Source organism: Macaca mulatta, chromosome 7 (genome assembly GCF_049350105.2).
Source record: "Macaca mulatta isolate MMU2019108-1 chromosome 7, T2T-MMU8v2.0, whole genome shotgun sequence".
NCBI classification, from domain to species: Eukaryota; Metazoa; Chordata; class Mammalia; order Primates; family Cercopithecidae; genus Macaca; species Macaca mulatta.
The window spans coordinates 79,733,709-80,020,468 of NC_133412.1; the positions used below are offsets into that span (position 1 = coordinate 79,733,709).

Here is a 286,760-nt window from a genome sequence, read left to right on the forward strand (position 1 = left end):
AGTTCCATGAGCCCCTACTTAGGCCAGTGTTGGAAGGCTCTCATAACATGTTCACATGGCCATCCACTTTTGTAAAATTTTCATAGATGAAGCAATTTTGCTTCAAGCAGAGACTACTTTTTTTGCTCAGAATTCTCCTTTGCCTCATGTCAAGTGATGGTGGTATGAAATACGAGTGAGGGGAAGCTGACACGGAATACATTTAGTTTGGGTTTAGTGGAATACTTTTATGTGGTCTGTACTCTTTTCCACCTATAATTAAATTATTGCCAGCCATCCTGGTGTAGAAATATCCTACCTCCCTCTGTGCCAACTCATCTGGTACAGAGCACAAAGTGGATGACATGAAGGAGTAGGGCCAGAGGTCACATCACAGTAGAAATGTGCCCTACAGTGCCTGGCACTGAGACTTTGTGGGTGCTGGAGAAGGAACAAAGTGTGAGTCATAAAGTGCCAGAAGCTGGTGTGTAGAAAATTCTTTGGGCCAGGCACAGTGGCTCACACCTGTAATCCCAGCACTTTGGGAGGTCGAGGCACGCGGATCACTTGAGGTTAGGAGTTCGAGACCATCCTGCCCAACATGGTGAAACCCTGTCTCTACTAAAATACAAAAATTAGCCAGATGTCATGGTGCACGCCTGTAATCCCAGCTACTCGGGAGGCTGAGGCACAAGAATCACTTGAACCTGAGGAGACGGAGGTTGCAGTAAGCTGAGATGCACTCCAGCCTGGGGGAGAGAGCGAGTCTGTCTCAAAAAAAAAGAAAAGAAAAGAAAAGAAAATTTTTCCAGTTATCAGACAGATGAAATTATAAGCAGAAGATTCTCCTTAACTGTAGTCAAAATCAAAGTTCTCTCAGGAATGTCTTCCCTAAAGCTGTGCATGTAATTATAAACATACCAACCATTTTTCTCCCTGTCTTTTGATGGGCATCGGGCAAAATAGAATTTATCAGGATTCCTGTGTAGGGCACAAATGTCTAGCAGTAAAACAAACAGAAAATGCACTTGTGTATCGAGTTTTAGATTTTAGGCATCACATCAGATCTTAGCATATCTGACACATCTTGTCCTGACAAAGTCTGGTGGTTCCAGAAGAAATAGCATGCCAAATTGCCATCAAGACAGTAAAAAAAAAAAAAAAAAAAAGGCTGAAGAAATTGAAATTGTATACACACCACAGAGCAAAAGAAAAACAAAGGAATCGCTCAAGAGAGAAAGCATAACATGATGCCAGAATGAAGACCAAACCTATCCATCACATCACATCAATAAATGCAAATGGAGCAACCCTACTTTGGAAAGAAAATCTATGATATGCCTTTAGATCAGACATCTCTTTCTTTCTTTCTTTCTTTCTTTCTTTCTTTCTTTCTTTCTTTCTTTCTTTCTTTCTTTCTTTCTTTCTTTTTCTTTTCTTTTCTTTTCTTTCTTTCTTTTTTTTTTTTTTTTTTTTTGACAGAGTCTTGCTCTGTCGCCCAGGCTGGAGTGCAGTGGTGTGATCTCAGCTCACTGCAACCTCCACCTCCCAGGTTAAAGCTATTCTCCTGCCTCAGCCTCCCAAATAGCTAGGTTCAAGCAATTCTGCCTCAGCCTCCCAAGCAGCTAGGATTACAGGCGTGCATCACCGCACCCAGCTAATTTTTGTATTTTCAGTAGAGGCAGGGTTTCACCATGTTGGCCAGGCTGGTCTCAAACTCCTGACCTCAGGTAATCCACCAGCCTCAGCCTCTCAAAGTGCTGGGATTACAGGCATGAGCCACTGCGCCTGGCCTAGATCAAACATCTCTTAATGCCACATCAGAGCCTCTTGGCCTCACATTCTTCCCAGGTCTTTGACCTATTCTGTCCTCACCTCTCTACAGTGATCAATTCTGCCTAGGGCCCCACTGATCTCATGTGGAAACAATCCCTCATGACAGCAATAGGTACACTGTTACTAGTGGTAAGTGGCTCATGATAACCCTTGACATGAAGTGACATCAAAATTATTAAGGTTTTCATCTGTAGTTAATTGGGGGTGAGCTGTAGGTGGAGAGTGAAATTGGGCAGGTAAATGGAGTGTCTGTGGCATTTGATTGGTATGGAGCAATGATCATTATAAGAAATGTTGAGTAGGCTAGCTTTTATTGGGCCAGGTGTGGTGATTCACGCCTGTAATCCCAGTGCTTTGGGCAGACAAGGAGGTAGGATCACTTGAGGCCAGGAATTGAAGACCAACCCAGGCAACATAGTACAATCCTGTCTCTACAAAATTTATTTATTTATTTATTTATTTATTTATGTATTTATTTATTTAACCATGCAACAAAAACCTTTGTTAACATTTTGAACACTTTTAGCTATTATTGAAACTGGTAATTTTACAAAAAAAAAATGTTTTATTTAGCTGGGTATGGTGATATATGCCTGTAGTTCTAGCTACTCAGGAGACTGAGGTGGGAGACCATTTTAGCCCAGGAGTTTGAGGCTGCAGTAAGCTATGATTGCCCCATGGCACTCCAGTCTGGGCAACAGAGTGAGACTCTGTATCAAAAAAATAAAGAAAAGAAATATGGGGTAGACCAGCTTTTATTAACAGCATTGAAATCTTACAAAAAAGAAAATGATAGTCTCAGGATAGCTAACAGCCAACTTTAGATATGTACAAGCCATGGGGAGGCTGGGTGTAGGGACAGGATACAATCATTTTAGAATTTTTTTTTTTTTTTGCAGGAGACCAGAGCTTAATTATTCATTACTCAAATCAGTCTCTAGAAAACTATTTTGGTATCTGTGAAAACTGAACATAGGCAAACCTTATGACCCGGCTGTTCCACTCCCAGGTATACAACCAATAGAAACATTACACCAAGAGATATAGACAAGGCCAGGCACAGAGGCTCATGCCTGTAATCCCAACACTCTGGGAGGCCGAGGGGGAAGAATCCTTTGAGCTCAGAAGTTTGAGACCAGCCTGGGGAACATAGTGAAATCTAGTCTCTACTAAAAATAAAAGAAATTGGCTGGGCCTGGTAGATTATCCCTGTAGTCCCAGCTACTTAGGAGGCTGGGACAGGAGGACCCCTTGAGCCCATGAAATGGAGGCTGCAGTGAGCTCTGGTTGCATCATTGCACTCCCATCTGGGTGACAGAACAAGACCAAATCTCAAAAAAAAGGAGGAGGATCACTTGAGGTCAGGAGTTTGAGACCATCCTGGCCAACATGGTAAAACCCTGTCTCTACCAAAAATATAAAAAATTAGCCAGGCATGGTGGCACACGCCTATAATCCCAGCTACTCCGGAGGCTGAGGCAGGAGAATCACTTGAACCTGGGAGGCAGAGGTTGCAGTGAGCTGAGATTACGCCATTGCACTCTAGCCTGGGCGGACAGAGCGAGACTCCACCTCAAAAAAAAAAAAAAGATATATATGAGAAAATGTATAAAGGCTGGGTGCAGTGGCTCACACTTGTAATCCCAGCACTTTGGGAGGTTGAGACAGGAGGATCACGAGGTCAAGATATGGAGACTATCCTGGCCAACATGGTGAAAACCCATCTCTACTAAAAATACAAAAATTAGCTGGGCGTGGTGGCGCTTGCCTGTAGTCCCAGCTATTCAAGAGGCTGAGGCAGGAGAATCACTTGAACTTAGGAGACAGAGGTTGCAGTGAGCCGAGATTGTACCACTGCACTCCAGCGTGGTGACAGAGCAAGTCTCTGTCTCAAAAAATAAATAAATAAATAAAAAACAAATAAATAAATAAAATTTATAGCAACACTTTTCATAATAGTTCAAAACTGGAAACAATTCAAATGTCTAGAGAAGGTAGAATTTAGAAATAAATTGCGGTGTAGTCCTATGATGGAATATGATACAGCCATAAAAATGAATGACTGACTGCAACTCACAACAACGGGAGGACTGTCACAAATAGAATGTCGTACGAAAGAAGATAGTCACTAAATAATTCATAGAGCCGTAGATTATATAGTTTCATTTATGCAATGTTCAAAAGTTAGGCAAGACTAAACTATATTGTTTGGAAATAAAAGCTTGGGTGGTTATATTCTAAAAGAAAAGCAAGGAAGTTATCTTTGTGGAAGGGGAAGTAGTGATTAAGAGAGCCCAGAGGGGGCTGGGTGTAGTGCTGATCATGCCTGTAATCCTAGCACTCTGGGAGGCTGATGCAGGAGGCTTGTTTGAGCCCAAGTGTTCAGGACTAGCCTGGGCAACATAGCAAGACTTCATATCTACTAAAATTAAAAAACCAGTGGTTCCCAGCTATTTGGGGGACTAAGGTGGAGGATCAGTTGAGCCTGGGATGTAGAGGCTGCAGTGAGCCCTGATTATCCCACTGCACCTTAACCTGGATGAGAGAGCAAGACTTTCTCTCAAAAAAAAAAAAGAGCCATGGGGAGCTTTGTGGCAGTTTTTAAGGAGACTGTCACTTCCTGAAGCTTCAGGGACAACTGCTAAAAATCGGACTTGGTATCTGATGACGACAGAGCTGTCAAAGGAGGCTGAGTGTGCAGCCTTGATAGGTCTGCCTCTCAGCATGATGTTCAATTTGTATTAAAAAACAAAAACAGGCTGGGCGCGGTGGCTAACATCTGTAATCCCAGCACTTTGGGAGGCCAAGGCGGGCGACTCGTCTGAGGTCAGGCGTTTGAGACTTCCTCTCTGCTGAGAACTGTCCTAGGTGCTGGAGATATAGAGGTGAACTGAACAGATAAGATCCAAATTGTCATGAGGCAGACATCCTGGTAGAGGAGAGGGGTAATGAACAAATAAAGCAACCCAGAAATGAGAGAGGTTCCGGCAGTAGTAGCTGCTATGAAGGAAACTCAACAAAGGGATGGGGAAGGGAGAGACTGGGTGCACTGGGGTGGTCAGGAGACACGTAGCCAGGGAAGACTTCTCTAGAAGGTGCCTTTTGAGTTGAGACACTGGGACCTGCAAGAACAAAGGTCAGGGGACAAGAGAGAATGTAGAGTGCTGAGGGCACAAAGAAATAAGGCTGATGGAACTCAGTGACTCTTAGGGAGTCCAGCATAGATGAGGTCTGAGTGGTAGGCAAGGCTCAGAATTTGTATTTTATTCTAAGAACATGAACATGTTCTCAGTGCATAAAAAACTGGGGATATACATATACATACATACATATATATGTATGTATATGTATACTATATATACGTATGTGTGTGTGTGTGTATATATATGTATATGTGTATGTATATATTCCTGAATGATCTCAGTTCACTACAACCTCCGCCTTCCGGGTTCAAGCTATTCTCCTGCCTCAGCCTCCCGCGTAGCTGGGATTACAGGCATGCGCCACCACGCCGGCTAATTTTTTGTATCTTTCGTGGAGATGGGGTTTCACCATGTTAGCCAGGCTGGTCTCGAACTCCTGACCTCATGATCCATCCACCTCAGCCTCCCAAAGTGCTGGGATTACAGCCGTGAGCCACCACGCCCAGCCTGCTTCTTTATGTACATAATATTTCTGGAGGGAGAAACAAGAAACCGATTATGGTGGCTGCCTCTGAGGGACTGGGGCTCCAGGGCGGGAAGGAGACTTATGTTTCATAGTGTACTTTTTTATGCTGTTTGATATTTTTACCATGTACATGAATTACTTTTTCAATTAAAAACTAGTTAATTTTTTAAACTGTGAAAACATCTTAATATTCAATCCAGTTGTAATCAGATAAATGCAAATTAAAACATCAGGGAAATAAGATTTTTCAGGAAGGATTTAAAAACTCAAAAAGCTCATTGTTGATGAGGATACGAGAAAATGGACTCACATGTTGTTTGTATATTTTGTCAGAATGAGTATTGGCAAACCTTTCCTGAGGATCACTTGACTATTTTGGTATCAAAGGCGTTTTTTTAGTATATGCTTGCCTCAACTATTCCATGTCCATGAATTTCCGCAAAGAATAAGAAACAGATGCAAAGATTAAGCTACAAAGATATTCATTCCAGCAGGTTTATAATAGGGAAATTATAGAAACAATTTAAATTTTAACACTAGTGACTTATTTAAATAAACTATGGTATATCCATGTAATAGAATTGTATGCCTATATTTTAAATGCTGTCAAAGTATGCTAATGGCATGCAAAAATATTATCAATTTACTGTTGGATGAAAAACACAGTTACAAAAGAGAATGTTCCATATTCCAATTTTAGCACACACACATATGAAGACTACAAAAAGCCCAGGCATGGTGGCTCGCATCTGTAATCCCAATATTTTGGGAGGGCAAGGGTTCAAGACCAGCCTGGGCAAGAGTAAGATCCCATCTCCACTTAAAAAAAAAAAAAAGACTGCAAAAGTATTAGCAAGACCTAATAAGTCATGGGTGATTTATGGTCTCTTTATTATCATACATTTTATAAATGACTTTGACTTTTTGAGCTTCAAGTGCATGCAATTAATAGACAGTAGGTTGGGTGTGGTGGCTCATTCCTGTAATCCTAACACTTTGGGAAGACGAGGTGAGCGGATCACCTGAAGTCAGAAATTCGAGACTAGCCTGGCCAACATGGTGAAACCCCGTCTCTACTAAAACTACAAAAATTGGTCAGTCATAGTGGCAGGAACGTGTAATCTCAGCTACTAGCTACTTGCAAGGCTGAGGCAGAAGAATTGCTTGAACCTGGGAGACAGAGGTTGCAGTGAGCCAAGACTGGGCCACTGCACTCCAGCCTGGGTGACAGGGCAAGACTCCGTCTCAAAAAAAAAAAAAAAAAAAGACTGTAATTCTTAATTATGAACACGTTATAGGCTGGGTGCAGTGGTGAATGCCTGAAATCCCAGCACTCTGGGAGGTGAAGGTGGGAGGGGAGCCAAGTAGGTCAAGACTGTAGTGAGCAATGATCGTGCCATTGCACTCCAGCCTGGGCAATAGAGTAACACCCTGCCTAAAAATATATCTTAAATTAAAAAAAATTTTTAGAACTTAAAGTGTAATTTTTTAAAAATTGAAAAAAAAATTTTTTAAAGAGCCCACTATCATTATTTGCCCCACACATGGTTGAGTATTTTTATAATAGTAATAAATAATAATAATACTTTTTATAATACCCTCTCCACCACCCGACTACAACATTGCCAATAACCATTGCCAATAACTATCCATGGCTTGTTGCCTTTACCATCCCCATCCTCCCCCAACTAAAAGTAACCACCATCCTAATTTTGTGTTTATCAGTGCCCTCCTTTTTTTTTTTTTTTTTTTCAATTGTGGTAAAAGATGCATAACAAAATTTACTATCTTTACTATCTTTAAGTGTACATTTATGTGGCATTGAATGCACTCATATTTTTATTTTTATTTTTTTTTTAGACACAGTCTCATTCTGTCACCCAGGCTGGAGTGCAGTGGCATGATCACAGCTCACTATAATCCTGTACTCCCGGGCTCAAGCAATCCTCCTGCCTCAGCCTCCCATGTAGCTAGGACAATAGGTGTGTACCACCATTCCTGGCTAATTTTTTAATTAATTAATTAACTTATTTATTTTTGAGACAGAGTCTTGCTCTGTTGCCCAGGCTGGAGGGCAGTGGCATGATCTCAGCTCACTGCAACCTCCATCTCCCGGGTTCAAGCGATTCTCCTGCCTCAGCCTCCAGAGTAGCTGGGATTACAGGCGTCCAACACTACGCCCGGCTAATTTTTGTATTTTTAGTAGAGGCAGGGTTTCGCCAAGTTGGCTAGGCTGGTCTCGACTCCTGACCTCAGATCATCCACCTGCCTCGGGCTCCCAAAGTGCTGGGATTACAGGCATGAGCCTCCGAGCCCGGCCAATTTTTTTAATTTTTGAGAAAAATTTTTTAATTTAAAAAAATTTTTTTTTTTTTTTTTTTTTGAGACGGAGTCTCACGCTGTTGCCCAGGCTGGAGTGCAGTGGCGCGATCTCGGCTCACTGCAAGCTCCGCCTCCTGGGTTCACGCCATTCTCCTGCCTCAGCCTCCTGAGTAGCTGGGACTACAGGCGCCCGCCACCGCGCCCGGCTAATTTTTTGTATTTTTAGTAGAGACGGGGTTTCACTGTGGTCTCGATCTCCTGACCTTGTGATCCGCCCGCCTCGGCCTCCCAAAGTGCTGGGATTACAGGCTTGAGCCACCACGCCCGGCCAATTTTTAAAAATTTTTGAGCCTCATCCAGGCCAGAGTGCAGTGGCATGATCATGGCTCACTGCAGCATCCACTTCCCCTGGCTCAAGCAATCCTCCTGTCTCAGCCTCCGGAGTAGCTGGGACTACAGGCACATGTCACCACATTCAGCTAATTTTTTCTACTTTTTGTAGAGATGAGGATTCACTATGTTGCCCAGGCTGGTCTGGAACCCCTGGGCTCAAGTGATCCTCCCACCTCAGCCTCCCAGACTGGGGTGTAGTGGCACCATCTTAGCTCACTGAGTTCAAGTGGCACCATCTCAGCTCCACCTCCTGAGTTCAAGAGATTCTCCCGCATCAGCTTCCCAAGTAGCTGGGACTACAGGTGCCCACAACCTTGCCTGGTTAGTTTTTGTGTTTTAGTAGAGATGGGGTTTCACCATGTCGGCCAGGCTTGTCTTGAACTTCTGACCTCAGGTGATCTGCCTGTCTCGGCCTCCCAAAGTGCTGGGATTTCAGGTGTGAGCCGCCGCACCCAACCAACATAATTTCGTATAGCAAATGTTACAAATGGATTCTGAAGACCCTTACTCTTCCCAAATCAACATAACCTGACTACAACAGGATGTGGATGACTTGACTGAGGGACAGAATGTGGGAAATGATTCTTTCTCCCTGATCCCTGATATTTGGTACAAGTATGACAGTTTGCAAGGTAATGTTAACAGGATACCTCCCTAACGCTAGCCCTCAAAGCAGAAATATCAAGGTAGAGTTTCTCCAAGATTGTTCCCATTTAGCAATGCCTGTTTCTTTATGAACATTGAGGAATTGTTCATTTAGATCAATATTTGCAGTGGAAGCTTTAGGAGAACCCCCTGATTCTGACATTCTAATCCTCAGTGATAAGACAAATAAAGATTTAAATACCATTAAAATGTGACCAGATGTCCAAGCAGACAGACCAGATGTCTGATCAGGCAGAATGATATCCAGTAATAAGAGCAGAGGAGCCAGGAGAAGGTCCCTGAATCAATGCCCACAGAAATTACACTGGCCACACTGCTCTGTCAAAGGGTTTCCTGTACAGTCAGCCTTAAAACGTTTCCAACTTTGACTATGAAGAGCATTATTTTCTAAAACTCTGTCTTGCAGATAACCTCAGGAATAAAGAACAAAATGTAATACCAGCAGACAGGAGTCTCAGGCACCTCTGAAACCACAGCTATCCACTGACAGACCTGCGCCCAGTGTGAAGGCCTCTAGTCAAAGGGAAAAGAAGGTTAATTCGTCCCTGGAAACACGGAAGTTTTTCAGGTGCTCTGGTCCAATCAGCCACACTGGATGGAGCACCAGTAGAGACCCACTGAAAGAGGGCACTTGGCCGGGTGCAGTGGCTCACGCCTACAATCCCAGCGCTTTGGGAGGCTGAGGCGGGCGGATCATTAAGGTCAGGAGTTCGAGACCAGCCTGGCCAACATGGTGAAGCACTGTCTCTACTAAAAATACAAAAGTTACCCATGTGTGGTGGTGCACACCTGTAATCCCAGCTACTCGGGAAGCTGAGGCAGGACAATTGCTTTAACCCAGGAGACAGAGGTTGCAGTGAGCCGAGATTGTGCCACTGTACTCCAACCTGGGTGACACAGTGAGACTCCATCTCAAAAAAAAAAAAAAAAAGAAGGAAAACTCAGTCTGGCATAATGGGAATACCTTAGGGGAAGTTACCATCACTGACTGTGATTACCATGGAGGTTCTTGCTGGACAGAGAGAGACCTGCCTGGGAGGCCCAGCATCATTATGTCCTAAGCCCTGACAATTGATTGTCACTCCAGGGGCTCTAATCATTCTAGAATAGATACACCTAGAAAAACAAGTGCAGCAGGAAAATTCAAGGTCAGATTGACAGACAGGATCACAAAGGGGAACTTGCCCTGTTGGTTATTGGATTATCTCATAAAACTAAAAAAATGTTAACCATGGTAGTACATGTAGAGATCAGTGGACCAGAATAAAAAGCCAGGAGGCTGCTCTATGTAGTGGCCATTCTTTTATTCCTTTACTTTCCTAATAAACTTGCTTTTACTTAAAAATAAAAAAAAAATAAAAAACCAAGAAATATTTGCAAGTAGAGTATCCATATCTTGGCTGGGCGTGGTGGCTCGTACCTGTAATCCCAGCACTTTGGGAGGCCAAGATGAGTGGATCACCTGAGGTCGGGAGTTCGAGACCAGTCTGACCAACATGGAGAAACCCCATCTCTACTAGAAATACAAAATTAGCCAGGCATGGTGGCACAGGCCCGTAATCCCAGTTACTCAGGAGGCTGAGGCAGGAGAATCGCTTGAACTGGGAGGCAGAGGTTGCGGTGAGCCAAGGTTGCGCCATTTCACTCCAACCTGGGCAACAAGAGCAAAACTCTGTCTCAAAAAAAAAAAAAAAAAGAGTATCCATAGCTTTTTTTTTTAAGGATATTACAAAGATGGCATTTCAAATAAACTTTCAGGGTTGTATTTAGTTCTGAATATAATGACAAATTGGGAAATATGAGAAGCTGTTATTGATTAATAAGAGAAAGATCAATGCAATGATATAAAAATGGCTTTGCAGTTACCCACAGGCACTTCGTGGAGTGTCTGAGTCAGGGTCATGGGGTCCCTGAAATCCTTGTGCCCTCTGACCCTGCATCCTGTCTGCCAGCATCTTCCTTATACATGATGATTTTGTTTCAGAGCTTCATACTCTTTCCTGCATGTGCGGGAACACTCTAGTTCATCAGACAAGTTTGTGTATGTATATCAGTCTTCAAGTTTGAATGTGGAGAAATTGAAACCCTTGTTCACTGTTGGTGGGAATGTAAAATGGTACAGCTACTATAGAAAACAGTATGGCAGTTTCTCAGAAATTAAAAATAGAACCACCATATGTCCAGCAATTCTACTTTTGGGTATATATCCAAAAGAACTGAAAGTAGGGGCTCGAAGAGGTATTTGTCTATGCATGTTCATAGTGGGCATTATTTGCAATAGCCAAGACGTAGAAGCAACCCAAATATCCATTGACAGTCGAAAGAATAAACAAAAGGTGATATACACAATAGAATGGAATATCATTCAGCTTTACGAAGGAAATTCTGACACATGTTACAACATGGATGAACCTAGAGGACATTATGCAAAGTGAGAAATGAGCCAGTTGCAAAAGGATAAATACTCTATGATTCCACTTACATAAGGTACTTAGGGTAGTCAAATTTATAGAAACGGAGAGCAGGATAGTGGTTGCCAGGGCAGAGGGAAGAGGAAGGGAGGATGTTGTTTAACAGGCACAGGGTTTCCATTTTGCAAAATGAAATGAGTTCCATGGATGGATGGTGGTGATGGTTGTACAACAATGTGAATGGGCCAGGCATGGTGCTCATGCCTGTAATCCCAATGCTTTGGGAGGCCAAGGCGGGTGGATCACTTGAGGCCAGGAGTTCGAGACCAGCCTGGCCAACATGGTGAAATTCTGTCTCTATTAAAAATACAAAAATTAACTGGGCATGGTGCGTGAGAATATAATCCCAGCTACTTGGGAAGCTGAGACATAAGAATTGCTTGAACCTGGGAGGCGGAGTTTGCCATGATCCGAGATCATGCCACTGCACCCCAGCCGGGGTGACAGAGCAGGACTCCGTCTCAAAAAAAGAAAAAAAACCAAAAAAAAAAAACCAAAAAAAAAAAAAGAAAAGAAAAGAAATAATGTTTTAGGTTGGGCGTGGTGGATCATGCTTACAATCCTAACAGTTTGGGAGGCCAAGGCAGGAGGATCATTTGAGCCTACGAGTTTGAGACTAGCCTGGGCAACATGGCAAGACCTCATCTCTTTAAAAAAAAAAAAAGTTTTACAACTTAATACAGTTGACCCTTGAACAATGCGGGGAGTTGGGGCAGTGACACCCCCCCTTCCCCAATGCAGTAAAATATCTGTGTATAACTCTTCACTCTCCAAATACTTAACTACTTTTCTTGCCTGCCTGCCTGCCTGCCTTCCTTCCTTCCTTCTTTCCTTCCTTCCTTCCTTCCTTCCTTCCTTCCTTCCTTCCTTCCTTCCTTTCTTTCTTTCTTTCTTTTTCTTTCTTTCTATTGGAACAGCAGAAATCACTTTACTACTAATAGCCTGCTGTTGACTGGAAGCCTTACCAATGGCATAAACATTTTACTAACATATTTTATATGTTATATGTATTATATGATGTATTTTTACAATAATGTAAGCTAGAGAAAAGAAAATGTTTTAGGAAAATTGTAATGCAGAGAAAATATATTTACTATTTATTAAGTAAAGTTCTTCATCCTTGTCATCTTCACATTGATTAGGCGGAGGAGGAGGAAGAGGAGGGTTGGTCTTGGTGTCTCAGGGGTGGCAGAGGTGGAAGAGGTGGAAGGGGAGGCAGGACAGGCAGGCATACTCAGTGCAACTTGCAGAAATACATCAGAATTTCGGTCTGACTTTTTTGCTTTTTTATTTCTCTAAAAAATGTTCCTGTATGGTCCCAATCCTTCTTCCACCATTTGCTTTAGTTTCAGTGCCTGTACCATAGAAGGGTCCATGTCATAAAAGAAGTCAAGGCAGTCTTAAATAATCGAAACCCTTCTGCCAGATTGTCTAATGTCAATTTGTGTTCTGGCATTGCTGCTTCAATGTCGTCTTCCTCATGGTCTGGGAGCACTCATTTCCATCAAGACGTCTTGAATCAGTAGCTTATGCTTTTAGCTTTTTCTTGCTCCTAAGTGTTGGTGGTCTTCCAGAGCACTACCCTACCTTCTAAGCTCAAGTGCCCACCCTGCTACTCCTGACTGCAGGCAGAGGCCTCTGCTGTCCTGTTTTGGTACAAGCAGGGCAGGAAAGCAGGGAGCCAGACCCTTATTCCTACTGTGATACCTGAATTAACCAACTTCATGGTGCCCCAGAACTTCCTTCTGTTCCCTGTACCTACCATCTCCGAGCTCAGAGCCCACAGCCTTGTTTTAACTTTCATGTCATCGGCATTTTTTTCAGAGTCCGAGCTAGTGGTCTTGTAGAAGGACCCTATCTTTTTGATCCTCAACAATGGCTTGAGGCCAGAAGTTCAAGATCACCCTTGGCAGCATAGCTAGAATAGCTAGACCCTGCCTCTACAAAACATTTAAAAAATTAGCCGGGGCTAGGTGCAGTGGCTCACGCCTGTAATCCCAGCACTATGGGAGGCAGAGGTGGGAGGGTCACTTGAGGCCAGGAGTTGGAGATCAGCCTGGCCAACATGGTGAAACTCCGTCTCTACTAAAAATACAAAAAATAGCCAGGCATGGTGGTGGGTGTCTGTAGTCCCAGCTACTCAGGAGGCTTAGACATGAGAATTGCTTGAACCCGGGAGTTCAAGGCTACAGTGAGCTGGGATTGTGCCACCACACCCAGCCTGAGCAACAGAGAGAGACATACATGTCTCTAAAATAAAATAAAATGAAATAAAATAAATTCATTAAATTAAATAATTTACTTTTTACAAAAGATTAAATAAATTCAAAATTAAAAAACATAATTTTAATAACTGTGTAAAAATCCATTTTATGCATGTGTAGTAACTTGTTAAATCACTCTCCTATGACAACATATTTGTTTCCACACTTTCATTTTTCTAAATGTAGCAGGGTCTTAAAATGCAGCTCAACTATATCTGGGATGTAAAGAAAAAAAATGTAGTTCTTTTATTTTTTCTGGTCTTCCCAAGTTCTCTTCTCTGGTTACTGTGGGGGGAAAAAAGTTACCTTGAAAAGTTAGTCCTATCCAATAATCCTTATACACAGGTCTCAGTCTCTCTAAGAAAAGCAGCCCATCTTCCGCTCCTGTCCCAAGTGATGGCTGGGGAGTATTAGGGGCAGGACTGTGGCTGCTGAGATCCCAGGGGCAGGAGTGGGAGGGAGGCCGAGGGCTCTCTGGCCATGGGTTTGCTCAGGCCTCTTCTGAACCCAGGGTGATCCCCTCTGGCAACTTCACAGCCCACCCTAGCGACATCTGGATCCCATTCACCCCACGGGGGCTGTACAGAAGTTCAGGAAGGCTGAAGCTCAGCTCCTTGCTCTGCCTACTCAAACTGTGCCTTAATTTGATGAGACTGTGCCTCGGAGAGTTACAGGGCCTCCTCTGAGGCAACCTCCTTCAGGGGTTCCAAGCAGAAGAGAGGCAAAGCCCCCCTCACCATGGGTATCACTGAGTTACTGACTTCTCTAACTCTGGTCGCGCTTCTGCCTGAATCCCTCTCCTCCTTTGCTCCCTTTTTATTGTTGTTGTTGTTGTTGTTGTTGTTGTTGTTGTTGTTGTTGAGACGGAGTCTTGCCTTGTCATCTAGGCTGGAGTATAGTGGTGCAATCTCGGCTCACTGCAACCTCTGCCTCTCAGGTTCAAGCTATTCTCGTGCCTCAACCTCTGAAGTAGCTGGGATTACAGACGTGCACCACTATGCCCAGCTAATTTTTGTATTTTTAATAGAGATGGGATTTCACCATGTTGGCCAGGCTGGGCTCGAACTCCTAACCTCAAGTGATCCGCCTGCCTCGCACTCCCAAAGTGCTGGGAGTGAGCCACCGCGCCCGACCCTTCACTGCTTTCTTCTTCCCACTTTCCCCATGGCCTCAAACAGGCAGCCTTCCACCTTGCTCTGCCACACACATCCATCCAGCGAGGCGGCAAGCCTTGAGGCCCACAGTCTAGGCTGAAAGGGCTCTCTTTTCCACTTAGGGGACAACTCTACAGGCTAAGTCCTCTGGGCTTGGTTGTTGAAATGCTAAAGGATGTCTGTGCATAGGATCGAAAGAAAATAATTTAGAAGATCTCTTAAGACAAACACCTATTTTGCAAGGCTAATGTCTTGCTGCATAATCTATTTTGAATGTCAGAACTAGATATTAATTCCTTCTTCTCTCCTCATACTTTCTATAATTTTGCATTTCACCACAACTAGCACCATCAGTTGTAAGATGCACTGTTATTTTAGGTACTCCTAAGAAAGAAAAACAAACTGCCAATTAAATTGTGAACAATGCATTCTTATTTAGAATTTTGGTTTACACTCATTCAAAAGCTCTTTTTAGACTTATTTAGACATATATTTTTATATGTCATCTTGTGCACATGTAAAAAGGAAAATCTAAGTGAAATAGTTGGAAGGTATTTCTATACCTTCTTTATAGAAGAGACTGATGTAGACATTAATTCTTCTGAACCCCTTTTCATATCAAAGTCAATAATGACCGAGTCTCTATACAGCATTGCTGCCTGTACATTGAGAGAGTTGTTGATATAGGATTTCTTCATCCAGTGCTCCACCGCTGCCTCTGGGATTGCCTTCCCAAATGTCGACACTCATTCAGCAAGTTTTTTTGTTTTTCGTTTTTTGAGAGTCTTGCTCTGTCGTCCAGGCTGGAGTGCAGTGGTACGATCTCGGCTCACTGCAACCTCTGCCTCCCCAGTTCAAGCAATTCTCCTGACTCAGCCTCCCAAGTACCTGGGATTACAGGTGCCCGCCACCATACCCGGCTGATTTGTTTTATTTTTAGTAGAGACAGAGTTTCACCATGTTGGCCAGGCTGGTCTTGAACTCCCAACCTCAAGTGATTCACCCTCCTCGGCCTCCCAAAGAGATGGGATTACAGGCGTGAGCCACCACGCCCGTCCTCATTCTGCAGGTTTTTATGCTGCACCTCCTGTCCTTTTTTTCTTCTTTTAATCTTATAGAAGGTGTCAATAGAAGGTTTTTAGGCCAAGTTTTCATATATGCAGACAATGACAACTATATCGTAACTACTGCCTGGCCAACAGCTATTGTCAGCAAACAGTGATTATAGGGACACATATGAATTTCAAAGAAATAATGAATTCTAGTAAACCTTAATACTATTCCTTCTCGCACCTCTTCTCCTTCCTCTAGGAAGGCTGGATGCTTCAAACCACATGGAGAGAAGGTCATGTACTTGGAAAGGCTCTTTGATACTTTCTAAGATATTAATCCTATTACACAAATACTGCTGGAAAGGAAATCTTTGAATATAAAACTTTGACTACAACTCTGCTATTTCTTCAGATAGAGTCCCAGAAGAGAGAGTTTAGATATTTAAAAATAAGGCTTTTTTTTTTTTTTTTTTTTTTTTTTTTTTTTTTTTGAGACAGGGTCTGTCTCTGTTGCCCAGACCAGGGTGTAGTGGTATGATCTCAGCTCACTGCAACCTTTGCCTCCCAGGCTCAAACAGTCCTCCTACGCTCAAGCAATCCTTCCACCTCAGCCTCCCAAGTACCTGGACTACAGGCACACGCCACCACATCTAGCTAATTTTTGTATTTTTTTTTGGTAGAGATGGGGTTTTGCCATGTTGACCAAGCTAATCTCAAACTCCTGAGCTCAAGCGATCTATCTGCCTCTGCCTCCCGAAGTGCTGGGATTACAGGCACGAGCCATTGCACCCGGCCTATTCTTTTCATGAATACAAATCACAGTTTTTGGATCAGACGTGAGGTAGGCACATAGATACACACACACACACACACACACACACACACACACACACACACACACACAGTGGCAACACTGGAAAACAGAGTGCTCTCAGTAGACCATAAATGATCAGGGACCCCTGAAAGGCAGAAAGAGAATGAGGCTACACTACAGGAGGAAACCACAGCCTAAACCACATGCAAGAAAAGATTGCTGTACAAGTCAAGAGCATCTTAGGGGCTCTAAGCTTGGAGATGGTAGATACGGGGAAAAGAAGGAAGCTCTGGGGCACCATGAAGGTGGTTAGTTCAGGCTTCACAGTGGGAACAAAGGTCTGACTCTCTGCTTTCCTCCCCTTTTTGTACCAAACAGAGGACAGCAGAGGCCTCTGCCTGCAGTTAGGAGTAGCAGGGTGGGCACTTCAGCTCAAAAAGTAGGGCAGTGCTCTGGAAGACCACCAACACTTAGGAGCAAAAAAAAGATAAAAACCATAAGCGACTGGCTCAACCCACCCAGCAGAGTATCCCATTCCTCTACCACAATAATTGGATTCAGGATGTAGCAAACAGTTAGTGTCACACACTGGTCACATTAGTTAGTAATGTTTAGCAAATAATAAGGAATCTGACTAATAGTGATGCAAGCAAAAAAGACATTTAATGAAATCACATCATGAGATGTCTAGAGATAGGTGGTTTCAGGTTTAGTGTCTCTGACTCAAGGAAGCTATACAGAAAACAGATTTTCTACCTTTCCACTTCATCATCCTTAGTATACAGCTGCCTTATGGTCGCATGATGTATGCTGCACTTCAGATTTAACACTGAGAGGTGAAGCCAGCTGGACTTCCTGGGCCCAGTGGGGACTTGGAGAACTTTTCTGTCTTACAAAAGGATTGTAAAATGCGCCAATCAGAACTCTGTAGCTAGCTAGAGGTTTGTAAAATGCACCAATCAGTGCTCTGTAAAAATGCACCAATCAGCACTCTGTAGCTAGCTAAAGGTTTGTAAAATGGACCAATCAGCACTCAATAAAATAGACCAATCAGCACTCTGTAAAATAGACCAATTAGCATTCTGTAAAATGGACCAATCAGCAGGACACGGGCGGGGACAAATAAGGGAATAAAGGCTAGCCACCGCCCGCCAGTACTGGCAACCTGCTGGGGTTCCCTTCCACTGTGGAACTTTTGTTCTTTTGCTGTTCACAACACATCTTGGCTGCTGGTTAGTGTTTGGGTCTGTGCCAACTTTAAGAGCTGTAACACTGGCCGGGCGCGGTGGCTCAAGCCTGTAATCCCAGCACTTTGGGAGGCCGAGATGGGCGGATCACGAGGTCAGGAGATCGAGACCATCCTGGCTAACACGGTGAAACCCCGTCTCTACTAAGAAATACAAAAAATAGCCGGGCGAGGTGGCGGGCGCCTGTAGTCCCAGCTACTCGGGAGGCTGAGGCCGGAGAATGGCGTGAACCCGGGAGGCGGAGCTTGCAGTGAGCTGAGATCCGGCCACTGCACTCCAGCCTGGGCTACAGAGCGAGACTCCGTCTCAAAAAAAAAAAAAAAAAAAAAAAAGAGCTGTAACACTTACTGCAAAGGTCCGTGGCTACATTCCTCAAGTCAGCGAGACCAGGAACCCACCGGAAGGAACCAACTCCGAACACAACATCTATGTCAAAGGAAAGAAGAAGAGAAAGACGCAGTGTCACTGAGTTTTCGTTCAAAAAAGTGTCACTTTTATGATAAAGTGAAAGTTTCCCCAGAAATTCGTGAGTAGGCTTCCACTTATATCTCATTGGCCAGAACTTTGTCACACATCAGCCCTGCTGCAAGAGAGGCTGGAAAAAAACAAAATTAGAATTACAACAATTGGTTTAGAACCGTCATGATTTGTTACCTGAGCTGGCTGAACATGCAATTGCGCAAACTCAATTAACTTTCTGCTGGTCAGGAAGCAAGAAGTGAGAAATACCTATTACTAGCCCATTGTCAAGGTCTTCTGTGAAAGCCAACAAGGATGCTCAAATATAAAAAGACAGTCGCACATCCAGGAATCAAAAAATATTTGAGGAAAAACACAATCTTAAAACAGAGATACCAAACTCAGGAAACAGAGAAACCAAGGAGACTTCAAATTAATTATATACACTACGATGCAGTATATATAGATAGATGACGAGGCTCCGTGGCTCACACCGGTAATCCCAGCCGAGTTGGAGGATTGCTTGAGCTCAGGAGTTTAAGACCAACCTGAGCAACATAACGAGACCTTGTCTCTACTGGGAAAAAAAAATTACCAAGTGTGATGTCACGTGCCGGTGGACCCAGCTACTCAGGAGGCTGAGGTGGGAAGATTGCTTGAGCACAGGAGACCAAGGCTGCAGTGAGCTACAATCATGCCACTGTACTCTAGCCTGGGTGACAGAGTGAGACCTTCTCACCCCCGCAAAAAAAACCCATGGAGGTTCCTCAAAAATTTAAAAATAGAGCTACCATATAATCCAGCAATCCCACTACTAACTCTATATCCCAAAGAAATGAAATCAGTATGTTAAACAGTTTTCAGCACTCCAATGTTTCCTGTAGCACTATTTATAATAGCCAAGATAGGTCATCAACTTAACTGTCAATGGATGAATGATTAAATAAAAAGGTAATATAGGCAGGGCGTGGTGGCTCACGCCTGTAATCCCAACACTTTGGGAGGCCCAGGTGGGCAGATCACCAGGTCAGGAGATTAAGACTATCCTGGCTAACATGGTGAAACCCCGTCTCTACTAAAAATACAAAAAATTGGCTGGGCATGGTGGCACGTGCCTGTAGTCCCAGCTTCTCAGGAGGCTGAGGCAGGAGAATCGCTTGAACGCAGGAGGCGGAGTTTGCAGTGAGCGGAGATCGTGCCACTGCACTCCAGCCTGGGCGACAGAGCAAGACTCCGTCTCAAAAAAAAAAAAAAAAAAAAAAAAGAAAGGAAAACAACGTACTATATACTTGAAAATTGCTAGGAGAGTACATTTTAAGTGTTCTCAGTACAAATAAGTACGTGAGGTAATGCATACATTAATTAGCTTGATATAGCTATTCCACAGTGTTTACATATCTCGAAACATCATGTTGCTCACCATGATACGTACAATTTTATTTGTCAATTAAAGAAGGAAAAAAAAAATGAACTATACCCAGTGACAGTGTGGTGACATCTCACAATATCAGAGACAAAAGATAAGTCTTGGAGTGGGGTGTGGTGGCATGTGTCTGTAATCCAAGATACTTGGGAGGCTGAGGTGGGAGGACCACTTGAAGCCAGGAGTTCAAGACCAGCCTGGGCAACATAGTGAACCACCCATCTCTAAAAATATTTTTTTAAAGAAATCCTTCCTTAAGAGAGGAAAAACAGATCAACTAAAAAGGGACAAAAAAATGGATTGGCATCAGCCCTTCTTTTGGTAACACTGGATGCAAGAAGATAATGACAAAGTCTGAGGGGGAAAAATGTTTATTTTTATTTTTATTATTATCTTTTTTGAGATGGAGTTTCACTCTTGTTGCCCAGGCTGGAGTGCAACGGTGCAATCTTGGCTCTCTGCAACCTACACCTCCCAGGTTCAAGCAATTCTTCTGCCTCACCCTCCTAAGTAGCTGGAATTACAAGCGTCTGCCACCATGCCTGGCTAATTTTTGTATTTTTAGTAGAGATGGGATCTCACCACATTGGCCAGGCTGGTCTTAAACTCCTGACCTCAGGTGATCTGCCCACCTTGGCCTTCCAAAGGGGAAAATCATTATGAGCCCAGAAATCTATCCCCATATGTACTATCCACCAAGTGGGAGAACAAAACAGGTCCATTTCAGACCTCTGAGATCTAAAACTTTTTTTTTTTTTTTGAGACAGAGTCTCACTCCTGTTGCCCAGGCTAGAGTGCAGTGGCCATGATCTTGTTTCACTGCAACCTCCGTCTCCCGCATTCAAGCGATTCTCCTGCCTCAGCCTCCCGAGTAGCTGGGACTTCAGGAGCACACCATCACACCCGGCTAATTTTGTATTTTTAGTAGAGACGGGATTTCTCCATGTTGGTCAGGCTGGTCTCGAACTCCCAACCTCAGGTGATCCGCCCACCTCAGCCTCCCAAAGTGCTGGGATTACAGGCATGAGCCACCATGCCCGGCCGAGATCTAAAACATTTTACCAGTCAAGAACCACAAATGAAAGAATTATTAGAGGATGTGCTTGAACAAGAAAAATTAGTAATTTGTGGCAGACAGACACTAAGAGGGTCCCCAGTGATCCCCACCTCTTGATTGCCCCTTGTGTAATGCCCTCTCCATGAGTGTGGGTGGACCTGTGACTTGCTTCTAGCCAATAGGAGACAGCAAAAGTTCTGGCTTCTATTTTGCTAGAAAATTTTCTCCTTTGCTTGCTCAGAGGATCCAGCTGACACATTGTGAGCTACCTTATGGAGATATCCATATTGCAAGGGCCCAGGGGAAGCCTCCAGCTAATATCCAGCTAGGAACTGAGACCTTGAGGCCAACAGCCCTGAATAAACTAAATTCTGAATCTTTCCCCAGTCAACCATTCAGAGGAGAGCCCAGCACTTGATTGCAGCCTCAAGAGACCCCGAAACAGAGGACCCAGCTAAGCTATGCTTGCATCCTGGCCCATGAAAACTGTGAAATAATACATGTTTCTTTGTTTGTTTACCTAAGACAGAGTCTCTCTCTGTCAGCCACGCTGGAGTGGAGTGGTGCAATCACAGTTCACTGCAACCTCCACCTCCTGCACTCAAGCGATCTTCCCACTTCAGCCTCCTGAGTAGCTGGGACTACAGGTGCATACCACCATGCCCAGCTGATTTTTGTGTTTTTTGTAGAGACGGGGATTTCGCTTTGCTGCCCAGGCTGATCTTGAACTCCTGAGCTCAAACGACCCACCGGCCTTGGCTTCCCAAAGTGCTGGGATTACAGGAAGGAGCCATGGCTCCCAGACATATTTTGTTTTAAGCCACTAAATATTGATAATTTTTTGTTTTGTCTTGTTTTTGTTTTTTCGAGACAGTCTCACTCTGTCGCCCAGGCTGGAGTGCAGTGGCGCAATCTAGGCTCACTGCAACCTCCGACTCCCTAGTTCAAGCAATTCTCCTGCCTCAGCCTCCCAAGTAGCTGAGATTACAGGCATGTGCCACCATGCCCAGTTAATTTTTGTACTTTTAATAGAGATGGGGTTTCACAACGTTGGCCAGGATGGTCTCGATTTCCTGACCTTGTGATCCGCCCACCTTGGCCTCCCAAAATGCTGGGATTACAGGCATGAGCCACCGCACCCAGCGGAATATTGATAATTTTTAATGCAGTGACAGATAATACAGAATCCAAGAGGAAAATGTGAGATATAAGAAGGAGTGGTGGGTAAAGAACCCAGTAAAACTTTTTGATGTCCAAGAAGGTGTCGATTAAAAATAAACAAAACCAAACTCTGCAATGGGAATCTCTGATTATTTCAACATGGGAGGTGGGAAGAGGAGAATAAATGAAAGAGGGAAGAAAGAGAGTAAAAGATTTCTTGTTTTATTTGAAGGTATGATATAGATTCTTATTAAAATCTAGAGGCTGATATATAAATATAATTCTAAATATTTATTTATTTATTGAGACAGAATCTTGTCCTGTTGCCCAGGCTAGAGTACAATGGTGCAATCTTGGCTCACTGCAACCTCTGCCTCCCAGGTTCAAGCAATTATCCTGCCTCAGTCTCCCAAATTGCTGGGATTACAGGCATATGTCACCATGCCCAGCTAATTTTTGTGTACTTAGTAGAGACAGGGTTTCACCGTGTTGGCCAGGCTGATCTCAAACTCATGACCTCAAGTGATCTGCCCGCCTCAGCCTCCCAAAGTGCTGAGATTACAGGCACGAAGCACTGCACCCAGCCAATTCTAAATATTTATGTAAAAATTTCAAGGTAGAGAACTTCCTGAAAAAAACAATTAGATTATGGTAAAATATTGTTTAAGAGACATATACTCATAAAGTGGAGAATAGTGGAGAGGACAATAGTAAGACAATAAATAGATGGATGGATGGATGGTAAATGATGCAGCACACCCAGGAAGACTGAGTCCTAGAGCAGGAGTTGGAGGCAGATATACTGCAATGAAAGGATGCCATAGAAAAGGAACATTCAGGAATTTTCCAAAAATGAGAATTTTTGGAAATTAAAAACATGACAGTAGAAATGAAGAGTTGGAATTGAAGTGGAGGAAATCTCCCAGAAAATAGAGCAAAGAGACAGAGATAAAGAGATGGAAAATAGAAGAGAAAATAGAAAATAAAATCAAGCCTGGCATGGTAGCTCACACCTGTAATCCCAGCACTTTAGGAGGCCAAGGTGAGCAAATCTCCTGAGGTCAGGAGTTTGAGACCAGCATGGCCAACATGGTGAAACTCTGTCTCTACTAAAAACACAAAAAGTAGCTGGGTGTGGTGGCACATGCGTGTAATCCCAGTTATTCAAGAGGCTGAGGCAGGAGAATGGCTTGAACCTGGGAGGTAGAGATTACAGTGGGCTGAGATCACACCGCTGAGATCACACCACTGCACTCCAGCCTGAGTGACAGAGTGAGACTCCATCTCAAAAAAAAAAAAAAAAAAAGGCCAGGCATAATGACACACACCTGTAGTCCTAGCTACTTGGAAGGCTGAGGCAGGAGAATCATTTGAACCTGGGAGGCAGAGGCTGCAGTGAGCCGAGATTGTGTCATTGCACTCCAGCCTGGGCAACAGAGCAAGACTTCGCCTCAAAAAAAAAAAAAAATTAATACAGGAGGTCCACTGGTCAAATAAAAAGCAGTTAAGAAAGAAGAAACAGAGAAAGTGGAGGGGGAAGTTTATTTTCAAAGCAATTTAATTTGATAAAAATTTCCAGAATTTTTACCATGATGCACAGCACTGCTGTGAAGTCTGTAGTTAAGAACACATTATCATTGTTTAGCTCATGCTTTATCTCTTTCATTTTGTTCACTTTGATTTGGTTATGTATGCATTTATGCATGTATTTATTTATATAATGAACTCTCATTTGAATCCACAGCCCAACTAGCCAATAATATCCATGGGCTTAGTGCCTTTCCCATCTCCCAGCCTCCCACAACTAAAGATAACCACCATCCTAAATTTGGTGTTTCTTCTTCTTCTTTTTTTTTTTTTTTTTTAACTATTTCTTTTTATGAGACAGGGGCTCACTCTGTCACACAGACTGGAATGCAGTGGTGTGTGATCATAGCTCACTGCAGCCTCCACCTCCTGGGCTTAAGCAATCCTCCCACCTCAGCCTCCAGAGTAGCTGGGACTACAGGTGTGCACCACCACGCACAGCTAATTAAAAAAAATTTTTTTTGGTAGGAAGGAATCTTGCTATATTGCCCAGACTGGTCTTGAACTCATGGCCTTAAGTGATCCTCCCACCTCAGCCTCTCAAAGTGCTGGGATTATACGTGTGAGACACAGCATCAGGCCCTTTTGATTTTTAAAAATAGCTTTATCACATATATAGGGGCCTGAACATGAATTGTTGCCTTTCACTTGGTTTAGAATGTTATAAAAGGGGTATCACTCTGTGTGGTCACCTGAGACATGCTTTTTCCATTCATTATGATACCATCCAATTCATACTTGCTGTTCCCTGGTTCTTTAATTCGTTCACTTTCAAAGCTGTATAACATTCCATTGTGCAAATGTACCAAAATTTATTTATTCATTCTCCTACCAGTTTGGGAGAATTGGGGAGGTGCATGTGTGTGTGTACGTGTGTGAATGTGCACCGACAGTGGAAGAGTTCAGTCTTCATCCTCTATGGTGGAAAATCAACAGATGATACCTAAAATTGAAAACGATCAAGAAGCAGCAACATATGTGTAATATTTAGAGATAAAGAAGTAAATATGAGAAGAATCGTCAAAAGGAATAAGAGGCCTATGCTGGGCGCAGTGGCTCACGCCTGTCATCCCAGCACTTTGGGAGGCTGAGGCGGGCGGATTCCCTGAGCTCAGGAGTTTTAGACCAGCCTGGGCAACATGGTGAAACCCCGTCTCTACTAAGATACAAAAGATTAGCCAGACGTGGCAGCACATGCCTGTAATCCCAGCTACTTGGGAGGCTGAGGCAGGAGAATTGCTGGAACCCGGAGGTGGAGGTTGCATTGAGCCCAGATGGCGCCTCTGCACTCCAGCGTGGACAACAAGAGCGAGACTCTGTTATAAAGAAAAAAAAATGAGGCCGGGCGCGGTGGCTCACGCCTATAATCTTTGGGAGGCCTAGACGGATGGATCACTGAAGGTCACGAGGTCGAGACCAACCTGGCCAACATGGCAAAACCCCGTCTCTACTAAAAATACAAATATTAGCTGGGCGTGGTGGCGGGTGCCTATAATCCCAGCTACTCAAGAGGCTGAGGCAGGAGAATTGCTTGAACCTGGGAGGTGGAGGTTGCAGTGCACTGAGATCGTGCCACTGCGCTCCGACCTGGGTTACAGAGTGAGACTCCGTCTCAAAATAAAAAATAAAAATAAAAAAAGGAATAAAAGTGGTTTCTTCTGGGGAGAAAGAGATGGTAGAGGGAGGATGGAGGAGACTTCCGCTTCTCATAACAAGATTAATTCGATGATTTGACTGTTCCACTAAGCACATGCATAACACTGAAAAATTAAGGATAACTAGCAGAATAACAAAAATAGCATATATAACTTGCAAACCACAACTGCAAACAAAACAAAACAAAACAAAACAAACCGGGACAAAGAAAATGTGATAAATTCAGCAGATGACAGGAAAAGATACAAGAAAAATAATTCTTAACAATTATTTTTTGCAGGGCGTGGCTACACATGCCTGTAATCCCAGCACTTTGGGAGGCTGAGCGGGGAGGACCACTTGAGGTCAGGACTTTGAGACCAGCCTGGCCAACATGGTGAAACCCTGTCTCTACTAAAAAACAAAAATTAGCTGGGCATGGTGGCAGATGCCTATAATCCCAACTACTCAGGAACCTGAGACAGGAGAATCACTGGAACCCAGGAGGCAAAGGCTGCAGTGAGCCAAGATCGCACCGCTACACTCCAGCCTGGGAGAGACAGAGGGAAACTTCGTCTCAAAAACAAACAACAAACAAACAAAACAAAAAAAGCAGCTACAGAAGAATTAAGAAATTAGATATAAAAACAAAACTGGAAAAATTTTAGCAGAGAACTTAGAGGGCTGTCTTTTATAACATGGAATAGGGAAAGATTTCTCAAGCGAGCTGCAAAAAACATTGACAATAAAATATAAGATTGACAATTAAACTATATTACAATTAAGACTTATTTTTGCAAAAGAAAACTTAGAGAAAGCAAAAGACATACACTGACAAAGAATTCAGCTCAAAAATGGATAAAGAACTTACATTCATTAATATTATATGTATAAACAGGCCAGTAGAAAAATGGGCTCTTCAGGTGCATAAAAATTAAAATGTAAAAAATAAAAACAAACAAAAAAAGAAAAACAGGCAAAAGACATGAACAGCCATTTTATAGAAAGGGAGTCACATATATCAATAAATATATGAAGGGATATTCATTATTAATGATCAGGTAAATGCAAACCAAGACCACAAAAATTATTTTACATACATTTCACTGGCAAAAATTAAAAAGGTTGATATGGGCAGGTGCAGTGGCTCAAGCCTGTAATCCCAGCACTTTGGGAGGTCGAGGCAAGCAGATCACCTGAGGTCAGGAGTTTGAGACCAGCCCGGCCAACATGGTGAAACCCCGTCCCTACTAAAAATACAAAAATTAGCTGGGCATGGTGGCAGACGCCTGTAATCCCAGCTACTCGGGAGACTGAGGCAGGAGAATTGCTTGAACCCGGGAGGTGGAGGTTGCAGTGAGCCGAGATTGCACCACTGCACTCCAGCCTGGGTGTCTCAAAAAAAAGAAAAAAAAAGGTTGATATGATCAAGTGTTAGAGAGAATATAAATCCATAAGACCTCTTAAACATCGCTGATGAGAATATAAATTGAGGCAACAAGTTTAAAAATAGTAAAATTGATGCAACCATGTCAGAAAACATACAATTTTTTTAAAACCCAACAAGTCTACCTTAGATATATATATCCAAGAGAAATCCTTGCACAGCCACACCCAGAGACACATATAAGATTGTTCACAGCAGCATTATTCAAAATATGAAAAACCTGGAAAAAATCATGATACGGTTGGTAAACTGAAAAAAATAAAAAGAGTTAAGTTTAAAAGAATTCCCAGGTATTGATCGGGTATGGTGGTTTACAACTGGGAGGCGAGATTGGCAGATCCCTTGAGCCCACAAAGTCAAGATAAACCTGGGAAACGTGATGAAAACTCGTCTCTACAAAAAGTTAGCCAGGCCTGGGGATGCACACCTATAGTCCCAGCTACCTGGGAGGGTGAGGCGGGAGAATCACCTGAGCCCAGGAGGTCGAGGCTGCAGCGAGCCCTAATCTGGTACCACTGTACTCCAGTCCAGGCGATAGTTTAGATCCGGTCTCAAAAACAAAAACAAACAAACAAAACAAAATTTAAAAAAAACATGAGAAAAACCAAAAGGAATCCCCAAGTATTGAGAAAAATTTTGAAAATAAAAATGAGTCACACACTGTTATATCCTGAAAAAACTTCCAAATACCAAGAGAAAGAAAAATTGTAAGACACATACAAAAACCCTGGAAACAACCTAAGTACAAATCAATAGAAAATGAATGAATTAGCTATGGTAAATGTATACAATCAAATATACACAGGAGCCAAAATAAATGTGCGACACAAGAGAATGGATGAATATTAGAAATAAAATATAAAGTAAAAAAAGACCCAAAAGATTACATAGGGCATGTACTCTTTCTATAAAGGTGAAAACAATGAAAACAAAAATATATAATTTTTAGGTATACATACAAATGCAACAAAAATTATACAAAGGACAGGAAGGAAATGATGAACACCGGATTCAGGATAATCCTATCTTGGAAGAGATCCAGAAGAGAGAAATGGGGGTGGGGAACATATGGTTAGAGATAAATTATTGTCAAGATTCTTGCTTTTGTTTTAAGTGATGGATTAATGGATACTTACCACATTATTAATGCTAACTAAATATATAAAAGCAGGCCCCACTTGGAAAATGTGTCATAAACTGAGGATAATGATGAACCCAAATACATGTACTTGAGGTCCACTGGGGAAAACATAAAATGGAAAAATGAGTTCAAAGTCTTAACCACAATAAACATTAATGAAACAAATTCATCTATTTAAGATAGAAACTAATATACTGGTTTTAAAAGAATCTATTGAGAAGAGATATAAAAGGATAGCCAAATTTACACCAGTTAAATACTAACAAAAATAAACAAAGTGGGCTGGGAACTGTGGCTCACACCTCTAATCCCAGCATTTGGGAGGTTGAGGCGGGTGGATCACCTGAGGTCAGGAGTTCGAGACCAGCGTGGGCAACATGGTAAAACCCTGTCTCTGTTAAAAATACAAAAAAAAAAAAATTAACCAGGCGTGGTGGCACATGCCTGTAATCCCAGCTACTTGGGAGGCTGAGGTGGAAGAATCACTTGAACCAGGAGGCGGAGGTTGTGGTGAGCTGAGATGGTGCCGTTGCACTCCAGCCTGGGCAATAGAGCAAGACTCCATCTCAAAAACAAACAACTCTCTCTCACATGCATGCTCTCTCTCTTTCTCTCTCTCTCTCTCTCTCTCTCTCTCTCTCTCTCTCTCTATATATATATATATATATATGTATTTGTATGCATATACAGATACATGAAATTCCTTTGAGCTGGAGCAACTCACGCCTATAATCCCAGTACTTTGAGTCTAAGAGTTCAAGACCAAGCTGGGCAACATGACAAAACCCCTTTTCTACAAAAAATACTAAAACTGGCCGGGCACAGTGGCTCATGCCTGTTATCCCAGCACTTTGGGAGTCCGAGACAGGCAGATCACGAGGTCAAGAGATTGAGGCCATCCTGGCCAACATGGTGAAACCCCATCTTTACTAAAAATACAAAAATTAGCTGGGCATGGTGGCACGCGCCTATAGTCCCAGCTACTCAGGAGGCTGAGGCAGGAGAATGTCTTGAACCCAGGAGGCAGAGGTTGCAGTGAGCCGACATCGCATCACTGCACTCCAGCCTGGCGACACAGCAAGACTCCATCTCAAAAAATAAAATAATAGTAAATTAGCTGGGTGTGGTGGCCCATGCCTGTAATCCTAGCTATTCTGGAGGCTGAAGCAGGAGGTTTTCCAGAGGCTTGGGAGGTCGAGGGCCTAGGCAACAGAGACTCTGTCTCAAAAAAAAGCAAAAACAAAAACAAACAACAACAACAACAAAACCGATTGCATTTTTTAAAAAATTAAGAAAAACCCCACCAAGTATATACATGAAAAACAGAAATTTGAGAAATAGCAGATAAAACTGTCATTAGAGTGGGAGAACTTTAGAAATCATCAGATCAAGAAGACAAAAAATGAACATTCTGTTGGAAGTTTTTCTCAAGTTCAAGACAACTGTTCCTCCTAACAAACTTCCTGCTTTGGGGGAGGCGTCTTTCTACTTTAACAATTTCCCACTGCCTGTGGCCGAAGATTACCACTCAGCAATGGAGCAAGTCTTGCAGGGCTACATAAACTGCTGGATTCAATATTCAAATCCAAACTTTGGGATGTTATAGTTCTAAGGGAAGAAAAGTGTTTTGTCCTTTACCCTCCTAGATTCTCTGGCTGGGTCCCTGCAGACTAGACTGACAGAAGACAGATTAACAAGAGAAAAACAAACAAGTTTATTAGCTTGTGCACATGATGTGAAAGAAACCTCCATGATGCGTAACTCAAATAGGTGGTTACAACCTGGGCTTATACGGCATCTTAGCAAAAAACAGTAAATTTCCAGAGAAGTCACATGACAAAGGAGACAGGTTTTAGGCTTCCCTGGGCAGCAAACTGTGGGAAGGTAAAATATATGGGGGGAAACTAATGGAATAAGGTTTGTTTGTGCAAGTCCATCTCAGCGCCAATTTCCCCTCTTTTTCATGGCCATAAAACTTCCCTGGGAGAGGGAATTTATGGCAGTCTTCTTTTCTCAGAAGTTTCTGCTTTTAGTCAGATAAGGAAAGCTCCAGGAAGGCTTCTTTCTGCATCTGTTGTTTCTCATTTACCTCCAGCTCAAAATAAGCCTTATGCCAAAGTGGCATATTCTGTGGTGGCATATTTTGATTTCCTACACAGTGCAAGTGTCTCCTACTTATGCACAGCACTTCCTGCTCTCTATCTAAACCTGTTCTCTAACCTGGGGCTCCTGAGCACTAGGAATGTTGGTACAATAAAAACCACCCTTTATCTTCCCCTTTCCAGTAACTTGTGAATAATGCATGAAGCTTGTGGGCAGAGACACATAGACAGCTGATTTATGCTCTTAGATATATAAACCTGAAAGGTGAATGCCAGCTGTCAGGAAAAACTTACTCAGAGCTTCCAACCCAAAATAAATGAGGATTTGAATAGTACAATAAGAATGAGCTAAATCTATTTTTTCTGTTGTTGTTCATTCAGTAAGTATTCACTGAGCACCTACTATATGCCATGCATTGTTCTAGGTGCTGGGGATACAGCGGTGAGAAAAGCAACCATCAGCCGGGCCCAGTGGCTCATGCCTGTAATCCCAGCACTTTGGGAGGCTGAGGCGGGCAGATCACGAGGTCAGGAGATCGAGACCATCCTGGCTAATACGATGAAACCCTGTCTCTACTAAAAATACAAAAAATTAGCTGGGCATGGTGGCGGGTGCCTGTAGTCCCAGCTACTCAGGAGGCTGAGGCAGGAGAATGGCGTGAACCTGGGAGGTGGAGCTTGCAGTGAGCAAGATCACGCCACTGCACTCCAGCCTGGACGACAGAGCAAGACTCCGTCTCAAAAAAAAAAAAAGATTCTAGCTAATTCATTAATATTTTTAAGTATAAATACTAGAAATGATGAGATAAAGCTGTCATTATTTGTATCACTCCAAAAGAAACAACTTTAAAATTCTGTAGGTTGGGCGTGGTGACTCACCCTTATAATCCTAGCACTTTGGGAGGCCGAGGGAGGTGGATCACTAGAGCCCAGGAGTTCAAGACCAGCCTGGGCAACATGGCGAAACCCCATCTCTGCAAAAACTACAAAAATTATCCAGGCGTAGTGGCACACACCTGTGGTCTCAGCTACTTGCAAGGCTGAGGTGGGAGGATCACTTGAGTCTGGGAGGCTGCAGTAAGCCATGATCATGCCACTGCACTCCAGCCTGGGTGACAAAGTGAGATTTTGTCTCAAACTAAAGAAAAGAAAAGAAAACAAAACAAAACCCTGTAATAAGTAAAACTAGTAATTCAGCTAGATACAGGATTGTATGTAGGTTAAGTATCCCTTATTTGAAATGCCTGAGTTCCATAAGTGTTTTGGATTTTGGTGGGTTTTTTTTGAATTCTGGAATATCGGCATCAGGGATGGGACCCAGGGCCAAACACGAAAGTCATTTATGTTTCCTATACACTTTATACACATGGCTTAAAGATCATTTTATAGAATATTTTTATTAATTTTGTGCATGAAACAAAGTTTGTATATTGAACCATAGATAGCAAAGGTGTCACTCTCTCAGTCACCCATGTGGACAATCTGTGGCTGTTTGGCATCACTGCCATTCCTGACTCTGAATGTTTATGTTACCGATAAGCAGTCTTTTCTTATTCACACAAAAGTACTTAACATTAAAAAATATATATGACACACTATTAATACAATGAAAAAAATAAATAACATGTTCCCGGTAACTAGGCAGCATGGTAGCATCACCAGAATCTGTATCAGCTGTGAAACAACAGCAACTAACGACAGCTTTCAGTCTCCACCTACGATGCTGTGTTTTGATTAAAAGGTTATTGTACACCACATTTTATTTTTTAGGTGAGAAGAAACATCAGAAGCAGTTAAGGGACCAGGAAGTGGGTCCTCTAGGGATAAGGAGGCACTCTGTTGAATGGCTTTTTAAAAATGTTTCCTCTGGAATCATCTGCCTCATTAACAACAGTACTTTGTCTTAGAAATCTCTCTTTGATTTTACAAACTCACGTGACTTTTTGTTCGGTTATGAATGTATGCTGCTCTAGTCGTCCAATAAGCCCGTCATATATTTTCACCATGTTGTCTATAGTCATTTTTTTTTTTTTTTTTTTGAGATGGAGTTTTGCTCTTGTTGCCCAGGCTGGAATGGAATGGCGTGATTTCACCTCACTACAACCTCCACCTCCTGGCTTCAAGCGATTCTCCTGCCTCAGCCTACCCAGTAGCTGGGATTATAGGCACCCACCACCACGCCCGGCTAATTTTTTGTATTTTAGAAGAGACAGGATTTCACCATGTTGGCCGGGCTGGTCTCGAACTCCTGACCTCAGGTGATCCACCCACTTTGGCCTACCAAAGTGCTGGGATTACAGGCGTGAGCCACCCTGCCCAGCCAACATCGTCTTTCTTGTCACTACTATCACAATCACCTTGATTTAGAACCACTTCAGCTATTTCACCATCGGTCAATGAATGAACAACGGGAGGTTCATTAGCAGTGTTAAAAATCTCCTTGATATCTACTTCTTGTAGGTTTGTGACAGACTCTGAACATATATTTTTGACATATGTAAGAAGGTCAAACATCATTTTTGTTCTCACTTGACATAAAAAAAAATCCTTCAAAGTCACTACTTTGTTCATCGTCATCACTGAACACAGCCACAGGCCAGAGGTTTTGCCAGGCATGCACAGCTGTGTCTTTAGTCACTGTTCCAAGTGCTGGCAATATGGCATCCTTTCTGCTAAACTCCTTTTGAAAACTTTCCTTATCCATGCCTCTGTTCACTGCTGCTAGCATGCTGTTCAAGAAAGTGTTTTCATAATTACTCTTCATTGATCTAAGGATATCCTGGTCACGTGGCTGAACTGATGAAATCACACTTGGGGGAAAGTACACGGCATAAACACTATTTGTGTGTGTGAGTGTGTATTTTTAGTAGAGATGGGTTTCACCATGTTGGCCAGGCTGGCCTCGGACTCCTGACCTCAGGTGATCCACCCACTTTGGTCTCCCAAAGTGCTGGGATTACAAAAAAATACAAAAAATATTTTTTTCATATGAGCCACCATGCCCGGCTGATAAACACTATTTTTGATAAGAACTTCAGCTGGAGGATGAGCAGAACAGCTGTCAAGGAATAACAAAATCTTGCAATCATCATCTAGTCCAGCTTCCCTGCAATAAGCGCTAGCCATTGGTACAAAATGTTTGTGAAACCAGTCACAAAATATGTCTTTGGTGAGTCATGCCTCTTGTTGTTACTGTTTTTTAAGAGAAAGGGTCTCAGTATGTTGCCTACGCTGGGTTTGAGTTGGGCTCAAGCGATTTTCCCACCTCAGCCTCTCAAGTAGCTGAGACTACGTGCATGTGCAGCTATGCCTAGCTTTCCACGCCTTTTTGTTAGCATCATAATGGACTGGTAAGAAATTCACTCCTTTGGCTGGGCGAGGTGGCTCATGCCTGCAATCCCAGCACTTTGGGAGGCCAAGCGGGGTGGATCACTTGAGGTCAGGAATTCGAGACCAGCCTGGCCAACATGGTGAAACCCCATCTCTACCAAAAATACACACACAAAAAAATTAACTAGGCCTGGTGGCGTGGGCCTATAGTCCCAGCTACTAGGGAGGCTGAGGTGAGAGAATCGCTTGAACCCGAGAGGTGGAGGTTGCAGTGAGCTGAGACTGTGCCACTGTACTCCAGCTTAGGCGACAGAGCAAGACCCTATCTCAAAAAAAAAAAAAAAAAAAAATTCACTCCTTTAAAACAATGAGGATACAAGCTTTTGCTTCTCACAGCAAGTTTACACTTATGCATGCCTGCTGCATTAGCACATTCCAACACAGCTATTCTGTCCTTGACATCCTTAATTTCTGTAAAGGCTGCCTCATTTGCTGTAGTCATTGTCTTTCTGGTGTAATATGCCAAAACAATGATGTTTCATGAGCATTATACATTTGTTGTGGTGTCAGATTTTCTTTTTATATTCTTTCTTTCTTTTTTCTATTTATTTTTTGCAGTCTTGCTCTGTCGCCTAGGCTGGAGTGCAGCAGCACCGTCTCAGCTCACTGCTGCAGTCTCAACCTCCCAGGCTCAAGCGATCCTCCCACCTCAGCTCCCCAAGTATCTGGGACTACAGGTGTGCGCCACCATGTCCGGTTAATTTTTTTGTATTTTTTTAGAGGCAGGGTTTCACCATGTTTGCCAGGCTGGTCTTAAACTCCTGAGCTCAGGCAATCTGTATCCCCCCACCCCCAGTTTCCCAAAGTGCTGGAATTATAGGCATGAGTCACCATGCCAGGCACAGATTTTCATCAGTGATTTCCTTGATGAACTCATCAATAAATTTCTCCACTGCTTTGTGATCAGCAAATGCTTTATCATCACAAATCCTTAAATACATGATGTCGTGTCTTTCCTTAAATTTCTGGAACCAGCCTGTTGAATATGCATAGTTCCCTTCAATTTTCAGTTGATCGTGATAGATTTGTGTTTTTTGTTTTTTTGGTTTTTTTTGAGATGGAGTCTTGCTGTGTCACCCAGGCTGGAGTGCAGTGGCAGATCTCAGTTCACTGCAACCTTTGCCTCCTGGGTTCAAGACATTCTCCTGCCTCACCCTCCTGAGAAGCTAGGACTACAGGAGTGCACCTGTAGTACCAGCAACCTTTTTATATTTTTAGTAGAGATGGGGTTTTTTTGTTTTGTTTTGTTTTGTTTTTAGTAGAGACAGGGTTTCACCATGTTGGCCATGCTGGTCTCAAACTCCTGACCTCAAGTGATCCGCCCACCTCTGCCTCCCAAAGTGCTGGGATTACAGGTATGAGCCACCGCGCCCGGCCAATCATGATAGATTTTTGCTTGTTTATGGTCGGCATGTCATGAAATGGCCTGTGTTCACTGTGACAGTGACAGATCCATTCTTTTAATACATGATTCAGATCTTCATTTTTAGCTTTATGCAGTGTTTTTAAAATTTTTCATTAACCTGTGTTCATCACTTTTAGCATAAAACTTCAACAGTTTATCCTTCTGTTTCTTCAGGTCCTATATGGTGGTCATTCCAAGACCACACTCTTCTGGAAGATATTTCACACACACTGCTGCACAGTTCCTCCAACAGCTTGACTTTTTGTGCTATAGATAAATATAAATACATCCTCTTTTTCTTTTATTTTCTTCTTTTTTTTTTTTTTTTCTGAGACAGAGTTTCACTCTTGTTGTCCAGGCTGGAGTACAATGGTGCAATCTCGGCTTACTGGAACCTCCACCTCCCTGGTTCAAGCGATTCTTCTGCCTCAGCCTCCCAAGTAGCTGGGACTACAGGCGCCCACCACTACGCCCGGCTAATGTTTTATTTTTAGTAGAGACAGGGTTTCGCTATGTTGACCAGGATGGTCTCAAACTCCTGACCTCAGGCGATCCATCCGTCTCAGCCTCCCAAAGTTCTGGGATTACAGGCATGAGCCACTGCGCCTGGCCTATCCTCTTTTTCTTATTACTGTTACCCACAGGGAGATCTGCAAGTCTTTTTGATATTTCTTTTTTTTTTTTTTTTTTTGAGACAGAGTCTCGCTCTGTCGCCCAGGCTGGAGTGCAGTGGTGCGATCTCGGCTCACTGCAACCTCCGCCTCCCAGGTTCACGCCATTCTCCTGCCTCAGCCTCCCAAGTACCTGGGACTACAGGCACCCGCCACCGCGCGCGGCTAATTTTTTGTATGTTTAGTAGAGACGGGGTTTCACCGTGGTCTCGATCTCCTGACCTTGTGATCCGCCTGCCTTGGCCTCCCAAAGTGCTGGGATTACAGGCGTGAGCCACCGCGCCCGGCCTTTGATATTTCTTTTTCTTTTTTTTTTTTTTTGAGATGGAGTCTCACTCTGTCACCCAGGGTAAAGTATAGTGGCACGATTTTGGCTCACTGCAACCTCCGCCCCCTGGGTTCAAGCAATTCTGCCTAGTAGCTGGGATTACAGGCATCTGCCACCATGCCCAGCTAATTTTTGTAGTTTTAATACGAACGGGGTTTCACCATCTTGACCAGGCTGGTCTTGAACTCCTGACCTTGTGGTCTGCCCGCCTCAGCCTCCCAAAGTGCTGGGATTGCAGGTGTGAGCCACCGCACCCAGCCGGTTTGTTCCTCTTTTACTTTGTCTAGTGTATTCTTTTTTTTTTTTTTTTTTTTTTTTGAGACGGAGTCTCGCTGTGTCTCCCAGGCTGGAGTGCAGTGGCGTGATCTCGGCTCACTGCAAGCTCCGCCTCCCGGGTTCACACCATTCTCCCGCCTCAGCCTCCCAAGTAGCTGAGACTACAGGCGCCCGCCACCACGCCCGGCTAGTTTTTTGTATTTTTAGTAGAGACGGGGTTTCACCGTGTTAGCCAGGATAGTCTCGATCTCCTGACCTCGTGATCCACCCGCCTTGGCCTCCCAAAGTGCTGGGATTACAGGCTTGAGCCACCGCGCCCGGCCAAGTCTAGTGTATTCTTATCCTTCAAGGCCCATGCCAATTGTTGCTCCAGTAATTCATTTTAACATATTTATGAGCGCGTAACTGTCCCTTCTCCTAGCTGCTGGAAATACAGCAAGGAATTAGATCAGTTCCCTGCTCTCTGGTATGGGGGGACCACACTGCCACCACACCCAGCTGATTTTTGTATTTTTAGTAGAGATGGGTTTCACTGTATTTGTCAGACTGGTCTTGAACTCCTGACCTCAGGTGATCCACCTGCCTTGGCCTCCCAAAGTGCTGGGATTACAGGTATGAGCCACCGCGCCCGGCCCACTATTCATTTTTAATACAAGTCGAGCATCCCTAATCTGAAAATAGGAAATCTAAAATGCTCCAAAATTTGAAACTTTTTAAGGACCAACATGACACTACAAGTGGAAAATTCCACACCTGCCCTCATGTGTGTCACAATCAAAAACGCAGGCACACAACATATTGTTTATTCAGTGGCCCCATGGAAAAAAATGTCCTCCCATCCCCCTTCAGCTGTGATATATCTTTTCCCTACATGTCCAGATTCCCCCACCCAAGCATGGCCACAAAGGACATAAATGTAAGTGCACAGGCCAGATGCATTAACGGCAGTTTCCCTGAGATGCCTGACATAGGGCCAGGACCTATGCACATTGCTCATTGTGGTTTTTTGCTTCTTCTCTGCTCTGTGGTATAAACATTTTGCTGAAATATCAAAAAGAGGCTGGACACAGTGGCTCATGCCTGTAATCCCAGCACTTTGGGAGGCCAAGGCCAGAGAATTGCCTGAGCCCAGGAGTTCAAGACCAGCCTGGGCAACATGGCAAGACCCCCGTCTCTATTAAAAGAAAAAACGAATAGTTTTCTGTATACCACCAGCAGCCACCGATAAAATGTAATAGAAAGAAAATATACCACTGGGTGAGATGGCTCATGTGTGTAATTCCAGCACTTTGGGAGGCCGAGGCGGGACGATCACTTGAGGTCAGGAGTTCGAGACCAGCCTGGCCAACATGGTGAAACCCTGTCTCTACTGAAAATGCCAAAATTAGGCTGGGCACAGTGGCTCACACCTATAATCCCAACACTTTGGGAGGCTGAGGCAGGCAGATCACCTGACATCAGGAGTTCAAGACCAGCCTGACCAATATGGTGAAACCCCATCTCTACTAAAAATACAAAAATTAGCCAGCCTGTGGTGGCACATGCCTATAATCCCAGCTACTCAGGAGGCTGAGGCAGGAAAATCACTTGAACCTGGGAGGCAGAGGTTGCAGTGAGCTGAGATCGTGCCACCACACCCCAGCCTGGGCTACAGAGGAAGACTCTGTCTCAAATAAATAAATAAATAAATAAATAAATAAATAAATAAATAAATTGAAAATTAGCCAGGCATGGTGGCATACGCCTGTCATCCCAACTAGTTGGGTGGCTGATGCAGGAAAATTGCTTGAACCCAGGAAGCGAAGGTTGCCATGAGCCAAGATCATACCACTGCACTCTAGCCTGGGAGACAGAGTGAGACTGCATCTCAAAAAAGAAAAAGATACCAAAACTAGTAACATGAGTTTGTCAATATCATTGGATACAAGATTAAGATACAAAAATTACTACTAATTGGAAATAATGAATTGAAAAATATAGTGGAAGAAACCTAACACCTAGTCGCATCAAACATTATAACAGCCTTCCCCTTTCAGAAAAATTTAGTGCTGACACCTGGACAGGCAGAGCAGGGAGCCCATGGAGGGGCAGCTTGGCTTGGGGAATCAGAGCCCACATGGGCTGAGAGTCCACAAAAGTGAGACGGTGTATAAGGAAAGTGAGAGCATGAGCAGGGTGAGGAGATGTACCCACTGGGGACAGCTTGATGGGGGGGCATTGGAGTCTAAATAGGGTGAAGGGACTGCCAAGTACAATCTGGCATGAGGTGAGGGGAGAGGAGAGTTTCATGTGGGGAAGGTGATCCTTCTGCTGGGAGACAGAGGAAGGCATCCACATGGGGGCAGGGAGGGAGGCGGCAGTAGTCAGAGGTTGGTTACGTATAAGGCAATTGATCAAATCATGTAATATGTCAAAGACAACAGAGCCGAGTTTCTCACTGTCAGAGAACGCAGTTACAAATACGGAAAGGGGAAAGCTACAGTGTATGTTGTGGGGTTGGATTGGAACTGGAGGTGTTATGTGAATCATGGATTTCAATAGACATAAAAATGAACATAGACATGCATATATAGAGAGAGATACACTTTATTCCTTAGCTTTGCCCACTGAGAGGCCCTGGGAGAAGCAGGCCCTTAAAGCTATGTACATGCGTCATTTTCAGATATGGAAGGCAGGCAAAGAACCACTATCAGAGAGCTGTAAGCCTAACTATCCCAAGGTTCATGAGAGCTCAGGGATGTTTGAGTTCTAGGCATCCAGAATAAACAGACCTCTTTAAATACCCTGGCATTCTTTGAAAGGTCATGTAATAAAAAAACATTACCAAAGGGATTGAGAAGAAATAGGCAATCTGAATATTGGTGTATCTGTTAAAGAAATCGAATTTGTAATTTAAAAACAAAACACAGGCCGGGTGCAGTGGCTCACACCTGTCATCCCAGCACTTTGGGAGGCTGAGGTGGGAGGATCGCTTGAGCTCAAGAGTTCGAGACCAGCCTGGGCAACATGGTGAAACCCATCTCTACAAAAATTAGCCGGGTGTGGTGGTGTACCCCTGTAGTCTCAGCTACCTGGAGGGCTGAGAAGAAAGGATGCCTTGAGCCCAGGAGGCAAATTTTTTTTTCTTTCTTTTTGAGATGGAGTCTCGCTCTGTTGCCCAGGCTGGAGTGCAGTGGCCGGATCTCAGCTCACTGCAAGCTCCGCCTCCCGGGTTCACGCCATTCTCCTGCCTCAGCCTCCCAAGTACCTGGGACTACAGGCGCCCACCACCTCGCCTGGCTAGTTTTTTGTATTTTTTAGTAGAGACGGGGTTTCACTGGGTTAGCCAGGATGGTCTTGATCTCCTGACCTCGTGATCCGCCCGTCTCGGCCTCCCAAAGTGCTGGGATTACAGGCTTGAGCCACCACGCCTGGCCAGGAGGCAGATGTTATAGTGAGCAGAGATTGTACCACTGCACTCCAGCCTAAGCAAGAGAGCCAGACCTGGTCTCAAAAAAAAAAAAGAAAAGAAAAGAAAAAGAAAAAAGAAAAACCCAAAACCAAAAACAACTCATCAAACACACACACACACACACTCACACACACAAGCAAGCATGCACACACACACAGGGACTCACTATTCTTAGAGGGAAATTCATAGATGTGCAAATATTAGCATTAGAAAAGAAGAAATTTTTAAAATTAACTTTCCATCTTAAGTAACTAGAAAAAGAAGGCCAAATTCAACGCAAAGTAGAGAGGAGGAAATAAGATAAGAGAGGAAATCAATAAAATAAGAAACAAACAAACATTAGAGAAAAATCAATGATGCCAAAAGCTGGTTCTCTGAAAAGATCAATAAAATTGATAAGCCTCTAGATAGACTGATCAAGAAAAAAGAAAGACACAAATTACCAATACATGTTGATTTCAGTTTGTTTTACTCTTATGTTAAACATTCACATAATTCTAGAGTTAAATGTACAAAACAAGGTATATTCCAGGAAGTATAGCTTCTACCCCATCCATTCCATCCTGTCTCCTTCCTCTCCTATACGTAATCATTTTATTATTTGTGGTTTCCAAATTCTTCCATTTTTTAGCATTAGAAAAAACACGTATAGTGAATACATTTGCAGTGTTGTTTTAAGGAACATTGTGTCTCTCAGGGTTCTCACAGACTGGTTTAAGACTCTTGCGAATATAGTGATTATATTCAAATATAATCAATTTATTCAAACAAAACCTTTTAGTATGCTCAAAACCACATGAAAGAGTGTGCTCAGTAGATCAATTAAACTGGTTATATTTAATAAATATCTACAGAGAATATCTAAGGGGTTCACCTGACCCTGCCGAAGGAGGATTCCATCTTTTTGTTGACTGAGCAAAAAAGCATCTGACCATCCAAATTAGGCTCCTGTGAAAGATGTGTTCTGTTTATTTATCAAAATCCTACTTTGTATTCTGAAAGTCCTGCTGATGCAGATTCTCTTTATAATGTGACCAGTGAAGTTTGTGGACCTGATACCATCAAAGGACAAATGCATCCCAACTGGGGGATGGAAATCTTTCAAAAGTATTTTGTTGACAGGGTCTAATTGTGTTATCCTTTTGCTTTCATAAAGTCCTTTTATAAAGACTTAACTAAAACTCTTGATTATAACTATAGTTACTTGTTTGTTTTATCCTGAAATAAAACATAATAGCATCCCTGATAACAGAACTGGTGAGTTCATAATGAAATGTAATATTATAACTGTCCTGGGTAGCCTTCTAATGCATCTCTCTACTTGGTGCTAGGTATTTGTAATAATTCCTGATTCTACTGAGGAAACACTTGCGTAGCTTGATCCAAGTGCTTGAGTTTATTTTCAGTTTGAAGGTGATAGTGTTCCAATAACCTACAATTTATACTTGGAAGAGGTTTTTGGCTACTAGTCCTTACTTGGCAGACAAGTCTAGTTGCTATCCTGAAAAGAAATCTCCTTACCTATCTCCTTTATGACACAGTGGAAAACATGGGCCATACTGTACAAGAGTCGTGGATGAGTTTGGATCAGCCTGTCTCTGGTTCAATGTTGGTTAAATGTGCAAGATTCAAACATAAGAATTCTTGTTGGGCTGTGTATTAGTCTGTTTTCACGCTGCTGATACAGACATACCTGGGATTGGGCAATTTATAAAAGAAAGAGGTTTAGTGGATTTACAGTTCCATGTGGCTGGGGAAGTCTCACAATTATGGCAGAAGGCAAGGAAGAGCAAGTCACATCTTACGTGGATGGCAGCAGGCAAAGAGAGAGTTTGTGCAGGGAAACTCCCATTTTTAAAACCATCAGATCTCATGAGACCTATTCACTATCACGAGAATAGCACGGGAAACACCTGCCCCCATGATTCAATTACCTCCCACCAGGTTCCTCCCACAATATGTGGGAATTGTGGGAGTTACAATTCGAGATGTGAATTGGGTGGAGACACAGCCAAACCATATCAGGCTGGGTGCAGTGGCTCATGCCTGTAATCCCAGCTACTCGGGAGGCAGAGGCAATAGAATTGCTTGAACCTGGGAGGTGGAGGTTGTAGTGAGCTGAGATTGCACCACTGCATGCCAGCCCTGGGTGACAGAGTGAGACTCCATCTCAATTAAAAACTGAATAAACTTCACATTCATCTTTCCCCCCACTTCTGAACTATCAGAGCTTTTCTGTTCATTGTTTGTTGTTTCTTTTTAGTCCTGCTCCACTTATTCCTGTACACCTCTTCTATGTGTACACAATCACACATATGTAACATGGGATGTGAAACTTTGTAAATGAATGTGGTTTATGACATAAATTTATTTATTTATTTATTTATTTTTTTTTTTTTTTTTTTGAGACGGAGTCATGCTCTGTCGCCCAGGCTGGAGTACAGTGGCCAGATCTCAGCTCACTGCAAGCTCCGCCTCCCGGGTACACGCCATTCTCCTGCCTCAGCCTCCCAAGTAGCTGGGACTACAGGCGCCCGCCACTTCGCCCGGCTAGTTTTTTGTATTTTTTAGTAGAGACAGGGTTTCACCGTGTTAGCCAGGATGGTCTCGATCTCCTGACCTCATGATCCGCCCGTCTCGGCCTCCCAAAGTGCTGGGATTACAGGCTTGAGCCACCGCGCCCGGCCTATGACATAAATTTAAAAATAAAGGGTTCCAAAAATTAGAAATAAAAATGTAAAGTTAGTTCTTTCTATAGATATAAAACAAACACACATGTACCCACATATGTATAAGAGAGATTGTTATAGCAAAGTATATTAAATTATTATCTTATTTAGAGCTTTAACAACCTTAATTTTAAAACACAATTACACTTTCACATGGCAAAATTATAAGATCCAAACCTAGGCCGGGCACGGTGGCTCAAGCCTGTAATCCCAGCACTTTGGGAGGCCGAGACGGGCGGATCACAAGGTCAGGAGATCGAGACCATCCTGGCTAACCCAGTGAAACCCCGTCTCTACTAAAAAATACAAAAAACTAGCCAGGCGAGGTGGCGGGCGCCTGTAGTCCCAGCTACTCGGGAGGCTGAGGCAGGAGAATGGCGTAAACCCGGGAGGCGGAGCTTGCAGTGAGCTGAGATCCGGCCACTGCACTCCAGCCTGGGCGACAGAGCGAGACTCCGTCTCAAAAAAAAAAAAAAAAAAAGATCCAAACCTATAATACATTACTTATTTTACTAGTAACTAATAACATTTTGAGTTCGAGAAAGAATCAGTGTATTTTACAATTAGACAAAAATAGAGTTCATGTAGGGATTGTGCAGTAGCCATAAATTCTTTTTCCTTTTCTTTTAGGCTCAAATATCTTGGAACTGATTTACAGTGTCTAGGTCTAGATCCTTTTCATTGTTAGCATCATTTAACACAATACTAGTTATTTTAAAAGGAAAAAATAAAAGTCTTAATATACTATTAGGGAAACATAGGAGAAAATGCCTATTGGTAGATGGAGTTTTATATGAGTAAAACAGGTTGGAATATATAAAAATATACACTTTTGAGATATGGACAAAATTTTCCCTTTGCTTTTTAGGTTTTATACCTAGATATGGATGCATTTTTTTAAAAGTTTAAAGTACACATTTATCTATTAAATTATTTATTTTTTATCACAGATAATATTCTGTTGAACCTCAATTATTCACAAGTCTTTGGATAAACAGATAAATTTTTAAATTCAGTATTGTTTTTCTTCAATATCCCCAAAGCATGTGATTGTAAAAAAATAAAATTAAATAAATATTAAAATATAATACATTAATATTATTATCAATAGTAATTCAAGAAATATTATTCTTTAAAATCTTACCCAGAAAGTTTAAGCAGAAAATTGTATAGGCCTATAATTTTTAATATAAATTTATAATACAATATGAGTTTTACAGAGAGTGCAGAGCCTAAAAAAGTCTTTTAAGGAAAAGATGACAAGGACTGGGATAAAAACCACAGGAGAAAATGGTTAAAGTGGAAGCGGAGGGAGAAATCCTTGGAAGTAAAAAAGGCAAAGAACTAAGAAGCCAGCATGTTGAATGTTTTATCTACATGGGAAGTGAAATCACCAAGATTAACACTGGAGAAGTGGGAGGGAGAAAGAGAGAGATAGAAACAGGAGGTGCTAAATATTTCAATGAGTAAGGGTACTTTGAGGATGGTAGATGGTAATAAGAAGAGGAAATGAGTAGTTAGCCTGATCCTTTTTTTTTTTTTTTTTTTTTGAGACAGAATTTCACTCTGTTGCCCAGGTTGGAGTGCAGTGGCACAGTCTCAGCTCACTGCAACCTAAGCCTCCTGGGTTCAAAGGATTCTCCTGCCTCAGCCTCCCGAGTAGCTGGAATTACAGGCGCCCACCACCACGCCCGGCTAATTTTTGCATTTTTAGTAGAGACACGGTTTCACCATGTTGGCCAGGCTGGTCTCGAACTCCTGACCTCAGGTAATCAGCCCACCTCGGCCTCCCAAAGTGCTGGGATTACAGGCATGAGCCACCGAGCCCGGCCTTGATCTTATGTGTTTCAGATGAGCAGGGTGTGTGTGTGTGTGTGTGTGTGTGTGTGTGTGTGTGTGTGTGTGTGTTGGGTGGTGGGGGAGTGGAAGGAACCCTGTGTGGAGGGAAGTAGGGTGTCTAACCCAGTCCTCAGACCAGAGGCACAGGTGGGTACACAGTCAGGGATGTACCCTTCACAGGGGGCCCCAGAGAGAGGGCCAGAAATACAGTCCATGTTCCCCTCACCGCCGTTGTGCTTGGGAGTCAGCCAACCAGAAGAGACACCTTTTCCTAATTGACCTCAAGGTACTGTAGAGTGCAGTCAGTAGCCCTGGGTTCAAGGGCATGACAGAAAAGGCCGCAGCCATTTGAGAGGACTGCCACAGGAGTCGCACCCACAGGGAGACTTGGGGTTCTTTTAGAGCAAGAAGTTGAAGGTGAAGGGAGTATCCAAAGCAAGGGCTGGAGATGCAGGGGAGTTTGCTAATGACAGACCCTGGGATCCAGAGAATATGAAGAAAGGTTCTGGGGTCAAAATTACTAGGAGAAAACGTAGTTGCTCACTATTACAACCTTGGGGGTAGGGAGGATCTCTTTTTTTTTTTTTTTTTTTGAGACGGAGTCTTGCTATGTCGCCCAGGCTGGAGTGCAGTGGCCGGATCTCAGCTCACTGCAAGCTCTGCCTCCCGGGTTCATGCCATTCTCCTGCCTCAGCCTCCCGAGTAGCTGGGATTACAGGCGTCCGCCACATCGCCCGGCTAGTTTTTTGTATTTTTTAGTAGAGACGGGGTTTCACCGTGTTAGCCAGGATGGTCTCGATCTCCTGACCTCGTGATCCACCCGTCTCGGCCTCCCAAAGTGCTGGGATTACAGGCTTGAGCCACCGCGCCCGGCCGGGAGGATCTGTTAAACAAGATTTTTTTAAAATGCAGAAGGGCATTTTTAAAAAAATCAATAGATTTAAGCATTGAAAACACTCTAGTTCAATAGAGTGCCCCATAGACAGGGCAAGCAGACTAGTGACAGCCTGGGAGAAACTTGTGCAAAGCCAAGAAGAGAGTCATAGCTGGAACATTCAAGAACTCCTGCAAATCAGCAAGAGAAGAAAAGGAAACCCAATTTTTTTTTTTTTTTTTTGAGACAGAGTCTCACTCTGTTGCCCAGGCTAAAGTACAGTGGTGCAGTCTCAGCTCACTGCAACGTCTGCCTCCTGGATTTAGCAATTCTCCTGCCTCAACCTCCCTAGTAGCTGGGATTACAAGTGCCCGCCACCACGCCCGGCTAATTTTTTGTATTTTTAGTTGAGACAGGGTTTCATCATGTTGGCCAGGCTGGTTTCGAACTCCTGACTTCAGATGATCCACCTGTCTCAGCCTCCCAAAGTGCGAGGATTACAAGGTGTGAGCCACTGCTCCTGGCCAGAAAACCCAATTTTTAAATGGGCAAAGGATTTCATAGACAACTCACTGAAGGGGAAACATATCTGGCTAGTGAGGATTTGAAGGGAGGTTTCATCTCACCAGTAATGAGAACAATGCAAATCAAAACAACAGATACCACTTCACTAAAATCAGAAGTCATATGCTATCAAGTTCTGGCAAATATGGTGGAGAGCCTCAGGTCCTGCTGGTGTAAGTGCAAAGTGGTGCAGCCGTCTGGAGAGAAGGCTGATAGTACTTAGTGAAATGAAGAGCACATACTCCCCATGACATAACAATCCCCATGATTGCTATGGATACACCTTCCCTCCCCACTTCCCAAAAAAACTGTCTTTCCAAGGCTCATAAGGTTTACAGTAATAGTGTGTGTCCTAATGAGGAGCTGGAAAGAGGCTGGAGCCGTGGCTCATGCTTATAATCCTAGCACTTTGGGATGCCAAGGCAGGAGGACCACTTGAGGCCAGGAGTTTGAGGCCAGCCTGAGCAACATTGAGAGACCCCACCTCTGTAAAAATTTAAAAAAAAAAAATTAACTGAGTATGGTGGTGCACACCTGTAGTCCCAGCTTCTTGGGAGGCTGGGGTGAGAGGATCACTTGAGCCCAGGAGACTGCCGTGAGCCATGATCATGCCACTGCACTCCAGTCTGGTGACAGAGGGAGACCTTGTCTATGAAATAAAATAAAATGAAATAAAATAGGCAAATCTATAGAGCCAGAAAGTAGACTCGTGTTTGCCTAGGCCTGGAAGTAATGGGTGGATCGGGGGTGGGTGATGATTAAGGAGTGTGGGGTTTGTTTTGGAGGTGATGAAAACATTCTAAAATTGATCATGGTAATGGTTACATAACAGTGAATATACTGAAAGCCACTGAGTTGTATACTTACATGAGTGAATTGCATGGCATGTGAATGATATCTTAATAAGGCTGTTTTAAAATGAGTACGAAAGCAAACCACAGAATAGGAGAAGATATTTGCAACACCTATAATCAAAACAGAACGCATATTCAGAAAACATAAAGAACTTCAAGCCTAGGCCACATGGCAAGACCCCGTCTTTACAAAAAATACAAAAATTAGCCAGGTGTAGTGGTGTACATGTAGTACTTGGGAGGCTGAGGTGGGAGGATTGCTTGAACCCAAGAGGTCAAGGCTGCTGTGAGCCATGATTGCACCACCGCACTCCAGACTGGCTGGCAGAGTGAGACCCTATCTCAAAAAACAATAATAAAAAATAAAAATAAAGAACTTTATTTATTTATTTATTTATTTGAGATGGAGTCTCACTCTGTCACCCAGGCTGGAGTGCAGTGGTGGAGTCTTGGCTCACTGCAACCTCTGCCTCCCAGGTTCAAGCAATCCTCCTGCCTCAGCCTCCAGAGTAGCTGGGATTACAGGCGACTGCCACCATGCCTGGCTAATTTTCATATTTTTAGTAGAGACAGGGTTTCACCATATTGGTCAGGCTGATCTCGAACTCCTGACCTCAGATGATCCACCCGCCTCGGCCTCCCAAAATGCTGGGATTACAGGTGTGAGCCACTGTGCCCAGCCAAAAAATAAAGAAATTTAAATGTTAATAAGAAAACATAAAGACAACCTCATATCAAAAGAAAAAAAAAAGACTTGAATAAGTACAATCATTCCTTGATATCTGCCAGGGGTTGGTTCCAGGACCCGTTGGGTATCAAAATCCACAGACGCTCAAGTCCCTTATATAAAATGATGTAGTATTTGCATATAACCTACACACATCCTCCCACATACATGAAATTATCTCTAGATTACTTATAAAACCTAGTACAATGTAAATGCTATGTAAATAGTTGTTATACTGTATTGTTTTTATTTGTATTATTTTTTATTGTTGTATTGTCATTTTTATTTTTATTTTTTATTTTTTCTGAATATTTCCAATCTGCAGTTGGTTGGATCTGTGGGTTCAGAGCATCAACTGTATTGCAAAATGAGAATCTCTAAATGGTCAATAAGCAAGTGAAAAGTACTCAATATTGACAGTGGTGATGGAAATGTGTACTAAGCCACATATGTACTAAAAGCCACAATAAGAAGCCAGAGGCTGCGTGGTGGTGCTGGGGAAGCAGAGAATACGAGCGCGAGTGAGCGGCTGAGTGGGCCTGGACCCAGGGCTGGTGCAGAAGTTTGGCTGCTTGGGCACCACCAACAAGGACGTGCTCATCTCTGAGTTCCAGAGGCTGCTTGGCTTCCAGCTCAACTCTGCTGAGGGCACCTTCTTCCTGGACACGACCAGCTGGAACCTACAAGTAGCAATTGGTGCCTATTGTGACTCTGATAGCCCAAACATCAGTGTGCCCTCTATGTCCTTTGTTGAAGATGTCACCAAAGGAGAAGCAGAGTCAATACCTCCTGATACTTAGTTTGTAAAATCATGGTAGATCCAGAATTCTGGGACAGAGGCCTGGCTTCCAGGGGTTTGTCTTAAGTATGTCGGGGGAGACCAATTTGGACTTGTGAATGTGGTGATAGTGAGAGCACTAGAAGCCCCTCAAAATTGCAGATGTCAGCGTCCAGATGTGCAGCTCCAGCAGAGCAGGAATGTATCAGGGACAGTGGTGGATGTGCACTGCTACAGGACTCTGCTATGGAGCTGTTACCAGGAAGATTCTCCATGTAAAGGTGGGTGGACTTTTAGGAGTAATGCAGCCGCCGTCATCTTTTGAAACTCAGCTCGATGCACCGCTGCATCCCAAGGTAGAAGGAAACTTCAATCAGCTTGCCTCTTCCCAAAAGAACCAAGAATCAGATGAAAACAACTTAAAAGACCCTGGGGGTTCCGGGTTCCACCCAATCAGTGAAAACACACTGGCTCCTGCTCCTGACCAAACAGAACAAGACCAGAATAGACTCACAGATCTCTGTAAATCTGTCCCCCAGCAGTGACGCAACAAGGCTCCACAGGCCTTAGCCCTTCAGGCAGCCTTAAACAGGGGCCAAGCCAGGCGAGGTGGTTCATGTTTCTAATCCCAGCAGTTTAAGAGGCCAAGGCGGGAGGATCTCTTGAGTCCAGGAGTTCGAAACCAGCCTGGGCAACATCAGGAGACCCCATCTGTACAAAAACAAAATTAAACAAGTGTCAGCAACAAGAAAAATTAACGAAAGACAGAAGACCTAGCTCTGGGGTGGGAGGGTAGGAAAGGGGTTCCTCTGGATTGCAGACCACATGGCCCGGACCCCTAGTTCTGAGCCCCCATCACAAAAGAGGAAGAAACAGAACAGACTTTTTTATTTTTTAGACAGATTCTTAGTCCGTGGCCAGGCTGGAGTGTAGTGACGCGATCTTAGCTTCCTGCAACCTCTGCCTCCCAGGTTCAAGCAATTCTCCTGCCTCAGCCTCCCAAGTAGCTGGGACTACAGGCACATGCCACCATGTTCGGTTAATTTTATTATTTTTAGTAGAGACAGGGTTTCACCATGTTGGCCAGGATGGTCTCGATCTCTTGACCTTGTAATCCACCTGCCTCAGCCTCCCAAAGTGCTGGGATTACAGGTGTGAGCTACATGCCCAGGCCAGAACAGACTACTTTTGAATAAACTCATTACACATGTGTGAATGCTGGGTTGCAAGAACGGTATTGAGGCTACCAAGTAGAAATCCACACAGCCACCTTGGATTTTGTTTATTAGGCATCAGGCTATCAAGTCATTAGGTAATTTGGGAAGGGGAAAAAAAAAAGTTTCAAATTGGTGGGGGGAGCCATCTTTTTAAACAAAAAGTATTTTACCTATGCATAAAAAATAAGATAAAACCACAATAAGACATCATCAGAATGGCTAAAATTAAAATTCTTGACAATATCAAGAATTAACAACTGGAATTCTCTTACACAGCTGGTAGAAGGATACAATCATTTTAGAAAACTATTTTTGGTATCTATGAAAACTGAACATAGGCAAACCTTATAACCTGGCTATTCCACTCCCAGGTACACAACCAGCAGAAGCATTTACATATGTACACCAAGAGATACAGACAAAGCCAGGTGTGGTGGCTCACACCTGTAATCCTAGCACTTTGAGAGGCCAAGGTGGGAGAATTGCTTGAGCCCAGGAGTTCAAGACCAGCCTGGGCAACATGGTGAGATCCCTGTCTCTACAAAATATATATATATAAATTAGCCAGGTGTGGTGGCACACACCTGTAGTCCCAGCTACTTGAGAGGCTGAGGTGGGAGGATCACTTGAGCCTGGGAGGTCGAGGCTGCAGTGAGCCACAATCATGCCACTGCACTCTGGTCTCAACAACAGAGTGAGACCCTGTCTCAAAAAACTAAATAAATAAATAAATAAAACAAAATGAGAAAAAAGAGAGAGAGCACAGAGCACAGAGGATGGGCTTCCAGGGTGCTGACAATGTTGTCCTTCTCGACTTGAGTAGTGGTTATATGGGTATTTGCTTTGTGATAAATCATTGAACTAAATGTGTTTATTTTGTGTACTTTTCTGTATGCATGTTATATCTTACAATTGAGAAGTTTTAAAAAGAAGACTATTTGCTGGCAAGGAAACATATTCCTGAAGTATCATGAAATGAAAAAAGTTTACAAAACCATTTATATGGTGTGATCTCAATTTTACTCTATGAATGTACTTATTTCTATACATTTATATAAATTAAATGATCTGGAGTGATAAACATCTAGGTAAAATGGAGTAATCCCTGGATGCAAGCACGAGTGTTTTTGTTTGTTTTTTTAGTGTCTATATATTTCTGATCTTTCTGTAATAAGCCTTTATTGCTTTTCTAATAAGAAATAAAGTCATTTTGTAGTATCGACCCAGGAATAAGCCAACAGATCGATAGAACAGAATAGAAAACTGAGAAAGAGATTCAATAGATATAAGAATTTGATGTGTGATAAAGGGGGGATTTTGAATCAATGGAGAAAAGATGGGTAGTTCGATACATTTTGTTGGTTCAATTGGCCAACCATTTGGAAGAGAAAGTTGAGCTCCATCTCATACCAGATGCTAAGAAAAGCCCCCACATTCCTTAAAAGCAAACAAAAAACTTGTATGTATTTTAAGTAAAAACATGAAAGTTTTAAAAGAAAATATAAGCAAATAGTTCCATAATCTTGGAGTGCAGAAGCCCTTTCTAAGCCTGGTAACAAAGTTGGCAGGCACAAAGTAACAGATTTGACAATATAAAAATATAAATATATGTGCATGCAAAAAGTTTACAATAATAACTGTTGTAAAATACCTAGGATAAATTTAACAAAAACTGTGGCCTGCCTATACCACAAAAACTATACAACTTTACTGAAGGACATAAATGAAGACTTAGAAATAGGGAGAGCTTTGTCGAGGGTAGGAGGGCTGACTCCCAGCAGCTTTGCTAATATTTTTTAAAGGGCAGGGAAGGAAATTTAAATGTTCATGAGTAGGTTAACCCTTCGGACTGAGCGACGTGCAGTAATTTAAAAGAACGCATTACTGGTGCACGCCCTTCTACCTGTCGGGAGGGCCTCTCTGCCCCTTCCTCCCACATGCTCTAAGCCTGGAGGAGAAGGAGTTGCTAAGCGTTAATTGGGTCCTGTTTGGCAGCGGGCGGGGTCACTGTGTTGGACACGCCCCGTGCCCGACGTTCCCTAGGCTTCCCTGCCCTGTTCGCCCTGTTGTTCCAGCAGCTCCCAGGCTGCCTTGGGGCAAGCCTGGCCTTGCCTCACCTACCTTCACACTGGGAACTGCTGATCAGCTGCAAGTTCCCTTACCTTGAGGCTAGCCAGATTCCCAGGCTTAGCCCAGCCTCAGTGCTCCAATCCAGCTTCTATCCCGGAGTCCAGAGGGGAGGCTCTGTTAGGCATGACCAGGCCTGCAAGCTGAGACTGCCCAGGGCCTCCTCACCCAGAAGAAAAATGAAAATGCATGTACGCGTGGTCGCAGCGCGACTGCAACAGGTAATGCCCAGTCATCACTTTATAATAAAAGACACTACAGGCCCGGTGCGGTGGCTTACATCTGTAAACTCAGCACTATGGGAGGCTAAGGTGGGAGGATAGCTTGAGGCCAGGAGTTCAAGACTAATCTGGGGAACATAGCAAGACCCCATTTCTACAAAAAATACAATAATTAACCAGGCATGGTGGCACATTCCTGTAATCCCAGCTGCTTAGGAGGTTGAGGTGGGACGATTGCTTGAGCTCCTGTGGTCGAGGCTGTAGTGAGCTGTGATTGCATCTTTGCCCTTCAGCTTAGGCGACAGAGCAAGACCCTGTTTCAACCACAATAACAACAAAAACACAAAGAACAGATTTTTAAACTGCCTAGGTTCAGATCCAGGTTCCACGTTTGCTAGTTAGCTGTGTGACCTTTGTTCTTTTCATTTTTTTTTTTTAATTTTTAATTTTTGAGACAGGATCCCCTTTATGTTGCCCAGGAAGGAGCACAGTAGCTCTGCATAGGTGCAATCATAGCACACTACAACCTCAAACTCCTGGCCTCAAGTGATCCTCCCACCTTAGCCTCTTGAGTAGCTGGGACTACAGAACATGGCTCTGACAAGTTACTTAACCACTCTGCGTTTCCATTTTCTCCTCTGTTCCACACTATTATACTAAAATGCTATTATGAAAGTATCTGCCTTCCAGAGCTCTTATGAGTATACTCTAAGCATACTTAGAACTGTGCCTGGCACATAACTATTTAAGTTAGTTGTTATCATCATTACAATGCAATCAAAGAGTCTCAGAAAACCCCTTCCCAGGCAGAGTTCCACCCCATGGACTGGCTGGCTGCCCTAGCACTTCTTTTTTTTTTTTTTTTTTTTTTTTGAGACGGAGTCTGGCTCTGTCGCCCAGGCTGGAGTGCAGTGGCACAATCTCGGCTAACTGCAAGCTCCGCCTCCCGGGTTCACGCCATTCTCTTGCCTCAGCCTCCTGAGTAGCTGGGACTACAGGCGCCCGCCACTGCGCCCGGCTAATGTTTTCTATTTTTTTTTTAGTAGAGACGGGGTTTCACCATGGTCTCGATCTCCTGACCTTGTGATCCGCCCGCCTCGGCCTCCCAAAGTGCTGGGATTACAGGCGTGAGCCACTGCGCCCGGCCTGCCCTAGCACTTCTACGGAGAACCAGGAAACTGGAGAAAGCACCTTTTTTTTTTTTTTTCCTGAGACAAGGTCTTGCTCTGTGGCCCAGGCTGCAGGCTGGAGTGCAGTAGTGTGGTGCAATCCAGGCTCACTGCAACCTCCTCTGTGCCCCAGACTCAGGTGAGCCTCCTGCCTCAGCCTCCCGAGTAGCTGGGACAATAGGCCTCCACCACCACGCCTGGCAAATTTTTCTATTTTTAGTAGAGACGGGGTTTCTCCATGTTGCCCAGACTGGTCTCAAACTCCATCTGCCTGCCTTGGCCTCCCAAAGTGCTGGGATTACAGGCGAAAGCCACCACATCCGGCCTGAAGAAACCACTTTCTAACACGCCAGCCTGCCGGCCTCCTGTGCACTAACTGCAGTCAAATGGAACCGAAACGAGATGGAAGTGTCAGGAGGGGGCACATTTTGTGCTGGTTCTCAAATCCAGGCCTCTCTGGTGTGAGGCATTTGCTCAGCTAATAATGAAATGAATTGTGCTTTGATCCTCATCTGGTTGCTGATCCACGTGCATGGACTCCTGTGGGAACCTTTCTGGAGATTGGCAAGGGCAGCCTTCCAAGGTTGCATGGCTCAGGGCCAAAGCCTCATCCTAGCTGTGGTCCCTTCGAAACTCCACCTCCATCCTGCACAGGGCCAACATGGAAAGATGCTCATCATATAATAAGAAAACGAAAAAACAATAACAAAAAACCAGAAAGATGCTCATCATGTGTTGTTAAGTGAAAAAGCAAAAGGTAGAACAATGTGTCTAATATAATTAGTGTTTAAAACATACATGAAAATGCATTTTCAGTCTAGAAGGATGTATGCTACATACAGTCAGCCGTCCCTCAGTATCCTCAGGGAATTGGTTCAGGACCTCCATGGATACCAAAATCCTCTTTCTCAGATACTCAAGTCCCTTATTTGCATATAACCTATGCACATCCTGCCATATAATTTGAATAATCTCTAGATTACTTATATCTAATACGATGTAAATGTTATGTAAATAGTTGTTATACTGTATTTTTACATTTTAAAAATTATATTGTTTTTCTTTTTTCTGAAGTACATATATAGTTATATATAGTTATATTTAGTTATATATCTATATAGTTTTTTTTTTTTTTTTGAGGCAGGGTCTCATTCTATCACCCAGGCTGGAGTGCAGTGGCACAGTCACAGTTCAACACAGACTCAACCTCCCAGACTCAAGTGATCCTCCTACCTCAGCCTCCCAAGTAGATGGGACTACAGGCACACACCACCACACCTGGCTAATTTTTTTGTATTTTTTGTGAAGATGGGTTCCCATTATGTTGCCCAGGTTGGTCTCAAACTCCTGGTCTCAAGCGATCTGCCGCTTTTGCCTTGTAAAGTGCTCTGATCCGAATATTTTTGATCCACTGTTAGCTGAATCCATGGATACAGAATCTGTGGATCTGGAGGATAGACTCTAGTTCATAGTGGTTAGTTACTTTGGGGCTGGTTTTCCCAGGAACCAGGTGTGAGTGTGATGGAGGAAATATTTTTCCTGTTTGCTGTACGCCCATCAGTATTGTTTGCAGTTTCCATAGAAAACACACGCAACTTTATTTTTTAAAATAAAGTTTTTGGCCGGGTGTGGTGGCTCACGCCTGTAATCCTAGCACCTTGGGAGGCCAAGGGGGATCATGAGGTCAGAAGTTCAAGACCAGCCTGGCCAACATGGTGAAACTCCGCCTCTACTAAAAATACAAAAAATTAGCTGGGTGTAGTGGTGTGTGCTGTAATCCCAGCTACTCCGGAGGCTGAGGCAGGAGAATCATGTGAGCTGAGATGGTGCCATTGCACTCCAGCCCGGGAGACAGTGTGAGACTCCGTCTCAAAATAAATAAATAAACAAACAAATAAATAAATAAATAATTTTTTTTTCCGGCCAGGTGCAGTGGCTCACGCCTATAATCCCAGCACTTTGGGAGGCTGAGGTGGGCAGATCACTTGAGGTCAGGAGTTCAAGACCAGCCTGGCCAACATGGCGAAACTCTGTCTCTACTACAAATACAAAAATTAGCCAGGTGTGGTGGCACACACCTGTAGTCCCAGGTACTTGGGTGGCTGGGGCACAAGATTCGCTTGAATCTGGGAGGCAGAGGTTGAAGTGAGCAGAGATTGTACTGCTGCACTCCAGTCTAGGTGACAGAGCGAGACTCTCTCAAAAAGAAACAAACAAAAAGTTTTTCTACAAACATCGAATCACAGAAAACTATTTACAACATATTGCAGACAAGGTGTTAAAGTGATGTCTGTGTTTATGTGTAGAAAAAAATAGTCAGCTGGGCACAGTGGCTCACTCCTGTAATCCCAGCACTTTGGGAGGCCGAGGCGAGCGGATCACAAGGTCAGGAGGTCGAGACCATCCTGGCTAACACAGTAAAACCCCGTCTCTACTAAAAATACAAAAAATTAGCCGGGTGAGGTGGCGGGCACCTGTAGTCCCAGCTTCTTGGGACGCTGAGGCAGGAGAATGGCATGAACCCGGGAGGCCGAGCTTGCAGTGAGCTAGCATCACGCCACTGCACTTCAGCCTGAGCGACAGAGCGAGATTCCGTCTCAAAAAAAAAAAAAAGAAAGAAAAAAATAGTCGAAGAGAATGGAATAAAACAACAGTGGTTGTTATCCCTATATTTTAATTTTGTTTTTTACCTTTTCCTATATTTTTCAAACATTAGAAATAAAAATAGATTACTACAAAATTTTCTAGTCAGAAAAAATGACTTTTGTTTGTTTGTTTGTTTGTTTTGAGACAAGGTCTCACTCTGTCATCCAGGCTAGAGTGCAGTGGCAAGATCATGGTTCACTGCAGCCTCACCCTCCTGGGCTCAAGTGACCCTCTTGCCTCAGCCTCCTGAGTAACTGAGACTACAGGCACATGCCACCATGTCCAGCTAATTGATATTTTATAGAGACGGGATCTAGCTATGTTGCCCAGGCTGGTCTCCAATTCCTGGGCTTGAGTGATCCTTCCACCTCAGCCTCCCAAAGATTATAGGCGTGAGCCACTGTGCCTGGCCAGTGTTTTTAATTAAAGGAAAATATAATAAAAACAGATAATTAAGGATATGTGAAAGGGAACCAGAAAACTTGAAAGATTTGAAAGGGTAAACGAGAAAATGAAACCATTTAGTAAGGAAAAATAATTGGGAACAATACAAATCAGAACGATAAGATATACAAAATAGGCCATGTGTGGTGGCTCACACCTGTAATCCCAGCACTTTGGGAGGCTGAGATGGGTAGGTCACCTGAGATCGGGAGTTCGAGACCAGCCTGACCAACATGGAGAAACCCCATCTCTACTAAAAATACAAAATTAGCCGGGCGTGGTGGCTCATGCCTGTAATCCCAGCTACTCAGAAGGATGAAGCAGGAGAATCGCTTGAACCTGGGAGGCAGAAGTTGCAGTGAGCCAAGATTGTGCCATTGCACTCCAGCCTGGGCAACAAGAACAAAACTCCATCTCAAAAAAAGAGAGAGAGAGAGATACTAAAATAATCTAAAAGAATCAGCTAAGCTATTAAGAGTAATAGCCAGAAACAGTCAGCCATGGTGCTCATGCCTGTAATCCCAGAACATTTGGAGGCCAAGGCCGGAGGATTGCTTGAGCCCAGGAGAGTTTGAGACCAGCTTGGGCAGTATGGAAAAACCCTGTCTCTACAAAAAATACAAAAATTAGCCGGACATGGTGGCGTGTGCCTGTAGTCCCAGCCACTCAGGAGGGTGAGGTGGAAGGATCACTTGAGCCCAGGAGGTCAAGGCTGCAATGAGCTATGATCCCGTGCCACTGCACTCCAGCCTGGGCAGCAGAGTGAGACCCTGTCTCAAATAATAATAAAGAAAAAAACAGAAACCACTAGAAAGCATACAAGTGGGGAGCCTTGCCCAGGCCTTGCAGACAGGAGGCCCCGGCTAAGGCCCAGGAGCATTCTCTTCATCACGAGGCCCTTCACGGGGTTCCCTGAGAGGGAGATCACAGCTCTTTGGCAACTTTGTGGCCACCCAGCAGCCAAGGCTCCACCTTCTGAGTTCTTCCACCCTATTTCAGTCACATGGGCATTTGCCTAACACTCTGAGGACCGCAAACTCTTTGAGGGCCAGTGCTGGGCTGCCACATGCTCACGTTCCTGCTTGATCTATAAATTCCCCGTTGCTTGCCTCTGACCACCTTGAGCCCTTCCAGGCTCCACATCTGGGCATTTTCAAATCAGGCCTGCAGTCCAGGCCCCTGTGCGGCCTGAGCGAGTCACCTCACCCACGTGAGCCTCAGCTGCCATCCCACTTTAGGGAGATCAGTTGCGCAGATCAATCAGATGATGTTTGCCAAGTGCCGGGCACACAGTAGGGCAGTTAACAGATATCTAGGGAGGAAGTGACTATGACTGGCATTCCATCTTGCAAGTATGGCATGTAAAATGTAGAACAGAAATTCAGGATTCCACCCTGCCTGGGTTCCATGTGCCCACTGCTCTGCCCTCCCACAATGACAGACCTCTCACAGCAGCAATTGCCCTTGGCCTACAGATCAAAGAATGCCATGGACTGCCCTATGCTAACCCCAGGACAGTCGAGGAGACTTCTTGTGCAGGAGAGAATGGGGTGCTGCAAACACAGAGGGTGCCCTGAGACTGGCAGTGAGCCCTCAGCAGGCCCCTTCCCTACACGGACCCTAGACCCTAGAATTTAGGTCCCTGGCTGAGCCTTCAGCGGGCTCTGTTGGGGCTTTGAGTTGTCTGTGGGAGATGCACTGGTGGTTATCAGTTAATATTAAGGCAATGGCTCCTCCCTAAATTACAAATAAGCCCTTAAACTTATAGCTGTGTTCAGCCCAGGACTGGCATTGCTGGTAAGATCAACAAAGTTTGTCTGGGAATGAGAGTACTGTTTCTCAAACTGTCATATGCACATGATTATGGAGGATCTTGTAAAAATGCAGGTTCTGATTTAGTAGGTCTGAGTGAAGCCTGAGATTCACATTTATAACAAGCTCCTGACTGATCCTGCTGCTGCTGCTGCCCCAGGAATCACACTTTGACTAGCAAGCTGCTAGACAATGCCCCCATACCTATGAAATCACTAGACTGGAAGGGACTCCAGAGACCACATTTCCTGCTTCCCATTGAGGACAGTAATTCTTCCTGCGGCATTTCTGATGGTGGGACAGGGCCTGGCATGCACCGGGTGCTAAGTAGATGTTAGTTGGCCTGAAATAAAATTATTTCCAGGAACAGGAAGTTCTTCTGGTAGAGGCAGCTCCCTCATGGTTAGAAAGCTCATTCTGTTGAGCCAACACAGGCTCTCTTAAAGTGCCACCCACTGGCCTTGGCACACCCCACACCGCTCCATCCACCAGGCACTGTGGCAAAGTGCCAAGGTCTAACAAAATGTTTGCAAGCTAAAAAATAACCAACAAGAAGACAGAAAAGATTGACTCCGAAAAATAAAAATGGCACAATCACAATAAATGTTAACTGTCTGCAAAATGTAACATTTGCCAAATAGGCAATGGCAATGTGACTGTTACGTCGTTAGATATAAATTCTATTTAACTGTGGGTATAGATGCATTTTAATATGCTTCATGTGACCTGGGGTGGGGTCTCCAAAAGTAAATGTGTCTCTGGACTTCAAAGATCTTAAATGACCCTGTACCATCTTCCTTAGACTCTTAGAAGTCAGCAATTGTGACCTCCCCAAGCTTCACTGCCTCCCCTAAAATAAACCAGTTCCACCGGTCTCCAGGCTTGAGCCACAGTGAAACACACCTCACAAAGAATTCAGAATGCTTCCAGTTTTTTTCCCATCAAAAAATAACAAGGGAGAACTGGGCACAGTGGCTCACACCTGAAATCCCAACAGTTTGGGAGGCCAAGGCAGGTGGATCAGTTGAGCCCAGGACTTCACGATCACCATGGACAACAAAGGGAGGCTCTGTCTCTAAAAAAAAACAAATGACAGAGGAAGCTGGGGGCAGTGGTTCATACCTGTAATACCAGCAATTTGGGAGGCTGAGGCAGGAGGATTGCTTGAGTCCAGGAGTTCAAGATCAGCCTACGCAACATAGCAAGACCCCATCTCTATTTTTTATATATACACCACACACACACACACACACACACACACACACACACACACACACACATATACACACACAGAGTTTTCCAAACCCATCCCAGACTTAACTGCATCAAAAACTCTAGGAAGGACACCAGATATATATATTTTGTTTAAAGGGCTCAAGAATAGACCTAAGAAACAGGTAACACTAGACGCCTCTAGGAAGGAGAAATGGCGGCTGGGCGACAGAAATCGAAAGATCTTTTGTATTTTTAAAAATCTGAGCCGGCCGGGTACAGTGGCTCACACCTGTAATCCCAGCACTTTGGGAGGCCGAGGTGGGTGAATGATGAAGTCAGGAGTTTGAGACCAGCCTGGCCAACGTGGCGAAACCCTATCTCTACTAAAAATACAAAAAATTAGCTGGGCGTAGTGGCAGGCACTACTTTTAAGGCTGAGGCAGGAGAACTGCTTGAACCCAGGAGGCAGAGGTTGCAGAGAGCCAAGATGGCACCACTGTAATCTGGCCTGGGTGACAGAGTAAGACTCCATCTCAAAAAAACAAAAAACAAAAAACAAAAAAACTGAGTTATGTCAATGAATTATCTTTGTTTTGTTTTGTTTGATTGTTTGTTTGTTTTGAGACAGTCTTGCTCTGTTGCTTAGGCTGGAGTGCAGTGGTGTGATCTCGGCCCACTGCAACCTCTGCCTCCCAGGTTCAAGTGATTCTCGTACCTCAGCCTCCTGAGTAGTAGGATTACAGGCAAGCACCACCATACCTGGCTTTTTTGTTTTTTGTGGGTTTTTTTGAGATGGAATTTCACTCTTGTTGCCCAGGCTGGAGTGCGATGGTGTGATCTTGGCTCATGGCAACCTCCACCTCCGGGTTCAAGCGATTCTCCTGCCTCAGCCTCCAGAGTAGCTGGGATTACAGGCATGTGCCACCACACCTGGCTAATTTTGTATTTTTCAGTAGAGACAGGGTTTCTGCACGTTGGTCAGGCTGGTCTTGAACTCCCAACCTCAGGTGATCTGCCCGCCTCGGCCTCCCAAAGTGCTGGGATTACAGGCATGAACCACTGCGCCCGGCCTTAACTTTTGTATTTTTAGTAGAGATGGGGTTTCACCATTATGGTCAGGCTGGTCTCAAACTCCTGACCTCAAGTGATCTGAGAATGACTCGGCCCCTCAAAGTGCTGGGATTGCAGCCATTAGCCACCACACCCGGCTGATGTCAATGTATTATCTTTTAATATATAGCATAATTTTTTAAAGGAAAAAAATAGAACAACCAGATGGAAGATCAATAAGGAAATAATTGATCAACACTGTAGAGCAATTCACCTTAACTGATTTGTAGAAAACTTCACCCAACAACGGCAGAAGGTACCTTCTTCCCAGGTGCACAGAACATTCTCCAGGATATGCCACATGTTAGGCCACAAAACAAGTCTTAATAAATTTTAAAAGATTGAAATCATAGAAAGCATCTGTTTTAATAACAATGGAACGAGGCTGGGCGCGGTGGCTCACGCCTGTAATCCCACACTTTGGGAGGTCGAGGCAGGCAGATCACAAGGTCAGGAATTTGAGACCAGTCTGGCCAATATGGTGGAACCCTGTCTCTACTAAAAATACAAAGAAATTAGCCAGGTGTGGTGGCGTATGCCTGTAATCCCAGCTACTCTGGAGGCTGAGGCAGGAGAATTGCTTGAACCTGGGATGGGGAGGTCGCAGTGAGCCGAGATCAAGCCACTGCACTCTAGCCTGGGCGACAGAGCAAGACTCCGTCTCAAAATAATGGAATGAAACTAGAAATCAAAGGCAGAAGAAAAATTGGAAAAATCCATCAATTAGTGGGAATAAAACAACACACTTTTAAATAACCAAAGGGTCAAATAAGAAATCACAAGGGAAATTAGAAAATATATTGAAACAAATGAAAACAAAACACAACATACCAAAACTTATGGGATAAGGGAAATTTATAGCTGTAAATGCTTACATTAAAAAAGAAGAGGCCAGGCGAGGTGACTCACGCCTGTAATCCCAGCACTTTGGGAGGCTGAGAGAGATGAATCACCTGAGGTCAGGATTTTGAGACCAGCCTGGACAACATGGCGAAACCCCGTCACTACTAAAAATACAAAAATTAGCTGGACATGGTAGCAGGAGCCTATAATCCCAGCTACTCAGGAGGCTGAGACAGAGAGAATTGCTTGAACCCGGGAGGAGGAGGTGGAGGTTACAATGAGCCAAGATCTCACCATTGCACCCCAGCCTGGGCGACAGAGCAAGACTCCATCTCAAAAAGAAGAAGAAGAAGAAGAGGGAGAAGGAGAAGGAGAAGGAGGAGAAGGAGAAGGAGAAGGAGAAGGAGAAGGAGAAGGAGAAGGAGAAGGAGGAGGAGGAGAAGAAGAAGAAGAAGAAGAAGAAGAAGAAGAAGAAGAAGAAGAAGAAGAAGAAGAAGAAGAAGAGAAGAAGAAGAAGAAGAAGAAGAAAGCATTAGGTGCAGTGGCTCATGCCTGTAATCCTAGCACTTTGGGAAGCCAAGGCGGGTGGATCACTTGAAGCCAGGAGTTCGAGACCAGCCTGGCCAACATGGTAAAACTCCATTTCTACTAAAAATACAAGAATTAGCATGGTGATGCACATCTGTAATCCCAGTTACTCGGGAGGCTGAGGCACAAAAATCGCCTGAACCCAGGAGGGAGAGGTTGCAATGAGCTGAGAGATTGTGTCATTGCACTCCAGCCTGGGCAATGGAGCGAGACTGTCGCAACAGAAAAAAGAAGAAGAAGAAGATGATGATGATGATGAAGAAAGAAGAGGGAGAGGAAGAGAGAAGAAGGAGGAGGAGGAGGTAGTGGGGGGGAGAAGGAGAAGGGAAAGGGGAAGGAGGGGGAGGGGGAGGAGAAGGAGGAGAGGAAGAGGAAGAAAGAAGAAGATGGGGGGAGGAGGAGGAGGGGAAGGTGTAGGAGGAGGAGGAGGAGGAAGAGAAGGAGGAGGAGAGGTCGTTCGAGGTGGCTCACACCTGTAATCCCAGCACTTTGGTAGGCTGAGGTGGGAGGATTGCTTGAGGCCAGGAGTTCAAGACCACCCTGGGCAATCACTCAACATAGTGAGACCTCATCGTCACTAAAAAAAAAAAAAAGGGGGTGGCATGGTGAAGCAGGCCTATAGTTCCAGCTACTTGGGAGGCTGAGGCAGGAGAATGACTTGGGCCTGGGAGGCTGAGGTTGCAGTGAGCCATGATTGCACCACTGCACTCAGACTGGGTGATAGAGTGAGACCCTGTCTTTAAATAAATAAATAAATAAATAAATAATAGAAGAAGAAACAGCCAGGCATGGTGGCTTATGCCTTTAATTCCAGCACTTTGAGAGGACGAGGCAGAAGAATTACCTGAGCCCAGGAGTTTGAGACCAGAGCCTGGACAATATGGTAAAACCCTGTCTCTGTTTAAAAAAAAGAAAATGAAAGACATGTATATAAAAAATGTGTATATATTTTTTAAAAGAAGAAAAAAGATCACAAACCAACAACCTAACTCTACACCTCAAGGAACTAGAAAAAGAACAAAGTAAACACAAAGCCAGCAAAAGGAATGAAATAAAGTTCAGAACAGAGATAAATGGAATCGAGAATAGAAAAACAATAGAAAAAAATCAATGAAACTAAGAGTTGATTTGTTGAAAAGATCAACAAAATTGACAAACCCTTAGCTAGATTAACAAAGAAAAAAGAGAAGATTCAAGCAACTAAAATCAGAAATGGGTTAGGTGCAGTAGTTCACATCTACAATCTCAACAGTTTGGGTGGCTGAGGTGGGAGGATTGCTTGAGCCCAAGAGTTTGAGACCAGTCTGGGCAACATGGTGGGACCCTGTCTCTGTCTAATCTAATAGATAGAGTCTCATCTAATCAGAAGGCTGAGGCAGGAGGATCCCTTGAGCCCAGGAGGTTGAGGCTGCAGTGAGCCATGATTTCTTCATTGCACTCCAGCCTGAGCAACAGAGTGAGACCCTATCTCAAAAAATAAAACAAAATAAAATAAAATCAGAACTGAAGACAATAAATGGTGCTGGGGAAACTATTTTCACATGCAGAAGAACAAAATTGGACCCTTCATACACCATACATAGCAATCAATCGAAATGGATAAAAGACCTAAATGTAAAACTTGAAATCATAAATCTCCTAGATAAGAACACAGGGGAAAAGCTCCTTGACATTGGTCTTGGCAATTACTTTTTAATATAACAAGAGGTCAAGCTATAAAAGCAAAAATAAATAATGGGACTAGATTAAAGAAAAAAACCTTTTGCACAGCAAAGAAGACAAAATGGGAAGCAGTCTATGGACTGAGAAAAATATTTGCAAACCACATACCTGATATGGAATTAGTATCCAAAATGTATAAAGAACTGTTACAACTCGGCCTGGCACAGTGGCTCACTCCTGTAATCCCAGTACTTCAGGAGTTTGAGACCAGCCTGGCCAACAGGGTAAAACCGGGTCTCTACAAAAAATACAAAAATTAGCCAGGTGTGGTGGTGGGCGCCTGTAATCCCTACTTGGAAGGCTGAGGCAGGAGAATCCCTTGAAGCCAGCAGGCGGAGGTTGCAGTGAGCCAAGATCACACCACTGTACTCCAGCCTAGGCAAGAGAGCAAAAACTCCATCTCAAGAAAAAAGAAAAAAAAAGAAAAAAAGATGGCTGGGCACAGTGGCTCACGCCTGTAATCCCAGCACTTTGGGAGGTCGAGACAAGTGGATCGCCTGAGGTCAGGAGTTTGAGACCAGCCTGGCCAAACTTCATGAAACCCCATCTCTACTAAAACTAGAATAATTATCCGGGTGTGGTGGCAGGCACTTGTAATCCCAGCTACTTGGAGGGCTGAGGCAGGAGAATCATTTGAACCCAGGAGGCAGAGGTTGCAGTGAGCCAAGATTGCACCACTGCACTCTAGGCTGGGTGACAGAGCGAGACTCTCTCAAAACAAAACAAAACAACAATAACAACAACAAACTCTTACAAGTCAGTGACAGAAAAACAAGTAACTCGATTTGCCAAAGCACTTGAACAGACATTTCCTCAAGGAAGACATAAAAATGGCCAACGGGTATATAAAAAAGTGCTTACATCACTAATCATCCAGCAAGTGAAAATCAAAACCACTATGAGAGGCCAGGCGTGGTGGCTCACACCTGTAATCCCAGCACTTTGGGAGGCCAAGGCGAATGTATCACCTGAGGTCAGGAGTTCGAGACCAGCCTGGCCAACATGGTGAAACCCCGTCTCTACTAAAAATACAAAAATTAGCCAGGCATGATGGTGGGCACCTGTAATCCCAGCTACTCAGGAGGCTGAGACAGGAGAATTGCTTGAACCTGGGAGGTACAGGTTGCAGTGAGCCGACACCATGCCATTGCACTCCAGCCTGGGCGAGAAGAGCGAAACTCCGTCCGTGAAAAAAAAAAAAAAGTTGTTAGGATGGTAAATTTTACGTTAAAAATGGTTATGATGGTAAAAAAATAAAAAAATAAAAAATTGTTACCACCAAAAAAATGTTTAACCATGCCAAAAAAAAAAAAAAAAAAAAAAAGGAAAGAAATTAAAAAGAAAAAAAAAAAAAGAAAACCCAGGTGATTCTGAAGTGCCCCAGGTTTGGAAACACAGTTACATGGTGATCCTGGATGACTTCCAAGAGGAAGAGGAGCTTTGAGTTGAGCTGTAAAGGGCAGAAACGTTTTGGTTGGGGGAAGGGAAGGGGGAAGTTACAAAGGAAGGAATGAGTTCAGTAGCAGCAGCAACATCAAAAACATTTCACATACTCTAAGTGCCTATTATATACCAGGTGTGTGGTTCACATGTGTTCTCTTGTTTAAGCCACACGACGGTAACTCTAGGAGGTGGGCACAACTGGTGCCATTTTATGGAATAGAAACTGGGTGGCAGTTTGGGGCAGCCAAAGAGGGAGACCAGCCTGCCTATGTAGAGACTATGCAGATTGGAACAGAGCAGGCAATTTACCAAAGGCCTTGACACCAGTCAGAAAAGTCCACCTGATGCCATGGACATGGGGAGTCGTTACAGGTTCTTGAGCAAAAGAGTGGTGTGATTTGAGAGGTGTTTTCGGCAAGTGAATCTGGCAGCAGTGTGCAGGAAAGTTCTGGCTGAACCCATGTGCCCTGCACAAGAGTGCAAGCCCAATCCACGCAAAACGGGCAACAAACAGATGTGCAAGTTGAGAATCAAAGGAAATCCACTCCTGAAGCAGGTGCCCCATTCTCCCTCTCCCCTACCTGACCCCAACACGCCCAGGTCTCTCCTCTGAGTGGCTCACACCCTGAAGAAGCAGGTCTTCTGGTGCCTGCCCTGCTCTAGCTGAGAAAACCAGATGGGCAAGGGCTGTGTTCTGCAATTTGGAGGCTGGGACTGTGGGGGCATGGTTGACGTGTCCTGTCCCTCTGAGCGCTCTCTGCTGGAGGATCCCGGCCTGGCATGAGTCTGCATGCTCTGGGCACTGGGCCCAGATGGCTTTCATTTTTTATTAATGATGGGGAGTCTTTGAGACTCCTGGTGATATTCATTACAGCCTGTTGTATAACAAGCTATGGTTTCACAGAGGACAGAGCTCACTGTCTCAAAGGCCTCTGGCCCCTGAGTTATTGGACTTCAATATGAATTTCTCAAAAAAATTGACTTCTGGTTTTTTTGAGACAGGGTTTCCCTCTGTTGCCCAGGCTGGAGTGCAGTGGCATGATCTGAGCTCACTGCACGCTCTGTCTCCCGGGTTCAAGCAATTCTCATGCCTCAGGCTCCTTAGAGTACCTGGGATTACAGGCATGTGCCACCACACCTGGCTAAGTTGTGTATTTTTAGTAGAGATGGGGTTTCACCATGTTGGCTAGGCTGGTCTCGAATTCCTGGCCTTCAGTGATCCACCCACCTCGGCCTAAAAATGGATTATCAAGGATGCTGGGCTCCTTCCTTCTTCTGAGGCTCAGCAGGAGCTGTCAGTCCCCCAGCTTCCTCAGGAGGGCCCATGGGGCAGAACCCTGCAGTTCCTGTGGGTTATGCTGGAAGCTGTTCCTTAAGAATGAAGAATTCAGCCAAGTGCGGTGGCTCATGCCTGTAATCCCAACAATTTGGGAGGCTGTGGCAGGAGGAGTGCTTGAGCCCAGGAGTTTGAGACCAGCCTGGACAACATAGGAAGACCTCATTGCTACAAAAAAAAAAGAAAAAGAAAAAAAGAAGTTAAAAAAAAAAAAAAAAAAAACATGGAGAATTCTAGAAATCAGGTCTAGAAGCTGGACACAGATGGCCATGACAGGGCAGTAGATTCCTCTTCCGATAAAGAAAGATAGTGATGTCTAATGTTACAGAATTGTTCAAAGAAGGGCCCCAGTCTCATACCAGGAACATCAGAATGGGTTTATGCATTGAGCTGTGGGGCTTACAAACTTCTTTCAGGAGCAAATCCCTGGAACTCTGCTCACTGGGCCTTCCTGGCACTGAGGCAGCTCTGCTGAGCCTAGGATTCCTGCGGCCACACTGCAAGCCCTGCCTAATGTCCTTTCCAACCAAGAGAGCCCGTACTCTGCCATTCTAAGTCAATTAAATATGATTAAATGAAGTAAGATAAGTTTGAAAATCAGACACTCCCTTAGTGGATCAAATGTTCATTTCTGAATGAACCCAGACTGTATTCAGGTATTCCTGAGTTTCTAATTTGTTTCTCCTATTTAATAATTCAGTAAAACTCATGGGGATTGAAAACATGTCCAGGACCATGCTAAGTGCTTTAAACATGTTTCTTTTTAATTCTCACAATAACGTACTCATTCTCATTCTCAAGAGTTAAGGGAGGCTGGAGAGTTTCTAAGTGACCTGCCCAAGGTCTCCCAGCTGGAGGCCAGAATTCAGGTTCAGGTCATCTAGGCTGTCTGCCTTTCTGCCACCTCACTTCTGCCCCATTTAACAGCCCCACCCCAACCACCTCCTCCATCAGGGAGCCCAGCTCATGCCAAATTCTGTGTTGCTACCCTCCCTGCCCTGTCCCCACCCTGTCCATCCTTCTGGGCATAAAACAGACACAGGAAAAGTACATTGAAAATATGTCATGTGGCCAGGTGCAGTGGCTCATGCCTGTAATCCCAGCACTTTGGGAGGCTAAGGCGGGAGAATCAGTTGAGTCCAGGAGTTTGAGACCAGCCTGGGTAACACAGTGAGACCCAGTCTTAAATTAAAAATTATTTTAATTTTTGTAAATTTTATTTTTAAAAAGATATAAAATATTTTAAATGTTTAAAAAAGGAAGTATGTCATGTACATTGTAAAGTTGCAGGACCCAAACCATAGATCCTTAAGGCTATCTGGGGCCAGAAGAGGATTCTGGATAGTGTTTTGTTTTTTGTTTTTGTTTTTGTTTTTTTTCTGAGACTGAGTCTTGCTCTTGTTGCCCACGCTGGAGTACAATGGCGCAATCTCAGCTCACTGCAGCCTCTGCCTCCCGGGTTCAAGTGATTCTCCTGTCTCAGTTTCCTGAGTAGCTGGGGTTACAGGTATGCACCACCACATCCGGCTAATTTTTTTTTTTTTTTTTTTTTTTGTATTTTTAGTAGAGACGAGGTTTCACCATGTTGGCCAGGCTGGTCTCGAACTCCTGACCTCGAGGTGATCCTCCCACCTCAGTCTCCCAAAGTGTTGGGATTACAGGCGTAAGCCACTGCACATGGCGATTCTAGACAGTTTTTAAAATGTTTCCACATTCCATGTTTCATTTAACCTCCACATCCATCCTGGAAAAATATAAGCGTTAATAGTTCCACTTTACAAATAGGACACAGGTTCAGAGAAACTGTCACAGGTCCGAGGTCACACAGGTAAGGAAAGCAGCTCAGCCAGAACTAAAGGGACATGAGTTTCTGGGTGGCTCAGAGGTACTGATGAGAACCCAGCTCTTCTTTTTACTTTTATTTGTATTTATGTATATATATATATTGAGACAGAGTTTTGTTCTTGTTGCCAAGGCTGGAGTGCAATGGCACAATCTCGGCTCACTGCAACCTCTGCCTCCCGGGTTCAAACAATTCTCCTGCCTCAGCTTCCCAAGTAGCTGGGATTACAGGCGCTTGCCACCAGGCCTGGCTAATTTTTTGTATTTTTAGTAGAGGCAGGGTTTCACCATGTTGGCCAGGCTGGTCTCAAACTCCTAACCCTAGGTAATCCACCTTCCTCAGCTTCCCAAAGTGCTGGGATTACAGGCATGAGCCACCGTGCCTGGCTTATTTTTATTTTTAATTTTTATTGGAGACAGGGTCTTGCTTTGTCACCCAGGCTGAAGTGCAGTGGCATGATCTTGGCTCACTGTAACCTCCACCTCCCAGGGAGAACCCAGCTCTTCTGACGCCACTGCCAATGCCCTGTCCTCATATTGCAAGGCTCCCAGAGTGGCAAACCATCTGTGCATAAAGATCTCAAGACAATGTCACTCCACATAGCTCTTCCTCAGTAGCACATGTTGTTTGCTCATTATTCTTCCTCTTTTTTCTTCCTCTTCCTCTTCTCTCACCATAAATTATATCCCTTGCCTAAGGAATACATTAATTCTGCTTAAATAAAGATAACAGCAGCCTCACCCCTGCACTCAGCTAACTGAGAGCCATCACTTGCACAGCCAGCCATGGACACGCCCAGGGCATACCCACCACTTACTGAGCTTTTTTTAATTTTTGAGACAGAGTCTCGCTCTGTCGCCCAGACTGGAGTGCAGTGGTGCAATCTTGGCTCACCGCAACCTCTGCCTCTCGGGTTCAAGTGACCCTCTTGCCTCAGCCTCCCAAGTAGCTGGGATTTCAGAAACCGCCCATCACACCTGGCTAATTTTTCAGTAGAGAAAATACTTTCAGTAAAGATGGGGTTTCATCATGTTGGCCAGGCTGATCTTGAACTCCTGACCTCAGGTGATCCTCCCGCCTCAGCTTCCCAAACTGTTGGGATTACAGGGGTGAGCCACCGTGCCCTGCCCACTTACTGAGCTTTTAACAACATAACATTCTCACCACAAGTCTCTGAGGTCAGTTTTCATTTGCCTACTTTACAGATGGAGCAATAATGGCTCAGAAGGTCTCTCATGGCTTGTTCAAGGTCACACAACTTATAACTGACAGCCAGACTTGAACCTAAGTCTACCTGAAGCTAATGCCCATGTTCTTCATGCCATGGTTCCGACTGAGGGGTAACCAAGCCGTAGCTAGCTTTTGCCCTCTCCTTTTTAGGATCCTTCCAGTTAACAAGAAGCTTTACCATGCTTTTAAGTTAGGCCAGGCTTGGAGCTACTGAATGATAATAATATTGTTATTTTTTCTCATATTTTGAGCACTTACTGCAGGCATTGTCACCTCATTATGTCAGTCAGTCCTTGCAAATGCTTTATGAAGTGGATGCTGCTATCCCCATTTTACAGATGAGATAACTGAGGCCCAGGAGGCTCACTAACTTGCCACCAGGACCCAGCTTATGAGTGATGAGATGAGGATTTAGACCCATGTCTGGCTGATGCCTTTGCCCTTGTCTTTAACCAATTCTCTCCCCACCTTGCCTGCCAGGTTTACTGTTCTTTCAAACATGACATGAATTCTCTGTGCCTCTGGAGATCGGCCAGGAGAGGTTTGGTCAGTTTGGCCATCGGGAGACTCGGAACACCCTGAATTCCCTGTCACTTTGGTTCTACCTGGGGCTGGCTGCGTTTCCCCGCAGGAGAACTGCTCTGAGTTTCAGGATGGTGCCAGATGACAGCTAGAGTGTCTGCTAGAACTCTGGGAACATATGTGACTTGCCTATTTGGAGGTACAGAAAAGACTGGAGCTCAGACTGTTTAAAAACAGTTCCTTTTCTTTCAGCAGGACATGTGTGCAGTGCTCATTTTCCAAAGAGGAGGAGAAGAGCAGGGTATTTAGGTCAACAGCAGGGGATCCATGAGTCTGCCATGGGACTCACTAATGCAGGAGTAGAGAGAGAACCAGTGAGAGCTCTTTTGGTTGCAAGTGACAGAAAATCCAACCCAAACTTTTTTGGTTAAAGCAAAAAGTGGACTTATTCGCTCATAAAGCAGACAAGCCTAAGCGTAAAGTCAATCTTCAGGGGCAGCTTCATAAAGAAGCAAGTCTCTGCTTCCCCTTTCTGTTCTACTCCACACTGGTTTCACTTTCCTGTCACTGCAAGATGGTGGCCATAGCTCCAAACCTTACTACACTCTCTCAGGAAAAGGCAAAAGGTAAGTACAATAAGTCTAACAACTAATTGAGTTATACTGCCCCTAGCTGGCCTGACTTGGCTCAAAAGTGACATAAAGAAATGTGATGCATTGATGGGCTGGACCTGGGCCCATGCCACCCTTGTGACTGGATCAACACCACCCAACTGCGTGGACTTTGAGTAGGGAACGGATAGTGCCCTCAAACCAAATTTGGGATGCATTATAAGAAGCGAGATGAGACTGGGCACGGTGGCTCATGCCTGTGATCCCAGCACTTTGGGAGGCCGATCACCTGAGGTCAGGAGTTCGAAACCAGCCTGACCAACATGGTGAAACCCTGTCGCTATTAAAAATACAAAAAAATTAGCCAGGCATGGTGGCGTGCGCCTGTAATCCCAGCTACTCAGGAGGCTAAGGCAGGAGAATCGCTTGAACCTGGGAGGCAGAGGTTGCAGTAAGCCGAGATCGTGCCATTGTACCCCAGCCTGGGCAATAATTCCATCTCAAAAAAAAAAAAAAAAAGAAGAAGAAGAAGGAAGAAGCAAGATGAGCCAGGCGTGGTGGTTCATGCCTGTAATCTCAGCACTTTGGGAGGCCGAGGCAGGCAGATCACCTGATGTCGGGAGTTCAAGACCAGCCTGACCAACATGGAGAAACCCCATCTCTACTAAAAATACAAAATTAGCCGAGTGTGGTGGCACATGCCTGTAATCCTAGCTACTCGGGAAGCTGAGGCAGGAAAGAATCGCTTGAACCCAGGAGGTGGAGGTTGCAGTGAGCCGAGATTGCACCATTGCACTCCAGCCTGGTCAACAAGAGTGAAACTCTATCTCAAAAATTAAAAAAAAAAAAAAGCAAGATGAGCGGATGCTGAGGAAGGGAGGGAGGGAGGAAGAGAGGGAGGGAGGGAGGAAAGAGGAAGGATGGAAGGATGGAAGGAAAGAAAAAGAAAGAGAGGGAAAAACCCCACTTGGGGTAAGCAAATTCACATACAAATACGTGGTTACAGACAGATACGCCAAATAGCTTACAGACAGGTTATGGTCCAAAAATTCATTTGTAAATCAGTTTAGAACTTAGCACATTTTTTTACCCATGTGGAGGAAAGGGTGGGGGAATTTTCAGTTGTCAAATTCCCAGGCTAATATATTTTTATTTTTATGTGTAATATAGTGGAAATGCTGAATTTTTGAAATGAAAAAAACAGAAAGTAAGACTTATAACCACGGATGATAAATAAGAAAGATTTGGGATCTGAAACCCTGTCATCATTTGTTATGAGTGCTGATGCTAGAGAAAAGCACGTTTAATTAATGAGAATGAACTGGCAGATGGAGGCTCCAGAGGGGATCTGAAAGGGGCTTCTGAGCATGTCCAAGGGCTCAGGGGGGTTGATGGCGGGGCTCTTTGTGATGCTTAATTTTCCTTCATGTGGTACAGTTTTCTTCTTTCATAATATAGGTGTATCCAGGAGAACACACCTCTCATATTTTCTTTTTACAGGTATACAAAGAAAACGTGAATCTTTGCAACCCCACCATGATTCCAGCCATTTTTGTTTTTACTCACAAATGGACTCCACAGGAGGGAGAGGAGAGTAGGAGGTTGTCTCACAGCACCTGGGCAAGAGGTGGCAAAAGGAAGGCAGGAGAGGGGCTGAGAAGGAGACCAGCATGAAGCTAACGTAAGGGGCTGGGTCTGCAGAGGAATGACCTGCACCTGCTGCAAGGTGTCCCCGCCTTCTTTATCACTGTGATGAGATGTATTCAAACTCATGTTTCCCAGCCGGGCGCAGTGACTCATGCCTATAATGCCAGCACTTTGGGAGGCAAGGCGGGTGGATCACCTGAAGTCAGGAATTCAAGACCAGCCTGGTCAACATGGTGAAACTCCATTTCTACTAAAAATACAAAAACAAAAAAACCCAAAAAAACAAAAAGGTCAGCACAGTGGCTCATGCCTGTAATCCCAGCACCTTGGGAGGCTGAGGCTGGTGGATCACCTGAGGTCAGCAGTTCGAGACCAGCCTGGCTAACATGGTGAAATCCCGCCTTTACTAAAAGTACAAAAAATTAGCCAGGCATGGTAGTAGGCACCTGTAATCCCAGCTACTCGGGAGGCTGAGGCAGGAGAATCGCTTGAACCCGGGAGGTGGAGGTTGCAGGGAGCCAAGATTGCGCCATTGCACTCCAGCTGGGCAACAAGAGCAAAACTTTGTCTCAAAATAAATAAATAAATAAATAAACTGGGCATGGTGGCCCATGCCTGTAATCCTAGCTACTCTGGAGGCTGAGGCAGAAGAATTGCTTGAACCCAGGAGGTAGAGTTTGCTGTGGGCTGGGATCAAGCCACTGCACTCCAGACTGGGCAACAGAGCAAGACTCTGTCTCAAACAAAACAATAAAAAAAAAAACTCATGCTTCCCAATACTCAGCATTTCCTCTCAGACTTTCTGGAAGTATGGGGGCAGCCACCAAGCAATCCCTAGGAATAGCTGTCCCCTCCGCCACATTGGTTGCTAAGGACAATTCTCTGACATACCTGTATGTAGTTTCCACTCCCATGAAGCAAGCAGATTTTTTTTTTTTTTTCAGATGGAGTCTCGCTCCATGGTCCAGGCTGGAGTGGCAATCTCAGCTCATTGAAACCTCTGCCTCCCGGGTTCAAGCGATTCTCCTGCCTCAGCCTCCCAAGTAGCTAGCACCACCATGCCTGGCTAATTTTGGTAGTTTTAGTAGAGACGGGGTTTCAATGTGTTGGCCAGGCTGGTCTCAAACCCCTGACCTCAGGTGATCCACCCGCCTCAGCCTCCCAAATTGCTAGGATTACAGGTGTGAGCCACCGTGCTCAGCTGAAGCAAGCAGATTGTATATCTGCCTCCTTCTCCTTTTCCTTGTGCTTCTTCTCCCACCCACAATAAGGCCACATTTCTTTGCCTAAATCACAAATCTTTCCTGTTGTTTTGTTTTGTTTTTTGAGACAGAGTGTCAATCTGTCGCCCAGGCTAGGGTGCGGTGGCATGATCTCAGCTCACTGCAACCTCTGCCTCCCAGGTTCAAGTGATTCTCCTGCCTCAGCCTCCCAAGTAGCTGGGACTATAGGCATGTGCCATCACGCCTGGCTAATTTTTGTATTTTTAGTAGAGACAGAGTTTCACCATGTTCAGGCTGGTCTTGAACTCCTGACCTCAAGTGATCCACCCACCTCAGCCTTCCAAAGTGCTGGGATTACAGGCAAGAGGCAACGCGTCTGGCCTACACTTTCATTTCTCTAGGTTTCTGTTTAGATTTTTCTTCCATCCTTCCCTTTTCCAGCAAATGAAACAGCTTTTCCCAGGAGCTCCATCCATATGGTTATTGCATTAATTTTATGGGTTTTTTTTTAAATTTTCTTTTGTTTTATTTTTTTGTTTTGTTTTGTTTTGAGACGGGATCTTGCTCTGTAGCCCAAGCTGGAGTACAGTGGCTCGATCTCGACTCACTGCAACCTCCGCCTCCCAGACTCAAGCAATTCTCTTGCCTCAGCCTCCTGAGTAGCTGGGATTACAGGTGCCCGCCACCATGTCCAGTTAACTTTTGTATTTTTAGTATAGATGGGTTTTCACCATTGATATGGTTAAACTTTGTGTCCCAACTCAAATCTCATCTTGAATTGTAGTTCCCATAATCCCCATGTGTCATGGGAGGGACCCAGTAAGAGGTAATTCCATCATGGGGGCGGTTACCCTCATGCTTTTCTTGTGACAGTGAGTGAACTCTCATGAGATCTAATGGCTTTATAAGGGGCTTTTCTCCCTTTTGCTTGGCACTTCTCCTTGTTGCTGTCATGCGAAGAAGGATGTGTTGCTTCCCCTTCCGCCATAATTGCAATTTTTCTGAGGCCTCCCCAGCCATGCTGAACTGTGAGTCAATTAAACCTCTTTCCTTCATAAATTCCCGAGTCTCGGGTATGTCTTCATTAGCAGCGTGTGAACGGACTAATACAGCCATGTTGGCCAGACTGGTCTCGAACTCCTGGCCTCAGGTGATTCACCTGCCTCAGCCTCCCAACATGCTGGGATTACAGGTGTGAGCCACCACAACTGGCCTATTGCATTAATTATAATGACAACATTTACCAAGCACTTACTACCTGCCACCGTCAGCTTTCTCCACTTAGGCAGCCTAGCCTTAGAGCGGGCGCAAGACACCAACAATGAATCTGGGGCTTGCTACACTCTGATACTCCCTTCCACTTGGCCCCCACAGCCTCTGTATCAATGAATCCCTGCTTCCTCCACATCTTCTTCCTGGCTTGGATGTCCAATCAAATCCCTGTCCCCACCCCCCACCAGTTCCTTCATTATTAGAAAACAACTTTGCAGTCTCTATTTGACTGGGTGATTGACACCTGCATGTCTGTTCATTCATTCATTTTACAAGTATTGATTGAGCACTGGGACTCGGAGGTTTGAAGGAAGATATGATCCCTATCCTCTTGGAACCACAAACCAGGATGAGAGAGGCAGGACACACAGTATTATAAACAATTAAATAGTTACTAGTGCACAAAATGCTGCCATGAAGTTTGGGGAGCTACGGTAGGGGCTTACCAGTGAGAAAAAGAAAAATAGCTCAGAGCAGTCATTCTGAGCTATGTGAGGTATGCAAAATTTATCAGATCCAGAGAGACAGACTATGGGACTTTAGTCCTGCATCCATGCCCATGGGATGGGGTCACCCATGCCCAGGGGCAATTATTCAATGACATTTTGTTCTTTCTTTTCTCTCTTGTAATTTCCTGACTAGCCACCTCACCCATTATCTTCATGTTCCTGATATTTGTGATACAAAGAGCAATGTATAGCCAATTAATAGCTAAGTTCTTCTTTTTTCCTTTCTTTTCTTTTTTTTTTTTTTTTTTTTGAGACAGAGTCTCACTCTGTCGCCCAGGCTGGAGTACAGTGGCACCATCCTCGGCTCACTGCAACCTCCATCTCCCAGGTTCAAGCAGTTCTCCTGCCTCAGCCTCCGAGTAGCTGGGACCACAGATATCCACAGATATGTGCCACCACACCAGGCTAATTTTTGTATTTTTAGTAGACACAGGGTTTCACTTTGTTGCCAAGGCTGCTCTTGAACTCCTGGCCTCTTGTAATCCACCCTCCTCGGCCTCCCAAGGTGCTTGGGATTACAGGTGTGAGCTACCAGGACTGCCATTATTTTCATGCAAATTCTTGGTAAACAATTTAGGAACTGTATCTTTATTTTTCATTTAAAAATCCACTCGTTGCTATAACCACTGAGTACTAAAACAAACAAACACACAACAACAACAACAATAACACCCACTTGTACCTTCTGCTAATCAGAGTGTATATTCAGGGCAACTTGAATCTACGCTCCCAGGTTGCAGTTCCCAAACTAGCCCCAAATAAGTTCTCTACTTGTATTAATTTGCCTCAGTTTCTTTCTGTAGTTAACGTATCTGGCACAGATCCAGAGGATTCAGAGTGACCGCCACTGACTACCCAGTGTTCCCTCTGAGACTCAGCGCTGGGTGCCAGCCTCACTCTATTGTGTTCCTTTGACTCCAGTGGTTTCAAACCCTCTCTTTCATTTAAGAATCAGGGCTTTGGTCTCTGTCTCTACACAGAAGATTCAGGAAAAGAGCTCTGCTGAGGACTTCTGCCTTCTCCACCTCTGCCTCAGGGCAAAAGGATCCAGTTATGGGCTGTCAGGTGCTAGTGGTTTCACCTCTCTTGGCGGAAAATAATGTAGCATTGCTTTTAAAATTGCAGCTGCCTCCTGTTGATCGTAATTCAGACTTGTCTTTGCATTTTTGACTAATTCCCTTTCCAAACTGATAGGTGCATGAATGTAAGTTGTATTTGTGGGTTTATTTATTTATTTGAGACGGAGTCTCGCTCTGTCGCCCAGCTGGAGTGTGGTGGTGTGATCTCGACTCACTGCAACCTCTGCCTCCCCGGTTCCGGTGATCCTCCTACCTCAGCCTCCCGAGTAGCTGGGATTACAGGCGCCCGCCACCACACCAGCCTAATTTTTGTATTTTTGATAGAGGTGGGGTTTCACCATGTTGGCCAGGCTGGTCTGGAACTCCTGACCTCAGGTGATCTGCCCACTTTGGCCTCCCATAGTGCTGGGATTACAGGTGTGAGCCACCACAACTGGCTTTGGCATCCATTTTTAATCTTCTTCTAACACACCCAAACTCCCTGAAAATGTTTAAATTCTCTCTGTGCTTTGAGATGCAAATTTGCTACTCTGTTTTCTCAAAAACTTGATAAGGGCTTGAACAAGCTTTAACTTATTGCATTTACCGAGGCACAATTTAATCCAACTGTCCTTTTAAACTAGTGAGTTTTACCAGTTTTATGGCTAAAATTTTGAAGTAAAAGCATTAACATCATTATTTTTGTGTCTGTGTAGGTTTTTTGTTTGTTTTTTGAGACAAAGTCTCACTGTGTCACCCAGGCTGAAGTGCCTTGACCTTCTGGGCTCAGGCAATCCTCCCACCCTAAGCCTCCCCAGTGGCTGGGATCATAGATGAGCACCACCCACACCTAGCTAATATTTTTAAAATTTATTTTTGTAGGGATGGGATCTCCCTATGTTGCCCAGGCTGGCCTCAAATTTTGGGCTCAAGTGATCCTCCAGCCCCAGCCTCCCAAAGTGCTGTGATTACAAGCATGAGACACCCACCTGGCCTGTCTGTATTTTTTATGTATACAGCATACATGTTTTTGTTTGTATCCTGTCTACGTGGTTTCAAGTTGACTTATAATAAATGAGTTCATAAATTAAATGAGTAAACCCAAATGCCTTTCTTTCTTCCTTTCCTCTTTCCTCTTTCTCTTTCTCTTTTCTCTTTCTTTCTTTCTTTTCTTTCTTTCTTTCTTTCTTTCTTTCTTTCTCTCTCTCTCTCTCTCTCTCTCTCTCTCTCTTTCCTTCCTTCCTTCCTTCCTTCCTTCCTTCCTTCCTTCCTTCCTTCCTTCCTTCTTTCTTTCTTTCTTTCTTTCTTTCTTTCTTTCTTTCTTTCTTTCTTTCTTTCTTTCTTTCTTTCTTTCTCACTCTCCTTCCTTCCTTCTTTCCTTCTTTCTTTTGTTCTTTCTTTTTTTGACACAGGATCTCACTCTGTCATGCATGCTGGTATGCAGTGATGTGATCATAACTTGCTGCAACTTTGAACTTCTAGGCTCAAGTGATCCCCCTGTTTCAGCCTCCTGAGTAGCTAGGACTACAGATGCATGCCACCATGCCTGGCTACCAAATGCTTTTTAAGTTCATGTGACTTTAGTCATCTTTTATAAATAAAACTAGTTTTAAAATCATTGGTAATATGAAATTAGAATGTTTTCAGAATTGTCGATATTAAATATAATTAAGACATTTTTACCTGGGTCTATGGGTTGGACAGGTTTTACTGTCTTTGCTAGATATATTTTAAGGTCATAAAGCTGTTGCTTCTGTAATTTTTTTATACTTTCTTGATTTATTTGTGAGCTAAAGCTGTGTGAGTGTCTGCTAGGCTTCCCTGAAGCATTGCACACATCTTACTGTGAGCTTATATCTTTGGTTTTGTGCCTTTAAATTCTGGATTCTACACAGGTGGCCATAGTAAGCCCTAAAGACATATGTATGTCTACAGCACCTAAGCCACCAGTAACAGGGCAGGGACAAACCCAGTATGTCCTCCCTGGCCCAGTTGTGTTTCCTACCCACGTGGGAAAGGGTCAGATCCTCCAGGCATTGTCTTCATAGCTCCGTCCTAAGCTCTACACCTAGCATGTAAATTCAGGATCGAGATGGGCTCTGCCCTTCATCACCGTCCTTGGTGCCACATGGGTACTTGGGACCCAAGATGACTGAGGAAGACAGTGGGGATGGTACTTGTATATTATAAATCATCTTATCTTAAATTAAGGAATACATAAGCATAAAATGTCTAAGTCATTTCTAAGTAAGTTAAAATACTGAAATATTAAACATAACCTTAAGTTTATATACTGGAGCATCTTATTTCTTTCTTTTCTTTTCCTTTTTTTTAGACAGAGTCTTGCTGTGTCACCCAGGCTGGAGTGCAGTGGCACAATCTCAACTCACTGCATCCTCCACTTCCCTGACTGAAGCGATCCTCCTACCTCAGCCTTGCAAGTGACTGAGACTACAGGCATGCACCACCATGCCCAGCTAATTTTTTAAATTTTTTGTAGAGATGGGATTTCTCTATGTTGCCCAGGCTGGTCTTGAACTCCTGAGTTCAAGTGATCCTCCGCCTCGCCTCTCAAAGTGCTAGGATTACAGGCCTGAACCACCATGCCTGGCCAGCACCTCATTTTCATATGGCATAGAAAAGCTAAAATAGGCCGGGCGCGGTGGCTCAAGCCTGTAATCCTAGCACTTTGGGAGGCTGAGACGGGTGGATCACGAGGTCAGGAGATCGAGACCATCCTGGCTAACATGGTGAAACCCCGTCTCTACTAAAAAATACAAAAAACTAGCCGGGCGTGTTGGCGGGCGCCTGTAGTCCCAGCTACTCGGGAGGCTGAGGCAGGAGAATGGCATAAACCCGGAAGGTGGAGCTTGCAGTGAGCTGAGATCCGGCCACTGCACTCTAGCCTGGGTGACAGAGTGAGACTCCGTCTCAAAAAAAAAAAAAAAAAAAAAAAGAAAAGCTAAAATATATTTAGATCTGTTAGTAAACAAAAGAAAATGAGGAAACATCTTCCTAAAAAGTTATGAAATGGTTTTCATCTACAAATACTGATATAAAATAGTTCAAAATCACTTCTAGGTTTTTCACTAGAAACTAAGGTTACTGAGAGTTAAAATTGTAGTTAATATGTGGAACTAAAACTACTAGTTCTAAGAGAAGCAATTATTTATACAGAGCATATCAGAAAATAGGATTTTTTTTGGCAAAGAAGATTGTAAAGAAGGCATGACAGTGTGGTTTTTGTTCAAAGAAATGTAATTTCGTCTAAATTTTTTTTCTTTTTTTTTTTTTTAGGGACAGGATCTTGCTTTGTTACCCAGGCTGGAGTGCAGTGGCACTATCAATAGCTCACTACAGCCTCAAACTCCTGAGCTCAAATAATCCTTCTGTCTCAGCCTTCTGAGCAGTTACAACTACAGGCATGTGCCACTGCACCCAGCTAATTTTTTTTTTTTTTTTTTGTAGAGATAGGGTCTCACTACGTTGCCTAGGCTGGTCTCAAACTCCTGGCCTCAAGCAATCCTCCCATCTCAGCCTCCCAAAATGCTGGAATTAAATGTGGCAGGCACCACACCAACCTTGTCTAGAGGTTTTTAAAGGATGTTTTAAGTAGAAGAGATTTTTTTAAAAAGAACGACAGATAAAACTGATTGGATATAGAAACTTGGGGAAAGAGATAATAGGGGAAACTTGTGACACTATAAAAGGTTTGTGGAGCCGGGCGCGGTGGCTCAAGCCTGTAATCCCAGCACTTTGGGAGGCTGAGACGGGCGGATCACAAGGTCAGGAGATCGAGACCATCCTGGCTAACACGGTGAAACCCCGTCTCTACTAAAAAATACAAAAAACTAGCTGGGCGAGGTGGCGGGCGCCTGTGGTCCCAGCTACTCCGGAGGCTGAGGCAGGAGAATGGCGTAAACCCGGAAGGCGGAGCTTGCAGTGAGCTGAGATCCGGCCACTGCACTCCAGCCTGGGCGACAGAGCCAGACTCAGTCTCAAAAAAAAAAAAAAAAAAAAAAAAAAAGGTTTGTGGACATTCTTATCTTGTGTGGACAAAACTGATTAAGATTGGATGGATCAGCATTTCCATTGTGCATACCACCCCCAGTCTATTAGACTGGTGAAACACACATCATAAAAAATCAATTGGCAGGCTGGGCATGGTGGCTCATGCCTGTAATCCCAGCACTGTGGGAGGCAGAGGTAAGACATCACTTGACCCAGGAGTTTGAGACCAGCCTGGGCAACATGGTGAGACCCCATCTCTACCAAAAATTTTTAAAAAATTAACCGGGTATGGTGGTGCATGCCTATAGTCCCAGCTACTTGGGAAGCTGAGGAGGGATAATCACTTGAGCCCCGAAGTTTGAGGCAGCAGTTAGCAGAGATTGCAGGGTGACAGAGCAAGACACTGTCTCAAAAAAAAAAAAAAAAAAAAAAAAAAAAAAAGACCAAAAAAAAAAACCCACAACAATCCATTGGCAAAGCTTACAGAAACTTTTAACCTTCCCTGGCCTAAGGCTCCTCCATTTGCTTAACTTATATTCTACTCGGGAAAACATCAACTCTCTTCCTTTGAAATAAAAACAGGAAGGCCCATGCATCTGGATGAAGGAGTCTACTGACCAGCTCTCCTTAAAGATGATATTCTTCTTCATTGCCAAGGCCTTATAAGCTTCTCATTAAAAATTTTAAATTAATGAAGGATTCTTGTAACAGCAAGCTCCTGGGAGATGAAGACATCAAACATTACCATCTCCAACCTGGAGATTTTGTTTATTAGAAAACGACTTCGAATAAAGAACTTCCAACCACACTGGAAGGCACCGTATCAGGCAGCTGAACCTGCGTGGACATCTTTATCACTGGAGGTCTTTAATGCCTTGTTCTTCAGACCAGGACAAGAAGTAGATGAAATATTTATTTGGTTACCTTCAGGAATAGGAACATTACTCAAATCTGGATTTCAAATTGTTTTGTTAATAATTGTCCTTAGGCCGGGCGCGGTGGCTCAAGCCTGTAATCCCAGCACTTTGGGAGGCCGAGACGGGTGGATCACGAGGTCAGGAGATCGAGACTATCCTGGCTAACCCGGGGAAACCCTGTCTCTACTAAAAAAATACAAAAAAATTAGCCGGGCGAGGTGGCGGGCGCCTGTAGTCCCAGCTACTCGGGAGGCTGAGGCAGGAGAATGGCGTGAACCCGGGAGGCGGAGCTTGCAGTAAGCCGTCCATCCTGGGCGACAGAGCGAGACTCCGTCTCAAAAAAAAAAAAAAAAAAAAAAAAAAAAAAAAATTGTCCTTATTTCATCATATTTTTTACTCTTAAATTGACAATGCTTTGTATTTCTAGATATCTAAAGTCAACAATGGAAACAACTAGTCATGATATCGTGATAGCTAGACACTTAGAAATGATCCAGCTGTGCCACTTGCAGCACATGCCTGCAATCCCAGAACTTTGGAAGGCTGAGGTGGGAGATGGCTTGGGCCCAGGAGTCTGAGACCAGCCTGGGCAATACAGTGGGACCCCCATCTCTACAAAAAATTTAAAAATAAGCCAGGCATGGTGGTATGCCCCTGTAGTGCCAGCTACTTGGGAAGCTGAGACAGGGGGATCACTTGAGCCCAGGTCAAGGTGGCAGTGACCTATGATCTCACTCTGCACTCCAGCCTGGGTGACAGAGCAAGATCTTGTCTCAGGAAAAAAAAAAAAAGAAAGAAAGAAAGAAAGAAAAAAATGATCCAACCAACATGCCTTGGCTTCCTTGTAGGTGGATGGTGACTGGCCTGAGAGCCCATTGCTATGTCCCTTTGTGCTGCTAATCAGTTAGGCCTTGAGAATTCACTAAATTCTTCTTTTCTTTTCTTTTCTTTTTTTTTTTTTTGAGACAGAGTTTCGTTCTTGTTGCCCAGGCTGGTGCCATCTCGGCTCACTGCAACTTCCGCCTCCCTGGTTCAAGCGATTCTCCTTCCTCAGCCTCCCAAGTAGCTGGGATTACAGGTATGCACCACCACACCTGGCTAATTTTGTATTTTTAGTAGAGACGGGTTTTCTCCATGTTCGTCAGGCTGGTCTCGAACTCCCGATCTCAGGTGATCCGCCTGCCTCGGCCTCCCAAAGTATGGGGATTATAGGTGTGAGCCACCACGCCTGGAATTCACTAAATTCTTAAGCAGTAGTATCTCTCCTTTTTCCCTCCTATGTGGGTCAATATCACCTGGGAATGAGCCTTCCCAACGATGTGGGATGAACTTAAACCTACAATGTTGATTCTCAGTGCCTTCGGAAGAGAAAGATATCTGTCAAAAGGGAGAAATGAGAGAAGAAAAACAGCTTAGAGCAGTCTGGCATTTTGTTTTTTCTTTTCTTCTCTGTAGTTTCCTGAGTACCTGCCTTAACCATCATATCTATGTTGCTGGAATTTGTGATAAAAAAAAAATGTACAGCCAATCAATAATGTTATTTTAATGTAAATCCTTGGTAAACAACTTAGGAACTGTCTCATATTTTCCTTTAAAAATCCACTTGTTGGTTGGGCACAGTGGCTCACGCCTGTAATCCCAGCACTTTGGGAGACTGAGGCGGGTGGATTACCTAAGGTCAGGAGTTCAAGACCAGCCTGGCCAACATGTTGAAACCCCATCTCTACTAAAAATAGAAAAATTAGCTGGGTGTGGTGGGTATGCCTGTAACCCCAGCTACTTGGGAGGCTGAGGCAGGAGAATCGATTGAACCTAGGAAGTGGAGGTTGCAGTGAGCTGAGATCATGCTATTGCACTCCAGCCTGGGTGCAATAACAAAACAAAACAAAACAAAACACTTGCTGGGCTACGTCTGTAATCCCAGCACTTTGGGAAGCCAAGGTGAGAGGCTTACTTGAGCTCAGGAGTTTGAGACCAATCTGGGCAACAGAGCGAGACCTTGTCTCTAAACAATAATTACTTACTTACTTACTTACTTAATTAATTAATTAACTTGTTGGTGGTCCCAGGAAATTGGAAGTGATAGTATCTACCTAATAGGATAGTGAGGTAAAGCAGGTAAAGAGCTCGAGGCTGCAAGTGAACTCCAATCTCATCACCGTCCTTCAGCCTGAGCCACAGAGCAAGACCTGTCTCTTAAAAACAAAAAAGAACCAGCTGAAAGACGTATGTGTTAATTCTGTTTTTCCATTTTCTAATTTATTCACATCCTCCTTCCTCATTTTAGGATTTTGTTTTTTAATATTTTTAGATTTAATATTTTAGATTGTTACATCAATGATTATTTTGTTTATTTAACTTTTCTGGGTATAATAATAAAATTATTTTAAAATCTAAATACTTTTTTTTTAAATTGAGATGAAGTCCCACTCTGTTGCTTAGCCTAGAGTGCAGTGGCGCATCTCGGCTCACTGCAGTCTCTGCCTCCGGGGTTCAAGCGATTCTCCTGTCTCAACCTCCCGAGTAGCTGGGACTACAGGCACATGCCACCTCGCCTGGCCAATTTTTGTATTTTTAGTAGAAATGGGGTTTCACCATATTGGTCAGGCTGGTCTTGAACTCCTGGCCTCAAGTGATCCACTTGCCTCATCCTCCCAAAGTGTTGGGATTACAGGTCTGAGCCACTGCACCCAGCTAAATACATTTTTGAGTAATGCATGTATACTTTTGGTTTTCATGGGTGCAATTCTTTTTTTTTTTTTTTTTTTTATCACTCAGGCTGGGGTGCAGTGGCTCAATCTTGGCTCACTGCAAGCTCCGCCTCCCAGGTTCACGCCATTCTCCTGCCTCAGCCTCCCGAGTAGCTGGGACTACAGGCGCCCACCACCATGTCTGGCAAATATTTTGTATTTTTAGTAGAGACGAGGTTTCACCGTGTTAGCCAGGATGGTCTCGATCTCCTGACCTGGTGATCCACCCGCCTCGGCCTCCCAAAGTGTTGGGATTACAGGTGTGAGCCACCATGCCTGGCCAGGTGCAATTCTTTTTTAAAAAAATTATTTATTTTTAATTTATTTGAACATTCTTAACTGTATTTATACAATTTGCAACATTCCCAATAATCATTAAATAGGGTCATATTTTACTTTTTCTTGTTTTATTTTTCTGAGACAAAGTCTCACTCTGTTGTGCAGGCTGGAGGGCAATGGCTTAATCTTGGCTCATTGCAACCTGTTCTTGGGTTCAAGCAGTTCTTGTGCCTCGGCCTTCCAAGTAGCTGGGATTACAGGCATGCACCACCTGGCTAATTTTTGAAATTTTAGTAGAGACAGAGTTTTGCCATGTTGCCCAGTCTGTTCTAGAACTCCTGGGCTCAAGTGATCCTCCCGCCTTGACTTCCCAAAGTCTGGAATTACAGGCATGAGTCACTGCACCCAGGCCAGTCCTTCTTTTTATTGTCAACAATATTCCATTCACGGGTACAATTCTTGTTTGTGTTATTTTCTCTTTTTTGTTGTTGTTGAGATGGGGTCTTGCTAGGTTGGCCAGGCTAGTCTGGAACTCCTGACCTCACACAGTCTTCCCATCTTGGCCTCCCGAAGTGCTGGGATTACAGGCATGAGCCATTGTGCCCAGCCTGTGTTATTTTCTAAATTAACACTTTATTGGCTGGGCGTGGTGGCTCACACCTGTAATCCCAGCACTTTGGGAGGTGGAGGCAGGCGGATCACCAGATCAGGAGATCGAGACCATCCTGGCTAACACTGTGAAACCCCGTCTCTACTAAAAACACACACACACAAAATTAGCCAGGCGTGGTGGCGCCCGTAGTCCCAGCTACTGGGGAGGCTGATACAGGAGAATGGTGTGAACCTGGGAGGCGGAGCTTGCAGTGAGCAGAGATCCTGCCACTGCACTCCAGCCTGGGTGACAGAGCGAGACTCCGTCTCCAAAATAAAAGCAAAACAAAAACAAAAACAACAAAACAAACAAACAAACAAACAAACAAAACCACTTTATTCTTGAGTTCTTACTTTATCCAAAAGCAATTTTGGAGAATTTTTTTTTTTTTTTTTTTTTTGAGACAGGGACTCTATCACCCAGGCTGAAGTACAACCTTAGCTCACTGTGCAACCTCTGCCTCCCAGGTTCAAGCCATGCTCCCACCTCAGCCTCCCAAGTAGCTGGGACTACAGGTGTGCACCACCACATCCAGCAAATTTTTATTTTTATTTATTTATTTATTTTTTTAGAGAGATGGGGTCTCACCATGTTGCCCAGGTTGGTCTCAAACTCCTGGACTCAAGCGATCCACTCGCTTTGGCTTCCCAAAATGTTGGGATTACAGGTGTGAGCCACCGTGCCTGGTCTAGAGAATGTTTAATAGCTGATTTCTAAAGTTAATTATTTTTATTTTTAAATTGTTTTCACTGCCACAAATTTCACAGTCACAAATTTCACACAGACTCTAACATTAATATCTAATTTTAGCATATGTGAACAGGGAATGTGATCTATATGACACCCGTATTTTCAATTTTATTGGGAGTTTCTTTGTGATGGAAAATATGATAGGTGTTTTAAATTATTTTTCAGATCTTGGAAAATCAACTGAGTGACTTTAAGGGCCCAAGCCAACCATCAAGATATCTAGAGGAACTGGGGAAAAGAACAAAATGTGAATGGAAAGTAAACTTCAAAGAGGAACTGATTTTGATACTGAAGGAACAAAGAACTGACTTCTTCAGTACCTACTATCGGCCAGGCCCTGTGCTAGGTACCTTGCATATATTATCTCATTCAGTGGTGAGGTAGGATTCTTCAGAGCAGCAAATGGGGGCTCAGAGAGGTTACATGTTTCCAAAATCCATTCCCCCTGCCCCACATCTTGTCCTTATTGCTTTGCTGAGCAGCCTCCCACTTTTCTTTCAAGACTTGGTTTAAACATCACCTCTTTTTTTATTTTGTTTTGTTTTGAGATGGAGTGATGGAGTCTCACTCTGTCACACCTCGTGACAAGCTGGAGTGCAGCGGCGCAATCTCAGTTCACTGCAACCTCCACCTTCCAGGCTCAAACAATTCTCCTGCCTCAGCCTCCCGAGTAACCGGGACTACAGGCACCCGCCACTACGCCTGGCTAATTGTTTGTATTTTTAGTGGAGACGGGATTCCACTGTGTTAGCCAGGATGGTCTTGATCTCCTGACCTCATGATCCGCCCGCCTCAGCCTCCCAAAGTGCTGGGATCACAGGTGTGAGCCACATTCATGTATTCTTATGGGTAATAAACATTTACTGAACTGTCATGAATGTAATGCCAGCTACCAGGCTGGCCCTGGACACCAAGACCCATGTGCAGTGTGGGGAGGACAACTTGGAGGGACCTTACAGCAGTCCTGAGGTTCACCCACAGGATAAGTGCTTCCAGGCCTCTCAGGGATCTGCCTGGCCCTGCCCCCTCCTTCCCCATCCTCCTCATTCCCACCCTATACCCTCTTTATCTCCCTTCACAAAAAGCTCTATTCTCTTTTTGCACAATACACTTTAACAACAGATAGTGTATTCAACCCAGAGCCCAGATCATCAGCAACCAAAACGCTGGTTCCTCTTTCCTCCTAGGTTTCAAACATTTCCAAGGGAGGAGAAATAATTGCATTCTGTCCATCACTTCTGTTTCCATGGCCGTTTCTCCTGAAGATTGGAAGCTCCTTGAAGGCCTGGCCTAGGTCTTCTCATCATTGACTATGAAGTGAACCAGAAGCCTAGACCTTGTTTTCTAAATATATATTTTGTTGTTCAAAATTAACGTAATCATTCTTACCACAGAAACAAACAAAACAAACAACAAAGGGGTTCAAGGAAACTTTTGGAGGTGATGGATATACTGACTGTAGTTATTGTCACAGGAATATATACATACGTCCAAACTCACAGATTGTATATATTAATTATGTGTATTTTTTGTATACCAATTATACCTTAATAATCCAGGAGAGGAGAAAAAGAAAAATAAATACAGCTTGCTCAAGGAAGAGAAAAAATATATAATCATTATAGAAATTTGGCAAATAGGGCCAGCGTGATGGCTCATGCCTATAATCCCAGCACTTTGGGAGGCCAAGGCAGGAGGACTGCTGGAGCCCAGGAGTTCAAGGCTGCAGTAAGCCAGAATTGTGTCACTGCACTATAGCCTGGGTGACAGAGCAATACCCTGTCTTTAAAAACAAAAGAAAGGAAGGAAGAAAGGAAGGAAGGAAGGAAAAAAGAAGGAAGGAAGGAAAAGAAACAAAAAAGAAGTTGGGCAAGTACACTAAGGGATAAAGAAGAAAATTAATTAAAATCACCTATAATTTCAACAAACAGAAATAACTTTTTTTTTTTTTTTTTTAGATGGAGTCTCACTCTGTCACCTAGGCTGGAGTGTAATAGCGCGATCTCGGCTCACCGCAGCCTCTGCCTCCCAGGTTCAAGTGATTCTCCTGCCTCAGCCTCCTGAGTAGCTGGGATTACAAGCATGCACCACCATACCTGGCTAATTTTTTATATTTTTAGTAGAGATGAGGGTTCACCATGTCGGCCAGGCTGGTTTCGAACTCCTGACCTGAAGTGATCTGCCCACCTTGGCATCCCGAAGTGCTGGGATTATAGGTGTAAGCCACTGCGCCCAGCCAGAAATAACTTTTTAACTTGTATATTTTCTTCCAGGAATTTTACATGTATTTTTCTGGATAAGTATATGTGTATATACCAAATTTTAAAAACATATACTTCTGATGCATATGCAATTTTATATTTCACTCAGCATATTACAAACACTTCCCAAGTCATTAGTCTTCAAAAACATGATTTTTAATAGCTAATATAGTATTACATCAAATGTGCATGCCATAACTTCTTTAAACATTTCCATCATTTTTGGATATTTAGATTATTTTCTTCTTTCTTTCCTTCTTTTTTCCTATTTTTAACTTTTGCCAATATAAATAATACTTTCATAAACATGCTTAACACATCTTTGTTCACACTGCTGATTATTTCTCTCAAAAACAGATTTCTAGAATTCGAGTTACTGAATCAAAGGGTAGAAACTTTTAAGCTTCTCTTGATCTTTACTATCCAATTATTTTCCAGGCTTTGTACCAATTTGCCCTCCTGTAGCCATAAGTATCATCAATGTGGCTTTTAAATTTAATTTATTTTTAACTCTTCGGTGAAACTGGCAGTTGTGATGACCCATGTTTCTTTTGGCATATTTTTATTCTTACATTTATGTGTATAGGATGAATTAACTAATTGGTTCAAGCCATGATGGGAATAAAGCCATGCAATTGTGCACCCTCAATCACAAGGGAAGGTCAGAGGAGCTGGATTATTTCATGCACCCTTTCATTACTCCTGGATTAATAATTTGTAAGTCACATGTTCATCCCATCTATCCACACAAACTTACGCTTTCCTTGGGTTTTCCCTGAAAACTCTGAGTATTCCTAAATTGTTACTATACTTCTGAGGATTTTGTTTTCTATCATTTATTTTTTAATTTAAATTTAAATTTAATTTTTTTGTTTTGTTTTGCTTTTTTGAGACGATCTTGCTTGGTCACCCAGGCTGGAGTGCAGTGGTATGATCTTGGCTCACTTCAACCTCTGCCTCCCAGGCTCAAGCAATTCTCTTGCCTCAGCCTCCTGAGTAGCTGGGACTACAGGCACGTGCCACCATATCTGGCTAATTTTTATATCTTTAGTAGAGACAGGGTTTCATGTTGGCCCGGCTGGTCTCGAACTCCTGACCTGAAGTTATCCGCCCACCTCGCCCTCCCCAAGTGCTGGGATTACAGGCGTGAACCACTGCACCTGGTCCTTCTGAGGATTTTGAATTACTACCCAGTACATCTTCTGTGGGCACTTAGAGCTTAGCTCTCAGTGACTCTCTACCAGTTCCCAACCCCCATGACATTTCTGCTAAGACCAGCCTTTTAGGAGCCCTAGGTCCACCTCTGCTTTTGGCAGCGCCTGTCTAGTTGAACCCTGGAGTCCTCGCCTTTCATTGGCTGGATTCCTGTTGGGAGTCTGGATATTAAAAGTTGAATATTAGATATTGCAAAGCCAATAATATCTTTTAAAATGTTTGGTTGGTTCTGGCAATGAAAGAAGCAGATATTAATAATTACCTGCTAATCTCCCAGCGAGTTACTCTAGTGAACACGTCGACTGAAACATTGAAGAGCTGTGTTTCATCCCTTTTCTCAGCTTACAAGATTCCTGGAATTTTCAGAGATGGCTAGAACATCCTGGAAAGGTCTGCAGCAGGAATGTATCCTCCATCAGGGAAATCAGGATTAATAAACCTTATAATTATAAACCTACCTTTGAATTTCAGCTCTAGGGAGGCAGCTTTGGGGCTTCTGAAATGCCCAGGGGAGGCCTCCATTTACTACTTCTGTATCAAAAAGCTGATTTCTTTCTCTCTGGTGTGAATCTGGAGGATTCCTTGCTGGGTTTGGGCAAGTCAGGAGATTTGGCTAAATGGTGATGTCTGCAAGCTTAGGGCCTCACTGGGACCTTCTAACATTCACACGGGCTTTGAAATTTACAAAATACTGTATCATATATTACACATCATTTATTATCAGCTTCCACCCCTCCCAACACTATTTAAGTTAAAAAGGTGTCACAGAAGGAAGTGGGTCACCTGTCCAGACAGGTTCTCACAGGGAGGCAATCTGGAAGAGAGGAAATTGGTGGGGAAAGTGGAGGGGACTCTAAAGAGGGGAAAACAGATGCTGAAAGAGAACTCCCAAAGGGAAACCCTAGCTACACATTCTGGCTCAGACTCTCCAAGTTAGTGACCTTAGGAAGTTTTTAAGCTTTTCTGTACCTCAGCCTCCTCATCTGTAAAATGATAATGACACCTACCTCAAATAAAGTGCTTAGCCCAGCCTAGCACTAAGGTGGCTGTACAGGTATGTTTATTAAAGCAGGTTCATAAAAGCGAAAAACCTGCAAACATCCCATGAGTCTAACAATTTGTTTAAACAAATTAAGATACATATACCATGGAATAATATCATTCACTAAGAATGATAATATAGGCTGGGTGAGGTGGTTCATGCTGGTAATCCCAACACCTTGGGAGGCTGAGGCAGGAGGATTGCTTGAACCTAGGAGTTCGAGACCAGCCTGGGCAACATAGCGAGACCCAGTCTGTATCAAAAAATAAAAGTAAAAGATACAGCCGAGCATGGTGGCACACAATGTAACCCTAGCTACTCGGGAGGCTGAGGTGGGAGGATGGCTTGAGCCCAGAAGCTCGAGGCTGCAATGAGGTATGATCATGCCACTGTAATCCAACCTGGGTGACAGAGCAAGACCCTGTATCCAAAGAATGTGGGTGTTTACAGACCAGGAGATAATTTGTGACATATACTGGGTGAAAGTCGTTGCAATTCAGTAGGTGTAGTGTTATGCCATTTTTGTTAATTTTGTAAAAGTAACATACTTATACATATAGTAATCATTTAATGATATTGACTTTGTACAGTTTTATTATGTGCACTTAAATGTAGCTACTGGGATATAAAATGTCCAAGGATATATACTGAAATATGTCTCTAGATAGGGTTCATTCTCACTTTCGCTTAGTTGATTTTCAAATTCTTTTTTTTTTTTTTTTTTGAGACGGAGTCTCGCTCTGTCGCCCAGGCTGGAGTGCAGTGGCCAGATCTCAGCTCACTGCAAGCTCCGCCTCCCGGGTTCACACCATTCTCCTGCCTCAGCCTCCAGAGTAGCTGGGACTACAGGCGTCCGCCACCGCGCCCGGCTAGTTTTCTGTATTTTTTAGTAGAGACGGGGTTTCACCGTGTTAGCCAGGATGGTCTCCATCTCTTGACCTCGTGATCCGCCCGTCTCGGCCTCCCAAAGTGCTGGGATTACAGGCTTGAGCCACCGCGCCCGGCCGATTTTCAAATTCTTTCACAATGAACTTGTGTTGTAAAGAAATAACAGAGGGCCGGGCGCGGTGGCTCACGCCTGTAATCCTAGCACTTTGGGAGGGCGAGGCAGGCAGATCCCCTGAGGTCAGGAGTTCGAGACCAGCCTGGTCAACAGGGCGAAACCCCGTCTCTACTAAAAATACAAAAAAATTAGCTGGGTGTGGTGGCACATGCCTGTAATCCCAGCTACTTGAGAGGCCGAGGCAGGAGAATTGCTTGAACCCAGGAGGCGGAGGTTGCAATGAGCCAAGATCGTGCCACTGCACTCCAGCATGGGTGACAGAGCAAGACTCCCACTCACAAAAGAAATAATAGAAGTTAAATGTTTACAAAGCAGGAACTAGAGCTGTGGTATCTGCCTGGATCCTTGAGGGCATTTAACTGGTTCCAAGTTCATGTGCAGGTCACTTGGAGAACCAATAATCCAACCAAAGGACTAAGAGGTTTTGGGAGCTTTAAATAAGGTTGTGGAGAAGTCAGTAATCACCCCCTACCCCTCCCCTGCTCCTCCAGTGCGAACTTCTGTGATTACTTCTCTCTCCTAGCAAACATAGCCAGGGGCCTGCTCCCAGGGGCCTTCCTGGATTTCATGAGGCCCATCCTCTCCTGATTCCTATTTGTTCCTCAGGCAGGCTACAACTCTGCTGATCAGGCTGGGCCTTGGTAACCAGTCATCAAGCTCTGGTCATGTTCCTGAGAAGCCACCTGTCCATCTTGATCAGATGTGGGTGGTCACCAGTCCCAGCCACCCACTGGGACACTGGTCATCTTTGAAGGAATGCTTCCCCCTCAGCCAGCTCATTGTGTTTCTGGTGTGGTGAGTCACTCTGGTTTCAACCCTGAACATAATCTTATTTCCAGGTCGTCGGGGCACTACCCAGTCACCCTGATTTGTAGTAATAGTAAATAAAAGCTACCAAGGATTGGTGCTTATGTACTGAACACCATGCTAGGTGTGGTGTTTAAGCCTCACAACAAACTGTGAAGCAAGTATTTTTATCCCTATTTTACAGAAAAGTTAGAGAGGTTGACTTGCCCAGGAATATGCAGCAGGTAAGCCCGGGCCCTTAAACTAAGACACTGTCTCTGCAATCTACAGGTCTTCTTACCTGCATTTTCTTTCTTTTTTTTTTTTTTTTTTTGAGACGGAGTCTTGCTCTGTCGCCCAGGCTGGAGTGCAGTGGAGCAATCTTGGCTCACTGCAACCTCCGCCTCCTGGGTTCACGCCATTCTCCTGCCTCAGCCTCCCAAGTAGCTGGGACTATAGGCGCTTGCTACTATGCCTGGCTAATTTTTTGTATTCTTTAGTAGAGACGGGGTTTCACTGAGTTAGCCAGAATGGTTTTGATCTCCTGACCTCGTAATCCGCCCGCCTCGGCCTCCTAAAGCGCTGGGATTACAGGTGTGAGCCACCGCACCCGGCCCTTACCTGCATTTTCTGTGTCCCGAAATTAAGTCTAACTTATTCACTGAAGTTATGTTATTCATTGACATTTATGAAGTTAGCAAGTGGGAGGGGCTAAAATCTGAACATTTCCCTGACACCCTCCCCTTTTTCCCACTTGTGCTCTGTCCTTACTCTCCCCCCACCCACTTGTATTCTAAGTTGCAGTGAACACTTCAACTCTTGACAGTTCTAAGAACCTGTAATAATGTGCTGTCTTGCCCTGGGGCCTTTGGACAGACTGTTCTCTCCCATGCATTTGGCTAGCACAGCCTAATCTAGACACAACCTCCTCCAGGAAGCCACACCTGACCACCATAGTCTAAGCACCCTCTTAGGAGCTTCCTTGGTTCACTATTGCCTGTATTGCATGGTATTGCGGTTGCCTGTCTTCTTTTCTTGCTCCTTCGCCTGCCAAGCCAAAGGCCAAAGCAAGGACTGCGTCTTGCTGTTAGCAGCCAGCACCTTAGCTGGCACAGGGTAGGTACTCAGTAAGCATTTGTTAAATGAATGCTTGGCTCTAAGAGCTGCATTCTGCTTTTTTGGAGGATACAGCTTGAGTGTACTAAGTGGGAGGATGCAGGTGATGACGGAAATGTGGCTTCCTGCAGGACCTGGGCAAAGGCTCTGGGGTCATTGGGGGCTCAGGGTGCTGCTGTTAAAAAACCATGGTGTCCTTCTTGTTGAACCAAACTCTCAGGCTACTGTTTTCTCACTCCTAGTCAGAGACAAATGTGTTCTGAGTGACTGGAGTCATAGCTCAGAGCACCAGGAGCTGGTTTAGGGTGGGGTGAGGGGCCGTGGCCTTGGGGCTCTCATTTCTAAAAGCCCAGGGCTCAGGGCTGGGGGGAGGGGGGAGGAGTGGCAGGTCCTGTCCCCGGGAGGCTGCAGTCACTGGGGGAGAGACAATGGGGCTCAGCATCTGCTCCTCCCTGGGAGAAGGGACCCTTCAGTGAAAAGCCAGGGAGAGCAGGGAAGTGTGGGAGGAATTGATGAGGAGAAGGGGTGGAGCCAAGGAGATGCAGCCGGGAGGAAGGAAGGGAAGGGAAGGAAGGGAAGAGGGAGGGGAGAGGATCCAGGCTTTCCTTCCTCCCGGTGACCTGGTCCTGAGCCGCAGCTTCCCCTGCATTGTTCCCTGCGTTTGCTCTCGGGGCCCACCAAGACCTCACGTTTCTTCCCCTACTGTAGCCCCAGTCCGAGGGCCCGGCATCCAGCAGGTGCTCAGTACTTACTTGGGAAAATGAGAAATGTGACCAACTTTGCTCTGGGAACTTTCCCCCGTCTTCTCCCCAGTCCTCCGGAGAACCCGAGGACAGAGCAGGTCTTGGGAGCACGCCTGGGCGCCCCATGAATAATTGACCCTTCGTGGCGGCACTGCCCGGCTCTGTCCGAGGGCTCCGGACCCGCCCTGCGTCGGACTCGAAATGGCTCGGGGTGGCGGGTATTCCGAAGGTTGGAGGCCTGGTGTCCGGCCTGCGCCGGAGCTGGAGGGAGGCGAGGCTGTACCAAACCCCGCGGCTCCTCAGGGAGCAGAGAGGGACCTGACGGCCGCGCTGCCAGCGGCCACGCCTCGGCGCCCCCCAACACTGCGCCCCGGGACCTAGGCCCAGGCCCTGGGCTCGGGGACCCCGCCAGCCCGCCGATCCGAGCAGCTGCCCTGAGCCCCTTCCCCACCCAGGCCCTGGCGCTCGGAGCCCGCGCCGCTCCCTCGAGTCAGGCCGTCCAGGGCTCTGCTAACAGCTGTTTAAAGGCTTTTGCTGTTCAGTGCTCTGCGGGGATGTTTGTTCCAAGCCCATCTGCCTACTTTAAAAATACATAAGTGAAGCACACACACCCAGCTTGCCACCTCTGGCTGGGGAGGGGGCGGGCTCGGCGGCCCTCGCTCGCACTTCGGAAGGAACCGGCACCCATGAGCCGCACCCGTGCCCCACACCCCCACCGGCTCTCCTCTCCAGAGGACGCCCCTGGCTTCCCTGGGGAGGGGGGCGGGGCGCAGGGCCCCCGGGCCCCCTTTGTACCGGACAGGCCCGGGCCCCCCATTTCCAAGCGAGGTTCTGCCTCTCCCCTCTTCCCCGCTTCAGTTAATCTTTGTTCCCCTTTTCTGCTGAGAGGAGAAAAAAAAAGAGAGAGAAAGAAAGAAAAGAAGGAAAAAAGGCGTGACTTGATTTTCAAACGAAACTCCCACAGCAAACAAAACCCTTTTAGAGAAATAAGGAGGAAGAAGGAAGAAAAGAGGGAAGAAAAAAACAGGAGAAAGAAAACCCTTCAGGCTTTCAATTCGAGTGGGAGAGTTGAACCGAAAGAAAGAGAAAGAAAGGAAGAAAAATCCTCTGCGGTAGAAAGAGAAAAGAAAACTTGGGCTGACAAGAGGGGGGTGTTGGGGGTGGAAGGAAGTGAGAAAACAAAAGAGAGATAAAAGGGCTGCTTTTCTGTTTCTCTCTTCCTCTGCGAGCTGGCTTAGGAGGAGCTGTTTTGCATCCCTTCACGTCAGCCCTGCCTCATTCCCTTCTTCCAGGGAGGGAGAGAGCGCGAGGGAGAGAGCGAGCGAGAGGAGGGGGGAGAGAGAGAGAAAGAGAGGAGCCGGAGGGAGGGCGGCAGGAGCAGGCGGCGGGCGCGCGTGGAGGCGGGCGGCGGGCGCACAGCAGCAGCCCGGGCGGTGGGCAGTCAGGAGCCCCCGGCCCGGCCCGGCCCGGCCCGCGGAGGGCCCCAGCGCAGGAGCCGCGCCCGGACCCAGGGTGAGTGTCCCGCGCGGCCCCCGGCCCCAGCCCCAGCCCCGCAGCCCCGGGCGGCCGGCCGGCCGGCTGGGGCGCGGGGGGCGCGGGGGTGGGTCGCTGCGGCCGCGGCCGACCCGCCCCCCGCCTCTCCCTGGGGACGGCCGCGCGCAGGCCCGCGCCGCGCTGCAAACATGTCGTCTTTTCCTTTCACTTCCACATTCCCTCATGCCGGAGAGCTGGAGGGAGAGAGGGAGAGCCGGGGAAAGAGGGAGAGATGGCGTCTGGGGGTGGGGGGGGAGGGAGAGGAGGGGGAGGGGGAAGGGAGAGGGAGGGAGCGAGCGAAAGAGGGCGAGAGGGAGGAGAGCGCGCGAATGAGAGAGAGAGAGAGAGAGAGAGAGAGAGAGAGAGAGAGAGAGAGAAGCAAAAATGAAAGGAAAGCGTCGCGGCGGCGGCGGCGCGGGAGGCCCGGGAGGCGACGGTGGCGGCGGCTCTCGGGCCCGCACGTGGGTGTCCCGGTGCTGGGTGCGCTCCCCCCCACACCCGGCCCGGGACTCAAAGTTTCACCCCCTCGCCGCCCCGCCCCTACGGCTGCCCACAAACTTTATTCTCGGAGCGGGTGGGGTTGCTGCGCGTCCCAGCCGGCCGGGGGTGGGGGAAAGCTGAGCGCGGCGCTGGGGGGGCTGGGGGCGTCCCCGAGGGGCCACCGGCCGCCGCAAGCTGGGCGCCTCGGGACCCCCGCCCGGATGGCGTCGGGGCGCCGTGGGCCGGGGACTCAGGACCAGCGCTCGCTGGCTGGGGGCGTGGGGGTGGGGGTGGCGGGCTGGGTCCCCACCGCCCGTCTTGAGCCTCCAGCGGCTCGGCCCCCCCTTCCTCCTCGTCGCCTTCTCTCGGTCTTCTCGCGGTCATTTTCCTAATTGGATGGAGCTGTGGGGCGTGATCACCGGCGTCAGATCGGGGCCCTCAGGCTACCAGGTGGGCGCGCGGGCTCGGGGACCGACGGGGCAGCCCCAGTCTCCCCACCCTAGGCGCGCAGATCCCGCAGATCCGGCCCTTGGGCCGCCGCCCCCTTCACCGCGGACTTGCTAACTAGTGCGTATCGGGTTTTTTTCCAACTTGCCTTTTAAGATGACTTTTATGGGCGCTGCAACTGCTTCCCTCCAGTCTGAGCTGTAGTTTGGAAACATTTAAGAGGCCAGGGAGGTGCTTGTGTGGATTTTAACTAACCCGAAAGGGTCATTCATGTATATCTAGGCTTTGCGAGACGGTTAGGGCAAGTCGTAGCAGTATCCTGGGTGCCTTTTCTTTTTTCTTTCTTTCTTTCTTTTTTTTTTTGGATACAGAGTCTTGCTCTGTCGCCCAGGCTGGAGTGCAGTGGCGCTGCAACCTCCGCCTCCCGGGTTCAAGCGATTCTCCTGCCTCAACCTCCCCAGTAGCTGGGACTACAGGCGCACGCCACCACGCCCGTTTAATTTTTGTATTTTTAGGAGAGACGGGGTTTCACCATATTGGCCAGGCTGGTCTCAAACTCCTGACCTCGTGATCCGCCCGCTCTGGCCTCCCAAAGTGCTGGGATCACAGGGACACCTCGAGGTGCTCATCCTACCGGGTCTGAGGGGGGGCCTGCTGGGCAATCCAGTGAGGGAGCAACGTCATCGGCCCACCCTTGAGCTGCAGACCGAGTGCCCACCTGCAAAGGGCACCCTGAGCACCTTTCTTGCTGTGCAAAATGGGAACTCCCGGCCGGTATCGACCTGCAGGGTACATAACTAGTTCCTGTGGGTGCCTGGGAAATTCACAAAACTCCCCGACAGGTGTGCGGAGAAGGACTTTGTGCTCTTGGGGGTCACTCAGCCAGCTTTGAAGCTGCCCTCTCAGTCCTGCCTTTGTACACGTGTAAGTAAAACCAAGGTTCATTTTTGCCAAGTAGAGTACTGGGGGTCTGTGTCCCTATTGCATCTTCCCCAGGGGGCCTAGAGAACCAATGGGGCCACATGGGAGAAGGGAAGAAGAAAACTGTTCTTAACTCATTAGAAAAGAGAGAATGTATTCCTAATGTGATCAAAGCCGATGGGGCTCTCTGGTTTTGACTTCGGAAACCTAGAGTGGCCATTCCTTTCTCGTTTGTTTTAAACAGAATGTTATTTTTTATACTTTCTCGGTGGTTTTATCAGCTGACCCTCAGCAAGTAACTCCATGCCGGGTACTTGCCAGTCTTGGAGCAGAACCTCTGATTGGTCATCTATAGCTCCAGAGAGGTGCCCACCTGGTGCCCCAGTGATCTTTTGGAGCTGGCTTTCCTGCATGAGAGCCATGGGGATAGAGCTGCTTTCTTTTGGGTAGGGGGAATTGGATGTTTGGGTCACATTTTCTTTCTTCAGCCTGGCCTGGTTGCCTGTGTCTCGGTGGAGGGGGCTGCAGGGAGTTGGGGACCCAGGCTCACTTGCTTGTCTTCTCCTCAGAGCTGATACCTGGGTGAGTCTTCAGCCCACGGTGTGTGGTCAGCGGGCCATTTTTTCAGGGCTTGGGTCATTTCCATTCCAACCAGGCATTTCCTACCAGGGAGACTTATTTTAGGCTCACTGTCTAGAGACAAGGAGACAGACAAGGTCTGGAATGGTTTTTGAGTTGGAGGAAGGGAGACTAATGGGACCACCAGAGATTTTGCACTTCTATTTTAGGTTTGCCTTGTGGCCCAGAGATATTTCTAGCAGAGTTGTGTTTGGAAAGAGGCACAACTTCTTTCTAGAAGGGAGTAAATAAATAAATAAAAGGAGGAGTCCAGTGCATCTTGGAGGAGACAGGTGAAGGCTCCCTGGCCCCACCAGTGCTAATGCTTGGCGCAGGCTCATCATCTGGCTTGCTGACCCATCCCATACCCCCATTCCTCAGGCCTAGCCAGGGCCTAGGCCAGGGCAGGACTCATTGTGTTGAAATAGAGGATCTGTGAATGTGCTGGGTCTGGTATTAATGGTGGTTGATCCCAGCCCTTTGACTTCAAAGCTGGAAGAAGACCTTAGAGATTGTCTGAAAGCAACTGAGGCAGGAAGAAAGTTCTGTACCCAGGATTACACAGTAAGTGGCAGAGCCAGCACTCAAACCTGAGCTTTCAGAGCCTGTTCCCAGTGCTGTTTCTACAAGGCCACTGTCTCTGCTACTGCTGGGGATCCCGAATCAAGCTCACTTCAAAGAATGTAGCTATGAGAGCATGAAACCGTGGGCTCGTGCTGCACACATGAGACGGGTAAATGGAGCGCCTCATTTTCCAGATGTGTTACACAAACTATGCTGGAGAATGTGACTGGCCAGTGAGACAACTAGGGGGAACTGGGTGATTCAGGCTGTTTCAACATTGACTTCTTCAAAGTCCAACAATCAGAGAAGCAGTTTAGTCATTGGGATTTTCTCACATCACACCATTTTTTGATCTGGAATGCTTTCTTTGTACTTTGACTTGTATGTGATTTATTTAGGATTGGTCAGGAGAGAAGAGAAGGAATATAAGGACCCAAGACCTGAACTGATCTCCATCTGTGGGTTAAATGTACTACAACGTTCGTGAGGGTAGACGTCTTTGCTTTGTTCATTGCTGAGTCCCTGTGCCTAGAATAGGGTCTCATCCATAGTGGGCCCTCAGTAGATACTTGCTGAATGAATGTACTGGACATTAGGAAAGGATTTACCTCCCAGAAGGAACCCATGAGTGACACAGGCAGGGACAGGGAGGTGATTGATGGGAGCTGCAGAGTTGTGCTGTGAGTCATTGCTTCAAACAAGCTCCAGACAGGTGAGGCAGGAGGGGGCTGGGAAGAGAGGATCCTGAATGGGGTGGAGCCCCTGGGTGGAGACTTGTGCAAAACAATAGGTTTTTTTAGACTTTTTTTTTTTTTTTTGGAATGGAGTCTCGCTCTTTCACCAGGCTGGAGTGCAGTGGTGCAATCTCTGCTCACTGCAACCTTCACCTCCTAGGTTCAAGTGATTCTCCTGCCTCAGCCTTCTGAGTAGCTGGGACTACAGGTGTGCACCACTACACCCAGCTAATTTTTGTATTTTTAGTAGAGATGGGGTTTCACCATGTTGGCCAGGATGGTCTCGATCTCTTGACCTCGTGATCCGCCCGCCTCGGCCTCCCAAAGTGCTGGGATTACAGGCGTGAGCCACTGTGCCCAGCCTAAAACAATAGGTTTTGAATTGGACTCAGGATATAGGGAGAATAATAATAATCATGTGTCTTAGGCCAGAATTATGCTTCGTGCTTTGTGTATTTGTCTCTGTTAGTCCTTGCAGGTGCTGGCTCTCGCATTCTTATTCTCATTTGGCAGAGGAGTTAAATAACTTGTCCAAGGGCACAGAGCTGGTATCTAAATCCAGGCTGTCTAACTTCAAACTTTGCCTCCCAGGAACAACAATGTGGTCATATATCTCTGCCCATGCCAAAGAGTTGGGCATTCAGCACTCCGGGGTTCCTTGAAAGGACAGCAGCAGAAAAACTAATGATATTGTGGGTCTGCAGCAGAGGGAGGCTGGTCAGGGAGCGTGCCCGAAGAGGGTTCACCCAGTGAGGCCTATAAGGGAATGCTTATTTTAGGGGCCTAACTATTCCTCAAGCAGAGTGGCTATTGTGAGATCAGGGCTATTTTGCACTTGATAAAGATGTAGGAGATCTTTTTATGGGCAAAGATTGCTTTTCAGCTTAAAGTTTAGTTGGCATACATTTGAAACTAGTGGGAATTTTAAAGCTAAGAAATGTCCTTGTTGGCCTTGATACCATCAGAGGCTGTTTCCCACATGTGTAAATGTTACCTGCCTACTCCAGGATGCTGGCCCAGCCTGTTCCAGACCACAGCAGCTCCTCGTTCATTGGCATCTGTGATGTGCTAGACACTGTGCAGGTCCTGTCCTCGTGAAGCTTGCAGTCTCCCTGGGAGGCAGGCATTAAACTAATAATTACACAAATACTCTTTAATTACAGTTGTTATAAATGCTTCAAAGGAAAAAGTATGGAGGCATAGAAGCCAGTAATCATGGAGAGGGGGAAGGGAAGCTTTCCTGAAGAAGGGGCATTTAAGTAGCCACCTGCAGTGTGGATGAAGAGGCTTTAACCAGGGTGGTACAGTTCATTAACCTTGATGTGAACCCTGCAACTCCATATGTGGTCCATGGACCAGCATCAGCATTACCTGGTAGTGAGTTAGAAATGCAGAGCCCCGGGCTTCTCAGCAAACCTACTGGATCTGCATTTTAATTCACATGCATGGTAATGTCTGTAAAGCACTGATGGACTCGAAAGTACTGAAATGCTCTCAATGAGTTCTCAGCTTCACTGGGAGCTCATTGGATGACCCAGGGAAATTCACCCAGGGTGACTTCTTTGATCTTTGGCTTTTTCCAGTTTGTGCTGTCTCCCTGCTTGTTGAGAGTGACCCACCCCTGTGTTGCTGTTGGTGGAGACCCTGCAGACACTAGTCCATGCTCTGGTCTGACTTCTGTAAGCACTGAAGATGGGCTGAACCATCAGAGCTTTTGATAAGGATCAGAATAATTCCCTAAAAGTGTGTGGAGCTGCACACAGAGATTGTCTTAAGGTGACCCTGGGAGGATTTGGCCTGAAGCAAGAGAAAAACTGGCAAGGGTCAAAAGGGCTTTGGGGAAGAAAGGTATAATGTTTCTGCCAAAAGTGGAACCTAAAACAGGGAGAGGGAGGCACCTGCTCAATAGTTCCATGCATGGGAACATAATACTTTTAAGAATTGCCTCAGAGTTTTATCCCTGAGACCTTCACATTACTGTAGAGAAGACCAGAGGGTTGAAATCGGGGGTCCTGGACTCTTGCAGTGTGTGGGTGGGCTTCGAGGGTCAGGGATACTTGAAACTGTGCAGAAGGTTACATGTGTGCACTTTTCTGGGAAGAGGACCCATAGCTTTCACTGACCAGCTCTAAGAATTAGTCAAATGTCTTACTTGACTAACCTCACCCAGCTCTTTTGTTATACAGCACATACTATATGCCAGGCATAATTGTAAGCACTCTACACATACTGTTAGCTCATTTAGATTGAATACCTTCCTGGAGGTCACAGATCTAGTAAGCCTCAGAGCCAGGGTTAGAACCCAGGCTCTGGGGTCCCAGAGTCGCTGGTTGCAAAGCCTACCCTAGTAACAGGGCAAGCAGGACTAGGGGTGAGCTCTTTTTGGTAGCACAGATGAAGAGGCTTACCCCCACCCCCACTTTACAAGTAAGCATCTCCCCAGTTGTTCATGTAAAACATAGAAAGGATTTTCCCAAGGAAGCACGTTGTGAATAGCTCCAGGTTGCCAGGCTAGCCCAAGAAAGCTTGTATCACTATTGAGCCCAACTCATGCTTGTTTGCAAAGAAAGTAATTAGAAAATAAAACTGCTGTTGCACTAAAGGCTAAATTAAAAATTCTAGAATTGGAAAGAAGGCACTTGAAGAATTGCACCATTAAATCAGGGAGGTAAGGTGGCAACAGGAAACGGGTTGATTCTGAAAGGGAAGGATTAAAGGATGTTACAGCCAAAGCACAGCCAAATATATGTCGAATCAGCAGCTTCAAAAGGTAAAATAACTGTTTTTTATTACCTGCTAATTAATGTGTATAGTTCACAGACCTGACCCTTCCCCCATCCCTAGTGCCTACCCCAAGTACACAGGCCTTTTGTCTTTTCTCTCATTCATTTTGTATTATTTGAATTTTTATCCAGTATGTATTATCTTTATTTTATATATAATATATATGTGTGTGTATATATATATATGTAAGTGAAGTAAAAGAACTATTAGAAGTGGGTTGGAGGCCAGACACAATGGCTCATGCTTATAATCACAGGACTTTGGGAGGCCCAGGCTGGAGGATTGCTTGAGCCCAGGAGTTTGAGAACAGCCTGGGCAACATAGTGAGACCCTGTCTCTACAAAAAAATTTTAAAAATCAGCCGGTGGCACGTGTAGCTGTAGTCCCAGCTACTTGGGAGACTAAGGTGGGAGGATCGCTTGAGCCCAGTAGGTTGAGGCTGCAGTGAACTGTGATGGCGTCAGTGTACTCCAGCCTGAAAACCCTGTCTCAAAAAAAAAAAAAAAAAAGAAGTGGGTTGGTCTCTTTTGCAATCACCATTATAAAGGATTTTCTGATATTAAATACATATGCTCTATTGTGTGTTTATTTCTGGGAGAACTAAGAAAACTGTTGGAAATGTGAGGATTTTTAGTGTAGTGGGAAGCTGAGAATAAGTGATCACATTGTGACCCAACTATTTTCCCTTTCTTCTTTCCCTGCCCCCAGCATGTTATATATATGGAATTGAAATGAAGTTAGAGTGGTCACTACAGAAAGCAGGAATGTCTACCCTCCACATTTAAAAGGGAAACTATAACTTTTGTGATAACTCTTGGTTATGTGTGGTTTTGTCTTCTGGATGGTACCTGGAATGACATCCTGGGCCCCATCCCATTCTGGGTGGGACAGCAAGGATACGGGCTTCCAGACTGGGAAGGCTGTCCTGCATGTGTTTGGTAAAAGACAATGGCTAAACTTGGGTCACATCAGAATGTCCTCACAAGGACCAAGTCCAAGCTGGCCCCTTGAGAAGCATCAGGTACCCTTTGGAAACTGGTAGTGCTGGTCAGTTTAATCTCACTCTGTGATGTCTGATCCTCGGGCCCTGGGCTCACAAGCCATCGCTTCCCATCATGGCTCCATTCTCTAGCTGCAAATCACAAGATCGTTTGTAGACTTGCCAGTACCCAGAAGCAGGTCACCTCTGAAATTCAGAACTCTTCCTGTCTTCCCACTACACAGCACTCCTTGAAGCAGCCCTGACCATCCCTGCCCCAACCTGGGAAATCTTTGCCCACTTCCCTGGTCCATTCCCCATGTGCCCACCGTCAACCCCACTGCTTGTTCCTCTGTGTCCTGCCCTGGCTTCCTCCCTAGGTCTGGGCACCCCACATCCTCCTATGCCTTAATTCTCCACCTACAGCTACAGTCACACCTCTCTCCCGGTCCCCAACCCCAACCTGTGTCACTTCTCTTTACCCTAGGATTTCACGAAGAGTCCACTCCATCCCCACTTCCTCTCTCCCCCTCTCCTCCTTGCCAGCTCAACAACAGTGGAGCATTTCACCCCAGCCCACTCTCACTCCAGCTGGCTCTCCTAGAGGTCCCTGGCCACCTAATCATGCCCGGTGGCCCATCTTGTGAATTCCTTTTACGTGACTGCCTGGTGGCCCATCTTGTGACTTCCTCTTACCTGACTTCTCCATAGCAGTTACTATCATGAACAGTCTTTTCCACCTTGGGTCTGGCTCATCACTCTGGGTCCTTTTCCTACCTCTCATCTGCTTTTTGTGCCATTCTTTCCTCTTGCTATGCTTTGATGCCTTGGTCACGGTTCATTGCTACTTACTTACCTACCATGACTGTGGTTTCAGCCTGTATAGGCCTCTTGGCCTATGATCCCTGTCCTCATGTCTCCTGTAGACAGCCTAGGGCTGGATTTCCTTTTGTTTTTAATCTAGTCTGATATCTATGCTCTTTAACCAGAGAGTTCAAGCCATTTGCATTTGTTATGGTTTTGGAAATAGATGGATTTCTTTTTTTCTTCTTCTTCTTCTTTTTTTTTTTTTTTTTTTGAGACAGGGTCTCACTCTTGTCACCCAGGCTGAAGTGCAGTGGCAGATCTCAGCTCACTGCAACCTCCGCCTCCCACGCTCAAGTGATCCACCTCAGCTTCTCAAGTAACTGGGATCACAGGCATGCACCACCACAGCTGGCTAATTTTTATGGGTTTTTGTTTGTTTGTTTTTTGTAGAGATGGGGTTTTTCCATGTTGCCCAGGCTGGTCTTGAACCCTGAGCTCAGGCTATCCACCTGCCTCAGCCTACCAAAGTGCTGGGATTACAGTGTGAGCCACCGCACCTGGCCAAAACAGGATGCAGATTTCTTTCTACCATTGTGTTTGGTGTTTTCTGTGTGTGCTTTTTCTGATTCTTCTGTTCATTCTTTCAAATTGATTGAAAGTTTTTTTTTCTTTCCTTCACTCCATTTTTTCTCTACTGCTTTGAAACTTATATACTATTTTTTTAAATTTTTTATTTTCAGAGGCAGGATTTTGCTCTGTCATCCAGATGGGAGTGTAGTGGTAGGATCATAGCTGACTGTAACCTTGATTTACTGGGCTCAAATAATTCTTCCGCCTCAGCCTCCTAAGTAGTTGGTCTTGAATTTGAACTTATGTTCTTGAACTTCTGTTTTTTATTGTTTTTTGTTTTGTTTTGTTTTGAGATGGAGTCTTACTCTGTTGCCCAGGCTGGAGTGCAGTGGTATAATCTCGGCTCACTGCAACCTGTGCCTCCTGGGTTCAAGTGATTCTCCTGCCTCGGCCTCCTGAATAGCTGCAATTACAGGCGTGTGCCACCATGCCTGGATAATCTTTGTATTTTAGTAGAGACAGGGTTTCACCATGTTGCCCAGGCTGGTCTTGAACTCCTGACCTCACGTGATCCACCTGCCTCGGCTGCCCAAAGTGCTGGGATTACAGGTGTGAGCCACTGCGCCCGGCCTAGCCTCCTGAGTAGTTAGGACTACGGCACGGAATCACCACTCCTGGCTGTTTTATTTTTTAGAGGCAGGGTCTGGCCATGTTGCCCAGGCTGGTCTTGAACTCCTGGCTTCAAGCCATGCTCCTGCCTTGGCCTCCCAAAGTGTTGGGATTACAGGTGTGAGCCACCGTGCCCGGCCTGAAACACAGACTGCGTGATGTTCAGTTGGTGTCTATGTATTTTTTTCAAACAACGTAAAGACCTTAGAATGCTTTATATAAAGTCACCACAGTCCCTCCCCACATTCCATTGTCATACAGTAGTTTATGTTTCTGTCTTTAATCCCACAAATTGGACTCTAATTTTAATGTTGTATACACTTAATCCTTTGTTTTTATTTTTCACATATTTACCTTTTACTCACATTTTTCCTTTCATCTCAGGTCTTCTTTCTGGGATCAGAACATCTTGTGGCAAAGGTCTTTTAGACATAAGCTTTCAGTTTCTGTTTGGCTGAAATATTATTTCATCCTTATTCTTTTTGTTTTTTTTCTTCTTCATCTTTTTTTAGCCTAGAATATATATAATAATGGCTTTATCCTTACTCTTAAAAGATAGTTTTGCTGGGTATAAAACATTAGACTGACCATTATTTTCTCAGTATTTACGGGCATCATTCCACTGTCTTCAGACTTTCATTGTTGATATTAAGGAGCTGGGGGCCGGGCGTGGTGGCTCATGCCTGTGACCGTAGCACTTTGGGAGGCCAAGTCAGGCGGATTACGAGGTCAAGAGATCGACACCATCCTGGCCAACATGGTGAAACCCTGTTTCTACTAAAAATACAAAAATTAGCTGATTGTGGTGGCGTGTGCCTGTAGTCCCAGCTACTCGGGAGGCTAAGGCAGGAGAATCGCTTGAACCTGGGAGGTGGAGGTTACGGTGAGCCGAGATGGCGCCACTGCACCCCAGCCTGGCAACAGAGGGAGACTCTGTCTCAAAGAAAAAAAAAAAAAAGGAAAGTTGGTAGCCCAGTTATTGTTACCGTAGGTAAATTCTTCTCTGAGGTTGTGTGTGTATTTGTATGCTTATGTTTTGTACTGTGCAATTCACTGTAATGTACTGAGGAGTGGATTTTATTTTATTTGGCTAAAGATTCACTGGGCTTCCTGAAAGCAAGGATTGGTGGCTATCATCTGTTCTTTTGTTTGTTTGTTTGAGACAAAGTCTTGCTCCGTCACCCACGCTAGAGTGCAGTTACACAATCTCGGCTCACTGCAACCTCTGCCTCCCAGGTTCAAGTGATTCTCCTGGCTCAGCCTCCCGAGGAACTGGGATTACAGGTGTCTACCACCATGCCTGGCTAAGTTTTGTATTTTTAGTAGAGACAGGGTTTCACCATGTTGGCCGGCTGGTCTTGGACTTCTGACCTCACATGATCTGCTCACCTTGGCCTCTCAAAGTGCTGGGATTACAGGTGTAACCACTGTGCCTGGCCAGGTGTGTGATTTTTGATTGCAAGCTTATGTTTGTTAGGATTCTATCTGTGAGAATTCTTTGAGGTATAGGATGAGAGTACCTTCTTCCAGGGAGGAGGTGTGTTTCCTTCTGCTAGGTACCTGAAGGCCCTACAGATGGATTCATTTCTCTATAATTCTTAGCTTGCAGGTTTGACAACCAGAACCTAAACCCACATAAGAGCCTGCCAATGACCACAGATTCTCAGAGGAACCTTTTTTTTTTTAAACTCCACCCACAGCTAACACTAAGATTACTTCCTTCCTGAATATATATCACCAGACGCTCTCCTTTGTCCCATTGTCACTTTATTGCCAAATGCTTTCTCTCAATTTTTGGTCAAAGTCCTAATCATTTCAGGCCCAATTAAAAACCCAGTATCTCCTGAGCCTTCCCCACACCATATGTTGCAAAATTATCTTTCCACATTCACAGGCCACTGTTGCATTACCTATTAGTCTGTGAGTATATGCATTCGGACCCCATGCTGGATTCTGAGCTTTTTGAAAGCACAGAGCTATATCATTTATTTCTGGAGCCCCAGTCCCTGGCTCACTGTTGCACAGCGTAGTTGTTCCATAGATATTTATTGATCAAATCGAATTTATGGCAAAACCAGTACTTCTCTTCTTTTTGAATAGTAATAAAAAAAAATCACAAGCACTAACCTGCCCCCTGGTCTTAGACAAAGCCAGTTCACCTCTTTGGATCTCAGTATCCTTAGCTATAAAATGAAAGGATGCTCTGAGGTCTCTACTTTTTCTAAGACACTGAGATCCAGTGCAGCTGTGTGGCTGTCAGTCACAATACCATGGATCAACTCTTGACTCACAAATTGAATGAAGGGATGGGAGGGCTGTGGTGAGAAAGGGTGTAATTCTGAGGTAACTGGGCATGAGTTGGAAGAGAGGAAGAAGAAGGGACTTCAAGATGGGTTAATATTAAAATAAAGATGGCAGAACCAGGCATGATGGTGTGTCCCTGTAATCCCAGCTACACTACAGGCTGAGGTGGGAGGATCAGTTGTACCCGCAAGTTTGAATCCAGTCTGGGAAACATAGTGAGATCCTATCTCTTTAAAAAAAAAAAAATGGCATTTAAGAAATTATGACTTGATTTAACTAGGTGGCTATCTAAAAAATTAACACAAAATAAATTTCAGTTGGGTTATAGATGCTAAATATTTTTTAAAATGAACTTGGAGAAAGTACTTTCTAAGAATGACTTAAAACCCAGAAGTCATAAGAGAAAAAATTAATATATTTGACCCTATGCGTGTAGAGAATTTCTTCATGGCAGAATCCATCATAAAATCAAAGGAGTCTCCCAGTTCTCAAAATTGGGAAAACATTTTTGCAACATATATCATAGAGCTCATTTCCTTAATATCTAAAGAGTTCCTACAAATCAGTAAGAAAAAGACCATCAACCGAATTTTTAAAGCAGGCTAAAAACACGGATAGTTCACAGAAAAGGTTCTGAACCATATGAGAATGTGTTGAGCCCACCAGCAATAAGAGAAACACAAGTTTTCTGTGGAGATGTGACGGTGGGGAACAGATACTCTCATAGTTGTTGATAATAAGTGTAAATCAGTACAACTTTTATGGAGGGAATTCTGGCAATATTTATTAAAATTAAAAGTGCATGAGCAATTCTACTTTTGGAAATTTCTCTTTACAGATAAATTGTACATGTGTGAAATGATGCATTTTTTCAAGATAGTTAATTGCATCATTGCTTGTAAAAGGAAAAGAGAAAGGAAACAACCAGAATGTCCATCACTAGATAACTGGTAAATAAGTTATCCTGCCACCATACAATGCAATTCTTTATTATTATTATTATTATTATTATTTTTTTTTTTTTTTTTTTTTTTTTTGTTTTGAGACAGGGTCTTGCTCTGTCATCCAGGCTGGAGTGCAGTGGCGCAGTCACAGCCGGCTGCAGCCTCAACCTCCCAGGCTTAAGCGATCCTCCCACCTCAGCTTCCCAAGTAGCTGGGAACACAGGTGCATGCCACCACACCCAGCTAATTTTTAAATTTTTTGTAGAGACGAGGTCTCACTGTATTGCCCAGGGTGGTCTCAAACTCCTGGACTCAAACAGTCCTCCCCCTTCAGCCTCCCAAAGTGTTCGGATTACAGGCGTGAGTCACTGGGCCCAATGCCATACGATGCAATTCTGTGCAGTTGTAAGAATGGACATGCCCTGTGTACCAATGTACACTATGTACCAACTAAGACATTTTAAGTGAGAAAGTGAGGGATAGAATGCCTGGTTATGCAGTAGCTCTGCAAAGATACCTAGGAGGCTGGTAACAGTGGTTTCCCACAGTGGGTGCAAACTGTTTACTGTGTATCTTTTTCTGTATTTTGAATCTTGTACCTTGTGCACATACTACCTAATAATTTTTTTTTAAAGAAGGAAAAAAGGATGGGTAGAAAGAAAGGAGGGTAGGCGGAGGGGGAGAAGAAGGCTTTCACCTTTGCTCTGCGTTTTCACATAGACGGTTTCAGTTTATACTCTCCAGAAACTGGTGCAAGGTTATGGTTTTTAGACCAAGAAACTGAAGCTCAGAAGTCTGAAATGACTTGCCCAAGTTCATGGAGAGAGTTAGCTTTGGAACCTGGCATAGAATTCAGTCCTGACTCCAGAACCATTGGGCTCATCTCTGTCAGTTTTCTTTTCTTGCTCTCTCTTATATTTATTTTACTTTTTTGAGACAGAGTCTTACTCTGTCACCCACGCTAGAGTGCAGTGGTACGATCATAGCTCACTGCAGCCTCAAACTCCTGGGCTCAAGTGATCATCCTGCCTTGGCCTCCCAAGTAGCTGGGACTACAGGCATGTACCACTATGCCTGGCTCATTTTTAAATTTGTTGTAGAGGTGGGGTCTGTGCTGGTCTCAAACTAATGACCTCAGTGATTCTTCCACGTTGGCTTCCCAAAGTGCTGGGATTATAGGCGTGAGCCACTGTGCCTGGCCTCTTCTTTTTTTTAACCAACATTTCATTGGTCAAGGACAAATGGCCATACACCATGGCCTAGACCCATCTCTGCAAAGGGAGTGACTGTAAAGAAACTCACTCCCGCCTCTGCAGCTGGCTTGTGCCTACGAGGCAAAAGCTCAGGCAGTAGATGGTGAAGGCAAGCCCAGAGCCCAGCCAGCCACATCAGACACATCGAGGAGGATTAGGGATGGGCACTGCAGTCCTGCCTTTGAAGTTCCCAGCTTTTATCAGAATGTCTGAACCTTAGTGTTATTTCAAGGGAGCTTTTATTTCTGTCTATAAACTGGCCTCAGGTAGGTGCCAGCTGTTGCCAGGTGCCAAGGGAGCATTTCCTGGCTCCCTAAGCTGGTGTCTTTACTTTGTTTTATGGCAGGAAACTTTTTAGGGGTAAAGGCATTGGTACTTGGAAGATTCTGGGAGAATAACTTTTTAAAAATATGTTTCTATTCAGAAGTGCCATTGGATGGCATCTCTTTAATTAAAGGGACGGAGAGGTGCATTTTTATTATTTGTTTCCCAGAACTACCTGTGCTGTTTTTCAAAGTAGGGTGTTGACTGCTTCCTCCTTGCTGATGAGAAATGCTGTATGGAGAACAAAGCTGAAAGTGTTGGCCATATATAATACGAGGCTGTAATTTATAGGCTATAGCTTCACCAGGGGAAGAATTTGATGTCTCTAAGAGATACAAAATCATCCAGCTCCAGCTGTCCTTGTGTGTGGTGCCACATTTATTTTCTAACTTGGAGTCATCATTCTTTTAAGAAAGAGGCAGGGTCCTTTTGGGCTGAGGAATGCTCTCGGGAGTAGGAAGTTTTCGGGATCTGTGGGCCTGAGCTGGCATGTCCAACATCCTGTCACTATACTGCTTGGCATCTTACAAGGGATGCGTCCTAATGACCCACCCTGTCCACTTTTGTTTGGTTGCTTGGTGAAGGTGGGAGTGTCTTGAACAGCATGGTGCTGTTCCCCTGTAAAGTTTATACCCATCAGTGCCCAGTTGTTTGCAGAATTCGAGAATGGATGGGAAGCACCCAGGAAACGGTTCCCAAATGGATGCATTTTGATATCTGAAATAGACTTTAAAGCTTTTGGCTTTTGGTCATAAAGGGACCGGAAACATTGAGACACCTTCCCACTCCTCCTCAGGTTTTCCTGGTGCTTGAATAATTAAGGCCATGCCCTGTGGAATCTCCTTCCTTGGGCTCCAGGGCATCTGTCTTAGCAAAGGCTAGCTTCTCACTCACAGTACGCTGTGAGTGCTCTGGACGTCCTCCCCAGCATTCTGTTCCATCATCACCTTGTGTTCTGTCTCACTGTCCAGAAAAACTTCTGTGTAATATCAGCTATGTTCTTTTGCTTCAGTTACAGAGCTTGTTGCAATTTCTCTTCCAAATCCCTGTTTTGGGCTTTTATTTTTTTTTAAATGGAGTCTTGCTCTGTCGCCCAGATTGGAGGACAGTGGTGTGATCGCAACTCACTGCAACGTCCGCCTCCCGGGTTCAAGCGGTTCTCCTGCCTCAGCCTCCTGAATAGCTGGGATCGCAGGCGTGTGCCACCACACCCAGCTCCTTTTTGTATTTTTAGTAGAACCGGGGTTTCACCATGTTGGCAGGCTGGTCTTGAACTCCTGACCTCAGGAGTGCTGAGATTACAGGTGTGAGCCACCGCACCCAGCTGGGGTTTTTCTACCTTGGTTGTAAAAATTAATTTCCTGTCGCCACCTAGATGAACAAATCTCAGGTTAGGAACTGGCCTTTTTCCCCCTTCTCTTTGAATTCACTGTCTAAAGAAACAGCCACTGCCCTTTCCCTAAACCAGGACGGAGGTCATGTCTGCTTTGCCTTTTTGCACCTTGGCCCCTGCCTGCCCCTTACCTCCCCGCTCCAGCTCCAGTGACTGGAAGGGCCCGCACAGGAAAGCTGGGCCCTGGATATTCATGGACGTTGCTGGAGGATGTGTCTGCCTGCTAGTGGCTCTCACTCTTCCTGTGCTCAGTAGGGCCTTATGGAAGATTCTAATTCCCCTGTCCTGGAAACCACCTTGAAAATATTCTTAAATATTCTTAGGTGGATTTAAGATGTCTCTGTCTAGTGTTTTTTTGTTTGTTTGTTTTCAAATCCAGCTAAGATTTGAAAGCCCAAGGAATGAACAGTCTCTTGGATGTTGTATCTCTTCCTTTTGTTTTTTAGAAAATAGCTTTCATTGATTTTTTTTCTTGCTACAAAGAGGTTGATGATTATTGCAGAAAATTTAGGGACTCAAAGTAGGCAAAGAGAAGATAAAAACCACCTATAATTATTAATATTTTAGTATATTGTATGGCCCCCCCCCAAGAATATTTTTCAGTTTAAAAAGATGAGATCATACTGTTTGTACCATCTTATTACATTTTTCTTTTTCTTTTTTTTTTTTTTGCTTTTACTTTACAGTATGTGATTAAAATTTCCATCAGGTTAAGCAGCCTCCGTCAAGTCACTTTAAAGGGTTGTATGGTTCTTTTGAACAGATGGACTATCATTTATTTAAGCAATCTCCTACATGTAGCTTGTTTTCTCTGTTTCTGTCTTGTAAAGAATGCTGTGGTGAACATCCTTGGGTATATTTGCCCAGACACTTGATTATTTCCTTGGGATACATCTCCAGAAGAGAATCAGTGGGCCAAGGACACATTCTAAAGGCTGTTGATCTAGATGGGTAAATTGCCCCCTGCACACATTGTATCATATTTGGATTCTGTTTAACCAAATACTAACTCCTATTCTTTTAAACATGGTTGTGAGTCTTTCAGACCTCTGTTTCCTAATGTTTCTCACAGGTCATACAGGTTGGCTGAGAGTAAATGGCAAGGAAGGGCCTGAGAGACTCTGGGCATAGCTGACCTAGGAAAGGGAGTCTATCATCCTGGCCCCTCGCTTTACCATGGGAGTGCAAGGGCTGGGCCCAGAGACCCTGTCTTGCCTCCCGTGACCCCAGGAAGCTGCAGGCCTGTGGTTCCCCAGGGAAACCTTCTCTGGTGCCAGCCGTTAGGGTACCCAGGGCAGAGAGCTGGCTTTGAGAATTCTAGAGTCTGTCAGAGAACTTAGGCTGATCTTTCTTCCAAGACAATGCTCCTAAACAAACATCCTGCCCTAATCCAGAGACTAGGTTGGTGCTTATGGGGGGGCGGTAACTGAGGGAGCTGAGGATTTCCTGTGCAGGCCTCAGACTCTGGCCCAGGAGTCCAGGCCAAGGAAGTGCCTCTGCCCAGACTTTCAGCCCCTTGAAGCCCAGTTCTTCGTCATCACTTGGTGGGGGGAACAGAGGGAAGTTTGATGGAATTACTGAGGAAGTAGCATTTACGTGGTCTAAATCGGACCTTCCTGTTCCCACTCCTGACCAGCTCTTCCTCCTTTTCCGCTCTCTTCCTCCTGCGTGACAGCGCATTTTTCATGGCGCCTCTGGGGCCCTTCCTGTCTGCTGAGCTGCTTTCTTCCCTTTTCTCTCCTGCTGGGACCTAGACTGGTGCCCACCTTCAGGACTGGGCACATCCAGGCACCTCACTGCCCCTTCCCTCCTCCAGCTCTGCTCCCAACCCCCCTGCACCCTTCCATCCAGGCAGGGCTGTCCCAGCTGAGGCCCAAGCCCAGCCCACTCTTTTTTCTCAGTTCTGCCAAGGAGGCCATGGGGGCTGGTGGAGGCCCGAGCTGCCTCCCCGCCGGGAGACACAGCATGCCAGCTGCTGCCCGGATGGGTTACAAAAAACAAAAACACAAACTCCAGCCCCTTGAGATGAGGGACGTTTCGGTTTCTGTGAACCTGACGACTCATGTGTGTTGGAAATGAGAGGCACAGGTTGGGAGAGGGAGGCTGCATGTTTCCCCTGGGGTGGGCTTTGTTTAAATTTTAATATGCTCTTCCTTTTTCTCAAAGTGCCAGCAACGGCTCCCAGCTCCTTTGTCATTTTAGCCCCGTTATCTGTCTAGTGGATGAGATCGCTTATCTGCCCGGTCCTCCCCTCCTCCCTGAATGGTGGGTCCCCCACCGCCTCCCCGCAACTTGTGACAGTGTTACAGATCCCGTTCTGCAACCTTAGATTCAGATGAAACTTGTCACTTTGCTTCTTTAGTCGACTAAGATTTGGGGAAAATAGGGGTCCATTTGTGATAGTGTTGGACCCACCAAGGGCACGAATAGTGGGCAACTTTGGTGTCCTGTGAGAGAGGATGTGGCACCCCACCCTTAGCAGCCTGGGGGGCATCAGCTCCAAGGGTGAGGGTTTCAGCCCTGGGTTCCTTGCGATGGAGTCAAATGTTTGCTCCAGTGTGTGTTCAGACTTCTGACCTGGCCCCGCCTCAGCCTTGGGGAGCTCTCTCAACTGTGTTCTTTGTTGGATGGAAACTGCATTAGATGCAGAAACACAGAGCTGCTCTTTTCCCCACAAGTAGGTGCAGATCTGAAAGATCCCTGCAGATGCGGCTTAGAGGCAAGGGGAGGACCTCATCCTTAAGTCACGGGGCTCAGGATTAGAGGACCCATGGCTTTCAGCCTCGGCTCGCCATCTCCTAGCCCTGATGACCCACAGCCTCTCCGAGCCTTGGTTTCACAGCCTGTGAAGTGGGTTCATGAGCCTACTTTTCATAGCTATGCCATGTATTTGTATATAACCCATGGTTATCACTATTACCTGCAGACCGTGGGGCTATGAAGTCAGGAGAAAGGCCCGTACCATCCTGAATCCTCTGTTCTCTGAAAAGTCTCCCTTTGTCATCTCTTACTTCATTCAATCAGCCAACATTTACCAACTGCCCACCCCTGTGCTAAACTCTGTCATATTAAGGTGAATGGCATGGTCTCTCTCCCCAGTGAGCCCCCAATCCAGAAGGGGTACTAGATATTGGATATAGACACAAAAGCACAGGAAGTTAGCTCTTCAAATGTGCTGGGGGGAGGGGGCTGTAGGGAAGACTGCTTGGTGGAGGTGGTGTCTAGCTGCATCCTAGCAGACAAAGGAGGGATGGGGGACCAGGTGTGGTGGCTCACACCTGTAATCCCAGCACTTTGGGAGGCCTAGGCGGGCGGATCACCTGAGGTCAGAAGTTCAAGACTAGCCTGGTGAACATGGCAAAACCCCGTCTCTACTAAAACTACAAAAATTAGCCGGCCATTGTAGTGCATGCCTGTAAGTCCCAGCTACTTGGGAGGCTGAGGCAGGAGAATCGCTTGAACCAGGGAGGCAGAGGTTGCAGTGAGCCGAGATGGAGCCACTGTACTCCAGGCTGGGTGACAGAGTGAGACTCTGTCTCAAAAAGCAAAACAAGGCCGGGCACAGTGGCTCATGCCTGTAATCCCAGTACTTTGGGAGGCCGAGGCGGGCGAATCACCAGGTCAGGAGTTCAAGACCAGCCTGACCAATATGGTGAAACCCCTTCTCTACTAAAAATAGAAAAATTAGCTGGGCGTGGTGGTGCGTGCCTGTAATCACATCTACTCGGGAGGCTGAGGCAGGAGAATCACTTGAACCCGGGAGGCAGAGGTTGCAGTGAGCCGAGATTGCACCACTGCACTCCAGCCTGGGGGCAGAGTGAGACTCCGTCTCAAAAAAGACAAAACAAAACAAAAAGGAGGCATGGGGGACTCAAACATGCAAAGGCAGCAGGGGACACGTTTGAGGAGTCAGAGGGGGATTGTGGATGAGATGGCAGAAGATGAGGCTGCAGGTATAGATGGGGACCAACTGAGAATGTGTCAAAAGGCTCGGGCTTCATCCCGAGGCCTGGGAGGCCACCAGTGGGCTCTGAGCAAAGAAACAATATGGCGGATCACTCTGGCATAAGCTGGGAGACTTGGGGCTTGTGTTGTTAAATCCCTATGGGGAAATCCATTTGGAAATGTTGACCTGAGAGATGAGAAACCCCTTGGAATACATATGGCACTTTTGCTTGAATTCCTTTTCATTTCGCCTAGAATTTCTGCTTTGCACCAGCTGTTTACAGATAATTTACAAAAGTACATTAATAGGCTTGATTGTGTTTCTTAAAACTCACTGAGAAGTAACCCCAAGTAAAATTTTTCCACTGGGGCATGTTCTTAATACATATTTATAGTTACTGAATCCATTTGAGAATGTAGAAAGCTCTTTTGAAATGTTGCAGGAGTACATGACATCATGAGGTTGGGTTTTCCCCAGTACTGGCAAGGGGAAGAGAAGGAGAATTAATGTCTGTCAAGAAGCTGCTATAGGCCAGACACTGATCTAGATTCTTTGAATTCAGTGACCCACTGAGAAATAGCATTCCTCTCCCCATTTTACAGACAGGGAAACTGAGGCTTATGAAGGTGGCTGCTTTCCCAAGGCCTCACACCTATAAGGGGTGGTAGTGGGATTTGAACCCAGAGCGATGAGTCCAAAGCTCACACTCCATCCATTGAACGACTCTGCCACCCAGCTCCTAAGACCTGCCAGAAAAGTAAAGCAGGAGCTACAGAGGTGGTTGAGCCACTGGAGAGCCTGGTGGCGTCTAGATAAAAATCAGAGCTAAAATACTGGCTCATTTCCATTCTCCCTGCACAAGTTCTTCTGCTGACTGACAAACTGGAAGCCAGCCGTTCTCTGGGTAGCACTCTTCCAAAGAGTGATGACTGCAAGCTCTTGGCTACATTCTGAGTTGGAGGTTCAGCCCACTGCATGGAGCAGCAGGTAGGAAGTTGGTAGCTGTAGGTGGCATCAAATTGAACATAAACACACTTGCAGGAGAACCAGGCATGGTGGCTCATGCTTGTAATCCCTATGACTCAGGTGGCTGAGACAGGAAGATCCCCTGAGCCCAAGAGTTCAAGGCTGCAGTGAACCATGATCACACCACTGCACACCAGCCTGGGTGACAGAGTGAGACCCCAACTCTATTAAAAGCAAAATAAAACAAAACTATGCTTGGCTGGGCATGGTGGCTCACGCCTGTAATCCCAGCACTTTGGGAGGCCAAGGCAGGTGGATCATCTGAGCTCAGGAGTTCGAGACCAGCCTAGGCAACATGGCAAAACCCGGTCTCTACCAAAAATACAAAAAATTGCTCAGCATGGTGGCACAGAACTGTAGTTCCAGCTACTCGGGAGGCTGAGATGGGCGGATCACTTGAGCCTGGGAAGTGGAGGTTGCAGTGAGCCAAGATTGTGCCACTGCACTGTAGCCTGGGTGACAGAGTGAGACCTTCAAAAAACAAAAGGCATGCTTGAAGGTGACAATCCAGAACACCCAGCCATGGAGTAGGGAGTGGGTAAGGGCCAGGTTTATAGAGAAAGGATGTCTGTGGCTCTTTTCCCTGGCCACATGATGCAACCCTCCTTCCCACCCCTTACCTAAGTCATGCCCAAGCAGCGAGCGTTCCCAGAAAACAAGATGCTTCACTGGGGCACTGGGCATCCCAGCATCTCTGCCCATCACTGCAGTTCTTTTGGCCCGTGCCATATTTCACTGGCCATCTTAACACATTCCCCTCAGAAAAGGGCACCTCGGTCAGGATGCTCTTCCCCTGACTTTCTAGGAGTGTCTTCCTCCCTCTGACTCCTATGGACCCAGACCCCACCAGACTGTGTTGGGGGTGGGAGGGTCATTGGATGCCAGCTGAGACAGCTGATGGCCCCCCACCTGTGCTCCTTCTTCCCGTCTGGTCCAGAGGATTCAAATCCATGAGGATGGGCGGCAGAGAAACAGAGGAGGAAGACCCCATTGCAAGACAACTCCCAGTAATGGCAGTAGATGTGTGGGGAAGGGAGCGCAGGTGGCTGCAAGGCCGTGGCGCCTGGGCAGTGCATTTGCCCGTTGCCTGCTTGTGAAATGATGGGTTCCCAGGAACTACTCTGTCTGGCTTCCTTGCCACGCCCCCTCTTCCTCTCATACTTTATCATCTCTGCTGCCTCTCCCTCCACCTCCATCCTTGCTTTCTTCTGAGGGTGGGCAGGTAGATCTCCCTGCTAGATCAGGCTGCTACATCTCCCTGGAGTTTTTGGCCACCTCCTCTCCAGAGCTGCCGGTGTTGGGGTGGGTGGCAGGAACCTATAGAACATCCAAGGTGAACATCGGCCACCCTTTCCATTAGCAAGGGCCCGCACTGGGGATTTGGCCATAGTTCCTCTGAATTCACTTAGTCTCTGGCAGTTGACCTTGGGTTGAAAATGCAGTTTTTTGAGTGGGCTTTAGAGATCATGTTGAGGAAGAAAGAAAATAGTCTGCATGAATATGTTGCTGTGGTTGGATTTCACTGGCTATTTTTCATATACCTGTCTTTTCCCTGTGAGAGAAAACTCAGCCATGACAGTAAGCGGGGGAAGCTCATTTGAGAGTGGGGGACGTGGAGGGATGAGGGCAGTTCTCCAGGGTGCCCCTGAGAATGAATTTCCTCCTCTAGAGCCAGGGTGACCAAGTCCCTCACAGGGCCACCGTCTTCAGGCATCAACACTCTTTTGGGTCTAAATCCAATTATTCCTCAAGTTCTTCTTGGTGGCTTCCTTCACTGTCTGGCCAGGGGAAGCTTTGCAGAAATACTGTCCCAACAGCAGAGCATGTCTGTGACGAGACCTTGAGCAAATACATATTTAAATAAATCTTATTATTAAAATAGTCAACCTTATGGCTTATGTAGAAAATTTGATAAATACAGACAACGGTAAAGACAGTACAAATTGTGCCATAATCTCACAAGCTGGAAATTACCAACATCATTTAGTACTTTTGTGTATTTCCTCACAGCCTTTTTCATTGCATATATGTAAATACACTGTATTTTAAACATGGTTACAAGCACGTTGAACTTTATATCCTTTTTCTTTTTCATTTGACATAACATTATGGCAAACAAAAACTTTAAAAAAGCACATGGGCTTTACAAGTGAGCATATGCTTTGCAAACATTTCTGTCAGCTACCAGTAACCAACTGCAAAAACTCACATTCTACCCAAAACAGAAATTGTGCCAGTTGGGGAGTCCTTTGATCACCATGCAGTAAACCTCGCCAAAATATTGTAAATTTAAACAAACTAAAACTAAAACCCAACCACTTGAAAAAATTTAAAGCACTTAAATTGCTGTTGGTTCAAGGAAGAAATAAAGAATGTACTGACAAATATTTAGAAAGCATTGAGAACTAGAATGCCACATACCCAAACCTATGGGAGACAGCTGGCACTATTCTCATAACCTTAAATGCTTTTATTATTAAAAAGGGAGAGAGAAAAAGCAAATAAACTAAGCATTCAGCCTGAGTGCTTAGGAAAAAAAAGAATAAAAACAGCCCCTAAGGAAAACGGGAGGGAAAAAAAAATAGTAAAGATAAAGGCAGAAATAAATGAATTAGGAAACAGTAACACAGTGAAATTAGCAAACATATCCAAGAGCTGATTCTGTTTTTAAACAAACAGTAAAGTAGACTAACCCCTGGCAATTCTATTTGAGAAATAAAAGGGAGAAATGAAAAAAAGACAAACAAACAAAAACAAGGGAATGAGAAAGGGGACATTGCAATAGATACAGAGGAGATTTTAAAATAATAGAAATTTATGCAAATCATAGGCATAATTTCAAAATCTCAATTAAATGCATGCTTTTCTGAAAATTTATATGTTGCTAATTGAGAAAAATTTTCAATCCTTATCAAAGCACTGCCCCTCTACCCACCAAAGACACTGGTCCCAAGTGTTTTTGCTAGTTAATTATTTCAAATTTGATAATACTGATAACGCTAAGCTGTTCCATAGCTTAGCAAAAGATGGAGAGCTCTCCAATTCATTCTACAAAGCAAAATAAGCCTGATATTAAACATGGCAAGGAGACTATTTTGAAGCATAAAAATGCTGGGTAGGAAATAGAATTCAATAATACATTAAACAAGTCATCCACCATAACCCAGTGGGGCAGGAGGAAAGAATAGTCAATATTAGGAAAGCTTAATATAGTGACTACGTCATGCTAATGCATTAAAAAAGTAAAACCATATTGTTTCCAATATGTGCTGGGGAAAAATGATTAAATTGAAAAACCATGTCTACCTAATCAATACAGCAAAAAAGGAACAGAAGTGTGCATTCTTAGCATAATCAAAAATATCTATTTCAAACCAATAACCAATTCTATAATTAACTTAAACACTAGAGGCATTCTTGTGGAAACCAGTAACAAAATAAGGAGGCCTGCCATCACCATCACTATTTAACATTGCTTTTTAACACTCTAGTCAACATCATAATACTGAAACAGAAACATGTAAATACTATAAAGGAGTAAAAGTATTAAATAACAATAAGTACAATTTACCCTCTACCAAATCGTAGGCTAGAGGTTGATTTCCAAAGTTTAGAACCAATAGCAGAAATCATCAAAAAATTCAACAGATTTGACTACCTTAAAAAATTGTAACTTCTTTTTCTTCTTCTTCTTCTTTTTTTTTTTTTTTTGGAGACAGAGTCTTGCTCTGTCACCCAGGCTGGAGTGCAGTGGCGAGATCTCAGCTCACTGCAACCTCCACCTCCCGGGTTCAAGCAATTCTCCTGCCTCAGCCTCCCAAGTAGTTGGGATTACAGACATGCACCACCAACCTGGCTAATTATTGTATTTCATATTGGTCAGGCTTGTGTCAATCTCCTAACCTTAAATGATCCACCTGCCTCTGCCTCCCATAGTGCTGGGATTATAGATATGAGCCATGTGCCCGGCCATTGATATTTTAATTCTACCAAGATCCTATATAGATTAGTTTTTAAAAATCAAGATTTAAACTTGAAGGCCTTGCTCATGCCTGTAATACTAGCACTTTGGGAGGCCAAGCAGGCTGATCATTTGAGGCCAGGAGTTCAAAACCAGCCTGGCCAACATGACAAAACCCTGTCTCTACTAAAAATACAAAAATTAGCTGGACATGGTGGTGCATGCCTGTAGTCCCAGCTGCTCAGGAGGCTGAGGCATGAGAATCACTTGAACCTGGGAGTCAGAGGTTGCAGTGAGCCGAGATTGTGCCACTGTACTCTAGCCTTGGTGACCGAGTGAGACACTGTCTCGAAAAAAAAAAAAAAAGATTTAAACTTGAAGACAATATGCACAGACAATATAATTAGCAAACAAATGCCTGACCTAAAGAAAATGCCGAATGGTAAGCTCCATGAGGCTAGGAACCAGGTCAGTTCTGCATAACAGATACTATATTGAGTTAATATTTGTTGATTCTATTGAATTGATATTTCTTTTTTTTTTTTTTTTTTTGAGACGGAGTCTTGCTCTGTTGCCCAGGCTGGAGTGCAGTGGCCGGATCTCAGCTCACTACAAGCTCCGCCTCCCGGGTTTACGCCATTCTCCCGCCTCAGCCTCCTGAATAGCTGGGACTACAGGCGCCCGCCACCTCGCCCGGCTAGTTTTTTGCATTTTTTTAGTAGAGACGGGGTTTCACTGTGTTAGCCAGGATGGTCTCGATCTCCTGACCTCGTGATCCGCCCGTCTCGGCCTCCCAAAGTGCTGGGATTACAGGCTTGAGCCACCGCGCCTGGCCCTGAATTAATATTTCTTGAAGAAATTAATGAATTCAGTACAAGTTTTGAAAGTATACCATTTTTAACTTTTTAAATTAGAAGAGTTTTTGGAAGATTTTATTATGAAAGAATTTCAACTATTGAGAAAAACTGAAAGAATATTACAGTAAATACCCTTACACCAATGGCTGAGATGTAATAGATGTTAATGTTTGCCATATTTGCTTCATCTGCACAGGTATATATTTTTTTTCCTGAACCATTTTGGAGAAAGTTACAGAGCACACATAATTTCTCCCTTCAATACTTCAGCATACAAATCCTCAATCACCCAGAACTTAGCAATCTGAATGCAGGGTATGGGAAGCTGCTGCACTGTGCTCCAAGGGTGTCTCTGCAGATTGTCCCAGTCCTTGAGAGGGTATTTAGGAGTCATAGACATGACCTTCTGATGTGTAAGAGAAAAGAAAACATGCATTTATTGTGTATCATGCCCTGTGCTGGGAGTTTACCAATGGTCTCCTATTTAAATCCTTTTTACAATTCTACCCATATTATGGGAAATTGAGGTTCAGAGAGGTTAAGTAACTTGCCCCAGTTGACACAGTGTCATTATTCATCGAGTCCCTTCTGACACCATCAAATTATATGATATTTGCCTCTTCCCTTTATCTTCTCTGTGCATGAATGCATGGAGGTGATTTGTTGGGCAGTGTGGACAGACTGGGAGCAATCTGAATGTCCTCCAGTGCAAGAATTGGCAGGCAGATGGGGATCTGTGTGAATGGTCTATGAACATGGGTGATCGATTACAAACATGCAAGATGGAAAATCGCTTGTGGCATCCAGGTAAGGGAAAACAAGTGGGACACCAGGTTGTATACACTGATTAAAACCATGTGAAAAACACATGCATGAAGAGGACCAGGAAGAAATACACAAGAAGTGGTTGCATTAGGGTGAGAAGGAGTATTCATGTTTTTCTCTTCCATCTTTCTTTCTCAAACCTTTTGTAACGGGTGGTTTTATTAATTTTATAATGGAAAATGTTAATTTAAAAGCAATTTAGTTCCAGTTTAGTAAGCTCATGGCAGGGAAAGGCTGTGCTCTGTTTATTCCTGTTACTTTTTCCTAACACCTACTCCCATGCCTGGCAATTATGGAGATAGTAAATGTGGGTGTGGAACAAGTGCCCACTGGGAAACCTCTCAGAGGACTTTGACCCAGGAACATATTTGCACAGGGTTTCCCTCAGCAGGGGAAGGTTTCCCCGGGAGAGCACCAGCCAGGTGTCTGTCATGGGGTATATTTACAGGGTGGTGAACTCTCTTGGTCCAATCAAAAAGGCCCCAGCAAGGAGTAGGGGTCATTCTGGCCATTTGGCATCACCAGGGCAGTTAACGCTGATACGAACCACAGAGAATGAACAACCTCCAAATCAGAATGGATTTTATGTCATTCTGGGATTTTCAAATTTGATAATAGACCAAGCATAGTGGCTCACACATGTAATCCTAGCACTTTGGGAGGCCAAGGTGGGAGGATCGCTTGCAGCCGGGAGATTGAGACCAGCCTGGGCAAGGTAGCAAGACCCAGTCTCTACAAAAAAATTTTTTGTTTTGTTTTTGAGACAGAGTCTCAACTCTGTCATCCAGGCTGGAGTGCAGTGGTGTGATCTTGGCTCACTGCAACCTCCACCTCCTGGGTTCCAGTGATTCTCCTCCCTTAGCCTCCCAAGTAGCTGGGATTACAGGCACACGCCATCATGCCTGGCTAATTTTTCTGTTTTTAGTAGAGATGGAGTTTCACCATGTTGGCCAGTCTGGTCTCGAACTCCTGACCCTAGGTGATCCGCCCACCTCGGCCTCCCAAAGTGCTGGGATTACGGGTGTGAGCCACCGTGCCTGGCCAAAAAATTTTTTAGTAATTAAAAAGATCAAACTTGACAATCAAGATCATATGAGCAGTTATTAAGTGCCAGTGTAAGTGCATTTACAGACATTCCTCATTTAATTTTCACAACAACCATTAGAATTAGCTATCGGCCAGGCACAGTGGCTCACACCTGTAATCCCAGCACTTTGGGAGGCTGAGGTGGATGGATTGCCTGGGGTCAGGAGTTCAAGACCAGCCTGGCCAACAGGGTAAAACCCCATCGCTACTAAAAATACAAAATTAGCCAAATGTGGTGGCACATGCCTGTGATCCCAGCTATTTGGGAGGCTGAGGCAGGAAAATCACTGGAACCTGGGAGGCAGAGGTTGCAGTGAGCCGATATCACGCCATTGCACTCCAGCCTGGGCAACAAGAGCGAAACTCCATCTCAAAAAAGAAAGAAAGAAAGAATTAGCTATTAGCTCCATTTTATAGATGAGGAAACTGAGGCACAGAGGAAGGAGGGATGGGTTTCAGGGCCAGTCTTGGTTTTGCCAAGAACTGGACTTTCAGCAAATCATAAGCCTTCTGGGCTTTCATTTCCTTGTCTCTGAGCGAAACAGCTGGCAGGAGTTGAGTGCTTATCATGTGCCAGGCCCTGGCCGAACACTCTGAACACGTGTGCACAGAGTGTGTGTTAACCAGTGGGGGAGGGGGCACCAAGCAGGCCCAGCTGGGTGGGAATATGAGACCACCTTCCCAATGGGGCAGTCACACATGCCCAGCAGGAAAGGGCCGTATCTGTGCTGCAAAGAGGGTCATTTCAGATTAAAAAAAAAAAAAAAATTGGGCGCAGTGGCTCACGCCTGTAATCCCAGCACTTTGGGAGGCTGAAGCGGGCGGATCATGAGGTCAGGAGATTGAGACCATCCTGGCTAACATGGTGAAACCCCGTCTCTACTAAAAAAAAAACCAAAAAAATAGCCGGGCGTGGTGGCGGGCACCTGTAGTCCCAGCTACTCAGGAGGCTGAGGCAGGAGAATGGCGTGAACCTGGGAGGCAGAGCTTGCAGTAAGCGGAGATTGCATCACTGCATTCCAGCCTGAGTGACTGACTGAGAGCAAGACACTGTCTCAAAAAAAAAAAAAAAAATTGCTTAATGGATTGTTTGGTATCAAACGGATACCAACAAACACGAAATCTACTTTTCTTTTTCTTTCTTTAAATAAACATTTGAATTGGAAGCTTAGGCTCATCTCAAGAGGTTGTGGACCCGACAGTTGGTGGTGATGGGTTTTGTTCATAAATGAGAATGATGGTCGTGAGTTTAATCCAACACATTGAAGTGAATGAAAATGAACACATAAGCTGCGTGAATATAGTGAGTAATCATAGACTCTAGGGATTGAAATGTACCCTGGGGGGATCCAGGATGCAGCATCACCGGGGAGCTTATTATTAATAGAAATGAAGTATCTCTCACAGCACCCTAGACCTGCTGAACCAGAATCTGCATTTTAGCAAGATCCCCGGGTGATTCCTCAGCACATTTGAGAAGCAGTGCTCTCATTTGTCCTGTCTTCTTTGAGGAAATCGGAAGACTAGAGAGGTTAAGTGAGGACACACGGGAAGTTCTAAAATACCGTAACTCTGGTCTTTCGATGCCAGGTCTTTGCACAGCACTTGCCCCATGGGAGAAACCCAGTTGGTTTTGTTTTTGCTTGTTTTGCATTCCGAAGACCAATTCTTGTGAGCCACTGGTCATAGCCCATCTCTCTTGTTTTCATGCAGTGGGGTCATCTTCAGTGGCCACGTCATCTCTTACTCTCTGCTGGGGAGCTTGTTAAATGTAGTTGCCTGGGTCCAGCCCCAAATGCACTGGATCTGGGTAGATGGGAACCAAGTGCCTGCATCTTAAAATACCGTCAGATATTCCTAGGTGCTAGTGTTGTTACGGCCAGCTTGGGCCAACTATGAACTGTTACAGTGGCCTTTTATTCTGAAATTAAACCTGCAGATGCTTGGGCTAGTAAAAACTAAAGCCCATTTTCATCTGAAGGAAGCCATCCAGTTACGAACATTATATTGTGTACTGAGTATTGACTGTGAATTTCTTTCTTTTTTTTTTGAGACGGAGTCTCGCTCTGTCGCCCAGGCTGGAGTGCAGTGGCACGATCTCAGCTCACTGCAACCTTCAACTCCCAGGTTCAAGCAATTCTCTTGCCCTCGGCCTCCCGAGTGGCTGGGATTACAGGCGCCTGCCACCACGCCCAGCTAGTTTTTATATTTTTAGTATAGACAGAGTTTTGCCATATTGGCCAGGCTGGTCTCAAACTCCCAACCTCAGGTGATCCTCACGCCTCGGCCTCCCAAAGTGCTGGGATTATAGGCGTGAGCCACTGTGTCCAGCCACTGTGAATTTCTCATTAACAGAACGTTCTCTTTAAACCTCAGCTCCGTGGAACTCAGCAGATCACATGTGGTTGATTGTAAATTCCAGGATGCTTAAATGTATTATTTTCTATTTTTAAGAGAGAGGAGAGGCAGACTGGATGAACTTGGAAAATTAAATGGCCTCCAAAAAGTAACAAGAATGTGTGTTTGGGGCCAGGCATGGTGGCTCACGCCTGCAATCCCAGCACTTTGGGAGGTCTAGGCAGGAGGATCGCTTGAGGTCAGGAGTTCAAGACCAGCCTGGCCAACATGACGAAACCCCATCTCTACTAAAAATACAAAAATTAGCCGGACATGGTGGTGGGCACCTGTAATCCCAGGTACTTGGGAGGCTGAGGCAGGAGAATTACTTGAACCCAGGAGGCAGAGGTTGCAGTGAGCTGAGATTGTGCTACTGCGCTTCAGCCTGGGCAACAGAGTAAGATTCCATCTCAAAAAAAAAAAAAAAAAAGGAATGTGTGTTTGGCCTGTATAGTCTTAGCTACTCGGGAAGCTAAAGCAAGAGGGTTCCTTGAGTCCAGGAGTTCAAGGCCAGCGTGGACAACATAGCAAGAACTTGTGTCTAAAAAAAAGAAAAAAAAAAGTATGTGTTTGAAATTTGAGGCTCTGTGACTAGAATTTTCATTTAAGAGGAAATATATATCTGCATTTAAACTTCTTTAATTTACAAACATTCTTGTGTATTCTTAGGCTAGTGCCCCACAAAAGTACGGGCCATGCACCAGTGCTGTTCTGCACAATGTTAACCAACCAAGAGGAGGAGCTAAACACAGAAAATGGGATTAGTGTTTAGAAATTTCTGTAGTTTGACACTGGCAGGATGACATCCAAATGGGCGATTGGTGGCTTCATCTCGAACAGGGTGTGGGCAAGGGTGGGCACCGTTGACCCCACGTGGCAGGACTCAGGACTAAACTGCCTGCCGATGTTAGATCTGAGAGGGATTAAGGATTAAGATGAATCAAACTGACCTTTCACTATAGAGTTTGAGAAGCACTGGGGATGTTAAAGGTTGGGAAAGTTTGCAGCAGGAGGTGTGCCTTTAAGCTTAGGAAGTGGAAAGTGGGAGAAGGGTTGGACAGGCAAAAGACTTCTCACTCCCACTTCACCCTCGAGATCCCAGCAGACCAGTTCAGGCAGAAAGGAGTTGGCTCCTAGACTAGCCGGCTACTCCATGTTGAGCCTTATCCCATAGGTTCCTTTTTCCTGTTTTTTAGAGACAGGTTCTCGCTCTGTTGCCCAGGCTGGAGTGCAGTGTTTGTTCACAGGCATGACCACAGCTGACTGCAGCCTTGACTTCCTGGGCCTGAGCGATCCTCCCAGCTCAGCCTCCCAAGTAGCTGGGACTTTAGGCATTTGTTACCATGCCCAGCTTGTCCCATAGACTGGAACAGGCTCTCTGGTCACAGAGCCTGGGGAGAAATTCCTTGATTCAAGGCAGAGCAAAGTGGTTTAAGAGATGGCCTTCTGAGTCCTGCCTGGCCTGGGTATGGAAACGTGGGCACTACTAGCTGTGCAAGCTTGGCCCACTGTCTTTCTTTGCCCCTCAGAGTTTAGAAAATGGAAATGGCTGGACACGGTGACTCAAACCTGTAATCCCAGCACTTTGGGAGACCGAGGCAGGCAGATCACTTGAGGTCAGGAGTTCAAGACCAGCCTGGCCAACATGGTGAAACCCTGTCTTTACTAAAAGTACAAAAATTAGCTGGGCGTGGTAGCACCTGTAGTCCTAGCTACTTGGGAGGCTGAGGTGAGAGAATCGCTTGAACCGAGGAGGCAGAGGTTGCAGTGAGCCGAGATTGCACCATTGTACTCCAACCTGGGTGACAGAGTGAGACTGTCTCAAAAAAAAAAAAAAAGAAAAAGAAAACAGGTGAATGACAGTCATTCCTGGAGGGGTTCTTCTGCCAGATATAAACAAGATATCACATACAAGAGGCTCCACACACAGTCTGCACTCAGGAAAGGGAGGAATTCTTTGTGTTGTTTTGTCTGTGTTATTTGAAAAAGTGGATTGCATTGTGGGTCCTCAGGAAGTTGCCAGCTGTCCTTCCTGTTTCCAAATTCCTGTGTGTGTGTGTGTGTGTGTGTGTGTGTGCGTGCGTGTGTGTGTTCTGTGCCTGTGGTGGTGGTGGCCATGGTGTCGGCAGCAGCAGGGTTGTCAGGAAACAACCATCGGTTTCCTGCTGATTAACTCAGTTCCTGGAGGGCCCTCCCTGGCAGCAGGGGAAGCCTGGCAGCTTGGCTGGGCCTCCTCCGGCCTCTGCCTCACCCGCCTGCTCTTCTCGCCCCTTCCAAGAGGCCCGCCTGCCCTCCTGCTACCCTAGGGCCCAGGACACCCTTGCAGGCCTTCTGAGCCTTCTTTGTTCTGGCCATGGGTGGGGCACCCGGCCCCACCTGCCTCAGGTTTTGCCTGCAGGTGCATTTCCTTTGCACACCTGGCACCTGTCCGGGACTTAGACCTCTTCCACGTCGCCCCCAGGTCGGGCTTAAGAGATTTGGATCTTTTGAGTTGCAAGCCCTTAGAAACGATGCTGTGATGCTGTTACGGCCCTCTGTTCACTCAGAGAAGGAGGCTTGATGGCAGGGGCCCCAGGGCTTCCCTGCTGGTAGAAGGGGTATCTGGAGGGCCTCTGCCTTCAGTCATCAGAAGGAGGTTCTGGCAAGGGAAAGAGGCCTGTACAGTACTGGAATTTTGGATCCCTTGAGTGAAGGACCAGGCAGAGAAGGGGAGCACTGCTGGGGGATGTGGGGGGCTGGGCCAGGCTGGGCACAGGCCCATGGCCATGGTGATTGGCCACATCTGCCTCACTTCACGTGGGGACTTGGCAACCACACAGTGGCCCTGGGGCACGGTGTGGGGGCTGAGACATGAGGCAGTGGTCTTGGTCTCAAACACCCCCACTTCCGGCTGCCGGGTGCCAGTTACTTGCTGTGGCTTCCTGCCCTGGCTCAGCATTGGCTGTCCGGCTCCTGCAGCAGTGACATCTCCACTCTGGACCCATGAGCCCATCAGCTCCTGGGTGTGGACAGGTTTGCACAGTTGCCCCTGCTGCCTCAGTAATGAGCTGGCTGCAGACGGCAGGACTCCCAGGGCTGGGAGGGTGTTAGCAGGCTGGCTTTCAGGCCTCAGCACCATCGTGCTTCTTATGTTCTGGGACAGGGTCAGGACCATGTTGTGCCTAGCATCCGGCAGACCCTGGTAGCTTCTTAAATGATAACGCTTTCTAGCACTCACATATCTCATCTGAGTTAGACTGGGCTCTCTAGCTGGGGTGGGAAGCCCTGCACTTCCTAATACCTGGTGGCTGAGTCAACAACACGGGGACGTGTATTTGGATAGCAAACAGCGATCAGCAGCGGAGCCAGCCCACTGCCTTCCTGCACCCGCCTTCTAGCAAAAATGTCCTCTGGAAAGGTCAGCCAGGACTGGCTACATAATTTTCAGGGCCAGGTGCAAAATGAAAATGCAGGCCCCATGTTTAAAAATTAGTAAAATTTAAAGAACAGCAGAGCACGAAACCAAGTGCGGGCACTTCTACACATGGGGCCCTGGGCAAGGGCCCCGGGCAGTGGCACCGTTGCACATCCCCAAAGCAGCCTGGAGTCAGCATTTCCCAGCCTTGTGAAGTCCTGATGCTTCCGAGGGTGGAGGGATTGGGTCCTCTTTGGTAGGAGAGCCGCTTGGTAGAAGATCCTGAGACGCACTCGCCTCACCCGGCCCCACAAGCAGCTTTCTCAAGGGCTGGAGTGACTTCCACTTCGAAGCGCAAGCACTTCACCTTCTCCTTTTTGTTCTTCTCTACCCTGTTTCCTTCTTTCTTTGTGAACTCAGAAAGCTTTGAGACTCCCCTCCCGTTCCTCCTTTCTTCCCCTTCACTCTTGCCGCCCGCCCCCCACCCCCATCCGCCTCTGTTTCTCTCTTCCTCTTTCCCTTGCTTTTATCTGGGGGAACCCCTTCACAGGTTTGCTGTATAACATTTCTCTTCCTTTCACTTGGCGCCGTTCAATTTTAATGTTCCTTTGAATGACACCAGGCGAGTGCTCCTTGGGTTTCCAAAGCCTCTCTCTGAAGTGGCTGGAGCCAGCGTCTTCCCCACCGAGGGACGTCCCTTCAGTGGCCTCTGGCTCTGTCCAGATGGTCTCTCTCCATTGGGAGCCTGGAATGAATTCTCATTGTGAGCATTCATCACTAACCACCTCCTCCCCACATTCAGCTGTCAGTCCTACTGGCCGCAGTGGAAAGCAAGCCAGCTCCATTATTTCTAGTGACAGACCTGGCCATCATTCCCAAGGTCTGTGGCTCCCATGCAGGCCTCGAGCTGGGGGTGGGGCAGGGCATGGGAAAGGGTTAAATAGATAAGCTCAAGACACAGTCCTGGCCCCCCTCGTCCTCTTCACACAGGAACCAGAAGGGTCTTCAGCAACGTGCATGGGATCATGTTACTTCCTGGCTTCCCATGCCTGAGAATGGCATCCAGACATGGCCTTCAAGGCTCTGTCTGCCCCATCTCCAGCCACTGTTCCCAGTTCCACGTCAGGAAATTCTCCTGCCCTCCTGGAGAGGCAGCCCAGGTTGCTAAAGAGGCACTTCAAGCACATTTCAAAGAATGCAATAATTCTGGAGAGGTGAGGAGGAGGAGAGCAGCACAAGCAAGGGCCGCCTCCAGGGTCAGGCTAGAGATGGGAGGTCAGGCATGGTGGAGAGGAGGGAAAGTGGGACTGGGTTCGAAGCCTGGCTCAGCTTGGAAGACCTGGCAGGGGCTCGGGGTGGGGGTGGAGCATCTCAATCCTGGTGCCCAATGGAGTCATTCGAAGGGCTTTTAAAAATTATCAGAGTTGGCCGGGCGCGGTGGCTCAAGCCTGTAATCCCAGCACTTTGGGAGGCCGAGACGGGCGGATCACGAGGTCAGGAGTTCGAGACCATCCTGGCTAACACGGTGAAACCCCGTCTCTACTAAATAATACAAAAAACTAGCCGGACGAGGTGGCGGGCGCCTGTAGTCCCGGCTACTCGGGAGGCTGAGGCAGGAGAATGGCGTAAAAACCCGGGAGGCGGAGCTTGCAGTGAGCTGAGATCTGGCCACTGCACTCCACCCTGGGCGACACAGCGGGACTCCGTCTCAAAAAAAAAAAAAAAAAAAATTATCAGAGTTGTTCCAGGTTCATTCCCTGGGTGGGCCACACACTGTTTTTAAGTTTAGCTCTCCAACCCTTCTTCCTGGTCCTCCCCTCCCCTTGGAAGAAAGTCCCTGGGGCTAGGTCCAGCCTGGGTGTTGGCATTGGCATTTGCCCTCCCAGGGCCACCGGGACTGGGAATCCCCAGGAGGGCTTTAGAAAGTGTCAGGAACTGCTCTGTGCACTGGGGCTTTTCTCCAGTGATGGGAAGGCTGCCTTGCTCAGTCAGCCCCAGGCCCCTGGACAGAAGGAACTAGGGGAGCACTAAGCACAGATGTCCCTAGAGAGTCTGCTGGAAGGGACCTAGTTCAGAAGAGGAAAGTGAGTCTCAGTCACCAGCGAGTACCAGCACCAGGTAGCAGAGCTTGGGCTTTTCAGCCTTGGACACCACTGGCTAGGATGGAGTGAGGGCTGAGCTGGAACACTTCTGAGGAAATGATCTCCGGCCCGAGCACGCCACGATTATGAGAGCATCTTCAGCACTCATAAGCATCGCAGGCTGGATCCCTTTCTCTGACCTTCGGATGTGGCGTGCCAGAATCTGTGCTTAAAGATGAGGAAGGCCAGGTTTCTGCCCTCGAAGAACTCTGGATCTCGAGGGGGCAGTGGGCCTAAGCATAGAATATTCTAATACGGTCCCTAGGCTTCCAGAGCTATAAGAGACAGGCTTGAGCAGGGAGAGACGAATTCCCCGAGGGAAACCTTGATGAGGAGGTGAAGAGACAAGTGAGAGTCTGGTGTCTACTCCCTTTTAACCACAGGCCTGGCCTTCCAGCCAGGGTGCTGTACCAAAGTGAATCCTGGGGCCGCTGAGTGGTACCCAGGCACTGATTTCCTCTTGACCCTCAGTCAGCTGAGCTAGGTGGGTCTGTGGATGGTTTGGACCAGCCTTGCCCAATTACCCCAGTGTATGGTCCAAATATGATTTTCTAGGTGTGCCATGCAGATCAGGAGCACTGTCGCAGGCCCCTTTCTCTATCACCAGTGCATCACTTTCATTGTGGAGCAGGTTGGGGAACAAGCCAAAAGCTGGCCCCACGGACGCAAAGAATAAGTCACAACTCACCCACGTGGTGTGTTTCCTCCTAACTCCTTAGTTGGAATTTTCAGACTTGACAGAAACGTTAAGAACCTTCGTCCAGATTCACTCATTGTTGCCATTTTGCCACCTTTTCTTTATCACACTCTCTTTCACGTGGTTTTGCTGAGTCATTTGAAAGTGAGTTGCAGACAGCCCACCGTTGAGTACGTCAGTAGGTATATTTCAGGAGTGTGGACTTCCCCGTTTGCAACCACGGTGCCATCATCCCACCTAAGAAATTACCACTGTCCAATAATATCCAATCTACATCCCATTCATATTTCCCCAGTTGAACTCCAAAAATGTGTTTTATATGGCTGTTTTCCTGATCCAGAAAGCTTCATGCGTTACATTTGGGTGTTGTGTTTCTTTGCCTTCTTTTAATCTAGAACAGCCTCCCTGCTCTGTGTGTGTGTGTGTGTGTGTGTGTGTGTGTGAGAGAGAGAGAGAGAGAGAGAGAGAGAGAGAGAGAGAGAGAGACATTGACATTGGCTTTGAAGAGTCCAGGAAGGCCAGCTGTGTTACACAATAGATTCGTGTAATCGCATATGTTCAGGTTAAGTTTGCATAGTTTCAAAACTTGCCTGATAGTTGCTTCATTGTGTCCAGGAAAATCCTAACGCAGAGAGGCTCTTTGGCTCTCTGTCCCTATGTGAGTCGTGGGGTATCCTGTCCAGCCACCTAGAAAAAGCGATGGCTTTGGTAACATGACATGTTATGTATAAAATGCTTCCTGCCAGGTGAGGTGGCTCACGCCTATAATCCCAGCACTTTGGGAGGCCAAGGCGGTTGGATCACTTGAGGCCAGGAGTTCGAGACCAGCCTGGCCAACATAGTGAAACCCCATCTCTATTAAAAATACAAAAATTAGCCAGGTGTGGTGGTGGGCGCCTGTAACTCCAACTACTGGGGAGATTGAGGCAGAAGAATCGCTTGAACCCAGGAGATGGAGGTTGCAGTGAGCTGAGATCGTGCCACTGCACTCCTGCCTGGGTGGCAGAGTGAGACTGTCTCAAAAAAAAAAAAAAAAAGTGCTTCTGATGTGTAAAGATTTCGCTGGCAGGGCAGATATTCTCTTCATTTAGTAGGTGGGATTCTGAGAGGTTGAGGCTATGCCCAGGTCCACTATCTTAGGCAAAAGTGGACTAGAGCCCTGCCTTGTGACCCAGCGTGGGGCTCTCTGCAGTGACAGCTGGGAGTCTTGCCCCACGACTGTATGACAGGTGGTCTCACCTCATTTCACTCCTGGATCCAACACGTGCTTGGCTGAGTGCTTAGCCGAGTATTGAATGTAATCTAATACAGTCCAATCCATCTTGATGACTGTAAGTCATGAGTAGGAGCCCTTGGTGCTGAGCTGAGGTATGGAGGTGTCCGAGCTGCTTACCCCATCCCTAATGGCCCCAAACTGTCACTGGGTCATTTTCAGCCTGCATCCTGGCCAGCCACCATTGTAGCCTCCAGCAGCGAGTGGCACCCCTTTCACCTTCTTGGGTTCCCTCTGCATCTGCCATGGTCTGGGAAGCTGGATAACCATGCTTGTTAGAACTGAGTCCAAAGCCTCCAAGCAAGGGTCACTGTCTCATAAAGAGAAAAGTGCCTGGGACACCAAAGGCCCCTCTTCAAGTCACCCACATCTGTTTCATTCTGGACTCTCAGCTTTTTGATATGCTCTGCAATTCTCTAGTCTTTTGGGGGAAATTTGAGGTGGCCAGAGAAGAGATCTCTGGACAAGTGTAATCTTGCTGTCACATATTAGGAAAGATCATAATGTACAGCAGAGGTGCCTGATAAGGAAACAGTCAGCTCGCGGTGAGAGCCAGAGCCTGGGGGCACTTTGTGGTAGCCATGCTGCTGGATGACCATGCCAGCTTGGGCTGTGGCTTGGTGAGGACACCCAGGCCTCAGGCCTGTGCACTGTGGCCACTGCCTCCTATGCATGTAGATCATGCCGCCTTAGTTGAGGAAGTCGTATCTGAGGATCTGGTCCCCAGCTGTAGGCAACAGCAGGAACCCTGGTACCCAGATCCCCCAGTCTCCAGGGAGGTGTCCTTAGTGCTACGGATGCGGTTGTTAAAGCCACATGTGAACACTCTGCAGATTTTCCCTGCGAGGTACAAGCCCTCCAGCCTCTTCCACCCAAATGTGTCACCATGGGCAGCACCTCTCTGAATTCTGTTCTTTCTTGAAGGAATTTCTGTTCCCATCAATTCGTAAGCACAGTGCCCCTTCTATTTCTTGGCTGAATGCTCTGGGGAGTTCACAGTGATCTCAATTTGACTTAACAGTGACTCCTTTACCAAGCCTTTTTTGCTTGTTTGCTTGCTTTTAATTTTGTTTTTTATCAGAGTAATATATGCATCTTTTTTTACATCAAACCATTCTGATGGGCTTCTAGTGCTAACACAGTAGGCCCCGCCCCACCTCACTCCCGACTCCAGCCCTCCAGCTAGTTAACCATTTGCAAACTGCTTACTTCCTCCTTCCCGTTGTTTACCTCCATGTTCTGAAATAATATGTTACTCCGATGACTTCTTGATTTATCAATTTTGGACATTATCTTTTGCCTCCATATTCTTGTAAGTGAGGACTCATCTCTCCACCACCCTATCATTCCTCCTCCTCCTCCTCTCTTAGTATTATCATTAGGTCGCAATTTTGGGTTAAGCCCACAGTGTAAATACTATTCACTGCTAAACATGGCACTGAACTACTATTACTTCTTTAAAAAAAAGAGTTCATTATTGTTTCTGTTCTCACTGCATTACTTTTCTCTGTGCTTCTGATTCCTCCTAATATACCAACAGATGAGGAAAACATCATTGGATATTTATCTGTTGGTTCACTGATCAATTCTATTTTTTTTTCTAGACACCTAGGTATCTTGCCAGTGAAATTCTTTTCTTTTCTTTTTGTTTGTTTGTTTCTTTGTTTGGTTTTTAGAGATAGGGTCTCACTCTGTCACCCAAGCTGGAATGCAGCAGTGTGATCACAGCTCCAACATCTGGGCTCAAGTGATCTTCCCACCTCAGCCTCCAGAGTAGCTAAGACTACCAGCATGCACCATCATGCCTGGCTAATTTTTTTATTTTTTGTAGAGGTTGGGTCTCACTATATTGCTTATGCTGGTCTCAAACTCCCAGGCTTAAGCGATCCTCCTGCCTTGGGCTCTCAAAAGTGCTGGGATTGTAGGTGTGAGCCACTGGGCCTGGCCACCAGTGAAATTCTTTAAATCTTTTTCAAAACAAATGAAAATTTTGTTCACTTTAATATATTAAAATAACTCCATGCCACCTCCTCTGAAAGAGCTTCCCTGACCCCCCAGCCTCTCTAAGGCTGCCCCTCCTCTGTTCTTACACACCAAATTAAAATTGCCTGTTGCTCTCACAACACCGTAAGTTCTTAAGGGCAGGACTGAGTCTTGTGCACTGCTATCTCCCTAGGAACGCACAGGAGCTGGCTGGCACATGGTCGGTGCTCAAAAAGTATTTGTGGGATTTGCCTTTGTCAAATGGAAGCGCAAGGGTGATTTTATAGGCTGCTGGTGGCTAGGTTAAATATCTGCCCCATGCCTCTTTGTTTTTTATTTTTTTATTTTTATTTTTTTTTTGAGACGGAGTTTTGCTCTGTTGCCCAGGCTTGAGTGCAGTGGCATGATCTCAGCTCACTGCAACCGCTGCATCCCAGGTTCAAGTGATTCTCTTGCCTCAGCCTCCCAGGTAGCTAGGATTACAGGCGCCCACTACTACGTCTGTCTTATTTTTGTATTTTTAGTAGAGACAGGGTTTCACCATGTTGGCCAGGCTGGCTTGAACTCCCGACCTCAGGTGATCCACCCGCCTCAGCCTTCCAAAGTGCTGGGATTACAGGCGTGAGCCACCGCGCCCGGCCCCTATGCCTCTTTGTATTTTCCATGCCCCCCTTCTCTCCAGCCTGCTTGTTGGGTTCTGAGGCCCTCCTGGGGCCTGTTCCAAGAAATAACAGCCTTTTCCAGATAAAGATAGCAAAGGAAGCTTTTTCTTTCCCTGATCCATGTGTCTCCCCGCATCCCCTCCAGGCAGCATTAGGTTGGCCCCAAGCACCTCAGGGCTCTGGACTGGTCCTCCTCGCTTTATAATCCCAGCCCACACCACTGAGCTCGGCGCAGACTGAGTGCTCAATAGATGAGTAAGGTTGAGACTCGCTCAATCAATCAGTCAATAAACCAATCAGTCTTCCTCCACTCAGCCTCTCTGCTCCCAGGCATTTCTCATTATCTAGCGTTTGGATGATCAGAAGGAAAAAGGAGCCTTTGCGTAAAGGTGACCCCATTTCAGGTTTCCTCATGACTCGATAGGTACTGAGAGACAGCAGGAGAAGGGAAGACAAAGAAGGGGGACGGGGAACACTCACCTGTGAGCGCAGAGGGACATTTTGGGAGACACTCGGTCACTAGACTGAGGGCTGTGTGTGGCCATTTGCTGGCACTATCTGGTGTATAACTGAGGCCCAACCAGGAAGGACAGGAAATCTAAATCCAGGTCAGGGCATGTATATTGCACGTAGTCTTTGGGTCTTGGCTAACTCAGGAAGGTGCTGGTCTGCAGTGACCCGTGATGTGAGAACACGCCTCAACGTCCACAGAGGCCCTCCCTTGTGAGTGACATAGACCCAACAGCTGGTGGCCTGTAAAAAGAGCCAACCCACCCGCTCACCCTCCTGGAGTGAGGGCCCAGCCTGAGCAGGCGGCAGGCTTCCTTGGAGCAGTCCCTCGAGGGGACAGGCCATCCCAGGGCTGACTCAGAATGTCCTTCACCCCACATATCCACCGGGGACCGAGCACCTCCTGTGTGCAGGCAGCCAGAGAACCAGGTGGACATGGCCCAGGCAGGGTGAGTTGCCATGGCTTTCGCCTCCAGCCAGAGGAGCTGTCTCACTGAGACCCCTCTCATCTGCCCCCCGCTACCTGGTTAAGGGCCCAAGGGCTCTGAGAGAGGAGACCTGCGGGCACCCAGAGGTCCGAGCTGCCTTTGGAGACCGAGCCTTGTGCACAGCATCACAGGCTATCTCCCCTGGCACACCCAGGACCCTATGGGAGGAGGCCACAGCCGGGCGGCCAGGGCAGGGAGCAGCCGACCCTGTAATAAAGCTGATGGGCACTGGCCTGTGGCGCCCCTGGAGAGGGAGCACTCCCCTTGGGGGTGTAGCCTGTTTGGGGGAAGCCTTTACAGCAGCTCTTTGATGTTTCTCCAGTGGAACTGAATTTATTTTTTGTACTTTTAGGAATTAACTTGCAGTGCTCAGCCTCTCCCTCCCCAGAAAGGAGAGAAGGAGAAAAGAAGAAAGGGTTTGCATTGTCACCGTGATTGGCACCGCCTGTGAATGAGGGGTCACTGCTTCAGGCTGCTCCTTTTCAAGCACGCCTTTCTCCCCTGCACGCTGCATTCACGCTAGAACATTCTTTCTTTCAAAGCTTCTGTCTTTCTCTCCCCCGCCTTTTGTGTCTCTGCCTTCCTTCCCTTCACTTTTGCCTTTCATTCCTAGCCCTCACCACCTCCCTCGGGGTTCACTCTCTTCTCCCTCTCTTTTTTCCCCTTTTTCTTCTTCTTCTATTCAGTTCCTTTTTTTCCCTCTTGCCTCTCTCTCTCTTTTAAATTTCTTTTTTCTTTTTCCTTTTGAATAGTGCTTCTGTTTTCAAGGGAAGAGACCAGTAGAGAAGTGGGTTTATTTGAGGAAGGGAGAATAGTTTTTTTCTCCATTGTTCTAAATGTGTAAAACAACAACAACAACAAAACCTGTTGAAGGCACTGTTTTCTTTTAGGCTCCTGCTTTAAAGAGGGAAGAGTGTTTGGGGGTCTCCACCAGCTGGAGGGGCCTGTTTGTCACACAGGAGGAGTCCTGAGTGGGTCAGCAGGGATAGGTGACTAAAGGCCTGGGGTGAGACTGGCAGGATCTAGACATGGCCTTGGAATCCCTCCCTTCTGCCTGGCCCAATATGGGGCTTGAGGTGAGGGTGAAGGCAGAGGTGGATGTGGTCCCATGGGCCTCCCCACTCTGGCAGAGCCTGGTGTCACCATTCCCTGCTGAGGAGGGCTAAGTGGTGTCCGTGTGAACATGACGCAGGGGCTGAATGTGAGGAAGGGGGCCAGTCCACACTACACAAGCTGGACCGATGGCTGAGCTGGATAGCCCTCACCAAATAAGGGGCCCGCCACCTTGGGTTTGGCAGCCTGTGTTGACACATCCTTTGTGGCAGGGACGCATGTGTCCCACGCATCAGAGGGATTTTAAAATGTCACTTGGGAGCTATAGAGAATATTCACTCAGGTTTTCCTAAATTAGCCAAACAGAACAGTTTGATTCTTTCCCTGTAGGCCTCTTTATTTTTCTTTAAACCTGTGGAAACGAACCTCTTCTGAGAGCCGACATATGCTTGTCAATCAGGCGTGTGCGTATGCCTGGTTAGCACATTTACTTTACCTGCTAAGCAGTGGCTCCTCTCCTGTGTGCGTGGGTGAGTGGATAGGACCGCAGCAAGGCCTCCACTTTCTACATCCCCAGGGGCCACCAGTCGCTGTGGTCTGAGGAGTAAAGGTGGCCCTGCCTACTCTTGAGGTGTGTTTATACCTGTGTAGGCCAAACCCCTGCACTGTGTCACACTTCCACATTACAATCACTGCTCCCTCCCCCGGAGTGCCTTTCTTTTGTTAATCCGCCTGCTGAACTCCTACACAACCTACAAAACCTTGCTCAGGTGCCACCTCCCCCTTTGACTCCCCCACATAGACTTAATCACATCTCCCTTTATCCACCTTCTGGGAGTTGTATGTCATAGCTATCAACTCACAAAGGTGATCATCCATTTACTGTGGCTGCTGGAGGGCGGAGACTGTTGTCTTCATCTCTCTAGCTCCTAGGAGAATGGCGTGCTGTCCGTGTTTGCCAGGCAGAAAAGCCTTGCAAAACCTCAGTCACTCTACAGTGACCTCAGAGCTTGAGCCTGGTCAACTGGAACAGCAGAAAAAAGGAAGCTGGAAATGGCAGATGGCTTCAAGGACACGAGCCATGGAGAGGTTAGACAGTGACGGCTGACAGGTTTGCCGTCTAGGAACCGTTGCGGACCTCGGTAAGGGTGCAGCTCTAGTGAGGTCAACACTGAGGTGAGCGCTGAAGCCATGAGAGATGGTTTCTCTGAGGGAGCCCACTCAGGCCAAGGCCTGAGCCCAGGGGCCGCTGGGATGCAGGAGGCCAAGGAGTGGGCCGAGGTAGAGGGTGGTGGTGCGTGGCCTGGGAGCCCAGAGAGGGTTGTGTGGCTGCTGCCAGATGAGGAGGAGGCCCAGCTCAAAGCTCCTGTGTTTGGCAAAGGGCTGCCACGTTCCAGAGGACAGTTGAACTCTGGTGGAGGGGACAGATATCATACAGTAGAGCTTGAGGAGGTGATGGAGGACATCGATCTGGCCCCAGTTCAGGGGGTGGAGAGAAAACAAGAAATTGGACATTGCCAGGGTTGCAGCGGGCTGTAGTGCAGGCAGGGAGACTAAGTGTGCATGAAAGCTTTGAGCTGAAGGCCGGAGAGGGAAGAGACACGAGGGAGCAGGGGCCAGGTCTCTTTGGGAGGACCTACCTGCATATCTGGGCACATTTCTGCCCTGCAGAAGGGGCACGTCGGGCAGTGGGCCTGGAAGACCCTGGCTACCTCCTCAGAGCACAGAAGAAGGGACCTGGTCACACTCTGGGTCCCCCAGGGCCACAGAGAAAGCTTGTGGGGCTCCCGTCCAGCCAGGGTTCCCAGGGTCCCCAGGAAAAACCATGGTCTCTTGGGGGGCACAGGGCTCTCTGCAGGAGGAAGCTCCCTCTGGAAGGGAGCCCTGAGATGTGAGTGGCCTGGGCTATGTGAGATGAGGGCTCCAGGCCCAGGTGTGCTGGCACAAGCCATCAGGCCTGGAGGTGTGGCCGGCAGGACCCTCCCAAGGCAGAACCCTGTGTGCCCTTCCTTCTGCGCACCCAGCTCAGTGCCTGGCCCATAGTAGGTGCTTCATGAATGTTCGCTGAAGTGTGAATTGCATGTGTCGTTAACAGATGTAGAGTGGAAACAGTACAGCTCACAGCCAAGTGCTGTGTAAATTGTAAAGCCTCATGCAAGTGGGAGTCCTATCGCTTCCCCACCCCCCGCAGAGCACAGGGCCTCAGGGAAGGGGCCATATCCTCCCCAGGGAAGACTGGAGGAGGGCAGAGGGATAAGTCAGTGCCAGGTACGGAGGGCGGCAGGAGAAGGAAGGGCTAGTGACCAAGCCAGACACCTAGACGGGTGGGGACAACGAGCCCACTCATCAGTTGTGACCAGACCCAGGTAGAGGAAGAATGTCAGTCGGATGTGGAAATGAGGGAGGTGGATCTGAAGTCCCAGATGGTGCTGAGTCCCTACTATGTGCAAGTTGGGTGCTAACACCCACTTCCCAGGAGGAGGGTCTGGGGCTCCAAAAGGGTTGGGGAAAAAACTGTCCTCCCTTTGGGTCTGGGTGACCAAGACAAGATGAACTGTGGGTAAAGGTAGCAGGGAGTCTGCTTATCTAGGGACATTTGGGATTTATGCTCCAAGAGAGGGATCAGAATGGCTTTGGGGCAGGCACCATAGAGATTGGAGCCTGGGCCCAGGGGAGGAGGCCACCACTGCTCTTCCTGGCCCCACCTGCTTCTCAGGATACTACTAGCAACCCGGAAGCTGCCAGGGCGGGCCTGCCTGACCATCAGGTTTTTCCGGTTTGGGCAAGAACATCTCCTTACACCCATTAAGACGCCCACCCACAGCCAAGCTGGCCTAGAGATGGAAGGGGGGTTGGAGGTGGGTGGGGACAGGACGAGGGTCTGAGTTTGTGAACAGGCTTTAGTAGCAGGCATGTTTCTGGGGCCCCAGTTTCCCAGGTGGCAGGGGACCTAGCAGTCAATTCCCCACTGAGAACTGGCATCAAGGAGTCCAGCTCCTCCAGTAGCTACTGTGTGGCCCCAAGCGAGCTGCCGAATGCTAATAATAGCAGTAAACACCATAGGCGTGCCAGGTTCTGCTTTCAGCACTTTACATATTTTAACTGGTAAGGCAGGTGCTCTTGGTACCACCCCACTTTAGTAAGGAGAAAGAGTCATGCCGTTGGGAAGTAGCAGAGGATGCAAACTCAGGCCTTCAACTCTAGAGTCTGGATCTAAACCGGTGCTTCGAAACCTGGTGGTTTTTTTTTAAAGTCCATTTCTAAGCCTCACAGACTAATACTTTATCAACCTGGCTCAGATGTCACAGCATTGTCACATTGCTATACAAGTTTCTTTTCTCTTTCTTTCCCTCCTTCCCTCCCTCCCTTCCTTCCTTCCTTCCTTCTGTCCTTTTTTTGACAGAGTCTTGCTCTGTCACCCAGCTGGGGTGTAGTGGCGCAATCTCAGCTCACTGCAACCTCCATCTCCCGGGTTCAAATGATTCTCCTGCCTCAGCCTCTGAGTAGCTGGGAGTACAGGGGTGCACCACCGCACCCGGCTAATTTTTGTTTTTTCTAGTAGAGGCGGTGTTTCACCATGTTGGCCAGGCTGGTCTTGAACCCCTGACTTCAAATGATCCACCCATTTCGGCCTCCCAAAATGCTGGGATTACAGGCGTGAGCCGCTGCGCCCAGCCAAGTTTCTTTTTTTTTTTTTTTTTTTTTCTGAGACGGAGTCTTGCTCTGTCGCCCAGGCTGGAGTGCAGTGGCGGGATCTCGGCTCACTGCAAGCTCCGCCTCCCGGGTTCACACCATTCTCCTGCCTCAGCCTCCCGAGTAGCTGGGACTACAGGCGCCTGCCACCTCGCCCGGCTAGTTTTTTTGTATTTTTTTAGTAGAGACGGGGTTTCACCGTGTTAGCCAGGATGGTCTCGATCTCCTGACCTTGTGATCCACCCGTCTCGGCCTCCCAAAGTGCTGGGATTACAGGCTTGAGCCACCGCGCCCGGCCGCGCCCAGCCAAGTTTCTAAGGCTTCCCTTATCTATTTGGAAGCAGTGCCAGAGCTCGAGGGCCATGCTGCGAGGAGCAATGTTCTAAAGCTAGTAACCTTTCTGTGCCTCAGTTTCCATATTTGTAAAACAGGGTGATGGCACCAGTACCAACCATAGACTGCAGTCAGGATTAAATGACACACTGTACTGAAAGTTGGCCAGGCTGGCACTGTCACTCTCAGGGCAGCCAGCCAGTCTGTGAATGTCAGATTTTGCCATCAGGAATAAGAGCCCACGCAGGTGCTGCCCATTCAGATGCCAGTGCAGAACCTGGCAGGGAGTGTCCCATGACCTCATGCCTGGGAAGGGCTTTGTAAACTGTAGAGGGCTGTGGCTGTGTGAGCAGGCCTGCTCATTCTCTTGCCAAGCCTGTCTTTCGGAGTCCCAGAAGATCTTGTGTTTCCTTCTTCACTTTGGCACCCAGAGCTGGGGGCATTTGAAGGAGGGAACCCACCAAGGCTCCCAGGGGCAGGCCCTGAGTACTTCAGAGCCAGGACACAGCCCAGCCTGTCCTTGTGTCAGCACAGGGAGGAGGGTGACTCTTGTCTCCTGGCTGTACACACACGAGTGTGTGTGGGCTTCACACAAGAAGCTTCTGGGCATTTTGGTTTCAGGGGTTGGGGCTAGCACGGGGCAGGGTGGGGGTCCCATTCTTGGACCTGGCCCTTCCTCTGTGACCCATCTGAGCTGCGTTTGTTTGCTGAGGAGTGGGTCATTCCAGCTGGCAGGAGTGTGATCCCAGAAAGAGGTTATCTACACTCTGATGAGGAGAGTTGGATCTTGTACTTCATTTAGGAATGCGGTCTTCTGAGCTACCTGGATGAGTTGTAAAATTTCAGAAAAGAGGTAGCATCTGTGATGAGACTTCTAGAGGCCCACAGAAGATGCCTTCCCACCTCTCCAGCGTCCTCCTCAGGTGGAGCCCAAGGGACCCTCACAGCCCCACAGGCACTGGGGTTGAGACTGCCCATTTCCTGGCAATCCAGGGGCTCCCATGTGGACAATGGACTTGAGCTAGAACCTTCCGTGGGACCGGGTCCATTCCCAGCATCTCTGTCCTTCCTCACACCTGATTTCATTACTTTTTCCAAGTGTTCATCCTTTCCCAACTCCTTCATGGGGTTTAGATATTTTTAGTGATAGTGAGAACACGCCACATATTGAGGGGCCCTGGGTGACTCATATTGTATGTGTACATATATTATGGTGTAAAAGCTAAAACTGACCATTTATCAGAAGCCAGCCCCCAGCTCCAGGTGTATCCCCTTGCATTATCTTATTGAATCTTCTTCCCCATCCTGTGGGGAAGGCAGCTGTTACTCCCATTTTACAGTTGAGAAAACAGAGGCCCTGAGAGATGAAGCAACTTGCCCAACACAGTACAGCAAAGAGGTGGCCATGCCAATTCTAGAGCTTCCCATTGCTGAGGGGCCCCACCCTGCCTCCATGGCCTGCCCCAAGGGGCCTCAACCCCACAGGCAGTCGCACCCCAGGCAGAGGGGACGGAAACCCTCACACTACTAGTCACGGCCAGGCATTTGCTAGTTTTATTATCATCTCCTCTGCTAAAGTCACTTTCGCCCTTGGGTCACACATGCATTTGAATTCCAGCATCTGGGACACGTGGCCCAGAGCCCACCACCCTGCAGATAGGGCTTCCAAGCTCCTACAGGTCATCCTCTGTGATCCAGATTGGAGAGGAAACTAGTTCCTGCTCTGGGCTGAGCCGACCACGTTGGGTACCCTCCCCACTGACATCCATGGTCCTGCCCTCGAGACCCTCTTCTGTCTCTCCTTCCCAGGCCCCACTGTCCTCTGGTTCTCCTCCCGCCTCTCCTCTACCCTGCAGCCAACAGGCTGCCTTGGCCGCCTCCTCTGTGAGCTCCTGGTAATGTGCAGACCCAGGAGCTCCTGGCTGGGATGCCCATCATGTGGCTCCTGCCTTCTCTGAACCTCTTATCTGAGGCGTGCATCTCCCTCCAGCTCGACTGCAGGGTCAAGTGTGGGTACCCGAGCTTCCACCCCTTGCATAGGTCCTACCCCTCGGCTCACTGCATGAAAGTATCGTTGTCAGGTGACTGAGGAAGGCATGGCTTTGTGCGCCACTCCTGCCTGCCTCTGGTGAGAGCCTGTGTGGACGGCCGCATGTGTCTGATGTCTGCGTGTGTACACTATGAGCTGATATGCTGCACCAGCCGTCCCTCCCCTCAGGAGATACACGAAGGCATTACGTGAATGAGAGAGGCATTCTTTACTCCTCCTGGCATAAATCCGTACTCGAGCTGGGTGTGTGGGTGACTGCAAAATAAATGTTGATTACAGTAGTGGCTTCGGGAGGCAGCCACTGCCAGGGGCTCTGCTGGCATGGAGGCCCAGGGAGGAGTCATAACGCTGCTGTGAGAATGGAGAGGGCTTGTGCCCAGGCCATACTCTTCGCCTGCCCTCAGACCTCAGCACCTTCCCTACCTCCTGCGCTTCTGTCCGCTTTCCCTTCCTTTCTCCATCCCGTGCTTCCAGCCTGGGCAGGCCCTCCTCTCTGGCTGGGTCTACGGGGGAAGGGGTCTTCCTAACCAGCTTCTCCCTTCTCTAGACCTCCCCGTACCCCTCCACCCAACCTTTCGGTAATAAACACCACAGATCATACTCATTTGTCTAATGGGCTCAGTTAAACCCCCTAACAACTCCAGGAAGTGAGAACCATTATCTCATGCCACAGAAGAGGAGACTGAGGCACACACAGACCAAGGTGTGAGTGATGGGGCCAAACTGCATTCTGACTCTGTGGCCCATGCCCTGAGTTTATCGCCTCCTAACGTGCCCATTTATATGGAAGAACATTCCTGATCCCTTAAATTTGTTTTTTTTTTTTTTTTAAAGCACATTTATTTACTGCTATTTCCTATCTGATACTTTCCACTACTACTTTGTGGTTCTTAATCTTGTCTCTAGCCAAATCGTGAGGTCCTGAGACTGGGGATCTTTGTGCCTCACCAGCACCCAGCACCAGCCTGGCTGGATGATCGGAACAATAATAATAGCAGTCGCACAGGCCAGGGCACCGTGGCTCATGCCTGTAATCCCAGCACTTTGGAAGGCCGAGGTGGGGAGATCACTTGAGGTCAGGAGTTGGAGACCAACCTGGCCAACATGGTGAAACCCCATCTCTACTAAAAATACAAAAATTAGCCGGGTGTGGTGATACACACCTGTAGTCCCAGCTACTTGGGAGGCTGAAGCAGGAGAATCTCTTGAACCTCGGAGGCAGAGGTTGCAGTGAGCCAAGATGGCACCACTGCACTCCAGCCTGGGCGACTCAGCCAGACTCCGTCTCAAAAAAAAAAAAAAATTAGCAGTCACTCCCAGTAACTGGGTCCTTACTATACACCAGCCCTTATGAAACACGTCATTTCCTTTATGCCCTTTATCTTAAAAGCACAGGCAGACTAGGAGTGGTGGTTCACACCTGTAATCCCAGCACTTTGAGAGGCTGAGGTGGGCGGATCACCTGAGGTCAGGAGTTCAAGACCAGCCTGGCCAACATGGCAAAACCCCGCCTCTACTAAAAATACAAAAATTAGCTGGGTGTGGTGACGCGTGCCTGTAATCCCAATTATTTGGGAGGCTGAGGCAGGAGAATCGCTTGAACCAGGGAGGCAGAGGTTGCAGTGAGCTGAGATGGCACCACTGCACTCCAGCCTTGGCAACAGAGTGAGACTTTGTCTCAAAATAATAATAATAATAATAAATTAATTAATAAAAGCAGAGGCATTTAAGTTAGACCCAACTCCACTTATTTTCTGGTGTACCCGGTGACCGTGGGTGAATCACTCAACTCCTGTGCCCTGGTTTCCTCCTCTGTAAATAGGTTTTGTTGTCAATATTACATGCTGTATAAAAATGATCTCAATAGGCACAACTCCAGGCTGAAAGGAAGGGCACAGTGATTAGACCCTTCTCCTGTCACTATACAGACAAAGAAACCAAATCCCAGGGAGGAGGTTGAGACACTTGCCTGAGGGTGTACAGCTCCTAAGTGGCAGAGCTGGGGGTGGAGGACAGGTCTGCTGGACTGAGAACCATGTACCCCTCCCTCCTACCATCTGCAGAGGAAGGGGCCGTCCTTCCCCGTTTCCTCCTCACCTCTGCTGCTTCTCATCTCCCCCTCCTCAGACCCTGCTCTTGGGGTCCAGGAGGTGCTGAGCCAGCCTTTTAGTGGAGGACTACCAATACCATACCCTCCTCCCTGGCCTGATCCCTGGCGCAGCAATACTTCTCACCTGCAGCCAGACACTCACACAGCTCGAGGGCTCCTGAAGACCTAGGGCCCCTTTCTTTATCCCCATGTGACATTTTTTTCTCGCAGGGGATCTCTTCTCTTGGTCATTTTGAGATGCTGGGGCCACAACCATAATCGGTTTGCCTCGTTTTCTGCAGTCAGTCTCCATTCCCGGATCTTTGTTTCTCCTGTCATTTCTGATCACTCAAGATTAAACACAGCAATAGAGAAGCCAGGAGGAGGCTGAGCTAAGGAGGACTTGGAGTGATATGACCTCACTCCTCCCAAGAACACAGGAAGAAGAGGAGTAAATGGGGAAGAATGTGATTATAATCGGCTCCAATCCTACTTTTATCTTTTACTGGCTCTGTGACTTAGACAAATCATAGCTTCTTTTTTTTTTTTTTTTTTTTTTTTGAGACGGAGTCTCGCTCTGTCACCCAGGCTGGAGTACAGTGGCCGGATCTCAGCTCACTGCAAGCTCCGCCTCCCGGGTTCCCGCCATTCTCCTGCCTCAGCCTCCCGAGTAGCTGGGACTACAGGCGCCGCCACCTCGCCCGGCTAGTTTTTTGTATTTTTAGTAGAGACGGGGTTTCACCGTGTTAACCAGGATGGTCTCGATCTCCTGACCTTGTGATCCGCCCGTCTCGGCCTCCCAAAGTGCTGGGATTACAGGCTTGAGCCACCGCGCCCGGCAACAAATCATAGCTTCTCTAAGCCTCAGTTTGCTCATCTGTAAAATGAAAATTAAAATGTCTATCTTGGGCTGGGTTCGGTGACTCACGCCTGTAATCCCAGCACTTTGGGAGGCTGAGGTGGGCTTATCATCTGAGGTCAGGAGTTCGAGACCAGCCTGGCCAACATAGTGAAACCTCATCTCTACTAAAAATACAAAAAAACTAGCCAAGTGTGGTGGCGCATGCCTGTAATTCTAGCTACTCAGGAGGCTGAGGCAGGGGAATCGCTTGAACCAGGGAGGCGGAGGTTGCAGTGAGCTGAGATCGTGCCACTGCACTCCAGCCTGGGCAACAGAGAGAGACTCTGCCTCTAAAGATAATAATCATAAAAATAAAATAAAATAAAATGTCCATCTCCCTGGGACAGCCTGTCTCTTGTGCCTGGTCCATAATATGAGCTCAGTAAATGATCCCTGAAAAGAAATTAGAAAGAGCTGGCAACCTTTCATTCTGCCTTAAACTTGGAGCACAGAGACATGGGTGGGAAAGCCCATGAATTTTGCTTCCTTTACTCAGAGGCAATTTAGGAACATAGAAGAGTGAATTGTGGAGAATTGGTGAACCTCACCATCCTGTTTGGAGTGAGGGAGCTGCGCACCCTGAGCATTTGTTGGGTGCCTCACCCTGGGGCCAGGCCCTGTGTCTCACTCACACAATGCAAGGTAGGGCCTGAAGAGGCAGCATGGGGCGGTGAATGGTTGGGTTTCCCTGGACAGCAGTGAACTCCTTTTTTTTTTTGAGACATGGTCTAACTCTGTCACCCGGGCTGGAGTGCAGTGGTGTGATCATGGCTCACTGCAACCTTGACCTCCCAGACTCAAGCCATCCTCCCAGTCAGCCCCCCGAGTAGCTGTTACTACAAGCACGTGCCATATGGCCTGTTAATATTTTGTAGAGATGGGGTTTCACAATGTTGCCCAGGGTGGTCTTGAACTCCTGAGCTCTAGTGATCCTCCCGCCTTGGCCTCCCAAAGTGCTGGGATTATAGTTGTGAGCCACTGCGCCAGTCAGCAGTGAATTCCTGCCTGGGGCTGGCCATGGGGGATTTCTGCACCTGGCCACCCCCTGTTCTAGATCCTGCCCTTGCTTCATCCTGAGGGGGTGCTGGCTTCTCCCCTATCCTGAACTCAGGGAAGCAGGGCCAGACTCTCTGGGATGCCTCTTCCCAGGGAGCTCCCCCAACACATACTTCCCACCCGTGTGTTTTCTTCCTCCCCTCCCTAGGTGAGGTGAATAGAGAAGCTTCCCTGTGGCAGGCAGGGGTCCATTCTGGGGTTTGTCTCCCCTCTCCTGGCCCCCATGGGGAGTCTGACCCTTAGAGATGACCGAGAGAGAGAAGGCCAGGACTGATCTGGAGAAGCCCTGGCTGATGGAATGGGGTTTCTTTTTCCCTCCTTTCTTCCTTCTTTTCTTTTTTATTTTTAAGCAAGAGATAAATAAATGTCACCCTGAGATGACAAGAGAACATTGAAGGAGATAAAAGGAGAGTAAAAGGGAGCGAGAGAGCAGAGGCAGAGGACAGAGGGGGATTTGGACTGTACACTGCGATGAGGGGAGAGATGAAAGAGGGAAGAAAGAGATGAGATGGGAAGGCAGGACCGAGTGGCGGAGCGGAGGATGGGGTTGCCACGGAAACCGAAGGAGGGGAGGAATGGAGGGAGAGGAAGATGGGATGGAGAAGGCGGAGGGTTTGGTGCAGGAGGGGTCTGAGGCAAGGCTTGGTGAGGAGGAAGGGAAGCCATGAGGGGCTCCCAGGTGTGAATTAGGCCCCGGTGTGGGAAAACAGGTTGGCAGGGGAGGAAGACAAGACCCAGAAAGCCCATCCCTGACAGCTGAGGTAGAGAGGGCTGGGTCTCGGCCCTGGGCCTGCTCTATCCTGCCTGCGGGGGACTGCCTCAGTTTCCACGTCTGTATAGTGGAAATGGTACGCCCCATCCCAGAGGACTGCCCCAAAGGCTAGAAATGGTGTGCTTTCATCCCAGGCCCTGATGAAGTTCAAGCCCAGTGAATGGTCCTATTGTTACTTCCTTTGATCCTTATCTTTGTCCCCTTGAACTTGTGAGCTGAAGTTGTGTCTGTTTTTCCCGTTACATAAAGCTGGTGGTCTCTGGGTCCAGGATAGTGTACTTGTTTGGGGAACAGATGTGCTTCTTTGCTTCCGGACTTGGAGGAAAGATGTGGAGCCCTCTGGAAACATGAGGCCTGCTGTCCCTCCCCCTCGGAACAGGAACTGGCCCTAAAGCTCAGGGAAAAGAGGTGGGCAGGGTCTATCTGGCTGCTGTCCAAAGCTGGGCTTAGCAAGGGGCCTCTTTTTTCTTTGCCCTTGAATATGGGTGTTCTCAAAAGGGCAACAATTTATTCTATCTGTGTACTCTGCTAGGGATGCAGTAGTGCGCAAACAGGCAAGGTCTCTGCCCTTGGAGAGTGTAATCTAACTGGGATGTCAGAATCTAACTGGGATGGTAGCTGTTAGGCAAGTAATTCTATAAATAAATAAATCATTAACAAATGATTAAAAGTTACAATAAGGTCCAGGAAGGAAAAGTATGAAACTTGAGACTGCTCAGGACCTGGGGTCTAGACCTGGTCAGGGTGGGGCACGGGGTCAGGGCAAGCTTCCTGAGGAAGTGATACCTGGGCTGAAAGCTGAAGGGAGACGAATGAGGAAGAGAATTCCAGGTAGGGGACAGCATGTGTGAAGAGATCGTGTGCAGGCGAGGTCTATTAAAGAACATGGATGAAGTCCGTGTGGCTTCACATGGAGGGAGGGGACAGCACGCTGTGGACTTGTCATGGAGGCAGGGACCAACCAGGCAAGTTCTGGAGGCCTTTGGTGAGATGTTTGGCTTGATTGCAAGAGCAATGGGAGGTGACTGGGATGTAGAGCAGGTGGGATGTCGTGACTGATTGGTACAAGCACAGGGCTTGCTTCAGTCTTCTCTCTTTTGACTGACTATTAGCATCCTAGGGCAAGAGACAGCTACGTGGCAGAACTCTTGAGAGCTCAAAACATTTCCTTCAGGTGGGTTGAATGGTGGAAATTCCTTGCCCCATACAATCTCCTGTGCACACCTTCACGGCCTCCAGACAGTAGAAGGGAAACACCCTGGTGGGAGAGCCTGAGTTGGGGGGTGACCCTCATGTTTGACATGGATGGAAGGAAACACAAGGAGTCAAGAGCTCCAGACGCATGGTGGCTCATGCCTGTAATCCCAGCACTTTGGGAGGCCGAGGCGGGCAGATCACCGGGGGTCAGAAGTTCAAGACCAGCCTGGGAAACACGGTGAAACCCCATCTCTACTAAAAAAATACAAAAATTAGCCAGGCATGGTGGTGCACACCTGTAATCCTAGCTACGTGGGAGGCTGAGGCAGGAGAATCGCTCTGCTACTGGAGGTTGCAGTGGGCCAAGATCACACCACTACATTCCAGCCTGGGCAACAGAGCAAGCCTCCGTCTAAAAAAAAAAAAAAACGGCCAGGCACAGTGGCTCACGCCTATAATCCCAGCAGTTTGGGAGGCCGAGGTGGGTGGATCTCCGGAGGTCAGGAGTTTGAGACCAGCCTGACCAACATGGAGAAACCCTGTCTCTACGAAAAATACAAAAAAAATTAGCTGGCCGTGGTGGCTCATGCCTGTAATCCCAGCTACTCTGGAGGCTGAGGCAGGAGAATCGATTGAATCCGGAAGGCAGAGGTTGTGGTGAGCCGAGATCACACCATTGCACTCCAGCCCAGGCAACGAGAGCAAAACTCAGTCTCAAAAAAAAAAAAAAAAAAAAATCTAGAGCTCCAGATTAGTCCTCACTGAGGGGTAGGGGCCTTGGGGTCTTTGTTTCCATATCTGTAAAATGATGGCATTGGACAGGAGAGTCCCCAAAGTTCCTTTCAGCCCTGCTGGTGAAGATTCTAAGACCCACAGCCAAAGTGGCTGAAGCAAAGGGTCTTCAGCAAGGCCACCATCCTGCCATGGGAGAGCCAAGCGTCCCTCCCTTGCTGTAAAGAAACACGCATGCATTTACTGGGCATGTGAGCTTCGAGGTGGGAGGATCAGGCCCATGACTTCTGGGATCCTGGTGTCTTCAGATCACAGGCGGCGCATTACTCCTGTACTTAGCATCAAAGAAAAGCTACCATGGGCTTTTTATGCAGCTCTGCAGGCAGCTCAGCATTTGCCCACAGTAATTTGTGCAGCAGACGCCCTGTTAGTTTAGGCAGGCTCATTTCTATAAGAACCAGAGGCCCACCCAACTCACCTCAGGGCTAACGGGGGTTGATTTCCAGCGAGGGTCCCCCAGGCTAGGAGCAGGGGCCGGGCACCATCTGGAATCCAGGTGCCTTCTGGGATCAGCGTTCCCTTGGGCTCTCCTCAGACACCCACTCCGCCACCACCACTTGCCCAGGCTCTCTGCCCCTTCGCGTTTTGGCCTCACTCTACCCCATGGCGCTCCTTTGTGTGTTCTTTGCCCATCTGCTCCTGTGGCTGATGGACGACTGAGGCTTAATGCAGAGCCATGTTTCCAAGAGAGGAAAGTTTGGCTCAAGTTCTTTCAGGGGATGGGGAGGGCCAGGCCATAGGTCTGGGCCCAACTTCTGTATGAACTGCCCTAGATGATGGGGGTATGCTATGCTTGGAGGTATGCTATGCTATGCCAGGGGTGGAAGTGGGGCAGCTGCCATCAGGGGAAGGTGAGGAAGAAGGCACCTGGTGTGGGGAGGGGCCTCCCGCTTGATTCACCAGGCAAGGCCAGGTCACTGAGAGTATGCGTCAACTCTTGCTAATTAATTTCAAGAGGCTGGGCACGGTGGCTCACGCCTGTAATCCCAGCACTTTGGGAGGCCAAGCTGGGTGGATCACTTGAGCCCAGGAGTTTGAGACCAGCCTGGGTAACATGCCGAAACACCGTCTCTACTAAAAAATCCAAAAATTAGCCAGGCGTGGTGGCGCACTCCTGTAGTCCCAGCTACTCGGGAGGCTGAGGCACGAGAATCACTTGAACCCAGAAGGTGGAGGTTGCGGTGAGCTGAGATCATGCCACTGCACTCCAGCCTGGGTGACAGAGCAAGACTAAATAATAATAATAATGATTTGGAGAATCAGAATCACTTGAGAAGCCTCTAGAAAATCCTGTGTCCAGGCCCTGAACCCAGAGATTCTGGTTTAACTGGTCTAGAGTGAGACCCCGGTATTGGCGTTCTAATCAAACAATACCAGTTCTGGAACTCTGTGGACCCAGGGTCTCTGTCTTCACAAGAGTTTGTGTCTGAGAAGTCACATCAAAATAGTTCAGGCCTTGCCGTGGGGGCCCCACTCCTCATTTCCTTGGGTTTTAGGGTCACTGTGACCTCTTAGAGGAGGGAGATCCTCACACAGGGCCCACCCTGTGGCAGTCAGGCCCACCTCAGCCCTCAGCTTATAGAAGCAGAGGCGTGGCTCCCAGGTCAGGTGTAGGTGCACCTGGGCCTGGGGGATGGATCAAGAGAGCTACCATTGTCAGAGCAGGCCCTGTAGGAGGGGCTCTCTCTCCTGGGAGGGTGAGAAAGCACTCAGAGCTCCTGGGCCTGAGCTCCTGGAGACTGTGCCATTAGGGGAAGGCAAGGAAGAAGGTACCTGGGGTGGGGAGGGCCTTCTGGCTTGATTCACCAGACAAGGTCAGGTCACTGAGAGTGTGTCTGTTCTTGCTAATTAATTTGGAGAGGCCCTTCCCTATGCTGCCTGGAGACTACCCCAATGAGGAGGCAGGACTGTCCTGGGAGTGAGGTGCACAGAGAAGAGCAAAGCCTTGGTAGAACTCTCAGGCAAGGATTTCCCTCTCCATTTCACTTACGGCATTCAATCCTGGTCCCTTGGTGACTGTCAGCTTCCTTCTCTTCCCTTTTCTGTACCCTGGTGTCTTTCTCTAGAGACACTCCCCCGCTGGGCCCCCTCTGTTCCTCTGCAGTCACTGTCCTATAGGGGTGGCCTGGCTGTGGGGGGAGATGATCCACAGTGTGATCGTATCAGTCAGAGTTCTAGAGAGAAATAGGACCAGTAGGAGATACTATATATATGTGTGTGTATATGTATATATATACACACACACACACACATATACACACACACACACACACATACACACACACACACACACACACACACACACATATATATATATACACAGAGAGGTCTCTTTTAAGGAATTGGCTCCTGTGATTGTGGGGGCTGGCAAGTCCAAAATCTGCAGGGCATACCCGGGGGCTGGAAACTCAGGCAAGATTCATATGTCAAGGCAGAATTCTTTCTCTGGGAAACCTCAGTGTTTGCCCTTAAGGCCTTCAACTGATTGTTTGATGCCCACCCACATTATGGAGGGTCACCTGCTTTTCTTAAAGTCAACCAATCGTAAATGTGGGTCACATCTACAAGATACCTTCATAGCAACATCAAGCTTAGCCAAGCACACAGCCGGGCACCATAGCTTAGCCAAGATGACGCATAAGATTTACCATCACAGTGATGATCTCAGGCTGGGAGAAGGGTCCTCATCCTGCCCTCGTGTACTTCAAGGGAGGCAGTGCCTGCACTAAATCCTCAAAGATGATGGGAAATTCACCCAGTTCAAGGGAAGGGCAGTCCTGGCAGGGCAATCAGCCTGTGCAGGGGCCCCGAGGTAGGGAACATCGGTGAGTTGGGGGCAGAGGGGCCATGGAGCCTGCCTGGGAGCCATCTTGGGCAGCAAATGAAGGCATGGGCAGTGCATCCCACCTACCAAAAGGCTGTGGGGGATGCAGGGCTGGAGACCTGCATTCTAGTCCTTGCTCCCTCACTGTCTCACTGTGTGACCTTGGACCATTCCCTTCCCCTCCCTGGGTCTCAGTTTCCTTATCTGTTAACAGGGCTGGGCACAGTGCGCATCACGGTGGTTTGTGGGTTGGTGGCCCTGTGTCAGGGTCCCAGCCACCAGAGGCGGGGCTCAGTGAATCTGTCCATAGAGAAAGGGGAAGCAAGGCAGAGACAGGATCCCAGGAGGAAGAGACTCTGGAGCTTCCTCTGCCCCTCCCCTGTGCGGGCAGCAGCTCCCTGGGCCCCTGGCTCCTGAGGCCTGTGGGCTGGGCAGAAGTGAGACTGTGGCAAGGGGCCCCGAGGTGTGCACAGGCCTCCCAGCTCTCGCTTCCTCTTCCCTTCTGCGCATGCGAGCAGAGTTTCCCTTGAAGCCTCCTGCGAGGACAACAGGGGAAACCAAGAGGCTGGTTTCCTTAGGCGGTGAAATCCCATGCATGTTTTTCACAGCTGTGTACAGGCCTGGAACTTCCTCTTCTCCTCCCACCTGGTTACCTGTCCCACCCACTCCAGCTTCAGCCTCTTCAGCCCCAGGGCCCTGGACTCCGAGGGGCAAAAAGCCCAGAGTCACATCCTGGAGGACTTGAATGCCAGACCCAGGGTCAGGAGTCCCCTCCCTGCTCTTGCTCTGTTGGGTCCTGAACTGCCTCCATGGGACCCAGCCCTCAGTCCTGTCCCCACTCCAACCCCATACTGCAGCCCCCACCTCCCAGAGATCCTGGTGCTTCATGTGGACTGATCTCATACAAGTCAACTCCCCAAGGGTGAGAACTTTAATTTGCCCCTTCTATGTACCCACAAGCAAGCACCTAATAGGTGCTTAGTAAATGTGCATTAAATCAGTGGCTCAAGCCTGGCACAGTGGCTTATGCCTGTCATCCCAGCACTTTGGGAGGCCAAGGTGAGAAGATCACTTGACCCCAGAAGTTCAAGACCAGCCTGGGCAACTTAGCAAGACTCCACCTCTACAAAAACAATGTAAAATTAGACAGGTGTGGTGTCATATGCCTTTAGTCCCACCTACTTGGGAGGCTGAGGCGGGAGGATCGCCTGATCCCAGAAGTTTGAGGCTGCAGTGAGCTATGATGGCACCACTGCACTCCAGCCTGGACAACAGAGGAAGACCCATCTCTTAAAAAAATAAAAAGTCAGGCCGGGCGTGGTAGCTCACGCCTGTAATCCCAGCACTTTGGGAGGCCGAGGCGGGTGGATCACCTGAGGTCAGGAGTTCGAGACCAGCCTGGCCAACACGGCAAAACCTTGTCTCTATTAAAAATATAAAAAAATTAGCCAGGCATGGTCGTGGGCACCTGTAATCCCAGCTACTTTAGAGGCTGAGGCAGGAGAATTGCTTGAACCCAGGAGGCAGAGGTTGCAGCGATCCAATATCATGCCACTGCACTCCAGCCTGGGCAACAGAGTGAGACTCTGTCTCAAATAAATAAATAAATAAATAAATAAATAAATAAATAAATAAAAAGTCAGAGGTTCAGCTGCAGGGCTGGAGACTGCAGACTCTGAGCAACCTGGTAATTCAAGGCCAAGATGAGGGAGCCAACAGGCAAACCTGTCCTTCCAGCATAAGTTCGAGGCACTGCTGAGGCTGTGTCAGGGAGTATGGGCTCACTGATGACTATTCCAAATTACATTGATCAGGGGTGCTTGGTGATGTCCCAAGCCTGGCCTGGCAGAAGCCCCAGACCTCTGTCTGTTGGTTGTTTTGTTTGTTTGTTTTTTATTTCTATACTTTTTTTTGTTTTGTTTTTTGAGACAGGGTTTCACTCCAGTCACCCAGGCTGGAGTGCAGTGGCACGATCTCAGCCCACTGCAACCTCCGCCTCCCGGGCTCAAGCGATTCTCCTGCCTCAGCCTCCTGAATATCTAGGGCTACAGGCATGCCACCATGCTTAGCTAATTTTTGCTTTTTTTTTTTTTTTTGTAGAGACGAGAGCTCATCATGTTACCCAGGCTGGTCACAAACTCCTGAGCTCAAGTGGTCCGCCTGCCTTGGCCTCCCAAAGTGCTGGGATTACAGGTGTGAGCCGCTGCACCCACCCTTCAGTTGGTGTTTGAGATCTCCCTAGTGGTGGGAATTAGCCAGAGTATCCAGGTGGCCACAAGGTCCTGTTGGTTCTTCCTTCAAAATGGCTCCTGTCGTGCCAGACCAGGTTTTGGGTGTCTTTACCTACTCTCTGCCCTGAGATCTGTGTCCTAAGGGACACCAGCCACCCTGATCCCACCCGATCCTCCCTGCTCCTAGAGCAGGGATGTGGTGGGGTCCCCATGAGAGGAAAGGAGCACTGTTGTAAGCAGTGTGGGATGAGATGAGGTGCTGTCACAGCTTGGGGAAGGGACCCTGGCAACCGGCAAGTAGGTCAGTAGTTTGCCCGCCTCCGCGTTCCAAGTAGGCTCTTGTGCCCATTCTACAGATCAGGAAACAGACACGTGGAGGAGCCAGGTGACTTGCCCAGCCTTTACACGACCCATGGGGCAAAGCCATAGAAGTCACAGTGAGAGATTCCAGAGCTCTGAGGAGCCTGTGTCCCTGCTTGGGTGGGGAAGGTCCCCTGCTGGCCCCCAGACGATGAGTGTTTGTTCCCTCCCCAGGGGCTGGCCTGGCCCTCAGGCCTGGGAGGTGGAGGTGCCCAGCCCTGGGAAATAGGGCAGTCCTGGGCTTCCGGTGTCACTGCACGCCCCTCCCCCTCCCGCCTTTGTTTCTTGGCCTCCACAGCCTCATTCTCTCTCCCTCCCCCTCACTCAGGCTCCTCCTCTGCTCCCCCTTCCCTGTCTCTTCATTTCTTCTCTCCCTCTCCCTTTCTCTCTCTCTCTCTGATATGGCCTCCCTTCCCCCACTCCCAGCACAACTACAATCAGGCAGCTCATCTGCGTCTCTATTTCCCCGCCTTTCACATTGACTTTCTCCCCACCCTGGGGACCAAGGCCATCCTGGTGGGAGGCCACGCCACATCCCAGCCAGTGGACGCCCCTCATCTCGCCAGCCTGGGGCAGTCTGAGCTCCCCTTTCTCCTGGACCTGGGGGGAGCTTTTGTTCTGAGTCCTCCACACAAGTGGTGGAAGAGGCCCTGCTCTAAGAAGGGAGGGGCCACAGTAGGGCCCCAGGCAGATGACAGAGGGGCCTTGGGGTGGGTGGGGAGGCAGCCCTGGCACACAGGTGACACACACCTGGCAGGCTCTCTTCCTGCCGTGGATGGCCCCGTGCCAGGACATAAACAGAAGGGTTTAGCCCGGGAGATGGAACCAGAGCGGGTGAGGAGACACGAGCCACAATGCTGGCCCAGGAGGAGGAAGAACAGAGCGATACCGGGGCTCCCCACTCCTCATTTCCGTGTGTGATAGGCAGGCAGAACACACATGCGAAACACAGGTAAATTAGATTCCCTCCTCAGCAGAGCCCCTTCTGCATACACGCACGCACGCACACAGAGCCTGCCTGGCGTCCCCAGTGAACAAGACAACATGGACAGGGCCTGCCCCCATAAGCCCCACAAAGTGAGCATTACAGGGTGGGTGGGTGTTCTACTCAACCAAGTGTCCAGGCCAGTGTAAAAGAAAGCATGGGGCCAACTGCCCAGGTGGGCGGTGGCTCAATGAAGACTTCTAGTAGAAGGAGAGACCCCAATTCCCCCAACCGGCTGAGGCCCTGGACCAGCCAGCCAGGAAGGAGCCTGAGGCTTCATGATGCAGTTTGCCCAGGTCTTGCCTATGTGCCCCTGCTGGCCTGTAGTGACCCAGGACAGCTCCTGAGAACTGAGGAGCTGGGCTCAGATGTGACCTCCACAGGTGCATAGCTGCAGGAGCACAGATGGGACCCGCTGTGGGGCTAGACGGGCCTGGCTGCAGACCCAGCTCTCCCTTCATTGATGAGGCACTCGGGAGTATGTTACTCAAGCCTGGGTTTCCTGGGGCATGAGGTGGGGAGCGCACTACCCTACCCCTGCCCCCCGGGTTGTTTCTAGTATTAAATGACTCACTGGGGACCTGGTGAGTCTCTGTAATGAGAAGCTGTAGCTCTTCCGTGGTGTTCGTCGTCAGTTGTTGGCAGCTCTCTGTGCCGCTCTCCTGCCCCTACTTAGGCACAAACCCTCAAGAGCAAGGACTCCGGGTTAGTCCCTTTCTACAGCCAAGCACAGGCTCCTGAGACAGACGCACCTTCTCAAGTCCAAACTACCTGTTCATATGGGAAGGGGTTTGCTTCTGGTGTCCTGGTGTGACTATAAGGAATGGCTCCTTGTAGAAGGGGTCCCAGTGTGGATGGTCAGTTCCATGGTTACCCTTGCTGTAGGGAACCACACTTCAGCTCCCATGGGCAGTTCATTGGCTGACGTTTTTGCCCTCTCCTCGCCTCTAAAGCAGTGTTAACTGTTTCCTTGTGCCCGCACCCTTGAGGCTGGCAGGAGGGGGCTGATGCCTGGTATTAGGCTGCAGGGGAAAGGAGAGGAAAGGGAACTAACGACACTGCCATTCTCATCTCACTGTCCCATGAGTCAGGAGCCTTTTCCCCCCCATAGAGATGAGAATCACCTGATGTCACATGGCTAGTAGACAGCAGGGCCTAGATTGAACTCAGCATCCAGAGCCAAGGGGGAAGCACTGGTTTGGCCATTGATGCTCAGTTCCTCCTTGCTGGTCCTGCCTTTGGGGAAGTTTACAAAAACTGCTGAACACATCATTTGCCCAAACCCCACAACAGACAGGAGGGTTGCCGCTGGGTGCTGTGTCAGACCGCAGTGACAGGAGGCAGCCACATTCCTCAGCGTGCTCTACAAACCTGACAGTGGCTGGAGGGCACTGGGGGTGGCTGTGGTGGGCCCCGAGGGGCAGGACCCTACCTCATTCACCTTGCTGTCTCCAAGCACAAGCCCTAACCCATAGCAGGGATTTAGCAGCTATTTATTGTATAAATGAATGAATGAGTTCTCAGTCTCTAGCGGTTGTCCTCAGAATCACTTAAGCTTTGCTGAATTTGGGGCCCAAGAATGGAAACATCTCTTGGCTCTGTGACTTTTTTCAGAAAAGGCTTCTCCCAGAGATCTGGGGAGATAATAATGGTTTTTTTTTTGTTGTTTGTTTTTTTCCTTTGAGACGGAGTCTTGCTGTGACGCCCAGGCTGGAATGCAATGGCGTGATCTCTGCTCGCTCCAACCTCCGCCTCCTGGGTTCAAGTGATTCTCCTGCCTCAGACTCCCAAGCAGCTGGGATTATAGGCACTTGCCACCACGCCCGGCTAATTTTTGTATTTTTAGTAGAGATGGGGTTTCACCATATTGGCCAGGCTGGTCTCGAACTCCTGACCTCAAGTGATCCGTCCACCTCAGTCTCCCAAAGTGCTGGGATTACAGGTGTGAGCCACCATGCTCCGGCCAATAGTGATCCTTTACAGTTGGTTAGGGCTTTATAATGAACCAAGCTGCTTCACTTGTGTTAGGACCCTGGGCTCTCACAACCTTTCCATGGGTGAGTGTTTTCATCCCTGTTTTTCAGATGGGGAAACTGAGCCACTGCTGTGACTTTGCTTAGTCACTTTCAAGTGACTGAGCTGGGACTCCAGGTCCTCGCTGACTGCATTTCCCAGCAGCTGGACATTGGGGTGGGGTGTGGTGGTTTGGAAGCAGGGTTAGCCCCTCCAGCCTATTTCAGATGCACCCTGACCCCTAGGCCAAGGTTTCCTTCTATCTGATCCCTTCCACGAGAGCCTCACTCTAAGCTTGATAGTTTAATCTTTGGTGTCCGTTTCAAGAAGGCTAAATTCCTGTCTGGGGTATTTTTAGCCGTCCTCAGGAAAGGGAAGCTCCACTGGGCGCTGGGGGGAGGGGGACGCCTTGCCCGGAGCCGGTTTCCTAAGGAAGGGCTGCTGACCGTGTGCCTGACCGTTAGCCCTGGGAGAAGCTGGTAGTTGGTCGGTTGGGAGCCCTGAGAGCAGAGCAGGCGACAGTCACCTCAGTAATGCCATCCCCCCTCCTCTGATGTGCCAGGTGTTGAACCAGGGCAAGGGGTATAGACCCAGGAGGAGGCCGCCACCCCCTGTGGGCACATTGCCTGGCGTGCTGCAGTCCTTGGAAGCCTGGAGAGGGCACGAGGGCAGGCTGGGAGAGCCAGGAAGACCCCAGGAGCAGGTGGACCTCGAGCCATGCCTCGGAGGCTGGTGGGAGGAGCAGGGGTCAATGGGGTTGGGAAAAGGCTGCCCCAGGTGGGAAGACCCATGGGTGCAAAGACCGGGCTCCACAGAGGGCTCACGGAGCAGGTGCCTCCATATGTGGCTGGAGCCCCCAGCGAGGGAAGAGGCTGCTGTGCTGGGGGTTTGTACCTGGGCAGGTGGGCACATTGGCACTATTCAGAAGATCATGTTAGGGGCAGGTACAGTGGCTCATGTCTGTAATCCTAGCATTTCGAGGGGCTGAGGCAGGAGGATCATTTCAGTGCTGGAGGTTGAGGCTGCAGTGAGCCATGATTGTGTCACAGTAGCCTGGGCAACAGAGCAAGACCCTATCTCTAATCAAAAAGAAAAAAAAAAACCTGTTAGATGAGAGACTATGAATGTGAACCTGGGAGCCTGTTTGAGCATTCAATTCAGATAGTGGTCTCAAACATGTTAGCTGTCAAGGAGCCCTTCTTTCAAATCAGATCTGACATGAAACTCCAATGTATAAATCAGATAAAAGTGATATTTTGATCAGTATAAATTTAGATATTTAAATGTATAACATTTAGTTAATGAAGAAAAACAACAACCAGTTGTGATAGATGCATATGTTTAGCATCGGGGCTGACAAGTGATAGCCAGTGTTTGAGATCAGCCTCAGCACCTAATTTATTTTTTTATGTTGTGTCTTTTTGTCATACATTCTCATTCATACAGCCGAGTCATTACAAATAATGACAGTTAACACCTCACCGCACAGTCCCAAGGTCTGTGCAAATTAATTACTTTGGCAACAAAGCCAGTGGGGCTACTGAATGTGTTAGAATGTAGCGCATACTACATTTGAGTAGGTGGGCCTTTTAAAATCAGTTTTTAAATAGTAGAATCTTTATTTTTTGCATTTTTGAATACAATTTTTAAGGATTTTTTTTTTTTTTTTCTTTTGAGACAGAGAGTCTTACTTTCCTGCCCAGGTTGGAGTGCAGTGGCGCAATCTCGGCTGACTTGCAACCTCCACCTCCCAGGTTCACACGATTCTCCTGCCTCAGCCTCCTATAGCTGGGATTACAGGCGCCCGCCACCACGCCCAGCTAATTTTGTAGTTTTAGTAGAGACGGGATTTCACCATGTTGGCCAGGCTGGTCTCGAACTCCTGACCTCAGGTGATCCGCCCACCTCAGCCTCCCAAAGTGCTGAGACTACAGATGTGAGCCACCATGCCGGGCCTTTTTAAGGAATTCTTGAAGGACCTGTAGAACACAATTTGAGAACCACTGAGGAAATCCCACCTCCCTGTTGTACAGATGGGAAGACTGAGGCCAGCAAGGGGGCAGAGCTTACCCAGGATCCCCCAGGGAGCTGGAGGAGATGGTCAGATACACAGCGGGAATCATTGCTCCCTGAAATTACAAGTGTGCACTGTTCCCAAGGCAGGAGTAGAAAAGACATCAGGGTCAGACACACCCAAAATCAGCCAAGCTCTAGTCCGTGCTATGTCTGTTGTCTGTCCATGCAGCAGTGAGCCAGCAATATTAACTTTCCCTTCTCCACCCACAGCGATGCCCTCCTAGCTAGCCGTCGCGGGATGGAGGGCTTCATGGACTCAGGGACACAGACGGACGCTGTGGTGGTGCTGTCCTTGGCTCAGGCTGCCGTGCTTGGCCTGGTCTCCGAAAATGAGCTCTTTGGAGCTACCATAAGCGCTGAGGCCTTCTACCCGGACCTGGGGCCCGAGCTTTCTGGAGCAGCCGTGGGAGAGCCCGGGCCACCAGGCCCCGAGGTCTACCAGCTGGCCTGCAACGGGAGGGCCTTGGAGGAGCCGGCAGAGGAGGAGGTGCTGGAGGTGGAGGCAGCCTTCGAGAAGCACACCCGGCGGAAGACGCGGCCACCTGTGCGGCTGGTGCCCAAGGTCAAGTTTGAGAAGGTGGAGGAGGAGGAGCAAGAGGTCTATGAGGTTTCTGTGCCGGGTGACGACAAGGAAGCAGGGCCAGCAGAAGCCCCCGCCGAGGCAGCCAGTGGCGGCTGCGAGGCCCTGGTGCAAAGCAGCGCCGTCAAGATGATTGACCTCAGCGCCTTCAGCCGCAAGCCCCGGACGCTCCGGCATCTGCCCCGAACCCCGAGACCGGAGCTGGACGTGGCCTCGTATGACCCTCACTTCCCGGCCCCGGCCCCGGCCCGGGATGGCTTCCCCGAGCCCAGCATGGCGCTGCCTGGGCCAGAGGCCTTGCCCACAGAGTGTGGGTTCGAGCCACCCCACCTGGCCCCGCTGAGTGACCCCGAGGCCCCCAGCATGGAGTCCCCGGAGCCTGTCAAGCCGGAACAGGGCTTCGTGTGGCAGGAGGCCGGCGAGTTCGAGGCTGACGTGGCGGGTTCGACCGTGGAACGCCACAAGAAGGCCCAGCTGGATCGGCTGGACATCAACGTGCAGATCGACGACTCCTACCTGGTGGAGGCGGGCGACCGCCAGAAGCGCTGGCAGTGCCGCATGTGCGAGAAGTCCTACACGTCCAAGTACAACCTGGTGACGCACATCCTGGGCCACAACGGCATCAAGCCACACTCGTGCCCACACTGCAGCAAGCTCTTCAAGCAGCCCAGCCACCTGCAGACGCACCTGCTGACGCACCAGGGCACCCGGCCCCACAAGTGCCAGGTATGCCACAAGGCCTTCACGCAGACCAGCCACCTCAAGCGCCACATGCTGCTGCACTCGGAGGTCAAGCCCTACAGCTGCCACTTCTGTGGCCGCGGTTTCGCCTACCCCAGCGAGCTCAAGGCCCACGAAGTGAAGCACGAGAGTGGCCGCTGCCACGTCTGCGTCGAGTGCGGCCTGGACTTCTCCACCCTGACCCAGCTCAAGCGCCACCTGGCCTCTCATCAGGGCCCCACCCTCTACCAGTGCCTCGAGTGTGACAAGTCCTTCCACTACCGCAGCCAGTTGCAGAACCACATGCTCAAGCACCAGAACGTGCGGCCCTTCGTGTGCACTGAATGCGGCATGGAGTTCAGCCAGATCCACCACCTCAAGCAGCACTCCCTCACCCACAAGGTAAGGCCATCCCCAGGGCCTGGGGATCTGCCTACCCCTCCTGCCAATTTTTCATCCAGTACTTTCCGGAGTCCCAGATGGGACCATTTAGGTGGTCTCCTAGTTTTATCATTACATACTTATTTTGATGAGTATTAGAAAGAAATGCTATATAATTGAAATTAATTTTTTAAGTAGTAAAGCTTTACGCATTCAAAAACGTATTTGGCCGGGCACAGTGGCTCACGCCTGTAATCCCAGCACTTTGGAGGCCGAGGCAGGCAGATTGCTTAGTCTTGGAGTTTGAGATCAGCCTGGGCAAAATAATGAGACCCCATTGCTACAAAAAAATTTAAACAAGGCCAGGCATGATGGCTCATGCCTATAATCCCAGCACTTTGGGAGGCCAAGGTGGGCAGATCACCTGAGGTCAGAAGTTCAAGACCAGCCTGGCCGATGTGGTGAAACCCTATCTCTACTAAAAATACAAAAATTAGCTGGGTGTGGTGGCGGATGCCTGTAATCCCAGCTACTTGGGAGGCTGAGGCAGGAGAATCACTTGAACCCAGGAGGCAGAGGTTGCAGTCAGCCGAGATTGCACCATTGCACTCCAGCCTGGGCAACAGGAGCGAAACTCCATCTCAAAAAAAAAAAAAAAAAAAAAAAATTTAAACGTTATGTGCCACTACCTGTAGTCCCAGCGACTTGGGAGGCTAAGGTGGGAGGATCACCTGAGCCTGAGAGGCTGAGGTTGCAGTGAGCTGAAATCACAACACTGCACTTCAGCCTGGGCAACCAGACTGAGACCTTGTCTCAAAAAAAAAAAAAAAAAAAAAAGTTTTTAAATGAAATGTTTATGGAACCCCTGCAAGACCCAAGGAACACAGTTTGAAAATCACTGAAATAGCCTACCCTCCCTATCTTCTAGATGGGAGGACAGAGGCCAGAGAAAGGCCAGGATGCAACAGGGAGGCATCCTAGCTCAGTGGTCAGAAGTACAGAGGGTGTCCTTTGTTCCTTGTCATTACAAAAGCGAATCAAAACCTGTGACTTCCCTTTAGGAACAGGCTAAATATATTTAATTTTCAAAGCAGAGAAGATGTAAGGAAAAATATTTGTTACGGAAAAGTACAAGTCGTTCTAGAATATGGCTAAACTATAAACAGTGGCTCGGGAGGGCAGAAAATTGAGCAGCACTTTCTAATCTACCATGTCTCTAAACCCAGCCTTAACCCATACTCCCCTGCTCTCCATTCCCTGCCTTCAGCCACTAGTCTCCCCACTTTTCAGCCAACATCACCTCCTCTGAGAGGCCCTCATATCCAGGTAGGTGGAATGAGGCCCCTCGGGTCCCACAATCCCACTCTGGTACTTGGCTGCCCCATGGTTTCCACCAAAATCCCACCAACTTTACCCTTCAAAGCTGAATGTACATGGAGCTTCCTCTCCCCATAACAGTGGCCTATGAGTGATACTCCAGGTCAAATATGTGACCCTGTCTCTCACAGTAGACACTACAGGGAGTCGGGGAGCTGTTAACACCCGGCCAGGCCTAGAAACCAGCAATTTGTAGATTTCATTGCAGAGGCTCCTCCAGTCAACTGGTAGTAGCTGCCTAAAATGTGATGTCAAGAAGGAGTCTAGCCAGGCATGGTGCTGCACACCTGTAGTCCCAGCTACTCAGGAGGCTGGGGTGGGAGGTTTGCTCAAACCTGGGAGTTTGAGGCTATGATTGCTCCTATTAATAGCCACTGCTCTCTAGCCTGGACAACATAGCAAGACTTTAAAAGAAAAAAAAAGAAGGATTCTGGGCCGAATGCAATGGCTCATACCTGTAATCCCAACACTTTGGGAGGCTGAGGCAGGAGAATCACTTGAGCCCGGTAGTTTGAGACCAGCCTGGCCAACATAGTGAAACCCTGGCTCTACTAAAAATATTTTTTAAAAAATAGCTGGGTGTGGTGGTGTGCACCTGTAGTCCCAGCTACTAGGGAGGCTGAGGCACAATAATTGCTTGAACCCAGGAGGCAGAGATTCCAGTGAGTTGAGATTGTACCCCTGTGCTCCAGCCCAGGTGACACAGTGAGACTCTATTCAAAAAAAAAATAGTAATAATAAATAAATAAATTAGCCAGGCATGGTGGCGCACACCTGTGGTCCAGCTATACATGAGACTGAAGCAGGAGGATCGCTTGAGTCCAGGAGGTCAAGGCTGCAGTGAGCTGTGATTGTACCACTGCACTCCAGCCTGGGCAACAGCAAGGCTGTCTCCAAAAAGAGAAAAGGACTCTGAAACTGAATCTAGGCCTGGCAATAAAACCTTATGATTGATTGTTAATGTCTACAAGGAGTGATTGTGCAGGGTGACAGCACATGTGCTATACATTTGCCATCTTTCTCCTCTACTAGGGGACTTAAAAATCTCAAGTCTAGGGCCTGGCGCAGTGGCTCACGCCTTTAATCTCAGCACTTTAGGAGGCCGAGGTGGGCAGATCACAAAGTCGGGAGTTGGAGGCCAGCCTGGCCAACATGGCAAAACCCCATCTCTACTAAAAATACAAAAATTAGCCAGGCGTGGTGGTGGGCGCTTGTAGTCCCAGCTACACGGGAGGCTGAGGCAGGACAATTGCTTGAACCCAGGGGGCAGAGGTTGCAAGGAGCCAAGATCATGCCACTGCACTCTAGCCTGGGCAACAAAAGCAAGACTGTCTCAAAAAAAAAAAAAAAAAAAAATCCCAAGTCCATAGAGTGTTAATACTGTGAAGAAAAGCTGAAAGCAAAATCCAAAGGCTAATAAAACTGAAAATGTCCCTATTATCAGCCTAAATTTGTACAATGTGCACATCATGTGTTTTATAAAATAAACTCCTGAATGGCAGGGCCCCCTGGTGGTCATACACATCTGCAGTGTGTCAAGAGGGTATACAACACAAGTCCCTGCTGCTAAGAGACATAGACACGGGAACTGTTAAGTTATAATACAAAGTTTTATACCAAACAAGCAGTTAAGACAGCAGCTGTGCCGGGCGCGGTGGCTCACGCCTGTAATCCCAGCACTTTGGGAGGCCGAGGCGGGCGGATCACAAGGTCAGGAGATCGAGACCACGGTGAAACCCCGTCTCTACTAAAAATACAAAAAATTAGCCGGGCGCGGTTGTGGGCGCCTGTAGTCCCAGCTACTCGGGAGGCTGAGGCAGGAGAATGGCGTGAACCCGGGAGGCGGAGCTTGCAGTGAGCCGAGATCGCGCCACTGCACTCCAGCCTGGGCGACAGAGCGAGACTCCGTCTCAAAAAAAAAAAAAAAAAAAAAAAAAAAAAGACAGCAGCTGTGACCACAGACACATGTCCCATTGGGTTCCTACTAAATTACTTACTCATCAAAAAGAAAAACACTCCCATAAATTTTTATTTATTTATTTTTACTTTTTTTTTTTTTTTTTGAGACAGACTTACTCTGTCACCCAAGCTGGAGTGCAGTGGCGTGGTCTCGGCTCACTGCAACCTCTGCCTCCTGGGTTTAAGCAATTCTTCTGTCTCAGCCTCCTCAGACGCTGGGATTACAGGTGTATACTACACTCGGCTAATTTTTGTATTTTTAGTAGAGATGGGGTTTTTACCATGTTGGCCAGCCTGGTCTCGAACTCCTGACCTTGTGATCTGCCCGCCTCAGCCTCCCAAAGTGCTAGGATTACAGGCATGAGCCACCATACTTGGCCTTTTTCAAATTTTAGAGATGGGGTCTTGCCGTGTTATCCACACTGGTCTTGAATTCCTGGCCTCAGGTGATCCTCTTGCCTCAGCCTCCCAAAATGCTGGGATTATAGGTGTGAGCTACCGTGCCCAGCCCAGCTCCCAGCTTTTATCCTAACTTTCCTTCATGGATAATAAATTGGACCCCTTTGCACACAACACCCTGTCCTGCTCTGGGAGTGACCTCCAAACCATAGAAAAGCATGTTCACAGTCCAAACCAGTGGGTTTTCCCCTGGAATCCATGTCTGCTGGGGGTGAATAGCCCAAAGTCCATCAATGATAAGAATCATCTGGGGGCCCTGTTGAGAATAAAAATTCCTGGGCCCATCCCAGGCCCCACAAATTAGACCCTCCAGGGAGCGGCCTGTAAGGCTGTATGTTGGACAGAACTACAGGTGGCTGTTATCACCATGGAAGTTACGAAAACACTTTCAAGAGGTCAGTGGATAGGCTCTAGGAGTTTAAGACCCTTTGAAATTCTACACAGACCTAAGTGCCATTTTTGGGGGGTGTCCATAGCTTCAATCATATTATCAAAAGGGTCTGTGAACCAAAAAGGCCACCAAGAGACAGCACGGAAGATAAAAACACATACACATGTCCTTGATCTGATGAAACAGTCCACAGACAGCAGGCAGACCCCGTGTCTTCTTGACCACAGGCCCCTGCCACCTAGTGTGGTACTGGCTTGGGGCAGGTGCCCGGTAAATGGTTGTTGAATGAATGAATGAATGAATGAATGAATGAGCACGCATTTGCCTTAGTGCACTAGTACAGACCTTATGTACACATCCACCCTGGGGGCAGGAGACAGCAGGTATCTGAATCGTTACAGTAAGGCACAGCCTGTTTCTGTCTATTACTGAAAGGCTTCCTGGAGTAAGTGGCCCTGCCCCAACATTCTTTGGTGGTTTTAAACAAGTGTTACCTATTTTGGAATACCCTCAAAAAGAGACATTTCCCAGAAACTGTGCCTTTGTGATGCTATGGCCCTGCACCTACCCGGCTCCCCACCGAGGGTCACTGCCAGAGGGTGTGGCCATTGGGTGGCCCTGACCATCACCCCCCACCCCACAGGGCGTGAAGGAGTTCAAGTGCGAGGTGTGTGGCCGGGAGTTCACCCTACAGGCAAACATGAAGCGGCACATGCTGATCCACACCAGCGTCCGGCCCTACCAGTGCCACATCTGCTTCAAGACCTTTGTGCAGAAGCAGACCCTCAAGACCCACATGATTGTACACTCGCCCGTGAAGCCATTCAAATGCAAGGTACCAGGCCGTCAGGCCCCAGGGCTGGGACCTCCCCAAGGGTGGCCTGGAATCAGCATGCCTGCAGCAGCTGTGGCCCACCAAGCGCTGGCCTGGCCAGTGTGGGCAAGAGGAGCCCCGGCTGGGTGAAACTTAGCCTGGGCTTTGGGGGTTGGGAGGGCAGGTGAGGATTCAGATCCTGAAAGCTGCTGAAGTTGGGTTTTTATGAGAGCTGGGGAGGGGGTGAAGGTCATGGCGCAGCCACAGAGAAAGGACCCCATCCTGGGGGCTTAGTGCTGCTAGAGATCCAAGCCCTGGGTTTCTGATAACTCTAGCTCAGAGAAAGTGGGGCAGACCCACAGGAGCAGTGACCCGCAATGGATGGCTTGTGTCCCTGTCTCTCGGGTGTCTGGGGTCACATGGAAAAGCATAAAGAGAGAACTGTCCATAAAGAACAGGATTCTGGGCTGGGCATGGTGGCGCATGCCTGTAATCTCAGCATTTTGGGAGGCTGAGGTGGGTGGATCATTCGAGGTACGGAGTTCGAGACCAGCCTGGCCAACGTAGTGAATCCCCTTCTCTACTAAAAATACAAAAAATTAGCTGGGCATGGTGGCACATGCCTGTAAAACCAGCTACTCAGGAGGCTAAGGCAGGAGAATCACTTGAACCCAGGAGGCAGAAGTTGCAGTGAGCCAAGATCACGCCACTGCAACAGTGAGAGTCTGTCTCAAAAAAAAAAAAAAAAAAAAAAAAAGAATAGGATTCCGGCCTGGCCATAGAGGTGGGAGTGGGCTGGGGTCCAGGGAAAGCAGGTTCCCCACAGGCTCAGGACACCGGGTTGATGTGTTCTAGGTGTGCGGGAAGTCCTTCAACCGCATGTACAACCTGCTGGGTCACATGCACCTGCACGCGGGCAGCAAGCCCTTCAAGTGCCCCTACTGCTCCAGCAAGTTTAATCTCAAGGGCAACCTGAGCCGGCACATGAAGGTCAAGCATGGCGTCATGGACATCGGCCTGGACAGCCAAGGTGGGTGGGCCGAGCGCAATGGACAGAGCAGGAATGATACCAACATGGCACACTCAGGAGCCTCCTGCCCAGTTAGAGGAGTGGGGAGGCTGGCCAAGGCTGAGACTTCATTGGGATGGGCTCAGGTCTGGAGAGGGGGGGACCCTGGAGGGCCATGATGACAATAACGATGGGATATTTATGTCTTCTTCAAAGGACTTAAATGAGCTCACGTAAACAATATAATAAAAATCATAACTAACATTTATTGAGTGCTAACTGTGTGCCAGGCCTTTATTAACTCGTGATCCTCAGAGCGAGGTTGGCTCTGTTATTATCGTCATTTTACAGATGCAGAAACTGAAGAACAGTAAAGTTAGGTAGCTCATGCAAGATGACAACACAGCAGGAGGTGACAGACACTTTATTTCGTTACCGCAAGATAATATTTCAAATAAGTGGATGGGAAAGAAAGTTAAAAAGGGGAAAAAATGGCAGCTGGAAAGATAAGGGAGAGCCAGGTGAGGTCCCAACTCCCAAGTACACCATGGGAGGTCCTAGGGAAGGGACATGCAGAGGGGAGATCTGAGCTTCCCAGCAACCAAGGCAAAAAAGTGTCAATCAGTCACACTCTTCACAAGTGCCTGCCACAAACGATAAGCCACGTACTCATGAAAGGGCCAGACGGGCCTGACGTTAAGATCTGGGAGAAATTTTGGGAGAGGACCCTACACCTCAGCAGTTCATAGAAGTTTCAGAGGCTGTCAGAAAACATGCCAAGTATTAGCGGTAGCCTTTCCCTCCAGCAGTGGTCAGTACTAAAGGCATTTCTGTTGGGTGACAGCAAAGCTATTAGCCTCTCTGGCCTCATGGTGGGGAGGGACTGCTGTGGAGACTCCACAGGAAGGAGGGAGCCGACAGTACCACAGGGAGGCTCCTTCTACAGTTTGGAGCTATTTCTGGTGCTCTGGCTGGGCATGATGGCTCACACCTATAATCCTGGCACTTTAGGAGGCCGAGGCAGCAGGATCACTTAAGGCCAGGAGTCTGATACCAAACCCGGCAACATAATGAGACCTGGTCTCTACAAAACTATTTTAAAATTAGCTGGGTGGGGTGGCGTGTGCCTGTAGTCTCAGCTACTTGGGAGTCTAAGGCAGGAAGATCACTTGAGCCCGGGAGTTCAAGGCTGCAGTGAACTGTGATCGGACCACGGCACTCCAGCCTGGGTGACAAAGCAAGACCCTATCGCCAAAAAATAATAATAATAAATTCTGGTGTGCCTCTGAGTCACACCAGCTGGGAACATGCCTTGGCAGTAACCAGGTGAGCTGATTTGACACGTGGGATTATTTACTGGAACGCAGTCAGGCACGCAGGGGACAGCTGCAGTAGCCTTAACTCTGGTTTTGGAGCAGCTAACCAGTGAATGACCTGGGTTTTCTGGCAGAAACAGGTATCTCAGTTATTTTGTTTTGTTTTTCAGTTGTCTATTAAGGTTGCTTCTAGTAGATGAGAATGAAACCCCGTCGGCTGCTCTTGGTAGCTCCTTGCTACTCAAAATGTGGTAGGAGGATGAGCAGCGTCGGCCCCACCTGGAATCTTGCTGGCCTCTCAGCTCCACCCACACCTGCTGAATCAGACTCTGCACTTCAAAAAGATCTCTGGGCCATATGTTGCACAGTCAAGCTTGAGACACACTGGACCAGACTAGTGCCTCAGAGTCTCCTGGAGGGCTTGTTGAAACAAAGTGCTGGCCCCACCCCTAGAGTTTCTGATTCAGTAGGTCTGGGGTGGGGTGTGAGACACTGCCTTTCCCACAAGTTCCCAGTTCTTAGCAAAAGGGCCGCTGGTTCAGGGACCTCACATTGAGAACCTTTGATCCAGACTCCAGAGGGCTGGCTGGCAAATCAGCTGCATGTTGGGAGTCACCTGAGGAATGTTTTAAATGCTGATGCCTGACTTTGGACCTGAGGTTCAAATGTAAGTGATCTGGAATGTGGCCTGGGATCAGGATTTTTGTAAAGCACTTTGGGTGATTCCATGTGCAGTAGATTTTGACAGCTGTGTTCCCGTGGGTCTGTCCTGTTGCGAACCCACCAGAAGGAAGCAGAGCAGACCGTGCCCTTTTGGAAATAACTGGGACCATGAAGAGACTGTCAGTGTTACAGCTCTTTTAGAATTTGTTAGGCTGGGTGTACTGGCTCACGCCTGTAATCCCAACACTTTGGGAGGCCAAGGTGGGCAGATCACCTGAGGTTGGGAGTTCGAGACCAGCCTGGCTAACATGATGAAACCCCGTCTCTACCAAAAATACAAAAATTAGCTGGGTATGTTGGCGCATGCCTGTAATCCCAGCTACTCAGGAGGCTGAGGTAGGAGAATTGCTTGAACCTGGGAGGCGGAGGTTGCAGTGAGCTGAGATTGTGCCACTGCACTCCAGCCTGGATGACAGAGCAAGACTTTGACTCAAAAAAAAAAAAAAAAGAATTTGTTTAGCAGGTTTTCCAGTTTTTACCAAAAACCCCGCCCCCTGTAAACAAGATTTTTTAAAAAGACAATCCCTGTACACCTTGTTCCTAGGGGTGGTGAAGGTACAACCTCTTTCTATATGAGCTCAGTCACCAGGGATGCTTAGAATTGCTCTATTCCCTGGCTGTACCAGATGACAGAATGAAGCGATTGGCCCTGGAACGACTGGCCTCCAGGTCCCCACCTCCCACATACAGCCTTGGTCTGGGAAGCCCAGGCTTGATGCGTATGCAGAAGGCAGGCAGCATACATTCTAGACAGAACAATCTCGTTAACTATGGGGCTGTCATTTCGGGAGGTGGATCAATGTCCTTATAAAAAATGCTACAGACTATTCTCTGGGGCCCACAGGACAGGACCAATAGACTTGATAAACAAAATAGGGATGGCGTACAGAGACCCACAGGTAGAAATTTTCCCGAGGTGCTTTATTTAGCTTGTTTTTAAAACCAGCTATGTAACATAAGGGTGTGGCACTAGGACCGAGGGAAGAAACAGCCCAAATCTATAAGATATGGGACAGGTGACCTTGTTTTGTAAAGTCCGGCAGACTCACAGTGCGTTAGATGCTACAGGCACACATAACAGATGCCCAGTCAGACTGGCCTAAACAATAAGGAAATTAAGAAATGGCTCAAGGCCAGGTGTGGTAGCACACACCTATCATCCCAGCTACTTGGAAGGCTGAGTTGGGAGGATTGCTTTGAGGTGAGGCTGCAGTGAGCTGTGATTGCACCACCGCACTCCAGCCTTGGCAAAAGAGCAAGACCTTGTCAAAAGTAGAAAGAAAAGAAATGTCTCAAAGTCTAGGCCCTCTTCAGAGCTGGCTGATTCAGTTCGCCAACAGTGACAGCAGGGTGAGGCTTCCTCTGTCCACAGCATTAGCTGCAAATATCCTCATGGTCACAAGATGGCTGCCAGTGGCCGTCAGGGTGTGTGCTTCCTTGTTCACATCCAGTGGAAGAGTAACAGCCTGCTCCCCTTAGCTCTCTGACATCAATGAGAAGGTGCTAAGAACTTACTAGCAGGCCTTTCCTCATGACCTACTCAACAGGATTGGGTCACATGCCTATTCCTGAACCACTAATTGGCAAGGGATGGGATTACCCTTAGACCAGTGGTTCTCAACTGAGCATGAGTATGTCTTCCAGGTGACATTTGGCCGTGTTTGGAGACATTTATGGTTGTCACAACTGGGGTGATGCTACTGGCATCTCATGGGTAGAGGCCAGGGATGCTGTTAAACATCCTACAATGCATAGGACAGCCCCACAACAAAAGAATTATGGCCCTAAGTGCCAAGGCTGACAAAGCCTGCCTTAGACCTGCTAGGGCTGCCCCCAGCCTGGGGTCTGTTTCCCCCACACACACATCTCAGCAGACAGGGCCAGATGTACTTTGGGGGCCAGCCACAGCCCCTGCCAGCCTCCCAGTTCCCCCAGATCGTACCCTGGGCTTCCCCTGTAAGAGCTTTATAATTACAAAATTCCAAGGGGCCTCTTCAGAGTTTTTGCCTGACATATTCTTTATGAACCTACTCTGAGTGTTTGTCTGTCCCTTGGAGAGCCAGGCCCAAGGATACCAATGGCTAGAACCGATAGAAAAGCACAGATGCTGGCAGGAGGCCAAAGGAGGAACAGCACCCTCCAGCATTTTGAGGCAGAGCAGCACAGTGGCTCAGAACAACAGCATGTGCTGGGTGACCTTTGGCAAGTTGATTCACCTCTCTAAACCTCAGCCTGTTGAGCTGCTAAATGGGGTTGTTGTGACTGTTGGATGAGGCGAGGCCTGTGAAGTGGCTGGCATGCAGCAGGTGCTAATAAGTGTTGCAAAGGTGATGTGCAGGCAGCTTCCCATGGCCAACGAGAAACATTGCAGAGAAGGAATAAGTAGGGCTTAGTGACTGACGGGTCAATAGAGGAATGACCCAAAGAAGACTTCAAGGCCAGGCCTGCAGTTCTCACAAGGGCCCTCACCGATAGCACCCACTCCCCCACACTCAGCTTTACGGCCTAGGTCTGGTGACCCAGCTAGAAGCCACAGGACCCTGAGGCGTCCGAGGGTGGGAAGGCTGAGAGGCAGCTGAGGCTCCTGGAGGCTGTGACTGGGAAACCCTCTCTTTAGAAAGGCCATCAGCTTCCTGCATGGGGGTGACTGGCTCCTCCCATGAGACAGTAGCCAGGTCTGACTGTGCCCCTCTCTTACAGACCCCATGATGGAGCTGACAGGCACTGACCCTTCTGAGCTCGATGGCCAGCAGGAGATGGAAGACTTTGAGGAGAACGCCTACAGCTATGCGAGCGTGGACAGCAGCGCCGAGGCCAGTGTCCTCACTGAACAGGCCATGAAAGAGATGGCCTACTACAATGTGCTATAGCACAAGCTGGGCCACCCCCAACGGGGACCAGGGGGGCCAGGGAATGGGGGTGAGACCCATGGGCTGCAGGCTGCACCTCCTGCAGCCAAGAAACAAGCTACTGCCCCACTGTTCTGAGCCCTCCCTCCCCAAGTCATTTGCACCACTAGGGACCTTTAGACCAAATGGAGACTGTACTACTGGCCCCGGCTGTGAGCCAGCACAGGCCCAGGCATCCCAGCAAGGGAAGGAGAACACGAGGCCCAGATCTGAGTCTCCCTGGCCTGCTTCCATGGGGGGTGGGAGAAGTGGGGCCACTGGGGACAGGTCACAAGGGCACAGGCCCTCGGGGTCTCTCCAGGCCCAACAGAGCTCTTCAGGGGTCCTGACACTGGAAGAAGAGACCACTTGAGCCATGTTTTTTTCACGGCCAACTCCTGCCTCTAAAGATGTCTGAGCTCCCTTCTGGCCAGTACTGCCCACCCCTCCCTTGTCCAGGCCCCCTTTCCTGCCCTGTCGACAGACTGCCAGGCAGGGCACTCTGCCTTCTACCTCCCGGGGTCTCCCACGTGCTCTTCAAGCCAGGCATGCACGTGGCCCTGGCCCTGGCCTGCAGGACAGCTGGGGGGAGCCCAGCCCCCAGAAGACCCCTGTCCTATATCCCTTCCTGGAAGCGGGTGTCCCTAAAGTGGATTGCAACACGTCATCCACTTCGGCCCTAGCTGGAACGCCTCACCAGGGGGCCCCCACCAGGAACAAAGCCGGGACAGGCCCTGCGTCGGGCACACACTAACAAAAACCAGAAGCATGGGGCAGAGCAGGGCGGGGTGAGGGCACCACGGGGGACCAAGAAGGGTTGTCCTTGGGGAAGGCCCAGGACCACCTGCGGGGGAGGGGGACCGCAGTCATTTCTTATTCCTCAGTGTCCACCTTGCGACGGGGATAACAAGTCAGCAGCTCCCCGGAAAGAGCAACGTATTTAAAAAAGGAAAGTGAAGCCCACAGAGGGAAATCAAGGGTTTTTTTGAGCAAAGGGGGTCTTCTGAAGGTAACTTATTTTTTTCTTTCCAACTGTGTGTCACCTATGACCTTTTCTGATGGAGATGCATTTTCTTTTTCCAAGCATAAGCTTCCTCGTGTGCTGTGCGTGCTTCCTTCCTACCCACCCACCCCGAGCAGCCTGGCCGGGCAGGACCGGGGCTCCATGGGGACTGTCACACTGGCCCTGGAGGTGCAGCCGCTGGCAGCAGCCTCAGCAGGCTGGGGTGGGAGGCAGGAGAAAGCAGAGCTGGAAAGCCCTCCACCCCTGCCTGGCTCGTGCAGTTGCTGATTTGCTCCATCCCATGTCCCATCCTCGGCTGTCAGGGCTGCTGACTCTGCTCAGCCAAGAGCTAGCTCTCTCGCTCGCCTGCTGTCTTCCCCTCTGTTCCCACGCCAGCTCCTGCCCCTGGAACCAGAGACGACAGGCCCAGGGCAGTGAAATATCACATTCAGGAACTCTAGGGCACCCGGACCCCCACCCACTTGCCTCCTGAGGCCTCAGTGGGGAGTGGCAAGCAGGAGTCGTCCTCAAAGGCACAGATGAAGCCACTAACTTCAGCCTAGAAACCCGGAGAGGGGAACAGCCTCGGGTGGGAGGAACCAATCTGCAGCGCAGCCACCCCCAAGGCTGGATCCTTAAGTGAAGGACCAAGCCAGGCCTCAGGGTGACTGTGATCAGGACTGAGGATGGACAAGGTGGCCCAAGTGTGGCTCCCAGACCCCAAGGCCCCACAACCTCCCAGGTGCCCGCCATGACCCTCAGGTGGCAGTGACCCCGTCACTGCACAAGACATTTTCTCCTGCTGAGCAGAAGGCATCATCCCCTGCAACTACCTCTTCCTACAACGTCTTTCTCCCCTGGTACCAAAAAGAACCCTGTACCTCCTCCTCCTCCTCCCACCTGCCAGTGCAGTGGCCTTGGTCTTGGAAACTGAAGGGAGAAGGTCTGGCCCCCGGGGTGGGGCTCTCCTTTCCCTCCCCCAGCCCCACTGTCAGCACTGGCCCTCTGTGAGGTTCGATACTTGAACGCCCCCTGCCCTGTGCCTTGGACCTGGGCAAAGCTAGGAGGAGGAAACAGCACAACTCACAGTTTGAGCTGGGGGGTGGTCTCGGCAAGGCTCCTGTCTGCACCCCTCCCTACACTTCTCAAAAGAGGTGCACAGCCTCTCGGGTGACTTGGAAACTCCTGGACGAATTCCATTCTAACTTATTTTGACATGTATACAAACCAACTGTTTAGAGATTCCACTTGTGCAAAGCCCTACTGTGTTTTTATGTTCCTGTTTAAAAGAGAAGTTTACTTAGCAATAATTATAAATAAATGAATATTCTTTAGTGAGGTGACTGCAAATGCTTCTTTCCCCAGCTCTTGGGGACCTGGCCCTCACCCCTAGTAGGAACTCTCAGCAAAACTTCCCAGCCCCACACAGCAGGGCTGCACTCTCCAGGGGCGGCCCAGGGGAGGCTGAGACCATCCTCTGCACTGGAATGGCCACCTGCAGGGCCAGGTGCCTGAGTCAAAAGAGTCAAGCCGGCCAAGGCCCCTGCATTCCCAGCACTTGCAGAGAAAAGCTGCTTCCCCTCCCTACCCACCCACATGGCTTCAGGAAAGAAGCCAGCTCCCGATGCCAGGCTGGGCTTCAGAGGCTGCATTCAGCAGAGCTGCCAGCCCTGTGCTGATGACAGGCAAGAAGACGCAGGAAACCTTGAGCTTCTTCCCAGGGGGTGGGCCTGCTGGAGCCAGCAGTCCACATTTCTTCTTACAGCCCTGAGAGTTTCAGGGCATTATTCAGGAAGAGGAAGCGGGGGGTCACCAGTGTGGGTGGAGGGCTAGAGCCCTTCCAAGGCCACTCAGTCTACAGCAATGGTCAGGTTTCAGGAGCCATAGGAGTCCCCCTAGTATTTAGGAAAGGGACTTTGTAAGATGGGATTTTGAGAGATGGGGTCTCACTCTACTCAGGTGCAATCATAGCTCACTACAGCCTCAAACTCCCAGCCTCCCAAAGTGCTGGGACTGTAGGCATGAGCCACCACACCCGGCCAGGACTTTATAAAGATTATACAACTCTTCTCCAGGACATTTTAACACCAAAAAGTAGAAGCTTTGCAGAACTTACTATGCAGCAGACAGTCCTTTTGATTATATGTAGCTTTAGAGCAACTTTTATTTTTCCTTTTTACATGGGGCTAAAGAACTTGCATAGAGCAATTTTTGTTTGTTTTTGAGACAGTCTTGCTCTGTCACCCAGGCTGGAGTGCACTGGTGCAATCTCGACTCACTGCAACTTCTGCCTCCCAGGTTCAAGCCATTTTCCTGCCTCAGCCTCCCGAGTAGCTGGGACTACAGGTGCGCATCACCATGCCCAGCTAATTTTTGTATTTTGAGTAGAGATGGGGTTTCACCATGTTGGCCAGGCTGGTCTCGAACTCCTGGCCTCAAGTGATCCACTCACCTCAGTCTCCCAAAGTACTGGGATTATAGGCGTGCACCACTATGCCTGGCTGAGAGCAATTTTTCACAAGCTTACTTTTCTAGTTTTGCCAATGCATGGTGAAGTGAACCCAAGCCTGGGAACCGCTGGCCTAGACAATGCGGGGCCCTCGTTCACCCACACCCAAGCCCCGCCAAACTCAGTCAGCCTTGGAAAGGAGAAGTGTGAGGCAGGTGTGGGTAGGACCTGTTTTTAGTACCTAGAGAAAGGCTAAGAAAGTGGTCTGGAGATGTTTAGAAGGTTAAAACCAATGAAGAAAACAATCAATGACAACCTATCAGGGACTGATTGACTCTCAGAATGCAGAACTGGACACAGAAACTGGATCATGCTAGAAATTTCCAGGGAACCCACAGGCCTGTGCCCTGAGTGTCCGAGAGCTCCGCAGGGGGCCCCTGTGGAATGCGGGATCCCAGGGCTGCCTGGTCCCCTCCCCGCGGTGGCAGCCCCTTCCTGAGGTGCTCTGGTCTGCCCCAGGGGAACCTGCCAGCTCTAGCAGGGCCTCTGCCTCAGGGTCCCACTACCTCCTCCCCTCAGGGACAAACACAGCAGACAGTTTTGTGAAGAGCTTTTTAGTAGCTAAATATGGCACCATGTGTTCCAAGGGCAATATAAATTACAGTATGCAAAACATACTGACTGGCTGAGGTAAAACACACTGCTCCTGCCTCACGTCACCAGGAGGGGAAACACACATATGCTTTTAAAAACATCTCACTTACAAAAAATCCCCCAGAAAGGCCTCCAGAGAGGGGCTGTGAGGCTCACCCTCTGCCGTGCTCAGGAGGACCCGCCGGCTCGGCCCTGGCCCATCCACTGCAGCCATGGGTGGCGCCTCCCTCTACTGCCTGCCCAGGGCTCTGTCCAGGTTGCTCTTGATGGTGTCGAGGAAGTCCGTGGTGTTCAGGAAGTGCTCGTTCAGCTTTACACTGCAGAGAGAGCACCACTCACATCAGGGGCGGCTCCAGGCCCTTCCAGGGAACAGCCTGAGCTTGGGCATCAGAACAGCCATCTCCTGCCATCCAGGCTATAGGCCAGAGGCCAGCTATAGGCCACTGCCATGAGGCCACAGCAATTTGGCAGGCACCAGTAGGGTCTGTCTTTCCAGGTAACTGCTCTCCTGAGAGAAGCTGGGAGAGGGGCGTGGGCAGGGTCAGAAGGAGCTCTGAGCAGCCAGCCTCAGGGATGGGGAGGAACTCACTAGGCCTGGTCTGCAGAGGCTGGCCTGAGCAATCTCTTGGGGCTATGGATATGTCCTGCCCCAGGCCCCCTGACAGCTAAGCTGACTCATGAGGGGAACTTTAGGAAGGGTTCCCTGGCTTCCTCCCACCTGGCCCCAGGGTCTGCCCACCACCCCAGGCCACGCACTTGCTGAGGCCATGAATGCAGCCTGCCAGGTCCTTGGTCATGGCTCCGCTCTCCACCGTCTCCACGCACACCTTCTCCAGCGTCTGGGCAAACCTACGGGGGATGGGGCAGAATGAGACCCCATCTGTGCAAGGGCAGGACCCAGAGCCTGTCCTGAGCAGCTCCGGCCTTTCCCTCCATGCTCACCTGATGAGGTCCTGGTTCCCATCCAGTTTCCCTCGGTGCTCCAGGCCACGTGTCCAGGCAAAGATGCTGGCGATGGGGTTGGTGCTGGTGGGCCGGCCCTGGGGACGGGGGTCGCAGGGGGATCAAGAGCCGAGCCAGCTAGCGAGGAGGCTGCTCAGATACAGCTGCCCACCCCTGGGGACTGGCGGGTCAGGCTGGTCCTTCCAGCTGTTAGCCCAGTGGGCTAGAGGTAGAGGGGCATTGTGAGGCCCCATGCCCTGCACTCACCTTCTGGTGCTCCCGATAGTGGCGGGTGACGGTCCCATGAGCAGCCTCAGCCTCAATCGTCTTCCCATCAGGGCAGACCAGAACAGACGTCATCAGGCCAAGAGAGCCAAAGCCTGGAGGGTAGAAAGCCTTTCTCTCAGGGCCTCGCCTCTCCTGGGGCCACCCAGCTGAGCCCTGCTGCCCTCTATAACCCAATATTGTAGCTGTCACAGTTTGTGGCTCTACTCAGCCTCCCCCAACTGCAACTGGGAGGACAGGGACTGTTCCAGGCCTCTCTACCCTGCTGTGGGTCTCCAGGGCCCAGCACAGGGCTGGAGGGCACTAGAGGGTGGCTATCAGCAGCACATTAACATCCATCTGTGTCACCAGCTCCAGGCACCCCACAGCCTGTGGCCCATAGGGCCCAAGACCCCACAGAGTCCTGTGGTCCCCCACAGCCTGCCATCCAGCCTGGCTCGTGACCTGGAGGCACATTCAAGCAAAACAATAAAGCTGTGGTCAGCTATTTCCCGACAATCACTTTTGCAGCTGCTCTCTTAGGCCACTTTCAAGCTTTTTGATTAATTTCCGAATGTTCCCAAATCCACATGTCAACTCCAGCAAACTTTTCTATTGTCAAGGGCTCCAGGGCTTCAAAGGCACCCCCATGACACCAAAATAAGGATTGAAGAAAGAAAACATGGACAACATCTACAGGAAAATGCTTTGTCTATGAATTCTAAGAATTTTGGCTGTGAGCAATCCCTTCTCCATTTTACCTGCACCTTCACACCATTCCTTAGACACTTAAGGTTAATTTTCACGCCTCTGCCTCATCTGCCACGGCGTTTCATCCTTCTATCCTACATGGTAATTGTTCTGGTGAGAGGATCCCCACTGAACTTTCCAAAGTAAAGCCAAAGGTTTACACAAAGTAACAAGACTCTGCTTTTCATCAGAACCGGTCCGGGCTTCCCTTTTCCCCTTACCAGGAGCTGCCCTGGCAAACTTAGGTTTCTCTTTCACTCTCTATGTCCTGCCTGTTTCCCATGCCTACCACCTTTCCTGCTCTTGTTCCCAACACAATTGGCCCATTTCTCGCTGTTCTTCTCTAACGGTCTCACCAATTTTTTTTTTTTTTTTTTTGAAGACGGGAGTTTCACCCTTGTTGCCCAGGCTGGAGTGCAATGGCGCAATCTCGGCTCACTGCAACCTCTGCCTCTGGGGTTCAAGAGATTCTCCTGCCTCAGCCTCTCAAGTAGCTGGGATTACAGGTGCCTGCCACCACGCCCGCCTCCACGCCCGGCTGACTTTTTTGCATTTTTAGCAGAGACGGGGTTTCGCCATGTTGGCCACGCTGGTCTCAAACTCCTGACCTCATCACCTATACTTTTTACTGCAATCTGATTTGTCTTTTAGGACACCCTAGGGCTTGGGGGTTTGCAGGCTTCCCCGACATTCTCTTCCATCCATTAGGTTCACTATGCAAAAAGCATTCGCTGTAGTTTAAAGAACCTCCAGTCCTGCTTGATCCCATTTTCCTACTGGAATCAGAGTCATGAGGCTCCATCATGGACTGGAGCAACCTAGGGCTGACAACCTAGCCCTGGAATTCCTGTGCCCTCCTTTCTCTCTAAGAGCAGCCTCAGTAATACACCAGTCCAAACCTAATTTGTGATCCTCTCTCCCTCAGATGCCAGGGAGCTCTTGCCCCCTGCCGTCCACAGAGGACCCTGCAATGAGTCCTGCTGCTCCACTAGAGTTTTCTACCAAAAGGGTCTGAAAATCCCTCCAGCCAGAGAAGACCAATAGTCCACCCCCACAGGGAGCAGCATCCTCCCAGCATACCCTGGGCCAGGATGTCTGACTGCACATCTCCGTCATAGTTCTTGCAGGCCCACACAAAGCCGCCCGAAGACTTGAGGACCTGAGCCACCATGTCATCAATGAGCCGGTGCTCATACCAGATCTTATTCTTGTCGAAGTCGGTCTTATAGTGCCTGGGAGTAAAAAGGTCTGTTATGGGGAGAGGGCAGAAGGCTGACAGGCTGGGGATCCCTCCCTGAGCCTCGGAGCTGAGCCAAATGCATTCTAATAGTGACCTCCCCAGGGTATAGGATGGGAACAGCATGGGGGGAAGGGAAGAAAGGCCACGGAGTACATGGATGAGGCTTTACTTGTCAAAGATCTCCTGGAAGATGTCCTTGAAACGCCCATCGTAGGCTTTCAGTATGGTGTTCTTGGTGCTCATGTACAGCGGCCATTTCTTCTGGATGGCATACTGGAAGCAGCTGTGCGCGAAACCCGAGATGGACTGCAGCGGGAGAGACAGGGCCCTGGCGTGGTGCCCTAGCCTGGAGATTGCCAGCAACCTCCCACCTCCCAGGAACGGTGCCCCGCGGCCCACACGACTGTTTAACACCAGCCTCCGTGCAGTGAACAGGATGTTTCTGCTGGCCCAGCCTCTCCCTCTCAACTTCCCAGGAGCAAGAGGCCCCTCAACTTTGCTTTGGAAAGCACCGCCTTTTCCCCAGTTCTTAGACTAGTGGCTGGGCAGGGCTAATTCCCAGGCCTAGCGCTGGGGTTGACAGTGTGTCCCTGGCTTATCCAATCAGAAGCCCTTCTCCCCCAGGCCTCTATGATTGGCTCAGAGGTGGTCATGTGACTCAACCTGGCATTTGAGCTGGAACTGAGGGTAAAGAGGCATTCTCTTCTGATAGGGTAGCCAAGCAGGCAGGAGTACGCCTGGAGCTGTTTGTGGCCACTTCTTTTCTTTTCTTTCTTCTTCTTTTTTTTTTTTCCAAGAGATGGGGTCTCACTGTTGCCCAGGCTGGTCTCAAGCTTCCGGCCTCAAGCAATCCTCCTGCCTCGGCCTCCCAAAGTGCTGGGATTACAAGTGTCAGCCACCATGCCCAGCCCTGGTGGCCATTTCTGCCTCTTTGTGGCCTAAGAATGAGGCCATCACAGAAGAAAGGAAAACCACGAGACAGAGATGAAGAGACAAGCTGGGAGAGGAGGGGCCCAGGATGCCGGAGCCAGCCTCACCTCATCAGTGTTGTACATGCCCATGCCCACACCGCCTGCGGGGAAGTTGTACACTTCCCACTCCTTCACACCGCTGCCATCTTTCGGGGTGAAGACCATTTTGAACGTGCCAGCCCGGTCTGCCACAAAGTCTGTGGCCTTGTACTGCAGAGACAAGAGAATGGCTAGGCCAGGAGCTCCAGTCGGGGGGTACCCAGGTCAGTGGATCCCCTCTCCCACCCTGGCCTACCTGGTCGCCATGGGCGTGCCTGCCAATGGTGATGGGCTTGGTCCAGCCAGGGACGAGGCGTGGGATGTTTTTGCAGATGATGGGCTCCCGGAAGACAGTCCCCCCCAGGATGTTCCGGATAGTTCCATTGGGACTTTTCCACATCTTCTTCAGCTTGAACTCTGTGAGGACAGAGATAAAGTGGTCCCACTGCAGCCGCCACCTTTCAACCAGAATTTGAACCCCAAGCAACAACACAGTCAGACGGCGGTCCTAAAATTCTTCACGAGGGAGGCAGTGGAGTCTAGAGTGCAAATGTGTGGGCTCTGGAGTCTGCCAATTTTTTTTTTTTGAGACGGAGTTTTGCTCTTATTGCCCACGCTGGAGCGCAATGGCGCGATCTCGGCTCACCACAACCTTCGCCTCCCGGGTTCAAGCAGTTCTCCTGCCTCAGCCTCCCGAGTAGCTGGGATTATAGGCATGTGCCACCACACCCAACTAATTTTGTATTTTTAGTGGAGACGGGGTTTCTCCATGTTGGTCAGGCTGGTCTCGACCTCCCAACCTCAGGTGATCTGCCTGCCTCAGCCTCCCAAAGTGCTGGGATTACAGGCGTGAGCCAAGTCTGCCAATTTTAATGGTGAGGCTTACAAAAGTGACTCAACTGAAGCTGTAAAAGAAAATTACTGGAAAAATACCTAGCCTAAGTGTTGTCATAAGGACTAAATGAGCTCGTGTGTAAAGGGCCTAGAACGGTGCCCGGTCCATGCTAAGTGCTCTGTTGGCCATTATGATTCCCACGTCACACATGGAGGGAGTACAGTCCGGGAGAAGGGCTTGTCTGACGAAGCCTGACAACACACTGCCCACTCCGCATGCTCCGGTCCTGGCCCCAACGCCGCCCCAGTTCCTAAGGCTGTGACCCTCTTCTGCCTTGTCCTATAAATGGGGATACATAACTCCCAGGGTTCAGGTGAAATGAAGAGCTCAGCACTCAAATGATCCCAGTGCTGTGGGTCAGGCATGACCTGCAGGACAGGGGCAGGCCTGGGGAGTTTGCAGATGTATCTTGAGTGCTTCCCGCCCGCTCCCTCCGACTGTGGAAAGTAGGAAGAGAGAGCTCAGAAAACTCCTCAACCATCCTTTCTCAAATTATCCAAACCTGGCCTCTCTGCTCACACACTACTGTCACTTCATGGAACCCTCGAGAGCGGCCCCAACAGCCAAGGACCAGAAGCCAGTCCAGGCCTGGGGGGGGGGAGGCACTTCTCAGTGATCCTGCATGACCAGGGGGACAGGGGCAGACCTGCAAGGCCAAGCCAGCAGCAGGAGGGCAATAGCGATGTTCCCCAGAGGCTGCTGAGGCTCTGAAGGACACAGGCCTTACACACAGCACTCCTCTGCACAATCTCTCTGCAAACCTGCCTGCAAGATTGTCCACGCCAGAATGGACTGCTGCCCAAAGAAGCCATCATTACTGTGACCACATCAGCATTACCTTCCTCCTCCTCAGCCCTGTCACCAATGACACCTACCACTGTCAGAGCCATAGAGTGCAGCAGAAACACCACTGTCCTGGGAGATGGAAGACGTGGATTCTGTCCTTAGCTCTGCTGTGCCCTAACCGTGGAACCTGAGGCCAGCCCCTTTCCCATGCCTGCCCCAGCCTCATCAACAGTGACCTCTGAGGCCCCACTGTCCACCAGGCACACACAGGGAGACTAGCCTCAGGTGCAGTTGGCCTTAGGAAAGCCCCAGCTCCGGAGCCTCCCAACCTCCCAGTCCTGAGGTGAGTGACATGGCCAACTGCCCCACCCCAAGTCTGGAGAGGCAGGTGGGAGAAGCCTGTGACCCTCCCTGGCCCGCCCACCTCCACACCCTCGCACCTTCCACACGGGCCTCATCAGGGGTGATGGTGGCACACTTGACAGCCACACTGTACTTCTGGGTGGCCAATGCAGAGTCAATGGTGACCTGGTCATCGGTCTGGTCACGGTTTGGGAGCCCGAGGTCAAAATACTTTAGCTGGATGTCCACGTGGGGCAGGATGAGCTGGGGACAGAGGGCCAGAGCAAGGCGTCACCCCAGCGATTCAGGGACACGACAACAAAGGGCAGCATAGGAAGTCTGCAGGCCACAGCAGGAGACAGTCAGAACAGGGATGAGTGGGGGGGCGCAGCAGAAAGCTGGAGCCAGCCATTTCTCAGTGGGGCCTGGCCAGAGCTGGCAGAGGCTGGGGCTCTGGAGAGAGGTTGGCAGGCCAGGCCGCAGCCTTTTGGAGGGTTCTTCCCCCATTGTGCCTATCTGCCCGCCCACCTCACACAGCCCGCCGACTCAGCCAAACCCCAACCCCACGTACATCTAGATTTCTCCATACAACTGGTCTCCTCCTCTCCTCAAGTGCTCTGAGATCTGACAATCGGAAGTGGCAGTTCTCAACCTGTGTCCCATGAACGCACACACAGTGTGGCGCCTTCACAAGGACTGCGTGCTCTCCTGGACATACACAGACCACGGCAACTCTGGAGACGCCAAGTAGCCACACTGGGACCCCTTTGCCAGGGCAGCTCACCACAGCTGCAGGCCGGGGCACTGCCCTGCACACCAGCCCTGTTCCCCTTTCACTCCTTTTCAAGAAGTGAGGTAAAATGCAGGGGATCAAGACGGAAATGATACAGGATTAACCTTGAAGCTGCTCAAAGTTGACACAACGTGTGGGATTTGGCACCAGCACAACACAGACCGCTGGGGACAGGCCCCCGCCTGACGACTTCCAAACGATTAGCGGACCAGATGTGAAAGAAGGGTAGACAGACGGGGAGAAACTGCTGCTGCTGCCCAACCAGGACAACGGGGGAGTCCTAGGGACCTGCAGTCCAGAAGACCCTGTGGGACAGAACACTCCCTGGCCAGCCCACCTGGAGAGCCACCCACTTCGGGACGGGGCACTACCTTCTCCTTGATGAACTGCCAGATAATACGGGTCATCTCATCACCATCCATCTCCACCACAGGCTTTGCCACCTTGATCCTTTTGTCAGCATCTAGAAGCGGGGACACATAGTACATCATGCCCCTGGGGAGGCTGGAGTGGGGCGCCCTCTCCTCCCGGCCAGGCCCGCCCTTTACCAGGAGACGGTGGCAGAAAGCCAGGGCTCCAATTGCCCAGCGTCCACTCCCCCGTCTGCAAATCAGCTCCCTGACTGCTTAGAGCAGGGGCCCCCAACTCCCAGGCCATGGACTAGTACCGTGGGCTCTGGAGAGAGGTCAGCAGACCAGGCCACAGCCTTTAATGCAGGTACATGGACTGTTAGGAACTGGGCCACACAGCAGGAGAGCAGCAGGCGAGTGAGCACTACCACCTGAGCTCATGCCTGGGAACTGCGCACGCAAGGGATCTAGGTTGCGTGCTCCTTATGAGAATCTAATGCGTGATGATGTCACTGTCTCCCAGCACCTCCAGATGGGACTGTCTAGTTGCAGGAAAACAAGCTCAGGGCTCCCCCCGATTGTACATTATGGTGAGCTGTATAATTTTTTCATTATATATTACAATGTAATAATAATAGAAATAAAGTGCACAATAAACGTAATGCACCTGAATCATCCCAAAACCATCCCCGCTGCCCACTACCCTGCCACCCATGGAAAAATTGTCTTCCATGAAACTGGCCCCTGGTGCCAAAAAGTTTGGTAACTGCTGGTTTAGAGCACCTGGATCCATCCTCACTTACTTCCTTTCCTTTCTTTCCTTCCTTCCTTTTCTTTCCTTCCTTCCTTCCTGTCCTTCAGTCCTCCCTTTCTCTCTCTCTCTCTCTCTCTCTCTCTTTCTTGGCAGGGTCCTGTTCTGTTGATCAGGCTGGAATGCACTGATGCCATCATAGCTTACTGCAGCAGCGACCTCCTGGCCTCAAGTGATGCTCCGACCACAGCCTCCCACGTAGCTGGGACTACAGGCGCATGCCACCACACCCAGCTATTTTTTGCACTTCAGCCTCCCTAGTAGCTGGGGCTACACGCCCATGCCTAGATATTTCTTTTGTCCAAGACTTAGTTCTTTACAGTTTTCCCTGCAATTCTATGAGCTACCCTGTGTAGCTCATAATAAAATCCTCTCCAAGTTAACCAGTCACTTTGTCTGTTGCTTGTAACCCAAGAGCCCTTAACTAACTTGTAGTGATAAAGGAAATGGTATATAGATAGGTATTGAGTGCCTACTATGTGCTTTACAGGGTACCAATGCTATATAATGTGATTCCATTTAATCCCAAAAATAACCCCAAGGAGGTATCATTACCTCCATTTTATTTATTTATTTATTTTTATTTTTATTTTTTGTGACAGAGTCTTTGCTCTGTCGCCCAGGCTGGAATGCAATGGCGCGATCTTGGCTCACTGCAACCTCCCCCCGCCTCCCACGTTTAAGCCATTCTCCTGTCTCAGCTTCCCGAGTAGCTGGGATTACAGGCACATGCCAACAAGTCTGGCTAATTTTTGTATTTTTAGTAGAGACGGGGTTTTGCAATGTTGGCCAGGCTGGTCTGGAACTCCTAACCTCAGGTGATCCTCCTGGCTTGGCCTCCCAAAGTGCTGGGATTACAGGCATGAGCCACCACACCTGGCCGTTATCTCCATTTTAAATGTGGGAAACTGAGGCTCAGAGAGGTTAACAGCTTACTGCCCAAGGTTACAGAGCTTGAAAACAGCAGAGCCACGAGGACTCTGATCTTATTCAACAGGAAGGACAGGCTTACAGCACCTGCGAATGGAACTCTGAACCCTTGATCCCAGTCGACGCAGGTCGGTCAGTCCTACCAGAGAAGCATCAAAGGACTCAATGAGGGGCTGATCAGAGGTCCAAGGAGACAATGGAGGGTAGGGAGCAGGAGACGCTACTGAAGGAGAGTCTGACTTGCAGGAAAACCCAACAGTATGGTAAGTGCATTTCAAAGAAAGCTCAGGAACTGGCCACCTAACAATGAATCAGTACAGCTGCCTTGGACAAGGTTTGTTGAACCTCAGCCTGCAGCAGACAGGGGCACCGGAGCACCAGCCTGCTCCTCTGCCCACAGCCTGGGAAGCAGCAGCAACTGCAGAGCAGGGAACAAGATCTACTAAAACTTCAGTCACAGGGAAATCTCACCAGTTCGGAACAGGATGGCTGAGAGCTGTGCCCTTCCCCCAAAGCAGCACTCCTCAGCCTCACTTACAACCTGCTTACTCTTGTGTTACACACAGTCCTTAGAAACGTAGTGATGTGTCTTCCAGCTCCACTCTAGATTAGACACAGCAAATCAGATGAAGGGAAGAGAATGCTTATCTGAAAACACTGGGTTGGGGCTGGGGGCAATGGCTCACGCCTGTAATCCTAGCACTTTGGGAGGCTGAGACAGGTGGATCACTGAAGGTAAGGAGTTCAAGACCAGCCTGGCCAACATGGTGAAACTCCATCTGTACTAAAAATACAAAAATTAGTCGGGCGTGGTGGCATGTGCCTGTAATCCCAGCTACCGGGGAGGCTGAGGCAGGAGAATCACTTGAACCCGGGAGGCGGAGGTTGCAGTGAGCCGAGATCACGCCACTACACTCCAGCCTGGGCAACAGAGCGAGATTCCATCAAAAAGAAAAGAAAAAAGAAGAGGAGAGGGGAGGGGAGGGGAGGGGAGGGGAGAGGGGAGGAGAAGGGAAAGGAAAGGAAAGGAAAGAAGTCGGAAGAACTGACAACTGCTAAGTTGACAAGGGACAGAATACCTGTGAAAAGCAGGCCTAAAAACCACCATGGCACATTTAAAACAAAAGTGACTAAAGCCTAACAGACCTCAAACAACTCACTTTCCAAAGACATGCAAAGAGGTGTTTTTTTTTTTTTAATCTAAAAATAATCTTAGAGATCATTTAGGGGGAATAATGAGACTCAGAGAGTGTGGTCTGCATCAGAGGCAAGATAGAACCCAGGTCCCTGACCCAAATGCAGTCTCTGGAAGACCTGTGGGTCAGATGTAGGGAAGCAGAACACAAACACAGCCTTGAACTGTTTCATTCCCTAGAGAACAAAAGGTGGCTGGCTGCTGCTGGCTCTGCCATCTTTCCCAAGATGCGATGGGGATTTTGAACCCAATCTACAATATTCTTTCACTTTTCTCTAAAGCTTGAGTGGAAAGAGCTGCAGAACCTGCAGAAAGTCTGCTGAGCTGTTGTAGAGCTAGTTTAGTTCTGGGGAGCATCTCCTATGAGTTCATTTGAGGACAGCTAATCAAATTTGTTTTAAAACAAAAAAAATGAACTATCATAATCTGGAGCCCTAAGAAGAGACTCACTTGGGGCCAGTTTTACAGGTTTCAGCCTCAGCCTGGGCTCCACGGTTGGCCTTCAGGCAGGCATGGCTAGGAGAGTTCAAGGTCAAGATCAAAGACCTGGTGTGTCAACCCTCAGGGACCATGGGACCTGCTTATTTACTCACCGGCAAGTGCTAACTAAGCACTTATCCAGTACCCCACTGGGAGACTGAAATGCCTAAAACACATGAGCCGAGGCCAGCAGAGACTTGTTCTGCTTGTTTCAGGTAGTGGTTTTTTTAAAAAAAAATCTTACCTGGTGGCCAAGTTTTAAAAATCAGTAAATCTCAACAATAAAACAAATAACTCCTTGTTAACATGGACGAAAGACTGGCTGGGCACCGTGGCTCACTCCTGTAATCCCAACACTTTGGGAGGCCGAGGTGGGCAGATCACTTGAGGTCAGGAGTTCAAGACCAGCCTGGCCACAATGGTGCAACTCTGTCTCTACTAAAAATAGAAAAAAAATTAGCCTGGTGTGGTGACACACACCTGTAGTCCCAGCTATTTGGGAGGCTGAGGCAGGAGAACTGCTTGAACCCAGGAGGTGGAGGTTGCAGTGAACAGAGATCACGCCACTGCACTCCAGCCTGGGTAACAGGAAATAAATAAATATAATGGACAAAAGACTTAAGTGGACATTTCAAGTCCAAAGATGATATACAAATGGCCAACAAGCACATGAAAAGATGCTCAACATCACTAATCATTAGGGAAATGCAAATCAAAACCATAGTGAGATACCACCCCACTATCCCCTCACAACCACTAAAATAGCTACTATTGGGGGGGAAAAAACAAAAAAAAAAAACAAAAAAAAAACAGAAAATAAAGTGCTGGCAAGGATGTGGAGAAATTGGAACTATTGTGACCTGTTGGTGGGAATGTGAAATGGTGCAGCTGCTGTGGAAAACAGTATGGGTGTTCCTCAGCTAAAAGAAAAAGAGTTACTATTATGATCCAGCAATTCTGCTTCTGGATATACATTCAAAAAAAATTGAAAGCGGGGTCTGAAAGAGATACATGTATGCCCACATTCATAGCAGCAGTGTTCACAATGGCAAAAGGGAGAAGCAACCCACGTGTCCATCACAGATGAATGGATAAAGACAATGTGATACAGTCCCCCCTTATCCAAGGTTTTATTTCCATGACGTCAGTTACCTGTGGTGTCAGTTACCCACAGTCAACCATAGTCCAAAAATAGGTGAGTACAGTACAATAAGATATTTTAAGAGAGACTACATTCATGTAACTTTCATTATACTATATTGTTATAATTGTTCTATTTTATTACTAGTATTATTGCTAATCTCTTACTGTCCCTAATTCATAAATTAAACTTTATCATAGATCTGTATGCATAGGAAAAAACACAGTATCTACAGGCTCTGCAGTTTCAGGTATCCACTGGGGGTCTTGAAATGCATCCTCCAAGGATAAGGGGGACTACTGTAACTACAATGGAATATGATTCAGCCTTGAAAAGGTGGGAAATTCTGACACCTGCTACAAAGTGGATGAACCTGGGGGGCATTATGCTATGTAAAATAAACCAGTCACAAAAGACAAATACCATATGATTCTACTTACATGAGGTACCTAGAATAGTCAAATTCATAGAAACAGAAAGTAAAATGGTGGTTGCCAGGGACTAGGGACCGGAAATGGGGAGGTGTTGTTTAATGGGTAGAGAGTTTCAGTTTTGCAAGGTGACAAAGTTCTGGTGATGGATGGTGGTAATGGTTGCACAACAGTGTGAATGTACTCAACAATACTGTACACTGAAAAATGATTAACATGGTAAGTTTTATACTTTTTTTCCAAAATAATAAAAATTTAAACCAGTCAAAATAAAATCAGGAGATTTTATATAAAAATCTAGATATGCAGCAGGCACTCACTCATGGCAAGGATGGGCTGGGCTGAGGGGGGCCTCTCCCTTCATTCCATGACAGCTAAGTGCCCTCCAGTGTGGCCCAGGGCACTGGAGTTTGAGACCCCTGTCTGCTCTTCAGCCTGTATGGTGGAGATACAGCCATGGTCTGCCCTTCTCTGGGAGACACGTGGTGACAAGCTATCTGAAATGCATGGAGCAGCAGCTAAGCCTCCCTGAAAACCTCCAAAGTGACAGCCACCATGAATCTTCAGCTGATGCATTGCACAAACACTGGTCTCTTAGCGAGAGGGCAGAATGGAATTACACCACTCACCAGAGGCCCATTAGGCCGAGTCTGGGGCTCCTAGCACCCAATACCAAGTAAGGATTTCAAAACCCATCCCTGGCTTTCTGCTGCTCCCAGCAGGAGGCTAGAGGTCCAGTCACAGGCAGCCAGCCCCAGGCATAACTGCTCCCTCCACATTCCGACCCATGCTCTCAATAGAGAGGCTGTTCAGTCAGCACGTCCCAGCAAAGGATCAGAGAGTGGGGAAAGGTTCCAATTCCTGGGGGCTCAAGAAGGCTGGACAGTAATTTTGTATAATTTATTTTATGTATGTATGTATGTATTTATTGAGATGGAGTCTCACTCATCGCCCACGCTGGAGGGCAGTGGCATGATCTTGGCTCACTGCAACCTCCACCTCCCAGGTTCAAGCAATTCTCCTGCCTCAGCCTCCAGAGTAGCTGGGATTACAGGCACCCGCCACCACACCCAGCTAATTTTTGTATTTTTAGTAGAGACGAGGTTTCACCATGGTGGCCAAGAAGGTCTCGAACTGCTGGCCCCAAGTGATCCGCCCGCCTCAGCCTCCCAAAGTCCTGGGAGCCACCCCGCTGGGCCAGAACAGCCATTTTGGAACAAACTCTAGTAGTTTCCTTGGTGTCATCCTTCATTCCTTCCCTTCTCTCATATCCATATCCAAACCACCAAAACCAGAAGCCACCCTCAGACAAGCCCATCCTTGCCATGAGTGAGTGCCTGCTGGGTATCTAGATTGTTATGTAAAATCTCCTGAACTGGAACCTTTCCCCACTACTGGCACTTCCTTTAAAATATACCCAGAATCCAACCACTTCTTCACCATCCCCAGTGCCACCATCCAGATCCAAGCCATCATCCTCTCTTGCCAGGTCCTGAAGCTAGAATGCTCCTGATAAGACGGAAATCAGATCACGGCACTTCTCTCAAAACCCTGCAAAGTAAAAGCCAACGTTCTCAAAAACGGCCTGTGAGCCCTCTACAGACCCCACTGCCAAACCTCATCCCATCACTCAACCTGGTGCCTGCTGAGCCAGCCTTCACATCATCCTCTCTGCTCCTCCATCATGCCCTTGACACCTGCAAGTCCCTCTTCCCCTGCTTCCAGAAAATGGCCTGCTTCCTCCCCTCCTCAGTGATTCCTTTAGTGAGGACTTTTCTGGCTGCCCTATCCAAACTTTTGTGCACACCTTTCTTGTCTTTTTCTCCTTAGCTCTTCTCTTTTTTGTGGGGAGCGGAGGCAGGGTCTTGCTTTGTCACCCAGGCTAGAGTGCAGTGGCACAATCATACCTCACTGCAGCCTTGACCTCCTGGGCTCAAGTGATCCTCCTGAGTAGCTAAGACTACAGACACGCACCATTGTGCCCGGCTAATTTTATTTTTTATTTTTGTAGAGACGGGGTCTCACTATATTGCCCAGGCTGGTCTAGAGTTCCCAGCCTCAAGCAATCCTCCCACCTCAGCCTCCCAAAGTGCTGGGATTACAGGTGTGAGCCACAGTGCCTGGCCTTCCTTAGCTCTTGTACCCATATATCACGCTAGTCAACGTCTATCTTGTTTACTGTCTGCCCCCTCCCACATCAGAATTCGAGCTCCTAAGGGTTTTGAAAGAGTCTCTGCTGGTTTCATTTCCAGCTCTATCCCCAGCACCCGGCATGGTGTCTGGCACAAAGTAGGAGAACACTACTTTTGCCAAAGACATAAATAAAGGTCAAGTTGAAGTCAACGCCATCTGTGGTCAGGGCTGCCCTGCCCTCATCTTCTGTTTCACTGAATGTGCTTCCTCCCCTCTCACTCATCTGGTATGCATTGCCACACAGGGGCCAGTGAGTTCTTACCAGCAGCCTGCACCAGATGTACACAGGTGGCATCTCTCACCAGCACTGGGCCCCATGCCCTGCAGAAGCTTACAACCTACAGTGTACTAATATTTGTAATCTGCTGGTATTTTTAACATGAGTTTACAGAGTATAAACCCCAGAGAAGGCCACTGACTCTAGCTTCCAGTAATCCAAGAGCAGTTTCCAGCACCTCATACCCTGAATGGAACCAGCCCAAGAGCCCTCAACTTCACACAGAAGATCTGGGAGCAGGCCTCAGCCATTCCAAAGAGGCTTTTCCTCAGTACCTACTAGGCCTAAACACAACCACCCAAATCAGCTCTGGCAGGGCAGCTAGGGCCTTATCTGACATGGCAGAAAGATCTGCACACTTAAGGGGCAAGAATTAAGAAATTTCTGGGTTAGGAGTGGAGTAAAGGAAGGTTAGATAAGTAATTCTCCCACCGGGCGGTTCACAGAACTGGCCCCCACTGCCCCAAGCTCTAACTTACCAGAAACATCACCAGCAGTCGCTAAGCCTATGGAGTTGCAAAATAGGAAAAGATGCGTGCAGGAATTACCAGGCAGCAAAGACACGGGGCTCTTTTAGCCCAAAAATATTCTTTCCTTGTCATCAAGGGGAATGCCAAGTATTCTGTCTCCAGCTGCGTTGCCAGGTAACAAGTTGGCAGAGTCGCAACTGTATGTAGTCTGATGTCCAACTCAAAAACCAAGCAATTTCCCCATTCATAACCAACCCACATGGGGACTTCTAGAAGGACCCGCAACTGACTACTTTTTCTGCATCCAAATTCAGGACCCTTAAAAGGGGCTTTGTGTTCCAGTTTTGTGTTTTTTGTGTTGTTTTGTTTCTTTTTTTACCATCAAGGCAGAAAAGAAGGGAGAATTAAAGATTGTAGCTCACTTCCACCGTATTTTTGCTGAAGGTGGTGTGCTCTATGGGAATCTTAGGGGCCTGGGGCACTTGGAAACTGGGAGTTGCTGGGCTGATCCCTGAGACAGATTCCCAGAGGTACAAAAGCAGACATGCCCCTTTCTCCTTGGGAGGGGAGGCAGGACTGGGGCCCAAGCCTCCCTACCCCCCAGCTCTAGTCAGCTGCTCCCACAATCCGGTTAACCATTACCTCCTCTGGTGAGGCCAGGGCCGGCAGGCCCCACCCCCTCTTCCGCACTCTCCTGGCTCACTGCAAGGGGCTCCTGGCCAGATTAGGATAGGAGTTTCCATGACAACAGGCATCAGACAGGGCCAAGGGACCTACATTGTTCCCTGCCTTTTGTAGCTGTGTTGGGTAGCCAGGGTGAGGGGGCAGGCCGATGCCCACACGCCAGGCAAGGCAGCCTGCGTTGGTAACGGAGGCTCGGGTTAAGTCTTGCTTATTACGACCCGACTACTGTCTTCTCTCCTAAGCAGGAAGCTAAAGGTACCCAGAAGCCGTGGGAACAATTCCGCAAAGTGACATTTTGCGCGGGCTGCCAGATCTCTGCGGCGAGTGAGCCAGGCAGGGAGGGCATGTGCCTGCCAAGGCAGGTCAAGTCAAGGAGAGGCCCCAGGATGGAGCCTCAAGTGCAGCGATGAAGGCGAAGGGCTGCGGGTGGGGGCGGCCAAACAAAAGGGGAAAATTAAAAAGGACGCTCCTCCAGCTGTGTGTAAAAGGCTCCAAAAATAGCTGACGTGGGCCTGGTATCAGCGTGCGCCTGGCTGAAAAGGAAGGGGAAGTGCATGCCTCCCGCCTCCCAGCCTTTGTCTGAGCAGGGGCCGCGCCACGACCCTCCCTCTCGCCAGGGGAGCGCGCGGGGTGCTCCAGCCCCCAGCGGGTGCTAGTCTCGTTCCAGGGGCGCAGGGCGGGCAGGCCACCCTTCGGGTCCCGGACACTCTCAGGACCCCCTCCCGAAATACCTAGGGGCGCGCGGCAGCCCCGAGCCCCCGCCCGCGCAGAACTGGCCGTCGCCCGGGCCACCAGTTGCCACCGTCCCTCAAGTCCCCACCCCACCGCCTGGCCCGGCCGGGAAGCTCCGGGCGGGGGAGCACGGAGCGAAGCTGCCCCCCGGCCCTTTGTGCGCCCGGCCCCGCCGTCCCCTGGCTGCGGGCTGGCTGGACGCGCTCCCCCGCCCCAGCCTGGGAAGCTGCCACGTCGCAGCTGGGGGCGCGCGCCTGCCTGGACCCTCCGCGCGGCACTCACAGTGGCGCCGCGTCTGCTCTTGCGAGGTGGGGGCTGTCAGGGCCGCCGGCGCCCAGGCCGGCCGCGAGCCTGAGGCTCTGCAGAGCGAGCGCACGACCCGCAGGTAGCCGGCCATCCCAAGCAGGAGAGTGAAAGAGCAGGGCGGGAGGGGTCAGAGCGCGCGCCGCTCCTCCCAGCTGCCTTGCCGCGGGCTAACGCTGGGCCTGGCGGGCGCGGGCCGAGCGGACACCACCGGGGCGGGGCTGCCGGGCCCGCCGCCCCATTGGGCCTTGCCGGGGAGGAGGCGGGGCCAGGGCCTCCGACGCCTCCAGTGTCCCGCGAAGCCGGGACCCAGAGGCCGGGCCTGGCCGGTGCTTCTGTGGGCGCTGCTGAAAGCCCAGCTCTGCAGGAGCTACAGGCGTGAGACCTACCGGGACCCGCTAGCGGAATCGGGGCTGGGTGATTAGCAGAGCCGCTTGCGAGGCTGACCCTCTCCAGGATGCCCCATGTAAACCTGTATGTCAGTTACTGGCGCTTTAGCTTAAACCCAAAGGTCAATCTGAGCGAACCCTTGCTTCCCTCGCCTGCAGGGCGGAACCCCAAGGCGCATTAGCCCAGCGCAGCTGCTGCATTCTTGAGCCAAGACCACCGGCGCCTGCGCCTCCTCGAGTCCGCTGTCGCGTCCAGCTGGTGTAGAGAGTTGAAATCCCACTTTGGGCCGGGCGCGGTGGCTCACGGCTGTAATCCTAGAACTTTTGGGAGGTCGAGGCAGGCGGATCACTTGAGGTCGGGAGTTGGAGACCAGCCTGGCTAACATAATGAAAACCCCGTCTCTACTAAAAATACAAAAATTAGCCGGGCATGGTGGTGCGCCTGCAATCCCAGCTACTCTGGAGGCTGAGGCAGGAGAATCACTTGAACCTGGGAGGCAGAGGTTGCAGTTAGCTGAGATCATGCCACTGCACTCCAGCCTGGACAACAGAGCGAGACTCAGTCTCAAAAAAACAAAACAAAAACAAAAACAAAAAAACCGAAGAAAGAAATATGATTGGACCAGAAGGCCAATAACCTGAGTGGGGAAACCCAGCAAGGCCTGTCCATGTAGATTCTTCTTGGCCTCTCTCTGCAGCAGTCCTTCCTTCTGAGGATGGGGCAGGACTCTCTCTGGGATGGAGGGGTCTTAGGACCTGCAAGCAAACAAGGTAGGTCAGATAATTTATTTATGGCCAGTTTTTACCCAGAAACGTGTGGGAGAAGGTTAGAGTAATATTTTTGGGTTCGATGTCTGGCTTTGGGGGAGAAGGGCTCTGGTTTCTATGACCTGCATTGAGGAAGAAGGATTCTAGTTTCTATGGCTGGCCTCCGAGGAGAGTGAGGGGCCGAAGACAGGAGGGAGGGAGAGGGTCAGAGAGAGCTGCTCCTGAGGCCTGCGTTTTGGGGTATTGTTTTCTGAGACCCTGGAGTAATCAAGCAGCCACAGTAGAAAACAGTTCCATTTTTTCCTGTTTGCATAGAAAAGATTTTTTTTTAATTAAAAATAGAGATGGGAGGGTCTCACTATGTTGCCCAGGCTGGTCTCCAGCTGTTAAGCTCAAATGATCCTCCCGCCTAGGCCTCCCAAAGCACTGGGATTACTGGTGTGAGCCATTGCATCTGGCCACAAAAGACGGTTATAATTAGTTCTGCCACAAAGTTTCTCTCTTCATCTGTTTTCTTAAACTAAGACACTAGCTGAGGGCTGGGTTTTCTTTGGAAAAACCTGACCTCTTTCCCTTCTCTGCTTTCCCAGTCACACTAATTCACTCCAAATAGGAGCAACCTATGTGCTGTGTTCTCAGCCCTCCCCTCCACTGCCTCACAGTCAACAGTGCCAGGTGGAGCTGGGCCAGGAAGGTGACCTTCGACTAGTGACTTCAAAGCTCCCCTCACCGAGTCCTAGCCGGTAGAGCTACTGCTCTGGCCCTAGGATCCAGAAGGCTGAGCCCAAGGGAGGGCTGCTTTTGGGCCCCCCAGAGTCTGAGACCTCTGTCAAAGGCCTGGTCTTGGGCCAGCTTGTGCCAGAAAAGACCCCTTATCCCTTTGACTCTGTTCAGAATTCTGTTGCTCCAAACACAAGTAGAGATCATGGAAACCTCTGGCATTCGACCTTCCTGCCAACCTGGTATTATCAGGTGCCTGGATCTCAATGTCCACACCTGTAAACTGGAAGACTGGACCCCTGAAGATCCTTCTGGTTCAAACAATGAGACTTATGTATGTCAACCACCCACACCACCACCTCTGAAATGGTGGTAATGAAATTGCTGCCCCCCTCCCCCTACCAAGGACTCGCCCCTTCCTCTGCATGGTGGACTGGTATCTCAGAGGCCTGGCCAGAGGCAGCACTGTGGGTGTGTTCCAGAGTCTGGCCTTTGCCTGCTGAGGGATCAGAGAGGGAGCAGTTGTGTTCCTTGTAAGCACAGCAGCAGCTGGAGGCAATTGAAGCAAAATCTTTAAACTGCCTCTAACTGCCTGCCTCCCAAGCCCCAGCTCCATGCCAGCCTTTCCCATACAATCCCTGTTTGATGAGGCAGCTGATGCCAGCTCCATTGGCTCGTAGAGGTTTCCACACTTGCTCAATGGTGCACTGCTGGGAAGTAGTAAAACTCCAGTTCAAATCAACTCCAATCCTGTTGTTGTTGTTGTTGTTGTTGTTGTTGTTGTTCTTTCCAAGACAGGGTCTTACTCTGTTGCCCGGGCAGGAGTGCAATGGCATGATCACGGCTCCCTGCAGCCTCAACCTCCCAGGTTCAAGTGATCCTCCTACCTTAGCCTCCTGAGTAGCTTGGACTACAAGAACATGCCACCATGCCTGGCTAATTTTTTTTCTATTACTTTTTTAAGGAGAAAGAGGGAGAAACCACAGCCCCTATTTATTGTGCTGGTCTGGAATTCCTGGTGATGGTAACTATTGGCTCTGAAAGCTGCTGCAGAGAAAGATGGTGTTTAAAGGAAAGGGGCTCAGATCCTCCCGTTTGGGGTCAGTGGAATTGAAAATTTCCACCCCTCCACATTTTCAATCAAACCCTAATTTGTCGTTGAATTTAGGTCACGTGCAAGTTCCCTGTGGAGGCACAAACATTTGTATTACTCCGTCCCTACCCTCTGGGAGCCAGACACACATGTATACAATCACCATAAACGCAGGCACAAGAGGAAAGTGTCTGCTGGGTGTGGTGGTTCACACCTGTAATCCCAGCACTTTGGGAGGCCAAGGCAGGAGGATCCCTTGAGCTCAGGAGTTTGAGACCAGCTTGGGCAGCAGAGTGAGACCTTAATCTCTATTAAAAAAAAAAAGAGAGAGAGAGAGAGAGAGAGAAAGAAGGTGTCCCAAGAGGAGTGTAGATGATCTGGCAAGGAGAAAAGCACCTTGGGTGCAGGAGACCCTGGAGAGCCTGGGGAAGGAGCATCCATCTCGCTGCCTCTTCAAAGAGCTCTAAGGTCTCGGGGGAGGCTGGACAGGACAGCTAGGAGTGGTCAGGGACTCACATTTCTTTTTCTTTTTTCTTTGGAGACAGAGTCTTGCTCTGTTGCCCAGGCTGGCGTGCAGTGGCGGGATCTCGGCTCATTGCAAACCCTGCCTCCCAGGTTCAAGCAATTCTCCTGTCTCAGCCTCTCAAGTAGCTAGGATTACAGGTATGCGCCACCACGCCCAGCTAATTTTTGTATTTTGAGTAGAGACAGGGGTTTCACCATGTTGGCCAGGCTGGTCTTGAACTCCTGACTTCAGGTGATCAGCCCGCTTCAACCTCCCAAAGTGCTGGGATTACAAGCATGAGCCACCGTGCCCAGCCTCCTTTTTTTTTTTTTTTTTTTTTTTGAGATAGGCTGGAGTGCAGCAGTGTGATCTCAGCTTATTGCAACCTCCGCCTCCCAGGTTCAAGTGATTCTCTTGCTTCAGTCTCCCAAGTAGCTGGAATTACAGGCACAAGCCACTGCACCAGCCTTTTTCTTTTTTTTCTTTCTTTTTTTTTTTTTTTTTTTGAGACAGGTCTCACTCTGTTGCCCAGGCTGGAGTGCAATGGTGCAGTGGTGCAATCTCAGCTCACTGCAGCCTCGACCTCCCGGGCTCAAGTGATTCTCCCACCTCAATTTCGTGAGTAGCTGGGACTACAGGTGCATACCTGGCTAATTTTTGTATTGTATGTAGAGATAGGGTTTCAGCATGTTTCCCAGGCTGTTCTGGAACTCCTAGGCTCAAGTGATCCTCCCACCTTGGCCTCCCAAAGTGCTGGCCTTACAGGAATGAATCCCGCAGGTGCTCACATTTCATCCAGCCAACACTCCAGGGCATTCATTTTGGGGTGTGCAATAGGCAGACGGTAACATCTGGCAACAGTGGTGAGAGGGTATTGGGATCGAGCCTGGGGAAGGGAGACAAGAGTTCCTGAGCCAGGGACAGGCCTGACACAGGGTGCTGGCAGAATCCCAAAGAGGGGCAGGACTCCAGAGGTGGCGTAGAAGAGATAGAATCAGCAGGAATTGTAGCTGGTTGGACATGGGGCATGGCGGGGGGAGGAGTCAGAGTGACTCAGACTTCCATCCCTGGGACTGGAAGAATGGCACAGCCATTATTAGAAATCGGAGAATAGGAGGAGGAGAGGGTTGTGGGAGAGGCGTTGACAGCAGAGCTATTTATGGTCATCTCCAAACTTATTTCCCTGCCAGCTGTCTGTGTCCCCTCCCCCACCCAATCTGCCCTACCTGCTGCTTCCAGCACTGTCCTCCTAAAGCCCAATCCTGAGCAGCTACTCCACAGCTCAGATACCCACAGGAGCTTCCCACGCCATACACAATCAACTCTGAACAGCTTCTAACAGTCCATGGCCTCCACCTCCCTCTCCTCTCTTCTCTTCTGCTATTTCCCCCTCCCAAGGATCCCTAAATGTAGCATTCTCCTGAATTGTCACTGCCTCTGTGCCCTTGCGTTGTCCTCTCCCTCCACCAAACAGGTTCTCTACTGCCCACAGCCAGACCCAACCCACACTTGGTGGCTGCTATGGACTGAAGTGGTTTTTTCTCTCTTTTTTTTTTTTTTTAGATGGAGTCTGTGTCACGCAGTCTGGAGTGCAGTGACATGATCTCAGCTCACTGTGACCTCCACCTCCCAGGTTCAAGCAATTCTCCTGCCTCAGCCTCCTGAGTATCTGAGATTACAGGTGTGCACCACCATGCCCAGGTAGTTTTGTTTTTTTTTTTTTTTTTTTGAGATGGAGTCTTGCTCTGTCACCAGGTTGGAGTGCAGTGGCATGATCTCAACTCACTGCAACCTCCACCTCCCATCTTCAAGCGATTCTCCTGCCTCAGCCTCCTGAGTAGCTGGGACTACAGGCACCTGCCACCACACCCAGCTAATTTTTGTATTTTTAGTAGAGATGGGGTTTCACCATGTTGATCAGGCTGGTTTCGAACTCCTGATCTCAGATGATCTGGCCACCTCTACCTCCCAAAGTGCTGAGATTACAGGCGTGAGCCACCGTGCCCAGCCAATTCTGTTTTTTAAACCACCCAATCTGTGATATTTTCGTTATAGCATCCTGAACTAAGACAATGGCCAAGTCCAAGCCCACCTTCACAAGCCTGCACTGAGGGTAGGGTGCTGCAGGGACAACAGCATTCATTTACCTGAGTCATCATGTAGGGTATCCAACGCCCCAGACCCCTCCAATAAAAGAGCACAAAATCTATTCTGATTTTAGCTTTGGAAAGTGGACATCAATGGGGTTGAGAAGCAAATTTGAAAGATTTTAAAATACTATTTAATTTCTTGAAATTTTCTCTCATCACTTAAGTTAATCCTAAAAAATACTAATATTCTTAAAAATTCCTAATATTAATAAAACTAGGGAGCCATGAGCCATTTGCGGTGGCATGCACCTGTAATCCCAGCTACTGGGGAGGCTGAGGCAGGAGGATTGCTTGAGCCCAGGAGTTTGAGGCCAGCCTAAGCAACATAGCTTAATCGAGTTAAAAACCAGAGAGCCAGAGTTGGGGCCACAGGAAATGATTAAAAGCCATTAAAAAGAACCAGGTGCTGGCCAGGAGTGGTGGCTCATGCCTGTAATCCCAGCACTTTAGGAGGCCGAGACAGGTGGATCACGAGGTCAAGAGATCAAGACCATCCTGGCCAACATGGTAAAACCCTATCTGTACTTAAAAAAAAAAAAAAAAATTAGCCAGGTGTGGTGGTGAGTGCCTATAGTCCCAGCTACTTGGGAGGCTAAGGCAGGAGAATCACTTGAACCTGGGAGGTGGAGGTTGCAGTGAGCTGAGATTGCTCCACTGCACTCCATCCAGCCTGTCGACGGAGCAAGACTCCATCTCAAAAAAAAAAAAAAAAAAGAACCAGTTGCAACATTATCATATTGCAGCAGATTCCTAGAGTATACAGATTTCATCCAATTTGCAGAGATAATTTGTATGATTCAAGGTCTCATTGCCTGGGCAAGTCAGTAGTTAACCTCTCTGAGCCTCAGTTGCCTCATCTGCAAAATGTGGATAATAACAGCACCTACTCCTAGGGTAATTCTGAGAATTAAATGAACTCACGCAGAAAAAATGCTTAGAATGGTACCTGCCACACATTGAGGGGATCTGCTGCTAGTGATGTCAATATTATCAGATCATTCATATCTATAATGCACCAGTTTTTATTGTTGTTGTTGGTTTTGTTTTGCTTTGAGACAGAGTCTTGCTCTGTCACCCAGGCTGGAGTGCAATGGCGTGCTCTCGGCTCACTGCAACCTCCACCTCCCAGGTTCAACCAATTCTCCTGTCTCAGCCTCCTGAGTAGCTGGGATTACAGGCATGCGCCACTATGCCTGGCTAATTTTTTGTGATTTTTTTTTTTTTTATGGGATTTAGCCATGTTGGCCAGGCTGGTCTCAAACTCCTGACCTCAAATAATCCACCCGCCTTGGCCTCCCAAAGTGCTGAGATTACAGGTGTGAGCCACTGCACCTGGCCTACATGGTACCAGTTTACTGAGCCCCTGTGACATGCCAGTCCTAACCCAGGGATGGACAAGAGGGCATGTTCCTTTCCTGAGAAGACCTCAGTCCACTGAGAAACATGGGAAATGAATGCATCAACAGATATTTCAAAACAGTGGATTGGCCAGGCATGATGGTTCATGCCTGTAATCCCAGCATTAAAGGAGGTCAAGAAGGAGGATTGTTGCCGGGCGCGGTGGCTCAAGCCTGTAATCCCAGCACTTTGGGAGGCCGAGACGGGCGGATCACGAGGTCAGGAGATCGAGACCATCCTGGCGAACACCGTGAAACCCCGTCTCTACTAAAAAAATACAAAAAAAAAAACTAGCCGGGCGAGGTGGCGGGCGCTTGTAGTCCCAGCTACTCGGGAGGCTGAGGCAGGAGAATGGCGTAAACCCGGGAGGCGGAGCTTGCAGTGAGCTGAGGTCTGGCCACTGCACTCCAGCCTGGGTGACAGAGCGAGACTCCGTCTCAAAAAAAAAAAAAAAAAAAAAGAAGGAGGATTGTTTAAGGCCAGGAGGTTGACACTGCAGCCATATTTGTGTCACCACCCTCCAGCATAGGTGACAAAATAAGGCCCTGTCTCAAACAAGAAGAAGAAAAGAATGAAAGAGAGAGAGAGGGGAGAGGGAGGGAGGGAGGGAGGGAAGGAAGGAAGGAAGGAAGGAAGGAAGGAAGGAAGGAAGGAAGGAAGGAAGGAAGGAAGGAAGGAAGGAAAGAAAAGGGGAAGGGGAAGGGAAAGGAAATGTAATGGTGGTTACATGTTATTACATTGTCAAAACCCCTAGAACTGTACAACACAATGAACCTTAATGTTAACTATGGACTATAGTTAATAATAATATATATCAGTATTTTTTCATCAATCATAATAAGTATAACACGGGTAAAATATTAATAGGAGAGACTATGAAGGATGGGCTAGGGTAGTAGGATGGGTATATGGAACTCTATGTATTATTTTGCTCAATTAGTCTGTAAATCTGAAAATGTACTATTAATAAAAAAACAAAGTATTAATTATTTTCCGTACTTTTTTTCAAAAGGCATTAACAATAATCTAATGGTGCAGGGCATTCCTTTTGAGCAAGGAAAGAAGAAAGTAAAATGATTTTTAAATAGTGATCCTTGTGAGATTTTGATTTGTGGTATGTTTATGAAGTGTTGGACAACGGGTGAGGGTATTGGATTTGAGACATAGAATGAGGCCAGGCATGGTGGCTCACACCTGAAATCCCAGCACTTTGGGAGGCCAAGGTGGGAGGATTGGTTGAGGCCAGGTGTTTGAGAGCAGCCTGGGCAACACAGCAAGATCCCATTTCTGAAAAAAATAATAATTTAATTTAATTTAACGTAAAAAAATAAAAAGAATGGACCGGGTGCAGTGGCTTATGCCTGTAATCCCAGCACTTTGAGAGGCTGAGACAGGTGGATCACCTGAGGTCAGGAGTTCGAGACCAGCCTGGCCAACATGGCGAAACCCTATCTCTACTAAAAGTACAAAAATTAGCTGGGTGTGGTGGCAGGCAACTGTAATCTCAGCTACTCGGGAGGCTGAGGCAAGAGAATCGCTTGAACCCGGGAGGCAGAGGTTGCAGTGAGCCAAGATTGCACCACTGTACTCCAACCTGGGCAGTAGAATGAAACTCTGTCTCAAAAAATAATAAAAATAACAAAAAATAAAAATAAATTAATTAATTAAAAGAATGGAATAAAACATAAGGAATACATCAAAAAAATTAAAAAATGAGGTAGGTCGATGTTTGCTGACATCAAAAGATGTTCTGTGTGCCAGGTGTGATGGCTCACACCTGTAATCCCAGCACTTTGGGAGGCCGAGGAGGGTAGATTGCTTGAGTCCAGGAGTTTGAGACCAGCCTGGGCAAAATGGTGAAACCTAGTCTCTACAAAAAATACAGAAATTAGCTGGGCATGGTGGAATGCACCTGTGGTCCCAGCTACTCGGGAGACTGAGGTGAGAGGATCACTTGAACTCGGAGGCAGAGGTAGTAGTGAGCTGAGATCGCACCATTGCACTACAGCCTGGGTGACAGAGCGAGAGAATGAGACCCTGTCTCAAAAAAAAAAAAGTTACATGATATAATAAATTAAAGGAGAAAATTGCAGAGAAATAACCATATGTACACACACACACACATACATGAAAAATTGAAGACACTTAAACCAAAGAGTATGAGGGAGGGATGGGATTACGCAGGACTCTCAATTTCTACTTTATACAGTTCTGTGGGGTTTGAATGTCATGTAACAAGCATCTATTACTTTTATAACCAGAAAAAAAAAATTGAGATATATATTGTTTATTTTAAAAACAAACAGACACAGCCAGTCTCAGTAGCACATGCCTGTAATTCCAGCTACTCGGGAGGTGGGAGGATTACCTGAGCCTGGGAGGCAGAAGTTGCAGTGAGCCAAGATCATACCACTGCACTCCAGCCTGGGCAACAGAGTGAGACACTGTCTCAAAAAAAAAAAAAAAAAAAAAAAGAGTTTAAATGTAATACAGTACAAAATACTCATTATTTCAAATTCTACCTTGCAAGTAACTTTTAAGAAACTATCACTCATGCATTTTGTTACAGAAAATGAGTGCAGTCAGTTCTCTGTAACCAAAGGGGTCTGCATCCATGGATTCAACTAACCATGCATGAAGAATATTCAGACAAAATATTGCTTCTGTATTGAACATGTACAGACTCTTTTTCCTTGTCATTTTTCCTAAACAATATAGTATAATAACTATACGGCTATTTACATTGTATTACATATTATAAATAATCTAGAGATAATTTAAAGTATACAGACAGGGCTGGGTGAGGTGGCTGATGCCTGTAATCCCAGCACTTTGGGAGGCCGAGGTGGGCGGATCACCTGAGGTCAGGAGTTTATTTTATTTATTTATTTATTTATTTATTTTTTTAACAGTGCAACAATTGTACACATTTTTATTTTCTTTTTTTTTTTTTTTTGAGACGGAGTCTCGCTGTCACCCAGGCTGGAGTGCAGTGGCCGGATCTCAGCTCACTGCAAGCTCCGCCTCCCGGGTTCACGCCATTCTCCGGCCTCAGCCTCCCGAGTAGCTGGGACTACAGGCGCCCGCCACCTCGCCCGGCTACTTTTTTGTATTTCTTAATAGAGACGGGGTTTCACCGTGTTAGCCAGGATGGTCTCGATCTCCTGACCTCGTGATCCGCCTGTCTCGGCCTCCCAAAGTGCTGGGATTACAGGCTTGAGCCACCGCGCCCGGCCGAGGTCAGGAGTTTAACACCAGCCTGGTCAACATGGTGAAACCCCATCTCTACAAAAATACAAAAATTAGCCAGGCGTGATGGCGGGTGCCTGTAATTCCAGCTCCTTGGGAGGCTGAGGCGGGAGAATCACTTGAACCCAGGAGGCGGAGGTTGCAGTGAGCTGAGATCCTGCCACTGCACTCCAGCCTGGGTGACAAAGCAAGACTCCATCTCTAAATAAATAAATAAAGTATACATACAGATATTTGTTGGTCATATGTAAGTACTACACTATTTTATATCAGGGACTTGAGCATCCTGAGATTTTGGTATCCACAGGAGGTTCTGGACGAATCCTCTATGGATACCAAGGGACGGTTGTATCCTCAATATCTGAAAAAACTATGAAAATTCTCCCCCCGCTTCCTTTTACAGCTGTGTGAGGCTGGGTTTTCTTCATATACTTCAACCCAAACAACATAACAGCAACATGAATGCAGAAGCAGCTATGAGAATCCAGCTACTTTCATTAGTCAGATATTGAGAGAATTGCAAAAATGTAAACAATGCAATTCTTCTCATGAAGTTTTTTTTGGAAACTAGTTATTTTTAAATAAATTAATATTTCTTTTATTGTTTGTTTGTTTGTTTTGAGACAGAGTCTCCCTCTGTTGCCAGGCTGGAGTGCAATGGCGCGATCTCGACTCACTGCAACCTCTGCCTCCCGGGTTCAAGCAATTCTCCTACCTCAGCCTCCCGAGTAGCTGGGACTACAGGCGTGTCCCACTACGCCCTGCTAATTTTTATATTTTTAGTAAAGACAGGGTTTCACCATGTTGGCCAGGATGATCTTGATCTCCTGACCTTGTGATCCACCCGCCTCAGCCTCCCAAAGTTCTGGGATTACAGGCGTGAGCCACCGCACCCAGCCTAAATAAATATTTCTAAAACATATTCAATTTTAACTTTTAACTCAGTAAATATGGTTATATATAACCCATAAATGCAAAAGCTCTTTGGAATCCTCAAAAGCAGTGTATGTAAAAGGATGCCAATAAAACCACCTCTGCAAAACTTATAACGGTGAGAGAAATACAATATAACTGACTTCATCTTGCTTCTAACCTCACAAGCTAACTGCCCTTACTCATTCCTGGGCATAGGCCAAGCTAACTATGGGAAGAATTTTGTTTACAGTTTAACCTTAAAGCAAGGATTAGCCTGGTGCAGTGACTCATGCCTGTAATCTAAGCACTTTGGGAGGCTGAGGCTGGAGGATCACTTGAGGCCAGGGGTTTGAGACCAGCCTGGGCAACAGAGTGAGACCCTGTTTCTACAAAAAAAAAAAAAAAAAAAAAAAAAAGGAGAGAGAGAGAAAAGAAAGAAAAGAAGGATGAGGAGGATAATAATCCTTTCCCAAAACTAACCCCCATCATGTTTGGAACTGAAATTGCCTTTGTGGCCGGGCGCGGTGGCTCAAGCCTGTAATCCCAGCACTTTGGGAGGCCGAGACGGGCGGATCACGAGGTCAGGAGTTCGAGACCATCCTGGCTAACACGGTGAAACCCCGTCTCTACTAAAAAAATACAAAAAACTAGCCGGGTGAGGTGGTGGGCGCCTGTAGTCCCGGCTACTCGGGAGGCTGAGGCAGGAGAATGGCGTAAAAACCCGGGAGGCGGAGCTTGCAGTGAGCTGAGATCCGGCCACTGCACTCCAGCCTGGGCGACATAGTGAGACTCCGTCTCAAAAAAAAAAAAAAAAAGAAATTGCCTTTGTAAAGCTAATGAAAGACCTCGAGTTTAGAATCATGGGAGGGGTCTGAATTATGCTAAACTGTAGGCATACTTGCTTTTCTATAATTGCTTACTGCTCAGAGGTCATATAGATTTGTAAGTAACTGCTGGAGGTCACAAGATTTGTAACTTCGCTAGTTGTTCCTATAGATAACATCACTATTGTAAACCTAAGGCTGGTGTGAGATATTTCTCACACTTTTGCATTCTGGCAGACCAAATGACTTCACCCAGACCCATGACCCACACCAAGGGGCTGACTCCACCAGTCCTGTGACCCCACCCAGAAACTGACTCAGCACACCAAGACAGTTTAAACATTCCTATATTTCATCCCCAGCCAATCAGCAGCACTAATTCCCTAGTTGTCCCCTGACTGTCAAATTGTCCTTAAAAACCCTTGCCTCTGATTTCTTGATGAGATGGATTTGAAGAACATCTCCGGTCCTCCTTGCTCAGCACCCTGTGATTATTAAACTCTTTCTCTACTGCAGCACCTTCTGTTTCAACATACTGGCTTTTTCTGTGCGGCAAGGAAGAAGAACCTGTTGGGTGGTAGCACTGAAATAAAAACATTTGAGAATAATTATACTAGAACAGAGTAATTGCATCTCAACAAAAGTGGAGGCCACATGATCATACACAAGATATTTAATATTTATACATGTCAAAAGACAAAATTACAATAAATGTATAATAAAGATCTCAATTGCCTTTATGTGTGATTCTAGAATCAGGCAACACTTTATTCCATAACATAGAATAAAAGTGCTATAATAAGCTGAGCAGAGAAGGTTGGCTTTTTTTTTTTTTTTTTAAGACAGGGTGTCTGTCACCCTGGCTGGAGTGCAGTGACACAATCACAGCTCACTGAAACCTCGATCTCCTGGGCTCAAGTGATCCTCCCACCTTAGCCTCCTCAGTACTCCCCAGTAGCTGGGACTACAGGCATGCAGTACCGTCATACCTAGTTGGTTTTTTTTTTCTTGGTAGAGATGAGGTCTTACTTTGTTGCCCAGGCTGGTCTTGAAGTCCTGAGTTTAGGCAATCCTCCTGGTCTCAGTCTCCCAAAGTGCTGGAATTACAGGCATGAGCCACCACACCGGGCCATGGAGATTGGCCCTATAGACAGAGAAGGGCTGAAGAAAGCAGAAACAAAGAACAAAGAGTGCATTACAGTTGAGCCTTGAACAACACAGGTTTGGACTGTGCAGTTCATTTATTTGTAGATTTTCTTCTTTTTCTTTTCTTTTTTAGACTGAATCTCGCCCAGGCTGGATTACAGTGGTGCGAACTCAGCTCACTGCAACCTCCGCCTCTCAGGTTCAAGTGAATCTTGAACTAACACAAGAGAATCGCTTGAACCTGGAAGGTGGAGGTTGCAGTGAGCTGCCATTGCACCATTGCAGTACAGCCTGGGTGACAGAGCAAGACTCCATCTCCAAATAAATAAATTCATTAAAATAAAATCAAATTACTGTTTCTTGTAAGGCAGGGAAAGGAAGACAGAACAAAATAAAAATAACTGATTAGTTAACAGCAGATTATTTTAGGCTACTTTTTTGTGTAAGGACTTTATTATATCAATTAAAGATTTACACTGGTCTGTTTGGGAAATCCACTGTCCCTTCCTTCTGATTTCTTCAAAGGTCAACCAACAGCTTAGTATGGGTGTGGTGAAAATGGAACTGTAGCATGGGTGACTCCATTTTGATTTTCAATCTGGTCTGTTAGCGCAGGAACTTTGTCCAAAATAATGGGCTCCTATAATTTTTATTTAATATACTGTATAATATATAGTCCATATTAAGTTTCCCAAATTGTCCCAATAATTAATGTAAGCATATTTTTAAATTACAAACACGTAGGATTTAGGAGCTCTCTTTTTGATAGTGATTTTATATTTTATTGCACTAGGTCTTGCTAAAGAAAAAATGATTCATGATACTTGTTAAAGATGGCAAGGCAGGTTTTATCCAAGGTGAGCTATGGTGATAGGTGTAGGGACCTCTGTAATGGGGTCTTATAGTGGGGGAGAGAGTGAACTCAATTCCAACTCCAACAAGGACAAGTGGGGATCTATAACCAAGGAGTGGGGGGTTGGGTGTCAGTGGATGGAAAACTAATACAAAGAAACATCGAGGATAAAAGTGCTTCTGTTCTGGCTAAACTGACTGATAGCATTATTGCTGAAGGCAGGCCAGGGTGATAAGATATCAAGGGGGGGTCAGATACCAAGGTTGAGGCTGGCCTGTCTTTCTTTCTTTCCTTCTTTCCTTCTTTCTTTCTTTCTCTTTTTGAGACAAGGTCTCACTGTATCACCCAGGCTGGAGTGCAGTGGCACGTTCTCGGCTCACTGCAGCCTCGACCACCTGGGCTCAGGCGATCCTCCTGCCTCAGCCTCTGAGTAGCTGAGACCACAGGCATGCGTCCTAATTTTTTTGTATTTTTTGTAGAAATGGGTTTTTGCCATGTTGCCCAGGCTGATCCACCCACCTTGGCCTCCCAAAGTGCTAGGATTATAGGCACAAGCCACAGTGCCTGGCCTAGATTTTGTTAAACTGACTTAGCAGGTCATTTGCTCAAACTGGATTCTACAAAGATAGAGAGAGAACCCGAGGTCAGGCCTATGGAGGCGGAGGACTCAGAGGAGGCTGACTGAAGTTTTGGCCAAAGGGAAGTCTTTGTTAGTTTATAATATGTCCTCTTTAACATGTATTGACTCTTCTTTAGTGGTCCAATGTGTGGTCTAATGTGTAAGTTCCAGGTGTTTTTGTTTTGTTGTTGTTTGACACAGGGTCTCACTCTATCACCCAAGCTAGAGTGTGGTGGCATGATCGCGGCTCACTGCAGCCTTGACCACCTGGACCCAGGTGATCCTCCCACCTCAGCCTCCCAAAGTGCTGGGATTACAGGTGTGAGCCACTGCACCTGAACTTTGTGTTTTAAGAGATTGAGCCTTGCTATGTTGCCCAGGCTGGACTTGAATTCCTGGGCTCGATTAATCTTCCTGCCTCAGCCTCCCAAATGGCTGGAATTACAGGTTCATACCACCACACCCAGTTCTAGGTCTTCCTTTAGTTGTTTTTTATTTTATTTTATTATTATTACTTTTTCTGAGATGGAGTCTTGCTCTGTCACCCAGGGTACAGTGCAGTGGTGCGATCTTGGCTCACTGCAACCTCCGCCTCCCAGGTTAAAGTGATTCTCCTGCCTAAGCTTCTGAGTAGCTAGGATTACAGGCATGCGCCACCATGCCTGGCTAATTTTTGTATTTTTAGTAGAGATGAGATTTGGCTATTTTGGCCAAGCTAGTCTTGAACTCATGACCTCAGGTGATCTGCCCACCTCGGCCCCCCAAAGTGCTGGGATTACAGGCGTGAGCCACCGCGTCCGGCCCTAGGTATTCTTTTTGTTGTTGTTGTTGTTGATGATTTGTTTTGTTTTTAGCAGAGACAAGCATTTGCTATGTTGGCCAGGCTGGTCTTGAACTCCTGGACTCAAGCAATCCTCCCACTTTGGCCTCCCAAAGTGTTAGGATTACAGGTGTGAGCCACTACACCCAATCTTTTCTGAATTTTTTTTTTTTTTTTTGGCATGGGGAGAAGCATTAGAGTGCAGTGATATGATCACAGCTCATTGCAGCCTTAACCTCCTGGGCTCAAGCAATCCTTCCACCTCAGCCTCCCTAGTAGCATCACTGAAATCTATGTTCTTATAAGTTTTTATAAGCTATTTGTTTCTAAGAGAGGTGTTAAGGCTGCCCAGTGTGATTGTGGATGTGTTCATTTCTCTTGATAATTCCATCAATTTGTGCTATATGTATTTTGAAGTTTTCTTTAGTGTTATGCTCATACCTGTTATATTTTTCTAGTAAATTACTCCTTTTATCATTAAATAATGATTCTCTTTATACTCCAATCTTGCTTTTTGCCTTCAGATTTATTTTGAACTCTTGTATATTACTACACCAGCTTTACTTTGGTTGGTATTTACCTGACACAACTTTTTTCATGCCTTTTACTTTTAATTTTTTCTGTTGCATATTTTATGTTTATCCACACATAGCTGAGTTTTGGTTTTGTAACATACTTTGAAAGTCTCTTTTTTTTTTTTTATCTTTGATACAGAGTCTTGCTCTGTTGCCCATGCTGGAGTGCAGTGGCACAAACTTGGCTCACTGCAACCTCCGCCTCCCAGGTTCAAGTGATTCTCCTGCCTCAGCCTCCCCAGTAGCTGGGATTACAGGTATGAACCACCTCAGCCAGCTAATTTTTATATTTTTGGTAGAGATGGGGTTTCACCATGTTGGCCAGGCTGGTCTCAAACTCCTGACCTCACGATCTGCCCACCTTGGCCTCCCAAAGTGCTGGGATTACAGGTGTGAGCTACCATGACCAGCTGAAAGTCTCTGTCTTTTATAAACATATTTACACTGTTCACATTTATGGAGATTGCTGAATATTTTTTACATTTCTGTCTCTTTATTTGCACTTTCTATTTGCCATGGTTTTCTTTTGCTTATCTATTTATTTATTTATTTCAGAGACAAAGTCTCACTCTGTTGGCCAGGTTGGAGTGTAGTGGTGTGACCATAGCTCACTGCAACTTCAAGCTTCTAGGTCAAGGGATCCTCCCACCTCAGGCTCCCAAGTAGTCGGGACTATACACCCATGTTACCATGCCTGGCCTTCTTTTGCTTCTTTTCACATCCTTTTAAGCTTTCTATAGGATCAGCCAAGATTTCTTTATTCTCGTCTACCTCCCTTACTGGTATGGAAATGATATGTTCTATTTCTACCTGTTTAGTTTAAATTCAGACTTGGGAACCTACATCTATAATCTGAGCACTTTGGGAAGCTGAGGCAGGAGGATCACTTGAGGCCAGGAGTTTGAGACCAGCCTGGGCAACATAGCAAGACCCTATCTCTACCAAAATTGAAAAAACAATTAGCCAGATGTGATGGCACACACCTGTAGCTACTCAGGAGACTGAGGCAGGGAGATCCCTTGAGCTCTGAAGGTCAAGGCAGCAGTAAGCCATGATCACACCACTGCACTCTAGCCTGGGTGGCAGAGCAAGACCCTGTATCAGAAAGAAATAAAGAAAAAGAGAGAGAGAGAAAAGAGAGAGAGAAAGAAAGAAAGAAGGAGGGAGGGAGGGAAGGAAGGGAGGGAGGAAGGAAGGAAGGAAGGAAGGAAGGAAGGAAGGAAGGAAGGAAGGAAGGAAGGAAGGAAGGAAGGGAGAAAAGAAAAGAAAAGAAAGAAAAGAGGGAAAGGAAGGAGAAATTAAATTCTTGACTTTACAAAGTTTAAAACTCATTTTATTTATCCTTCTTAAAAATATGAGAAACTTAGATTATTTCTCTCCAATTCTCCCATCTTTCATGTTATTAGTCTGTAATATTTTAGTTCCAGTGGGCGTTCTAAGCCTCCTCATTTTTTTTTTCAAGTAGATTTATAAACATGTTTGCACCTTTCTTTCTTTTTTAATAGAGACAGGGGTCTTCCTATGTTGCCCAGGCTGGTCTTGAACTCCTGGGCTCTAAGGGATCTTCCCACCTCACCTTCCCAAAAGTGCTGGGATTACAGGTATGAGCTACCGCACCCAGTCACGCCAGTTTCTTTACTCAGCATTGCGTCTTGAATTTCACTCCTGCCTCCTGGGTTCAATTTCCTAATAACCAAAAGGTGTCATTCAACAGGTCTTTTAACAAAAGCCTGTGAGTAATTAAGCTTTTCTGTTTCAACTTGTTTTATTTTACTCTCACCGCTAAGGTCTAAATGTCTCAGAATTCATGTGTTAAAATTTAATGGCTGGGCCAGGTGTGATGGCTCATGCCTGTAATCCCAGCACTTTGGGAGGCCGAGGCAGGCAGATAACTTGAGGTCAGGAATTCAAGACCAGCCAGGTTAACATGGCAAAATCCCGTTTCTACTAAAAATACAAAAAAAATTAGCCAGGCATCATGGCACACGCCTGTAATCGCAGCTACTCTGGAGGCTGAGGCAGGAGAATCGCTTGAACCTGGGAGGCAGAGGTTGCAGTGAGCCGAGATCATGCCACTGTACTCTAGCCTGGTCAACAGAGCGAGACTCCATCTCAAAAAAAATAAATTAATAAAAAATAAATTAATGGCCAATGAGATGGTATTAAGAGGTGAGGCCCTAAAGGCTGAGACAGGAGAATCGCTTGAACCTGGGAGGCAGAGGTTGCAGTGAGCCAAGATCGTGCCTCTGTACTCCAGCCTGGGTGACAGAGCAAGACTCTGTCTCAAAAAAAAAAAAAAAAAAAGAAAAGAAGAGAAAACATAACATTACCAGCACCCCAGAAACCGTCATTAAGTGCTCTCTTAGACATTATTTTTCAAAGTTCCCCAAAGGTCACTACTACTATCCTAACTTCTACTAAAATAATTGATTTTTCTCATTTTTATTTTTATGTAAATAAAATCATACAGTATATACTCTGTTGTGTCTTTTTCTCCACATTACATCATAAAATTCATTCATGTTTTTGCATGTAGCTGTAATTTACTAATTCCGTTGCTACCTAAAATTGCATTTTATGAACCTGCCATAATTTTTTCTACTATTTGCATTCTACTATTGATGAACATCAGGTGTTTACAGTTTGGGGCTATTACTAATGATGCTTCTATGAACGTTCTTACACTTATCTTCTGTACATATATACAAAATTCTGTGGGATAATACTTAGGAGTGAATTACTGGGTCATAGGCCATACACATACACATATGAAGTGTTTAGCTTTAATAGACACTGCCAATTTTTCAAATTGATCGTCTAATTTATATTCTACCAGCAAAGTATGAGAATTTCAGTTTCTCTACAGCATCGATAACAGTTAGCATTGTAATTCTTTTCAGCTTTAGTTATTCTGGTGGGTATAGTGGGAGCTCAGTGTGATTTTTTTTTTTTTTTTTTTTTTTTTTTTGAGACGGAGTCTCGCTCTGTCGCCCAGGCTGGAGCGCAGTGGCCGGATCTCAGCTCACTGCAAGCTCTGCCTCCCAAGCTTACGCCGTTCTCCTGCCTCAGCCTCCCAAGTAGCTGGGACTATAGGCGCCCGCCACCTCGCCAGGCTAGTTTTTTGTATTTTTTAGTAGAGACGGGGTTTCACCGTGTTAGCCAGGATGGTCTCGTTCTCCTGACCTCGTGATCCGCCCGTCTCAGCCTCCCAAAGTGCTGGGATTACAGGCTTGAGCCACCGCGCCGGCCTCAGTGTGATTTTTTTTTTTTTTTTTTTTTTTTTTTTGAGACGGAGTCTCGCTCTGTAGCCCAGGCTGGAGTGCAGTGGCCGGATCTCAGCTCACTGCAAGCTCCGCCTCCCGGGTTCACGCCATTCTCCGACCTCAGCCTCCCGAGTAGCTGGGACTACAGGCGCCCGCCACCTCGCCCGGCTAGTTTTTTGTATTTCTTAGTAGAGACGGGGTTTCACCGTGTTATCCAGGATGGTCTCGATCTCCTGACCTCGTGATCCACCTGTCTCGGCCTCCCAAAGTGCTGGGATTACAGGCTTGAGCCACCGCGCCCGGCCTCAGTGTGATTTTTAAATTGCATTTCCCTGGGGACTAATGAGATTGAGTTCCTTTTCATATGCTTATTAGCCATTTATTAGCCATTTGGATATTCTCTTGTGAAGCGCCTGTTTCAAATCTTTTGCCTATTTTTCCATTGGCTTTTCTGCTTGTTTGTGATTTGTAGGAGTTCGATATGCATTTTTTTCTTTTTTTTTTTTTTTTTTTTTTAGGCGGAGTCTCACTGTGTTACCCAGGCTGAAGTGCAGTGGTGGGATCTCGGCTCACTGCAACCTCCATCTCCCAGGTTCAAGCAATTCTCTTGCCTCAACCTCCCCAGTAATTGGGATTACAGATGTGCACCACCACGCCCAGCTAGTTTTTGTATTTTTAATAGAGACAGGGTTTTGCCATGTTGGCCAGGCTGGTTTTGAACTCCTGACCTCAGGTAATCCGCCTGCCTCGGCCTCCCAAAGTGCTGGGATTACAGGCCTGAGCCACCACACCCAGCCTTGATATACATATTGATATGAGTCTCCTTATTTATTTATTTATTTTTTTTGAGACAGAGTCTTGCTCTGTCACCCAGGCTGGAGTACAGTGGCGAGATCTCAGCTCACTGCAACCTCCATCTCTGAGGTTCAAGTAATTCTCCTGCCTCAGCCTCCCAAGTAGTTGGAATTACAGGCTCACGCAACCATGCCCAGCTAATTTTGGTTTTTTGTTTGTTTGTTTTTTTAGTAGAGATGGGGTTTCACCATGTCGGTCAGGCTGGTCTCAAACTCCTAACCTCAAGTGACCCATCTGCCTCAGCCTCCCAAAGTGCTGGGATTACAGGCGTGAGCCACTGTGCCCAGTTGAGTCTCCTTTTTGGATGTATGTGTTGCAAATGTCCTCTTACTCAGTGGCTTGCTTTATATTTTAACACATCTTTGGATGCACAAAAACTCTGAATTTTAATGTAGTCCAACTTATTGACCTGAGAAAAGAAAAATAGCTCAGAACAGTCTATGTGAGGTATACGAAATTGATCAGGCCCCAAGAGACTTGAGTATGGGACTTCAGTCACAGCTCCCCATGCCCTCCCACATTCATGCCTGGGGCAACTGTTTAAAAGCATTTTTGCTTTTTTGTTTGTTTGTTTGTTTGTGTGTGTGTGTGTTTTTTTTTTTTTTTTTTTTTTTTGTCTTTTCTGTTATCTTCATGTCCTGGAATTTCTGATACAAAAAAATCAATGGCTAGCTAATCAATAGCTTATGTTATTTTAATGTAAATTCTTGGTAGACCATTTAGGGACGGCTTCCCCTTTTTTCCTTTAAAAACCCATCTGTAACGACTGCTAATTGGAGCATTTATTCAGGGCAACTTGAATCTGTGCTCCTGGGTTACAGTCCTCAACTTGGCCCAGATAAACTCTCTATTTTTATAAATGATTTTCCCTCGCTTTCTTCCTCTAGGTCAACATATCTTTTGTTTTTGTTTGTTTGTTTTTTGAGACAGAGTCTTGCTCTGTCGCCTAGGCTGGTGTGCAGTGGCATGATCTCGGCTCACTGAAACCTCTGCCTCCCAGGTTCAAGTGATTCTCCTGTCTCAGCCTCCTGAATAGCTGCGATTACAGGCATTTGTCACCACACCCAGCTAATTTTTGTATTTTTAGTAGAGACAGGATTTCACCATGTTGGCCAGGCTGGTCTCAAACTCCTGACCTCAGGTGATCCACCTGTCTTGGCCTCCCAAAGTGCTGTGATTACAGGTGTGAGCCACCATGATCAGCCAACATATCTTTTATGTTTATTATTTCTATGTCCTATGTAATAAATCTTTTCCTATCCCAAGATTGTGAAGGTATTCTCCTACAGTATCTTCTAGAAGACTTATGCCTTTTTCTATTTTTTTTTTTTTTTTTTTTTTTTTTGAGACGGAGTCTCGCTGTGTCGCCCAGGCTGGAGTGCAGTGGCGCGATCTCGGCTCACTGCAAGCTCCGCCTCCCGGGTTCACGCCATTCTCCCGCCTCAGCCTCCGAGTAGCTGGGACTACAGGCGTCCGCCACCTCGCCCGGCTAGGTTTTTGTATTTTTAGTAGAGAAGGGGTTTCACCATGTTAGCCAGGATGGTCTCGATCTCCTGACCTCGTGATCCACCCGTCTCGGCCTCCCAAAGTGCTGGGATTACAGGCTTGAGCCACCGCTCCCGGCCGACTTATGCCTTTTTCAAAACTCCTATAGGCCAGGCGCGGTGGCTCACACCTGTAATCCCAACACTTTGGGAGGCTGAGAAGGGCGGATCACGAGATCATGAGACCATCCTAACACACACAGTGAAACCCCATCTCTACTAAAAACACAAAAAATTAGCCGGGCGTGGTGGCAGGTGCCTGTAGTCCCAGCTACTCAGGAGGCTGAGGCAGGAGAATGGCGTGAACCCAGGAGGTGGAGGTTGCAGTGAGCCAAGATCGCGCCATTGCACTCCAGCCTGGACGACAGAACGAGACTCTGTCTCAAAACAAACGAACAAACAAACAAAAAACTCCTATAATATCTTCCTAAAGTACAGAAGTTTTGGACTTTTTAAAAACTTTTACAATGATACCTATAATCCATCTAGAATTGATTTTTATTCACCCTGATTTCAGGTATGTTTAAATGTGAAAAACAATGTGTTCTCAAGAATTGATAAAATAGCTATTTTTTTTTAGCCTTCATTTGTTACTTAATACTTTAGGGCATTTTTCTCTGCCATTAAATATTCTTCTACAAGATATTTTTAAATTGTAAATTGGCAAATTGCCATTGTATATGCTTGTGGGTTACAAAGTGATGTTATGGGTGGAGCTCCAGTAATTTCAACACTTTGGGAGGCCAAGGTGGGAGGATTACTTGAGTTCAGGAATTCAAGACCAGCCTGGGCAATATTGTGAAATCCGCATCTCTTAAAAACAAAAAACAAAAACTAAAGTATGTTATGATTTATGAATACAATGTAGAAAAATTAAATCAAGCTAATTAACATATCTGTTACCTCAAATGCTTATAATTTTTATAGTGAGAACATTTGAAATTTACACTTAGTGACTTCGAAATGTATAGCACATTATTATTTACTATATTCACCATGCTGTGCAATATATCTCAAAAAAAAAAGAAAAAACTTATCCTCCTGTCTAATTGAGGATTTGTACCCTTTGACTATCATTTCTCCCAAGGTTTTTTTTTTTTTCTTTTACTAGAAGCCTAATAGTCCATCATCTGCCTCTCCCTGGAGCAGGGGCTCTGGAATCAGTCAGGTTAATATTCTGTCCTCATCTCTTACGAACTATGTAACTTTTACTTTTTTTTTTTTTTTTTTGAGACAGAGTTTCACTCTTGTTGCCTCCCAGGCTGGAGTGCAATGGCGCAATCTCGGCTCACCACAACCTCCGCCTCCCAGGTTCAAGCGATGCTCTCCTGCCTCAGCCTCCCAAGTAGCCGGGATTACAGGCATGCACCACCACGCTCAGCTAATTCTGTATTTTTAGGAGAGACGGGGTTTCTCCATGTTGGTCAGTCTGGTCTCGAACTCCTGACTTCAGGTGATCTGCACGCCTCAGCCTCCAAAAGTACTGGGATTACAGGCATGAGCCACCGCGCCTGGCCGAACTATGTAACTTTTGACAAGAATTTTACTCTCTTTAGCTCTTATGGAAGATGGCCAGGTCTTGAACTCAGTCAGTTTTTTTTTTTTTTTTTTTTTTTTTGAGACGGAATCTCGCTCTGTCGCCCAGGCTGGAGTGCAGTGGCCGGATCCCAGGTCACTGCAAGCTCCGCCTCCCAGGTTTACGCCATTCTCCTGCCTCAGCCTCCCAAGTAGCTGGGACTACAGGCACCTGCCACCACGCCCGGCTAGTTTTTTGTTTGTTTTTTTTTTTTAGTAGAGATGGGTTTCACCGTGTTAGCCAGGATGGTCTCGATCTCCTGACCTCGTGATCCACCCGTCTCGGCCTCCCAAAGTGCTGGGATTACAGGCTTGAGCCATCGCGCCCGGCCCAGTCAGTTTTATAGTTGGATCTCAACCCCTAATTGATTTAGAAGCCCTACATCAGCTGAAATAGTGGATCATTAACTCTAGAACAGTCTTATTTACTCATAAAAGTCTCCTAAAGACCTAGGATAGACCACATTTTGAGAGTCCAAAGTTTTATTGTCTGTGAGTAAGAACAATAAAACTACATGAAACCATGCCCTGTGGTGTTTGAAAGCTGAAGTCAGGGTTGGCAGCATGAAAGAGTGGCAATCGAACCACTTAATTAAATTCCCTTATCAGATGATCAGACTATTGTTTATCAGTAGAGCTAGTGGTTAAGTGAGGCCTCCAACCTTGTCCTAGCTGGTTGCCTTGGGAGAGTTTCCAGATTTCTCTGTGGCTCACTTTATCATCATCTGTAAAACGGGCAGAGTAACAGCTTAGTACCAACCTCATGGTAATGTGCTGGTTAAAATATACTCAGCTGGCTGGGTGTGGTGGCTCATCCCTATAATCCCAGCACTTTGGGAGGCCAAGGTGGGTAGATCACCTGAGGTCAGTAGCTCGAGACCAGCATGGCCAACATGGTGAAACCCCGTCTCTACTAAAAATACAAAAATTAGCCAAGTGTAGTGGTGCACACCTGTAATCCCAGCTACTCAGGAGGCTGAGGCAGAAGAATTGCTTGAACCCAGGAGGCGGAGACTGCAGTGAGCTGAGATAGCACCATTGTACTCCAGCCTGGGCAACAAGAGCGAAACTCTGTCTCAAAAAGTAATAATAATAAATAAATAATACTCAGCTGGCCGGGTGTGGTGGCTCATGCCTATAATCCCAGCACTTTGGGAGGCCAAGGAGGGTGGATCACTTGAGCTCAGCAGTTCAAGACCAGCCTGGCCAATGTGGTGAAACCTCTTTTCTACTAAAAATACAAAAATTAGCCTGACATGGTGCCATGTGCCTATAATCCCAGCTACTAGGGAGGCTGAGGCAGGAAAATCGCTTGGACTTGGGAGGTGGAGGTTGCAGTGAGCCAAGATCATACCACTGCCGTCCAGTCCAGCCTGGGCGGCAGAATACAACTGTGTCTCAAAAAAACAAAACCAAAACAAAACAAAACAAAAAACTCAGCTGAACATGGACGCAACATGTGATAAGTGATTAATGATGGCCACCATCATTCTTGTCTCTGGCCGGGGTAGGACTAGTGAGATTTGGATGTGTAAGGTAGCTCACTCAGATATTGGATTAGGGAGACCCAAAAAACTGCAGTGGAACTCAGGCCCTGTTTATCTGGGGCAGATGGCTAATACTGAAACACAGGAAATGGCTAACAACAAACTTCCTAGAAATCGGTTTGTTTGGGCCGGGCGCAGTGTCTCACGCCTGTAATCCCAACACTGGGAGGCCAAGGTTGGTGGATTACATGAGGTCATGAGCTCAAGACCAGCCTGGCTAACATGGCGAAACCCCATCTCTATTAAAAAATACAAAAATTAGGTAGGGATGGTGGCATGTGCCTGTAATCCCAGCTACTTGGTAGGCTAAGGCAGGAGAATTGCTTGAACCTAGGAGGCAGAGGTTGCAGTGAGCCAAGACGGCGCCGCTGCCCTCCAGCCTGGGTGACAGAGCAAGATGCCATCTCGTGGGGAAAAAAGAAAGAAATCAGTTTGTCCAATGAGGTGCTGGCAAATGTTTAACAACCGGCTCCAGTAGGGTATGTGTGTGTATGTGTACTAACTTGTAGCATTTGCTGATTTCAGTAGTGTAAATATTTCCACCATGGCCAATTTCAAACTACCAACACAGCATCACTGAACAGAGTTGTGTATTTCCATCTATGATATTTCCATCATATAGATGCAACAGACATAAATGTCCTCAAATGCACAGATACTAGTAAAATATAGTAAAATAATTGGAAAGTGATGAGTTTGAGTCTTTTAATATAATCATAAGTTGATATAACTTAATTTTTAATAATGACTGTGTGTAACAACTGGCTTGCAAAATTATTGAGAATTTAACAATTGGGCTCTCATGAGCCTGTACAAGCTGGCTCCAGACACCGCTCCAGCCACCCCACGTGCCCTTTTGGATCCTGTGGAGTATAACCCAGGACCCGGCAACTGCACAAGTGCTCAGGGCAGCTTCAATATCCTTCTTAGGGACTCCTTTCTCTGGCAATTGCGTCTCCCTCCCCAAGGACACAACCCCAGAGGTGACCTTTTCCCTTCCAGGCTCCAAGCTATTTAACATTCTCATCTACCAGCACCTCCCCCTACTGCAGGGTGGCTATTTCAGGAATGCTGGGACATGCACGTAGGGCATCCTGGCCAGCCACGTGCTGGCCAGCCACTTGCCGGCCAGCCACTTGCCGAATGCACCCCGTCAGGTGCTCGCAAGGTCATCCAGATGGCTAGAAAGAGAGCAGCAGCCTTAGGAAGGGGCTGCCTGCTCCTAGGCTCACAGCCCAGTGATACCTGCATTCTCAAATTAAGAATGCCTGGGCAAACAGACCCTAGAAGTCCACTGCCCTCGTGTGTTTGAAAACCTGAATCCAAACTACCATTTCTTAGTTTAATCTCACTCCTGCCCATTGCTTCTCTACCCCTGCAAGTGACAACAGAGACAGTCATAAATAATGTTGGCAACTTCACGCACGGGGTGCTTGCTCTAGAATTATCCTACTTAATCCTCATAACAACCCTATGAAGTAGGTACTATTTTTATCCCAGTTCTGTAGATGAGAAGTCCAGGATTTGGGTGGTATGTTAACTTGCCCACAGTCATATAGAAGGACTGTCTGGGGAACTCAAGTGTCTTATCAGTGTTTTTTCTTTTTTTTGTTTGTTTGAGATGGAGTTTTGCTCTTGTCGCCCAGGCTGGAGTGCAATGGTGCAATCTTGGCTCACTGCAACCTCCGCCTCCCAGATTCAAGTGATTCTCCCGCCTCAGCCTCTCAAGTAGCTGGAATTACAGGCACCCACTACCATGCCCAGCTAATTTTTGTATTTTTAGTAGAGACAGAGTTTCACCATGTTGGCCAGGCTGGTCTCAAACTCCTGACCTCAACCTCAGGTGATCCACCTACCTCGGCCTCTCAAAGTATTGGGATTACAGGCATGAGCCACTGTGCCTGGACCGTTTTTTTTTTTTTTTTTTTTAGATGGAGTTTTCACTCTTGTTGCCCAGGCTGGGGTACAGTGTTGCCATCTTGGCTCACTGCAATCTCTGCCTCCCAAGTCCAAGCAGTTCTCCTGCCTCAGCCTCCTAAGTGGTTGGGATTACAGGCACACGCCACCACACCCGGCTATTTTTATTATTATTATTTTTAGCAGAGATGGGGTTTCACCATGTTGGCCAGGCTGGTCTCAAACTCCTGACCTTGTGATCCGCCCACCTCAGACTCCAAAGTACTGGGATTACAGGCAGGAGCTGCTGCGCCCGGACTATCAGTGTTTTTTCTTTCTCCCTCACCTGTCTTCCTTTACACGGTATCCTTAGTTCATACGTGATTATTTTGCATGTTTGACATGTTGCTTATTACTAAACGTTCTCAACACAGAGGCAGTAGTAGAAGCCATGAGTCTGATAAGTTTGCTCAAGGAGAGAGTGTGCTATGAGGAGGGATCGTTGACAAGACCCTGGAGGACATGAGGACCTAAGAGCCCCTAAGAGGAGACAGAGAAGGAGCTGTCCCGCAAAGTGCGAGATGTCCCAGGAGAGAGGTGTCCGGGGGATGACTGTGGGGGGAAGCTACAAAGTGGACAAGTAAACGAGCACCAGAAGGTGTCCCAGGGATCTGGCAATCAAGAGGCCATCAGTGACCCGGGCAGGGTCTGTTTCTTCATTTCTTTGCCAGCGGGTGAGGAGGCTGTAGCAGGGAAGGCAGGACACCCAATAGGTGGGTGGAGGAAAGGCAGGGAGGTCGCCAAGTGGGGCCACCCAGTGTAGACTTCCCTTCCAAGAAGGAGAAAGAGGGAGAGAGACACTAGGTGGAAGGAAGGCTTTCGAGATTTGGGTTTCAGTTTTTGTTTTTTGTTTTTGTTTTTTAAAAACCACAGTTTCAGCAGGGCGCGGTGGCTCACACCTATAATCCCAGCACTTTGGGAGGCCAAGGCGGGCAGATCACTAGGTCAGGAGATCAAGACTACCCTGGCCAACATGGTGAAACCCCGTCTCTACTAAAATACAAAAAAAAAAAAAATTAGCTGGGAGTGGTGGCACATGCCTATAGTAGCAGCTACTCGGGAAACTGAGGCAGGGGAATTGCTTGAACCCAGGAGGCGGAGGTTGCAGTGAGCCGAGATCCCGCCACTGCACTCCAGCCTGGCGACGGAGCAAGACTGTGTCTCAAAAACAAACAAACAAACATAAACACAGTTTCACTCTGTCGCCCAGGCTGGCATGCAATGGCACCGTCTCGGCTCACTGCAACCTCCACCTCCCAGGTTCAAGCAATTCTTGTACCTCAGCCTCCTGAGTAGCTGGGATTACAGGCACACGCCACCATGCCTGGCTATTTTTTGTATTAGTAGAGACAGGGTTTCACCGTGTTGGCCAGGCTGGTCTCGAACTCCTGACCTCAAGCGATCCACCTGCCTCAGCCTCCCAGTGTTGGGATTACAGGCGTGAGCCACCGCGCCCTGCCGAAACTGTTCTTTAAAAAACTAAACTAAGGCACCCCGCCTTAGTTTTAGTTTAGTTTTGTTTTAAGCTGGGAATGCCCTTAGCAAATTTCTATGCTGAGGAAAGGGAGCTAGCAGAGGTGAGGCTGAAGATGCCAGCAAGAGGACAGTGATGGCTGACACCACAGATGTGGGGGGATCCAAGTCCCAAACCAGAGAACACTGTACTCCCCTCCCCTCCCGGTTTGGTGGGAGCTGGATGGCTCCTGCCTGACGGCCTGTATTTTCTCAAAGGAGGAGGCAGAGGGTGAGGGATGGCGACCTCCCTGCCTTTCCTCCACCCACCTATTGGGTCTCCTGCCTTCCCTGCTACAGCCTCCTCACCCGCTGGCAAAGTAGTTGGGGGACTGAGAATAGTGGAGGAGGCGTATAACAGCCAGTCTGAGAGGACAAGAGAAGGGGTTGCCAAGAGAAACAACTGAAATAGGAAGTGATACAGATGCTCCTCGATTCACAAGGGGCTACAGGCCCATAAACCCGTTGTATGTGGAAAATACATTTATTGTGGGCAGCACAGCAGATGGTCCCCCGACTGATAATGGTTTGATTTCAGATGTTTCGACTATATGATGGTGTGAAAGCATTACACCTTCAGTAGAAACCATAACCCCATCGTAAGTCATAAGGAGTTCTTTGACTTAAGTTGGGGCTACATCCTAATAAACCAATCACAAAGTTGAAAAATCTGGAATGGAAGCATTGGAAGTCGGACACCATCTGTACAGGTGCAGTGGGACCATCTCTGCAGGTGTCAGCGCCTCAGCAGCCGAGACTAGACTTGGAAGATGCTGGTTATGGGTTCTGTCTGCAGCCCAAAAGCTTGTCCATCGTCTCCTTTTTTACTGCTTTTGCCACCAGAGAGGGACACTCTTGCTCCAGGTTCTGGGAACAGTTCACCATGGCCCCCCATTTAAAACCCCATGAGGCTGGGCACAATGGTGCACACCTGTAGTCCTAGCTCAAGCAGGAGGATGGCTTGAGCCCAGGGGTTCTGGGCTGTAGTGCTCTATGCCAACCAGGTGTCCATACTATGTTCAGCATTAATATATGACCTCCCAGGAGCGGGGGACCACCAGGTTGCTTAAAGAGGGGTGAACCGACCCAGGTCAGAAATGGAGCAGGTCAAAACTCCTGTGCTGATCAGTAGTGGGATTCTGCCTATGAATAGCCACTACACTCCAGCCTGGGCAACATAGTGAGACCCTGCCTCTAAAAAAATAAAATAAATAAAAAAATTTTAAAAAAGGCTGGGCACAGTGGCTCACACCAGTCATCCCAGCACTTTGGAAGGCTAAGGTGAGAGGATTACTTGAACCCAGGAGTTGGAGACCAGCCTGGGCAACATGGTGAAACCCCATCTATACAAAAGGTAAAAATTAGCCAGGTGTGGTGGCGCACACCTGTAGTCCCAGCTACTCGGGAGGCTGAGGTGGGAGAATCACTTTGAGCCCGGGGAGGTAAAGGCTGCAGTGAGCAGTGATTGCACCACTGTACTCCATCTTGGGTGACAAAGTGAGACCCTGTCTCAAAAAAAAAAAAAAAAAAAAGAAAAGCCCACGAGGGTATCTCTGGATTTCTTTCTTCCTTTTCTTGTGAATGGTGCTTTATCACCCTCACTGTGATGGTTAATATAAGTGTCAACTTGATTGGATTGAAGGATGCAAAGTATTGTTTATGGGTATGTCTGTGAGGACGCTGCCAGAGATTAACATTTGAGTCATTGGACTGGGAGAGGCAGAACCACCCTTGATCTGGGTGGGCACCCTCCAATGGGCTGCCAGCGCAGTGAGAATAAAGTAGGTGGAAGGCACGGAAGGAGCTGACATGCAGAGTCTTCCAGCCTTCATCTTTCTCCCGTGGTGCATGCTTCCTGCCCTCAAACATCATCGGGTTCTTCAGCCTTTCGACTCTTGGACAACACAGTGGTTTCCCAGGTGCTCTCCAGCCTTTGGCCACAGACTGAAGGCTGCGCTGTCAGCTTCCCTACTTTTGCAGTTCTGGGGACTGCGCCTCTACTGGCTTCTTTGCTCCTCAGCTTGCAGCCTATCATGGGACTTCACCTAGTGATGGTGTGAGTCGATTCTCCTTAATAAAGTCCCTTTCGACCGCGCACGGTGGCTCATGCCTGTAATCCCAGCACTTTGGGAAGCTGAGGCAGGCAGATCACCTGAGGTCAGGGGTTCAAGACCAGCCTGGCCAACATGGTGAAACCCTGTCTCTACAGAAATACAGGAATTAGCCAGGCATGATGGCGGGTGCCTGTAATCCCAGCTATTTGGGAGGCTGAGGTGGGAGAATCACTTGAACCCAGGAGATGGAGGTTGCAGTGAGCTGAGATTGCACCATTGCACTCCAGCCTGAGTGACAGAATGAGACTCAGTCTCAGAAAAATAAAAAATAATAATAAAAAAAACCTCTCTTTCATATATACATCTATCCTGTTAGTTCTTTTTTTTTTTTTTTTTTTTTTTGAGACGGAGTCTCGCTCTGTCGCCCAGGCTGGAGTGCAGTGGCTGGATCTCAGCTCACTGCAAGCTCCGCCTCCCGGGTTCGGGCCATTCTCCTGTCTCAGCCTCCTGAGTAGCTGGGACTACAGGCGCCCGCCACCTCGCCCGGCTAGTTTTTTGTATTTTTTAGTAGAGACGGGGTTTCACCGTGTTAGCCAGGATGGTCTCGATCTCCTGACCTAGTGATCCGCCCGTCTCGGCCTCCCAAAGTGCTGGGATTACAGGCTTGAGCCACCGCGCCCGGCCCTATCCTGTTAGTTCTGTCCCTCTCGAGAACCCTCACTAATCCACTCACTTTCTTTTATTTATTTATTTATTTTTTTAGATGAGTCTTGCTCAGTCGCCCAGGCTGGAGTGCGGTGGTGCGAGCTCGGCTCACTGCAACCTCCGCCTCCCAGGTTCATGTCATTCTCCTGCCTCAGCCTCCCACGTAGCTGGGACTACAGGCTCATGCCACCATGCCTGGCTAATTTTCTGTATTTTTAGTAGAGACGGGGTTTCACCGTGTTAGCCAGGACAGTCTTGATCACCTGACCTTGTGATTCACCTGCCTCGGCCTCCCAAAGTGCTGGGATTACAGGCGTGAGCCACCACGCCCAGTGCCCACTCACTTTCTCAAGATCACTTAACATATGTAGTAATCCCCCATGCAGAATAAGGAAGTTATTCATTTTGCCCAGAACAGAGCAGGACTTCCAGTTCCAGGTTAGTGATTATCCCATTTTGTCACAGGATGTACCACAAGATCTCCTGAGGCTTCCCCTTATTTGATCAAATAGAAAATACATTCCTAGAGGCCGGGCATGGTGGCTCACACCTGTAATCCCAGCACTTTGGGAGGCCGAGGTGGGCGGATCACAAGGTCAGGAGTTTGAGACCAGCCTGGCCAACATAGTGAAACCCTGTCTCTACTAAAAACACAAAAAATTAGCCGGGCGTGGTGGCGGGCACCTATAATCCCAGCTACATGGGAGGCTGAGGCAGGAGAATGGCTTGAACCTGGGAGGCGGAGGTTGCAGTGAGCAGAGATCACATCATTGCGCTCCAGCCCGGGTGACAATGCAAGACTGTCTCAAAAAACAAAAAAAGAAAATACATTCTTAGAATTGACCTCCCTGTAGTCAACATAGATGGAATTTATTGCAAGCATTTGTCCTTTTCCCTTGAAAAAGATTTGCCTGTTCAATAACTTAGATCTGAGTTTCATTAGGAGGGAAATAGGTTTCCATTCTGATCTATCATCAGTGGTTGCATAGAAGCCCACCTGGAAAGAGTTCTGTGATCAACTAGTCAGGCCTGCCAAGGGCCAGGCAGTAGGACAGTTAAAGCTTGTGTGCTAAACACGGTGCTTCAGCCCTCAGTATCTGTGGGGGATTGGTTCCAGTACCTTCCTTGGGTGCTAAAATCCATACATGCTCAAGTCCCTGATATAAAATGGCTTAGTATTTGCATATAACTTACCCACATCCTCCTATATACTTTAAATCTCTAGATTTTACACATAATACCTAATACAATCTAAATGCTATGTAAATAGTTGTTACGTTGTATTGTTTGGGAGATGATGACAAGGAAAAAGGTACATGTTCAGTACAGGCACAATGTTTTTTTCAATTTTTTCCAATTTTTTTTTTTTTTCTGGAGACAGGGTCTCACTCTGTCACCCAGCCTGGAGTGCAGTGGCACCAACAATAGTTCACTGCAGCCTTGAACTCCTGAGCTCCAGCAATTCTCTTACCTCAGCCTCCCTTGAGACTATAGGAATGCACCACCATGCCTGGCTTTCTTTTTTTGTGTGTGTGTGGTAGAAATGGGGTCTTGCTATGTTGCCCAAGCTGGTCTCAAACTCCGGGCCTTATGTGATCCTTCTGCCTCAGCTTCCCAAAGTGCTGACATCACAGGTGTGAGCCACCGTGCATGACCCTTCAAATATGTTTGTTCTGTGCTTGGCTGAGTCCATGGATACAGAATCCACAGATACGGCACCCACAGATACTGTCAGGCCTCTGAGCCCAAGTGAAGCCATCATATCCCCTGTGACCTGCATGTATACATCCAGATGGCCTGAAGCAACTGAAGATCCAAAAAAGAAGTGAAAATAGCCTTAACTGATGACAGTCCACCATTGTGATTTGTCCCTGCCCCACCCTGATACGATATATTCTCCCCCTCCCTTAAGAAGGTACTTTGTAATATTCTCCCCTGCCCTTAAGAATATACTTTGTATACCTATCCCAAACCTATAAGAACTAATGATAATCCCACCACCCTTTGCTGACTCCTCTTTTGGACTCAGCCCGCCTGCACCCAGGTGAAATAAACAGCTTTATTGCTCACACAAAGCCTGTTGGTGGACTCTCTTCACAGGGACGCACGTGACATTTGGATTGTGACTCGGATTGGGGGACTTCCTTTGGGAGATCAATCCTCTGTCCTCCTGCTCTTTGCTCCGTGAGAGAGATCCACCTATGACCTTGGGTCCTCAGACCAACCAGCCCAAGGAACATCTCACCAATTTTAAATCGGGTAAGCAGCCTCTTTTTACTCTCTTCTCCAACCTCTCTCACTATCCCTCAGCCTCTTTTTCCTTTCAATCTTGGCGCCATCCCTCAATCTCTCCCTTCTCTTAATTTCAACTCCTTTCCTTTTCTAGTAGAGACAGAGGAGACACATTTTCTCCGTGACCCCAAAACTCTGACACCAGTCACGGACTCGGGAAGACAGTCTTCCCTTAATGTTTAATCACTGTGGGGATGTCTGCTTGATTATTCACCCACGTTTCAGAGGTGTCTGATCACCGCGGGGAAGCCTGCCTTGATCCTTCACCCTTAGTGGCAAGCACCACTTTCCTGGGGGGCAAGTACCCCCTACCCCTTCTCTCCATGTCTCTACCCTCTCTTTTCTCTGGGCTTGCCTCCTTCACTATGGGCAACCTTCCACCCTCCATTCCTCCTTCTTCTCCCTCAGCCTGGCAAGAACTTAAAACCTCTTCAACTCACACCTGACCTAAAACCTAAACCCCTTATTTTCTTCTGCAATGCCTCTTAACCCCAATACAAACTCGACAATGGTTCCAAATAGCCAGAAAATGGCACTTTTGATTTTTCCATCCTACAAGGTCTAGGTAATTCTTGTCGTAAAATGGGCAAATGGTCTGAGATGCCTGACGTCCAGGCATTCTTTTACACATCAGTCCCTTCCTAGTCTCTGTTTCCAATGCTACTTGTCCCAAATCCTTCTTTTCCTCCCGCCTGTCCCCTCAGTCCCAACCCCAAGTGTCACTGAGTCTTTTCAATCTTCCTTTTCTACTGACCCATTTGACCTCTGCCCTCCTCCCCATACTGGTCCTCCTCAGGTCGCTCCCTGCCAGGCTGAATCAGGCTCCAATTCTTCCTCAGCCTCCACTCCCCCACCCTGTAATCCTTCTATCACCTCCCCTCCTCACACCCTGTCCGGCTTACAGTTTTGTTCCGCAACTAGCCCTCCCCTACCTGCTCAACAATTTCCTCTTAAAGAGGTGGCTGGAGCTAAAGGCATAGTCAAAGTGAATGCTCCTTTTTCTTTATCCAACCTCTCCTAAATCAGTTAGCATTTAGGCTCTTTTTCATCAAATATAAAAACCCAGCCCAGTTCACGGCTCATTTGGCAGCAACCCTGAGATGCTTTACAGCCCTAGACCTTGAAAGGTCAGAAAGCTGTCTTATTCTCAATATGCATTTTATTACCCAATCCACTCCCAACATTAAATAAAGCTCCAAAAATTAGATTATGGCCCTCAAACCCCACAAGAGGACTTAATTAACCTCGTCTTAAAGGTGTACAATAATAGAATAGAGGCAGCCAAGTAGCGACATATTTCTGAGCTGCAAGTCCTTGCCCCAACTGTGAGAGAAACCCTAGCCACATCTCCAGCACACAAGAACTTCAAAATGCCTAAGCCACACATGCCTAAGCCACAGCAGTCAAGCATTCCTACAGGAGCTTCTCCATCAGGACCTTGCTTCAAGTGCCAGAAATCTGGCCACTGGGCCAAGGAATGCCTACAGCCCGGGATTCCTCCCAAGCCGTGTCCCATCTGTGCAAGGACCCGCTGGAAATCAGACTGCCCAGCTTACCTGGCAGCCACTCTTAGAGCCCCAAAAGCTCTGGCCCAAGGCTCTCTGACTGACTCCTTCCCAGATCTTGGCTTAGCGGCTGAAGACTGATGCTGCTCAATTGCCTCGGAAGCCTCCTGGATCATCACAGATTCTTCGGGTAACTCTTACAGTGGAGGGTAAGTCCATCCCCTTCTTAATCAATACGGAGGCTACCCACCCCACATTGCCTTCTTTTCAAGGACCTGTTTCCCCTGCCTCCATAACTGTTGTGGGTACTGACGGCCAGGCTTCAAAACCCCTTAAAACTCCCCCACTCTGATGTCAACTTGGACAACATTCTTTTATGCACTCCTTTTTAGTTATCCTCACCTGCCCAGCTCCCTTATTAGGTCAAGACATTTTAACTAAATTATCTGCTTCCCTGCCTATTCCTAGGCTACAGCCATACCTCATTGCCGCCCTTTTCCCCAGTTGAAAGCCTCCTTCGCATCCTCCCCTTGTATCTCCCCACCTTAACCCACAAGTGTAGGACACCTCTACTCGGTCCTTGACCACCGATCATTCACCCCTTACCATCCCATTAAAACCTAATCATCCTTACCCTGCTCAACACAAATATCCCATCCCACAGCATGCTTTAAAAGGATTAAAGCCTGTTATCACTCACCTGTTACAGCATGGCCTTTTAAAGCCTATAAACTCTCCTTACAATTCCCCCATTTTACCTGTTCAAAAATCGGACAGGTCTTACAAGTTAGTTCAGGATCTTCACCTTATCAGCCAAATTGTCTTGCCTATCCACCCCATGCTGCCAAACCCATATACTCTCCTATCCTCAATACCTCCCTCCACAAGCCATTATTCTGTTCTGGATCTCAAAACATGCTTTCTTTACTATTCCTGTGCACCCTTCATCCCAGCCTCTCTTCACTTTCACTTGGACTGACCCTGACACCCATCAGGCTCAGCAAACTACCTGGGCTGTACTGCCGCAAGGCTTCACGGACAGCCCCCATTACTTCAGTCAAGCCCAAATTTCTTCCTCATCCGTTATCTATCTCGGCATAATTCTTCATGAAAACATACCTGCTCTCCCTGCTAATTGTGTCTGACTAATCTTCCAAACCCTAACCCCTTCTATAAAACAACAACTCCTTTCTTTCCTGGGCATGGTTAAATACTTTCACCTTTAAATACCTGGTTTTGCCATCCTAATGAAACCATTATATAAACTCACAAAAGAAAACCTAGCTGACCCCATAGATCCTAAATCCTTTCCCCACTTCTCTTTCCATTTCTTAAAAACAGCCCTAAAATCTGCTCCCACACTAGCTTTCCGTCACTCATCCCAACCCATTTTCATTATACACAGCCAAAGGGCAGGGCTGTGCAATCGGAATTCTTACACAAGAGCCGGGACTGTGCCCTGTAGCCTTTCTGTCCAAACGACTTGACCTTACTGTTTTAGACTAGCCCCCACATTATTCCTGATACCACACCTGACCCCCATGAATGTATCTCTCTGATCCACCTGACATTCACTCCATTTCCCCATATTTCCTTCTTTCCTGTTCCTCACCCTGATCACACTTGGTTTATCGATGACAGTTCCACCAGGCCTAATTGCCACTCACCAGCAAAGGCAGGCTATGCTATAGTGTCTTCCACATATATCATTGAGGCTACCACGCTGCCTTCCTCCACTACCTCTCAGCAAGCCGAACTCATTGCCTTAACTTGAGCCCTCACTCTTGCAAAGGGACTACACGTCAATATTGATACTGACTCTAAATATGCTTTCCATATCCTCCACCACCATGCTATTGTATGGACTGAAAAAGGTTTCCTCGCTATGCAAGGAATCATTAATGCCTCTTTAATAAAAACTCTTCTCAAGGCCCCTTAACTTCCAAAGGAAGCTGGAGTCATTCACTGCAAGAGCCATCATAAGGCATCAGATCCCATTGCTCAGGGCAACACTTATGCTGATAAGATAGCTAAAGAAGCAGCTAGTGTTCCAACTTTTGCCCCTCATGGCCAGTTTTTCTCCTTCTCATTGGTCACTCCCACCTACTCTCCCACTGAAACTTCCACCTGTCAATCTCTCCCCACACAAGGCAAATGGTTCTTGGACCAAGGAAAATATCTCCTTTCAGTCTCACAGGCCCATTCTATTCTGTCGTCATTTCATAACCTCTTCCATGTAGATTACAAGCCGCTAGCCCGCCTCTTAGAACCTCTCATTTCCTTTCCATCGTGAAAATCTATCCTCAAGGAAATCACTTCTCAGTGTTCCATCTGCTATTCTACTGCCCCTCAGGGATTGTTCAGGCCCCCTCCCTTTCCTACACATCAAGCTGGGGATTTGCCCCTGCCCAGGACTGGCAAACTGACTTTACTCACATGCCCTGAGTCAGGAAAATAAAATACCTCTTGGTCTGGGTAGACACTTTCACTGGATAGGTAGGGGCCTTTCCCACAGGGTCTCAGAAGGCCACCACAGTCATTTCTTCCCTTCTGTCAGACTTAATTCCTCGGTTTAGCCTTTCCACCTCTATACAGTCTGATAACGGACCGGCCTTTATTAGTCAAATCACCAAGCAGTTTCTCAGGCTCAGTAAAACCTTCATACCCCTTACTGTCCTCAATCTTCAGGAAAGGTAAAACGGACTGATAGTCTTTTAAAGACACACCTCACCAAGTTCAGCCTCCAACTTAGAAAGGACTGGACAGTACTTTTACCTCTTGCTCTTCTCAGAATTAGAGCCTGTCCTCAGGATGCTAGTACAGCCCATTTAAGCTCCTGTATGGACAGTCATTTTCATTAGGCCTCAGTCTCATTCCAGACACCAGCCCAACTTGAACTGCACTGCAAAAACTTGTCATCCCTACTATCTTATGTCTAGTCATACTAGGAGTAAATACTCAACTACTGGTAAATACCCTACTGGTAAATACCCTGCCCTTGTTTACACTGCCGGTTTACACTTTTCCTTCAAACCATCGTAACTGATATCTCCTGGTTTTACCTCAAACCCCCACCCTTAAGTCTCTCTTAAAGTGGATAATCTTTGCTGACAGGGTACACTCTAATACTTTCACCCTGATGAAGTCCTATTCTTTACTTTTATACTCACTGTTATTCTCATTCCTGTTCTTATGCCACCCTCTACCTCTCCCCAGCTATCTCCACCACACTATCAATCTCAGTCACTCTCTCCTAGCTGTTTCTAATCCTTCTTTAACAAACAATTGCTGGCTTTGCATTTCTCTTTTCTCCAAAATCATTGCTGAGGCCTTGACTTACTCACTGCTTTAAAAAGAAAAAAAAAAGACTCCATATTTTTAAATAAACAGTGTTTTTTTTTACCTGAATCAATCTGGCCTGGTATGATAACATAAAAAAACTCAAGGATAGATCCCCAAAACTTGCCAACCAACCAAACAATTATTCTGAACCCCCTTGGGCACTCTCTAATTGGATGTCCTGGGTCCTCCCAATTCTTAGTCCTTTAATACCTGTTTTTCTCCTTCTCTTATTTGGACCTTGCGCCTTCCGTTTAGTTTCTTAATTCATAAAAAACCACATCCAGGCCATCACCAATCATTCTATATGACAAATGTTCCTTCTAACAACCCCACAATATCACCCCTACAAATCTTTCTTCAATTTAATATCTCCCACTCTAGGTTCCCACGCTGCCCCTAATCCCACTCAAAGCAGCCCTGAGAAACATCGCCCATTGTCTCTCTATACCACCCCAAAAAAATGTTTGCCACCCCAACACTTCACCACTATGTTGTTTTGTTTTTCTTATTAATATAAGAAGACAGGAATGTCAGGCCTCTGAGCCCAAGCTAAGCCGTCATATCCCCTGTGACCGGCACGTATACATCCAGATGGCCTGAAGCAACTGAAGATCCAAAAAAGAAGTGAAAATAGCCTTAACTGATGACATTGCACCATTGTGATTTGTTCCTGTGCCACCCTAACTGATATGATATGTTCTCCCCTGCCCTTAAGAAGGTACATTGTATGTCTATCTATCCCAAACCTATAAGAACTAATGATAATCCCACCACCCTTTGCTGACTCCTTTTTCGGACTCAGCCCGCCTGCACCCAGGTGAAATAAACAGCCTTGTTGCTCACACAAAGCCTGTTGGTGGACCCTCTTCACACGGACATGTGTGACAGATACGGCACCCACAGATACAGAGGGCTGACTGTATTTGCCCAGGCTGGTAAGAGGTGGGGTAGGGGATAGAGGTAAGGGTTAGTTTTGCAGATTGGAAAGGGAAGAGATTCTGCAGAAGTCTTATTGGTTTTTCAACCTCTTTTCTGAGTAGTTTAGAGTGGGGTGGTTGCTGATTGAGAATGTTTATGTCTGTTTGACAGAGTCAAGGTGGAAGGTATCCAGAAAAGAGAAGTACACATGGCAGCTCTTGGAGTTTTGACACCCCCTCCCTGCCAATCCAGGGCACTGTTAGCAGGGCAGTCACAAAGACTCTTGGGCCAGGCTGCCTCTCGGCACTCAGGCCTGAAGAGGTGGGGAGAGCAACAGCCTGTAGAAGTGGCCTGGCAGGAGAAATGCTGAGTTTGTCTTTCTGCCAGAGGCAGGCACAGGATGTACTAATTGCAGCCTGGTCCTCTGCTCTAGGTACACATGGATTTAGACTTTTTGGAGTCTGAAGCTTTTGGTAGGATTGGCTGGACAAGGGAGTCCTTTTTAAGAAAGTCATACAGAATTAGGTAGGGACCCTCGGAAGGGGCCTGTGCAAGTGAAGGGGCCCTGGAGCTCAAGCTTCAGAAAAGGATACATGCAAGAAGAAAATAAAACAAGATGGCTGGGCACGGTGGCTCACGCCTGTAATCCTAGCACTTTGGGAGGCTGAGGCAGGTGGATTGCCTGAGCTCAGGAGTTCTAGACCAGCCTGAGCAACATGGCAAAAACACACCTCTACTAACAAAACAAAAAAAAAATTAGCCAGGCGTAGTGGCACACACCTGTAGTCCCAGCTACTCAAGAGGCTGAAGCACTAGAATCACTTGACCCTGGGAGGTGGAGGTTGCAGTGAGCAGAGATCGTACCACTATACTCCAGCTTGAGCAACAGGGTCAGACCCTGTCTCAAAAAAAAAAAAAAAAAAAAGATAAACATATTTGGTATGGCCATTGATGTAATCAATCATGACTAGGAATCACCCACAAAACCCAAAAGGACAGTGTTCAGAGAGCTTCCAAGTGGGTGAACAGGAAGACTTCCATGCGCTGGGAGGGTGGTGCACCCCAACTCCACAGAGATGGAAACTCCCGTGCTGAGACCAGCTCAGCCGCCCTAACCCAGTGGCGTTAGAGGAATTAAAGACACACACACAGAAAATCAGGGGTCTCACAGCCCTCAGAGCTGATAGCCCCGAACAGAGATTTGCCCACGTATTTATTGACAGCAAGCCAGTGATAAGCATTATTTCTATAGATTATAGATTAACTAAAAGTATTCCTTATGGGAAACAAAGAGATGGGCTGAAACAAAGGGATGGGCTCTGGCTAGTTATCTGCAGCAGGAGCATGTCCTTAAGGCACAGATTGCTCATGCTGTTGTTTGTGGTTTAGGAACACCTTTAAGTGGTTTTCTGCTCTGGGCGAGCCAGGTGTTCCTCGCCCTCATTCCGGTAAACCCACAACCTTCCAGCGTGGGCGTCATGGCCATCATGAACATGTCACAGTGCTGCAGATTTTATTTATGGCCAGTTTTGGGGCCAGTTTACAGCCAGATTTTGGGGGCCTATTCCCAACCCTCCTGTGCTCAGGACCCTTCCAGAGCTCACCCCCTGTATCTCCAGGTAGACCATGTCAGAATTGAATTGAATTATAGGAATCCCAACTGGTGTCTGCTGCAGAATTACTTGGTGTATGGAGAAAAAAAGCCCAAACATTTGGCATGACAAGTGTTGTGTTGGCTAGGTGTGGTGACTCACGCCTGTAGTCCCAAAACTTTGGGAGGCTGAGGCAGGAGAATCACTTGAGCCTGGGGGTTCGAGACCAGCTTAGGTGACATAACGAGACCCCATCTCTACAATAAATAAAAAATTAACTGGCATGGTGCACACCAGTAGTCCTAGCTACTCAGAAGACTGAGGTAGGAGGATCACTTGAGCCCAGGAGTTTGAGACTGCAGTGAGTCGAGATCGTGCCACTGCACTCCAGCTTGGGCAACAGAGTGAGATCCCATCTCAAAACAAAACAACAATAAAAAAACTTTATCTGAAGAATGCAGGTCCCAGGCCGGGAGTGATGGCTCACGCCTGTAATACCAGCACTTTGGGAGGCTGAGGCAGGTGGATCACAAGGTCAGGAGTTTGAGACCAGTCTGGCCAACATAGTGAAACCCCGTCTCTACTAAAAATACACAAAACTAGCCGGGCATGGTGGCGGGTGCCTGTAATCCCAGCTACTCGGGAGGCTGAGGCAGAAGAATGGCTTGAACCCAGGAGGCAGAGGTTGCAGTGAGCCGAGATCATGCCATTGCACTCCAGCCTGGGTGACAGAATGAGACTCCATCTGAAAATAAAAAAAAGAAGAATGCAAATCCTCTTTTCGTTATCAGGCCCAGAGAGGCATTGAAATGTGACAGCGGGTTGGGTGCAGTGGCTAACACCTGTAATCCCAGCATTTTGGGAGCCCGAGGTGGGCAGATCACAAGGTCAGGAGTCCAAGACCAGCCTGACCAACATGGCGAAACCCCATCTCTAGTAAAAGTGCAAAAAATTAGCCATGCATGGTGGTGTGCATGTGTAATCCCAGCTACTCAGGAGGCTGAGGCAGGAGAATCACTTGAACCCAGGAGGCAGAGGTTGCAATGAGCCGAGATTGTACCACTGCACTCCAGCTTGGGTGACAGAGCAAGACTCTGTCTCAAAAAAAAAAAAAAAAAAATTAGCTGGGTGTAGTGGTGCACAGACCTGTAAACCCAACTACTCAGGAGGCTGAGGCAGGAGAATCGCTTGAGCCAGGATTGCACCACTGCACTCCAGCCTGGGCAACAGAGTGAGACTCTGTCTCAAAAAAGAAATGCAACAGCAAATGACAGCAGTCATACCTCACCCCACCCCCAACCACCAAGCTAAATAATTACCTCTTGAAGCCACTTGCTATGTGGGCTCTAGACTGATATCATGTAGCCATAAAATGCCATATTCCAGACACCGTAACTCATACCCCATAGCTCAATAATGCATAGCCAATCACAAGCCAATGTTATTCCTGTAAACTACTAAGAACATTGTTGAATCACCCACTCTTTGTCCCCTTTTGCCTTTTTTTTTTTTTTTTTTTTTTGAGATGGAGTCTCGCTCTGTCGCCCAGGCTGGAGTGCAGTGGTGTGATCTCCACTCACTGCAAGCTCCGCCTCGCGGGATCACGCCATTCTCCTGCCTCAGCCTCCCGTGTAGCTTGGAGTACAGGCACCCGCAACCGCGCCCGGCTAATTTTTTGTATTTTTAGTAGAGACGGGGTTTCACAGTGTTAGCCAGGATGGTCTTGATCTCCCGACCTCGTGATCCACCCGTCTCGGCCTCCCAGAGTGCTGGGATTACAGGTGTGAGCCACCGCGCCCGGCCGTCCCCTTTTGCCTTTAAAGGCCTGCTTGTAACAAAAGCTGAACACAGAGCACATGCCAAGGCAACTTGAAGTGTGTCCCTAATGGCTGTCCTCACTCTTGGCCCAAATTAACCCTGTATATTGATTTTGCCTCAGCTTCTTTCTCTGGGTCAACACTAGAATGTCCAACAGCCAGTTTGGGGTGGACGAGAGGGCGAGCTCTCTGAGCACCTGCCCTGTTCGTGGTCTGAGTGGGTCTCAGCGGCTGGACGACTTGCTCTCCCCTCGGGCTGTGAAGTCCTCGGCCTCCCAAGGGCTGGCCTCCTTGGACACCTTTGAGGTCCTCCAGACTCCAGCAGGAAGCTTGTGGCAGGGGCGGCGGGGGGATGAAGGAACCGGATTGTGGGAAATGCCTAATGAGTCAGCCAACTCTGCGGAGGGGAGGGAAGGAAACATGCCGTGGTAAGAGGATCTGCAAGCCAGGGATGGGTGGGAAGTGGAGCCCATGGAGGATGAACAGCTGGGCCATGTGAGTTTCCACTGTCTCGGGAATGTCACCTGGAGGTTTCTCCAGCAGCCTCCCCACCCCCACCCCTGCAGATTCCACTAGGACCAAGGGCTTCCCTGGACAAGGGCCTGGTCCTTGGGGTCTAAGGCAAGACTCCAATCTCCATAGTCGCCCGAGCTCTCTTCCCTGTTTGGGACTTGGGGATGGGACGATTTGGGAGGTGAAGAGCTGGGACTCCCTTTGGTGGAGAAAGCTTGGGTTTCAGCACTGACTTGGAAAGACCAAAACAAAGGACTTTTGGCCAGGCTAGAGTGATTCTCAGGAGGAAAGGCAGGAAGGCATTTTCCCGCATTCAGGTAAGGAGAGAGAGAACATATCCCCGCATTCAGGTAAGGAGAGAGAGAACATATCCCCGCATTCAGGTAAGGAGAGAGAGAACATATCCCCGCATTCAGGTAAGGAGAGAGAGAACATATCCCCGCATTCAGGTAAGGAGAGAGAGAACATATCCCCGCATTCAGGTAAGGAGAGAGAGAACATATCCCCGCATTCAGGTAAGGAGAGAGAGAAAATTAACAAACTATTGCTGTGGAGGGAGACAAACCCCTTGATAAACTCAAGAAACTGGTTACAGGAATCCCAGTAAACCTGCCTGCAGCAGAGCACAGTAGTGGAGAGGCCTGGGGAGTCCCAGCAAAAAACACCCCACCTGCCGGGTGCGGTGGCACATACCTGTAATCCCAGCACTTTGGGAGGCCGAGGTGGGCAGATCACGAGGTCAAGAGTTTGAGACCAGTCTGGCCAACACGGTGAAACTCAGTCTCTACAAAAATTAGCCGGGTATGGTGATGGGTGCCTGTAATCCCAGCTACTCAGGAGACTGAGGCAGGAGAATCGTTTGAACCCAGGAGGCAGAGGTTGCAGTGAGCCGAGATCACACCATTGCACTCCAGCCTGGGTGACAGAGCAAGACTCCATCTCAAAAAAAAAAAAAAAAAAAAAAAAAGACGGCCGGGCGCGGTGGCTCAAGCCTGTAATCCCAGCACTTTGGGAGGCCGAGACGGGTGGATCACGAGGTCAGGAGATCGAGACCATCCTGGCTAACACAGTGAAACTCCATCTCTACTAAAAAAATACAAAAAAACTAGCCAGGCGAGGTGGCGGGTGCCTGTAGAGGCTGAGGCAGGAGAATGGCGTAAACCTGGGAGGCGGAGCTTGCAGTGAGCCGAGATCTGGCCACTGTACTCCAGCCTGGTCGACAGAGCGAGACTCTGTCTCAAAAAAAAAAAAAAAAAAAAAAAGACAAAAAGAAAAACACCCCACCAACCAGCAAACAAGCCAACAAAAACCAAGGGGGAACGACCGGGAACAGTGTCTGTAGCCTCAAATGCCTTCATACCAGTGACAGTGACACCCCACGGTGGGGCCCTGCCCCCAATCAACTGAAAAATGAGGCAGTGACAGTTGTGGGAAGCCATCAGTGGGAGGAGACCAAAAGCCTGGGGTGGATTTTTCTGCTTTGTTGAGATACAATTGACAAAGTAAAATTATATATATTAAAAGCATACAACGTGATGATTTGGTATATGGACACGTGAAATGATTATCACAATCAAATTAATTAACACATTCATCACCTCCTATAGTTACCCTTGTTACCCTTTTTTTTAAAAAAATGAGAACACTTAAGAGGTACTCTCAGAAGATTGTTTTTTAAAGTTATTTTTAAAGGTTGGCATCACCTAGACTCTAATTTAAGTGACCTTATGGGAGCCCAGAAAGACAGGATTGTAAGCAGGTAAAGGAAACCTCCACAATTCTGTTTCTTGGTCGGGAGAAAACCTGTCTTGAAGGAGGTGTGGAGGAGGCAGGTGCCGGCAGCCAGTTGAGGAAGAGCCAGAAGGTGGCAGTGTCTACCTGGGGAGGAGCAGTAGGCGGAGCCCCTGGTTGAGGCGAGTCCTTTATCACACCATAGTCAGGGCCAATCCTTATGTGCAGCCCCAGATTACTCCTTGGCAAGACACAGTCCTGCCAAGCCCTCCTCGCAGGCCTGTTTTTTACGCTGGTCTGGCCATGAGGTAAGGTCGGGTAGGGACAAAGTGCCCGAGCATGACAGCTGCCCAGGCTGGGCCCAGTTGCACAGCTTGGGTGGCCTTAGCCTTTGAGTTCTAAATTGAATCTCCTCCTACTCCTATCCCATGACAGTCGGGCCCCTGACATCCTCCCCACTGGTTCCAGGGTTCTAGAGGGCTTTCCAGTCCCCCTGGTCCCTGGCCTGCAGTGTTGACCTCCTGAGTCCCTGCCTATCACTTCCTGGTGACGTCCCTCTGCTCTGTGCCCATCCTAGGGAAAAAAAAAAAAAAAGCCCTCTTTCTATGCTTTCTTTTTTTTTTTCTTTTGTTTTCTTTTTCTTTCTCTCTTTCTTTTTTTTTTTTTTTTTTTTTTTAATGAGACAGAGTCTTGTTCTGTCACCCAGGCTGGAGTGCAGTGAAGTGATCTCAGCTCACTGTAACCTCCACCTCCCAGGTTCAAGCGATTCTCCTGCCTCAGCCTCCCGAATAGCTGGGACTACAGGCACCCACCACCATACCCGGCTAATTTTTGTATTTCTAGTAGAAATGGGGTTTCACCATGTTGGTCAGGCTGGTCTCGAACTTTTGACCTCCTGATCCACCCACCTCGGCCTCCCAAAGTGCTGGGATTACAGGCATGAGCCAACACGCCTGGCTTTTTTGTATTTTTAATGGATATGGGGTTTCACCATGTTGGCCAGGCTGGTCTCAAACTCCTGACCTCAGGTGATCTGCCCACCTCAGCCTCCCAAAGTGAAAGTGCTGGGATTACAGATGTGAGCCACCATGCCTGACCTTTCTATGCTTTCTTGTCACATGAGATACAGCTTTTACTGAAGGCTTGGGCAATAGAGGGATGTACTTAGTAGGAAAACAAACCATTTCAAAAAGAATAGTACAGATCCTGTTCGTAAAAGTCCTTTGAGTCTGGGTGTAGTGGCTCACGCCTGTAATCCCAGCACTTTGGGAGTCTGAGGCAGGTGGAACACAAGGACAAGAGTTTGAGACCAGCCTGGCCAACATGGTGAAACCCCGTCTCTACTAAAAATAAAAAAATTAGCCAGGCGTGGTGGCGTGTCCCAGCTACTGTAGCTATAGTCCCAGCTACTCGGAGGGGCTGAGGTAGGAGAATCACTTGAACCCAGAGGCGGAGGTTGCAGTGAGCCGAGATTACACCATTGCACTCCAGCCTGGGCAACAAAAGTCTCAAAAAAAAAGCCCTTTGGTGTCCCTGCCACTGTGAAATTCTCACTGGACACATACCCCCCAGGCTCTGACCTTGCCATTTTGTTTTCTGCCCCTGCCCTCCCTCCTTCATTTCTATGACCATCCTTCCATCTCTTCTTCTCTTTTGGGGTCCCTCACCCCCAAGTTCCGGTTAACGTTCTCTGTAAAGCCGTTTGATTCCTCCTGTGTTTAAACATCTCCCTTCAACCATGTCCTTAGCACCTCCTCTTCCTCAACAAAAGTGGCTGATCAAGATATCTTCCTAAACAAAAACTGGTCTCACCCTGCTAAATGCATGGAAAACTTACCATCTGGTGTATATATTGGCCTCCCGAGCAATTGATTCGTCTGAGTCCACAGCTGGGACCTGGATCTTCTCTCTACCAGCTGCCAGGCTGAGGGCAGACTCAAGGGCCCCAGGGGTGAATTTGTCAGGGCAAAGGCCTCTGTGAGCAGCCTCTTGGCAGCCTGCCAGTAGCCCCTTCTGGCAGCGTCCCATCTCTCCCAGCATCGCAGATCAAGCCTCAGAAGTGCAGGGCCTAAGGAGAAAACCCGAGAGTGACGATGGCAAGAGTGATCACCACACACACCCCTGGTGGGTGGACTCCGGGGGAACACAGAGGTGCTTGGGCCCAGAGCTGGTGGGAGAGGGGAGGTGATGGGAAACTGGACAGCCAGAAAGTCCCACCAGCATGGAAATTCACTGGGGGGCTGGGCACCCCTGGAGGGGCACTGGGAGTTGGGAGGATAAAAGGAAAGACAGGGCTCTCACTGCCAGTGAATAGAACAAGCTGGGAAGGAAACAGACAATGCTTTCCAGGTTAGATTGCCAAGGCAGAGAGGCAAGAGAGGGGATGGAGAAAAGTCTTCAAAACTGCCATTCAAGGCCAGGCATGGTGGCTCTCACCTGTAATCCCAACACTTTGGGTAGCTGAGGCAGGAGGATTGCTTGCACCCAAGAGTTCGCGACCAGCCGGGGCAACATAGCAAGACTCTGTCTCTAAAAAAAAAGTTAAAAAAAATTAGCAGGGCATGGTGGTGTACGCCTATAGTCAGAGCCATTCAGAAGGCTGAGGTGAGAGGACTGTGTGAGCCCAGGACATCTAGGCTGCAGTGAGCTGACATCACACCACTACACTCATTCAGCCTGGATGACAAAGTGAGACCCTGTCACAAAAAAAAGAAAAAAACAGGCCAGGCATGGTGACTCACGCTCATAATCCTAGCACTTTGGGAGTTTGAGGCAGGCAGATTGCCTGAGCTCAGTAGTTTGAGACCAGCCTGGCCAACATGGTGAAACCCAGCCTCTACTAAAAATACAAAAAAATTAGCCAGGCATGGTGGGGTGCACCTGTAATCCCAGCTACTCAGGAGGCTGAGGCATGAGAATCACTTGAACCTGGGAGGCGGAGGTTGCAGTGAGCTGAGATCGCACCACCGCACTTCAGCCTGGGTGACATAACTAGACTCCATTTCAAAACAAAACAAAAACCAAAAAACTGCTGTTCAATAAGCACTTACCATATGTCAGGCACTGAACACTGACAGTAGCTTTCAATTACACTGACTTACTCCATACCAGGCTTGTTCTAAGCAGCTGCTGTCCAATAAACACATAATGCAAGCTACCTAGGTAGTTCGTTGTTGTTGTTGTTTGGTTTTGGGTTTTTTTTTTTTTTTTTTTTTTTTTTTGTTGAGACGGAGTCTCGCTCTGTCGCCCGGGCTGGAGTGCAGTGGCCGGATCTCAGCTCACTGCAAGCTCCGCCTCCCGGGTTTACGCCATTCTCCTGCCTCAGCCTCCCGTGTAGCTGGGACTACAGGCGCCCGCCACCTCGCCCGGCTAATTTTTTGTATTTTTTTTAGTAGAGACGGGGTTTCACCGTGTTAGCCAGGATGGTCTCGATCTCCTGACCTCGTGATCCGCCCGTCTCGGCCTCCCAAAGTGCTAGGATTACAGGCTTGAGCCACCGCGCCCGGCCGGTTTTGGGTTTTTTTTGAGACAGAGTTTCACTCCAGTTGCCCAGGCTGGAGTGCAATAGTGTGATTTTGGCTCACCGCAGCCTCTGCTTCCCGGGTTCAAGTGATTCCCTTGCCTCAGCAGCTTTTTTTTTTTTTTTTTTTTTTTCTGAGATAGAGTCTCACTCTGTTGCCCAGGCTGGAGTGCAGTGGTATGATCTCGGTTCACTGCAATCTGTGCCTCCTGGGTTCAAGCAATTCTCCTGCCTGAACCTCCTGAGTAGCTGGGATTACAGGCATGCGCCACCATGCCTGGCTAATTTTGTATTTTTAGTAGAGATGGGGTTTCTCCATGTTGGTCAGGCTGGTCTCGAACTCCCAACCTCAGGTGATCCGCCCACCTCGGCCTCCCAAAGTGCTAGGATTACAGGCGTGAGCCACCGTGTCCGGCCTTTTGTTTTGTTTTGTTTTTAAGATGGAGTCTCGCTCTGTTATCTAGGCTGCAGTGCAGTGGTAAGATCTTGGCTCACTACAACCTCCGTGTCCCGGGTTCAAGCAATTCTCCTACCTCAGCCTCAGGAGATTACAGGCACGCACCACCACGCCTAGCTAACTTTTGTATTTTTAGTAGAGACGGGGTTTCACCATGTTGGTCAGGCTGGTCTCGAACTCCTGACCTTGGGTGATCTGCCTTAGCCTCCCAAACTGCTGAGATTGCAGGCATGAGCCACTGTGCCTGGCTTAGTAGTTGTTTTTTAATTTATTAATTTACTTTGCACCATGACAGAAAAGAGCATAGTTTTAAAGACTCTAGTAGCTGCATTTTTAAAAGTAAAAACAAAAAACCCACTGGTTAAATTATTTGTAATAATATATTCTATTTAGACTGGGTGTGGTGGCTCACTCTTGTCCTCCCAGCAGTTTGGGAGGCTGAGGCAGGCAGATCACTTGAGGTCAGAAGTTCAAGACCACCCTGGCCAATATGGGGAAACCCTATCTCTACTAAAAATACAAAAATTAGCCAGGTGTGATGGCACTTAGCTACTCAGGAGGCTGAGGCAGAAGAACTGCTTGAACCCGGGAGGCAGAGGTTGCAGTGAGCCAAGTGAGCCAAGATGGTGCCACTATGCTCCAGCCTGGGCAACAGAGTGAGACTCCATCTTAAAAACAAGAAAACAAATAATATATTCTATTTAACCCAATATAATCAACAATTAGTGAGTTATTTTACTTTTTTTTGTTTTTGTTTTTGTTTTTTTGAGACAGGATCTCACTCTGTTGCCTAGGCTGGAGTGCAGTGGCATGATCACAACTCGCTACAGCCTTGACCTCCCCTGGGCTCAGGTGATCCTTCCACCTCAGCCTCCCGAGTAGTTGGGACTATAGGCACATGCCACCACGCCCTGATAATGTTTTGTATTTTTTTGTAAAGTTGGGGTTTCATGATGTTGCCCAGGCTGGTCTCAAACAATCCACCCACCTCAGCCTCCCAAAGTGCTGGGATTACAGATATGAGCTATTGCACTTGGCCTTTTTTGTATGAAGTCTTCAAAATCCAATGTGAATTTATGCATACATCACATTTCAGGGTTTTTTTGTTTGTTTTGTTTTGTTTGAGACAGGGTCTTGCTCTGTCACCCTGGCTGGAGTGCAGTGGCACAATCATGGTTCACTGCAGCTTTGACCTTCCAAACTCAAGCGATCCTCCTGCCTCAGCCTCCAGAGTAGCTGGGACTACAGGCACATGCCACCACACCAGGCTAATTTTTAATTTTTTTTTTTTTTTTTAGAGACAGGGTCTCACCATGTTGCCCAGGCTGGTCGCAAACTCCTGGGCTCAAGCGATCCTCCCGCCTCAGTTTCTCAAAGTGTTGGGATTACAGATGTGAGCCACTGTGCCTGGCCTCCCCACTCAGCCTCCCAAAGTGTTGGGATTACAGGCGTGAGCACCATGCAGGGCACATCTCAGTTTAGACAAACCACATTTCTTTCTTTTTTTTTTTTTTTTTTTTTTTTTTTTTTTTTTTTGAGATGGAGTCTCGCACTGTCGCGATCTCAGCTCACTGCAACCTCCACCTCCCAGGTTCAAGCAATTCTTGCCTCAGCCTCCCGAGTAGCTGGGAGAGACAAGCCACATTTCAAGTGCTCAGTAGGTACTGTGGCTGATGACTACCCTATCAGATGCGGCTAAGTGCTTTAGATGTGTTAGTCCTCACAACCATGCTTTTGTTATCCTCATTTTATAAATGAGAAAATTTACACAGAAAGTGCTTCAGCACTTTGCCCATTGCCACCCAGAAAGAAAATGGCTGGGCTGGAATCTGAGCCACCAAGGTCAGCCAACAGAGGGTCCACAGTCTGGTGTCCTAACAACTGTGCTATGCTGTCAGCTTCAAAAATCTCATCTCCCATAGGAGGTCATCAAAAAGCTACTTGCAGCTGGGCGCAGTGGCTCACACCTGTAATCCCGGCACTTTGGGAGGCCGAGGCAGGCAGACCACTTGAGGTCAGGAGTTCAAGACCAGCCTGGCCAATATGGTGAAACCCCATCTCTACTAAAAATACAAAAATTAGCCTGGCATGGTGGCACATGCCTGCAATCCCAGCTACTCAGGAGGTTCAGGCAGGAGAATTGCTTGAACCCAGGAGGCAGAGATTGCAGTGAACCGAGATCACACCACTGCACTCCAGGCTGGGCAACAGAGTGAGACTCTGTCTCAGGAAAAAAAAAAAAAAAAGCTGCTTGTTATGCTGTTTCATAGAGGGGAAACTGAAGGTAAGAGAGACTAAAGGATCTTGCCCAGTAGGTGCCACAGATGGGATTTGAACTTATATGGAGTGAAAACTTGGGAGACAGCAACCACATCACCTCATACCTTCAGGGAGGCCAGGCACGGTGTCTCATGCCTGTAACCCCAATGCTTTAGGAGGCCGAGGCAGGAAGATCTCTTGAGCTGCAGTGAGCCGTAATCACACACTGCACTCCAGCCTGCATGACACAGCAAGATTCTGTCTCTAAAAAAATAAATAAAACACCGGGGAGGGAGAGGTTGGACATGGCCACCCACATCTCATGTTTAAGAAGGGTGACTTTGAAAAGATCAAAGAAAAAATGACCCTGTGGCTTGAGACCAGGGGAGGGAAGAAGATGTCTGTCTGCATGATGTTCTGCACTGTCATTTTAGATGGTTAAGTCTATCAAATAATGCACTGACTAGGCTTGATGGCTCACATCATGCAGTGGTACACATCCATAGTCCTAGCTACCCCAGAAGCTGAGGCAGGAGGATCACTTGATGCCAGGAGTTCAAGGCCGCAGTGAGCCATGGTTGCGCCACTGTGTTCCAGTCTGGGCAACAGAGCAAGAACCTGCCCCACAACAAACAAACAAAAACCCACACACAAACAGTCCGCCATAATTTATTTAAGCCATCTGCTATTTGGAGCAATTTTTCACTGGTATAAATAGGCCTACAATGAACATTCTTTTTTTTTTTTTTTTTTTTTTGCCCAGGCTGATCTCAAACTCCTGGGCTCAAGCAATCCTCCTGCCTCGGCCTCCAAGGTTCTGGGATTACAGGCATGATTACGGGCCACTGTAACTGGGCCACATTCTTGTAAATTATTTTTTCCAATAATCCAATGTAAGACTGGGCACGGTGGCTCATGCCTGTAATCCCAGTACTTTGGGAGGCCAAGGCAGGTGGATTGCCTGAGGTCAGGAGTTCAAGACCAGCCTGACCAACATGGTGAAACCCTGTCTCTACCAAAAATACAAAAAAAAAAAAAAAAAAAAAAAAAAAAAAGCCAGTGTGCTGGCACATGCCTGTAATCCCAGCTACTTGGGAAGCGAAGGCAGGAGAATCACTTGAACCAGGGAGGCAGAGATTGCGGTGAGCTGAGATTGCACCACTGCGCTCCAGCCTGGGCCACACAATGAGACTCTGTCTCAAAAAAAAAAAAAAAAAAAAAAACCCAGCAGCTCACGCCTGTGGTCCCAGCACTTTGGGAGGCTGAGGTGGGCAGATCACGAGGTCAGGAGATCAAGACCAGCCTGACCAACATGATGAAACCCTGTCTCTACTAAAAATACAAAATTAGCCAGGTGTGGTGGTGCATGCCTGTAGTCCCAGCTACTCCAGAGGCTGAGGCAGGAGAACCTCTTGATCCCCGAAGGCGGAGGTTGCAGCAAGCCAAGATTGCGCCATTGCACTCCAGCCTGGGCGACAGAGCAAGACTCCATCTCAAAAAAAAAAAAAAAAAGAAAAGAAAAGAAAAGAAAAAGAAAGCAATAATCCAATATATAGGCAAGAGCCCTTACTTCTCTACTACTTACAGTCTGGTGTTCAGAGAGTGTAAGAGTGAGCCCAGAGAACTCCCAAAGCCTACCATGTCATCACTGCACACAAGAGTCCCTGAGGATGGCCACACAAAACCCTGAGGCTTACTTATACATGTTCGCAATTTCATTTTCTTATCATATTGGCCAGTTTCATCTACACCGGAACGTGGTTCCACCTCTCTTTCCATTCTCTGAGAAGCTTCAGCTCAAGGGGAAACATTTCTGGGGCCACAGGTTCTGTTGACTCCCTCTGCAATGAGCACATTATGCAAAACAGATGTTCTGTGCCTCATTCAGTCTCTGCTATCAGGAAAGCTGTGTTCAGAGCCACATGGAGGCTGCAGCCTCCTACTTTGCAGGAATGTTTGTGTAAAAGTTCCTGGCTTTCTCTTTGTTTACATCTGACTGTTTACCTTTCAGTCCCGTCTTGTTTCCTGCTCAGTGAACAGTTTTTGCACTGGCAGGAGCCAGGTCGAACAGTTCCATAAACTGCTTTTTTACAGTTTTCACTAGAGCAGAGGTTTGAAATTAGGGTGCCTGAATGTTGGCTCAAGGAGGACACAAACTCCCTGAATTAGTGTGCAAAATCTATGTGTGTGTGTGTGTGTGTGTGTGTGTGTCTTTCTAGGGAGTGGTTCCTTATTTTCATTGGATTTCCAAAGGGGTCTGAAACCCACAGCAGGGTCAGAACAACACCTGGGTATATGGTGGGCCCCGAGAGGCCACCACATGGAAGGTTCTGCCATCTGCTCTTTAGAATATTCTTCTGGCCAAGAGCCACCACTTCCCTGACTCTGGCCTTTCTCTTCCCCACTGCCACCAACAGGGGATGTACACTTTCCACTCGGCACCACTCCTCACTGAGAACTGCTCTTAGGGGCCGGGCGCGGTGGCTCAAGCCTGTAATCCCAGCACTTTGGGAGGCCGAGACGGGCGGATCACAAGGTCAGGAGATCGAGACCATCCTGGCTAACACAGTGAAACCCCGTCTCTACTAAAAAAATACAAAAAACTAGCTGGGCGAGGTGGCGGACACCTGTAGTCCCAGCTACTCGGGAGGCTGAGGCAGGAGAATGGCGTGAACCCGGGAGGTGGAGCTTGCAGTGAGCTGAGATCCGGCCACTGCACTCCAGCTTGGGTGACAGAGCGAGACTCCGTCTCAAAAAAAAAAAAAAGAACTGCTCTTAGGGCTTTCTGAGCCTGTTGGTGTGACTGCGGTGGTGGCAGCTTGCAGGAGAGACACCTCACTCTTTGCTTTGTGGGATCCTCTGCTTGGTCCCTGAACCACAGGCTGAGGCTCAAATTCTAGCCACGCACAAAAAAGTGATCGATAGCCAGGCGCAGTGGCTCACACCTGTAATCCCAGCACTTTGGGAGGCCGAGGCGGGCGTTTCACCATATTGGCCAGGCTGGTCTCAAACTCCTGACCATTGCATTTGTTTGCAATGTAATTTGCAAACAAATTTGGTAGGCTGCCATAACAAAGTACCACAGACTGGGTGGCTTAAACCATAGACATTTAGCTTCTTACAATTCTAGAGTCCAGAAGTTCACAATCAAGGTTTCTGCAGGGCTGATTTACTCTGAGGTCTCTCTCTTGGGCTTGCAGATGGCCATTTTCTCCCTATGTTCTCATACATTTCCTCTTGCATGTCTGTGTCCTAATCTTCTCTTCTCTTTTATTTTTTTGAGGCAGAGTTTTGCTCTTTTTGCCTAGGCTGGAGTGCAATGGCACAATCTCAGCACACTGCAACCTCCGCCTCCCCGGTTTAAGCAGTTCTCCTGCCTTAGCCTCCCAAGTAGCTGGGATTACAGCCATGTGCCACTACACCTGGCTAATTTTGTATAGTAGAGACGGGATTTCACCAGGTTGGTCAGTCTGGTCTCAACTCCTGACCTCAAGTGATCTGCCCACCTCAGCCTCCCAAAGTGCTGGGATTACAGGCATGAGCCACTGCACCTGGCCCTACCTAATCTTCTCTTCTTATAAGGACAGCAGTCCTACTGGATTAGGGGCCACCCTAAGGACCTCATTTTAACTTAATTACCTCTTTAAAGACTTTACCTACAAATACCTATGAAGCTAGAACTTCTTGATGAACATAATTTAGTCCATACCACTATCTTACATTTCAGTGATTACAAAAGCAACATATGCTCCCTATAGAAAATATGGAAACATCAGATATGGAAAAACTAAGATAAGAATCTCTGCAAAAATCATTGTTTTTCTTGTTTTGTTTGTTTGTTGCTTTTATTTATTTATATTTATTTTTTATTATTATTTTTGTTTTGAGACAAGACCTACTCTGCCACCCAGGCTGTAGTGCAGTGGCACAATCACAGCTCATGGAAGCCTTAACCTTCTGGGCTCAGACAATCCTTTGGCCTTAGCCTGCAAGTACCTGGACTACAGGTGTGCACCACCATGCACCATGCCTACCTAATTTTTTTTTTTTTTTTTTTGAGACGGAGTCTCGCTGTGTCGCCCAGGCTGGAGTGTAGTGGCTGGATCTCAGCTCACTGCAAGCTCTGCCTCCCGGGTTTTTACGCCATTCTCCTGCCTCAGCCTCCCGAGTAGCCGGGACTACAGGCGCCCGCCACCTCGCCCGGCTAGTTTTTTGTACTTTTTAGTAGAGACGGGGTTTCACCGTGTTAGCCAGGATGGTCTCGAACTCCTGACCTCGTGATCCGCCCGTCTCGGCCTCCCAAAGTGCTGGGATTACAGGCTTGAGCCACCGCGCCCAGCCATGCCTACCTAATTTTTAAAAATTTTTTGTAGTGGCAGAATCTCACTATGTTTCCCATGCTGGTCTTCAGCTCCTGAGCTCAAGCAAGCCTCCCACCTTGGCCTCCCAATGTGCTGGGATTACAGGCATGAGCCACTGCACCTAGCCCTGGCTTTTTTTTTTTTTTTTTTAATATATAAAGTAAAAGCAAAAATATACCCTTCGTTCCTCATTTCTATCTTCTCCCCCAAAGAACACTGCTATGATAGTGAGGGACCTTTTCTGGGTTTGTCTAAACTGCTTCCAGTAACATCCTTGCCCTGCAGCTACACCTGTTCCTGCTGGTGCCCTGGAGAACAGATCCCTTGTGCCCGGGTTGCTGGTGGATCAAATCTTTGTGCACATTCACGGTGATTCTGTAGAAGTGGAATTCTTTCGTCAAAGGGTATACAAAATGCTAATAATTAGGGCTCAGATTTAAAAGAATTTTTTTTTTTTTTTGAGACAGAGTCTCGCTCTGTCACCTGGGCTGGAGTGCAGTGGTGTGATCTCGGCTCACTGCAAGCTCCGCCTCCTGGGTTCACACCTTTCTCCTGCCTCAGCCTCAGAGTAGCTTGGACTACAGGCTTGTGCCACCATGCCCGGCTAATTTTTTGTATTTTTAGTAGAGATGGGGTTTCACCGTGTTAGCCAGAATGATCTCGATCTCCTGACCTCATGATCCACCCTCCTCGACCTCCCAAAGTGCTGGGATTACAGGCGTGAGCCACCGTGCCTGGCCTAAAAGGAAATTTTAAAAGAAGGCACGTAAAGATACAGGAGACCTGGCCGGGCGCCGTGGCTCATGCCTATAATTCCAGCACTTTGGGAGGCCGAGGGGGTCAGATCACAAGGTCAGGAGTTTGAGATCAGCCTGATCAAAATGGCGAAACCCCATCTCTACTAAAAATACAAAAATTAGCTGGAGTGGTGGCAGGGCGCCTGTAATCCCAACTACTCTGGAGGCTGAGGCAGGAGAATCGCTTGAACCCAGGAGGCGGAGGTTGCAGTGAGCCGAGATCGTGCCGTTGCCCTCCAGCGTGGGCGACAAGAGCAAGACTCCGTCTCAAAAAAAAAAAAGAAAAAGAAAAAAGGGTACAGGAGACCTGTTAGGATAGCTTCCCTATGGTACTGCAATGTTAACTGTGCCTGTTCTTAGGTAATGGGGCAGGAAGTTGTTTTTCCTCCCTTTATCTTGCTACCTAGCTGGATTTTCTACATTTTCTTTCATGAGCTTGTGCTACTTTTTGTAATGGAAGGAATAAACAACTGTAATAGAATGCTGCCAGAGAGGACAATTGAAAGGAACTTTTGGTTCTGTTCAGAAAGGGCAGGCCTGCTGCTAGGAGCTGCAGGGGACAGAGAGCAGATGGGGCAGGGGGATTTCTGGCAGAGGCTGAAATGGACGGTGGGACCTGTGGCCAGTGTAGGGGGCGGGGCAGTCTCTGCCTTTCAGACCTGGGAGGGAACTGTGTGCATGAGCTTTGCCGGGGACGGAGGTAGCTCTTAGCTGGTCCAAGATGGGCTGAAGAGTTTGTAAACAAGTGCCTGGCTACTCAAAATAAGTTTAGGTCCTTTGGCCCAGACTAATTCTATCCCAGGCTACTGAGAAACGGGATGCTGAGTCCCTGCCACTGGTCTTTGAAAAATGACAATGGAAGATGCGCTGGAAGATTGGAGAGGGTCAAAATGCCATTCCCTTTCCTGAAAGGAAGGCAACAGAAACTTCAAACATTGGGGCAGAGGGCTAAGCGAGTTTAAAGGGGTGACTCAGGATCCCATAGAAAAGGATGGGACAATTCATGGGAGCTAGAATGGGTCAACTGCAGCCCCAGACCAACCTCAGCTTGGGATGTGAGGCACAGAGATCCTAGATTCAGCAGATCTCCTAACAGACTTATTATTGTTTGCAGCCAAGATAGAGAAATATGGAGTAGATACTAGAACGGTCAGGTCAAATGATAGCCCCCAAATCAGTGGACTGAGGCCAAGGTGAGGCAGGTTTCTAAGTCCATGTCAAAAGGCTCTGTTCGCCCTGTTGCCCAGGTTGGAATGCAGCGGCATGGTAACTGCTCACTGCAGCCTCAGCTTCTGGGTCGGGGGATCCTTCCACTTCACCCTCCTGATCACTGGGACTATAGGCACCATCACACCTGACTAATTTTAAATTTTTTATAGACACAGAGTCTAATTGTGTGCCCAGGGTGGTCTTGAATGCCTGGGCTCAAACAATCCTCCCACCTTGGCCTCTTAATCCACAGGGATTACAGGCATGTACCATTATGCCTGGTTAATTTTTTTTTTTTTTTTTTTTTTGGTAGAGACAGGGTCTCGCCATGTTGCCTGGGCCTCGAACTCCTGATCTCAAGTGATCCTCCTGCCTTGGCCCCCCAGAGCACTGGGATTCCAGGCGTGAACTACCCTACCTGGCCTTCGTTGTTCTGTTCAGAAGCCAGATTAGAGAATCTAAATGGGTCATCCAGTGACTAGCCAAATCCAAACAGGTACGAGTCCAAAAGCTGAGATCATCACTGACAGCAGAATCTCTCCCAGAGAATTGGCGGTGAGCCATTCTAGAGGCAGTGGGTGGGCAACTGCCCAGGGCTATATTCAGTCCTCATGGCCATGGGAGGGTGCTGCATCCTGAGTGTTTAAAAGTCCTGAGGAATCCAGATGTAGGGATGAATGATTCTAAGGAGTTGGAACTTGGCATGGTAACATGGCTGCCTTGGGCTTTCTTGACCTGATGTCTTTAGCTGTTTGGTCCATCTGATTGTCTTTAGTTGAGTTTCTTATTCACTGAACAGCTTTATAGGTCCTTTGAGTATTTCCAAATTGTGTGCCAATTGCATTTTCCACTGTAAATGAATCAACTGGCCTTCTGTTTGTGTTTTGAAAATTTACAAGTAACGACTGGACAGGCCTAATGGAATCCTTCAATCTCCCTCATGCAACATTCCTCACTAATGACCTTCCTGGCCTGAGAGGTGGTTAAAAATAGTTGCCTCCTGCCCTCAAGCTACACTGCTTCAGGTATTGCGTTTCATAATCCATGCCCTCTATACTGAACCTCGCGACCAGGACAAGCTTCCAGGGCAGTCACAGTCAGAGTGGACAGCTGTCACCTGTAGTTGGCCGCAGCTCCATCAATGAGTAGGGACTGCACCAACTCTGCTCAAGTGTTCTCTGCAGAGAATGAGCAGCATGCCTGGCTTCATGAGTTGGGGACTCTTGTGGCTCTGGGGATCCAAAGGACTTGGTTTCTCCCTTGGAAGATAGAGGCAGGGGTAGGACCAGGGCATAAGCAGTTATGCCAGTGAGGTGTACTCTGATGCCTCCCGGTACAGTCTGAAGTCTACAGGAGTTGAAAGAGGTGTGCAGGTGGGCCAGGTATCCCTAGCAGTGGTTTCTATTTGTGGCAGCCAAATGGTGAGAGCAAGAAGGTAGAGAGGACTGCGGAACCTTTGCAAAGGCAAACCAGTGAGAGTAAGTGCCTGGTGGGCCACAGTGCCTTGGGGGACGTAATGGTTGTATCTCCAGAGATGAGTAGATGCTGGCTTCCTATTTAACATCAATCCAGTCCCCCAGACGCCTCCGTCGGTGGGCCTGGCATTCTTCCAGACTCCCCTCAAACCATGTTTCCAGCAAACGCCCTGCCATCAGCCTTACTCCCACGCTGATTACTGGCTCTCAGCACATGTATGTTTCATTTACACTGTGCTGCTGTTTTGGAATTGTTTGCAAGTTGTGTCATATGTGTATGTTGTGTCTAAAGTGGATAGAGGCCTCTGAGATCAGGATCTAGTTTTCTTGAATCATCGTCCTCTTCCTCCACAACCACCACCAATAACTGGCACCAAACACAGGGCATTACGTAATGTGGACAAAAATGCTTGTAAATGAGTTCATGTCACAGACACTCAGAAGTTTGCCCCCACTGTAAACAATGTAGAGGTGAAAGGCTTTGTTTCCAAGCCTCTCTCATGTTCTCAGGAACATGGAGAGAGGAGCCCTCTACCTTTGCAGTTCATTCTATGGACTAGGGATCTACTTGCCCTCATAGGGCTCTTAGAATAAGGGAAAAAAAGCAGAAGGCATGTTCCACAACCTCACAGAACATATTTAGCTGGGAAGATTCTTCACGAAGCTGGCAAATATTTTTTTTTTTTTTTTTTTTTTTTGTGAGATGGATTCTCACTCTGTCACCCAGGCTGGAGTGCAGTGGCACAATCTTAGCGCACTGCAACCTCCCCGAGCAAGCAATTCTCCTGCCTCAGCCTCTGGAGTAGCTGGGACTACAGGCCACACCAACACTCCCGGCTAATTTTTGTATTTTTAGTAGAGACGGGGTTTCACCATGTTAGCCAGGCTAGTCTCAAACTCCTCACCTCAGGCGATCCACCCGCCTTGGCCTCCCAAAAGTGCTGGGATTACAGGGATGAGCCACCACACCTGGCCAGAGCTGGCAAATAATTAAAACAATTTTCAGGCATCCCATCCTCCCAACTTCACAGTTAAGTGTTAAAAGAAATTAGGCCAGGCTGGGCGCAGTGGCTCATGCCTGTAATCCAAGCACTTTGGGAGGCTGAGGTGGGCGGATCACAAGGTCAGAAGTTCGAGACCAGCCTGGCCAACATAGTGAAACCCCGTCTCTACTAAAAATACAAAAATTAGCCTAGCATGGTGGCACACGCCTTTAGTCCCAGCTACTCGGAAGGCTGAGGCAGAAGAATCACTTGAACCCGGGAGGTGGAGGTTACAGTGAGCCAAAATTGTGCCCATTGCACTCAGGTCTGGGTGACAGAGCAAAACTCCATCTCAAAAAGGAAGAAAGGAAGGGAGGGAGGAAGGGAGGAAAAGAGGGAGGGTAGGAGGGAGAAAAGGAAGGAGGGAGGGAGGCAAAAGGAGAAGAGAAGAGAAGAGAAGAGGAAAAGAGCAGACAGAAATTAGAGGCCGGACATGGTGGCTCATGCCTGTAATCCCACCACTTTGGGAAGTCTAGGCGAGAAGATCACCAGAGGACAGGAGTTTGAGACCAGCCTGGCCAACATGGTGAAACCCCGTCTCTACTAAAAATACAAAAATTAGCCAGGTGTGTGCACACCTATAGTCATAGCTACTGGGGACACTGAGATAGGAGAATTGCTTGAACTTGGGAGGCAGAGGTTGCAGTGAGCCGAGATCGTGCCATTGCGCTCCAGCCTGGACCACAAGAGTGAAACTCTGTCTCAAAAAATAAATAAATAAAAATAAAATAAATTAGAGTCAGAAACATTTGCTTTGGTTTTGGCAAATGCAAAATAGCTTTTTCTTTTTCTTTCTTTTTGAGACGGAGTCTCACTCTATCACCCAGGCTGGATTGCAGTGGCATGATTTCGGCTCACTGCAACCACTGCTACCCAGCTTCAAGCAATTCTCCTGCCTCAGCTTCCCGAGTAGCTGGGATTACAGGCAGCTGCCACCGCGCCCGGCTAATTTTTGTATTTTTAGTGGAGACGGGGGTTTCACCATCTCGGCCAGGCTGGTCTTGAACTCCTGACCTTGTGATCCACTCTCCTCAGCCTGCCAAAGTGTTGGGATTACAGGCGTGAGCCACCGCACCCTGCCCAAAACAGCTTTTTCAAAAATTCTTTACTATGAGATTCTTTGAGATATCAACCTGTATAACTTAAATGACTTATTGATATTCTTGACTTTTCAGAAATGTATTTTGTTTAAATAAATAAATAAATAAATAAATAAATAAATAAATAAATAAAGCAAGCAAGCAAAGGTGCAAATTCTCCTAAAAGGCCAACTTGCTGCGTGGCTCCTGGCCACGAGGGGGCGTGGTCTCCCTAGTCCTAGGCTAAGGAACCAACGATGGGGACCCCGGCTGTGTCCAGCCTCAGCCTAGTGGAGCTGGGAGGAATGCCCTCTTGGCCAAGGTCCAGGAGTTCCAGGAGACTCCAGCTCTCTTCTCCTGTGCTAGCAACTCCCCCGCAGCAGAGTGTATGTCTGCGGTGTAGAAAGCCACGAGTGCTCTAGGCTGAAGAGGAGGAGGTCATGTTTAAATTACAGACTGAGCAGGAGTGCTTTGCTGGCAGCTTTGCCCAGGAGCCAGCAGGGCGGGTGGTGTCTGGGGCATGACCTTGGGTGGCCATGGTGCTGGTTAGGGTGCTGGGTGGAGCCTGGCTGGTGAGGTTGGAGAGCATGGGCGTGGCAGCCACAACACAGATGGGAGCACACAGAGCCTGTGGGAGCCACTCTGCCTGGCCAGCTGCTCCCAGCCCTGCCAGCGTTGGGATTGTGTGGCGTGGTCAAGGCAAAGACCATGCTTTTCAGCAAGGTCATCTGCAGTCTGGCTTCAATCTCCCTCCCTCCGCATTACCTTTTCCAAAGGGACCTCATCTCCAGCGCAGCTGAATGACCTGCTCTTCCCAAAAATGACTTAAACTTTGCTTCATTGATTCATTTTTGCACTTACTTCAACACACAGCAAACACTAATAGAGCGCGTATGGTAGCCAGACACTGGAAATACAGGACCTTGTCTGTGACTTCATAGACACGATAGTTTTTGTTTGTTTGTTTAACAGAGTCTCACTCTGTTGCCCAGGCTGGGGTGCAGTGGTGTGATCTCCGCTCACTGCAGTCTCCACCTCTCTGGCTCTTCTGCCTCAGCCTCTCAAGTAGCTGGGACTACAGGCACGCACCACCATGCCAGGCTAATTTTTGTATTTTTAGTAGAGATGGGGATTCACCATGTTTGCTGGACTGGTTTTGAACTCCTGACCTCAAGTGATCCACCCGCTTCGGCCTCCCAAAGTGCTGGGATTATAGGCGTGAGCCACCGCGCCCCGCCCATAGGCACTACAGTTTTATGCCTTCGAATCTTTATTCATGTTTTTCTATTTGTGGAAAATTCTCCTCGTTCCTCTCTGCCTGGCCAGATTTTACCATCTTTCAGTGACCTCCTCATGCCTCACCAACTCCAGGATCCCCCCTCTGATTACTCCAAAGTGACAAAAGGGACCAGGTCCTTCTCATTCACTATTATATCCTAAGTGACTAACAGGTGCCTGGTACAAGCAGGTGCTCAAAAATATTGACAGAATGAGTGAGGCAGTCTTGTCCATCTCCGACTTCACAGCCCTATTGCCCAAAACTTTCACTTCCACTCCTGCCCATGACATTTCTCCTACTGAACTCTTGCGTTTATTACTACTCAGTGCTGGGTGGTTGGATTAGGCAGGGCTCTGGATTTGCCAGGAACAGAAAGGAATGTATTGGTTCATTGAACCACACCATGGGAGGGGCGGCCGGGACCATAGGAGTCTGGGAATACAACATCTGGACACTCTGCCACTGGCTTCTCTCACTGATGTCTTCATCCCCTACTACTGCAGAAAGCCTTTTGCCACCCAGAAAATGGCTGTCAACTGGTCAGGATTCACATCCTACCAGTTTAGCAATCCAAGAAGAATAGGATTTTCTCCTCCAATTACTTTTTTTTTTTTCTTTTTGAGACAAGTCTCACCCTGCTGCCCAGGCTGGAGTGCAGTGGCACAATTATAGCTTACTGCAGCCTCAACCTCGCAGGCTCAAGTGATCCTTCTACCTCAGCCTCCCAAGTAGCTGGAACTACAGGTGTGTGCCACCATGCCTGGCTAATTTTTAAAATTTTTTGTAGGAACGGGGCTGGGGGGGGTCTCACCATATTACCCAGGCTGGTCTCGAACTCCTGAGCTCAAGCAACCTGCCCACCTTGGCCTCCCAAAGTGCTGGGATTACAGGCGTGAGCCACTAAACCAGGCCTATTTTATTTATTGTTTGTTTGGTTTTTTTTTGTTTTTTTTTTTTTTGAGACGGCATCTCACTCTGTTGCCCAGGCTGGAGTACGGTCACATAATCTTGGCTCACAGCAACCTCCACCTCCCAGGTTCAAGCGATTCTCCTGCCTCAGCCTCCTGAGTAGCTGGGATTACAGGCATGTATCACCACACCTCACTAATTTATATTTTTAGTAGAGACGGGGTTTCGGTACGTTGGCCAGGCTGGTCTCAAACTCCTGACCTCAAGTGATCCACCCGCCTCAGCCTCCCAAAGTGCTGGGATTACAGGCGTGAGCCACCACGCCGGGCCTTTCCCTAGACTTTACAGGAGCCTAGAACAGTCCATCTTGTCCTCTTGTCACCACTGCTGCGGGTGGGGTCATTTGTCCTGTCTGAAGGTGTGGAAATAGAATCCTGGTAGCCATATTATGACTTGAGCAGTCACTTCTGGTTTTCCTTCTGAGAAAATCTTCTGAGCCCAGCTGTATGAGTAATATTGGCTTTTTGTCTCAAGTGGGAAATGGCTCTAAGACCGGTTTTTCTATTTGTGTTTCTTTGTTTATTTTGGTAGAAAGCAGAGGGCAATACGTAAAACGGCATCTTCTTCGGATGGTCTCAGGAGCACAGTCATCTCTAAAGAAGTATTCCTCTCCAAAGAGCTGCAGGCCTTCATCAGCCTTATTAGGTAATATCTATTATACCTGTTTACTTGAGGACACTGATGCTCAGTGGTAGTAACAAGCCCAAGGTCACAGAACTATGGTGGGAGGGAGGGGTGAAGACAAGACCTGTGGATCCAGATCCTGGTGCCAGAAGTTTTGCTTACATCCAGTCATTCAATCCACACTGCGGTCTTCTGAGGTCAGAATCAGGCGACAGTTTCTATGAAGTTTACATGTCTTGCCCAAGGTCAGAGGCAAACAGGGCTGGGATCTGCTGATTCCAAGCCCATAGTATTTTCACTTCGGGTCACCTTACCTCTCTGTGCTTGCACTTCCCAATCTGTGAAATGGGATTAATAATAGTCCATGCCTCTGGGTTTGTTATGGGAGTTAAACGGAATGACACACCTGGCCCGTAGTGAGCTCCGTAAGTGGATGCTATTGTTGTTATCATTATAATTTTATCACGAGACCTCCCTCTGGTCAGGAGTTGGCCACTCCCTGTTGCAGGAGAACCAGATCCCGTGGGAGCCTCTTCGTGGCCCAGGTGCTCCTGAGGCTCAATGCAGGTGCTGGGAAAGTTTGCAACAGGAATAAAGGGAACAAAGGCCCCAGGTGCCTGTCGATGCTTTGTCTGGCTGGAGGCCAGCTTCCTGCTGGATCAGGTTGCTCTTGGCTGTCTGGGTTCATGGAGCTGACCCCTCCTCCCTGTCCCTGCCAACTGAGGGCTGAGGAATAAGCCTGGTGACACCAAACAGGGTCCATCATGGGCAATGTACTTCCTTTCTGGAACCCAGTGCTGGGATCTCACTGACTGAACCAGGAAACTTTGGGGCACTGAGAGAGACCTATTCTGGGTCCTCATTCCACAGTGTGGCCTCAGTGAACCGCCTCCCAACCTCTCCTGGAGGGGTAGTCTTGGGTGTAGAGGCGGCACCTGGAGTCCGAGACCTGGGTTTGAATGCCAACCCAGAATGGAGCACTGAAGTGACCTTAGACAAGCCAACTCTCTCTCTGTCTCAATTTTCTACTATGAAGGTTCAGGAGGTTGTGCTGGTTCGTGCATAAAGCCCTTGCAAGCCCTTCAAATTCACTGCTGTCCCCAACAGCACCTATAGGAGATGAAACTTTTTTCTTTTTCAGACGGAGTCTCTGCCGCCCAAGCTAAAGTGCAGTGGAACGATCTCAGCTCATTGCAACCTCTGCCTTCCGGGTTCAAGAGATTATCCTGCCTCAGCCTCCCAAGTAGCTGGGATTACAGGCACGTACCACCACACCTGGCTAACTTTTGTATTTTTAGTAGAGATGGGGGTTCACCACGTTGGCCAGCCTGGTCTTGAACTCCTGACCTCAGGTGATCCACCCACCTTGGCCTCCCAAAGTGTTGAAATTACAGGCGTGAGCCACTGCACCTCGGCCTAGGAAATGAAACTTCAGACCCAGCAGAGTGTGATCTTTGCATAACACAAACTAGACTATGTGTCGCCTGTCCTCAAAACCTGCCACAAGCCCTGGCCTGCTCCCTTCCAACTTCTGCTGTAGCTCCCAGTCACCAGGCTTCTTTAAGTTCCTTGAATAGGACTTTGTTCCTGCCTTAGGGCTTTTGCACTCGCTGTCCCTTTGTCCTGAAACACTTTGAGCTCCAGGTCTTTCCATTGCTGTCTTTATCACTCAGGTCTTGTGCTCAGGTGTGACCTCCTTAGAGCAGCCTTCTTCTGTCACGGCTGCCTTGTCCCTCTCAACCAACGTCATCCAGTTTTATATCCAGAGCATACCACTCTCTGAAATTATCCTGTCTGTATTTATCTCCTTTTTTTTTTTTTTTTTTTTTTTGAGACAGAGTCTCGTATTGTCAGTCACCTGGGCTGGAGTGCAATGGTGCAATCTTGGCTCACTGTAACCTCCGTCTCCCAGGTTCACGCAATTCTCCTGCATCAGCCTCCCGAGTAGCTGGGATTGCAGGTGCCCGCCACCATGCCTGGCTAACTTTTTGTATTTTTTAGTACAGACGGGGTTTCACTATGTTGGTCAGGCTGGTCTCGAACTCCTGACCTCGTGATCTGCCTGCCTTAGCCTCCCAAAGTGCTGGGATTACAGGCGTGAGCCATCGCACCTGCCATGTTTCCCTTTTTATTGTCTACCTCCCTCTACCAGAAGTTAAGCTCCGTGAAGACAGGGAACCTGTCTGTCCTTTCTCCCTTTATCTCCCCAGAAGTGCCCAGAGCAGTGCCTGGCACAGTAGGCACTCAGGGACTGTCTGTAGGCTTCCCATTCTGTAAGACCCACCTTGAAGTAGGGTCTGGGCTGCCTGTGCCCATCATTTCTCTGTGCTCTGGGGCAGTGGCCTGGCACTGCAATGAGGCAGCTTTGTGAGTGTGAAAAACACTGTCCATTTCCAAAATACTTTCACATGTGGTGCCTCATTTGCACCTCCCAATAACTCTGTGAGACAGGTAGAGCAGGATCATAAACTCCATTTCATAAATGAGAAAATCGACGTGTCCAGAGGCTTACAGGAACTTGCCTAAGGTCATATCCCTCATTTGGTGCAGAACCAGGAAGAGAACTATTTGTCTTAGGAAGCTCCAGGACCTCCAGCCAGACACAGAATGCCGAAGATCCACATATCAATCGCATTTCTCCATGAGGTCATGTTATCCATGTACACATGTTTAGAATTACTGCAATGAGGGGGTACTATTCTGATCTCTGAAATGCTTTTGAGCTCTAAATTTTTCTAGGACTCTTGGATATATCTGATGAGACTTACCTTTAGGTCTCTTCCAGGGAAACTAAAATTCTTGCCTTCTTCCTGGAGTGAGAAATCAAAGTGTCTGCCCTATTCTGCCACAGAATCCCAGTAATGCCTCTACAGAGTACATAGCACATGGCATTTAACAGCCGGTTTCACATGTATTCAACTGCAGATGAGGTTCAAAGACGTGAAGGGACTTGCCCACATAGGAAAATGGCAAAGGGAAGTCTAGAACTCAGCTGGTCTAACTCCAAGCACAATGTTCCTCCCGCCATAACCATATGCTTGTAAATTCACTTCCAGTTTCATGGAAGATGGAGTTCTTCATGGCTAAATTGTTAAAATAATAACGCCATCTTTAGATGCCTTTATTAGGCTCATTAAAAGCTTATCTGGGCCAGGCGCAGTGGCTCACGCCTATAATCCCAGCATTTTGGGAGGTCGAGGAAGGTGGATCACCTGAGGTCAGGAGTTCAAGACAAGCCTGGCCAACATGCTGAAACCCCGTCTCTACTAAAAATACAAAAATTAGCCAGGTGTGGTAGCACATGCCTGTAATCCCAGCTACTTGGAAAGCTGAGGCAGGAGAATCACTTGAACCCAGGAGGTAGAGGTTGCAGTGAGCCGAGATCGCGCCATTGCACTCCAGCCTGGGTGACAGAGTAAGACTCCATCTCAATTAAAAAAAAAAAAAAAAAGGTTATCGGCCAGGAGGCCAGCCATGTTGGCTCATGCCTGTAATCGCAGCACTTTGAGAGGCCAAAGCAAGAGGACTGCTTGAGCCCAGGAGTTTGAACCAGCCTAGGCAACACGGCAAAACCCCATCTCTACCAAAAATACAAAAATTAGCCAGGCATAGTGGTGTACACCTGTGATCCCAGCTACTCAGGAGGCTGAGGCAGGAGAATCGCTTGAACCTGGTAGGTGGAGGTTGCAGTGAGCCAAGATCATGCCACTGCACTTCAGCCTGGGCAACAGGCCAAGACTCTGTCTCAAAAAAACAAACAAAAATTAGCACTATGGTGGCATGTAGCTCCCAGCTACTTGGGAGGCTGAGGTGGGAGGACGATTTGAGCCTGGGAGGTCAAGGCTGCAGTGAGCTAAAGTAACATCACTGCACTCCAGCCTGGGCAACAGAGACAGACCCTATCTCAAAAAAAAAAAAAAAAAAAAAAAAAAAGCTTATTAAGTGCTTGCTATGGCCTTCTATTAGATCTGCAGCATGACAGGGAGGAGACGAGAGGCACCCTTGTGATGGAATAGGGGGCAGCTCCTCCAAATGAGGGCAGAAATCTATACGTATTGGTAACTTTGCAAATATGTGTCTCCGTTGTGTGCAGACACACAAAGAAAGTCTGGAAGGATGTGCTCCAAAATGCTAATAGCAGCATCTCTGGAAATCACCTTATGGGTAATTTTTCACTCCCTTTTATATACTTATCTGAAATTTTATTTTGTAATGGGCAAGACTTTTCTTTATAATCAGCCTTTTTTGTTTTTTTGGTTTTTTTTTTGAGACGGAGTTTTGCTCTCGTTGCCCAGGCTGGAGTGCAACCTCGACCTCCCAGGTTCAAGTGGTTCTCCTGCCTCAGCCTCCTGAGTAGCTGGGATTACAGGTGTGTGCCACCATGACCGGCTAATTTTTTTGTACTTTTAGTAGAAACAGGGTTTCACCAGGCTGGTCTTGAACTCGTGACCTCAGGTGATCCACCTGCCTCGGCCTCCCAAAGTTCTGGGATTACAGGCATAAGCCACCACAACCAGCCAATAAAGGTATTTTCATTTTGAAAAATAATTGAAAAAAGCTAGTGAACAGGCCAAGCATGGTGACATGAGCCTGTAGTCCCAACAACACAGGAGGCTACGGCAGGAGGATCACTTGAGGCCAGGGACTGGAGGCTGCAGTAAGCCATGATTATGTATGTAAATAGCCACCACACTCTAGCCTGGGCAACATAGTGAGACCCTATCTTATGAAATAGGAAGGACGGAAGGCCACTGAATAGAAATAAAAGAATGGGAAGAAGTCCTGATACATATGTCTAATGTTTTCAGTCATATCACTCCGGGGATGCAGGTGGAATCTGTGTCACTCGTGAATGGATCCTTTACTTGGGGGGCATTCAAAATATTAAGGTAATGAGGACTAAGTAGAAATCTTTCAGTGAATTACACAGAAATGATAAACCTCTTGGCAGTCTTTTTAAACAACTCTCATCTTTCTCAGGATCCTAATGATTCATGTCACAGGCCCTTCCCAAAGATTGTGTGGTGGCTCTGGAGGAGAACCAAGGAGTGATATGACTCGTTTCTGGATAATTGTCAGTGAGTCAGACCTCGTTCAGCGCTCTGGAGTTTCCAGGCCGTTAACTTCTCTGCCTGAACTCATGAGTCAGGGTCAGTCAGCCGAGAGTTGCAATGTGTACGTGCTTCCGGCCCTGCTCTTCTGGCCCGCCCCCCAGCCTTCACGCATGCACGCCTGCAGGCACTTACAAGCCTCCTCATCCATATATCCCAGAAAGGGTGCAAGCATGCCTGGCTTAGTCATCCAACCACAGGAGGTTTGCACAACCCTACCTGAGTGCTAAGATCAGGCTGTAAACTGCCAGAATGAACCAAAAGAGGGAAAATAAATATCAGCACTCTCCCATAAATTTTGCAATAGTCAGCTGTAGTCTAGCTGTGATTTAGAGCATTTGTTTTGTGAATAACCGGATGTGAATAATCTATATGTGAATAACCTATACATCTGTCAATAGTGATCCATTATGATTCATTGTAGTGGTGGGCACCTTGTAATCAGCTACTCAGGAGTTTTAGGTGGAAGGATCACTTGAGTCCAGGAGTTCTGAGCTGTTGTGCTCTATGCTTATAGTGTGTCCGCACTAAGTTGGGCATCAATATGGTAACCTCCCGGGAGCTAGGGGACCACCAGGTTTTCTAAGGAGAGGTGAACCAGCCCAGGTCCAAAACAGAGCAGGTCAAAACTCTGGTGCTGATCAGCAGCAGGATGGTTCTGTGAATAGCCACTGCACTCCAGACTGCGCAACTTAGCAAGACTCTTTCTCTAAAAAAGTGTGTGTGTGTGTGTGTGTAAAATACATTGTGGTATATCCAGAGAACAGATTACCATGCAGCTATTTAAAAGAATGAGGTAGAGCTGTGTAAGCTGACATAGAAAGGGTCAGTTTGGCCAGGCACGGTGGCTCACACCTGTAATCCTAACACTTTGGGAGGCTGAGGCAGAAGGATCATTGAGCCCAGGGGTTCCAGGCTGCAGTGAGATATGATCACACCACTGCACTCCAGCCTGGGTGACGGAGCAAGATCCAGTCCCTAAAAAAACCCAAAAACCAAAAACGAAAACAAAGGGTCAGTTTTAAGAATAAGAGGAACATTGCATGGCAGTGTATATATTGTGCTCCCATTTGTGTGCATGTCTACTATTATTATTTTTTAAATTATTTTGCTCACTCTATCACACAAGCTGGAATATACTGGCACAATCTCGGCTCACTGCAGCCTCGACCTCCCAGGCTCAGGTGATTCTCCCATCTCAGCCTCCCAAGTAGCTGGGACTACAGACACATGCTACCACGCACAGCTTATTTTTGGGGTTTCACCATGTTGCTTAGACTGTTCTCAAACTGCTGGGATCAAGAGATCCTCCCACCTCAGCCTCCCAAAGTGCTGGGATTACAGGTATGAGCCACCATGACAGGCATATTATTTTTATTTTTAAAACTTATAAATGGCATTTTCTTATTGTAAAATGATAAACATACAGAAAAGGCTAGCAGAAGACACGAAACTCTCTCATCACCCCTTGCATCAGTCAGGACAGGCTAGGCTATGCTGTGGTAACAAACATCTCTAAAAATGTCAATGGCTTAAAACAACAAAGATGTATTTCTTGCCCATACTTTATTCCTAACATGGACTCAGAGATTCAGCTCATTGTAGTCAGCACCATAGTCACAGCACCACCAACATATGATGCCACCATCCCAACATGAAACTTTACAGTTCACCATTATAGAGGAAGAAAGCACGAGAACCAACACTGGATCTCAAATGCCTCCCCTGGAAGGGACACTTGACACTTTTCCTCACATTTCACAAGCAAATCACAAGGATACACCTAACTTCAAGACAGTGTGAAAGTATAACCTTCCCATGGACACAGAAAGAGAGCTGGAAATATTGATTCACCTTGGGAATGTCTACCACCCCATTCCAAACCACCCTCCTTCCCAGAGGGGAGTTAACACATTGCTACTGAATCCCTCCAGGCCTCTTTGATATATAGGCATACCTTGGAAATATTGCAGGTTCAGTTCCAGACCACTGCCGTAGAGAAGGAACATGAAATTTTTTGGTTTCCCAGTATGTTCGCCAGGCGCGGTGGCTCAAGCCTGTAATCCCAGCACTTTGGGAGGCCGAGATGGGTGGATCACGAGGTCAGGAGATCAAGACCATCCTGGCTAACACAGTGAAACCCTGTCTCTACTAAAAAATACAAAAAACTAGCCGGGCGAGGTAGCGGGCACCTGTAGTCCCAACTGCTGGGGAGGCTGAGGCAGGAGAATGGTGTAAACCCGGGAGGCGGAGCTTGCAGTGAGCTGAGATCCAGCCACTGCACTGCAGCCCGGGCGACAGAGCGACACTCCGTCTCAAAAACAAAATAAAAAATAAAAAAATAAAAGTTATGTTCATACTATCCTGTAGTCTATTAAGTGAGCCATCATATTATCTCTAAAAAATATGCAGATATCACAGAAATATTAGCCAGGCATGGTGGCGGGTGCCTATAATCCCAGCTACTTGGGAGGCTGGGGCAGGAGAATCGCTTGAACCCAGGAGGTAGAGGTTGCAGTCAGCTGAGATCGTGCCATTATTGCGCTCCAGCCTGGGTGACAGAGCCAGACCCTGTCTGGGAAAAAAAAAAAAGGATATGCCTTTTTAATTTTTTAAAAAATTTAAAACCTTTTTTGAGACAGGGTTCCACTCTGTTGCCCAGATGGGAGTGCAGTGGCACAGTCATAACTCACTGCAGCCTTGACCTACTAGGCTCAAGTGATTCTCCTACCTCAGCCTCCCAAGTATCTGGGACCACAGGCGTGCACCACCATACCTTGCTAACTTTTATATTTCTGGTAGACACGGGGTTTGACCATGTTGGCCAGGCTGGTCTCGAACTCCTGGGCTCAAGCAATCTGTGGACACCACAAACTGCTGGGCTTACAAGTGCAAGCCACCATGCCCAGCCTGTTTTGCCTACTTATTGTTTGTGTGTTCACTGTAGTAGTGCCTTTAATTTTCCTTTGTCTTCGGAACTTGGCTAATTGGCTCAAGAAGGGTAGTTTTTCAGCCTGTTTTGGCTTTCAACATGCCTTCCTCACTAAGCTTAATCCTTTGTAGCTAGAGATGTGGAACTCTTGCTTTTATGTGAACACTTAGAGGACTTAGAGGCCATTATAGGGTTATTAATTGGCCTAATTGCAACATCTTTGTGTCTCAGGGAATAGGGAGGCTCCAGAAGAGGGAGAAAGAAGGGAGGGAGAATGACCCATTGATGGCCATTTGATGGAGCAGTCAAAACAAGCAAAACGTATATCACTTGTGACTGGGCATGGTGTCTCATGCCTATAATCCCAGCACTTTGGGAGGCCGAGGCAGGTGGATCACCTGAGGTCAGGAGTTCGAGACCCGCCTGGCCAACATGGTAAAACCCCATCTCTACTAATAACACAAAAATTACCCAGGCGTGGTGGCGCACTCCTGTAATCCAAGCTACTATGGAGACTGAGGCAGGAGAATCGCTTGAACCCCAGAGGCGGAGGTTGTGGTGAGCCAAGATCACACCACTGCGCTCCAGCCTGAGCAACAAGAGCGAAACTCCGCCTCAAAAAGAAAAAAAAGAAAAAAGTTTATCAATTAAGTTTGCCATCTTATATGGGCCTGGTTCATGGTACCCCAAAACAATTAAATAGTAACATCAAAGATCACCAATCACAGATCACCATAACAGATATATTAATAATGAAAAATTTTGAAACGTTGAAAGAATCAGCAAAATGTGACACAGACACTAAGTGAACACATGCTGTTAGAGAAGCTGTGCTCATAGACTTCCTTGACCTCGCCACAAACCTTCAATTTATAAAAAAAAATGCAGTATATACCAACTGCAATATCCTCAAAGAGCAATAAAACGAAGTTTGCCTGTATATAGTTTTGACATACATTAATAGTTTTACAATAATTTTAAAATATATCTGGCAAGGCACAGTGGCTCATGCCTATAATCCTAGCACTTTGGGAGGCCAAGGTGGGTGGATCTCCTGAGGTCAGGAGTTTGAGACCAGTCTGGCCAACATGGTGAAACCCCATCTCTACTAAAAATACAAAAATTAGCTGGGCATAGTGGTAAGCACCTGTAATTCCAGCTATTCAGGAGGCAGAGGCATGAGAATCGCTTAAACCTGGGAAATGGAGGTTGCAGTGAGCCAAGATTGTGCCACTGCACTCCAGCTTGGGCAACAGAGCAAGACTTAGTCTTATAAAAAATAAAATAAAATAAAAATATACCAGCCTAGGCAACAGAGTGAGACCCCCATCTCTATTTAAAAAAAAAAATAGAAAAATAGCCGGGCACAATGGCTCATGCATGTAATCCCAGCAGTTTGGGAGGCCAGGGCGGGTGGATCACTTGAGGTCAAGAGTTCGAGACCAGCCTAACTAATATGGTGAAACCCTGTCTCTAGTAAAAATACAAAAATTAGCTAGACATGGCGGCACATGCCTGTAATCTCAACTGCGTGGGAGGCTGAGGCAGAAGAATCACTTGAACCCAGGAGGCGGAGGTTGCAGAGAGCTGAGATCACGCCATTGCACTCCAGCCTGGGCAATGAAAGCGAAACTCCATCTCAAAAAATAAATTAATTAATTAAATAAAAATACAAACAATAGCTGGGTATGGTGGCATGTGCCTATAGTCCCAGCTACTTGGGAGGCTGAGGCACGAGAATAGTCTGAACTTGGGAGGTGGAGGTTGTAGTGAGCCGAGATCACACCACTGCACTCCAGCCTGGGTGACAGAGGAAGACTCTCTGAAAAAAAAAAAAAAAAAAAATATATATATATATATACACACACACACACATATATATACACACACATACACACACGTGTGTGTGTGTGTGTGTAATACAAGTTTTGGAGTCAGACCTAGATTGGAATCTCAAATAGGTTATTTACCAGCCATGTCCCCTGAGATAAGTTCCTTAATCTTTCCAAAACTCAGTTTTATTTTCTGTACCTTCTTCCTGGGTGCATGTGGGGATTAAATGTGATGATGTAAATGAAGCCCTTAATAAACAGGTGCTTACAAAAGTTGTAATAGTGATGTCTAACTTGGAAATGAAGAGCTTTTGAAAGTGACTGTTTAGAGGCCTGGGGGTAGGATATGCAAAAACATATGCAACAACAAAAAATCCATCCATCAGAGTTTTCCAGGTCAATATCTGGACCAGTTTCTCTTATATTCTGTAGCCCTTGTTGTGATGTGGGGTGGGAGAAAGGGACATGGACATCTTACTGGCTACTAGCCAGGTCTGATCTGTTTTGCTTTGTTTTGTTTTGTTTTGTTTTGTTTTTTTGAGACAGAGTCTTGCTCTGTTGCCAGGCTGGAGTGCAGTGGGTGCGATTTCGGCTCACTGCAACCTCCGCCTCTCAGGTTCAAGCAATTCTCCTGCCTCAGCCTCCCGAGTAGCTGGGATTACAGGAGTGCACCACCATGCCAAGCTAATTTTTGTAGTTTTAGTAGAGACGGAGTTTCACCATGTTGGTCAGGATGGTCTTGATCTCCTGACCTCGTGATCCACCTGCCTCGGCCTTCCAGTGCTGGGATTAAGGTGTGAGCTACAGTGCCTTAATGGCTTCTTAATGGCGTCTTAATGACTGGGGACATGGAGGAGTGAGTCAGGTACAAAAAATAAAAACAAAACAAAAAAAACCCCTGCTCCACCCTGCTCTCTGTCCATGGACCAGTACCCGTTCAGCTTATCTGGGCTCTCTTTCCTACACCCTCAGGTTTCCCAAAGCTGAGTGTCATGTTGAAGAGAGCAGCTTTCCAGGTAAAGAAGGACTGGCCAGGAACAGTGGCTTATACCTGGAATCCCAGCACTGTGGGAGGCCAAGGCGGGAGGATAACTTTGGGGCAAGAATTGGAGACCAACCTGGGCCACGTGGCAAGACCCCCATCTCTACAAAAAATAAAAATTATACTTTTGGAATCTTCAGAAAGAAAAATAAATAAACTAATTAAATAAATAAAATAAATTATCCAGACCTGGTGACACACACCTATAGTCCCAGCTACTCAGGAGGCTGAGGTGGGAGGATCACTTGAGTCCAGGAAGTTGAGGCTGCAGTGAGCAATGAGCCATGATCACACCATGGCACTCCAGCCTGGACAACACAGCCAGACCCTTTCTCAAAAAAAAAAAAAAAAAAAAAGAAGCAGCAGCAAAGAAAGAAGAAAGGACAAGTCTTCATATAGAAATATGTTGAAATATATTGTTTTAAGAAATAACAATTTTCACAACATTTCTCAAGAACAGTCTGACAGTGTATCAGAAGCCTTTAAAAAATATGGAGATCCAAGCCAGGCGCCACTTGTAGTCCCAGCCATTTGGGAGACTTAGGTGGGAGGATCACTTAAGCCTAAGAGTTTGAGTCTATCTGGGCAACATAGCAAGACTTTGTCTCTTTAAAAATGTATGTGTAGCCGGGCGCGGTGGCTCAAGCCTGTAATCCCAGCACTTTGGGAGGCCGAGATGGGTGGATCACAAGGTCAGGAGATCGAGATCATCCTGGTTAACACGGTGAAACCCCGTCTCTACTAAAAAATACAAAAAAACTAGCCGGGAGAGGTGGCAGGCGCCTGTAGTCCCAGCTACTTGGGAGGCTGAGGCAGGAGAATGGCGCGAACCCGGGAGGCGGAACTTGCAGTGAGCTGAGATCTGGCCACTGCACTCCGGCCTGGGCGACAGAGCGAGACTCCATCTCAAAAAAAAAAAAAAAAAAAAAAAAAAAAAAAAAATGTATGTGTAAAAAAAAAAGACAAAAATTTAAATTAAAAAAATATATATGTGTACATATTGGCTGGGCTGTGGCTCACGCCTATAATCCCAGCACTATGGAAGGCCGAGGTGGGAGGATCGCTGGAGCCCAGGAATTCGAGACCAAAGTGGGCAACATGATGAAATCCCATCTCTACAAAAAATACAAAAATTAGCCTGGCAGGGTGGCAAGCGACTGCATTACCATCTACTCGGGAGGGTGAGGTGGGACGATTGCTTGAACCCAGGAGGCAGAAGTTGCAGTGAGTAGAGATCGCGCCACTGCACTCATTCTGAGTGACAGAATGAGACCTGTACATACACACACATACACATACACAGATCCTTTGATCCAGCAGTCCACAGAGCATAATTTATTCTAAGAAAATAAAAGAAGTGAATAAAGATGGGTTTATCTTGCTCATAATAATGTAAATATTGAAAACCTAAATATCTAGCTAGAGGAGATTAGACAAACTATAGAAAGCTTTACTTATCTATCTAACTACAGGTAGACATTATGGATGTAAATTATCCATTGAAATGTTAAATAGAACCAAAAAGAGCTAGTTCATGGCAGGGTTAGGCAAAAAATGAATAAGTAAATAAAAGCAACAGGAATGTAAAAGCACATGTATCCTATGATCCATTTTCAAAAAAAGTTTATAAATACACACCTTGAAACTACGAAAGGATAAACACCAGAATTTTAGCAGTTATTAACTCTAGGGGATGGGAACATAAATTTATTTCTCTATGTGCTTATCAGAATTTTCTTTTCTTTTTTTAATTTTTTTTTTTTTTTTTGAGATGGGGTCTCACTCTGTCACCCAGGCTGGAGTGCAGTGCTCCAATGACAGCTCACTGCACCCTCAACCTCTCTGGGCTCAGATGATACTCTCACCTTAGCCTCCTGAATAGCTGGGACTACAGGTATGCGTCACCACGCCCAGCTAATTTTTGTAATTTTTTGTAGAAAAAGAGTTTCACCGGCCGGGCGCGGTGGCTCACGCCTGTAATCCCAGCACTTTGGGAGGCCGAGGCGGGCGGATCACAAGGTCAGGAGATCGAGACCACGGTGAAACCCCGTCTCTACTAAAAATACAAAAAATTAGCCGGGCGCGGTTGTGGGCGCCTGTAGTCCCAGCTACTCGGGAGGCTGAAGCAGGAGAATGGCGTGAACCCGGGAGGCGGAGCTTGCAGTGAGCCGAGATCGCGCCACTGCACTCCAGCCTGGGCGACAGAGCGAGACTCCGTCTCAAAAAAAAAAAAAGAAAAAGAGTTTCACCATGTCACCCAGGCTGGTCTTGAACTCCTGGGATCAAATGGTCCATCCATCTCAGCCTCCCAAAGTGTCAGGACCACAGGCCTGAGCCACCATTCCTTGTCAGAATTTTCTAATTTTTCTACAAAGAACATGATTAAGTAATAAAAGACAAAGATTGTTTAAATATGTCTTCAGCCACTTTTATTTTTTTTGAGACAGGGTCTTGCTTTGTTGCCCAGGCTGGAGTTGCAGTGGTGCAATGGCGGTAGTGGTGAACTGCCACCTCAACCTCGCAGGCTCAAGCCATCCTCCCACCTCAGGCTCCTGAGTAGCTGGGACGTGCCACCATGCCCAGCTAATTTTTTAATTTTTTGTAGAGATGTTGCCCAGGCTGCTCTTGAACTCCTGGACTTAAACCATCCTCCCTTTTGCCCTCCCAAGGTGTTGGGATTACTGGTGTGAGCCACCACGCCCAGCTTCAGCCACTTCTTATTTTCTATAATATCGATGCTCAAGGTAATCTGAGGGCAGAGGCGACTGGGCTTGAGGCTGGGATCAGGAGGCCTTGTTTTGTGCTGCGTGTGACCTCACCTGGCGGGGAGGTATTTGCATCCACTTTTTACAGATAGATAACTGATGTGCAGAGAGGACCCATGCTGTGTTCAAGATCCCAGAGTTCTTAGTGCCAGAGCTGGATTTTTTTTTTCTTTCCCTTTTTTTTTTTTTTTTTTTTTTGAGACGAAGTCTTGCTCTTGTCCCCCAGGCTGGAGTGCAATGGCGCGATCTCGGCTCACAGCAACCCCCGCCTCGCGGGTTCAAGCGATTCTCCTGACTCAGCCTCCCAAGTAGCTGGGATTACAGGCGCCGGCCACCATACCCGGCTTTTTTTTTTTTTTTTTTTTTTTTTTTTTAAGTAGAGACAGAGTTTCACCATGTTGGCCAGACGGGTCTCAAACTCCTGACCTCAGGTGATTCGCCCACCTCGGCCTCCCAAAGTGCTGGGATTCAGGCATGAGCCACCGCACCCAGACTTGTTTTGTTTTTTTGAGATGGAGTCTCATTCTGTTGCCCAGGCTGGAGTGCAGTGGTGTGATCTCGGCTCACTGAAACCTCCACTTCCCGGATTCAAGCGATTCTCCTGCCTCAGCCTCCCAAGCAGCTGGGATGACAGGTGCCCGTCACCATGCCTCGCTAATTTTTGTATTTTTAGTAAAGACAGTGTTTCACCATGTTGGCCAGGCTGGCCTTGTACTCCTGACTTCAGGTGATCCGCCCTTCTCGGCCTCCCAAAGTGCTGGGATTATAGGTGTGAGCCACCGTGCCTGGCCCCAGGGCTGGATTTTTAACCCAGGTTTCCTGATTCTGGTTAAGTATTTTCTCAACTACACCAGAGGTACCCTTTTCTGAGCCTCCTCTCTAAAACAACAGGATCAGGATACCGTCCCTTCCAGCTGAAATATTCAGTGTCCGCAGGAAGTTTTTCCCCTCCCCCATCACTCCTGGCACGTCTGCATTCCAGAACAGTTGGTGTATGTGCCCCATTTATCGGATGGGGCCGATAATTCCCTGGCCTGCGGGATTTCAGGCTGGGTTCGGACAACTCCAGCCTGCTCCATGGCCACAAAGGGTGAGGGTGGGGGTGCTCTATGGTTGGGCATCTGGCCGGGTGCCTGCAGAACCAGGCAAGAACTGCCCATGAAAGCTGGCTGGCTGCCGGGAACTCGTTGTCTTTCCATTTAAATAGACACTGGCTGTCTGTTGAGTTTCTGGAAACATCTGACCTTTTGCAGAGCATCTCAAGGGTTGTCAGGGAGGGCTGGAGGGAGGCTTCTCACTTTCTGTAAACGGTTTAACCCTTCCTACAAAACCCTTAACAATAAAAAGAAGAGGTCAATTTCCAGGGAACTAGAAAGGTTTGTTTGTCTTTTTTTTTGTTTGTTAGGTTGGTTGGTTGGTTTTGGGACAGGGTCTCGCTCTGTCACCATGCTTGAATGCAGTGGCTTAATCTTGGCTCACTGCAACCTCCCAAGTTCAAGCGATTCTCCTGCCTCAGCCTCCTGAGTAGCTGGGACTACAGGCACGCACCACCATGCCCAGTTAATTTCTGTATTTTTAGTAGAGACGGAGTTTCACCATGTTGATCAGGATGGTCTCAATCTCCAAACCTCGTGATCTGCCCGCCTCGGCCTCCCAAAGTGCTGGGATTACAAGCGTGAGCCACCGTGCCCGGCCTGTTTGTCCTGTTTTGTTGGCTGGGGAGGTAGATCATGCCTGGGAGCAGGGAAGAGACATTGAGCCCAGAGACCTCCTGTGTAATTTTTTCTGATCCCCTGTTTCTGGGATTGGAGGCTGCAGCTGCTGGGGCAGTGAGGGGGAGGGGATGGGTGAGATGGAGGTCCTGGAGGAAGGGGAGGGTCTGAAAGGAGGCAGCTCCCTCTGCCCTGAGCAGAGGCTCTACTGAGGACAAGAGTTTGGCCCACTAGATCAGGGACTACTTCTCTGCCCTAGTGAGCAATGTACTTTATCCTGCAAATGTTTTAGCGCACCTCCTATGTGCCAGACGCTATGTGAGACACTGGTGACATGACAGTGAGCAATCTTAGACAGACATGTCCCATGCCTTCGTGGAATGCCTTTTTTTTTTTTTGGGGGACAGAGTCTCACTCTGTCACCCAGGCTGTAGTGCAGTGGTGCGATCTCGGCTCACCACAACCTCCACCTCCCTGGTTCAAGCAATTCTCCTGCCTCAGCCTCCCAAGTAGCTAGGTCTACAGGCACACGCTGCCACGCCCAGCTAATTTTTTGTATCTTAGTAGAGACGGGGTTTCACTCTGTTGCCCAGGCTGGTCTTGAACTCCTAAGCTCAGGCAATCTGTCTGCCTCGGCCTCCCAAAGTGCTAGGATTACAGACGTGAGCCACCGTGCCCGGCCAGAATTCCCATTTTATGGAGGAGTAAACTGGGAGCACGAGCACAAATGTCAAAAAAGCCTTAAGTGCTATGAAGGAGACCTTAATGTAGGAAAGTCGGGGATACTTTCCCAAGGAGCCTTTTGAACAGAGACTTAAATCTTTACTGCTTGAAGATAGTGCACAGCATCGCCCTCATAGTGCACAGCATCGCCCTCATATTGAAATGTGTTAAAATGAAGAATCTTCAGCCCCACCCCAGACCTACAGTTTCTAAACGTGCTTTTTATTTTTATTTTTTTATTTTTTATTTTTATTTTTTTGAGACAGAATCTCACTCTTGGTGCCCAGGCTGGAGTGCAGTGGCACTATCTCAGCTCACTGCAACCTCTGCCTCTGGGGTTCAAGCGATTCTCCTACCTCAGTTTCCCGAGTAGCTGGGATTACAGGTGCTCGCCACCACACCCGGCTAATTTTTGTATTTTTAGTAGAGACGGGGTTTCACTGTGTTGGCCAGGCTGGTCTCAAACTCCCGACCTCAGGTGATCCACCCACTTTGGCCTCCCATCAGAGGAGAGCAGTCTAGCTAAGAACCCTGGGGTGGGAAGGAGCTTGGAGCAGGATGTGAAAGTCAAGGAATATTTGTGAGTATTTGCAATTTTTTTTTTTTTTCCGTAAGTGGGAGAGACTTGATGATGTTGAAAAGTCTTTAGGCCTTTGAATCTGGGAGGCGGAGGTTGCAGTGAGCTGAGATGGGGGTGCCACTGCACTCCAGCCTGGGTGACAGAGCGAGACTCCATCTAAAAAAAAAAAAAAAAGTATTTAGAAGTAAACCAGTTGAGAGGAAAGGAGTGGGAGACAAACTACAGTGGAAGGGTAGATAGGAGGAGGGGCAGTTTCTGTAGGACCAGCTTCCCAACCCCCAACCTCTGCTGCTGGTTAGAATCACCTACAGAATTAAAAAATTTACAAGTGTTTGACTGGGCGCAGTGGCTCATGCCCATAATTCCAGCACTTTAGGAGACTGAAGCAGGGGGATCACTTGAGGTCAGAAGTTCGACACCAGCCTAGCTAACGTGATGAAACCCCGTCTCTACAAAAAATACAAAAATTAGCTGGGCATGTTGGTGGGCACCGGTAATCTCCGCTATTCTGGAGGCTGAGGCATGAATATCACTTGAACCCGGGAGGCAGAAGCTGCAGTGAGCCGAGATTGCAGCACTGCATTCCAGCCTGGGCAATAGTGCCAGAATCCATCTCAAAAAATCAAATAAATAAATATTGATGTTGGTTGGGCGCGGTGGCTCATGCCTGTAATTCCATTACTTTGGGGGTCAAGGCGGGCAGATTACCTGAGGTCAGGAGATCGAGGCCAGCCTGGTCAACATGGTGAAACCCTGTCTCTACTGAAAATACAAAAATTAGCTGGGCATAGTGGCACACGCCTGTAGTCCCAGCTACTCGGGAGGCTGAGGCAGGAGAATCACTTGAACCCAGGAGGTAGAGGTTGCAGTGAGCCAAGATTGTGCCATTGCACTCCAGCCTGGGTGACGGAGTGAAACTCTGTCAAACAAACAAACAAACAGACTGATGCCTGGATTCACCCCCAGATAATCTGATTGAAATGATGTGCAGAATTGACCAGCTCCTCCAAGCAATTCCAATGCACAGCCAGGGTAGAGAACCATTACTTTGGTGGGAAGATGGCTAGGAGGGGACAGGGCAGTGGGGGGCTTGCAGGGAGTGGCTTGGAAGTGGATGAAGCCTGTTAGGTACCAAGGAGGGCCCATTTACCTAGGTTCCCAATTCAGAAAGGGCTTCAGATTTAGACTTTGCGTATTACTGCAAAATTTATTTGCACCTATAGCCATTGTACTTGCATGTGTTAAAGAGCACTGTTTTGTTGTGTCTAAACACGTAAAATAACTGCATTTCTTGTAAACAGTAATGTAGAGAAAAAAGTCAATGAGTCAACGAGGCAGGCTCACGCCTGTAATCCCAGCACTTTGGGAGGCCAGTGTGGGTAGATCACCTGAGGTCGGGAGTTTGAGACCAGCTGTAGCCAACATGGTGAAACCGTCTCTACTATTAATACAAAAGTAGCTGGGTGTGGTGGCACATGCCTGAAATCCCAGCTACTGGGGAGGCTGAGGCAGGAGAATCGCTTGAACCCGGGAGGTGGTAGTTGCAGTGAACCAAGATTGCACCATTGCACTCCAGTCTGGGCAATAAGAGCGAAACTCCCTCTCAAAAACAAAACAAAACAAACAAACAAACAAAAAACAATGAAAAAAATCACAATGAGATATTACTATGTACCTATAAGATCAGCTAAAATAAAAAACAGTGATAACAGGAAATGCTGGCAAGAGTGTGGAGAAAATGGATCTCTCTCCACATTCCTGGTGGAAATGTAAATGGTACAGCCATTCTGCAAAACATCATGGCAATTTATAAGACTAAATATGCACTTACCATAAGACACAGCAACGGCATTCTTCGGACATATATCTCAGAGAAATGAAAACTCACATTTGTATAAAAACCTGTACACAAATGTTTAGAGTAGCTTTATTTGTAATAGCCCAAAACTGGAAACAACTCAAATAGCCTTCAATTCAATGGGTGGATGAACTTGAGCTGAATGTGGTGGCTTATGCCCATAATCCCAGTACTTTGGGAGACTGAGGTGGGAGGACTGCTTAAGCCCAGGAGTTGAAGACCAGCGTAGGCAACATAGTGAGACTCCCATCTGTACAAAAAAAAAAAAGTAAAAGTTAAACTCTAGTACATGCATTCCATGGGATACTACTCAGTAATAAAAAGGAAAGAACTATTGATACACACAATGACTTGGATATATCTCAAAGGCATTGTGATTATCGAAAGAGGCCAATCTCTGCACTCTAGGCTGAATGACAGAGAGAGACATTGTCTTAAAAAAATTTTTTAAAAGAGAAAGGAAAAACCCAATCTCAAAAGATTATGCACTATATTTACATAACATTCTTGAAATAACAAAACTATACAGATGGAGAAGAGATTAATGGTTGTGAGGGAACAGTGACAGGAGTGTGACTATAAAGAGGTACCATGAAGGATTACCCCACGGGGATGGAACAGTTCTTGATGGTGGTGGTTGGTACACAAATGCATTCATGGATTCAAATTACGTAAAACTATACACACATATATACGTGCATGCACAAATAAGTGCATGCAAACACTGAACGATAAGGTCTGCAGTCTATTTACAGCATTGACCAATGTCAATTTCTCGATTTTGCTATTCTGCTACAGTTATATAAGTTCATCACTGGGGAAAGCTGGTTAAGTGTTCATGGGACACTATGTACTATTTTTGCGACTTCCTGTGAATCTATAATTGTTTCAAAATTAAAAAGTTACCAGGCCAGGAGTGGTGGCTCAGGCCTGTAATCCCAGCACATTGGGAAGCCAAGGCGGGCAGATCACAATGTCAGGAGATCAAGACCATCCTGGCCAACATGGTGAAACGCCGTCTCTACTAAAAATACAAGAAAAATTAGCCAGACAAGGTGGCGGGTCCCTGTAGTACCAGCTACTTGAGAGGCTGAGGCAGGAGAATCGTTTGAACCCAGGAGGCGGAGGTTGCAGTGAGCCAAGATCATGCCCCTGCACCCCAGTCTGACGACAGAGCCAGACTCCGTTTCAAAAAAAAAAAAAAAAAAGTTAACAAAAACATGTATCTAATTCTAAAATTACACATTTTAAAGAACATGTAAGAACAATAACATGTATATTAAACACCTTAATGGTTTTCTATCGGGAGAGGGAGCGGGAGGAGGAATGATGATAAAAGGAAACAAACAGCTACATTAATCAAGGGTCCCTGTGCAGACAAATGATAATAATGTGCTGTGAACCAAAAGGTATTAACTCAAACGTCTCTGCACCTGAGGTCCTGCAGAGAGGAAAGGGTATGTGTATTGGGGGTCGGGGGAGGAGATGGGAGAAGGGGGGATCAATAACATTAAAGACAGGGCTTTATTTCAACAACATTAAAGATTTTTCCCTTTATTCAACAGAAGACTGGAGGAAGTTGGAGGAGGAGAAGGATCAGGAAAAGGGAGGAGGGAGAAGGCGCCGGAGTAGGCAGGGGAAAGTACTCTTCTGGTCTGGGGACCAGTAGCCGAATCCCTGCAGAGCTCTGAGGCCCCACGGGGGAGTCCTAGTTTCCAGGTGCTCTTCTGAGCAGTGATGCGCCCAAGGTGCTCTGTGTGCTGGAAAATTGGAAGTGCTGATTTTAATTTTTATTAAATCTGTTTTTAATAATTTTAATATTTTTTTCTAGAGGGTGTTATGGAGAAAGAAGTGCTGATTTTTTTTTTTTTTTTTTTTTTTTTGAGACGGAGTCTCGCTTTGTGGTCCAGACTGGAGTGCAGTGGCCGGATCTCAGCTCACTGCAAGCTCCGCCTCCCGGGTTTACGCCATTCTCCTACCTCAGCCTCCCGAGTAGCTGGGACTACAGGCGCCCGCCACCTCGCCCGGCTAGTTTTTTGTATTTTTTAGTAGAGACGGGGTTTCACCGTGTTAGCCAGGATGGTCTCGATCTCCTGACCTCGTGATCCGCCCGTCTCAGCCTCCCAAAGTGCTGGGATTACAGGCTTGAGCCACCGCGCCCGGCCAGAAGTGCTGATTTTTAACATAGCCTCTTGCAAGGCACAGCTTGCAGGGGCTGGGTGACCTTAGGCAAGACCTCTCTAATTTAGCTGTGCTTTCCATATCCTTAGCAAGGAGTGTCCCCACCCCAGCACTGTTTGAAAGGCAGAGCTAATAAGAGGATTGAGGCCGGGCGCGGTGGCTCACGCCTGTAATCCCAGCACTTTGGGAGGCCGAGGCGGGCGGATCACAAGGTCAGGAGATCGAGACCATGGTGAAACCCCGTCTCTACTAAAAATACAAAAAAATTAGCCGGGCGCGGTTGTGGGCGCCTGTAGTCCCAGCTACTCGGGAGGCTGAGGCAGGAGAATGGCGTGAACCCGGGAGGCGGAGCTTGCAATGAGCTGAGATCGCGCCACTGCACTCCAGCCTGGGCGACAGAGCGAGACTCCGTCTCAAAAAAAAAAAAAAAAAAAAAAAAAAAAAAATAAGAGGATTGAGAGGATTTTAAAAGTCGTTTGCACAAGTTCACGGCCTTAGTTATAAACACAGTACATATTGCTACTAATTGGATGACTATAAGGAGGAAGGAAGAATATAAAGGGCAAAAGGAAATAATTCAGGAAGTGCATAAACATTTATTGACAAGGATGCTTATCTCAATATTACTTAAGATAATAAACAATAAGAAACAACTTAAATATCCACTTGATTAAAAATGTATGCTACATTCGTGTGATAGAATACATAAAAATGAAAGTATGCAAGAATTCTTTTATTTGTTTGTTTGTTTGTTTGTTTATTTATTTTGAGATGGAGTCTCACTCTGTTGCCCAGGCTGGAGTGCAGTGGTGTGATCTCAGCTCACCGTAACCTCTGCTTCCCGGGTTCAAGCGATTCTCCTGCTTCAGTCTCCTGAGTAGGTGGGATTACAGGCGGGCACCACCATGCCCGGCTAATTTTTGTATTTTTAGTAGAGATGGGGCTTCACCCCATCTCTACTAAATACCCCATGTATTTTTAGTAGAGACGGAGTTGGTCCAAGTTGGTCTCGAACTCCTGACCTTGTGATCAGCCCACCTCGGCCTCCTAAAGAGCTGAGATTACAGGCATGAGCAAGAATTTTTAATGTTATAGAAAAACGTGATATAGGCTGGGTGCTATGGCTCACATCTGTAATCCCAGCACTTTGGGAGGCCAAGGCAGGCAGATCACTTGAGGTCAGAAGTTCGAGACCAGCCTGGCCAACATGGTGAAACTCCATCCCTACTAAAAATACAAAAATTATCTGGGTGTGGTGGTGGGTACCTGTAATCCCACCTACTTGAGAGACTGAGGCAGGAGAATCGCTTGAATCTGGGAGGCAGAGGTTACAGTGAGCGGAAATCGCACCACTGCACTCTAGCCTGTGCAACAAGAGCAAGACTCTATCTCAAAAAAAAAAAAAGAAAGAAAGAAAAAGAAAAACGTAAAATAATGCTGTCTTAAGTAAAAGTTAGAAAAAAGTATGTACTGAATCATCTTTTTTCTAAAAGATGTAAGTGTATACTTACGCATAGGAAACAAACAGGAAGATATTCACCAAAATATTAACACCAGTACACCTAAGACTTGTGCAGTTTACTACATGCAAATTAATCTCAATTTTTAAAAAGTTTTTAAAAACATTAACGCTGCCGGCCGGATGTGGTGACTCACACCTGTAATCCCAGCACTTTGGGAGGCCGAGGCAGACGGATCACGAGGTCAGGAGTTCGAGACCAGCCTGGCCAATATTGTGAAACCCCGTCTCTATTAAAAATACAAAAATTAGCCGGGCGTGGTGGCAGACGCCTGTAATCCCAGCTACTTGGGAGGCTGAGGCAGGAGAATTGCTTGAACCCAAGAGGCAGAGGTTGCAGTGAGCTGAGATAGAGCCACTGCACTCCAGCCTGGGTGACAGAGCAAGACTCTCCGAAAAAAAAAAAAAAATGAACGGCCGATGCTGATGTGTAGGTAAAATGAAATTATGAGTGATATTATTTTTATTTTATTTTTTATTTATTTATTTATTTTTTTTGAGACGGAGTCTTGCTCTGTCACCCAGGCTGGAGTGCAGTGGCGCAATCTCGGCTCACTGCAAGCTCCGCCTCCCGGGTTCCCGCCATTCTCCTGCCTCAGCCTCCCGAGTAGCTGGGACTACAGGCGCCCGCCACTGCGCCCGGCTAATTTTTTTCTATTTTTAGTGGAGACGGGGTTTCACCATGGTCTCGATCTCCTGACCTTGTGATCCGCCCGCCTCGGCCTTCCAAAGTGCTGGGATTACAGGCGTGAGCCACCGCGCCCGGCCTAGTGATATTATTTTTAATTGTGTTTTTCTGTTGTCTAACTTTCTTGTACTAAATATGTGTTTACTTTTATAGAGAGGTAACAAAAGTAATCACTTTTTTCTTTTTCTGGAGGAGCTAGGCAGCAATTCCCGGAGAGGAAAGGCTGCAGAAGGACAATGTACACTTAGGCCAGGCCCGCCCGGCCTTGGAACGGGCTGCCACTTGGCCTCTGGTTTCTGCAGTCCCTTGACCAGCCAGCTCAGGCCAGCTCAGCCACTTACAAGTCCAGAACTGGTTGTTTCAGCAACCGCCCTGAAAGCTGCTGTTGCTTTCCTGGAAGATAGGAGCACCAGGACGCAAGAGCTGGAGAGGGAGGAGCCAAGGTCACTTGATAAATGCGGGATATTTATAACCCTATCTTTCACCCCTCCTGCGGATCTCCGTTTCGATTTACTCTCTGAGCACGCCCGCCCACTGCATGATAAGAGAGCAGTGAGCAGCATTTATCTCGGGTGGAGACGTGTGGTTTCACAGAGTGTGGCTCTGCCTTCCTCTCACTTGCCTCCTTCTGTAAACAATACTACCATTCTTGAGAGCCGACCATGTGCAGGTGTGTGCGTCCACCATTGCATTTCCCACCACAACCTTGTGAGGTCTCTAGTGTTCTGATGCCCACTTTACAGATGAAAAACTCAAGGCTCAGAGAGGTTAAGGAACTCGTCCTAGATAACACAGCCAGTTAGGTGAGAGTGGATCTAGGATTTCAACCTGGGCCAGCCCAGACTCCAGCTAGTGAGGCCGCCCCCTGTGGCCCAGGTCCAGCAAGGCCGAGTCTCCCAAGGTGAAGGACCGCACAGTCCCTTGGGCTCCACGGCTAACCTGGGCCGACAAGCGGTCGTGGCGAGGGGGACCCGACAGGCCAGGGTGGTCGTGGCATCGAGTCTAGCGTTGCTGCAAATGGCCGGGGGCCGGGGCTGGTGGCGGTGGTGGGGCGGGGGGCACGACCCCCATCAGGGAAGTCCCGGAGGCGCCCTGCGGACAATTCCCGTAAACACGGGCGGGGCGGGGCGGGGCTTGGCGGGGGCCCAGCATTTCCTGGGACGCCGCGCCGGACCGAGGCTGTGCGCCCGAGACTCTGGGTCCCCAGGGACGGCGCTGGGCTGGCCTGGCAAGGGGGACGAGTCAGTGGACACTGTGGGAAGAGCGGCCCCGCGGGGGGCGATGACCGTGCGCTGGCCGTGACTCACTCCAGGTAGGCGCGGGGGGTGCCCGGCGAGGTGGGAGCCGCGGCCTGGGGTGGCGGACCAGGCGGAAACCGCCGCGCAGCCGCCGCCCCCACCCCTGCACCCGCACCTCCCGCCCGGCCCCTCTCCCCAGAGGGCGCCACCTGCACGCTCTGATGGGCACTGGCGCCCGCCGCCGGGGGAGCCTGTTACCATGGCAGCGCAGGAGGCTGGGCCCATGTTCCCATGGCCACCGGGGGCCTTTGAGCAGCGTTCACATCGCGCCAGTGCACCACCCCTACTCCTAAATCCGGGACCTGGCCCTGGGGGGAAGTCATTTGGAATTCGGAAAAGGCCTGGGCCCCTACGGAATGGTAGTGGGTATGACCTCCGAGTTAGGCCCTTTGTCATGGCTTCTTTCTTGTCACTGAGCACCAAGGTGGTGGATACAAGGCTAGAAGAAGGAGGTTGGGGTTCTGGGCATGAAGCTGCTGTTGTGGCTACTCGGGAGTTACTCTGTTCTAGCAAAAAGGCGCAGGAGCCCTGGGTCACCTCGGGACGGTCATCAAACCTCTGCCCACATTTCCTCACCTGTAATATGAGTATGTTATTTGAGTTAAACAATTCTTCTAAAGGTTGAAATGCCTTAAAATTTTGTGTGGGAAGCATACAAAGTTTTAAAAAGTTTTTTTCCCACAATGCCTTAGAACTGGAAAAGATTTAGCAATCACCTTGGCCCATCCCTCCTCATTTTCATAAGGAAAACTGAACCCAGAGAGATTAAATCGCTTCCCAAGATGACAATGAGTTAGTGGGAAGGTCAGGATTTGAACTCAGGTCATGGCCATTTCTTTTGGTGATTATACTTTTTTTTTTTTTTTTTTTTTTTTGAGACATAGTCTTGCTCTATCCCCCAGGTTGGAGTGCAGTGGCGGGATCTTGGCTCACTGCAGCCTCCACCTCCCCGGCTCAAGTGATTCTCCTGCCTCAGCCTCCCAAGTAGCTGGAACTACAGGCATGCACCACCATGCCCAGCTAATTTTTGTATTTTTAAAAGAGACAGGGTTTCACCATGTTGGCTAAGCTGGTCTCCAAATCCTGAGCTCAGGTGATCCGCCCACTTTGGCCTCCCAAAGTGCCTGGTTTATAGGCTTGAGCCACCACGCCTGGCCTTTTTGGAGATTATGCTTTCTGAAGCTCAGGAAAATCTGGGATATGTCTCCTTGCACCCGGGGCTCAAACTGTTGGTGACAGGCAATCTAAATATGGGGACATTGTCCGGGCATGGTGGCTCACACCTGTAATCCCAGCACTTTTGGAGGTCGAGGTGGGTGGATCACCTGAGCTCAGGAGTTTGAAACAAGCCAGGTCAACATGATAAAACCTCGTCTCTAGTAAAAATACAAAAATTAGCCGGGTGTGGTGGCGTGTGCCTGTAATTCCAGCTACTCAGGAGGCTGAGGCAGGAGAATGGCTTGAACCTGGGAGGTGGGGGTTGCAGTGAGCTGAGATTGTGCCACTGCACTCCGGTCTGGGTGACAGAGCAAGACTCTGTTTTAATAAATAAATAAATAAAATAAGGCTGGGCGTGGTGGCTCATGCCTGTAATCCCAGCACTTTGGGAGGCCACGGCAGGTGGATCACCTGAGGTCAGGAGTTCGAGACCAGCCTGACCAACATGGAGAAACCCATCCCTACTAAAAATACAAAATTAGCTGGGTGTGGTGACACATGCCTGTAATCGCAGCTACTTGGGAGGCTGAGGCAGGAGAATCGCTTGAACCTGGGAGGCGGAGGTTGCCGTGAGCCAGCTGAGATTGCGATTGCATTCCAGCCTGGGCAACAAGAGTAAAACTCCATCTCAAAAAACAAACAAACAAAAAATTAAATTAAATTAAAATTAAAAATTAAAATAAATAAGGATTGGAGACATTGGCAACAGTTGAACTAAAGATGGGGAATGGAGACTTGTGCCTTGGGGAGAGCTGAGTCTCTCTTCCTGCTTCGTGGGTCTTGTGCCTTGACGCTCCTGCTTTAATGTAGTATCTGACTACATTGGACAGGATGGTCCAATATAAGTCCCTAGGAGCCAAGCATTCAGCCACTCTCCAAAATACCATCTCTTCTGATGCCAGCAAAGCTGGTGAGCCTGGAGCTAAGCAAGAAAACTGTTTAGCTTCCCTAAAGCAGGGAAGTGGGACTCTAGTCCTGCCTCTATCAGTGTGGTGCTGTTTCCTTTGAAAGGGATAACAGAAAAGTGGGGGAAAAGATCCAGGAAGGAAAACTTGAATGGATCCTTTGGAAACGATTTGAGACAGTCAGCTAGAGCAGAAAACATTTGCTGGGTACCTGCTATTTCCATATTCTGTCCTGGGGCTGGAGATGAAAAACCTGAGTTAGGCAGGCCTTGTCCCTGCATTCAAGGAGCTTGTAGAAGAGAAGGAAAGAGAGGGATGTGATGTGTAAATGAGTAGTTCACTGCAGCATAATGAGTTCCTAATAGGAATATGAGCAGAGTGCAGAGGGAACTCACAGGAGCAACTGTGGAAATTAGTTGAAAACAGCAGGATTCTAACCTGTGCAGCCTGGGAGCACTTCTAGAACTCTGCCAAATTGGCCCTGGCCACTACCTTTGTTGGAAACAAAGGATAAGGGAGTGAAAGTGTCTAAAGAAATGTGGGGGCCAGGTGCAGTGGACCACGCCTGTAATCCTAGCACTTTGGGAGGCCGAGGCAGGCAGATCATAAGGTCAGGAGATCGAGACCAGCCTGATCAACATGGTGAAATCTTGTCTCTACTAATTAGCCGGACATGGTGGTGCATGCCTGTAATCCCAGCTACTCAGGAGGCTGAGGCAAGAGAATCACTTGAACCTGGAAGGCGGAGGTTGCAGTGAGCTGAGATCATGCCATTGCACTCCAGCCTGGGCGACAGAATGAGATTCCATCTCAAAAAAAAAAAGAAAAAAAGAAATGTGGGCCAGGCATGGTGGCTCATACCTGTAATCCCAGCACTTTGGGAGGCCAAGGTGGGTGGATCACTTGAGTCCAGAAGTAGTTCAAGACCAGCCTGGGCAACATGGTGAAACTCGGTCTGTACAAAAAAATACAAAAATTAGCCGAGCATGGTGGCCCACGGCTGTAGTGTCAGCTATCCGGGGCGCTAAGGTAGAAGGTGAGCCAAGGGAGGTTGAGGCTGCAGTGAGCCATCATCCTGCTACTGCATTCCAGCTTGGGCAACAGAGTGAGACACTGTCTCAAAATAACATAACATAACATAACATAACATAACATAACATAACATAACATAACATAACATAACATTAGGCCAGCCGAGGTGGCTTATGCCTGTAATCCTAGCATTTTGGGAGGTCAAGGCGGGTGGATCACCTGAGGTCAGGGGTTCAAGACCAGCCTGGCCAACATGGTAAAACCCTGTCTCTACTAAAAATACAAAAATTAGCCAGGCGTGGTGGCATGTGCCCGTAATCCCAGCTACCCAGGAGGCTGAAGCAGGAGAATTGCTGGAACCCGGGAGGTGGAGGCTGCAGTGAGCTGAGATCGCATCACTGCACTCCAGCCTGGGCAACAGAACAAGACTCCGTCTCAAAATAAATAAATAAATAAAATAAAATGTAGATCAGAATGGTTATTCTCTGAAAGAACAGTTTAAAGGATCCTGATAAACTAAGCTCTGTGAAGGCAGCAGCCTTGTCAGTTTCCTTAACCTTGAGCAATGCTTAGAAGGCAGCAAGTGCACAGGAAATATGTGTTGCATGAATGAAAGAAGGGAGGGAGGGGGAAGGAAGGTAAAGGAGGAAGTGAGCAAGGGAAGGAAGAAAAGGGAAGGAAGGGAGAGGAGAGGAATGAAGGAAGGAAGCAAAGGTAGGAAGGAGGGAGGGAAGGAAAGAAGGAAGGACAGACATTGGCTTATATTATCAGAAGAGGTGGATGGCTATAACTTGAGACAAAATGTGGTTGAAATTCTGACTATAGGTTGAATATCCATATGGGTTCTGGAGTCAGCAGATCTGGGTTGTGGTCCTAGTCCTGACTTATCACTTGTGTGACCTTAGTAAGTCCTGGAACCTCTCTGTGCCCCAATTTCTCACTTCTGAAATGGGAATACAATAATAACTCATATCTCACCCTGTTGTGAGAATTAACTAACTGATTGAATGTAAAAGTTTGGCACAGTCCTCACTTATAGTAGGTGCTCAATTAATATTAATTAGCTACATAAATGACAATTTTGATGTAGGTGGAAAGAATTTGCCAAATATTTCATGTCAAGGTTATATAACTATTGCAAACTGAGGTATAATTTTTTTTTTTCTGACAAAGGCTAATTTTGAAAGTTCCCAGTGTCTGCAGACTAACACACCTTAGAGAAATGGTTCTTCACTTTTTTCGGGGGGGAGTGGGGGCTGGTAGCAAAGAGCTTTTGAAATTAAATGAAAGCTCTGATTCCCTCTCTCCTGAAATGGCATCTCATTCTTGGGGTTCAGAGCTCCCTGAAGCCCACCCTTGTGGTGAAGGGGCTCCCTGCTCTGCTGCACTGCTCACAGGCTGTAGTGCAACAACTCAGGCAGCATTCATAGAAGAGGTGGCTGGGAGGAGCAAGCAGGGTCAGCTGTCTTTCAAGGGGTTTGTGGAAACCAAAAGATGAGATGGCTAGAGATAAGCCCTTGTGGCCCCATGGGTGGGTCCCCTTAGAGCCTACTCTCCTGCTAGGGCCAAGCTGGGCTCACTCAGAACCTTGTGGGCTCCAGAGTCCCTGGTGTGATGCCCACCAGCCAGACCCTCATTCACAGTGCATAAAT

General features: G+C 47.5%; 2 protein-coding genes, 4 long non-coding RNA genes, 1 other non-coding gene and 1 pseudogene across 23 annotated transcripts; 4 read left to right on the forward strand and 4 right to left on the reverse strand.

The window, feature by feature from the left end:
* The first annotated feature begins 45,551 nt into the window (after positions 1 to 45,551).
* Positions 45,552 to 48,468, forward strand: LOC144329779 (protein ILRUN pseudogene; annotated as a pseudogene).
* A 45,696-nt stretch (positions 48,469 to 94,164) lies between these two features.
* Positions 94,165 to 175,111, forward strand: ZNF710 (zinc finger protein 710). Of its 9 annotated transcripts, none has more exons than XM_077940335.1 (6): positions 94,348 to 94,670; positions 154,589 to 154,681; positions 160,364 to 161,855; positions 166,664 to 166,855; positions 167,690 to 167,864; positions 172,583 to 175,111. In XM_077940335.1, the coding sequence occupies exons 3-6, from the start codon at positions 160,392 to 160,394 to the stop codon at positions 172,750 to 172,752; spliced, it is 2,001 nt and encodes a 666-aa protein (XP_077796461.1). In that variant the 5' UTR covers positions 94,348 to 94,670; positions 154,589 to 154,681; positions 160,364 to 160,391; the 3' UTR covers positions 172,753 to 175,111. The 9 variants fall into 9 exon arrangements, with proteins under 9 accessions (XP_077796457.1, XP_077796461.1, XP_028707154.1 ...); XM_077940332.1 differs by lacking the exons at positions 94,348 to 94,670; positions 154,589 to 154,681 and adding exons at positions 95,067 to 95,171; positions 158,640 to 158,780; XM_077940330.1 differs by lacking the exon at positions 94,348 to 94,670 and adding an exon at positions 95,638 to 95,738.
* On the reverse strand, positions 123,936 to 141,001 carry LOC144330102 (uncharacterized). Its single transcript, XR_013395977.1, has 3 exons — positions 140,740 to 141,001; positions 124,814 to 126,129; positions 123,936 to 124,428 (listed from the first exon to the last, which is right to left on the reverse strand). It is a non-coding gene; the product is annotated as an uncharacterized LOC144330102 (long non-coding RNA).
* LOC144330106 (uncharacterized) lies at positions 143,668 to 146,054 on the reverse strand. Its single transcript, XR_013395981.1, has 2 exons — positions 145,777 to 146,054; positions 143,668 to 145,457 (listed from the first exon to the last, which is right to left on the reverse strand). It is a non-coding gene; the product is annotated as an uncharacterized LOC144330106 (long non-coding RNA).
* LOC144330108 (uncharacterized) lies at positions 158,137 to 162,673 on the reverse strand. Its single transcript, XR_013395983.1, has 2 exons — positions 162,459 to 162,673; positions 158,137 to 159,818 (listed from the first exon to the last, which is right to left on the reverse strand). It is a non-coding gene; the product is annotated as an uncharacterized LOC144330108 (long non-coding RNA).
* On the forward strand, positions 170,004 to 170,066 carry LOC114679827 (U7 small nuclear RNA). Its single transcript, XR_003731920.1, has one exon. It is a non-coding gene; the product is annotated as a U7 small nuclear RNA (small nuclear RNA).
* Positions 175,112 to 176,816: 1,705 nt separating the features above from the next.
* On the reverse strand, positions 176,817 to 194,075 carry IDH2 (isocitrate dehydrogenase (NADP(+)) 2). 9 transcript variants are annotated; one of them, NM_001257762.1, is made up of 11 exons: positions 193,875 to 194,075; positions 184,270 to 184,361; positions 183,204 to 183,369; positions 181,339 to 181,499; positions 181,110 to 181,253; positions 180,242 to 180,378; positions 179,913 to 180,064; positions 178,086 to 178,198; positions 177,819 to 177,916; positions 177,633 to 177,725; positions 176,817 to 177,193 (listed from the first exon to the last, which is right to left on the reverse strand). In NM_001257762.1, exons 1-11 carry the CDS (start codon positions 193,987 to 193,989, stop codon positions 177,106 to 177,108), a joined length of 1,359 nt encoding a protein of 452 aa, NP_001244691.1. In that variant the 5' UTR covers positions 193,990 to 194,075; the 3' UTR covers positions 176,817 to 177,105. The 9 variants fall into 9 exon arrangements, with proteins under 9 accessions (NP_001244691.1, XP_077793996.1, XP_077793995.1 ...); XM_077937870.1 differs by having other exon boundaries at positions 176,821 to 177,235; positions 177,585 to 177,725; positions 193,875 to 194,067; XM_077937869.1 differs by having other exon boundaries at positions 176,821 to 177,250; positions 177,585 to 177,725; positions 193,875 to 194,067.
* Positions 194,076 to 194,234: 159 nt separating this feature from the next.
* On the forward strand, positions 194,235 to 227,168 carry LOC114679490 (uncharacterized). Its single transcript, XR_003731445.2, has 3 exons — positions 194,235 to 194,369; positions 194,983 to 195,055; positions 227,031 to 227,168. It is a non-coding gene; the product is annotated as an uncharacterized LOC114679490 (long non-coding RNA).
* The last annotated feature ends 59,592 nt before the right edge of the window (positions 227,169 to 286,760 follow it).

Excerpts from the sequence above, each read along its gene's own strand:
- ZNF710 (XM_077940329.1), top strand. The coding sequence starts at position 129,043 with ATGGCCTTCAAGGCTCTGTCTGCCCCATCTCCAGCCACTGTTCCCAGT. Across the intron at positions 129,189-160,363 it reads AATGCAATAATTCTGGAGAG|CGATGCCCTCCTAGCTAGCC; the intron begins GTGAGGAGGAGG and ends CTCCACCCACAG. Across the intron at positions 167,865-172,582 it reads CATCGGCCTGGACAGCCAAG|ACCCCATGATGGAGCTGACA; the intron begins GTGGGTGGGCCG and ends CCTCTCTTACAG.
- IDH2 (XM_077937867.1), bottom strand. The coding sequence starts at position 193,989 with ATGGCCGGCTACCTGCGGGTCGTGCGCTCGCTCTGCAGAGCCTCAGGC. Across the intron at positions 177,917-178,085 it reads ACTATCGGGAGCACCAGAAG|GGCCGGCCCACCAGCACCAA; the intron begins GTGAGTGCAGGG and ends CCCCGTCCCCAG. Across the intron at positions 177,726-177,818 it reads GGGAACCAGGACCTCATCAG|GTTTGCCCAGACGCTGGAGA; the intron begins GTGAGCATGGAG and ends CATCCCCCGTAG.